We start from the raw sequence: 288358 nt of genomic DNA, 5'->3' as shown, positions 1-288358 counted from the left end.
TTCCAAACCTTCTAGAGTTACAAAAGAGCACCGCAAAGATTAAGCAAGGTGAAAGATGTCCCTTAGAGCTTAATATGGATCTTCCACATGAGAGAGAGTCTGTGGTTTATAATGCTTATAAATTAGGCCTGGGGAACGAGAAACTTGATCCTAAGTCAGCAATTAGGGCACCTTGTCCCGGGAGTGTCTGAGCCCTACAAAGGAGTTGATCAGTCAGAGTTTGACAATTATGATGAATAGCCTCTGTACGCCAGCTGTCCGACTGCTCCTTTGGCCATTAATATTACTCGTGGCTCTACTGCAGCAAAAAGCCACTGAAGCTTTCGCTCACCCCTTTTCTAGCTCTTTCAATTCAGGAATGTGTTGCCATGACAGTGACCAATGGCTCGGCGGCAGACGGGGAGCCTGCTCATCCCAGCCAAGGGTTGAGGTTGGTGTGAGAACGTGTCAGGGCCCCGCGGGCGAAGGATCAGAGACCGATCTACTGGAAAACTGGAAGCGTCTGTAGATGTGGTACTGATTAGCGGCGGGTGTGGGGGAGAGCTGCAGGTATTTCAGCTATGCTGTGCGTTTACCGCAGGGGAATACGGCTAGCGAGACCTACAAGCAAATTTGGGCTGTATGAGAGCGAGGAAATGTGGAGATGTCAAGTGTGTGATTTCTGAAAGACCGAGACCGTCGCTTCTGGTTTAGTGCGAGCTGTAATTGCAAACACGTTTAGCCCTTGTGGCGCTACGTAACACGCTTAAACAACGAGACCTGCGAACGGGGCGTGTGTTTGTGGAAAGTGCCCCGTTTTGAGCCTGACAGGCTGACTAGGCCCAAAGCAGGACTCCTTAAGGTATATCTATGATTTGATCAGGAAGTCGCAAGGAAAAACATTGATCACGTTGAGGTTTACTTTTCGTGACAGGGCTAAAACAGCACTGGTAAACCAGATTTTCAGTCAAACAAGAAAAAAAATAAAAATTGCTTCTGGAAACACTTATGTGGATTTTACAAATTAAACAAACAGAGCACACTTTATCCAAGCTTCATTACGTCACGTTTCACATCCTTCCCTTACAACAACCATCAAATTCACTAACAACTGGTTCAAGCAATTCATTTTAGGATAAATCATTCTGTTGTATCATTCCCCATTTAGAAGTCTAAAAAATAAGAGAGAAAAGCATCTGAAAAGCATAAATGCAAAGTCATATGCTAGATGATTAAATGAAAAAGGAATAAAAGAATAGATGAAAACAGAATAAATGAGTCACTACAGTACAACCATTTACGACCATGAACAAAATATCAGCTACAGCACATCCGTGTACAAGAGCAAATGTTGACATTCATTATGAATGAGCCTCTGCTCTTATCAGTAAAATACTCCCCGTAATGAGTTCATAATATTCTTTTACAATAATGAGGGTTTAATGTAAGAAAAGGAAGGTTTAATTATTTATTTACAAAACGACAACATTAAATCAGGGTTTCAAACCATTGATATTTGATGTTTCAAGTAATATCAATCAATGTAGAAAACATTTTACAGACAAAACACTGATAAAAACTTTATAAAAAAATAGTTACATTCATTCAGATCAACAGATTTACTTGAATAATTCAAAAGTTAATTTAAAAAAATTATAATAATTAGCTAAATTGTCAGATTTTATTTACACAAATCATTTCAAATATTAAATGAAAAATTAAATATAAAAAAACATTAAATTAAATATTTTATATTTAATGGTAGCTGATATTAAAAACAGTACTACATTTTAGATCATTAAAATTTAATAAAAATGATATTGTTTCAGATTAAATTATTATTTTTACTTTACATTATTTTTTAAGAAATTATCGAATTTAGTTCAAACATTTACAAACTAAATTCAAATATTAAAAGTAATATTAAATAATTACATAAAAATAAACATGAATTAAAATGTAATATTTCAATAGTACATCATGTTGGTTAAAATAAAAATAAAAATGGTATATTACTTTGTATTAAATGGCTAACATTTTTATTCTGTTTCATTCACTATTGGATTTTTATAATTAATAATAAAAAAAATTGTCTGACAAACCCCTTGCCGTTTCTTCACAAACTGTCAGTTGTTTTAAAAACCGGGCGAAATAGGATCCTCTTTTTTAGATTTAGAGCCCACAGGGCATTAACACTGTCATTTTGTTTGAGTGTTTATTAGCGTGGTCTAGTGTGTTTTCCCCTAAGGAGAGTTTGGACACTACCCCAGTCTGGTGGCCTATTTTAGCACAGGGGCCAGGCCATTGTTCCGTCCTGTTTGCATTTCCCCTGCCGCCAGTGCAACAGCCTCATCTGGACACGATTGGGAGTCCAACAGGAAAGAGACAGACTGGCACTGGAGACTATAAAACTTTAAGAACTGTCTAAGGATGACCAGTCGGCAAACAAACGTGCACACACACACACACACACATGTGCCTGGCACACAAACTTGTAGTCAATCACATAAGTAAACAGGAGTGCGCTATCATTACGGTAGCACACACACACTGCTTGACTGCTGAGCAGTCCTTATGTTAAAACGCTTGCACACAAACAGACATCCGGTTTAATGCCAGCGGCACAGCCGAGGGTCGCCCCGCTTCTGCTGATGGTCATTAAGGCACTGCACCGCCATCACTCACAGGGTCACAGGAGCATGAGAATCGAGCTGGAAACAGTCATGTAGCAAGAGGCTAAAACAGACTACTCTTATCTGAGCCAAGAGTGTGAAAGCGACAGCATCGTCAGCCGCTGTAAATACCAAACTCAAGAGGATCACACTCTCAATTATACAACGATCCGGTGGCAGCCACAAACGCAGCCCGCTGCAGGACTTGCACAGTCACGTGCACAAAAATACATCTGCCAAGGACGAAAAAAAATAAAGCTAGCTATTAACCTACTGTCCCATCCTCTTGCCCTTCAATAAACAACACCGCATAGACACTTTCAGTTTGCTAAAATTCAGACCCAGGCTATTTTTGCACATGAAAACTAAGTTTTGGGATTGCAGCACATTCATAAAGCAAAAAAGTAGAGAAATATCTATATTGCATTGGTCAGCTTGCCAGCTCTTAGCACAACTCATTCTTCTCGCGATCATCTGGAGCCTTTATACCAAACAGCATCTGCTGCAGCTCACAAAAGCTCTCATCCACTGAGAGATTTCGAGTTCTAACAGCTGCGGATGTGAGGAGAGATGCGCTTATGTCTCTGTCCTTCTGAATATTAAATATAGAGGTGCATCACTTTAGGTCTATATAAGGACAAGGTCATTCTTTTGGAGTCAAATACACAGGGCAAGGGTGTAGAAAACTTGAAACTTTGGAATAGTTAGAAGGGCTTGTGTCACTATTATAATTGTTCATATTCAGATTAGTTATTTCTTAAAGTTTAATGTGGCACAGTTTGTGCTACAAATGTCATGAATGATTCCTCAGAGGCTACATTGAAAAAAAGTGTAGAAAATTTTCACAAAGAAACAGTAAGTAACATATGGAATTAAATGTAAAAGGAAAAACCTGAATTAGTATTTTCTTGTAAGATATATTCAGATAATGTATTGTTTGGGAATAATTTTTCACCTGTCAGACCCCCCCCCCAAAAAAAAAATATAAATTCAGTAGACTTCAGTAGACTGAAAAAACACAGTGTAGAAACAATTTTCACTCAGAAATGGCTAGTAAACTTCACAATTAATTACAAAGAAACAGCAAGTAAAACATTTTATTAAACAACACATTTGCAGCAGAAAAACGGAAATAGTATTTTCTTGTAAAGCGTTTTGCAATCTATTAGAACAGACAGGTGCTTCTGCCTAGGTTAGTATTAATATTGTTTATGAAAAAGAAAGTGAAAGTAAAGACATCTGATTTCTGATATGATTTAGGGTTAATACGCTACAAAAAGTGTCAAATGGTAGTTTTACGGCACTAGTAAGGGTCAAAATTATAACGGCACAATAACAAGAAATAAATTAATAGTTGTTAAGACTTACAAAAATGGTCTTCCATGGCAACTGGCCCAAAGCTTGTTTTTGTACATTGTAAATGATGATTTTTCAAAGTTGTTAATAAAACAGATTACTGGAGTAGGCCTATATTTTACACACACATACATACACATATATATATATATATATATATATATGGGGTATATTTGTAGCAATAGCCAAAAATACACTATGGGTCAAAATTATAAATTTTTCTTTATGTCAAAAATCATTAGGATATTAAGTAAAGATTATGTTCCATGAAGATATTTAGTGAATTTCCTACCGTAAATATATAAAATTTTTATTTTTGATTAGTAATATGCATAGCGAAGAACTTTAAAGGTGATTTTCTCAGTATTTTGATTTTTTTTGCACCCTCAGATTCCAGATTTTCAAATAGTAGTATCTCAGCCAAATATTGTCCTATCATAACAAACAATACATCAATGGAAAGCTTATTTATTAGGCTTTCAGTTGATGTATAAATCTGAATTTCTAAAAACTGACACAAGACTGGTTTTGTGGTCCAGGGTCACATATATAGTTTAGTCTTTCTACTTCAAAATTTCACATTTAATTCAATGTGTCACTTGCTGTTTCCTTGTAATTAATTGTCAAAGTTATTAGAAACAATTTTCACTCAGAAATAGCTATGTATTCTCAGTATTTAGGGACAATATCACTGAGACCTGAAATTGGGACAGTAAGCAACCGACTATGAACCACCTAGAACACCCTAGCAACCCCAGAGTAGAATGTTAACAACCACTCAGAACACCTTAGCAACTGCATAGCAAGGTTCTGGCAACCTCCCAGAACACACTAGCATCCTGCTGGCAAGTTTTGCACAGGCAAGCAGCACAAAAAGTCTAATTTTCCTTGAAAACAGCAAATGCAGTAAAACTGCTTTTGGGCTTATGTAGTAAGATGTCGTAGAAACTTTTTGGCTTACCTTTTATCAGCAAGACAGAGGATAAATGAAGAAAAAGAGAGATTCAAACCAGCATCATCTCTTGAATATCCTTCAACTTTACAAACGGACCATATGAGAATGTTTTTAGATTCCATGACTGTTTTTACCATTTTTTGATTAAAAACTTTTGACAGCCAACAGTTAACATGACTCTGTTTCGAGATCGTCTTAGACTTTAAGGCTCAACTCCCAAGTCAGATTCAACAGATATGTCTGAAAATGGCCTGTCTAAAAATAAATCAAACTAAAATATCAAGCTTTGCAGAAATTTTATCAAAGGAAACTTTGGAGACAATTTTTAAAGATGTACAATATTCATGTATTCGTGTTTTAAAAGACAATAGAACTCAACTGATAAAATGCCAGAATGTTTTATTTGATTAATGTGTTATTCAACTCTGGGGACATACTAAGGAAAGTTTTAATTCCATATTTCCCACGAGACTGCATAATAATATACATACAAAAGACATATTGTAAAAATAAATAAATAACCCATTTTTCTTCAACATGAAATTTCAGATTCTAAATCTTATTCATGAAGAAACAGCAAATAAAAAAGCCATGTCAGCTGCCCATATAAAAATGGAAATTATAGCATGAAAGAACCCACTTCCACTAAGCACCATATTGCGCATTCATTGTGCGTTCACATTCTCACTAAAGACACTGTTGAGTGCTTTATGGAGCCTAATCAGTCTAGAGACAAGTATTTCTCTGCATAAACAAGTACACTTTTATGAACCTATTTTCCAGCTAAAATCTGAATTTATTGGCAATAGGCTGTCAAAATTTGTACCCATTGAAAAGCTCCTTTGGGAGGCAACAAGAGGCGGTGAAGAAAACACCTCACAAACAGTGAATCGCACACCGCTCTAAACACACGTTAAATGCAGGTTGTCAGGAGAGGTGTAAAGGCACACAGCCCAACACCCCTGTGGCTGAACACCTCCTAGTCATTTCATCAGAATGACACTTTCAAATACACACACACACGATGTCATCTACTCCCTCACTCATTCAAACAGACACACACCTTCCATAGGCACCATAGCACATTACCTCTCTCTAAATAGAGTCTCAAAGGAGATTAACTGGTGCAATCCTGCACACAGACACTCAGACTAACCCACTAAGGCATGATGGCACGCGTACAGTCCGTCCCCCATGACACCTCCGGGCTCTGCAGTGAAGCATGTCAAGCGAATTCCATCTGGGAAGAGGAATTTGACCTCCGACCTCTGTTTATGACCCATCAAAGGGAACCCTGCTCATTGGTCTGGCAGAGTAATCATTTCCAGAACGGGCCACTCAAAGAGAGTGTGTTCGAGAGTGGGGGGGGGTATGTGTAGAAAGGAGATTTTCCAGGGAGACAGAATGCCTGCAGCCGGCTATGTTAAAGGATTCAGGCTGATGATGTTCAACAGAGCTCTACAGAGAGGCCCATGTTCAAAATGCAACTTAAAAAAACCTCTCAGAGAAGAAAGAAAGAAAGAAAGAAAGAAAGAAAGAAAGAAAGAAAGAAAGAAAGAAAGAGAGAAAGAAAGAGAGAAAGAAAGAAAGAACATAGCAAACAACATAGCAAAATCATTAGAATTTCTTTGTGCAATGTTTAAAAACTGTACATGAGAAAAATAATGTTCAAAAGAATATTTGAAAGGATTACAAAAATATTTAAGAAGAATTTTTTTTTTGCATGCAAGTTAAAGACAGACAGACTCATAACACCTGATCATTCATTTGTTAAAAATTGCAAAATCATAAAACATTGTAAAATATTTTATTGCTCTTGCATTCATGGTTAGGTTTAGAGGTTGGACTATATCACTAGGTTAACTTGCATTATTTCTTACAATTTCTCCATTTTGTGAGAATTATCACCAATTCTTACGAAATCAAGTTTTGGAAAATGAGGAACTAAGACATAATAAAGGTGCGTTCACACTGACAGCAATTTGCAGGTAAAAAAAAATAAAAATAAAAACAAAGTCTTTAATTTTCATTAATTTTAAGATTTCACAACAGCAACCACTTATACAACAAGTTGAGCTTAGTTTGAAGGTTTATGCAAATGAGCAGGTACATAATCTAACAATGGGAGTTAAATAAGCTCAAATGTAAGTGTACTAGCAAGAACCTTCCAAGCATTAGCTAATCAATGCAAACACACCTTGAGAGAATGGCAAAAATTAATATACTATATGTGGTATGTCATGATTCCTAACTTATTCAATCGAATATGGGAAAACATTACATTTAACTTCCATTCAAACTCATCTCATTTTCGCCTGCATCCGTATGGACCTTTTAAAGTACACTCATTTGATGCTGTTGTTCCATAATCACCTTCTTAAAAAGAAGCAGCCCATCCCTTCACTTGCACGCTCTCAGACTGCTGGAAAAACATGATTAGCTGCTAGAAACATGATTAATAATTTCTGTTTCCCGAGCTGCTGCTCTGTCAGGAAGCATCATTACTGAATGAGAAGTTTGCTGGGCTCCCAAGAAGCCTGCAGTGACAAGAAGGTCTGACGTCAAAGACCCCCCGTGAGGTTAGAGGTCAAGGGTCAGCGTGGATTAGGGCGACACGTCACCTCGCTTTGGGATTTCAATTAACCCTTTCACAGTCCTCTGTTACTCGGGCAACGGATAAGTCTGGCACGACGGATCCAATGCGCTGGTTTCTCTCACCCGGATTAGACCTAATCCTAAAAGAAAACCAACACACAAAGCGAGCTCCAAATCAAACCCGCTTTTAGCCCAAAACCAGCCAAGCAAAGATCACCAGCAGCCAAAATTACAAAGCAAAGGTCCCGATCTATAATGCCAGGATGAACCACAAGTGAAAACAGTTGAGATTATGAGGTCAACTATCTAAATCCATTCTGGCTGTCTTAAAGGTTGAACATTACCGAGAGAGATCAATACACGCTGTCTTTTAATGAGATATTAATTAAGAGGCGACTGAACACTAGGACCTTGACTTAACAAGCTCAACGCTCTTATTAAAACCAATTCAATATCATGAAATATTACATCTATCAATCTATCAAGAGAAAGCTTTATCGATTTGCTAAAACAACTTTACAGAGCGCTATATTATAAACTACACCATATCTTATGCACACTATACAGTTGCTTATACATTGAAAACACACCTATATGGCTACCATTGACCTCTTGAAAGGTCTTTTGGCGCGTCTGTGTTCCTCTGAGAGGGACGTTCCCTTGGGCCCCATCACTTTTAGTCTTACTTACATGGCCAGTCTAGAGATCTTGCATTATTTAACCGGCTTTCAGTACACAAACCACAACTGCCTGAGGAAGTGCTTCAGCGGCAGTATCCAAGGAGAGACGACGGCCAAATGAAATGAACCAGACAGTAAATAGTCTATTATTGAGTTCACACTGCTTATACCATAAGGAGGAATCACAAAAAGCAAAGCTGAACAGACCATGAAGAACGGAAAGGTAAGAAACATAGCTATTTCGCACATACAGCGCAAACGCATGGCTATTCTTATTACTAATTTCGCTTTGCCTAAAGCTAAGCTTCCAGAGTCGCTTTCATCAAAAAGGGGTAAATAAACACACAATTCAAATCAGACCTGAAGGGATGAGTTGTAAGAGACACCTTTGAATAAATTTGGCTCCGAGATGCTGCCAGTCTGTGACTTCCATTACAAGAAGCCTAAAGCTCTTCTAGATACAAAACAGGCGAGCGAAAAGGAAAAACATCACGGCACCAGTTAATAATACCCTTAACAGCTGGTTTGGCATCAGTGAAACCTACCCTATGCTTAACATAATACATTGTGAGTGCCATGACAATGCTAACCAGGATCAGTTGTAGGGGCCATAGAAAACTCCTCAGAGGGTGGTGGTAAAGCTGTAGTCTGCAAGCAGATGGCAGATAGCATTGATCGGATCCAAGCCCCGAAAAGGCTGAGGGATAGATGCGCCGTCCTGGAAACTAGAAAGGAGAGGTGAGTGGAAAGGTCTCCCCACCCTGTCCCAAAAGAGAAATCCACACCACTGACTGGTATTGACGTACATTAACGGTCCCAGACGTTGTAATTTAATTCTAACAGCGTGCATCACTAATAATGCTAACTGATGTAATGTTCAATATGCATAAAGTGGTTAGAGGCTGACCCGAGATGGGCGAAGGCTGCAAAAGCTCATTCGAGGGCCCTTGACGCTTTCATTCACAATGGTATGTGACCTGACAATGAGGTCGAAGGTCACACTTGGTATTTCAAGCACTAGTCGAATAGTTGGGGCATACTCCGGGAACTGGGTCAAGACACAGCAGGTTGGTTCTTTAGAGAGAAAGGAAAATAGTGTCTGTGATCGAGTGAGCACATCACTTACCTATTCCTAGAATACGGTGCTATGTAATACTGTTCAGCGGTTAAATTATATGCTGCTGACTCATGTTTTCTGAAATGAGATACTCTTGGTCATGGTCAAGCTTCATTGGTCAAGCTTCTAACCTCACTACCTGCCCCATATTCTGACAGCAAAACAAGAAATACAGTAGCTCCACACAAAGGTAGAGGTGGAAATGTTTTTTTGCTAAATCAGCCGTTAGTTCTTTTATTTTGATGGGCGGTGGAAAAGAAAGAGGGCTGGAAAAACACTAGAAGAATGAGAGCTCATCATTCCTGTCCTGACATCATGAGTGGCACTGATCCTACTCCGAGGTTCCAGCTGAGACCTCCAGTCTGTTGAGGGAGCGGGAAAAGCTGTATCTCCTCTGGAAGACGGCCATGACAAACAAAACATGGCCTGACCCTTCAATCTCAAAACCCTGCTCCAGCCAAAGCACTATTTATACGCACTCAGTAACTCAGTAAAAGGAAATGGTAATGAATTTGTCGTAACAGTGCTCTTTGCACATCATACCAAGGCACTAAAAATATACAACAGAGCAGGCTGCTAAAAAGACTGATCAAATATAAAATGGAATCTCTATTCCTGTCATATTCCTATGGCATGAAGTATCTAAATATCACATGCTTTCTCAGAGGGATAACCATCTGCCAGCCTTCGGCGCACACTTATATAAACGTACATACTAGAAGAAAAGTGAAGAGAGAAACTATTTTATTATCTCTTCCTCTGATCTGATACAGTCAGCTTCAAAACACTTCAGGCCTGACTGCCTTTATTGTGTTAGTTCGACGTTTGCGCAGATTTGAGGTGCAGAAAGAGCTGATAATGGATTGGAAGGGTAAATTAAATAACTTGTGTTTTATGATAAACTCAATCAAAAAGCTATCATTGTCTGTCCTAGGAGTGATATTGAAGGAAACTAGAAAGACAAGTAATGAGAATCTTCAAGCCTGCTATTCAAGAAAAGGAAAAATGAAACCGCAAACTGGCAGCTAAAGCTGATAAATTTGGAGGAGAGATTCTTTCGGGCAAGATTATTAATTAATAATCCTTTAATGTATAGAAGGCGGGGCTAGTTGTCACATGGGCAATATTACAGTTTCTGAGTCAAAAATCAAGAGCTTTGTATTTTCCTTTAAAACATCTACTTCAAACCCCCCCAAAAAATATATAACGACAAGTTAATAAATAAATATTAATAAACTAGTAATATTAAATTGTTGTTGTTGTTTCTAAGACACAATAAAAACACTACTGGGGCAAGTTGTCACAAAAGGTAAACTGCATATAGGCTATCTTTAAGGCAATGTCCAATACAGAAATTGACTTTCAAAAATAAGCCAACCTTACGTAATATTCACTAGAACAAAAAGTGTGACAACTAGCCCCCTTCTTCCCCACTATAAATGTAACTGACTATAAATGCTCGTGACTCTTTTAATTGTGACATACTAATTTACATCTAATTGTGATCGTGTGGGAAAAGGCGCCAAGAGTGTCTCAGCACGCAGCTATTCATGTAGAGTGGGCACGGAGCTTTAATACAGCCCACAGCCCACTCCACACCGGCAGAGAGACTCGAGAGGAGGCTGGCACTGACAAGCTCGAAGGTGAGGATGTCAGGGATATTTAAAACATCCGTCAATCACGGCAAAGGCCGAGTGCACGGAACATAACGACTCGAAGCGAGATTAATTCTGACATGGCACACTTCGTTTCCCACAGAGGCGAACCGCTTTGACATAAAGGTGGACGTTTACGCCTGTAACGTTGAGATTGATGCTATAACATCTCTTAATAAAACAAACTCTTATTGACAGTATAAGAGTGCCACATACAAAGACTCTAGCTATAGTTTATTTACTGGATTACTTTGGAAAAACAAGCGCTTACTTTACTTTTAGTCATTTAGCAGACGCTTTTATCCAAAGCGACTTACAAATAAGAAAAAGTAACTAAAACTAAAAGTTAACACTCTGTAAATATTCTATACCCACCCATTTAAGAAAATACAGAAATTAAATAAAATTGACAAATGCATACAACAACATTTCAATAGTAAACATATAAAGGAAAAAAATAAATAAATATTTACCTAAATTTATTGAATTAATTTATATCAATTTAAAAATACACCGGTGGATCCAGATAACATCAGACCCAACTTTTATGAGCCGATTGTGAATCAAAAACATACAGTGTGGTGCGATTCCCAAAAAACGACTCTTTTGATTCCTTTTAGTGAAACATGATCAAATCGCGAACAACTGCCCAAGGAAATAGTCTTTTTTTGTAAATCAAATATGCATGAGCTCTGTAAACAGTTCTATTCAGTCAATGAGCAAATGGAATATATTAATACATTGTGTTCGTAGCTTCAATGCATCATAGCCTGTAGAGTTAGTTCCCAATAATTGCTAGAAAACCTACGTAAACAACGTTTTTGCAACAGTTATTACATTTAAATCTGAAACTCTCATCATTTGTCAACAGAGCGCTATGGACAGGTAAACATGGATTCATTTTTTCCAACTATTTCTTACTCAGAAGTACTAAAAGATTCGGCAGTGCGTCCATTAAGAAGAATCGGAACCAAAATCGCTTAGAATTTGCATCACTACAAAGAAACTATAACACAATGTGAGCTACTTCAAGAATGCAACTGAAACGAAAATGGCATCACTACGACCCATTCGTTATGCGCACGTTTTAGGCATCAAACTCTCAATAAACATATAGAAGTGTTTAATATAAAACACGTAACTTTTGGATGTCGCGCTCTCCAGTAGTCTGCTTATTTCACCACAATAAACCTTTAACTCCAGTTACGAGTGATCTAATGCTGACTGGGTGGTTGAAGTGTACGTTAAACGACCAATTTTCGATAAATGTTTTGTGATTATTCACCGACCTCTCATGCAACACATTTACGTTCTTAATACACGTATTCTTTCCAACGTGAAGCTCTTTTCAATCGTATGAAAAACCAAAGCCAGTCGCGAACCCTCTGTGGAAGGGCGCCGAGCTAGAATGCCCCAAAACCTCATCTTTCAGTTCACTTACTAGGCTACAAGCAAACACAGACGAGTCTACTTTTTTCTTAAAATCATTCTCATCATTTCAAACATCTCGTGCATACACAACATAAAGATACAAACACAGTACCTTCGACTGTCAAACAGTTGCCCGCCTCACCGAAGAAAATATATATTAGTGTCTGCTGAAGAAAATAGGTCATTTAATCGTAATAAAGATTCTGAGATTTGAATGAGTCTAATGGAGCTTTACAGTGAATATTATGCAGATATTACATTGCAATTAAAAATTCGTCTAATCGCCTCTCCTGCAGCCCAACAGTTCTAACCTACATCCAATTTGCCGAATTCCCATCTGAATTAGTCTTTGCGAGAATTTACAGACAGCCAACCCACATACTGTCACATTGATACTGACTATCCAAATAACTGAACAACTGATAGGTGTTGGACAAAGCCTGATTCATATAGCCTAATCAAACCCTCCTCCCTATGCAGTTAAGCGTATCCCTAAAAGTGTGATATGCAGTGGTAAACTGAGCTATCCAACAAACGCATCGTTTACATTCTGCATATTCCCAGAGAATGCCCCTGTACCCACATAACCTGCTTGTTACTTATTTCAGTAAAGCAATTAAACCACAGGGAATCTAACCAAGTTAGCCATCCACTATTGCTGCTCAATGCAGATATCTTCTTGTTTAATGCGTCAGTTAATAGACACTGAGGTGTCAAACCGCATATAAAATGTTCACATCGCACTCCTCGGCTGTTCCGACGCAATCAAGTATCGATACATTCACTGTGAACGCCGAAGAAAACAGCGCTCGACATGCATCCGAGCTCAAAAAACTGCATTTTCCCCCCAAACAAACTGCATTGAAAAGTCACGCCTGTGCGTAAAGAGCAGAGGGTACTTACTTGTGCTTTTTATGCCTTGGTTTATTATCCTCGCCATGCGTAAAATCTCAAACTTGAGCACATTTTCTCGGCAGCAGTGTGTAAAGCTCCGCTTGCACTTTCCGAGTGTGAAGAGTCTCAGCACGGCATGAATGAGGAGGAATGCGGTCCGCGCGCCCTGATCGAGACGCAGCCTCGTTTTGAGTCTCAGGGAACGCGCTGCCTGATACATATATCTCGCGCCGCGGCCAGGCGGCGACATTGAGCGCGCTAGAGCCTGTATGGTGAAATATACAGTTAGTCTGTAGTATTGAATACCGGTCCGTTGCACCACCTGTCGATGTATCTAAGCACATTTATTACAATCACACAGACGACTGTTTGTTTGTCTTTTGTGTATGTCAGCCAAGCATAAAGTAAAAGCTATGTATAAAATCGCTTTAGGCGAGTAATGCCGCCATTAATCAAAGCAATTAGAAATTAGCCAAAAGAGTGAAATATTCCCTATGTGTGTGTGTTTTTAATAAATATGTTTAAAATGAAATGGAGGGTTAAGCCTACAATAATTATTTTATTTTGAACAAGTATAGGTTTCACGGGCTTTTTAAAAATTTGTAATGACAAAAAAGATACATATTACAAGTGCACGTTTTTCACCTGATACCAAATAGACCTTGACGAACAGTAGTCACGTTGGCAAGATGGAGTAACCATAGCAACCGTACACTGTCGAAATGCTCTCCATTGTGATCAGTTTCTGTCCAAGTCAATATACATAGTAAGGGGGACAGTAAAGGAACCATGACATATTGTGCCCCAAAAATTACTTCAGGCCACGTTTACATTTAATCATTATGTAGATGTATGAAATAGATTTTTATTTATTTATTTATTTATTTTAAAATAGTAGGCATTTGTTATAGGGTTGTAGTTTGTTTCCAATTTGTTGCAGACAAATATGTGAATAGCCTGTTATATACTGTACATTTGATTATATAAGAGTTACATACTGTTTCTTGAAATAAATTGTTGCAAAACTCCCAGTCTCCCCAATGCTGTGTTTTTAGGAGATTTCTAGCCATGCATTTTCACAGATACATCAGAAATGTGCATACAATAGAGTTCAACACTGGAGACTAACATAAAATGCAGACTATACAAGAATAAATGTGGGGAATATGCAGTATATTGAAACCAAAAATTAACAATTGTCATCTGAATTTTGAAAATACTCAAACTAGGTTGCTTTAACCTTAATAAAAATAAAAAAGTGAAAAAATGTGTGACCAGAACACAGACATATAAAACGAAATAAACAATTATTTAAAAACAATACTTTGCCAAAAAAAGATGGTATCCATCCAATATTTACTTTATATGGTATTATAAATACTTAGATTACATTGAGGTTAGGTTCTTGTTTGACCAGTGATAGACAAAGACCATCTTATGTTAGAATGTATTTGACCACCCGCTGAGCTTTACAATCCCATCATCCTATTGCACACATAACCTTCCTCAGAAAGAAACCAAAGCTTCTCTGATAAACACTGTGGATTCAGGATCAAACTTGCACACCCACTGACAAATCCACTGCTAGACTGAAGACGAAGTCTGAATGCACAAACAAGGCTGTCAGAACAGTCAAAACTTAGACTAAAATAAACTTCAGCTGAAATTCTACTCTAACCTTTATAACACTGGTTTGCATGGTTGTATTTCTGTAGACAATTTTGCAGTGATGTGAGGCTTTTCTGGTACATCATCACTGATTGCTTCAATGGACAGATGCTTCAAGCTGTTTACAACAAATAACAGTGTCTGCCCTTATTTTGTCCTTGTTTGTAAGATGCTGTCTGACCAAAAAAGTGACAAGTTTACAAAAATACGTACAGTATAGTGTGTTGGTGACAATATAATAGGCCAGTGACCATTTCACAAATGAAGAGATTTATAAATGTTTTAGGCAAACACATTTTCATGTCAGCAAAACAAAGCACAGCAGAATCTGGCAGGGTGAGAAAAATGACAAAATCGGTGAGCATCAGGCTGAAGTGCTCTGATTCTCAATTGTCCACTGATTTCCTAAAGGTAAAGGAACTTTGAGGACTAAATGTGAACAAGTTTGTTGCTGTTGACTGGTGGAAAACAAATAGACTGGTGGTCTTCCATTTGCTTAGTAAAGTGTAAGAAGAAGAGAAGGTTTGTGTTGAGCTGGAATTCAAAGTTTGTTTCTGTCAATTGAATTTAACAAAATTCATATACTATAACAAAGCCTTTTTTAACAATAGAAAACTTTAAATGTTGGCTTGACAAAGTCAAAAATGTGGAGTTTAAAAACCTTTGACGTTTTAAGGTTTATAGGCCACAAGATAGATTACTACAAAGTAATATTGACTACAAAGTCTATACACATTTCCTGCTCATTTCTTTGGGATTATCTGTGCACCCTTTTATAGATCCAATTTGTTGCATGCTAGTTTATTTGTGAAATAGCATTGATTTTAGTTGTGCCTGTCCCTATACATCACAAAAATTACAACTGCTATTGTTAATTTTTAAACTTCTAAGTTGATGTTCTTGGCCAGAATAAGCTACAGCACGCATCAGACTTTAAACCAAGAGCCAAGCGTTTCACTTGTAAGACTAATACCACCACAAAATGTACATCATCACGCCGTGCCAGTCAAAACTGCCTAGAAATCACTGAGTAATTCACAAGAGCACACTGAGAAAACGAATGAAATTGAAGGGCTTCTACAAACCGACTCTATCAGAGTCACCGAGTTCAACAGGCAGTATTAATCTGTACATGAGATAGGAGACCAGAGAGCTTCTACAGGTGTTGATCAGGTGCTTTTAAAGGCAGGTGCGGGATGACTCAGGTCATTCAGTAGTTGGCCTTGCATCTTAAAAACAAAGTGCTCTGAATGTAAGTGTGCCGCTCCTCCCTGGGGATGTTTGCAAGGTCACTGGCATTAAAAAAGTCTGACTAAGATTGATTAGGTCTAAAACTTTTCTCTCTAACTCCTGGAGTTTTGATGAAGCGTGGTGATCGCAGGGATATTAGTCATTTTCTCTTTTATCCCTAATATGGATGTATATTATCCAGCAAATGAAGACAAGAATGTTCCAACTTCCCAGTGTATTTTCGTAGCCTTATCCATACAGGTCCAGTATGTGGGCTGTAACAGAGCCTCCCCAGTCACCTTTTCAAAACCTTTTAGAGAAACATGGATTCGGGGGTCTGCTGTGATGGCTGTTGCTTTTGCAAACCCGCAGCTGTAAGTTGCTCCCTGCTCTCTGCATCAGTATCATGTCCCACAGTTCACGGCCACACATTTCCTTGCAGGACATTGTTCCACCAAGCAAAGGCTTCCATATAATGTTAGACTGCTTGCGGGGCTCATGGCATATCTCTCCTGGCCAGCGCCGCCTTGATGTCAGCCATGCATCTCTTTCACATCCACCGCAACACCCAATCATAATTAAAATCTTGTGTGGAAGCGGGAGCAGGGGAAGCTAATTAGGGACAAACACTTTCTTTTTCTCCAGCTCAAATCAAAAAGAAGAGAAAGGACCGGCTGCTTCTGCACCCCTGTGATGTGTGACTGGGGCAAGTAGGAGGAACCGGTGGAAACTGAGTGTGTTTTTTTCCCTCCATTCTTCAACGCTTTTTTTTTTTTGATCATGTGGAGCATCACAGACACGCTTTATCTTCTTTGCTCACGCTGCAGTTCTGTGTGAATTAGGTCTGTCTAACTCACTAAATGATCGGAGTGAGGACAGTAAGGAGCAGAGAGCAAAGGAGCGTGGGCGTGGGGACACTGTCTGGTGTCTGCATCCAGAAATAAGCTTCGTTTTGTTCCTCCCTGGCTGGGTAATTAGATGTTAGACTTAGTGTGTTTTTGTCTAATGGATGTGTTACATTTGCGATGTACAGAGCTTTGATGTCCTTCTTTACACTGAGCATTAAGTCATTACGTAAAAACCAATATATCAAACTTCATTTATAAATAGCTAATTGTATATATCTTTTTTTTTTGTACATTTCCTGCTCTTCACACGAAAATCAATATCATTGATACGGAAGCTAGGAATCAAGCATGTAATGCAACTCGAAGACATGCTGATGATGTTACAATAATATTTGATGAAAAGTATCAAATTTAGATGGTCATATAGATTTAGACCTTGCGTTGTAATATGATCGCACAGAGATCGCATACACAAAGTCGCTGCATTCATACACTCAGTCAGTTTGGGATTCACAGGGAACTGACGGGGAAGAGAAGAAATTGTTGAATAAAGTCATTATTTTTGTTTTCTTTGTGCACAAAAAGTATTTTTGTAGCTTCATAAAGTTAAGGTTGAACCGCTGATGTCAAATTGACTATTTTAACAAAGTCCTTACTAAATTTCTTGGCCTTGTCAGTTGCATTGCTGTTTATGCATGGTCAAAAAGCTTTCTTCTGAAGGAAGGTCTTACAGGTTTGGAATGACATGAGGGTGAGTAATTAATAACATTCATTTTCATTTTTGGGGGGTAAACTAACCGTTTAAGGGAGTCTGAACCAAAATTTGTGTGAACATACCATCAATTGACCTTTCTCTAAGCTCCACCCCTTGGTTACATCAAACACAGATAGCGGATCTAACATTCGAAATGAGCAAAAGTTTGACTGTGAATTGGTTGGTAGCAACAGTTGTGGTCAGTAATGTTTTAAAGGCAGGGCTTAGTGAAGGGTCATAGACTGCAACCATTTTAACCCCTACACCAAGATATGGTAACCAAGTCAACAACAACTTCAGATATGAGTTCATGGCCTTTCACATTTGTATAAAACACCAGCGATTTCATCATCAAACTTAAGAAGAGAAAAAGACTACATATGCTTCTGCCAAAACGGTTGTAATTGCTTGCTCAGTCCTGCCCTCGTAATTGGGCAGTGCATCACCTGAATGTCACATTCTTAGTTTTAATTGCCTTTCACGGTATGCATGCATCGCCTTCCTGACTAAATATTGCACCCTATACTGGGCTGCCTATTATGTTATGTATAAGACATTGTAGTCTAACATCCCTCGACACCAATTACTTGCCCATATCAGACCGATCATTAGTCCTGACCAAAGTCAAAGACTGAGGCCTGACACAGTGAGCGTAAAGGAAATCTCTCTCGCTCTCTTTGTGTCTCTTTCCCCCTCCTTCCCTCCTCCCAATCACTTTCATGTGCCAGACTCTGATCCTCTATTTGCGATTCATTACCAGACCATGAAGCGTTCCTAGTGTCTGCAGGAGCCGGACATCGCTTCCCGTTTCTCTCGGCCATCTATCGGTGTAATGCGTTGCTTCTTGTTGTCGCCAAGGCAGCACTTACCAACACCCATCCCCTCGGCAACATCCTTGTACTGGTTTCTGACGAACGGAAATGAATTATTGAGTTGTGACAAAGACATTGTTATGCTATAAATAAAGAGAGAAAGAAGGCTGATGCATGAAAAATAATAACGGTTTAAGATGCACATACTCACCAACACATCATCGATCAAATTCATCACTCCAGCTGCTGTCAAACATTTGGTGAAAGCATCTTAAAAATGCATTCGGGTCTCTTAAATGACAGAACAAAGTGTTTTCATATTTTAGGTTAGATCAACTGAGAACAACTGAATCATCTTTATTGTATTAAATCTTTTTCCTAGGGAGCTGCCAGAGCTTTCAACTTCCTGGCAGCGCGTCGCTACAGACCTGTGACATCCCTTTGCTCCTCGCCAGTTCGGTAACAAAGGACTCCTACTCAAAAGACTACTGTAAGACAAGATAAGAGAAGGTGTCCGCGTTATCAATTCCAGCATGCATCAGTGCAGTGGTGTAAATGAGTGAGGATAAAGAGGGGCTGGTGAAGCCCTCAGGGAGCACCCATCCCTGAAAGCAAGAGCCAGAGGAAGAGACAGGAACAGAAAGAAAGGGTAAGAGGAAGAGAGAAAGTCCCATTGCCTGTCAGATCTCATGACTTTCTTTGTCCTTGCAGTAGTACGTTGTTATTTCTGGAACCTTATCTAACAAGAATTTTTGCCATGTGTTTGGAGAACCGAAAGAGGAGCATTCAAACCAGCCACAGCCCTGCTCTACCCTCCAGATGATTTTACCAGATAGACTGGCCATTCATGAGTAAACCTCAAATGGTTCACCTCAGCTTTGTTGAGGGCCCATGTCTTGTAGACTTGTTATAGAAAAAACACAGTTGAGATCTCAGTTGTTTTTCGCAGATAGAAATATGAATAAATGGAAGGGAAATTGGAAGAAGACTGGTCCACTGAGAAAAGAGACCTCAGTAAACTCAGATTCAGAAATCTCAATGATGTCACAAATTCTGCTTTGATTTGCAAAGACAGATCACAGTATGCATGTTTCTCATCACTGCTTCTCAGATATTTCTCATTAAAAAAAAGTAATTGAACACCCATATAGAGTATCAGAAAAAAAACTCAACAACGCTTCAAATTTGCTCAGACTTGGCAATACAGATTATTATATGAAATCAAAGCTTTCTCATCATTGCTCTACAGATGTGTCTCCTGAGAACAAAGACCTCAAGTAATCGTTCAAGATTCAAGATTTTTATTCGTCACATACACAATTATACAGAGTATAACCAGCAGTGAAATGTAAGTCAGGTCCGCTCAAAGGACAGTGCAATTGTATAGACACATATTAAGAAAAAGAAAAGTAGAAAAAAAATTATAAAAAGAATAAAATAAAAGATAAAAAAATATAAATATGAATGTGCAGGTCAGTATGTTGTTGACTTAAATAGTACTATAACAGGAATGTGCAAAAGAATGTGCAAAAAAGTTGTACAGGGTATTTAAATAGCAGCATATGAGGTAGAAAAAATTATGAATAGCTTATTGATATAGTGATGTTAACATGGAGTCAAGTGATGTTATGACACAGAGTTAGAGTTTAGGAGCCTGATGGCCTGGGGGAAGAAGCTCCTCCTAAGTCTCTCAGTTTTTGCCATCAGGCTACGGAAGCGCTTACCAGATGGAAGCAAAGTGAATAGATGGGTACCAGGGTGATTTGAGTCCTTGATGATTTTGACAGCTCTATTTTTGCAGTGTTTGAGGTAGATGTCCTGCAGAGAGGGGAGAGCAAACCCTGAGATGCGCTCAGCTAAGCGCACAACTCTCTGTAGTGCTTTGCAGTCCTGATTGGAGCTGTTTCGATACCACACTGAGATGTAGGTTTCAGTGAGCTTCTGAATAATCTAATCGTATAGGTTTCATGTGAGCTTCTGAATAAATCTCAATGATTTCTTAAACACTGCTCAGATTTGCCAAGAGAGAGTATGAACTCAAATATTTCTGATCACTGCTCCTGAGATGTTCCTCCTGAAGAAAAAAGACCCCAGCAATCTCACCTGTGCCTCCTCTAGAGTTTTGGAAGAGCTCTCATCAGTGTCTCAAACTGTGCTCAGATTTGCCAAAATGAATTTTAATATAAACTTTCTCATCTTCCAATTCTAAATGATCTGACCTATTCTATCCACGTTCACTTTATTTCTCTACACTTCTACCATCTCAACATTTTTCTCATTTGAATTTATTTTAAGGAATTAGGGTCAACATCTCACACAATGTTGAAACTTAAATGAAACATAAATAACAATTATTTTATGATTTCTGTGCATGACAGCAGATCTCAAGATGTTGTGAATTTTCCATTTGCACGTGCATGACTGCATTTTCTGCCTGAACTTACCAACCTATCCATACCTTGGATGTGTGTCTAATAGAGAAACTGAAGAGTGGATCTAGATGTAGATTTGATGGAGGGCTTCAGTCAGGTGGAGACAACCCCTCCCTCCTCTCAGCCCACTACAGCTGGAAAGACTGACATGGATGCACACGGCCTGATTTACTAGGTGTGCTGGCAGTTATCTAAATGCAAAGTGATGGCGTAATGGCACTCGCAGCTCTATGTAAATGGCCGGAGAGGGCCCCGCTCCACTCTCAGCCCTCACATGAGACCCCACAGCGGGGCATTAGCCCAGCCAAATGTAGCAGAAGTGATATGCTCAGACAAAATATGGGGATTATATGTCAGGGTTGAGGGAGGGAGAGAGGAGGGATGACAGACAGAGTGGGATGATGGGAAAAAATGGACTGCTCATCATGCATCTGCTGATAAGGATAGGACAGTTGGAAAAGAGGCAATTGAGGTGTTAGTCATCGAGTACCACTGAGTGGACAAAAACAAACTCAGATGCACAGTGTGAAATAGAAAGTCTCCAATTTAGAAGATGCTTTTATTCATTATTCGCCAATATTGTACTGTAATGCAGTGTGGGATATCTGAGATCTGCAGGACATTTGGTCTTTTCCGACAGAGACAATTAATTAATTCAGAGCTAGAGCCACGCAGAATTGCCAATGTGACAGAGCATAGTGCTCTCCATTCACTGTGTGTGAAGTCTGGTGTGTTGCCTCAGTTTTTTGAGATTGGTTTTGAGCAATGGAAAAAACAACAGTTTGAGATACTAAAATCAAATGATCAGTGAGTGCTAGAAGTACTTCAGCCATGAGAGTGCATAGAGGAATACAAGAAGACTCATGAAGCTTAAACACTGAACTTGAACCCATTTTACTGCTATAATACAGGTATTTTAGAGTGAATAAGATAACTTTATCCATCAGGATTTCATTGGATCATGAAAATGAGCATCTATCAGAGAAACATTTTTGGTCACGACCCACCAGTTGAGAACCATTGTTCTGGAAACAGTGCAATAAACTATGCTTACCTTACTATATGTGTACCTTAATGTTTCATTGTTTGTCATGTCTTTTTAAGTATCTGTATGACTCAGCAGAGATCAGGCAGCCTCGCTCTTGTTGTGTTGTCTTTTTCTTTTTTCTCTCTCTCTCTTGGTCTCTCTCTCTCTCTTCTGTTCCTGTGGCCTGTGAAGCATTTCAGTTCGTAGAAAGCCACATAAGGCTTCTTATTAACACCCATCCTCCGCTTCCCGACACATCAGCTCCTAAACGAGCCGAGCCGCCGTGCACATTCCTGTAATTCATCTTCCCTTATTCGGCAGACCTTCTCTCTCACATTTTGCCTCTTCTATTCTCCCGTTCAACACATTTTTCTTGCACCTTCCATGAATAGGGTACCAGATAGGGCCTGAAAAATAAATATTTTTTTTCTTTTCTTTTCAACAAGTGGTCATTTTAAACTTCTACAAATGTTCACTGTCAACTTACAGAGGCATAATGCAGATATGAACTGTGTTATGTTATATTTTTCAAGCCTGCTACCAATATTTAAACCCTGATACTTGCACATTTTAGTGTGTGTGTGTATATACACTAAAAACACTCTGGTGTTTTACCAGTATTTTAAATTTGACACTTCATTGCATTGTATTTTAGAGTTAAAGGGGTCATATGATGCAATTTCATGTTTTCCTTTGTTTTTCAGAGGACTATTTCCTGATCCTGGGAGAGAGTAGCCTACAACGTAAACACTATGAATGGCTGTGAGCACTATAAAGTGGAACAATTCCAATGTCGCAAGGACAGTCTGGTGCTTCTCACAGCCTGTAAGTACGTTTCAATATTTAAAGAATTTGCTATTGACTATTCAAACTCGAGTTTTGAGCAGTGTAGTGCTTGTTTGGTGTTTCTACGATCACAAATGCAGACATGGTGTTATGCTTGTGCGGCACAATGGGTAAAAAGGCCATATGAGTCATTATAATCAGTAATTATGTCCTCACTGAATGCAACAAATGCCTCGTTTATAGTGGGTTTTATTGTTTTAGTCTCGTCGTGCCGGGACATGGCATCACAACATGGTAAGGGGCGTAAAGTTTCCGTCACACGCTTGAGGTAGTCAGCCAATCACAATGCACTGGATAGCTGGCCAATCAGAGCACACCTCACTTCTCAGAACGATGAGCTTTGTAAAAATCGACGCATTTCAGAAAGGCGGAGCATAGAGGAGCAACAATAACAGTATGTGGAAAATAATTAGTTTTTTGAACCTCGGACCACGTAAACACATTGCATTAACAACAAATACACAAAATAATGTTATTTTCTAGCAACATCATATGACCCTCTTAACAGAAATCTCCGTAAAATTAATGGATAGTGTTGTGTGTAATGAGCTGCCATTATTTGTATTTTACAGATTTACTTTTACAGTGTATGTATACAAATATAAACAATAGCTTAAGAAATGCAGTAAACACAACAATGTTTGTAGAAATTATTTACTTGCCTTCCCATTATCCTATAGAAATGATGTCACTTCCTGGATGTGTTCAAGATTTTAAGTCATTTTACAAGAGGTAATCATATGGTAACAATGTTGTGAACAAAATGTAGGACACAAATATGTTTTTAGTGATTTGGTCAATTAGTTACAAAGTGCAAACATTAATGCAATATCTTATGTGAAAATGATGACATAATATACAACATCTAATAGTTCTCATGACAGAACAACATGTTTTGAGCCTTCTTTTAAAAACGTCATGAGACTCAACTGTACCATATATATGAAAAGTGCCTCTTGTCTTTCCCTTGTCACACTACTTTGCTTCCTGTTCCTCCCCCTTCCTCTCGCTTCATCTTTTCCCTCTTGTTACTGTTAATCCGACATACACTTTATTTATTATCGGCTGGTCATTAACTGCTTCCTCTCATCTTTTATTTTGTTTTATAGTGCACACTCTTCACGCCTACTTTCATTTCACTCTCTCTTTGACTTCCTCCCACTCAACGCCTTGCATTTTCTTCTCTTTTCTTTCATTTTACAGGGACAGAGCAGGGACAAGGTTACAGCGACAAAGGCCGTAAAGGTTTGTGCACTGTGTTCACAATGACTAACACACGAGCAGACGCCCACACAGAATCGGTACGGATGAGAGCGGCGTGTCGGTTTGGTAGTGATGGGGGATGCGTCGGGGGGATGCAGCGGTGTCTGTATAGGGTTATGGAGAGTTGTCCTGCCAGAGGGGAAGAGCAGTGGCCTGTGTCTGTTAGCATTTCGCTTCACTTCTTCCCACGTTAGCCTCACTCGACCTCCTCAAGCTGCCTTCACCTCCTCTTGAAGCTATCACAGTGATAAGTGGAAATACTGAGAAAAATCATACTGAAAACAAATGACATTTCCATTAGAAACATCAAAGTACAACTAAGAAAACTCAAGCTTCTAATTTTTATATATATATATATATATATAAACACCTTACCTGGTGTTCCCAATCAAAAATTATTTAAAAAAATAAAATAAAAATTGACCCTTGTGCTGAAAGTCCTTACCTAATTTGGTGCTCTCAGTCAAAATTGACCGTTCTTTTAAAATTGCTTGTAAATCTCCCAATATGCTATATTATTATGAAATCTTGGATTCAATCTTTTTGTTGACTTGTCTTTCAATTAGCACAATTTTACAGTTTAATATAGGAACTGATTGATTATAGCTTATATGCCTCAATTTTTGAGCAAAAAAGCACAATTTATGTATAAATTTGGCAATATTAATTTTAAAAAACTGAGCTGCATAAGCTCAGTTCAATAAAGCCTATGATCAATCTGCTCCAAAATTAATTACAACACCACCTGAAAGAAAACAAGCTGATAAAAAAGACTGCATCCAATATTTGGTAATAATATAGCATAATAAGAAATTTGCAAGCAATTTTGCGTAGGTCATTTTTGACTTGGGAACATCACAAGTTAACAAGGTTGGAGAAAAATCCTAAAAGATTACAAAAACGATACGATTTTTTTTTTTTAAGAATTTGGTAAGTTTATTGACTTTTAGTCCAATCCAATTTCATTCATTAGCATTTTTGCAAGAAAAAAAAGAAAATCCTCTCATGGAACACAACATGAGGGTTAAAAAATATAAAATAAAATGGGTGAGTTTATTTTTTGCTCTGTAAATTAGTTTCATTCCCTGTTGTTATAGTTTTGAATGGATGATTCAATCAATCAATGACAAGTATGCATATTTGAAGAGCAAAAAAATATAGTTTGGTTGAGACAAGGACATTGACATCCATAGAAAGCTTCCTGGATGGTGAGTGACAGGGCAATCATATGCATTTCACATCCACAAGCAATGCCTCGCTGGGTGTTATTAATTGGAACGCAATTGCTGGAGAGAAAATGAGTCGGAAAGAGAGAACTGCTCCTATCAAGTCCACATCACAGCAATTAAACCCAATCCAGCCACTGTCTGCGCAAGACTGATACGAACAACAGCTCGGCCCGGAAAGAAAGACTTCACACGTACAGAGCATGAATTTGAATGAATGAGCGGAGAGGAGTGATTCATCTGAGCTTTGATTCCATGGCTGTGCTTGGAAACGTCTCAGAGTTCTGAACTGTGCAATCATGAACAGTGATTTCACAATTGTTGGCTCTCGCCGTGGCGCAGGTTTATGTACTCCCAGAGTTACCCAAGAGAGAGACAGAGATGGAGAGAGATAGAAAGAGCTGAAACAATACAGCCACAGTTCATTAGCAGACACTTTTCTCTGTATAAAATAAGGCTTGAAACTTTTAAATAATGAACTGATTTTTTTCATTTTCCGAACAATTGGTCAGTGAAAGGAGGTGCTTAACCTTCAGAAAATGCTCATTTGTCAAACTTAGGATGTCAAACTAAGTATTATATGAGCTGTTTTATGCTTGTAATTGTTGGAGCTCTGTTATTAATTGGAACAGGCCTCAAAACAGTTTAAACCCTGATTACTAGTCAAATATAATATAAAATAAAGTTGCACCTTCATAGATAACAATGTTGCAAGTAACAGGGTTAAGATGAAATTAGGATGGGTAGAGTCAAGCTTGATTGGGACAAAATGTTGATTAGTTGTTACTGACAAACTTAAATTTCCCTTAGATTAAAGAAAATGCAGTCAACACAATTAATGTATAAATTGATAAAATATATTGAAATTATTTACCCGTCTTCATGTCATGATGTAGAAAAGGTCCAAATGATGGCAGTTCTTGAATGTCGCTCACAGGATCTGAATATGATGTATTTGACGTAAAAAAAAATGAAGATAGGTTAATTTAATATTAGATAACAGTATAGCGTAGTGTTGGGTGTAACGCACTACTGTAATTAAATGACTTATCCACTGAAAAAGTAAAGTAAGGGATTACTGTTCATTTTTAGGTAATTTAATTACAGTTACTTATAAAGTACTTGCATACAGTAAATAATTTCAACAGTTCTAAAATCAATATTGAATTTGAAATCTAAATTTACCGCCTAAAGATAAAATTGAATGCAGCGTCTTTAACCCTCTGCGCGCCGGCTCGTTCACTTTCAGATTTTCCAGATTCACAGAGAAACCTTAAATACTCGGATACATAAGACTAAAATCAATAGAATCTAAAAAGCTTGAAGTGTCTACTTTTAAATGAACTAATATTTCTGATTATGTAATGCCTATGAAAGTAAAGCGAGACCAGTCTTTCCCGTATCTGAAAGCTTGACATTTCTACTTATAAATGAACAAATTCAAATCGTACGACATTCACGTTTCTGTCACGTTACGTCGGAGGAAGGGAATGCGGAGACAAGTTCTTCACAGAAATAATCTTTTAATGAAACACGAGACATAGCGAGACAAAGTCTGACAGTTAAATGATTTGGCTGATTTTTACCTAGAGAGCGTGACAGCGCACCACATTAAAATAAATGATCATTCATGTTTTCATAACCGCTGGCCAAAATCAAAAACTAAACTAAAATTAAAAAAATTTTGAGAGCAAGGGGGCCCCCTGGTGTTTCGGGGGCCCTACGCAGCTTGCGTATTCTGCGTATAGGGAGGATCGGTTCTGATTTCTGTAATTTATTCTTACCTACATTAGTTAACATGTTATTTTTACATAAACCTGTATGGATTTTACTAGTTGGGCTTTTCCTTAACATCTTGCCAAACTGAAATGTATTGTTAAACTTTTAAGCTTTTTTTTATTTAAATATTTTGCAGAGTATTTCTATTTGTTAACCAAAGAAGGTTAAATTTTTTATAAAAAAGTTTCAGTATTACAGTTGTTTTAAAGCTAAAAGGCTAAACTATTCTATGTTTGACTCAAATTGAAAGAATAAACAGTTTAATTTCTATTAAGGTTTATATGGATTTTAAGATGTAGCCTAATTAGCGATTTGAATAATTAAGTTACTTGTTGAGTAACTAAGTTACTTTTCAGACAGAGTAATTAGTAAAGTAATTTAAATACAATATCAATGAAGTTATTAGTAACTGTAATTAATTACTTTTTAAAAGTAACTTACCCAACACTGGTATAGCGTAACAGATAACAAAACACATGTGATGCACACAACATATTTGGTAAAAAAAAAAAATTAAGTTTAAAACATACAATTGAACATACAATTAATTGAGCCTCTGCATGGAGTTTGATCTGACCAATCATAACGCCAAATCTGTCATTTTTGTGTGACAAACAAATCAGACAGGAGAGTAGATTAACAATGATCAGTGGATTTGAACTTAAAAAACAGTATACTGACGTCTTTCCGTGGCTGGAAGAAGATTCCTTCTGATGTTCGTTTATGTTTATTTCGCGCTATAACTAGTAAAGAGGAAGAGATGATCAGTTCATGCTACAGTGATCTGTCACAAGACATTAAAGAGTCACAAAACACTATTTCTTGTTTGAATTTCTTACAAAATAACACAATTTGAAAGCTGAGTCGTTGTTCCATACCTAAAGTAACCTGCGCTGTCTTGTCTGTCAGCGCATTGTCAGTGTCCTCTTTGCTACGAGATGTATTTTTCACTGCGTGAGAACATGATGTGTAGTGTGAGAGTGCCATGGCTTGTCAGACATAGCAACAGTAAGTAGGGGGAGGGTCTTTGCGAAGGGTCAGTTGAGATATTTATGCTATGTTAATTTATAATTAATAATAGTATAATAGTAACTTATAAAATAATTATATAATAGACAATACACAAAACATACATGCAATTTTGCCTCTAAAGTTTAAAATAAAAGTCTTGGGATGCCAGTATTTGTGGAAAGCACCAGCAGTCTGACTAGCCACCATAGCGATGTCCAAATGTGCCGTCCACTCCACGTCAAGGGTCTTCCTGCCGGCCCCAAGCAGAGACATATCCCCCATCAGAAAGCAAGTCTGCAGCGCACGGTTCATCTGAGACTAGAAAAATTCCCCAACAATCCATACATGCATAATGCATAGTGACTGCAGCACAATCTCACAACGACTCAAAGGAGCCTTTTCTGCCATTCAAGCAGGAGGTCAGGTAATTCAGGTTTGCTGCATCTATGGAAACATATTGCTGTTTTCTGTTTGTCAGCATCTGGAGATGACAAATTTCTTGAATGAAAGTTAGTGTAAGTGGCGTCGGCTTTGATTGCCTCATCTGAGGTCTTTTCACTCTTCTGCGTGTTTGTGCCGCATGAGCCACAATGATTTGAGATTTCACAAGGGCAATACGATTTCAAAGATAAACCTATTTACAAACGTACTTATGATGCAAATGCACACGATTAGTTCAGACAGTTACCGCGGTTCTCCTGAAAGACAAGGCTCGTCGCCCTTCTCAGTCAATCCTTATTATACATCTATATTTACAAAGGCATTCAGCCACTGTCAAGTTTTCATTTGCTCAGTCGTTTTATTTGTTCATTCAAATACTGTTACATCTTGTGACGCTCCAAAGGCCTGATTTCATTACAGATAGCATTTCACAACTATACAGTCCTACAAATGGAGGTTATTGCTGCACTTACACTTCTGCAAAAAAATATTTTTTTAAATCAAGAACCGTTTTTGCGTTGGAGTTAGCAGCCTTATAATCATACAGTAGAAGTGCAGGTTCAAGCCCAGCCTGCAACACGTCTTTAACTGTTTCATTTTTAAGTATTATTGTATCTTTCGTAAATAAAATATTTATCTTTGTAAATAAAGTACAACGTTTGATGAAAACGTATTATAAATAATAGTTCTAAATTTTAAAATATACATTAGAAACATTTCTTATTATCAATGTTCAAAACAGTTGTGCTGCTTAACACTTTTGTTTGAATATACGATATTTATTTTTTTCAGGATTCTTTGATGAATAGAAAGTTCAAATTACAAAAAAAAAAAAAAAAAACCCTGACCCTAGACTTTTGAACAGTTGTGTTTTATGCAATGCAATAAAGTAAAATAAAATTAAATAAAATTAAAACATTATTTGACAAACAGAAAGATTAGCATTTATTTTAAATAGAAATCCAAATGTCTACACTGGCACTTTTGATCAATTAAATGCATCCCTGTGGAATTGTCAGGATCTTGGACCTGTTTTTGTTGTGTTTTGCTCCCCATGTGTTCTGTGACCCAGTTTCTCCCTCATGTTAATTGTTAATTTGATCCCAGGTGTGTCTCCTTAGGTCCCTCGTTATCCTGTGTTTATAAGCCCCAGTCCTTTCAGTTAGTTTTGTCGGTCGTTGAATTGTCATCCCTGTCCGTGATGTGTTTCCTGTGCCTCCCATGCTCCTAGTTGGATTAAAGATTCTCGTGTTTGTGAATTCCTCGTCTCCTGGTCTCCGTGTCTTCGTGCTCCCGGGCAGAGTTGTAACAGAACGACCGACCAAAAACAGATACCTCTACGTTTACCTTCCGTTTTGTTTTCCGTCTTACCCAGTGTTTTTCTTTCCGTTGTGACCCATGGATCCCTATGTCTGGCCCGAATTCCTCCTCCTCCTGCTGGAGCAGGGGGACCGATCTCTCGAGGACCATACAAGACTGTTCCTCATGTTAGCTAACGCCACCAGCTACCCGGACGACGTGCTCTGCTCTTTCTATCATGGAAGCCTGAACACCGCGTGCAGAGCGCTGTCGTCCGAAGATGGTCCTCGAGAGGATTTCGCCGCTTTTGTGGAGTGGATTCTGGTGAGAAACGGATCGCCTCTCACAGTCTCCTCAGAGGATGATCTCGCCAGAACCACTCCAGACCCAGAGCCCAGCCCACCATCTCCCCACGGTGCGGAGCACCAGCCCGAGCCCACCGGTGACGGAGAGCCATTTCCCGCCGCGATCTGCGAGCCAGCGCGAAGCCGAGCGACTGAGCGGATGATCGTCCCGGAAGTAGAGCCCAACCCGTCAGACCAGGTGCGAGAGCCGGCGTCAGTGTTCATCACGAGGGAGCAAGCCGTGGACGGTGTGAGCGCGGAGTGGAGCTCCGCCCCCTGCACCGCGGCTGAGGGTGAGCTGAGGACAAATCTGGGACTGCTGGACAGAGAGGGGGCGTCCGACTTTCCAGTGCCGGCTCCACGCACGTGCCCTCCCGTGCCGGCTCCCTCCAGCCCTCCTGAGTTCCCGCTGGTTCCGCCCAGCCGTCCTGAAGTCCCGCTGGTTCCGCCCAGCCGTCCTGAAGTCCCGCTGGTTCCGCCCAGCCGTCCTGAAGTCCCGCTGGTTCCGCCCAGCCGTCCTGAAGTCCCGCTGGTTCCGCCCAGCCGTCCTGAAGTCCCGCTGGTCCCGCCCAGCTCTCCTGAGTTCCCGCTGGTCCCGCCCAGCTCTCCTGAGTTCCCGCTGGTCCCGCCCAGCTCTCCTGAGTTCCCGCTGGTCCCGCCCAGCTCTCCTGCGTCCCCGCTGGTCCCGCCCAGCTCTCCTGCGTCTCCACTGGTCCCGTCCAGCTCAGCTCTTCCCGAGCGCCCCCAAGTGTCCGCGCCCTCCAGTGCCGGCTCCACGCACGCGCCCTCCAGTGCCGGCTCCACGCACGCGCCCTCCAGTGCCGGCTCCACGCACGCGCCCTCCAGTGCCGGCTCCACGCACGTGCCCTCCAGTGCCGGCTCCACGCACGTGCCCTCCAGTGCCTGCTCCTCGAAGATCCCCACCCTCCCACCCACTCCTGCCTCCTCCACCGCTGTCGTCTGGCAGCCCCCCCGCTCGCCCTCAGCCCTCTATCGGTACGGTGCGAGCCCCGTGGGTCTGCCATCCTCCAGCGTTGCCGGGGCTGGAGTATCCCTTACCTCCGCCTCCAGCCTCCGAGGCCCGGACTCTGCCTCGGTCCGTAGACCCAGTGGCTCCACCTCGGCTCCTAGCTCCCTCGCCTCCACCGTCACTCCTCGATCCACCAGCTCCACCGGGCTCCCTCGTCCCTCCGGCTCCGCCTTGGTCGGGCGTCGACCCGCCATCGCCTCTGGACTCCTCTCCTCTGGCTGCGCCTCGTCGCTCCGTCCCACCGGCTCCGTTGGGCTCCTTCCTCCCTCCAGCTCCACCTTGGTCCTCAGTCGCTCCGGCTCCGCCGCGGATCTCCGGGTCTCCGCCTCCACCTCGGTCACCAGAGCCCTCGGCTCCACCCTGTCCCCCCGGATCCTCGGCATCACCCTGGCTCGTTGGCTCTCCGTCTCCGCCTCGGGCTCCTCCACCACCTGCTCCGCCGCCGTTGGTCGGCCCCCTGGAGTCGGCGGCCATCCCTCCTCCATGGCTCCTCCCTCCGTCGGCTCCACCGTGGGCCATCGTCACGGCTGTGGCCTGGGTCCAGCTGAGCGCCTCCTGCTCCGGGTCCCTCCTGTCTCTTCCCTGGCTCCTCCCTCCTTCGTCACCGCCTTGGTCTCTGTCTGCCGGCCCCCTCCCGGGTATCCGCCCTCCTCCTGAGCCGCCTCCCAAGTTCCCACCCGCCCCTCCCCTTTGGATGTTTCTATGGTGCGAGGACGCACCTTCCGGGAGGGGGGCGATATGTCAGGATCTTGGACCTGTTTTTGTTGTGTTTTGCTCCCCATGTGTTCTGTGACCCAGTTTCTCCCTCATGTTAATTGTTAATTTGATCCCAGGTGTGTCTCCTTGGGTCCCTCGTTATCCTGTGTTTATAAGCCCCAGTCCTTTCAGTTAGTTTTGTCGGTCGTTGAATTGTCATCCCTGTCCGTGATGTGTTTCCTGTGCCTCCCATGCTCCTAGTTGGATTAAAGATTCTCGTGTTTGTGAATTCCTCGTCTCCTGGTCTCCGTGTCTTCGTGCTCCCGGGCAGAGTTGTAACAGGAATAAAATTATTCATTTAATAATACTTCATTAATTTGACCCCCAAACTTTTGAATAGTAGTATGTTAGATCTATGGAGAAAAACAAATGCATACAGCACTGCCAGCCTATGGCACATAAAAACAGTATAAAACAGAAGGAAGTCGAGTCAGCCCTGAGCAGCAGAGGCCTATACTCTTCAGAACGAGTGGTTGTTCTTTATTAAGAAGAAACATATGTAGTGTCTGGGCACCCATGTGTGAAATTCAATTCTTATCCTGAAATGGTGTTTTTATTAGAGCAGCACTATCACACAGGAATCAGCTCGGCTTTGCTCAGTAGAGAAGCACAGAGCGCTCAGAGAGCCAGTGGACTGTTCCTGTTCCTGCCCGTGCTTTTAAAAGTCAAATCATTTAAAAAGTCAAAGTCTGCATTTAAGGGTAATTCAGGTTCATGAGAATTTGCATTAATTTTTATTTTAAAATCCATTGAGTCATTCACAGTAATTTGATAATCAATGTAACTTTAACAGCCTTAACCTATATAAATATAGGTTTTGCCCACACATATATATAATTTTAAAATATACATTAGAAACATCTCCAACAGTGAATGGGTGCAATAAGAATGAGAGTCCAATCGGCTGATAAAACTTCACGATCAAAGGTTTAAAGTTAAAACATTCTGGCGGCACCCATTCACTGCAGAGGATCCAGCAAGTGATGTAATGCTACATTTCTCTTCTTTTCTGATGAAGAATCAAACACTATCATGGATGGCCTGAGGGTGAGTCAATTTTCATTAAGTTGTCATTTTTGGGTAAACCATTCCTTTAACTTTTACATTTCTGCTACGTATGAATTTTACTGTTTCGTTATGACAACTTACCCCATGCAGTGTGACAACATGCCCCAATACTGTTCATTGAACTATATAATGTTTCCTAACCAAACGGAGGAAATGTTCAATAGCTTGTTTGTAATCTAGCTGGAAACTGTTTGGAAAGTAAAATAGGCAGCGATTTTATTTGTCAGCTTGCTAATAGGATAAAACGTATGCTTTTATCATCCCAAATACTGCAGACTGAGTGTGTCATACTGTTCATGTGAGTTTGGTCTGTTTCTGCTGGCTGGGAGGAAGAAAAGGGGGAAAAAACGTCTGTTCCAGGCTCCTCTGACAACTCTGCCCTTTTTTCACTGGAGGAGGAAGAGGAGGACAGCAAACAGAAGATGACAGGAATCTGAAAAGCCTGTATTTATTATTTATTATCAGTATCTGCTCATGTGGGTCAAGGCCAGCCAGAGAGAAAAAGACAAAAAAAAAAACAGAAAGAAAGACAGAGAAAATAGTGCTATAGATCCCAGGGAAAAGGCAATCAAGTGGGTATTTTTTATTGTTCAACATTTACCCCATAGGCTGAGTTTTACGCATTTGTTTTTATGGGTTAAGAGGTTGCATGCTGCTTCAAATATAACAAAATTTGACACAACTGTCAATAATGGGTCAACTGGCCATTTTTTATGTCTACAATATTTTTTTTACAGATCATGAAATGTTATTTTCTATGTCACGGCATATAAAAACCCAGTGTTATTTTAGTATTGAGTATTAAATATATATTTTAGTATTGAATATTATATATATTTTTATTAATTAATTTAATTATTAATTACTTAATTCTTAATTACTTAATTTAAAATAAGAAATGTTGCTTTGGCAACTAGCTGAAATAAATTAGGTTTAAGGTTATTTTTTATTTTACTTCAGTTAACATTTATTTTATTTCAAGTAATGTTTTATTTAATTATAATAACCCTAATAACCATACATAACACATACAAATTTTCCATAATTTATAATCAAAATAGATATTTTATTTATTTATTGTATTATTTATTTATTTTTGTCAGCAGAGGCAAATGTCACAACCATCATTTATAAACTAGTCTTAATGTGAAACGCTAAGGAGGCATAAGCAGGCAAACTGATGTTTAGCTTTATCAAGTTCACCCTGAAATGAGGGGAACAGTAAGTGACCCAGGCTTTAAGGACACCATCTGTGTGGAGCGAGCCCATCTTTAATACGCTGAAAGTGCTGATGGCGCAGTGTGAGAGGAACAGAGACACTGATCAATAGGACAGATAGAGCCGAGCAGCTAATAAACAGTGAAGCCCAGGAGAATGAGGGCATGTAGAAAAGATAATTTGATTTGGTTGAAGGAAACATTTATTTAAATGAGACCCACCTGCAACCAGCTGTGCTATAAATGTAAGTTATGCTTTAAGGTGACAAACAGTGTTGGGATGATTGCAATAAAAAATGACAGGCAATGAAAGTGCTTGAGTATAAGACACACACAAGTGTTGCAGTGTTGGATTATAATGTGTTCTTTATCAGATCACCTAGGCTTAAAATAAAATATAAAATAAAATAAATCAGAAAAGCTCAGAAAACTGTATTGATTACAATAGTTAAAAAAAATTAGGCAGGTAATCCAACACAACAAAAAAAGATCTGAAAAAATAACGCAAAGGCACAGTGTAGGAAATCCCTTTGTTTGATGAAACAAGATGCTGCTGTAAAATATTGAACAACAAATGAACAGACACGACTGGGCATGATAACAACATAACAGTGTTTGGCTACAACAGTATCCTAAAATTCTAGACAGTGGGAAAAAATGTCTGTCCACAGACATGGCCAGAAGAGTGTCGCTAAAAGCTCTTGCTTTCCAGGGTTTGTCAAACCTTTTCAGAATGGCAAAGATGGAAATGCACATCGTGATGGAAAGCCAGCGCCGTGCATCAGTCAGCTCCTCTGTGCAGTGTTCCTGCCACAACCTGGTGTGAACTCATTTCAGATGAGCTGGAGGATTAAGGCTGGTGATTTCCCTGCTGGAGGATTGAGGATGCCGTAGCCTCAGCCTGCCTGATTATGTGATTGGATGAGCTGGGGGTTAATCTTAGCTGATTGGTTAAAGCCAGGGATTGGTGTCACAATGGAGGGATGAATCTGAGCCCGGGTATAGACTCTCAGTGTGTCACCAGAACATGTCAGAGTGACATGAGACCGGTAATGACGGATAAGAAACATAACCGATGATATACTGAAATTGAGAGAAGAAGGGGTTTCTCAATATGAGCCAGTGAGGGATTCATGCTCACTTTCACTGTATGCTGACCACCATACATCAACAAGCGATAAAAGCTACTCTCAGTATACAAATCAAAGTTGTTGTAGACAAGTAAAGGGACGCAGGATATTCTTCCAGTTACTTTCTTTTTCTGCAGTGTTGAATGGGGTAGCCCTGCCCACTGCAAATCTTTTTTTAACCATGAAAATAATTTTTTCAACTATGCCAATTTTTTTCCCCTAGAAACCTCCTTTAATACCTCTGTGACACTGTTGTAATCACTTAGAATCCCTTACCAACCCCCTAGTAACCACCTGAATACCCAAAACACCCTAGCAACCACTCGAAACACTATAGCAAGCACCTCAAACACATTAGTGAACCCCTTGCAACCACCCAGAACACCCTAATAACCACCTGAAAAGTGTAGTGACTCCATTGGAACCACATAGAACACCTTAGTGTCCCCCTAGCAACCACCTTGAAGAGCCTAGAAACCACCCAAAACAACCTAGCAACTCCCTATCAACCACATAAAACACTTCTTGCAACTGCACCACATTCTAGCAACTCTTTAGCAACTTAACTTCCCCCATTAGCAATCACACACCCTAGCGACCAACTAGCAACCACCCAGAACAACCTAGCAAACACCCTAGTGACGCCCTAGCAACCACCCAAATATACTATTAGCCACCTTAACAAACACGCAAAACACAGGAGTGATCACAACCAACCAGAATACCCTCGCAACCATCCAAACACTCCAGCAACCACCCAGAAAACCCTAGCAACCTTCCAAATACTCTAGCAACCATCCAGAACACTCTAGTGACCAACTACTAACCAACCAAAACACCCTAGCAACCATTCCAAATACAGTACCCTAGCAACCACCCAGAACACACTAGAAACTCCCTAGAAACAACATATAACACCCCAGCAACTACCCCAAATACTCTAGCAATCACTCAACACCCTAGTGACCTGCTAACAACCAACCAAATACACATGACCCTAGCAATCACCCCAAATACCCAAGAAACCACCCAGAACACTCTAGAAACTCCCTAGCAACCACATAGAACACCCCAACAACTACCCCAAATACCCTAGCAATTCCCTTGCAAACACAGAGAACACCCTAGCAACCCACCAGCAACCACTCTGAACAACTTAGTAACCACCCAAACACTCTAGCAACCACTGAACACCCTAGTGACCTGCTAACAACCAACCAAAACACCCAGCAACCATCCCAAATACACAATACACTAGCAACCACCAGAACACCCTAGCAACCCACCAGCAACCACTCCGAACACCCTAGTAACCACCCAATCACTCTAGCAACCACCCCGAATACACAATACCCTAGCAATCACCCCAAATACCCTAGCAACCACCCAGAAAAACCTAGCAATGGTAAAGAAACACTTCAGCATTTGTTTGCAACTTTTGCATTTTTGTAATAAACTGTAAACATCTAGTCTAGTCTGTAATTTGTAAAGCAGCTGTTGAACAGCACTTATTGAAGTAATGAGCTGTACCTCTATTTGCTACTTCATCTGAGAGCAGTTAAAAATGAACAGGTTCTGGTAACAGCTTAAATACCAGAGCATACAAATACTCAAATGAATCGAGGAACTCGGAACGTGGAAAAGAACGAATCCAGGGACACCAGGCCAATGAAATCATCGCTGTCTGCTGTTCTGTCCTGGCTGTCATGTCAAGCTGTCATACTGATGATTTAACTCATCTACTCCCCGCGTATGTGTGCGAGTGTGAGTGTGCGCGTAAACATATCCGCAATTCCCCACAGTGGAGCCTGAAAACTCACCGCCTGCCTGTCAAACCGAATCCAATCTCCGCATTCCAGAACGGTAGAGTTGGGCTGGGAAAAAAGCACTTAATCCATTTACTGCAGTGTAACAGCATCTCATCCATCAGCTCCTAGCTGCCAATGGGAAGACCGCACCAATCCCAAACCAGATTGGGGGAAAAAAGGAGAGAGAGAAAGACAGAGATCCATCTTGACTAGTGTAAGAACAGCCTGCAGTTCTCGGGACACACCTGTACACACACTTGTACGTCGATGTGATCGATGGCTGCTGTGGTCCCGGCAAATGTTACCGTTCATCATACATGGGGGCCACGCTAGCACTAAGGCATTCACGTCGAGTCGCCTTCGAACAATAACAGACACGCTTAATTACCTCATAGAGTCACATCAGAGAGCCTGCATATGTGCTAATTTATGCCCCGCTCCAACGTGCTTGACATCTGCAATTCATTAAAGGCTATATTTACGAGGTCACCGATTCATGTAAGTCATCATAAAATATGCAGTGTCAGAGATGTGGTCTGGTGGGTCGTGCACATGCTCCCACATGTCACACTTCGCCGATTATTATGCAGGCTCTTGATCCTGTTTCCCTATAGTTTCCTGTGTTCTTTCCTACCGCTATCGTTACATGAATAGATGAAGAAACACATATAAAAATTCTGCCTGAAATGTCCAGGGATCGGAGTTTCACAACAAAGGCCTATATATCCCAAGCATTCTGAAACCATACAATAACTTTATGTAAAGACAAGTCAACATCAAATTACCTATATATGTACAAGCTATCTATCTATCTATCTATCTATCTATCTATCTATCTATCTATCTATCTATCTATCTATCTATCTATCTATCTATCTATCTATCTATATTATCATATTTGAATATAATTTTAAAAATGTATGTACATTTTATATAAACATTTTGTCTTTGCCATAACAGGAATACTGAAGTTTATGCTGCTTAATATTTTTGTGAAAATCATTATTTTTTTTTTCAGAATTCTTTGATGAATAGTAATAGTTCAAAAGAACCGCATTTATTTAAAAAAAAATATTTAGAAATATTATACATTGATCAATTTAATTGGTTCATTGGTGCATCCAGCAGCCATATCACGCTGCAGCCCAAGACTGGTTGCCCACTGAAGCTAAGCAGGGTTGAGCCTGGTCAGTACCTGGATGGGAGACCTCCTGGGAAAAACTAGGTTGCTGCTGGAAGTGGTGAGGCCGAAGGGGGTGCTCACCCTGTGGTTTGTGTGGGTCCTTTCACTCCAGTATAGTGATGGGGACATCATAAAAAGTACCGTCCTTCGGATGAGACGTTAAACCGAGGTCCTGACTCTCTGTGGTCATTAAAAATCCCAGGATGTCCTTCGAAAAAGTGTAGAGGTGTTACCCCGGCATCCTGGCCAAATTTGCCCATTGGCCTCTGACCAGCATGGCCTCCTAATCATCCCCATACACTGGTTGGCTTCATCACTCTGTCTCCTCTCCACCAATAAGCAGGTGAGTGGTGGGCGTTCTGGCACACTATGCCTGCTGTCACATCATCCAGGTGGATGCTGCACACTGGTGGTGGTTGAGGAGATCCCCCTCACAATGTAAAGCGCTTTGAGTATCCAGAAAAGATGTATATAAATGTAACAAATTATTATTATGTTGAACTATTAAGTTCTATTAAAGGGATAGTTCACCCAAAAATGAAAATTCTGTCATTAATTACTCGTGTCGTTCCAAACCTGTAAAACCTTCGTTCATCTTCGGAACACATATTAAGATATTTTTAATTTTGTGACTCTGCATAGACAGCAATGCAACTACCAATGTAACTTCTTTTCCATGTTAGTCTTCGATGTGCGTTAACAACAGTACCACAACGTTATTTTTGTTTTCTTTGTGCACAAAACTAGCTTCATAAAATTAAGGTTGAAACACTGATGTCACATGGACTATTTTAATGATGTCCTTACTATCTTTCTGCGCCTGTAAAACAAAAGTCTTACAGATTTGGAACGACATGAGGGTCAGTAATTAATAACAGAATTTTCATTTTTGGGTGAACTATCGCTTTAAGTTATTACTTACCCCAAACCTTTGGTTGTGTGTCAGCACAGCTGTTTTTAACATAGAAAATAATAAGAAATGTTTCTTGAGCACTAAATCAACATGTTAGAATGATTTCTGAAGGATCACGTAACACTGAAGACTGGAGTAATGGCTTGTTTTTAAGGGTATTCCTGGAGCTCAAAAGCATCAATCATTTCACTTTTATTGTGTTGAAAAGAGCAGTGTGAACATTCCATCAAACATCTCCTTTTGTTCCAAGTCAAACAAGTTCATAACTTGAGGGAGAGTAAATCATGACAGAATGTTCATTTTTGAATCTCCTTAATAAGCTGAATAGAGTGTACTTTTACCGGGCAAAGTGGCTCCTGGAAAACCAAACTCCACCTGTGATAATTCAGCTGGTGAGATGCAGCCATGCCTCTCTGCCAGAGGGGAATGCTAACAATTAGCCCCGGAGCTTGGCATGGATGTCTGGGGAGAGAGCCAGCAATTAGACCCAGGGAGAGGCATCCCAGCCAGGGGAGAGATCCAGTGATGAGGCCTTGAGTTTGGCAAGCGGGAGAGTGCTAAATTACTGCTTGATGTCACACGGCAGCTCAAGCCAGAGGGGCGGAAACTGGCACGTACTTTTATGCGCTCTCACACACACCCAAACAGCACAAATTCCAAACAGAAGAGCTGATTCACAGGCCAGAGCAGGACATCAGGGACGTGAATGTGTGTGCGAGAGACAGGGAGGTTAATAGAAACGATGTGAATGTGGATTTCAGGTGCAAGCACCTAAAAGCTCTTCTGCCCCGGGAAAACGCCATGACAAACCTTTCAGCATGAGTGCATAAGATGCCATCAGTGTCAACGTACTTGGCCAATCTCTCTCTTCTCTCTCGGGCTGTCCCAGACTCTCTGAAAGCATAAAAACTGAAGGAAGAGTTACTCAAACTGACGTGTCTGTCATTAATGTAAATTTTTCTCATCAGTGGCCGTAACTAACACAGACCATTGCACAAGGTCAGATTAAAAAGACGGCCCCTCCATTTGGTTGAAATATTACAACAACAGCAAAAGAGACAGTGCAGGGCGCCCGGCATCCATCCCGAACCATTTTCATATTTCAGTCGATTCTCATTACGTGACATTTGTCCCAAAACTTCAGAAGCATAGCAGCTGCGACATCCATGCTTCCATCCCAACTGGAATGTGAGACAATCGGAGGTCGGAGCTCTGCTTCCTGCATACTTTTAAAGTTAGCGTGAAAAACTCATGCGAGGGTACATACTGGTGGCATCTATTTCGCCAGAGGAGACATGCGAGTCGAGTATGACTCATCTGTCTCTGTCAGGATGACAACAGAGGAACTGAAACTATGCAAAATATCCCAAACAGCAGTGCTGGGGATTCAGCTACTTTGAAAACATAGCTTGTCAAGCTACAAGCAAGTCATGATTTAAAGTATTTCAACTACAGTCGAGCTACTCTTTTGAAAAAGTAGTTTGCTACTCTACCAGCTACTAACAAAAAGTTTGTGAACACTGAATTGAAACAGAATTAAATTTAGTAAAAATCATTGTAGTATTTTGAGTATTGCTACAAAAAAGTGATGCTTACAGAAGATATCTGTGCAGAAACTTGAATGAATCTGTGAATCACATTCATTTGTGCATTTGAATCTAAATGAACCGATTCACTAAACTGATTCAGACTTCCTAGTACTTTATTTAAGAGAGCGAGTGGATATTTAAGATTCAAAAACAAAAAGATTTCAAAATGATGTAAAGAAGAAATAAAATAAAATAAACCTCCATGATTTTTCAAGTTGGTTACACCACAGACTTTGATTTGGTGGCCAAAGGTTTTTGTAATAAAATAATAAGAATCTATACTAATAATAATAAAAATATTAATAATTAGAACAAATAATATATAAAACTGCATAAAATTTTATATAGTTTTATCTTAATTCCCACAAAAAATACTAAATCATTTATATATAGTTTTTGTTTATGTTAACCCCCACAAAATGTTTTTTTAAAAATTTGTTTTTTTAGAATATGAAAATTTAATTAACAAATGTTTAGCTAAAAAATGAAATAAAAATAGTTAAAATATATTAGAGGCATTCTCTGTATGCATTGCATTTTTTAATTTTATTTTTTATGAGCAGCTAGTACCTCAGTTTTTAGCTGTAAACCAGCATGTGCAATACTTTTTAACAAAACATAGGAAAACAAATGTAGCAATTTTGTCTCATTTACATCTAATGAAAAAAAATAGCAAGTAGATTCACTATTATATTTAGTCATCCCCAAACACATATTATTGAAGCCAAGCGTAAACTCTCTTTTCCTTCTCCCAGACTGCCGTTTCAAGCGTATCGGTGCTTAGAAGTTGACTGAGTAGAAAAGCAACTGTGAGTTGGTTAATAAGCTTAATGGCTAAGCGTGTCGCATCCTGACCAGCTCATGTGCGGAAGAGTGCGAGAGCACAAGCTACTTTATAACTGTAAGCCTTTTAATGCCACTTCACCACAATGGCTTCCTTTAGCGAGCAGGATAAAAGCCAGCACGCTGTGTGAATGAGTAAACAGCTGAATATATCAAGATATGGACAGCCCCACTGTGGCATGTGTCTTTGTGCTGTTAGCAGCAGGGGACACGCGGGATGGATGTTTGGCTAACATGAGCTGAGACAAATGTATAACAAATGGGTGATGGGAAGAGAGAAAGAAAGAGAGAGACAGGGCAAAAAGTGAATTCTCTTCTTTGTTTTCTTACAGTGCCCATGGGTTTAACGCAAGCTTCATGCTGCGATCTGAGAGTGCTTCACATCAGGACTTCAACACACTTTGTTTCAACACAACCTTCATTCGCCACTATGACCTCCGCATGAAAAGTGCAATTTTAACAGGATGCTAGATAACAGGAAAGCAGGAAGTGTGAACAGTAAATAATAAAAACATACAGTTATCATCGTCTGCGTTCTGAAAGGTCAGCAGCAACTAGGGTTAAAGTTGAAATTGTTTGAACATTGAGCGACGCATTACAACGCTTGACATGTAAGCTAAATACTTCGCACAGTGCACAGACTGAAAATAAAAATCTAATTCTTAAAGGGATAGTTCACCCAAAAATTCTGTCATCGTTTACTCACCCTCAAGTAGTTCCAAACCTGTATGAATGTCTTTGTTCTGCTGAACACAAAGGAATATATTCTGAAGAATGTGGGAAACAGAGCAGTTCTGGTGCACCATTGACTTCCATAGTATTTTATTTATTTTTTTCTTACTATGGAAGTCAATGGTGCCCCAAGAAAGCCTGGTTACAAACTTTCTTCAAAATATCTTCCTTTGTGTTTGGCAGAACAAAGAAATTCATACAGGTTTGGAACTACTTGAGAGTGAGTAAATGATGACATAATTTTCATTTTTCATTTAATTTAAAAAAGAAAAAACTAATTTGTTACAGTCTTGGGAAACTAAAATGTGTGAAAGGACCTTTATAATGCGTGTGATTGTTTGTGTGGGAATCTGTACAGTGGGGAATGCTAAATCAGAAGAACATGGCCAAAAGACTCCAACACCAATCAGTATGAGGGCGAATAACTCACAGATGCCAGATTCGGAGAGCGGTTCTGCCCTTCTGGTAACCCCACGGCCCTGCCAAGAGCAGCTATAGGTCACCGTATTCCAGCCAGAGACCTGGACTCAGGGGGAGAGAGACGCCGAGACACTGCAGCCAACCATCCAGTCCCCTGGTCACCCGTTTAACCACCTGCCAACTCCAACACAGCTGCTGCATGACCAAACAAGAACTCACATTATTAGGTTCTTCAAAGAAAGCATCAGCAGGGCCTGAAGGCAATAACAACACATGCATCACCATTTTGCTTTCGATAAACCTTCCTCCCTGCTGTTCTTCTTCGTGCGCTACCTTTGAGGAGCAAACTCAATGATGTGAGACAGAGCGTTTCTACAGTCAGCCCTTGGACTTTAAAAAACTGTATTGCAATGCAAAAAAAAATCATTTTCTCAAAATCATGGTTTTCCAGTTAAAACATCCTTTTAGAATTTAAGAAAATTAGGCATGTTTTTAGAAAATACAAAATAGTTTATTTTTCTTACCCCATTGTTGGATTATTATTTTTTGTTTAAAGCATCATTTGGGCATAATATTTGTGCATAAAAATATGTATTGCAAAAGATCATTTTCATAATCAGTAATTTTGTTTTGTTTTCCAGTTACAATATCTAAATGCTTTAAAACTGAATAAGATATTAGGACTTGTTTTCTGAGAATATAACTTAAATTAAGTTTACTTTTCTTACCCCATTGACAGTTTTTGTTTTTTTCTTCTAAGCATAAATCTAAAAAGTTTGTGCATGAAAAAGAAATAATTAAATTCTCTGAAAACAAGCCTTATTAACACAAGCTTACTGCTCAATTTAATTTTCTTGTTTCAAGGGGGGATTTACTGGAATTTAAGACAAAAACACTGATTAAGATGTATTTATTTTTTTGCAGAAGCTCAAAGGTTGTGCTTTAATGCTGTAGCTCTGTAGAAGTGAAGGAGTTATTAAAGGGATAGTTCACCCAAAAATGATAATCCTGTCATCATTTATTCACCCTCAAGTTGTTCCAAATGTTTATGTATTTCTTTCTTCTGCTGAACACACAATATTTTGAAGAATCTGCACATGGGTAACTGAACAGTAGCCTATGACTGTATTGTATTTTTTTCCCCATACTTTGGAAGTCAGTGGCTACCAGCAACTGTTTGGTTACCAACATTCTTCAAAATATCTTCTTTTGTGTTCAACAGAATAAAGAAATTCATACAGGTTTAGAACAACTTGAGGGTGAGTAAATAATAGCAGAATTTGAATTTTTGGATGGACTACACCTTCAAGTATCAGCTGTCTCAGATGTGTCTCCATGGAAAGCATATAGTTTAAGGAGTCAAGTGATACTAGGTGCCCACAAAATGAAATATAATATAATATAAGGAAAAACATGCAAACCAAACAGAGTTTGATGCTTTTGATTCACTGTAGTTTAACTTCAAGTGCATTCCATTGTTCTCAAAGCCCAGATCTAACCTGTCCGCCATGTGAAGATGCATAATAAGGTGAGACCTGAATCATGTGATCACCCCAGCATGTCCGGCATTCCCTAGAGCCTTTGATTATAACGCACGGAGAGACAGACAGGACTAATTGCTGCATTTCCAGCTCCCCTGTGCTGTTGTCGTGCTGAGCTGTTCAATGCCACCCTGCAGTAGTGCATTTTGGGATATCATTTTGACTGGCTCCTACCCCTCCCTAATCCCATGACCGGAGGGCGATTTTAATAATACAACACTGACTGGTCAAAGAGACCAAGAATCTCAACGAGGGTGGACAGATGCCATACCACACATCCAACTACTATATCTCAGAGAGCATCCTAGTTTGCCCCGCCTACTTCAACGCCACACCGATTGTCATGGAAATGATCCAGATGCGACCCTCACACTCTCAGTCATGGCCATTAGCTGATCGTGGCCCCTCCGAGAAGGAACCCTGGTGATTTGAGAGCCATTAAACTTGAACCAAAGCCATTGAACTTTGACCACCCATCATCCTGGTCCCATCACAAGTTGGAATGTAATTAGCAGCCAAGGATGGTTGTGTTTCTCCGGGCTGGTTTACACCACTAACTGTTGGGTTCACCCCAAATTAAAATTATTTACTCACCCTTGTGTCATTTCAAACCTCAATTATTGACTTTCTTCTATGTTTTGAAGAATTTAATGGTCAGTTGTCACACAATTATTAAATGTGGTAACTGGAACTGGTAAAAATAGACAAAAGCACCATGAAAATATCATAAACGTGGTTCATGCTTTATATAAGACGTCTAACTTCTTTTTGTGAGAAACAGACAGAATTTAGGTATAGTTGACACAGAAAATTAAATTCTGTCATCATTTACTCTACATACATTGCATACATTACCCTCATGTCATAACAAACCTGTATGACTTCTTATCTTCTGCAGAGCAAAAAAGAACATGTTTGAAGAATGTTTCAACTGTTTTGTCCATTAAAGTCAGTAAGAGACACAATTTTGGGCCCCATTGAATTTAATTGCATCAATCTTACAAATAAAAATTATTTATTGGCATCTTATATGGTTCCATAAATAAAAACCTTTAACAATTATAGAACATTGCCTTTGCGCAAAAGGTTCTTTATAGTGAAAAAGGTTCTTTACTCTCTTAAAAAGGTTCTAAATAGGGTTTTCACAGCAATGCTAAGAATCATTTTTAGAACTTTTCATTGAACAATTCGGTAACACTTTATTTTAGGGTCTCTTAACTAGTAGCTTATTAGCATGTATATTACTAGAATATTATCCATTTATTAGTAGTAATTAAGCACATATTAATGCCTTATTCTACATCCCTAACCCTACCCAATACCTAAACTTAACAACTACCTTACTGACTATTAATAAGCAGCAAGTTAGAAATGTATTGAGTTGTAGTTAATAGTAAATAAGTGTTCCCTATTCTAAAGTGTTACAAAAACTTTTTTTCTTAATGTGAAGAACATTTTAATGATCTAAAGAACCTTTTCCAATTATACAATAGAAAAAAGGTTCTTCATGTAACCATCAATGCCAATAATAATAATAATAAAAAAAACTACTTTATTTTTAACTGTGGATTACTATATTCTTCACACAAGAAAAGAACTGTCCAATGAAAGGTTCTTTCAGGAAACAAAATGCCACCACTATGAAAAACCTCTTTTGGAACCTTTATTTTTAAGAACGTGGATGAAAAACACATTCTTTATTCTTCAAAGTATCTTCTACAGAAAAGGAAAGTCATACAGCCAAGACATGAAAGAAATTGGTGCTATAGACTATTTTAGCTGTCTGCTTTTAGCTTATTAACCAATATTGCTGTACCTGATTAGCTGAATGCGATCTGATGGCCTTTGCAAAACCGAAGGCACTTTGCAGTAAGTGTAATGTAGTGTAATGTTCTCTTCTCTTCACTTCAGATGATTAATGCACTGACTTGTTTAGCGTGGCCGCAGTCTCATGCTGAAAGGAACATCAATAAACATTTCCAGTGATCGATTGACAGCATTTTCATGCAGATTACACAGTCAAATATTAATCCATGTGTGTTGTGTATGATTGATCTCTAACTGAGGCACGACACTCACTTTTCATCTCTGAAGGCCTGAAGTGCCCAAGTGAAAGACTGAAGTGCCCAAATCTTGGACAGTCACTGGTTTGATGCTCAAGCTGCTGGACCTGCTCAGCATGGCAAACCCCAAGCCAGGTCTCGATATCTCTCTTTCAGATTTTTACTCGCTCTTTCCTTCGCTCTCTCCCTCCCTCCTGCTATTCTCCTGTTGAGAGAGGTACTGTGAAGCAGTTGTGCTTGGTCACAGGCGAGTGGCTGCATTGTCTCTCCCTCTATTACCATTCATCTCACTGCAATCCTCTCTGCTGTGCCCAAAACACACAGCTTAGTGCTGTCCCCTCCACCACGGCAGGGGGGCCACGCAAAGTAAGTCTCAGCCTCTTGAGCCTCGTCGAGCTTGAATAAGCATGGATAAGCCGAAGAGGCAGACCATGGACCACCTGGAGCAGCGCACTACGCATACACTCAGTGATGGAGACTGGTTGGGAGAGGTGGATACTGTTTGTGGATAACATGACAGCGTCAGACCAAGTTTATGTTCTGCAGCTTGTGGACATGCAACTCAGAGGGCAACCATCCCTTCAGAATGGCCAGGTGGGCACTTTCGCCAGTCAGGCCTGATTTTCAAACACATTCCTGGTCTTCTTGTGAATACGAATCATCAGTGCAAAAAAAATAAAAAATTATGCATTCGTAATCTTTAGCAATGTCCACTTTTCATGATCCAATACATTCCTGATGGATAAAATTAACACTCATCCTACATTTGTTCATTGCAAAGACATTTTTTAGTAAAAATATCTAAATATCCCAAATGCAAGAAAAATCAAGCTGAGAAGCAAAATGTGAATATTGAAATGAACAATTAAAATAAAAAATGTAAATAAATGTTACAATTTATATTCATATAAAATAGCACTGTGTGAACTTCCACAATTAAATTGTATATTTTGCATTTCAAAATGTAAATATTTAAATCTATAATTTAAATAAAAATGTACAATTATTTATATTTACATAAAAATTGCATTGTGTGCTTATATACAAACATACACATGCACACACACACACAAAATACAATTTTATAATTTAATTTCTCAAAATGTGAATATATATATATATATATATACATACACACACACACACAAATACATATATTAAACTATATGTAATTCTATATACATATATACACACACACACACTTTAAGACTTTACATCCTGCACAATTTGGCTTTACACAAAAATACTAGTAAAAAAATACTGATTAAAACATTTTTTTGGGGAAATATATCAGATAACGGGAGTAAAAGAAAATGCGAAAGCCAATTCACGCTCAGTTAATGCTTCCCTTTTTTTGTGGACAATGACAAAAAGAAAACCAGATGAACCATTACAAACCCACAATCCTCTTCCACTGACCTTTGCCCATAGCCTCTCTCCCGAAGCCCCTCATTCTCAAAGGCCTGCAATTGAGGTTAAACATCATGAAATGGGTTAGCACAAGGCAGCCCGGTCGGTGTGAAAATAGATAAACAGTGTATTCAGATCAGCGACCGGTAGCATTGGTACCCCATAAATCCAGAATGTGTCTTGCTGGGCAAATGCATTGGGAGTGATGAGCTGTATGATTTAGTACCGCCCGCTCTGCTCCCTCTGTCTGTCTGAGCGGCACACACAGACGCAGAGCTCTTTTCATAAGCTCGACCAGATGACATGATTCATGGCTCTAGTCCCAGCTGTTCCAGGAGCAGCACAATGGCTGAGCATGTTGTGTAAATGCTACTATTAGATGTCTCAAACCAGTTTTATTTTTTTTTTCTTCATTTTATAAAGCCAAAATGCCTGCATCCAGCTTCCAAAACAAGGTGTGTGCTAGTCATATGAACATGGATGTTCTGGGGGTTTTTGAGGATGTTCTCTCATGGTAACTAGATGGTTAAATAGTGATCGAATTAAAATGAGCCCACTTCAAAAAGATATTCTGGTCCAGGCTGGTTTGTTTCATGGTCTATGAAACTTCTTACCCATTTTATCATCTTCCAGGTAAAAATCACAATTTAGACTGCTTTGAAAAGTAATAATACACCTTTTCTCAACAAACTGCATAATTTGAGATATTATTCAAGCTTTTAACACAAATGGTTAACAGTACTTTAACTGATTTTAAAGTATAAGTAATAGTAATGAGCAAAAGGCACTAAAATATGCTTTATGTGGATTACAAGAACTCACTTTTGAATACTGTATGATATCATGAAATGCTTTAACACTATGTAACTCCCTTTCTGTGAATCTACTACCATAACAAATGAATAATTTCTCTTGAGTGGATCTCTCAGGCACAGAGCTGTGTGAGAACCCTTTGTTAACCTCTGTAAATGGTGTCTTGTCTACATAATTCACCATTCTATCGAGTTTCGTATGTAAGTAGAAAACTGTGTCAACTGTGTCAAGACCGACAAAGCAGGGAGAAGATAGTTTTTATGAGCTTATAAGAGTTTCTAACCTCATTTAAAGATCTCCTGAGACACGTGAGTGCATCCAAGCCCCTAAACAAATCTCTGTGTATGTTCACAGAAAAATAAAGGAATCAAATCTGAAGGAAGAGTTCATCTGAAAATCAATTACTCACCTTGTGTTGTTCCAGACCTGCTTGTTTTTCTTCTGTTGAGCACAAAACAAGAAACAAACAAACAAAAAAAAAACTAAAAATTTCCAGTGCAGTTTAAGAAATTATGCAGTCAGTTCGGGCTGATTCTTGAATGAATCACTCTTCCTAGTTTGGGAATTGATTCATTTAAAAAAATCTGAATCATAACCATGATTTGTCCACAGATCGAATGTCATTACCAACCCTTAAAAATGTATAAAGGAACTTGAGGACAAGTGTCAATATTTTGAGTGAATAACAACTAAAAGCTAATGTGTGAGTCTTACTACCACATACTACTTTTATGATACTTTTATTGCGCTTTTGCATCCGATTGGAGCCTTGAATGTTTCAGTTCATTGTAACTGCACGGAAAAGAGTCTTTTTCTCCTCATGTTCTACAAAGGGGGGATACGTTATAAAGGTTTAGTATTATACAAAGTTGAGTAAATGATCCATTTTAGTGATTTTTTCAACATATTTACACATTTAAATAATAAACTTTTTATTTCTTGTCCAAATGAATTCATTTCTTGAAATTAATTCCAAAAATACCAACCTTACAAAAAAAGTCGCAAAGATACTCGTCGCACAGGCTGTTGTCTTCAGCTCAGTCATGGGAGAGTTTAAAGACATTGATTGGTTGTTTGATTTCCATTGCTCCTTTGTTTAATAAAAGGATCACGTCACCTTTTTTCCTAAGAGGTTGAAGTAACACAGAGGTCAAAATCAGGGTTGGCAGTCCGCAGTGAAGCTCCCCATAAAAATATTCATATTCACAGCTTTATGTTACTCATTAGCTCCTGCCAGCAGTCAAGGGTAACCACTCGCCGCTATATAAAAACCTGCCTCTCCCAATCTTGGCATGACTACAACAAACAAACTATGGGAAAAAGTGACTCCATCCATAAATTAAAACAACAACAATACTGAATGCCTGGTGGAATGCAATGAAGTGATTGGCACTTATGTTGCACTGGAGATGTTCATTCATATAGCACCAAACAGTTGCATACTAAAGTTAATTAATTATAAAGCTGCAATTTTTCCCACGGCACTACAGTAATAAACCACCCTGTTTAATAGCTTGAAAATATGTTGGTATTTAGAGTCAGAGCTGGAATAAGACATCTCAAATATATATATATATATATATATATGACATTCCTTTAGCATGGTTATTATTGCTTTATTCCATCTGTCTGTCTATCTGTCTGATCTATCTATCCATCTATTCTTCCTTTTTCCATCCTTTCTTCTATCCATCCATTCATCAATCTATCCATCTATCTATTCTTCTAGACATCGATCTATCCTTCTATAGATCCATCCTTCCTTCTATCCATCCATCCATCTTTCCAGCTATCTACACTACATGGACAAAAGTATTAGGACACCCCATTCTTTAGAACATAAAAAGGCACTTCCAAAATGGTGGCAAAAAAAAGGAAACAATTCATGTATTTAAAATTGTATTTCCATCTGTGTTGCAACAGTGTTGGAAGAGTCTAAAATGACTGTACCCATATGTACAAGTCGCTGGTGTTTGGTGATAAGTTTTTGGCTCAAGGTCTGCATTTAAAATTACACCAGAGGAGTTCAGCTGGGATTAGGACTTCTATACTGACTGAATCAATCATTTCTTTCTGAACTTCGCCTTATACACAGACACATTGTCATGTTAGAATAGAAAAGTGTCCTGTCCAAACTGTTGCTATAAAATTAGAAGCACACAATTCCCTAGAATCTCATTATATGCTTTTTGTACTCATGGAAATGACAAAAGTAGTCAAACCTGTTCCTTAGAAGGGGTGTCCCAATATGTTTGTACATATAGTGTATCTATTCCAGCATCTATTCTTCTATCTGTCCTTCCCTCGATGAATCTATACATTCTCCATCTATCTATCCTTCTATCCATCTTTCCCTCCATCCTTTCATTCATCTATCCAACTATTCCTGCATGCATCCATCCATCCTTTCATACATCATCCATCTATCCTTCTATAGATCCATCCATTCATCCACCCTTCACCATCTATTCCTGCATGCATGCATGCATCCATCCATCCTTCCTTTCATCTATCCATCTATTCATGCATACATACATCCTTCTATAGATCCATCCATTCATCTATCCATCTATTCCTGCATCCATCCATCCTTCTATATATCCATCCATTCATCTATCCATCTATTCCTGCATGCATGTATGCACCCATCTTTCTATCCATTCATTCATCCATCTATCTATTGCTGCATGCATCCATTCATCCATCCTTCTATCGATCAATCCATCCATCCTTTATTTCATTCATCCATCCATCCTTCTATCTACTTCTGAATACATCCATCCATCAAAAACATTTGGTCAGTGTTTTGACAACATCAGTGTTTTTCTTCATAGAATTATCCTTTTAAAATAGTTTGGAATAAGTGTCTTTAGATATCATTTTCTTTCAGAATTTATTTTCAGAATCAGTGCATAAGATGTGTGAAAGTCTGCAGATTCTGAATGGCCGTACTGATCCAGTCACTGTTCATCATGCACCTTAGGTCACGTTTTTCATCCATCAGTCTCCAAAAGGAAGTGTGTGTTTTATGCAAATAACATATTATAAAAGAGAACAAAAGATTTGCATTTTCAATGCTATGAATATACATAGTATCTTTTATTCTGGAAAAGAATCCCGTGCTCTGAAAAACCCACAGGGGCTGCATTTACACAACCCCGCTCTTCAATGCTGTGACCTCTCTCACTATTGTCTGTGAGAACAAACAAAAGGCCTGAAGTCCCCTGCACACACTACCCATAAATCACTGAAACACTGAACTCAGACTGAGACCCAAACAGAGCCAAAGAACTACGGATCCAAGACTGCCATCTATTGTTAGAGAGGAGAACATTGGCTTAAACTAGGTATGAAGGTTACTTTTCAGTTGCGAAGATAGAAAATGTGCATGAGTTGGCACTTCTACAGTATTTCGGCCTTTATTCTCCAGCTCCACTGAAATTTCTGTGAATTTTGTTAGAGCAAAGCACAGCCAAAACTCACAGAAAAACCGGTTACTTTCATTTAATAGAACAGAGGTTTGTGAAAGTACGAGAGTGCTGCGTTTAACACTAACACCTAAACGCATACTTACAAACACTAGACTGACGGTGTGCAGAGCTTTATAAGGTTTTTGCTATTTATTTTAGGCCTTTTACCGCTTCCATGTAAGTGGAAAATATAGATTGGTAGCACAGTAGCACAATATTTCCGAGCCTGTGTCTGCAAACACTGCACATTTACTTCAATCATTAAACTTCAATGTAAATTACTTAAAAAATAGAAGAATAATAGTAATAGCAATTAATAGCAATAGTAATAACTTGTCAATGTTTTGGTCATATCCCAAAATAAAATTTACAAAATAATAATAAAAATAAAAAAATAGGTGGAAATGTAGACCATTAAGATTTGTGCACTGTAATATTATTTTTATGACATTTATGCATATTTCTTCCCAAAATCCTTATCACAGTAATTAATAATTTGATGTAAAGCTTTGCTTAATATTAATAAAAATAATAAATAAAATAATAATTAAAGTACTGGTGTATTCATATAAAATATAATATATATACGTGCGTGTGTGTATTTAATTTTAAGACTAAAAGGAAGCAACAAGCATGATTCATACTTAACAATATAACTTTTTTACATTACATTTTTACATTTATTCATTGATCACATTACAAGAATGAAAACTTTGGGAAGAAATTATAATAATTGTTTTTTTCCCCTGTGATTTTTAATTTTGTGCTGAAATAAGAAACAAAAAATGCTTTGACAGGTTTCAAAAGTTGATGATATGTTATATTCTACACCACACTAAAGCTTGAGGTCAGATAGCAAATAGCCTACAACTTCCTTTGACATACTGTACATCCGTTTTCTTGTTAAAAAAATGAAAGAGAGAGAGAGAGAGAGAAAGAGAGAGAGGGGGGGGGGGGGGGGGGATACCAAAATAAGGAAGCAGAATAGAGTAAGATACATTGTTGCTCAAATCTGGAAGGGCTGGGCCACGCTGGCAAGTTGAACAAAGATTATTGTTTTTATGTAAATATTTCCCATTTGTAAGAGAGCTCTAATTCAAGTTGTTCAGAGCATGACATAATAAAACAAAACAAACCATGAATTATTTGTGACTGTGCGCCTGTGTGGGCGAAAAAAAGAAATGATGTAACAAACAATGGAGCTCCTGAAAGCTTTTATTTTGGAGGGATGAATCCCTGTCAGCTGTGACAGTATGGAGGAGTGAATCTGTCATTCACCTCAATGACAGCGTTCCCCAGACAGTGGCTTTCATCCGTGACGGCATCGCGGCTCCAGCTTCCTTCAGGTCTGCTGCGCTAAACAAGTAAACAGAGCGCATGGCCAGGCCATAGGAAGTGATCTAGAAAACCAGGTTACATGTTTACCTGTTGCATTCCACAGAAGAAAGTCAGTCAAGCAAGTTTAGGTGAGAAAATGATAGACTATCTCTTTAAGCCAATAAACATGGAATTCTGGGTGGAACCGCAAGAGTCTGTGCACGAGCTCATTGTAAGGAACAGATCCAAGACGTCTTTGATAGGGGCTTGAATCACTGGCCCCCCCACTGGCCGTACAGGAAGTGGCATGATAAAAATAATGAGTCTGGAAGCTGCTAGCAGGGATAATTACGCGGCAAAGAAAGGGAGATGACAATGCAGCTCGCCGCATTAAAGCCGCGATAAGAGGACGGCCTAATCCACAGGACTATAGAGGGATTAAGGTTGTGAGCTCCTCGTCTGGTCTCGAGATGAGAAGGTTAACCGGCCTGTCCTTTCCACAGTTCTCTCTCTTCTCTGTCTCAATGTTCTCCAGCTCTGTAATTCCATTAGAAGGAGGGCAATCTCTTTATCCCGGGGAGCAATGGAGACGGGGAATGCCGCTCGGCTCCCGAAGAGTATCAACGGACGTCGCTTTTGCTGAGTAATGTGATGAAAGAGGTGATAAAACACATTTGAACGGCTAATCGATTTCTCCCAGCGCGCACCCTGGCTAATGCATGTCAGCAATGGCAGTCCATGTATACAAATTGGATATTCATTCTATTAATTACATATTTAAGAAGACAGAAAACCGGATTCTAGTGCACATGATTTAGATGCTTTGAATCTTCAACTATAGACCATGAAGGTGTTTCAACACCTGAAGCAGGAGATGATGTACACTGAAAAACTGGTTACCGACTGCATTGCAGTTGTTCACTTGTCAACAAATAAATCTCCAAGCAAACCAACTGCAGTGGATAAATGATGCTATGCTACCCCAGCATTAGTTTTGTCTCTGCAGACATTTTCATTTTTATCATCTATCTACTTTCTAATAACACATTTCCTTAAAATGAATGTTTATCATTAACGATGTACATTTCATATGCAAATAACTTAATATACTAAGAATCACCAGATGGTAATGAACAACATTTGAGAATGGCTTAGAAAAGTATTTAAATGTATCTAATACCATTCATTTTAAAATGTAATTTATTCTGGTGATGCAAAGATGAATTTTCGGCATCATTACTCCAGCCTTCTGATATCATTCTAATATGCTGATTTTATTTTGTATTATCTTATTCTTCTTATTATGTTGAAAACTGCTTAATATTTTTGTTGAAACCATGATACAGTTTTTCAGGATTCTTTGATGATGTTCAAAAGAACAGCATTTATTTGAAATATAAATGTCTTTACCGTCACTTTTGATCAATTTAATGATTCCTCGCTGAATTTCTTCCAAATAATAATAAATCTTACTGACCCTGATAATGTATTCAGATATGCCATGCATGTTATCTATTAAAACAGTTTACAGTTGTCCTACATTGCTCATCCATTTTTTTCCCAAATCACTTCTGAAATCTGAGACATATTTGAGCACATCTTGTTTCAATATTTAGACATAGACAAGCAAACTCAACAACCTTTCCCTTCCACTTGAAACACATTCAAAATTGAAATCTATCACACATGGACACAATCCCTTGCCTCCTATGACTGAAACAGCTCTTCATATGAAATCCTCGGTGCAATGTTTTCCATTAGCTAATTTAATAAGGTCCCTTTAGAGTGGAAGTACTCTCAATGAAACACGCTTCCTGGCACTGCTAAAAAGTGTTTTAATAGTCAGAGTGATATTTTTGGAAATATTAGGCATTCATAATCAGGCATTTCACTCTGTTAATGTTTCCGTAATCAGGGAATTTCAAGGTATATTTTGAAAAACAGGATTTTTTGATAATTAAAAAAACAAAACAAAAATGCACTGGTTCCAAAAAATCCCCATCAGGTACACAACTATACAGAAAAAAATGTATTAGTTCACCTAAAAAATTCAATTTACTCACCCTTAGGCCATCCAAGATGTAGATGCGTTTGTTTCTTCATTGGAATGGATGTGGAGAAATGTATCATTACATCACTTGCTCATCAATGCATCCTCTGCAATGAATGGGTGCCATCAGAATGAGAGTTCAAACAGCTGATAAAAACATCACAATAATCCACAAGCAATCCACACGACTCCAGTCCATCAATTAATGTCTTGTGAAGTGAAAATCTGCATGTTTGTAAGAAACAAATCCATCAACAAGATGCTTTTAAATTTAAACCATGGCTTCTGCCTAAAATACAAGGCCTGCATCAATAATAACTCTTTGTCTAGTGAAACAATCAGCTTGACTCAGAAATTTGCATAAATCATGATGATGGATTTGTTTCTCGTAAACGCAGCTTTTCACTTCACAAGATGTTAACTGATGGACTGGAGTTGTGTTGATTACTTGTGGATTATTGTTTTGTATTTATCAGCTGTTTGGATTCACCCATTTTGACGGCACCCATTCACTGCAGAGGATCCATTGGTTAGTGATAAGTGATCTGTTCTGATGAAGAAACAAACTTATTTATATCTTGGATAGCTTTAGGGTGAGTAAATATGTTAGCAAATTGTCCATTTTGGCTGAACTATTTCTTTAAGCTCCAAAAACGAAAAAGCAACATAAAAATACTATACATGTATTTTTATGAATTTCTTTTTTGTTGGTTTGGTTTTTGGAGAAAAAAAAATAGTAGAAGTGCGAAAGTCATACAGGTTTGTAATGATATGGGATGAGTAAACGATGTTGACAAGAGTCTGCAATATTCCTTTAGGGTCTCAAACGTATAAGATTGAGGTACTTTATCATGGGGCAGCTTCATGGTTTGGATGACAGCCTTTTAATTTGCACCGCCTGTAATCATAACTGGCTTGAGTTTATCATAAAGTAATGACCTACACGATGGCCTTGATAATGTGATCAATGTGGCCTCCTCTACTATGGATTAAAACAGAGAACAGGCTCAGAGGAGATGAGTATGATGAATAGATAAGATGAGAAAGACAGAATTTGATGGGGTTCTCAGTCCACCGAGAGTAGGTGCGACTAGGCATATGCACAGCTCGGACTCAGGCAGTGGGCCTGACACACACACACACTCATACACACACACATAAATGACAGAGGTACTTCACATGAGAGCCTACTGCTGTTGAAGTACCAGGTGAAGCATGTGTAACTGAGCTGTACGCCAGCACAGGAAAAAAAGGAATCAAGAGAAAGGATGGAGGATATGAAATATCCAACATTAATATTCAACATTAATAATAATAATAAGAAATCTCCATATTAGCATGATTTCTGAAGGATCATGTGAAACAGAAGACTTGAGTTACGACTGCTGAATATTCAGCTTTACATTACAGGAATAAATTATATTTTAATAAACCCCATTTTAAAACATAAAAAAAATGTTGTACTGTTGTAATATTCAATATTACAGCTTTGCAATCACAGAAATAAACAAAATAAAAAATGTTATTATTAATTTGTAATATTTCACAATATCACTGTTTTACTACATTTTTTCATCAAATAAATGTGGCACATAGCGGTGGCACACCTCATTTAAAAAAGTATAGGCATTTACTTAAAATTAACTGAATTATTGCATAAATTACAGAAAAAGAAAAAGTCATCTACATGATATCTGAGGTTTACAAACATGTCACATTTCCTGCATTTGTTAGCACAGTGTCTTTGTATGCATGTTCCTGAAATCAAATATTCAAATTATGAGAAGTACTTAACCAATCAAATAGCAGCTGTCTGGAAATGATCTGGCCTTACACATCTCCTCACTGACCTGCTCACAGCAACAAGTGACCTGTCAGAGCATTGCTATTCATTATGCTCCATTTAACCAGAATATTTGGCCCTGAACTAACAGTCCATAGTCCTTTGATTGTGAGCACAATGTCATTAAGAAATGCTCAGGAAATGGAAATCACTGACCCATAAATATCGAATCAATAGGTCAAATGTTGTGACAAGAGAAGTGTTTCAGCCTCTTGTGAAATGGTAATGTTAAGTTCATTATAAATTCAAAACATAAGACAATGACAAACAGTTATTTTGAATTGTAACATTGCAAATGCCATGTTGCTTTAGACTTTGCCTTAGATGAATTTAGAAGGCAAAAGACTTATCTGTCTACCTTCTCGAATAGCATTTCTATGAAGCGGTCTAGGAAGGAAGCTCCTAGGTTTCGGAAAACTTATGAGTATCTTCCAAAAGCTCTGATTATCAACCCTAGGGAAGATATTTATTGACTAGAGTCTTCAAAGATATCAAAAGAGGGCTGCCACAGGTTCAACATTTCCGTGCATTCATTACTCAAACGATCTTTTGAAGGCCTTCGAAGTAAACTACATCTATGGAACAGCATGTTGATGCTGGTTGTCTAGATATCTAGCCTCAAGGCCTTTAGAAAAACCCTACAGGCGATTTTCTGTCTCTGCACAGCAAGAAGGCTCTGACAGATGTTTTCATTCATGTGAAGAGTTACCAGGAGGTGCCGGGTCATTTTCCAGTGACTCTGAGTATTTGAAATGAGCTTTACCAGTGTATAGATACACAGCCTCAAGCTGTCATAATACCAGTGCAAGGAACGCTGGATTTCTAGTTGTCCTGTAGTGAGTTTCCAGACATATCCAGCCTCACTTGTACTCTTGGGTCTTTGTTGATCAGAACAAACCAAGCTGTGCTAATATCTCTCCCTGAATTTAACAAGTGTGCATTTATTCACCTTTGATCTACCAGAATGCAAAAACAAATTTGTCATTGACAAAAGATAATAACAGTAATAAAAAAATCAAATAACATCTAAGAACAAGCTTCGAACAGGTCTAATTACTAAAGTTTTGATGGTTTCTTCAGAGCTTTGACAGCTTTATTAATACTGTCTGTTTCCTCACTCAGTCTTCTTGGCAGAACTATATTTTTTCCTCTGTGAAACATATGCATTAGAAATTATTCTTCTGTTATTAAAGATAAAAAATAGATAGATAGATAGATAGATAGATAGATAGATAGATAGATAGTTTATTTTATATCTATTTAAAAATATTAAATATATACACTTTTGTATTTTTACATAAAAAATGAAAATGATAAATGTAATTTTAATTATGTATATTCCCCCACATCCCCAGCATTACCCCTGAGTCACAGCATAGCCAAAGCTGCTGGAAAGCCTCCCAGGTTTGAGGTGGGATGGAAGTATCCATTAGGTAATATGCATGGACTGGACATTTGGCCACCACCTGACAACAGGCTTAGATATTTGATGTGGTCTGGCTGTGATCGTCACATTGTTTATGCTGTGGGGTTTGTGCCTGACCAAACCAACAAAGCTGGCTTTGTGGGTTGGTATTGAGCTGTAGACCATCTGTCAGAGCATTTTGTGAAGTACTTGTAAGGGCTTCAGCAGAGGTTTGGTAATGGTCTTGCTGGCATCCCTCCCACTCTTTTCATTAAGGATAAGATGTTTGTTTTGTCCAGTTTGATTACAAACTGAGTTTCCAAATCCAGCTGCTTGTTTTGCTTGTGAAATACGGCCTGACAAAATGAATACATGTTGCGTGATGGAAATTCAATCTTATTTTTCCCAGTTATCAAGGATTATTTTACTGCATTTGATTCAGAGAAATGCAAACTGATAACAAGAACTGTTAGAAAAGCAGTGCTGGTTTCTGAGATTTCAGTACCTCAAACGCAATCTGACCACCTCTCTAAATCACAAATATCGAATGCAAGATTAAACTAACTACACAGGAGCCAAAAAAAAAAAAAAAAAAAAGCACAAAAGAAACTATCCAAGAGACCCACCAGGTCGCATTTGCTTCCTGTCATCCAAGGTCTTCCATTAAGCCTTCACAGTTCCACTTGAAATTAGTGAAGTAAGGTGGGTGTGCATGGCACAGGAAGGGAGGCCCAGTTTAAACGGGACACAGTCGAGAAGAATGGGCTCTGTCAGGCCACAGCATGCTTTAATTAGAGCCTATTGTCGGCCGTGTTCCCCTCGGTGAGGAGACTCTGGAACGAAACAAGCAGAAAATGGGTTCAGGCAGTTGAAAGGGGCTGAGTAAAATAGGAGCTGAGTGTGTGGTGCTCAAACGCATCTCAAGGGCTAAGTACACATTTCAGGCAGAATCAAGCACCTACCTGAGATTTCATGGGTTGTTTCCGTTAGGTCGAAACGTGCGCAGCGTATAAGCATTTGACATGCGGCCAGAGTTTGCGAGTACATCAAAGATGTTCTGTAGAGCACTTCAACGCTGGCTGCAGCTAGAAACAAGTGCATCTATTGACACCTCAGGAGAGTTTCCATATTCAGTCTTCTCTCAGAAGAAAAGACCATATTGATTCCTCACAAGCTATGATTATAAATATACCAAATCAGGCATGAAACATGAAAAAATAACCCTCGAAGTATTGATCATTTCCCTGTGACGATGAAAGATAAATACGCTGTATAATTAAAGATTAGCCTACTGAGAGATTTCTCAATATTGCACGCTGTCAATCATAGCGTCGCTGCGTTTTGTCGCTGAGGTAAACACGAGAAGTGTATGGAAAGGTGGTAAAGAAGCGGGGTGGGGTGCAGGTATTCATTAAATCCACTTCCTGAGATGCCTGAGGAGAAGTGCGACAGCCTGTGGTCGTTTGAGAAGCGCTCTTGTGCTGAATAGCAAACGCCTGTACAACAGCGCGCGCTGTAATTGGGTATGACACGGGATCAATGCGGACACGTCAGGATGCAAAGATGTCATTTTCTAACCTGATGCCTTCAAGCTCGTCTCCGCCGTTACTCAGGTGCCAGTTGCTGTGGAAACCCAGATCTTCTTCTCTCTTTTTTTATATATATTTATTAAGATGCAGCAGAGAGCACTGGAGCTTTCTCCCTCGCAGCACAGCAGCGGCGGATTTCCTATTAAAAGACGTGCAGTCACGCTAATTGAAACCTGCCTGTCAAACATCATATTACACCGGGTGCCATAGGATGTCAACGTGGCACTGAATTCATTGCTTTTATGAAGTTCAGACCTAAAGTTTCTAAGTTTAGTTCTTTAAGGGGAAACTATCTACACGCTGTACAAATCCACCTTATTTTTTTTTTAAAATCTTGCATTAAATGTAGCAACTTAAGATGAATTGATCCTCCACACATTCGTAATGGCAAATTTATATAGCCTATGGCCATGTCAAACAGTCACGTTTTCATATTTTATTGACATTTTGTCAAGATTTCTTCTAAGGACAAGCAGGTTTGATGACGCACTCATGGGATACTGAAAGCTGATTGGCTTGAATGTAGAAGTGTGAAAACCTCTCTACTGTATTCACAAGCTTGCATAATGAGCAAAATCAGCATGAGATCCATAGTTTACTGCTAAGTTTAAACAGAGGCTCTATGCCCCCTGCATATCTTCTATAAAGATGTAATCCAAAATAAACCCTGCACTAAAACTCTCACTTCTAATTTCAGGAGCAGTTCTGATGTGTTGTTGTTGTGAGAACTTTTTTTTAGCTGTCTTATGAGAATCAACAAAGGTAGGTTTTGTCCTATCGGGTTCATCTTTCAGATGTTGCCATGTAAGTAATACTTGATATGTGGCAGTGATTGTTTAGATCGTGTTTTAGATGGTGTTGGTGGTTTTAGAGCTTATTTCTGTGGCACTCCATTCTGAGTGGAAGCAACTGTGTTGTGTTTAGCATTGAGAAGATCCTGGTATCGAAAGCTTACTTTTCACAATACAAAAAATTCTAGATAGAATAAAAACTCTCTTCATTGTTTTACTCAAATATTCAGTTTCCCTCGGAAATGTCATATTGCAGGCACAAAACTGGTTGTGAATGCTATTGTGGATGACTTAGTATCCTGATCATGTTCCTGGTCATGATGATGATGGTAATTAAATGACTTCCAGGTTTGAACCCACAACCTTTCAGCTGTCAATGCACTAGGCCCTTCTAAATTATTACAAGTCACCACTATATATGACCATTGACTCATCCAAGGTCTTACCCAAGAGTCCACAGCACATGGTTGACAATCCTCTGCACCCGAACTCTGGAGAAACTGCAATGGTCACAGCAGTTAATAATCAATTCTGCTGCCATTAAAAGACCATGTGGAAGTTTAGCAGAGCAAATAAAGCCACTGTAGCATGGTGATGAAGGCAATAAGAGGGGCATTAGGAGCAAAAGCCCACTTAACAGGCCAATCTGACAGGACCGCTCTGATATCATTGGAACAGGCAGGCACTGAAACAACCAACCTGTGATTTATTGGTCTGGGAACTTAAATGAGGCTCTTAGAGATGTAATCCAAACATACGAGTATCTGAAATGCTAAGTTAATTTAGAATGATAGCTGCAGTTGTCAGTTATGTTTTATGTGTTAACAGTTAGCTAATGCCTTTATGGTGAAATAACAACAACTGATATTTATATACAGTATAACAGCAAAACACCATCTAAATAATCAGTTCCATATGTCAAGTATTACTCTAGAGCAGTATTTACACAGCAACGTCTTAAAAGTGAACCATGGGCTTTTATGTTATAGACTGGACAAACCCTACCTTGCTTGTTGATTGAAAAAAAAGGTTCTCACAACATCATCACATCAGAAGAACTGCTCCTGAAAGAAGTGTGAGTTCTAGTGCAGGTTTTATTCTAGATTACATCTTTACAGAAAATTTGGTGGTGGCACAGAGACTTTGTTTAAACTTAACAGCAAACTATGGATCTCATGCTGATTTTGCTCATTATGCAAGCTTGTGAATACAGTAGGAAGGTTTTCACACTTACATCGGTCAATAAACTCCTGAATAAATATAACAATGCATGTTACTTATTTAAGAAGTCAGGTATTACGATGCAACTTCAAAAATGAAGCAGTACTTTAAAAAACATGAAATATGTTACTTCTAACTTTTTACCCCTAAAACAGGTAGTTAGTAGTAGGTAGTTACAGAAAGCATAAGAAAAGTAGGTAATTGAGGTCATGAAACAAAGAAAACAAAAATTCAAGCATTGCATTATCAGTGCAAATACAATGAGTTTAAAAGCCTGAAATAAATAAAATGAAAACTAAAAGAATTTCAAATCACATGAGCCAATATTTTATTCACAATAGAACATAGATAACATAAATGTTTAAATGGAGAAATTTGACACTTTTATCTATTAAATGAGCTCATTTCAAATTTGATGCTTGCTACAGGTCTCACAAAAGTTTGCACAGGGGCAACAAAGGGCTGAAAAAGCAAGAAATTTTGAAAAGATTCAGCTGGGAGAACATCTAGCTTCTAATTAAGTTAATTGACATCAGGTCTATAACATGATTAGCTATAAAAGGGATGTCTTAGAGAGGCAGAGTCTCTCAGAAGTAAAGATGGGCAGAGGCTCTCCAATCTGTGAAAGAGTAAAAAGATTGTGGAATACTTTAAAAACAATGTTCCTCAATGTCAGATTGCAAAGGCTTTGCAAATCTCATCAACTACAGTGCATAACATCATCAAAAGATTCAGAGAACCTGGAGAAATCTCTGTGCGTGGACTGTAAAACAGACTGTTTCAAATTGGAAAAAAAAATGGAATGAGTGTTATATGGTCAGACGAGTCCAAATTTGACATTCTTGTTGGAAATTATGGACGCTGTGTCCTCCAGGCTAAAGAGGAGGGAGATCTTCCAGCATGCCATCAGCGTTTAGTTCAAAACCCAGCATCTCTGATGGTATGGGGGTGCATAAGTGCTTACGGTATGGGTAGCTTGCATGTTTTGGAAGGCACTATGAATGCTGAAAGGTATATAAAGGTTTTAGAGCAACATATGCTCCCCTCCAGACGACGTCTATTTAAGGCCTTGTGCATTTCAGCAGGACAATGCAAGATTACATAATGCAGCTATTACAACAGCATGGCTTCATAGTAGAAGAGTCCGGGTGCTGAATCGGCCTGCCTGCAGTCAGATCTTTCACCTATATAGAACATTTGGCGCATCAAAAATACGTCAAAGATGACCACAAACTCTTCAGCAGCTGGAAACCTATATCAGGCAAGAATGGGACCAAATTCCAACACCAAAACTCCAGAAACTCATAACCTTGATGCCCAGACATCTTTAAACTGTTTTGAAAAGAGGAGGAGATGCTACACCATGGTAAACTTGCCCCCGTCCCAACTATTTTGAGACCCGTAGCAGGCATCAAATTTGAAATGAGCTCATTTTTTGCATAAAAATTTAAAATTTCTCAGTTTAAACGTTATGTTATCTATGTTCTATTGTGAATAAAACATTGGCTCATGTGATTTGAAATTTTTTTAGTTTTCATTTTATTCAAATTTAAAAAACTTCCCAACATTTCCAGAATTTGGGTTGTGTGTGTGTGTGTGTATATATATATATATATATATATATATATATTTCTTTTTTATATCAATTTTATGATAACTTTAATTTCAGTGTACACAGACACCTGTCTTCATTATTCATTTTCATGTCATGTTTCTTTAAGCATTTCAAATCCTAAACATTTCTTAATTTCTTAATATTTTCAGGTTTAAATTAGACTGAGTCCCACTTTCAATATGGTCAGACTTCTGGATCCTGTTGTAATTTTTATGAGGAAATCAAGCATCAGAAGTCCAAATGTCTCTTGCTAGTTTTAAAAAGAGTCATGGCAAAATTTTCCCTTCACTTGGGTTGAAAATCTAAAAGCCTGGCAACTGTAACCGGTTCACAGTGTGAGACGTGTCCCCTCTCTTCCAGTCCCAGCAGTGCTCCTACGGGGACATTAAAGCATCCAATGCCACGAGATCTCTTACTCTCGAAGAAAAGAGACGAGTGAAAAGCAATAACAAGGGACGGAAGAGAGCGGGGGCTGTTCCTCTCTAATTACTCTCATCTTTGCACAGTGAGGGGATCTAATAAAAGAGGAAGAGTGTCATGGTATTTGAAGATAAATGTCAGCTATGAGCACGTGTGTGCGCGTGAGAGACAGATGGCTTGTGCATGGTAATGTAATGTCAGCTAGGTGTGTTTATACATTTCTCTAAATCAGTGTTGTGCTGCGGCTCCAGTGCAGAGAGCCCATGTGCGTCGGTGCAGGTCGGGCCCTAGAGGAGGGAGAGCGGCTCAGCGACGGCACATACAAGATGATGGTAATAACAGCGCACTCCACAGCCTCAGTCAGACTCTGTTTGCCCAACGGGGCCGGCCGGCCGTTAGCACAATCCAAATGTCAGGAGCACATGCTTTGGAAGGACGGAGATTGAGCTGGCAGGCAGAGAGTGGAACAGCAGAGATCAGATGGACACTGAGGGGATCTCAGGATAGAAATGGTATTCTTTCCGCTAGGATTGACAAAGGTAGCATGTTCACTTCTGTGGTTGATTAAACATGCTCAGTTATTTACTGCAGATTAAATTTTACGTGATTTCACTTCAGCATAATTTAATTAGGAAGATGCAGCAGCCGAGAAACTCAAAGGCCATTTTCAAAGTGCTATTTATCTCACAAAAACATATTTAAGGCATAGAAATTGTATAAATATACTTACCTAAAATGAATAATGGCTTGAAAGTTGAATAATAACATTAAAAATAACACATTTTCCCTTCAAAAATAATTACCATTATTATTGATGCTCAAAAAGAACACAATATCACCTACAAACAAAAATGTCATAACAGTTATATCTTAAATAGACTTGTGTAACCCCTACAAGCCAAAAACAAACAAACAAACAAAATGCACCGAAGGAATTACCACAAGCAAAAAATAAAATAAGAAATAAATAATTTAAAAAAAGCAGATATAAATTAATTTGAATTATCATTCAATTGCAAAGAAGTATACAATATTTTCTACCAGCAAAAATAACATTTAAAAAAATCTCATTATCAGTGAAACTCAAAAAGAATACAAACAAAAATCATTATTTTGTCATTATTTTGTTTTTTTCAATTTAAAAGAATTATCAATTTAAAATTATTCAATTTAAAATACAGTATCTCCCACAAATAAAATACCATTAATGAAAAGCCCACTGGTGGCTAAAAGGTTTTGCATTTTTTTAAAAAGATGATCTGCATGCATCAAAATTATGCTGCATTTTTTAGAGGCACATTCTATACTGAAAGGTCTAGTTAAAACCAGTTCTTGCAAACTTACATCGACATACACAAAGTACCATGTTTTCTGTTCAATAGAGTTTGTTTGCGCTGATCAGTGCATTTGAGATTAGAAAGCCTGTGTTAGAGGTGCACAGAGGTAAGCGCAGCTGCTCTAATGTGAGCTGTGTATGGCTGAGCTGTCAGACCTCATTGCTGTATGATAGAGGACTTCTTATGTTAACCTTTGGCCTTTCCCTCGCTCCTGCTATCGCCTGCCATCTTGTCCTCAGCGCACAGCACAAGGCACTTCTGTGTGACCGCTGTCTGAAGAGCCTGTGGTAGAGGTTTTCGCACATTCGTACGCTTTAGCACCCCGTCTTATTACATGCAGTTTATTTTTCTAAAGCATTACAGCATGTCAAAGTGTTTCTATTTATCTCAGTGTTAAAGATAAATAGTGGTGCATTGAACCGGCTGTGTGATGCATCGATGGGCCAAAAATAAGTAAAGCAAAAATAAGTTACAACACCCTCCTCCAACGGTTAAGAAAAGATGAGTTTGGATTTCAGGTTGACTTTATAGACTATTGCACAGATTTAAATATGAGTTGCCCCCAAACACTGTATCCTTGTTTGCCCTCCACACCAGCCAAGGCAACCCTCCTCGGCTCGGCTGTATTCTTAACAAGGTAATTCCCAAGTCAATCCTGCTAGCATGGATTGAGAACCTTATTAGTCTTGACAGAGAGGTGTGTGTATTCTGACATGGTGTGTGTGCGCGATTGTGGAGATGCAGTGTGTGTCAGCTGGATAATTGAGGGTTGTGTGTGTGATGCCATCTCACCATAATTGCCTGAGCTCACATGGGAGACCCGACCATGTCAAAAGCAACAAATTGAGCTAGTGTGTTTGTGTCTGTGTATGACACCGAAACCGTGTCACCACTCTTGGATCAATCACGCCTTCATCTCTTCTTGCAGTGAATAATTTCATCCTATTTCGAAAATAGGTTACATTAAATCACACCACAACATTTTGTCAAATTTGAATAAAATTTGATTTGACTAAAAGGCATAGTTCATCCATAAATGAAGATTTAATCATTTTTATTATATAACATAATATAATAGTTTTAAAATCATATAACATTAAACAGTATTTAAAATATTATGACATATATAGTAATAATTATGATGAATAATTATGTTAATATTACATTAATCATATAATAAATATTAATCATATTACAAACAACAACAATTATTATTATATTTTTCCCTTGATTAAAAATGTAACAGTAACAACAATAATAACACCAACATTATTATTATTACTATTATTATTATTATCAATATTATGGTAAGATTTAATCATGATATGATACGATATAATAGTTTAGTTTTACTATCAACTATAACATTAAACAGTATTTAAGTGTTAAGTGTTGAGATTTTGTAGTAACTTATATTGTCATATATGAAAATATGAATCACATTATAAATAATAATATTCACTTTTTTTTTTTTGACTATGCTGCTGTCCCCGGTTGTTTCAAGGTTTCACTATCTTTGTGTAATTGTCCCTATTTCTGTGATTAAAAATGCAACAAAAATAATAATAATTATTATTATCATCAATGTTATAATATAATATAGTTGAATAGTTTAAATCATATAGACGCCCTATTTGGCTGCTCCAGGCACGTAGATGCGGCCATCCATCTTGGAATGTTTTTTTGACGTCACTCACCATAATAATCCACGAATATTCAAATATGCAACACATGAATCTTTTCAACTAAGTATTTTTTGTCAAGGTTAGAGAAGGAATTTGACTGCTAAATAGTGCAGTGTGAATTAAAACAGAAAAATGACCACTAGAGACTAACAGCTTTCCATGGTAAGGCTACGTCTGTTTGCAAAACAGACTCTAGAGAATGAATTTGGGTAATTTAAGCTTTTAGATTATACCAGATACCACACACACACAACCAAAATAGCTTTAGCAGCTATACATGTGTATAACTTGCTGTTTTAGACGTGCACAATCAACTTGCGCTCAAGGTTTCGCAGCATAGATATGAATACGTAGATTGCGGACATTGGATTGCTACATTCTTGGAGCGGTCGAATCATGGGTTGAACGGGGAATCTATACAGATCTATAGTTCACATACCGTTCCAAAATGGCGGCCAGCTTACATATCGCGGCCCATAGAAACAGTCGCTAATGAGGCATCTACCTATATATATATCTATGGTTTAACTATCAACTATAACATTGCAGTTTTTAAAATATTATAATTGTTGTATTTTCGAACAGTTGCATAACTGTTCCTATTTCCTTGATTAAAAATGTAACAACAACAACATTATTAATAATAATTATTATTATTATTAGTATTATTATTATCATCATCAGTGTTATGGTTCTTTTTCACTTTTTAAAAGCTTTACAACTGTTGTTGTAAAGACAAGAACTGCAAAAAGTTACTTTTAATTCTCCTTATGTTTTCCATAATAATAAAAAAAAAAAAGTATATGGGTTTGGAACAAGGATGAATAAGAATTACAGAATGTTATTTTTTTGCTGAACTATGCCTTTAAATGGCAACGTCAGACAGGCAATGTATAACAAACCAGAATTGAATTTACTAACAGACTGATTTAGTTCCAGACACTGTCAAAATGGATCCCAAGTATTTGAAAAAGGAAAATAAAAGAAAGGCTGGACCAGCTTTGGGCAGTTATCCATTTATGCAGATATGCTTTTGCCAAAATACAATGCATAAATAAAATCCCGACAAATTAAGTATCAGGATTTCCTGAGTGTACTCTTATATTTATAAAAAAAAAAAAAAATCAAGCCTTGCATTTCTATGATCCATTCTCAGCACTGTTACAGATAATGAAATACTCATAGTGGCCTGTAATATGCAGCTTGTTCAGAACACTGGAGTGCGACTCGGAGTCCCAGGATCAGATGTAATTGGATGAAGAGGCTAAAGATGGAGCGCCCATGAAACCCAACACAGATGAGCAGCTCTCTATGCGTGATTCACCAACAGATTCTGTTCAGAAAGGGTAAGACAAAGAAATGTTTTAATCAAATGTACATTAATAATATTACAATAATACAATTAATACTTTAAAAATTACAATGCATTGTTATAAAATTCTGCTCACATTTAGAAAATAACATTTAAAATAAATTAATTAATTATAATTACTGAAGCCCTATATGAATAAATAATAAAAAAAGGATTATTTTGACGGAGACATGACAGAAATATAATATACACCTGAATATTAAAGGGGTCGTGCAAAATTCACTTTTATATGTTGTTTGAGCTGAAATGTGTCTTGGCGTTTTATCACAGACCCGCCCCGAGTGAGCTGTAGACAGTCTGCCTTTGTTTCACGGCCGGAGCGGTTGTAGACAAGAATAGCTCCTAAGTGATTGAGGTGTTTTGTTGTTGGATGTAATAATGAACACAGCAGTCGTCATTCACTCCCGACATCTGAGCCGCTGAAGATGCAGTGGATTACATTTGTTTCTGAAAGGAACGCACCCCCCGATCTGCCTAAATGCGTCTATGTTTGCACGGATCATTCGTGATCCAGCTTCACCAACATAAGAAGTGAGTATAAGGTTATGAATCTTTGCAAATCACCTTTCCTAATAATGCGCTAGTTAGCAAGTTAAATGATGAGTACGACTAAAGCTAGTCTCATGAGAACAGCTCGTCACCCCACAGAAGAGAGGGGTGGGGTGAGCAGAGCTCATTAGAATTTAAAGGGACATGCACCGAAATAATCTTTCATTTTGTTATCACAATATGACAATTTTTACTAAATGACACAGCACACATTCAGGAAGTAACAGTAATTAAAAATTAATTAATCATTGAAATTACTGCCATCTTATAAATATTTTTTTATTAATGTATGTATTTAGGCATGAGACGTATAACATTCATCCAGATTTAAACTTGAAAAATTATATAAAAATATATACATTTTAATTTTACAATTATATACATAATACAATATATATAAATATAATTATACAATATACAATTATATATATAATTTTACAATATACAATTAAGTGTGTGTGTGTATGTATGTATGTATGTATGCATGTATGTATGTATGTATGTATGTATGTATGTATGTATGTATGTATGTATGTATGTATGTATGTATGTATGTATGTATGTATATATATATATATATATATATATATATATATATATATATATATATATATATATATATATATATATATATATATATATATATATATATATATATATATATATATTTTTTTTTTTTTTTTTTTTTTTTTTTCACATTTTAGAATAAAATAGAACACAATGGAAAACGTTAATATCCACATATCTTAATTATAAGGCTAAAACCACAATGTAGGCTCCACAGTTCATTTAAAAGCAAAAGCAAAACCATAAGGTGATGCTCCCGCAGGGCTGAAACAAAACTTGGCCAAAAAAATATATATTTTAGAGAGTTTACATTTTAAAAAAAATCAGTAGTCACTGCCATCACTGCCTGTGGGACTGGGGCCCACACGAGCAAGGGGGTGGACTACATTGTATGGGTAATCATCACCCACTAAAGGTCAGGGCCCTTAATTCCAGTCATTCGGAGGTGCTCCATACATTACAGCGGGTGTGAGCCAGAGAGGAGGGCAAGAGGAGATGGAGGGAGGACAGGGCATGAGAAGAGGAGGGAGATGAAGAGAGAAACAAAGAGAATCAGGCGAAAGGGAGGACGTTGCAATGACATCACTCAGATTCAAAGCAACCCACATAACTATTATTTCTGAATCCTGGCCTTGACCTCTGAAGCTCCTCGGCATACATGTAGATAAAGCAAAGATGCTGCAATCGAAGAGGGTGGAAGTTAATTAACGCAACCTGTCAGCAACACCAAGGGCCAGTTTAACCTCAGAGGATTTGTGTTTTTCAACCCAGAGGTACAAATCAGCCTGGGTCAGGAAATCTGCAGCATTGATACCAATTACTGTGCATGGTCCTCGAAGAGATTCAAACAAATGTAAAATTGGCTTTCTGGGCGGGTTAAAGGTTTTAGTACAAGAAGAGATCATGAAAAATATGTAGTGTACACACATCAATGGGTGTTTCTTCAACTATGGACACTTTTGGCCCTGTGGACTTTTAGAAAATAAACTCACTTCCACCACAATCTCCCCAAGTCCAACACTAGACACACAGGATTACAGGAGAATGCTGACATTTTTTCTTAAGGCATAAACATTTGCTCCACAAAGTCACATCTACAAATTATGCATGACATTTCAAATATTTTTAAAATAAAATGGCACTTTCCTAAAGTTTTAATGTCATACCTAATAATTTTTGTATCCTAAAATCAGTTAAATATTTTCGTATTTTTGAATAATTACAAAAAAAATAGTTTCAATTAGGGCTGGGTGATAAAACGATACCGATATGTATCGCGATAGACACGTGAACGATATCAATAAAAAATGTGTTCGATAAAACGTTCGATATTTTTTATTCTTCGTCGGAAGAAAACAAAGGTTGCGAAGCAAGTTTGGTTGCATTAACAAAGGCACTAGCTCTCTGGTAACCTAGCAACGTAGGGAGTGACACGCTAACAGCCAATCATGTAACAGTATCATGTTTGGTTGCGCCATATCGTTGTCTCGTGTCTGAGTGCACGTCTGCAGTCAGACCTGACTGGTCTGCTGGATTCTCTTCATAAGCAGAAAATGAGTGCCGCAGCGAGCGAGGAAATTGTAAATAAAAGAGAAAGTCAGCTCGCCAGCATGGCAGTTTTTTGGATATTATAAGTCTGACCGTAGTCAGACCAAATGTCGTCTGCAAATTATGCAAGACCGTCGTCCCCGCCAAGACTGGTAATACCACGAACTTGATGTACCACCTTAAAAGCAATATCAATAATTATTGATATCGACCGATATGAAACACTGATATCGTGATACAGTTTTCAGCCATATCGCCCAGCCCTAGTTTCAATAAAATTTAATTAACCTTAATTTGCTTCATGATTATTTTACTTTATTTAGAATGAAAAAAGTAACTATTTAATAAATGTAACAATATTAGTGTTTTTATGTCAAACATAAGTAAAAAATAAAGCACAAATCTAGAATAAAATGTATACATTTAGTGTAAACATACACACACACATTTTGTTATTTATAGCATAAGTATGAAAGTAATTAAAGTATATTAACATTAATTACATACTAAATTCGAAACAATACAAATGTAAAAAATTAAATCTATAATAAATAAATCTATAATATTGCATATTTATATTAGGGTTGTGCTGATAGACGATAGTATCGATGATAGTCCGATATATCGCCTGTGGCTGATGCCTTTGACGATAGCAAGACGATTATTATTATTATTATTAGGCTAGTAATACTATCTAATTAATATTAGGGCTTATTTGTTGCATTGTATTTCTTTTTCTACATTTTTACAGTGTTGCGCGTTATAACCAATCACACATGCACAATGAATGCAATGGCCAATCAGAGGCGTTCCGATGAGTCATAGCTCAAACGGGAGTTTTGTTGTTCAGCATGCAATGACTGAAATCTGACTCACAAATTCTCTCATCATAAACAACAAAGTGCAGATGACAGTATGATATTTATTCATCATACTGTGTAGATTCACTGATTATAACAGGAATGTTTTTAAAGTTCATAAAAACACAAGACTGAGCTTGTGATAATAATCTTTGGTAAATGTTCTTTGCTCATTTTCTGTAGCTGCTTTTTGAATAACTGAAGAAGCATTAGCATTATAATTAGTAACTTACTTTGTTTCTATTAAATTGTTATCATGTTAAATACAAATTCAATCATATTAAAAACATTAGGCTGGTTTTAGCCTTACGCTGAAGTTGGTTCACTTTCCGGCAATGAAACTAAGTAAATTAAATAAATAAATTAGCACGGTAATATAGTGTATCTGCGATCTCACGGGCTTATGATAGGGCGATATGAAAATTGAGCATATCGCCCAACACAAAATATATATATACATTTTAAATATTATTTTATATTATATATTACATATGTGAGTGTGTGTGTGTGTGTGTGTGTGTGTGTGTGTGTATGAATATATATGCTCTCTCTCTCTCTCTCTCTAACAAAGTATATTATAATAAGTATATTAAGCATAAAGCATAAAATTACTAAGTAATAAAAATATATTAAAGTATATTAATACAGTATATATTTATTTTATATGTATATAAGTATAATTTTTAAATGTAACAATATTTTAGGATAAAATATACACATTAAAGCACATGAATCGTATGGGAAAAGGGCATGGTGAAACATTTCCAAGATGTTTTAATGTGACCTTCATGTAACAAAAAGAAAAAGTGTGTGTGTGTGTGGGGGGGGGGGGATCAGTTGAACCCCCCGGACATAAAAACCCTTAAATACAGCCTACATAAAGGAAAAGAGATACTAAAGCACACTCTCTATAAGTAGCACAACCTACATAACTGAGTATCACAAAGAAGCTGCACAGCGGTCGCCTTTCACAGCTTCCACAAGGCCACTGTCAGCTCAGCAGGCTTGTATATGTTTCAGTCCCTTATTGATTGAACTGTCTTTCCCTGTGGTCGAAAGCAGCCAAAGCCAGTGTTTGTGCAGAGAATCAAATTCTGATAACCCTCCTGAGGACCTCCTGGATCAAAATAGGGAACTAACTGGTGGTGGAGGGGAGGCTGAACTAAGAGTGTGGGATATAGAGATAAAAACACCGACCGCACCGACTGTGCCAGTGTGCTGTATTGACCTGTGGTTGATGGCGGTGTGGTGAGGAGTGGGTGTCATAAAAAAGGTTGAGAGCCAAGAAACGAATAACACAAATAAGACAGCTGATAGATCAATATCACAGCTGTGAAGGATTCCTCACAATGCATGAAGGACGAATGCTGGCAAGAAAGAAAGAGTGTAAATGAGTCAAGAGTTACAGAGTAAGATTGATTTTATTTGTGCGAAACAAAAAACAGCAATATGATGCCACAAAGGAAGACTCAATAATACAAGTCAAAAATTTAAGAAAAAAAATGTGTATGTGTGTAATATGTAAATGTGTATATACATATACACATTTTATTATAGATCTTTTCTTATTTTTGACTAATTTATAAATTAGAAAAATTCAAATGTAAAAAAATGTATAATAAATATAAAAAAATATATAATACATAAATATATCTAATATTTATAATAAATATGCTTTAATTCAATATGTAAATATAATATTAAATGATATACACACTTCAAATATAAAAAATTGTGTGTGCGTGCTATATATAGCATAATAAAAGTATATTATAATAATTAGTATATTATAATTAAAGCATAATAGTAGTAAGTAATGAACATATTAAAGTATATAATTATAAAGTATATTAAATATATAAATATATATTAATTATATATTGACACAAATCTAAACAAAAATATATGTAATAAAATTCACAAAATATTTAGATTAAAGCATAATTTAAAAAAGTATAATATAACCAATTTGATTACAGTATGAATGTAGCTTCAGGTTTAACAAACTGATCCAACAAAACCCAAATGTGAATGTAATTGGTGTTTGTTGGGGCATAAACCTAAATAGCAAATTGGATGTCCGCCAAAAAAAGTGATGTAACCTACAGAAACAGTCAGGCTGATGTGAGCTGCTGCCAGTGTCTCGTTCTCCTCTCTGAGGTCTTGTCTAAACTCCCCTTTCCATTAAGGGCAGAGAGAGACAGCTGCTGTCGCTACGATGGCAAACGAGAGAAGCAGATGAAGAAGAACGATCAAACAAGACAAACAAACAAGGCCGAGAGGGAACTCGACTCTGAACTCTGCAATGAGCAGAGCTCATGAGGGGAAAAAAGGGAAAGAAATCGCCAGCAGCGACAGGGAGTTCAATCTAGGAGCAAGTTCTGTTGATTTTAACTTCATCGACTTCAGATGTGCTGCTCTCTGATCTGTCTCCTCCTTTCATTTCAGCGTCAGATAAATCACACAGACACGGGTAATCAAATATGCGAGAGGAAGTACTCCACAAAACATCTGGCATAAAGCACGTCCTGAATAAGGCATTTAATGAGCCTGATAAGAGCTGATCTACCTCTTTCTCACTTCACCTTTCATTAGGCAGGAAGTTTCATTGAGGTATGTAATTTTTTTTCCTCAAAAAAAAGAGCCAACCTGGACAAAATACTTTAAATGCCTATTCAAACCGAAAGTGAAACTAAAATGCAAAACGAATAGCCAACAAAAGGTCTATTCACACCAAAAGCGTAACGAATATTCATCAGGCTACATTAAAACTAAGTTAACTCTCATAAAAATAGGTGGTGCTAATCAACAAAGAAATGTATCACACAAAAATATTAAGCCGCACAACTGTTTTCAACATTGATAATAAGAAATGTTTCTTGAACAGCAAATGAATGATTTCTGAAGAGAAATGTGACACTGAAGACTAGAGTAATAGTGCTGAAAATTCAGCTTTGCGTCACAGGAATACATTACATTTTAAAATATTATTACAATTTACAATAAGTGTTTACTATTTTAATATGTTTCACGATATTACTGCTTCTACTGTATTTTTGAGCAAATAAATGCAGTCTTGCAGAGCATAAAAAAAAATAAAAAAATCTTACTGACCCAAAACCTGTAGACCTTGGTATAAAAGACATTTTACCAATGCTTCGGTTTATGCCCACTGTTTCTGTTCTAATTCTTGTTCACAACAAACATTTGTTCCATGCTTGGTGTGAATAGGCCTTTTACAGTTGTTCATACAACCTAAGCTGAAACAAATTGCACTCTTCAGAGCATCAGAACATGTGGAGGCCGGAAAACACAGACTCACACTTTATCTTTCAAACACAAGCATAATATCAGTTACTTTCTTTCGCAGAGGTCAGGTGGGTTTCGTGACCCCAAGCTCCCTGGCCACTACATCATGTCTGGTGTGACAGGACATTGTGAGAAAGAACGAATATATGCATGACCTCTGCCCTTTTCATCTCTGGACATAAAGCTAGAAATGCCCTTTGATCTAATGACATCATCATCATCATCATCATCATCCAAAAAAAGTCCCATCTAAACAGAACAAAACACACGTCTCCCAAAAATACACTGAGTTTATAACTATGAGGTGCAAGAGGAAACTCAATATTACATTTTCAGCCTGCAGCACTTATCCAATATCAATTCATTCAATAAAAAAGATGTACGGCACAATGACTATATGAGTGTATATATATATATATATATATGAATTATTTTTAGATAAGTCAAATCCTTCTTTACTGAATGACAAAGATCCCCATTTGTGTGTTTCTTCAACTATGTGCACACATGGACCTGTGAACTTTTAGAAAGTAAACTCTCTGGAAATAGACTTTTTACACATTTACTTTCATTACCAATAATTTCACAGTGGACATGAATCAAATGGGAATTCTGCCATTTTGTTATTTTTTTCATGACCATTTTCACCACTGTGTAATTTCCATCACATCTCAAGTTATGTATTGGGCTTAAAAGCTTTTTGTGGTGCAAATTACACTAAGCATGTCAGGAATGAAATGACCAACTCCTATTTTTTGCTAAGGATAATGTTGATAATGTTGTTTACAAGTAAGGCTACAAAATCTTTTCTTTTTTTTTTTCTTTTCAAGAAACTAGTAAAGTATGCATTCCTTTAAAATTTGCAAAGAAATATCAGAGTTACTTTTTCAGATGAATGAGTTTGGGTTATTGATTATTAAAAATAAATAATCAAGCCCCGCCCAGTAACGTAAAAGTAACGTAAAGCATTATTTTTCCTAAAAAAGTAGGGGGAAAGTTAAAAGTAATGCATTACAATATTGCGTTACTCCCTAAAAAAGTAACCAAGTTACTTACGTTTTAGTTACTTTTTATGGAAAGTAATGAATGAATTTTCAGGTGTATGAAATGAATACACCTGAAGCTGAAGGAAATGTAAATTCACATCTGTGCCGTAGAGGGCACACCTCAAACAAATTGCATTAAGAATGGAACGTCGGGACCGCTGGCTGAACGTCTGATGCATATGGCACACTTAGCTGGAAGTACTTCAGGAGTTTTGAAGTCGTCATTGGATTGGTTAGATTAAACAGGACTTCCGAGAGACGTGTGTCGCGTTCTTTAACTTTCCAACTGGAAACAAAAATGCCGTGGCGCCAAACCCCCTCACGAATTAAGAAAGCTCTCGTGTTTACAACTGTGACGACGAGCGCTTATAAGGCTCAACTAAATTTTAAGTTGGCATCATAGAATCTTTAAAATATGTCAGAGTTTCACACCGGTCTTTTTTTGTGGTGACATTTCCATGCCCCTAAACATGACGTGGTACAAAACAAAATGTTATTGGTTTACCAGTCAGTCATATGGCCTCTTGGGTAGGCCTTGGTCATTCAAAGCAGCCAAAGTTCCCAGACCTTCAGCTGTCAGTCTGAAGGTCTGGCTACGCGAGACTATAAAGAATCTGATGCAGGAGAAGAAAGTTCAACACTATTCAGCAATAGCAAAAATGAAACACAAATGTGTCATTTTTGCTTATTAGAATGGTTGAATTGGTCAGTAGCAAAGACATTGGTCAATAAAATGGCATTAAATACATAAATGACATTTGTCTTATTGAACATATTTACTCGTTTTTTTTATTCATTTTGAGGAACACTGAATCAGTTTTTGTGCAGGTGAGATGAGTAAATGCATTTTGACATTTAGTCTAGAACTACACTAACATCATTTAAACAGCGCACACAATGCCTCTGCACTTACTGCCGATTTCTCTCAACATGAGGAAAGGAGATTTGTCAGTCAATATATGGGAAAACAAAGTTACTGGCATTACTTATTTGTAAAAGTAACTCAGATATTTCCTTCTAAATTTAAAATTTAATTAAAAAGTTACTTCACTAGTTAAGTGAAAAAAAAGTCATCTGATTATGTAACTTGTGTTACTTGTAATGCGTTACCCCCAACACTGTTATAATGTGATACTTCTAAAAGTAACTTTCCCCAAAACTGATCCTAAATATACAAAATTCATTAAATTTACATGTGATATTTACCTTGATTTTTCCCAAGCCTGCTCTTCACTGACACTTTTGACAATAAGCAAAAATAAATTACGAAGGCACATTAATAAGGTTTTAATGTGACCTTCGTGTAACAAAAAACTGAAATACATTAGATAAAAAAAAAAAAATTATGACAAAAGAACCCATGAATAAAGAAACACCTCTTTTACGGTTTATGCACAGTTTGCAAAATAAAACATAAAAAATAAAATAAATGTTATGGTTATATGTGCTATTATAATTAAAAATAATCAAAATAAATATCTAAAAAAGTAATCAAGTAAACAAATGAAAATGTATTATGGGAACACAATGGTTAAAGTTGTGTAGTATAGATTTCAGCACCCCCCCATCTGCATTTGGTGTGTCTGAATCGGAGATCCATCATATCAGTCACTTGACAGGCAATCTGGTACTCAAAAGAACAAACTTCTTACCGCCGGTTGTAGAAAGGAGGGGTGAAACAAGAAAGAACAGCAAAAACAAAATATCCCTGTACTAGTTAGATGATGGGAGCATTCAATTTTCACAAAATGCTTTTTCAAACGAGAAGCCATTTCTTCCGTACGAATGGTCTGGAACACAATAAGCTTATTCTGAAAACAAAAAAGCAAACAAACCCCTATTTGTCGTAGGTAAAGAAACCCACAATTTGGTTGCTCTCCTTATGATGTCTGATGACAACTGTGAAAAAATAGATGTCTTTGAAGCCAGTCCGTGGAGGTACTTCAAACCTGCCTTTGTGGATGGAGTGATGGCCGGTCCAAACAGTATTTGCCGCTCCTCCTAACAGCTTCAATAGAATAAAACAGAGGAAAGAGCTTTTGGAGACCAGACAGACAAAGTGAAACGCCTTGTTCCGCTGCCAAATGGGAAACAGCACACGGATGCTTTTGGAGTAACAAAGCAAGAAAGCCATTCCTAATGCACTTTTATCACACCTGGAGTGTGTTGAAAAAAAGAGAGTTGACTGCAGTGTTACTCCGTGAAATCCACACAAAAAAGAAGGAGAGATTCTATAGTTCAAGTCTTGAAGCTGCTTTTTAGCAGAACAATGTCTGTCCGGTCGGTGGACTCAGGGTTATCAGAAGGAAGGCACAGTGGTGCAACTGCGGCTCTGCTGCAGAAAGGTCACATCAGCATTGTCTTCCAGGCTCTTGGCCTCAGGTTCCCCGCTGACTGCAGCTTCAGGGCTTTGTGAGGATGTTCATAGGCCATGTGGCATGCCTGAGCCAAAATGAAGTCTTCAGAATAGGTTTGATATGCCATTTGATAGCACAAAGTGCAGACAATAGCGATAGAACGACTGGAGGGGGAAGCACAGCAGCAAGATACAAGAGAAGTAGTACAGATTGAAAGATGAATGGAGAATTACGGCTACAAAGAGCGGTGAGCCAAGCATGTCAGCCTTTCTTGATTTGATCTTTTTGTATTACAAGCACCGTGTATTGTCACATTTGGTTCCAATATCCTTCTACTGCAAAAAGAGCTAGTGTAGGTGCAAATTGAATCTATTTTCGCAACAAAGGCCTAACAACACACACACTGCTGTAAAGATTTAACTATAAGATATAAACCCTATCAAAGATTTTGATTTATGCAATTACACTGAATGGGGTCTGAAGCTTTCAAACTTCAAAAAAGACACATAGGTACTGAAAACTATCATAAAATTGGTCCTTACAACTTTCAAGCCTCATTCCAAAGTCTTCTGAAGTCATACAATAGCTTTGTGTGAGAACAGACTGAAATTTAAGTTGTTGCCCACTGAAAATCTTCCGTCAACTCTTAACGCATTCAACACCCTAGTAAAAAAAAAAAGCCTATGCCATCATTTAAAATACATTTCATACCAAACATACTTCAAATTCAGTAACATTTATTGACATTACTGAAATAAAAGTATATCCTTATTGCACAGTGCACATTAATATTATACCTAAAATGTGTTTTAATATCACTATTAATAAGGATTGTATATATCAATCTTTAAATGCAAGATATTTAAAGTGTACCTGCAATATACTTGCAATATTTCCACTTTAGCATAATCAAATATACTTCAGTTTAACTTTAGTACTACCTCCTCACAATTAAAGTGCATTAAGCACAAAATTAGTTGTTCCAATTTAGCAGAATTTAATTATACCAGTATACCAAAAGTACATTTGCAGGGTATTTTTTTTATTACGCACATAAATATGTAAATGTATTTGTAGTATACTAAGCACAAAATAAATGCATTTAAAATACATTTTAGTTTTTCACTAGGGCAGAATCATTCTGAGTTTAACTTTTTTCAATGAATCACTTGATCCAAGTAATCTGAATGATTCGTTCAGACAGAATCAGTCCTGAATCAGATTAGACTGAATCAGTCCTTAAACTCAAACATTTAGTCACAGTGGTTAACAGCTCACAGGATGGTATGATCAGTAAAAACTTTTTCTCTCCCAAATTTATCATGACTTCAAAAGACTTTGAAATTGGCGATTGTGCTCATTTTAAAGTTTAAATTGATAGCTTAGCCAAAAGTGAAAATTCGTCCATGAATTACACCACTTGATTTAAATGCATTTCTTTTATGAACTTTTTGACATGTCAAAGGTTTGCTATAACTGACAGGAACTAGTATAACAGAGACCGAAATCTCTCAGGTTTCATTAGGGTAATTGATTGAATTTTCACTGTCTGGGTGAACTAACCCTTTAAAAACTCCTCATTCATCTTAATGCGTGAAAAAAACAAACTATATTTGTTATACACACAAAAATAATTCACACAAGTTTGGAATAACATGTTTGGGCACTGATGATTTTTCATTTTTGGGGGAAATTATTAAGTGTTCTTGATGACGCCAGCATAAAAGAAAAGAGTTTAAGAAGCTATAACATTATAGCTGAAGAAACATGCACAATAAGACCAAGAATATACAAAAATGAAAATTCGCCCTCATGTCATTCCAAACCTATATGACTTTCTTTGAACCCCACTGACTTTCATTTACTCACTCTCATGTCATTTTAAATGTGACACTTTTTCTACTGTGGAAAGTAAATGACGACTTTTCATTTTTTGGTGAACTATATCTTTATGAAAGTGAACGGGGTCAATTTTGAGGTCATGTTAAAATAAACAAGAACATCCACACCTCGGGTTCTATGACAGAAAGAAATGGCGAAACAGACAGTAAAATAAACCTTTCTGCTTTTGTGTATCCTTGATCACCATGGGTAAGAAGCAGTAATGAAGTCGTAATCCTTTTAGCCAACAGACAGCAGCCAGTAAAGCACAGCAGTTTCTAAAACCCATTTGAGTGTTTCTTCAGCCTAGATCCACATGTTCAGCTAATCAACAACACAGCCACTTATCTTAGTTAGTTTCCCCACAAGACGAAAGATTACAATGATTTTTAATGTACTCCTTCCTACAGCTTTGATAAAAGCAGAATGCCTTAAATGAACGAGAGCCATAACTCCACGCATATATGTTGCGTCTCTAGAGCCGAATACATTAACACGTGTAATTGGGTCCCTGCAGCAGTGCATCTTTTTGATGTAAAGGCTTTCAGAAATGGCAAGGCAATGGTCTCTGTCGTATAGATATATTACAATACAGCGCAAATCACAGTTTTCTAGCTTGCCACACACACACACACACACACACGTTTCTATAGATGTGCAATAAAAATTAAAGAAAAAGCCCCTCCATCCATTTCCCTCAAGGTCTTTCTCAGCATGGCCGCGTAAAGCTTTTCGAGCCATTACCGCAAACAAGATAATCCTCGCCATCTATTATATTGTGTAAATGTGCTGCTGGAACAATAAGTTTGTTCTGAACTCAAACCACTTTAGTGTGGCACTTTCGGAAAACTTTTCAAATCTGTGCCGCCAACAAACTCACCATTATACTTGATGTTGTTTGCCAATGCGAGCTCTATTATTTCAGAACACAAAAGGAGGAGAGAAAGGGAAGCGGCTGCAAAAAAGAAAGATAATGGTGTTCGCTTTGATTGGTTCCTTCTAACACAGGCGGACTGAGGATCAATTCACTTTTTGAAAAGAGGGGAAGGTTGTTTACAACGAAGGACCTGCAGCAATATGAAAATGAAATCAATAATCCCACTGTGAAGAATGGATGGATGCAGGCTCGAGGCGTCTGGTCTTACATGAGAAAGGGGCAAAAATGAAAGGCAGAGATTGGGAATGATAAGCCTTGTGCCTGCTGTCGAGCACTGAAGTATATATTTTTAGCAGGACTGTAGAAATCAACGTATTAGTTAAACAAGTTTACCATCATGAATTTTACTTTTTATTTTATTGACAAAAAATATACTGTGTGATTTCTCTCAATAATAAGAGAAAATGCTTACACACAAAAGTTATCCTCAATCAATTCTCAAAACAATAATTTATTTTAAAAACATGTAACAAATGTTTGCATTATTGAATGATGAAATTATTATTTTTTTTAAACTTGTAACTATGGAAAAACTGATTAAATCGCACATCAATTAAGCTACTAATTTATTCATTTAAATGTATTAATTTAATTATTATTAAATGTATAAATATTAAATTCTATTTCCTCCTGAGATTTTAAGTTCTTTCCAAATGCGCTAAAATGAGGAACAAATTCAATTGACAAACTGTTATTTTTTTTGTACAGTTGCTGTGTAACGTGCACAAAAGGAGAAACTCCCAGTCAAAGCCTAAGATGGTCACATCTGAGCTATCTGCCTTTAGCTTGAGGGATTTGAATTAGGCTACGAGGAGCTCTTCACGCCATCAGTCGTGCTTCAATAAGCCACGGCGGAGTTGTGACGGGTGATAAACAGGTTGCTGTGCACGGATTCTCACATTCTGTAACAGCGGCTTTGGAGGAAGAGACAGTCCATAGGGAGCACCGCTTCACTGCAGACCTTGCAGCTGTAAATACAATCAGACTTCAGCAAACATCAAAATCCATGCTATTTGCTTTCTTAATAAACATTCCTGGTCTTATTGTGCATGATCTATTAGTGCAAGTAATTCCTAAAAAATTCTTTACTAAGACTCATCATTTACTCACCCTCATGTCATTCAAAATAGGTGAGTTTCCTTCTTCTTTATAGAGGTCACTGTATAGAAGAGTCCATTACCTTGTCAATTACTGCTCCACCAATTAAAATAGTTCCAAACAAAGTCAAAGCAGAATCGACCATCGCACATCTCCGAGTACACACAGTGGTGGTTCATTACTGAATGAATCAGTGTTTCTGAATGAATCAGATGAGAAATGGCTCAAATGATTCATTCCCCTAATGTGCAGGTTGATATTCAAACACAGACAAGCAAAGTTAGGAAACTGTACAGTTCCTGGAGTGTATATGAGCGCTCTTGAAATGCTGCTCGGCTAATCATATTCAAGTGCTGGAACTGGATCTGTTGTATAATTTCTATTTTAATCAGTCAAAACATTCAAAATGTTATTTTCTGCAGTTTAAGACTGACTCAGTGAAGTTGTACAAAACTTCTGTATCTGTTTTTTTTAGAACTTAAACAGGGTCAGTGACATTGGACTGTTCAATGATTCAGTACAGAAAACAATATTGTCCTAACAAAACACTATTCTCATCTAAGCTGAAAAATGTTCAGAGCGGCTGCCCTCCTACCATGACCCAGTCTGTCTCTAGTTCTCAGCTTTTCAGGTTTGTTTCATTGAAAGAGCTAAACAGACAATGCATTGGTCTGCACAGATCACACAATAGAAACATCTCATTTTATTTTAAATGTCTGCTGCACACTAATTTAATGCACTATTTATTTGAACGCCCTCTTAGGTGACGCTCTTATTGATGATTTGTTTGGGGACCCTGGAATCAACGTGCCTTGCTCTACATCCAAATAAATAACAAGCTGTCATGCAATATTCCAACAGCACTTGATCTGAGAACTCGCGTTAACACATAAAGCACAGCGGGGGTCATGGGAAGGCCTCGGAGCACCTGGCAGCCAGTTCCTTTCAGCCAATCGAATGAAAAGAGGTTCCACCTCTGGGCCTCACTGGAGAAATGTAGCAATACACTCTGTGATCTGACTCAAGTGTGTGGTGATGGACGGCAGAGACAGGATGGGGTGCAGGTTTGTTAGGGGCTGAAAGTGTGTTTATGCACGCTTCTAACCAAGCTATACCTTTGGGGGAAATCTGCTTAAAAATACTCCCTGAAGTAGGGCTGGGTATCGTTCAAAAATTTTCAATACCGATACCTTGAGTTCGATACCGGTTCCTGAACGATACTTTTTTCGAAATTTTATGAAATCAGTTTTAACAATCTCAAAAAATTTTGGTTTTATTTTTTTCAGCTTGTTGACATTTATACAGACTCAAAGACTCGGAACAATATATATCCAACACAATAAATCAGTGCAAATCATTTGAATTAAAGCTCAAATAGTTTTCAGTTTACACTAGTGCGTGTTTGTTTTAAAACGCATAGCTCAGACAGAATCATCATTTCTATTCATTTATTCTAGGTTGTAAAAAAACTTTAAAAATTAAAGAAATTTAAAATCTTTATCCACTTTCATAAGTGGGTGTTTTATTATATGTTTTATTGTTGTTAAATTCTGTGTTGTAGTATGTTTAATTATTTGAATGCATAAAAACTACTTAGTTTAATTCAAATTTATTCTTAAAATAGTCTTATGAAATGTTTTATTGTTCTTCAGAAATTCTGTGTTCTGTATCTGGTTTTCAAATGAAGGCATAACATTAATTTCATTTAACTTTTAAATTATTGAAAATCAACCTATTTATTTTGGCAAACAAAATTTTACTATTAAAATTAAAACATGGAAGAAATGTTGTGTGATTACCTCAAAAATTTTGAATTTTAATAGTAGCCTAGTAGTAGCAGTATGTACACTCTGCTGAACAATATTAATTTATTTCTGCCGCAGTGTCTCCCAAGTTAAAACTAATTTTTATTTTGACGGGTTGCCATGAATATCTTTACAGTTCTGTGTGTATATGATATGACGCTAGTTTTACTCAAATCAAATGGTAAAATGCTCATGAAGTGACTCTCGGAGCAGTTCTGGAGATGTTGTTCATGTGTTTATGTCCTCATTTAATGAGATGGGAGACGCTGAAAGACCGCGAGCATCACGCGCGCTTCAGTCGAGTGAGTAGTTGCCGCACGATATAGAGAGCAGACTGCTCCGTATGCTTTCGAATCGCTCTCGCGGATGTCAATCTATGCCGCATCGCTTCTAGTCAAACACACCTAGTGCTGCAGGCTTATTGCCTCACTGACGTTGATGAGATTAACCCCTTAGGTATCGAAATTTGGTACCGAACGACAAGACGTTTTTCGATACTTGGTGGTATCGAAGCAATTCATCCGGTGCCTAAAAAGTATCGAACTCGATACCTAGCCCTACCCTGAAGTTAGCCAAGAGTCTGCTTTTGAGAAAAAATTAAATAAAAGAAAGAAGCTACAAGACGTGCAAATCAATGTGCATTACAATTTTAACACAATTAAGGAGGTACAACACAAAGCAGCCTTGAGTAGCATATTGCTTTGATAAAAACAAAGGCAAAAGCAATCATAAACTAATGATCAAATAATTTGACAATAATAATAATAATAAACAATAAATTAAAAAGTACTTTTTGTATTGTATTAATGTATTAATATTATTACTATTAAATATAACAAATTATTTTAATAAAAATAACAACAACATTTAATCAGTAGTAGTTTTATTTATTTTTGTTATTAAATTTGTTTTAATAATACAAAGTATTTTTAATAATAATAATTAAATATAAATACTATTAAGTATGTTTTATTAACAGTAACAGTAGAAGTAATAATAAGAAGATAAACTAAAATATGTTAATTAAACATTGTATTTATTTTATTAATGTATTATAAAATTACTATAAAAATATATATATTTTAATAATAATAATAATTATTATTATTATTGTTATTATTATCATTGTTATTGTTATTATTATACATTAAATTAGTTAACCAGTAGTAGTTTTATTTATGCTTGTTATTAAATTTGTTTTAATAATAAGTATAATTATTATTAAATATAATATTTTATTAATAGTAGCAGCAGTAATAATAATAATAATAAATACATCCAATTGTTATTTAAACACTGGTGTTTTTACATTTGATTCATTTATTATATTATAATGCATTATATTTATATATATATATATATATATATATATATATATATATATATATATATATATATATATATATATATATATATAGTAATTTAAACATTAGTGGTTTATATTTTATTATAATTATTATTAAATATAATAAGTTATAATAACAATAACAATAATAGAAAAATATAACCTTCAAATTGTATTAGGGCAAGCTGCATTATTTGGGTTAGAGTTAGTTTGTTATAAATTATAATTTGCAAAAAAAGAATAGAATTACAGGGTAGAAGTCTAAAACAAGTCTCTAGAAGTCCTGATCAAGAATGAATAACTTGCATGAAAATAATTTAAACTATGTTGCAGCAGCAACAATTATTGAGCAGAGCACTCTGCAAACTCTCGCACTCCCCTACCTATATTCCCATTATTTATAGTATATCTCAGAGCTCGTATGAGTACTGACGTAATTCTATATGTGGACAGGCGCTCTGAAACATCTGTTACAAGAGCACGCACTGGCTTGAACCATCATACTCAACACACACGGGGTATTAGCCCTTGAGCCTGCACTGATGCTGATGGCAGAGCTGGGGCTTTGGGGGCAAATTTAGCACTGGGAGAAACAGCATTAAAAGTTTTGGGCAGCCTCTCAAAAAGTTCAGCCTTGACACAACAGCCCCTGCCGCCCCACAGCATCAATCCAGCGCCAGACACGCAGGGCTAACTAGCCTATTCCCTTCTCCCACTCTCTCTTTCTCTTCCCTTCCATCGTTGTTTTTTTTTTATCCCTTCTGTATCTCCTCCCCTCCATCTCTCCTTCAGCAGTCGCCCACGAGCCTCTCTCTCTCTCTCCTTCCTCTCCTCTGTGTTAAATGCAAGGGAGCTCAAAACATCAATCACCATCAAAGTCGGTGCATCTGGCTCTGGCCGTAAATGAGCGGAAGATCCCGGAGCAGGGTGGAGCGTGCAGGACGGAGGAATCAGCCAATCTTGGAGTCATTATCCCAGACAATGCCCAGAGAAGCGTAGGTGCCCCCTAAGACGGAGAGCGCAGGATTCGCTCCCGGCACAAATAGATCGCCCGACTCCTGCTCCTTCTCTCCCTTCATTCCAGGGCATGCAGCCTTCCCAAAGTGAAGTGTGTCAAGCGCAAGAGAGAGTTTCTCTAATAAGGGCTTCTATAGCTTCAAACAGCTGTCTGGGAACTACTATGATGAGAAGACCTGGCTTTGATCTATGCTTAAAATTGGGATGAGCAAAACTACATATTTACAAAATTGACCAGCTGGTGGGTTGCCTGGAAATCTAGTCAGCTAATCAAATTCGGCATTTTTAAGCACTGGAAAATTAGGCTGCTTCATTACCACTTAAAATATTATTTTTAAATTAAATAAGAAGAACAAAAACAACAACAAAAACAATCAGGCTGAATTTAAACTGACATTTAATAGTGAACTTTGCAGATGTACACTATTCGGATGCATGTGCTACAGATGCTTGTACACTTTAAACATATGTATATTATATAAACAAACTTTTTTTATTTAGCTATAATTTTTTTTCTCACAATCAAGACTTAAAAACAGTAGTAGAAATATTTTAAAATTTACATTAATAATAATACTACATTAAATAATTTAAACAGTAGTAGTTTTATTCTTATTACATTTGTTTTAATAATAATACTATTATTATCATTATTAATATTAAGCATAATACTTTATTAAACGTAGAAGCAGTAGTATCAGAAATAATAATAATAATAATAATAATAATATTAATAATATTGCTACTACATTCAATTATTATTTACATTTTTTAGCCTAGCGATTATATACATATTATATATGTATTTATAGTCCATTTTTGTGGACATTCACACAGAGACAGCATTTGACCACTGGATTCACAAAAATAATTTCAGGTTTAAGAAGGGTTTCAACATTGCATCAACTACTGATGAACACATTCATTTTTATTTGAATTATTACTCTGTAGGTTTTTTTTTACCATGTGCTATTAATTAATTAAGATGCACATATTCACATTATTTCTTAGTTACATGTAATGCAGGCATTCCAAAACTTTTTGTTATCTATACCTTATTCACCAAATGTATTTGCTTTAAGGTTTTAAAATAAATATTTCAATAATTAAGTATCACATTTGCATCTTCACGGTTTCTTTGATGTTGATTAATGATCACATGGCATGCATTTTAATTATTTATTTAAAACAAAGACTATAGAAATACAAAGACGGTTCACTCCTATAGGCCTACTTCTGAATGGAAGAAACTGCAATGTGCAATATGTAGGAATAGTCCCACCTTCTAAATGAAAGGGCCAAATTTCCCATAGAAACCTGACTAGACCAGCTAATGCACATGCGCAGTATAAGCAGGTTATGATTCTGCATGCGCATTGGCTGATCTAGCCTGAAAAATAAGCTTTTTAAATGCTATTTTAGCATAAGAAACAACATTCATTGGGCCATTCATTTCAGATTTTTGTTGCTGATTTGACATATGTAATTTAATAGTGAGTTCAGCAAGCAGTTTTTGAGATTTCAGGATTCATTAAGATTAAGAAGGCGTTGCAAATATGGCCACCGAGTGAAGGGACTTTCCTCAAAAGGGAGTTTGTTTTAAAATAATTTTTTTATGATTTAATTAATTGTCAGCTTTTCATTAAACACACAACCCCCCTGCAGTTCCTTTACGAACCCTAGTTTGAGAAACCTTGATGTAATATAATGTTTCATGCACTTTATATTGTAAATTACAATGAATGGAACAAGTTTTCTTACTCTTTGCATTTTTTACATCTTTATGGTACTGAGATAATGCTATTTAAATCAATGTGATTAATGAGTTAAATCAAAAGTAATCTAAAAGTAATCTGATTATATTACCTAAAATGTGTAATGTAACGGATTACGTTACTGACTACAATTTTTGTCATGTAATCTGGAATCAGTAACGGATTACAATTTGTAAGTAATCTACCCAGCTCTGCTCATATGTTATAAGGGTACAGCGAACCAGTGTTGCGGTTTTCCCGCACAATTGGGCTATTTTGAAAATACAGTTGTGGGAAAAATTATAGAGCCGTGGGTTGCGGTTTTTTGGGCTACTTTTATAATGTACCGTGGCTGCCCAAAGTGTAGCCTATATATACATGCGATCGCAATAGGAAGTTATTACAAACACTTGATGGTGGTTTAAAGTGAGTTCTGAGCAAAAGTGTACTATTAATCTCATAAATTGTCTTATGTAGCATGATGCTAATGTTAGCTCTAATGCACCTGCAGAACAGGTCCAATTCTTCTTCATGATACATTTTATCATAATACTTCATGTAAGGTCACAAGAAAATGTTTTGTTGTATTTATTTAGAAATACTTTTGATAATAGTTGGGTAAATGTGTACTGGGATTGAAGTGATGTGGCTTGGTAAACGTTTTATTGCCAGTATAAAGGCTGATAATGGCTGAATTAAAACAAAAGAATAATAAGGATTATGTCTCATTCCTGGCGGAGATGTGAAAGGTTCTGTTTCCTTAAACTAGTTTGTCATGCATTCCTTTATTCAACACATTTACAGGTAAATCCTAGTATTTTAAATTTGCGATTAATCGTGATTAATCACAGTCCAGGACTGTGATTAACGCAATTACATTTTTTTAATCGATTGACAGCACTAGTATAAATATTATGATTATTATTAGTAGTGATTTAAACATTAGCCATTTATATTTTATTTATTATAGTTATTGAGTATTTAGGCTGGTTCATTACAACTAAATATAGGAAAACTATACATTTGTACACATATGCATTTTATATTTAGCTATAACTTTTCTTCTTACAATCAAGACTTAAATACAGTTGTACAGCCATTGAAAAGATTGCGGTCAGCAAGTGTTTTTTTTTGTTTGTTTGTTTTTTACAAGTCTTGGTCAAAAATACAGTAAAATAGTAATAATGTGAAATATTGTTTTTTATTAAATATATATATATTTTTTAAACCGTTTTCTATTTATTTCAAATTCATTCCTAAAATAACAACGCCACATTTTCAGCAGTCTCATGATCCTTCAGAAATAATTCTAACAGAATGAATGAAAAAAATATATTATTAATTTTTGTGAGAATCTGCATTTTTCAGGATTCTCTGATATGTTCAAAAGAACAGCATTTATTTGAAATAAGAATCTTTTGTAAAATTCTAAATGTTTTTACAGTCAATTTTTATCAATTTAAAGTGTCCATAGTGTATAAAACCTCAAAACACACACAAGAGCAAGAATTTAATTGCCGTTTAATTGCTGGAGTCTAATTAAATGCAGCTCGATTATAACAAGGTTGACTGCGTTATATTTCACACCTCTAGGAAGCAACGTCTGTTCTATAGTACTGACAGGTAACAGGTGTTGTGCTAAGAAAAATATTATCTAGAGGTGACTCACCTCAGCAAGTGTTACTTGTATTATAAACTGACATGTCTGTCATTTAAAGGAATTATTCACTCAAAAAGAAAAACCTCTGTCATCATATATGCATCTTCATGTTATTAATAACCTGTTCTATTTGGAATTTTCTTTAAACATAAGATAAGACGATAGTTTATGTTTTCATACATAGAATCCAATTATATGATACTGAAGCTTTCTGTGAGGAAAAAACAAATTTAAGTCAATAAAATCACTGAAAATATTCTCCTCTGTATGAAAAACAATAACATTTTGCTAAACTATATTTGTGTTCAACAACAACAGTCATGCAGATAACAGGTTTGGAACATGAAGGTGAGTAAATAAATTTCCAATTTTGGTCAATAGCTCATTTTAATTCCATAACCTCACACTCTTGTAAAGGCCATTTTGATTCCATGTTCACCCAATTTTTAAAAAAGCGAAAGCCACATTAAAAGCCAAACTCTTTCCAGCAGATATAGACATACCGTACACTCTTGCCTCTGCCCCACAAAGTGAACAAATATCCTGAGGCTTTGTGCACATAGAGAACGATGTTCGATTAGCCAAAGGAATACCATTGATCTGGATTTTGTGTTTACCACCTCCTGCTTTTGTAGCAACAGCTATTCCCTGCTTATGAGAGAAGTTGGACAAAGACGCAGCATGAAACTGCACACACAAAATTGCTTGATCAAACTGCATTGAAAACCCTTTTATCAACATTCTCAATTCAGAAAGACTCAAGGTGAGAAAAAAAAACAGGCCAAACATCAAGGACGTTTTCAACTCGTATTGAGTACCAGTGCTGCTAAGTAATAGCAATTAAACAGAGTTCAAATCAACAGTCGACACTTGCATTCAACAGTTACAATACAGCACGGATGAGTGGAGGTGAGTGGAATGAGGAAGTGAGAGAGCGATAACCCGCCGGCAGCAGCACGCGGCACGCCAGATCCACATCCTGGTACTGGGAGCCGTTGCCATAGCAGTGATTATCACACACTCCCTGAGTGCAGTGTGTACTAGAGAGCCAGCAAGCCATCCACACACACTCTCTTTCTCCTTGCGACTGGGGATGTGATGGAGTGGAGCCATTATTCGGCTGTTGCCTGGCTACAACTGAACATTAAAAGTAAAACTCCTAGAGAATTAACACCTTGAAAAGGACACCTTTACCTACAGCGCTGCAGCGAAGGCGCATGGACCAACAAGAGACACTGCAGCGATCAAAGTCTGAGAAAAGACCAGAGACTGGAACCCAGGTTTTTATTTTTAACAGGGTAGTTCCCCCATGACATTGACTCACCGTGATGTCTTCATTCCAAACCTATGGTTTTATTCTATTGTAGAACACACACAAATGAAGGTTGTGAAAATTAAAGATACTTTAAAGAATATTCTGGTCCCATCAACATTGGATTCCATTGAAAAACAATATTTTTCAAAATATCTTCTTTTGTGTTCCACAGAAGAAAAAAACCATGCAGTTTTGGTAAATGATAGTAAAGATTCCAAATTTTGTTGAACTGTACCTTTAAGTCCACATTTTATGTTAATCAATGTTTCTGTGTCAGTAGAAATTAAAATTTTCCAGCCTCTTTCTGAAATTTAGGAGGCGTTCAAACTGACAGCGATTTATAACAAAATAACTAGAAAGTGACTCACTTTCAACGAGGTTTGAGGCGACGTGAGCTACAGACCATTGGCGAGAGATCAACTCAATGCAAATGCGCTGCAATTCAATGTGGATGCCAATGGCCATTTACATTTTTATTTATGCATTTGGCAGACGCATTTATCCAAAGCGACTCGCAGTGCATTCAAGGGATAAATTTCATCAGTTTTTGTGTCCCCAATGAATTAAATCCATGATCTTGGTTTTTTTCTAGCGCCGTGTTCTAACCAATTGGGCTTTAGGAACACCTACTGGCAACGAAAGCTTTTCTTTGTTACTGTATAAAACGTAATTAATATTCATTAATATTCAAATTCAAACTTTTTTTTAATTAGAGAACACAAACACTCAATAGTTTATTTTAACACTTCATAGTAATTTTGATTAAATAAAAAAAATAAAAAATTATAATACTTAACAAAATATAAGTTACAATGCATTTAAATAATTATGAGCATTCATATTTAAAACTGATCTGTTAAGAATCATTTTTTTTTAAATAACCAAAAGTTATATTTACATTATATTTTTTATATTTATTAATTTTAAGTTCCGCTAAAAATTGACAAACATTATATGATACCTAATAGATCATTGGTTAAAATGGATTCAAATAATTGTGAATATCATGAACATTTGAACATTAATAATTAACATATATTCAATACTTAATTGATTACCTTTTCATATAACTAGATTACATTTTTAAACTAAAGTAATTATAAAGCATGTTAGTGCAATATTTATATTTCTTTTTATTAGTATTTTATATTATAACATTTGTTTTTTATATTTACTCATTTTTAAATCAGTTTTTCAATGCCTATATTTGACATTTTAACATTACAGTACATAAATTAACTTTAACTGCGCCCCTAAGAGTTTAACTGAGGTCACAAATGCTTCTAAACAAAAAACGTTACTTATAAAGCTTATGGTTTCTTACCTTCTTAGCTGCATTGATGCATTGCATGTACTCTTTGGCCAGATCTGAGCACTGAAGCGTCTGCTCACGGTTCTCTCTATAGCAGTTCAGGATCTGAGCTTGCAGGTTCGAACACACCGGCTCCACGTTACGTGGCCTGTGAAAAAGGTCAAAGGTCAGTGAGAGGGAAGCATGCAAGCATAAGTGTTTATCTAACTTCATCTAACTGCAAAAGCAGAGGGATATTGTTGTACACATCCTGCATGCAGTGACAGTAAATATTTTATATGAACCGCAACCAAAAAACAGACTCTAAACAGCTGTAAAATGCAGTCGCATGACTCACTCCCCCCTCCCCCTCCCTCAATTCCGCTCTTCCTGTGGATGGTTTAGTAGAATGAATGAATACGGGGAGACAGGTTAAACTGAATTACCGGCAGAGTGGATATTCATTAATAACACCAGTGTCAAGAGTGGCAGTGACTAGAACAACTATGATAAATAACCCGGCAAGCAGGAAGGAGGTGGAGGGGGTGAACAGACCCAACAAACTCCTCGGTACATCTGTACAGTAGACCCTGCAGGCAAAAAATAGCCACAAATAGCCTGTCATTCATCCTCACTTCAGACAAACACCTTCACTCAAACTAATAACGTGAAATCCAAACGGCCATTGTTGAAATGACTGTTTAAATGACAGTTATTGACTCAGAAAATGAATGCGCTGAAATCTGTGCAAGAAATTTGTACTAAAATCCAAAAATGAGTGTTTATAGAGCAATATACCCAATCATGCTAATCATCCTCAGAGTCAATTTGAAAGCTATTCTCAAGTTTGGGTTTGGATAATGTATGTGCCAATCAAAATGTATTTTTAAACTAATAAAATAAAACAGCAACCACAAAAGGTTTAATAGAGAGATTTATCCATCTAGCTAATCAATCTGGTTGTCAAGTTAACAAAAAATTGACTAGCTAGTTCTCACATCAAACTAATAATCCACAACCAAACAGCTACTGTAGAACTGATTATTATATGACTGAATCAGATAATGTATGGGGTAAAATAAATAAAATAATAAAATTGTAAAAAATACAAATAAAATAAATTGGTAAAAAGTACAAATTTTAGCTTTATATAGTCAAACTAACAGCCACGTGTACAATAGCTAACTACGTCACACCAAACTAATGGCATGCAATCATTCTGCTTTTGTTAAAATGTTAAAAGATTGACTCTGATAATGTATATTCAGTACATACTCTAAGGCTACGTCCACACGAAGACGGGTTTCTCCGTATCCGATCTTTTTTTTCGCCTCAAATTCCGTAAACACGGAGTCGTCTCAGGAAATATCTGCGTACACACGGAATCACTGAAACCGACTGAAAACAATGTAGTGCACATGCCAGACCAATATGTGGCACTGTAATTCTGCCACAGAGATACACAAAAAAACAGAGACGAAGACTTGGACCATGTGCGTAAACCTTGCGCGCTGAATATAAACTAACACACAAAGCAGAAGATTTTGCTTTAATAAAACTAATGAGCTCAGTAGGTTCTGCAGCACGAACACAGGCACGTAGTCTGACATTGTTGTTGTTGTTGTCGCTGTTATGTGATGTAGCGGTGTCTGATTAGGGGCGAGACGTGGGCTGATGACGTCATCGTTTCAGAAAATATACGGATTCGCCGTCCACACGAAAACATGAAACCGGCGTTTTCAAATTTATCCACCCTGGGACCCGGTTTCAAAAATGATCGGTTTCACTCTTCGAAAACGCCGGTTTCGTGTGGACGAAACGCCTATACGGTAAAAAATTTATGCGTATACAGAGAAACCCGTCTTCGTGTGACGGGGCCTAAACCAGGGGTGCCCAACCCTGTTCCTGGCGATCGACTGTCCTGCAAAGTTTAGCTCCAACTCTAATCAAACACAGGACCTTAATTAGTTGCTTCAGGTGTGTTTGATTAGAGTTGGAGCTAAACTTTGCAGGACAGTCGATCGCCAGGAACAGGGTTGGGCACCCCTGCTCTAAACCAATAAAACAAAACTATATACAATTTTTTATTTATTTGCACAACTACCTTTACTAAAAAGCATAATCTAAAACAATTAGCTTTCATTTTCACTATTTCGATTACCCCATCAAGTCGGATAGCTCTAATAAGGTGGTGCATTCAATGTAAACATAATCTAAAGCAATACCATTAAATATAAACTTAAAAAGAGTGAGCTACTTAGCCGTCACACCACAAAAATGTATTGACTACTGATGGCTTGACTGATCAAATTGGTAATCTTTGTGGAAAAGTACTGCATCTTTGTTCAAAACATATCCTAAACCAACAAAACAGGGCTTTACTGTGCAATTTATCCAAATCAAGCTAATTACTTTGGCTGTCAAGCTGACGAAAGCTTGGCTAGTCAGGTGTCATGTCGAATATCACTGGAGTGATTAAGCAAAGTGAATCCACATATCCACCTCCAGCTTCACCGCAACTCAGACGATCGACTGACATCCTGCTTAATTGAAAGGCTATTTAAAGGCTCAATCTGGCTTAGGTTTCACTTGCAAGTTCAATTAAATCATCAACGATTGCCATCATTCTGACGCAGAGTAGAGATACGCCAATCCGTCGATCCCTTTTCAAGCAGGGTTGTACGTCTTATCGTCATTCGGGAAAACCAGACGTGGCCGAAAGGAGAAGGGCAAAGGAAATAAACTTCCATCAATAGCACATCTGCAGACGTTAGAGGGCCGCCATGTATCAGATCCTGTATTTTTATCAGCCTCCAAAACCGTTTTTTGTTTTAATTACCCTGTGAAAGGAAGAACGACTACTGTAGTCACATTCTTTGCTCCGGCAGATAAGAAACTCTCCTTTAATTTAAAATAAACTGCCTTCATCAGGAACGGCAAAGGCTTCTGATAGAGCAGAGGGTTTATTAAAGCAGTCTGAAGCAGAAAATTGGCTTGCTCAAACCTGGGCTGAACTGAATTGAACCAAATTGAAGGTGAGGTCTTTAATAAAAATATTAGCTGAGCTGCTTACGAACTGCTCTGCTTTGAAGAGCACAAGCCGTGCCTGTTTAAAGGACGCTCATTTCCTCATTTCACATCTGTAAATAAATAACACCGCGCTTAAAGATTAAATGTTAATTACCAGAATTTCGTCTATTATTTGTAATCTCCTTAACGGAGCAGAGTGATACAGAACAAAGCGCGACTTCAGAAACCTTTCCGAGGCGGAAACGCAAAGCGCAATTCAAAAATATGGAAATGAAATGCAAAGAAAAAAAGCAACTACAAAAGATTAAATTAGCTTAAAACACATTCTGTGAGTAGGAGCATGTGCTCGTAACTTGAAGAGACAAGCTCATTATTCTGATGCTAAGGAGCCGCGCTAGCTGAAAATTGGTAGATACCAAAGACAGCGCAGAGGTTTAGCTTCCGCTTGCTCATTAATTATTTCCAATCAGCTCTTGTTGATAAGAGAAAACAAGACTTTGGAATTACCGCACTACGGAAATCTCTGCAAGCCGCAACTCCAACTCGGATTACCGTCTGAATGCTTGAGAAAGCGAGATAAACAAATAATAGCTAGAGGAGAACACAAAATCAAACTTGATATAACACGTAGGTCACAAGGCTTTATCAGCTCAGAGTTCGACTCGACATGTTTTCCGAACCGAGGGTCTAAAATTAACTAGATTAGAGCGCCGTTGCCTTGACCTCGCTCGAGCTCAGCTGGCAGATGAGAACTTCGTCTTATCTCGTCGACTCTCCTTCCAGGGGTTCGCTCGCGCACTGACAGCTTTTCAATTGACTGAGCACGGGCTTCCTCTCCTCCTCGACCGCATCCCTCCACCCTCCCGTCCAATCTCACCTGTTGGGGCCGGCGTTTTTTCGCAGCGATGGGCCTCACTTAAACTTGACAGGGCGAGCGGAGGATGGGAGGAAGAAAGATATAAAGAGAGAGAGAGAGAGAGAGAGAAAAGAGGAAAGAAGTGCTTGGAGGGATCTGACAAAGCTGATAATTACTCCCGTGGCTGGGGTCTGCGTTTGCTAGACCAGTGGGCCAGATTTCTGCACCTCTCTCTGGGGTAACGGTCTCTGAAGTGCTGAGGAGTCACTTCTCTCGCCTCTAGTCAATCAGCGCATGGAGCTCCACAGTCACGCGCACTTCTGTAACCTTCGGCCCGCTGCGTGGAGACCGGTGTAGAGAGGAGATGTTACTCTGGTGTGACAAGGTGAGGGGTTGTTGGGTGCAGGAGCTGTCTGACATTGTCCTCAAGGCAGGAGGTCACAAAGCAACCGTGCAGAAAAAGCACACATTTGCAGTTTAATCCAACTTTCGATACAACTGGAATTCTCCATTAGCCGCTCCTACTCATACATACATATATATACATATACATATATACATATATATACACATATATATATATATATATATATATACACAAGGTGTGTGTGTGTTTGTACAAGTAATGTCAAACGATGACCATTGTTTACTTGACTTCTTTGCATGATATGCAAATCAACTAATCTTACTAATTGCATTTATCAATATTTGGTAATAAAAGCTCCAGAAGGATGATATTTCAGATTAAAAGTAATAAATAATAAATATTTAATAATAAAAAATAATAATACAAAATAGCTGTTTTTGTTTCTGTCTTTATTAATATTGCATAATATTAATAAAGTAAAACATTAAGAATGTCAATGTTAATCTTTTACAATGTCAATAATACTATTTATAAAATATTATTTAGTATAATTTATAATTTAATAATATTATTTAATATGCATTAATATTATTAATATGCATGGTAAGAAACAAGCGAAAAATAAGGAAAGGTAAATAACTAACTAAATACAAAACAATACGTATACACACACTAACAGTCAAAAGTGTGACTGTTTTTGAACAGTAAGTTTAAAAAAAATGTTTTTTAAAGAATTCTCTTCTCACCAAGCTTGCATTTATTTGATTCAAAATACAGCAAAATGCCTGTGAATAGGTTAAGTGCAAGTTTTCTTTCTTTATTCAAGTCCAAACTGTTAGAAAACAGCAAAAAAAAAAAAAGGTTATGATTTTAACATGTTGAGTAGGCTAAATTAATCTATTTTTTTCTTGGACTTATTAAAAGCTTACACTTTTTTTTTTCTGTGTGTAAACAAAAACATTTAACTGCTCATCAAACAGAAGAAAAAAAACTAGATAGATAGACCGACCTGAAAGGTTTTGTTTCGTCCTCCATGCCATAGGTGCAGATTTATGTTTCTGCCGGTCGGTGCCCACTGTTCACACTGCATAACGTGCACTTGTAATATCTGAGAGAGAGGGAACGCATCCAGTGTTGTTCACATTAAACTGGACGCACTGGCGGCGCTCTCTCTCACACCTGCGATCCGAGCGGAGAGGCTACTGACGGACTGAATATGCACTCTGCAATAATAATAGCTGATAGCTGTTCTGGGGCAGCTAGTTTTCATCTCCATAAACATATATATAGCAGTAAAGCTAATACAGTGGCTGGAAATCAGTTTATCCTTCGGTTCCTCGTGCTTCCCCATCTTCATAGAGAACGGGGATCATGGTTGCTCAGAGCGTGCTTGGATAGAAGCTGGAAATGACACGGCCGCAATTTCCACGCATTTTTAGATGCTGTGAACAGGGAAATCTATTTAGAGCACCTTATTATATTAATTAAAATATAGATATTTGGCGCCAGATATCGATTATCGTATCGCACTGAGAAGAATCACGATATATCGCCATATCGATTTATTGTCCCATCCCTACAAAATACAGGGTTAAACTGACAGCCCTAGCATTCTACATTATAGTGGTAAATTTATGAAAATGTATTTGGGTTTTTTTTTTTTTTTTCATTTTGGTAATGCCAATCGCCACTGAGAAAAATGGGAACTAAAAACAAGTCTACATTAAAACCTCTGTATGGCAATAAAAATATACTGAAAACATGGTTACAAAGCAGCAATTTTCACTATGTACATTTTCACAAACTTTTATTAAATCACACCACCCCAATTACAGAAGAAAAAGTTAAGATAAACTCCTATGCAATACTCTCAAAGCAAAGCAACTGCAAGAAGTACATAAATCAGTAAAAATCAGCAGTCATCATCATCATGGTCAAAAAAGTTCTCCATTCATCTGAATAAATGAAGCGAGGAGAGCATGGTGAGAAGAGAATGCTACAAGATAATTATCATCAAAATTCAAACCAGAAACCTCTAGAACGTGTGAAAAAATATTTCTTGTGGGGGAAAGAAAAACCCTGCTGATTTTTACTTTTATTTGGGTTGCAAAAGACTTATGAACATGTACTGTACTGCGGCTGTGCTAAAGCAAGACTCATGACCCACAGTCTAGTCGTCCCACTCTTCCACCCATCCTTCCAGCCAACAGCTCCTCTAATGAGGGCCTTTCCTCTGAGAGACCGCAAACAACATCCATCGCAAAAGAAAAAAAAAAACAACAACAACAAATGCTTGGCTAAGGCTATATAATTGGCTGCCATAGAGCAGGGAGGTTTACTGGGAATGGAGACCAACCATGACGCTGACCAGGTGAATTTCCTACTCTTCTTTTTCTTTGCTTCATTCTCTTAAAGAAATAGTTCACCCAAAAATAAAAACTATGTCACTATTTACTCACCCTCATGTTGTTCCGAAACTGTATGCTTTTTTGGTAGAACACAAAAATAAACTGAGGAATTCAAGAACAGCTCTTGCAGCTCATAGCGATTTTGGCTGGTTATCCATTTTATCTCATATATTAAATGAGATTTAAAACAAAGCCACAACGTGATTAACTGTTACATGTCTATGAGACACATGCAGAAGAAGCATTCCAGAATGAATCGGTGATAAACAATATTCAGGTACAAAGTGGGCCAAGAAAATATCCCCCATACCATTACACCTCCAGCAGCAGCCTAAAACGTTGATACAAGGTAGTATGGATCCATGTTGTTTGGGGGGTCACGGGGGGCGTTGGGGTTGTGGATGGGGTCTTTAAAACAGGTCTATTCATTTATACTGTTATCAGCACGTTGAAGTAGATTAGTCTCTTGTCTCTGAGAGAATATGCGCTGTTAATGCAGCGTTAGAAAACTCAATCAGTTTTTTTTAACTTTCACTTTCTGTATGACTGAAGTTAAGACGTTCACCGGCATAACTATTGCGCAAAGTTTGCACGTTGCTTTTGTGATATCCATTGGCTCGCCTTCATGGTTTAAAACAGAAATATTTCCAGTATTGCAACGTAACCGCAACCCCCCATGCATATGCATTAGGGGTGTGCTCAAAATATCGATTCTTAGATACATACCAATATAATAAAAAAAAGATACAGTATCGATATTCTAGCCCTTAGTATCGATACTCCGCCCAGCCATTAGGGGGCGCAGCGGCACCCGCGAGTTTCAAAAAAACTCATGGAAAATGTTAAAGCAAGATGTAGCATTTAAGTGATTTCATAGTGAAATATGTTATGGCAGTACATGGTGTCACAAAAAAGATTTATAAGAAGATTTAATAAGAAGAAGATTTTGTGCTTGTGTGAGCTCAGACTGTACCTTTGGAAAGTTAAATGTTGACTTGTGGTAATTTCCAGATTAATACAATTTGTGTACAATTAATCAGAGCACTTAAAGTTGCAAATATTTAAGCAAAATGCACTTTGTTATAATGCACTTTTGTCTTCAATAAATTGAAGAAAAATGCAGAGTTCTGTTTGTTGAGTAAATGTGTTCAGCATTAACTAATTGGCTCTGGCCCATGTATTTTTATTGAATCATATCGAATCGTGTCACATTGTATCAAATCGTATCGAGACAGCTCTGTATCGAGGTACGTATCGAATCGTGACCTGTGTATCGAGGTATGTATCGTATCGCCAGGTTCTCCAAGGTATACAGCCCTAATATGCATCTTAAACGCAGGGATACATGAAAGAGGAATCAAGTATGCCACGCTGTCTGAAACACGTCTCTATGCTTGTGCGCGCTTCGGGTGTGTGCGAAAACAGAGTGCAAGTAACAAATTGAGTTCTGTTATTTTATTTACTAATTTAACATGAAATCGTCAAATTACTACTCGATATCAATCGCATACAACGAAAATACAGAATAATTAGAAAACTCATTTACGCACAATAAATAACAGAGCATCAATAACACATTTTCCCCAGAACTTTCTCGCAACACATAGGAATTCTTCCACGGCCCGGTAGTGGGTCGCGACCCGGTGGTTGGGGACCTCTGCTATAAAGGGTGCAACAGGATAAAAATCTTTGAAGTCCACATTTCGCTCTGTTTCAAGACAGTTAAAATGACAAATAAATGCATAGTCCTAAAGAGCTCCACAAGACATGTGATTGAACCATTTGGATGCTCGAAATTGAACAGGAGAATGTACGTTTTAAGCAGCTTATTGCACAGGTAAATGAATCGCCGTTCTAATCTAATCTAATATTCACATACATAATGTAATAATCTAATCGAATCTATTTTTGTTTTGATTTTGGTATGAAATTTGACCTGGACATTTCTTTGTGGGATTCATTCGCTTTGAATAACCAACAATTTCATGCAGTGAACCTCAGCGTTAGCAAATATCTTGTGGTGCACCCAATCCACCCTCCTCACCTGCGCTGCCTAGTCTATATTCCTGACTGACAGGTCCAGCTGAGTTTCTTAACAGCCCTGTAGTTCGCCTTGGCTGGATCACAGTTCCTCAGCAGGCGTTTCACCGCACAGATTCACCGCACTCCTCGCTTGGAATGGGGCAAGATGGCTGCGGGGCAGTGGCTGTCTCACAGCTCCGTGTGTTGGAGAGGCGAACAACAGAGGGACCCTGAACCGCTCGAGGCTCGTGAGGCAGGTGGGGATTAAACGCCGGCCTTGTCATGCTCCAGGAGTCGGGGGTCTGGAGGCTTCCGTACCCACAGGGATTAAAACCAGGATTAAAACATCAGCTCCACGCAGGTAGAAAAGCAAAAACGCTTGCTAAAGCTCTATGAAATATAACTGCCAACAAGTGGATTGAATGAACAGAACAAACTGTATGTAAGCTAGTGCAAAAACTAGGAAAGAAGGGATTAGAAATGTCTAATCTTTCAAATTTTAACTCAACTGGAAATCAAAACTGATCCAATTTTTCTTTTCTTTTTTTTAACACCCTTCTCTGGTCTTTTTGTGTACAATTCATCAGTGCATGTTATTTCAATTGATTGATTGATTGATTATAATTTAGCACCATGCCAGCTATTACGGCTATATTCATGGCAAGAACCAAGTGAAAAATAGAGAAAGTAATTATAAAGTAATAAAGTAATAAATAAGTAACAAGTAATAAATAAATAAACAATATAAAACAACAAATAAAGTAAAAAAAAAAAAAACATTTATAAAAGTTTGTCTTCAATAAAAACTTTAAAAGGATAGTTCACCCAAAAATGAAAATTCCGTCATTAATTACTCACCCTCACATAATTCCAAACCTGTAAGAACTTCATTCATCTTTGGAATACAAATTAAGATATTTTTTAGCTTTCTGACATAACATCGATGACTGACATGGAAGAGAAAAAATTATTCAATAAGTCGTTATTTTTGTTTTCTTTGCGTAAAAAAAGTATTCTCGTAGCGACATAAAATTACGGTTGAACCATAGACGTCACATGGACAGTTTTAAAAAGGTCCTTGCTACATTTCTGGGCTTGAACTTGGTAGTTACGTTGCTGTCTACGCAGGGTTAGAAAGCTCTCGGATTTCATCAAAAAATATCTTAATATGTGCTCCGAAGATGAATGAAGGTCTTACAGGTCTGGAACGACACGAGGATGAGTAATTAATGACAGAATTTACATTTTTGGGTGGACTATCCCTTTAAAAGCTGGTCTGACTGAAATTCTTTTCATAAAAGTCAACTGAAAAGTAAAGAGAAGTTAAAGACATCACAGTCCATCAAAATATGCTTTAGAGATAATGAACTCTGACATAAGGGTCATAAAGGAGGATCTTCACCCATTGTTAAAAACTTGTGGGCGAGTCTGGAGTCGCCTATTCAACAGCGGGTGGAGATAATATTTTAGGTCCTTTTTGAAAATCGCTGGAACCATTTTTCACCAACCACAGGATTGATTTGATTCGGTTATTTTGAAACATTTAGACTTCTTTGAATCTTTCATCAACAATTTTCCATTGGACTAAGTCTTCTTATGTGTCAACCTTTCAATTCCAGCCATCTGGTTCTATTCTGTCATGAAACGCCCACGTTTTTCCTCTCGTTTCAAAAAAAAAAAACATATTACAAAAGTAAAAAAGGGTTGCAGACAACATTTCATGTCGACTTTAAAGAGACGATTTAGTCTGCTTTCAGCTCAGCTGTTTTAGTAAAAGAACAAGGTCATACACTACCAACAAAGACACATAAAGCTCAAGTAGTCATGTACAGATGTTCTTCTGTGCTCTGATTGGCAGATGAGACGTCCCCAGGGGGAAGCTCATTACCCAGGTGCCAACAACGTTCGTATAACCTCAAAGCACTCGCCTCTTTGCCATCATTACACCTACGACTGGCACTCACCGACAGCTGGTACAAAACCTGTGAGACTCAAGAGGGACAGAAGAGGAAACAAGCTAGCACAAACACTTACACACGTAAATCACGCACACTCGATCTGACGATCTGAGCTCAATGGCGTGTTGCCGCGCTACACGACACCTCACAAACTGGGACGGCCTTGTGAGATTATCGTTTCAAATCCCTCTTTAAATCTAGCACAAAGCATGCTGGGAGAAAATTAGTCACAAGCCATCTGCAGGTTTAACGGTCAAAAGTGTTATTTTTGTATTGTCAAACATAAATGTATTTTTAAGAGTTGTCTGGTGATTTCAGGATTGTAATGTTTTGAATGATTGCCCTTCTTTCTAAAAAAAAATTAGCTAATGCACAAAAGTACCCACAGTGCTTTGTTCTGTGGGAGGTTTTGGATGAACAGCCAGACTTCACAGAAGGGTTCCAAAAGAAAATGGCTTTTAAAAATATCCATAGAGAAAATTATTTTTATGTGAAAACCATTCAAAACAGACCAACCGCTCGCTCTGGGGTTGATCAAAAATAATATATATGTGGATATTCTATAAAGACATCCACTAATCAAACTCTAATAACAACTACCCTGGTACAAGTTGTGTCAAGCCATTCATTTGTCTGGTTGTTGTAGGGAAAAGGAAGAAATGTAGTTGCAATAAACATGTTTACAATCCGTACAACTGCAGTAGAAGACGACTATTATTCTGCTACACTGAACTGAGCAAGAATTGATAATGGCACAGTTTGATCTTCAGCTGACCGAACAGCAGAAAGGGGTGTTTTATTCCCGCCCACATATAGAAATCAAATATTCAAGCTGTTTATTCATTTTTCCACCCCTGAACAAAAACGGAAAAATGTAGCTGAATTCTTGTTTTTTGGAAAAAGTATGCAGTCTCAAACCTTTGTTTTTACTATTTTCTAAAAAAAAAAAAAAAAAAAAAAAAAAGTGGCAATCGAGCAGGTAAAATTTGTTCAATGAATCTTCTAAAATGCCTAAGGGGGAAAAAAAAGGGGAAAAATACATCCGGAAAGCAGACGGCTGAAATGTGAACAGTAGGGCTGGGCGATATGACAATATTATCATATATCGACGATGTCTCGTAAGTGTCGCAATGTTGATGTCAACAGTCAGGTAACAGACGATTATCGACTTTATCGAAAAAAAAAAAAAGACAAATGATAAACCTAGTAAGTTACAAAAAATATTTTACAAAGCCCCAGTCACCATACAGGTCTTTTTGCATGCAAGAATAAAATATTTTAGTAGCAGGGTTGGGAATCGAAAAGCTATTACAATTTTGGAAATCAGATCAGATGCGTAAGGTCAGGAATCGAATTACTTGTTATAAAATTACATTTCGATTCTGCTTCTCGATTACTGTATGCACATTAATTGTGATTTCAAAAGATTCAACTGCAAGACGATGAAATAGAACTCACTTCTGCACTCGCGCTGTTTTCTGTGCTGTGCACACACACACACACACAAAGCGCATGCACAAAAGCCACCTTTTATGTACACGAACACTCGACTGAGCTCTGTTTCTCGCATTCTTACACATTCGAATGGACAAATACACACAGAATTATAATAAAATATTCCATAAATACAATCGGTTATGTCTTAAGTGAACGTAAAGAGTTGAAAAAGAAAACAAGGGTGTATTGGATCTGTGCATTAACATTAATGACTGGAGCCAGCAGCTGCTGTCAATCACAGAACAAAAGAAAAGAAAATCACTTTTATAACCTCAGTATACATTATATTTGCTTGTTGTATGGCGCTGACTACTGTAATTGCAACGTGCATCTGTGTATGGTGATCAATTTAGAGATGTGTTCCAATATAATTTATTTACAAGAATAAAGGCCTAAGCTGCAGATAGAAAGAGTGGCCAGAAAGAGGTAGAGACAGAGTACTGTGGTGGAGACGGAAGAAAAAATTGTGAAAGATCCTCAGCCTCAGTGAATGGCGAGCAGGGGGGCGATGGGGTCATGGTGAGCTACAAACAATCTGCATTAATTACAGCAGCTGGAGATTCATTCAAACCCAGAGAGAACAAAACCCCTGTGTCTTCTGCATAGGAAAAAAGAAATTGGCTTTAATGAATCTCAAATGCAATTCAATCTCACCAATTCTATGCCTGGCTTCAGAGAGGTGGGAGAAAGACAGATAGCGACCAAAACATGAAGTTGACAGCAAAGAATAACAATCAATGTTTGTGGGGATGGCTTCTTGGATGTTGCATTTACGTTAATGAGAATCTGGCCGTTCATCCTGACATGTTCTGTTCCTTTCACATGCACTTACTTTAATTCTACCATTTGCAGAGAAGGGACAGAAATGACCCATCTCCATAGAAACCAGGCCATCTTCCTTTGAAAGCAACGGAGCAAGGCTACAACGGTGCCTCGCTTTTGACCCTATCATCAATTATAGACTATTTCAGGGAGTAAACTAGACGACCGCAGAAAGGCTTACCTTGCCGCCAACATAATCATTAATTTAATGAAACATCTTCAAGGCACTAAAAAATCTCATCTCTCTTCAAGAAAGTCAAGGTTATTAGGAGGCGGTTATCAACCAGAACAAAATAACTACTCTTATTTTCAGGTGCGTTTGTTTAGTAACTGTTTGAATCAACTTTTTGAACTTTGAACCTGAAACTCAGTTCACTTTTTACTAAAGAAATCTCTTCCAAGTCTTCAAATTCAGGTGACCAAATTTTCTAGCTAATCATAAAAAAATAAATAAAAAAAAACACTTGTAAGAGAATTTGCTTGTTCTTCTTCAATGCTACATCCTGCCTTGAACACAAGTAGATGCTGCTAGCGCTCAATCATAATTCAAACATATTCAAGATTTAAAATAAGTGACCATTCTGTAATCTCCTTACTTTATATTGGCTTCACTCCTGGTTGCAGCGGTGTGGAACTGTTCAGCAGACATTTTGAAGCGTTCCTCATTCTGAAACAAACAATAACAAACTTTTAAATGAATCTCTCAATAAACAGACTGCTAGAATGCAAGTAGAGGACTGATGACCACAGAGCTCTAGGATAGAATAGAATATAATAGAAAAGACCATTATTTAGAATTATTGGCAACCTAATGTTGTACACTTTGGTATATAAAAGCATCAACTTCTTTCAGAAAGATTTCAAAGTAATTTTTTGTAAAAAAAAGAAAAAAAAATGAGTGAGATTTGTATTTTTAAAATGCCATAGAGAGGGAAGATGCATCATGAGAAGACAATTATGGCACTTCTGAAGTTGCATCAATTTATCCTGCCTTTTCATGTTTAGTATTTGCACTTACCAAGATCTCAGTGCTCTATAACCATTAAAAAAAATCATTCAGTTAAGCGTGAGTCACATCAAGACACTAAACACTCTTGTATACATTCCTGATTTCCCCTCTTCGAGACAAAAATGAAACCGAAAAGAGCCAAATAATTAATGATTTTTGATGAAGTTTTTTTTCAAACAACCAAGAGACTTTTCATTGTCTGGATATTGAATTATTTAAATTCAGTTAACCGTTTTCGACTTTCTAATTTTTCTTACAGTAGAAGAATGTTTGGCAGTTTAAGAATGATCAAGATGATAACTACTATTAAAAAGTTAAAGGTTTTCAATGAGGTACCAGTAATATAGAACAAATGTGGGGGACTGCTGTTTTAGATTGTGATGCAATGGGTAAACAAAACCATTTACAATACCTAACTAAACATGTTTTGAAGAAGTCATCTGTTTTTTTCTCCAAAGTCGTCATTATTTCGTCATTTACTTATCATTTTGCATTCTCTCTGATTCTTTGTATTGATGGAACAGAAGCATAGCAGCAAAAAGAACCATTTAACTCTACGTAAACAGTACTTTCACATATGAGGCTTACAGAAATTAAATTTACAGGAACAAAATTATTGATAACTCTTCCTGCTAATTAGAAATTTTTGTTGAAATCAAATGTTTCTAGAATGAGGAAGCCGCTTGCCTGCAACTGACTAATTGCTTGATCTGGCTTCATGGCTGTGATATAACTTACATAAGACCTCAACATATCGTCAGGAGCGACATGTATTCATTTTGTGTTTCTTGATGTGCTTTTTTTTCTTAAAACCATGCAGCCACTGACTTGCGATTTCAGCTAAAAAAAAATCTTCTTTACCGTTCTACTCCAGAAAAAAAAAGTCCTACATCTTGGATTGCCTGAGGGTGAGTACATTAACAGCAAATGTTCATTTTTGGGTGAACTATCTCTTTAATTTCAAGAATAAAAACTGTCCCACCCTGACTTCCCATTTCAAGAGGAAATAAAACACCAGAGAGAGAACTGCATTCGTCAAGCCACCGATTCACTGGGTGGGCCTACTTTTTGGACATCGAATAAGCATTGTTAATGTGTAAATGTGGGCGGTCATGCGGTAATGTATTCATAAAAGTTCTCCATCACCAGTAACGTCAAAGGACTGAATCTCATTCTATGTGCATCTTGACTCTGTAGAAAGTGTTAAATAGCATGTGGGCGGATCCATTATCATATGCAAAATAAAGAGTGAAAACTGTTTGGAGTATGACGCAGTCTAGCAAGATTATCGACACACTGACCCAAATACATTTCCAGAATCCCTTTATCCTTTCATGGAGCAATCCCTGACAGATCTTCAATTCAGGGTCATTTTCATGCCAGCGGGAAACACTTAATGCTGTAAAACAAAACTAATCCTCTATAACAAGCGCTCTCCTGTCAAGGCCAGTGAGCTTAGGACCCTAATTTTGTAAATGAAAAACACTTACAGACAAATCTGAAGCAACTGTTGAGATTTACATTTGAATACTTTCAAAGCCTTTATGACATTTTGCAAGACTTCATTGCAAGATAATGATATCTGACCATCATCACAGCCGCTATTCAGCAGTTGACACCAGATGGATTTATGCTAGAAATGAACAAGTAACTCTAAATGAGAGCATAGAGCGGAAAGATAAGGGTCACAGAAATGAAAAACCCCTCTTGCATCCTTGCATGCATTACAGCCCAGCGGCCCTTCCTGTAGCTTCTCAGCGGGAAGGGATTTGTTCGTTATAATCACGCAGCTGGCACCTGCTTTGTCATTCTCCTCTTTGCCTGGCACTGCCCGTCAGTGACACCCTCGCCTTTCAGTCACAGCCGCTGCATTTCTAATCCAATCAGCATTTTAATCTGTATCGGGCAGTTATGCTTCACTGCAAGGTGCATTTGCTGCAAGACTTCCTCCCAAGGACGAGCACTTCCTGTGACAGACAGGGATCAGCACTGGGGAATCAATGGACCCAAAGCATTAACCATCCATTATGCTAGACTGTAACCTGTGTTACTGTACCATCAAAAAGAACCTTCAATTTTAGAGCCATGTACATAACATAACATACATACATACACACACATATACACATATATATATATATATATATATATATATATATATATATATATATATATATATATACATACATATACATATATACATATATACATACATATATACATATATATATGTTAGGGGTGACCCCAAATAGTCGACGATTCGATGCTTCGAAAGGAGGAGCCTGATTCGACTCCCAATCTCACAGTCGAATATTCGCAGGGTGTTATGATCATGCCATTTTGGCTATATGGGGGTGCTCAATGTCTGATTTCACATATACTACCGACTTTCTCAGAATAAGATCATATAGAGCGTATTATGATAATGCTGTAAATAAGAATCTGTAAAGAAAGAAGCTTTAAATAAATATTTTAAAGTGCGTGAATAAATCCAACCACACTTACAGATTTAACTTTCACTTTCCATGATCCGTGACCGACAGAAGCATCTTGGCAGCAAGGATTTAAATCTTTAGCAAGACTCAAACTGACACAGGCAGAGTGGATGACTGGATTTTTTTCGATCCGGTAGGGTACAACTGATTTCAAAACATTTCAGCTGGTTTATATATATCATGTATCTTTTATTTATCTCGTATAAGATGCATTTGATTGAGTTATGCTGCAGTAAAGCGCTTCATTGTAGTACTACGGTGATTATCTCTTCAGCGAGCAGGTAAACAACAATGCATAATATTAATGACTATGACTGTCAGATACACATAACATTATAATGAGAACACTATTATAATAAAATGCTTCTGCATGTTGTTGTGTGAAGAATACGTCCACAAAGGAGTTCTTTGAGTGCCACGCAGACACGTTCATGCATTCAGGGCATTTTGTGCAGATAGGCTATAAAAGTCGTGATATTAATGTTATGTTGAATAACGAAGCTTATTCTATATGAGATAAATGATGAGTTAAAGCCCATTGTTTAAAAACCTGCTATCATATGCTTCATTCTACTGGCCATCTTCAGCATGCACAGCTCAAAACAGAAAAGCAGAACATTAATAACTACTGTCATATAGCCTACAATACATAACGTTATAATGAGAGCAGTATTGTAAAAAAAAAAATGTTGTGAATTCTTGGAGTTTCGCTGACGTTTAATGCTTTTAATCAAAACACAAAACATTTACCCCGTCTGTATCTGCGAGGCACCCGTTACACATTTTCCCTGTGTGTTTAACATCAGTATTTATGACTGTTGCATGTCTGACCACTTGACTTTTGATAATGTATTTTGTCCCACCCCTAAACATATGATTCGGCTATCAGTCAACTATTGGCATGATTAGAAAATCCCGATTCGACTATGAAAATCATTAGTCGGGGACACCCCTAATATATGTTTGTATGCATGTATATATATATATATATATATATATATATATATATATATATATTTCAGTTCAATTTTAGTCACTTTTTTTCCATTGCTTGTGACTTTGTGACTTCTTTCCTCTCTCTCCTCCTCTTCATCTCTTTCCATTTGATGATGGCTTTCATTTTTGTGCCTTCTGAATAAAAAATGTCTCCTCTTTCTATAGCCAAATATTTTTTTCCCCTAACGTTTAAGCGTTGTGAACATCTAATCAGAGTGTTATTTTTGTTTTTATTTAAGAAAAAAAGCTCTCCAAAGATTAAAAACCATTTCAGTGAATGATCTTTATTCCGACATAAATTAAATAACACAAGGACAAATATCATGCATACCAAGCTGTTGGCGTCTTCTCGCCGTTGAAACGGGTCGTTACGTGAGCGATGATGACGATCAGTGAACAGGAGTCTATTTTCTTATGTTCATTCATGTTAACTTTCGATAAAATGCGCATTTTAAGATAAGGAGATGATGATTTACTCGCGCTTCGCTGCTGCTGTGTTGAGTCGGCGGGCGCGCTCTATCCAATCACACTATAAAGAGCAAAACAGCATTTGATGTTTGAATTTCGGGATTAAAATAATATAATTTGGAAGCCGATAACATCTTCACAAGCAACTCATTATGACTCAGAATATTAGAGCGCGTTACACAGCCTTGTGTGAATCAGTGCGACGCGGGCCACGGAGAACACGCCGATGCTCTGCTACAGGACTCAACGACAGAGAAGGCCGGTGCAGCGCTGTTTTAAAAAAAAAAGACAGGCTGTTTGAACCAGTGAGAGAGAGAGAGAGAGAGATATATATATATATATATGCAAATTTGACTTTTTTAAATATATTCAAATATAGAATAGTTACTTTAAATTGCATTAATATTTAAAAAAAAAATAACTGTTTTACTGTAATCCAATAAATGCAGCCTTGGTGAGTAAAAGAGACTTATTTTGAAAATACTGAAAAATCTTACAAACCACAAAAGTTTAAAATGGTACAGTTACAAAACTTTTACTAAGCACCTAGTATAAACTTTGTCCTAATTTAAGTAAGGTCTTAATGAACAGCAATGCAACCTTGTTTTTAAGAATGTAATGCAAGTTATTGGTAAAGATTGTGGGTAACAAACAATATAATACTTCAAACAATAAAAACATTGCCAGAATCTGTTTGACCTTATGCTAATGTGTAGGGGACAGTCTTCTCTTAGAACAGCAAAAAACTGATTTGTCAGAAAGGCCTTTTTCACAACTTAAAAGCCATGTCCAGACTTCCTGTGGGCTATTAAATAACCAAATCGAGCAAGAAACATAAATATGAAAATTTGATATAGGCTGAATAAGCAGACGCAACATAATCAGACATTTCTTCAACGCATCAGCGCTTACTTTGTGCATTACCATACCAAGATGCAACACAGCAAAAACGCATGCAAAAAAGTCCTCGTCTTGATTGTAATGCTGCTCCACCTCCCTCCTTCTCGCCATTACAGAGTCAACGAGCTATTACACCCTTGCAGCCCCTGACATAAACGTACACCCAACACAGCATGAAAAATTTAGGGAGAAAAAAAAGGATAATTCCGCTTTAGAAAATTATTATTTTTTTTAAATATTTTTAAGTAAATTAATTTCACATTCGCCAGTGCTAGTGCCCAAGGCCAGAGAGGGCAAGACATCTGCCACTCTCCTCACTGTCCAGGTGAAGCCTGCCCCATCCGTTTAGGGAATTTCTAGAGCGAGGGCTCCCGCTGACAGCATGTCAGCCCGGCTGCCAGGTTTTCAGGAGGATTATTATCTTGTACCCACGCTCAAGTGCTTCAAAGTGCTTTGCAACTAGTGACAAGGGAGAAAGAGTGAAGCGGGGGGGGGGGAGACTAAAACGACAGGGCAATAAAAAAAATCTTGTCTAGAGAGCACGAAGCAGCTAAGAGCGGGACGCAGACATGAGTGGAGAAGCTTTAGCGGGATTAGGGAGCACCAGCGCTAATTCAAAACGGTGGCGGAATGCTGCTGTTTACAGCTTTTGCTTTCATTGGCACTAACTCACCGTCTTTGGAAGAATTTATGGATGTTAGGCGATTATGTGTGCTACCTTCAAAAAGAAGGGAGGGAAAAAAATGCAACGTTTGCTGCGATAAATGCGTTCGCCACTTGCGGAGTGGAGAACGTTCCTGCGGTGGCTTGTCTGTGCTGCCGAGATAGACTTCTTCAGCTGCACCTGCCATCGACGGGAAACGGGAGAAGCGGGATGGATATGCCACACCTCTCAGAGGTCTGTCATGAAGATACCCCCCTTCAGAACCCATCCCAACCCCCCTGCTGGGGTAACAGCAGTCTGAGCAGACATGCCAACTGCCTGCATTATCCCACTCCCATGGTCTGACTGTGTCACACGGCAAGTAAAGCCTGACTGTAAACACTCTGTGTGCCTTTTATTGCCAGCTTCTGATCCCTTTGGCAAATGGCGCTTCCTTGTAATGAGGTAAATATAAATACTGGGGCATCTGACACACTGGGTTGATCCTATTTGCTATTAGACAGAAGATAGCTCGTCTGTAACCACAATGCGTGTGAGATAGCAGTGTGTATGTATGTGTGTACAGGTGGGAGGGGGGCTCCCAATGTAGAATGTTTATTTATGATGATCGCACAGTAATTAGCACTGGGTCGCCATTAATCCTCACAGCCTGTGTCTGCCCTGAGCCAGCGATGGAGATTGACACAATGCAGACCACCCCCTCATGCCCTGACGGAATACTTGTGACATAAATTTAGTTAACCGCTTCCATACCGCCCATCTGAGAGCGAATGCTAGACTCTAAGTCAGAGCTGTGCGCCATTCATCCTGAATTTGAATTGATTTTGAATTGAGGCAGCAAACAAGCAGCAGGACTTTAATTCGAATTTGAATGAAAGGAAGCAGAATTAAAAATAATTGAAATGCAAAGATTTTCCTATAACAAATTTTTAAATGAGGAAAACAACTTAAGACAATATAGACACACAAACAGAGCTATAGATAGACAGATAAAGGGAACAGCAGACAGTCAGACAGAACAATAGATAGTCAGAAAGAACAACACATAAAATGCTAGACAGACAAAGAGAACGACAGACAGACAAAATGATAGACCGAACCACAGACAGACTAATAGACAGACAAAAAGAATGAAAGACGGACAGAACGATAGACAGGCAGAACAGACAGAATGATAGATAGAATGATAGAAAGACAAAACCACACAGAGAACAAAAGACAGACAGAGCGATAATCAGAACGACAGACAGACAGAACGATAGACAGGCAGAACAGACAAACAGTCAGAATGATAGATAGAATGGAAGACAGACAAAACTATAGACAGAGAACAAAAGACAGAACAATAGATAGAATGACAGAACAGACAGAAAGAACGACAGATAAAACCATAGACAGACAGAACACAGACGGACAGTACACTCTAAAAAATGCTGGGTTCAGCCTGTTGGGTCATTTTATTGGGTTGTTTTTAATATTTTTACTCAGGTGATGGGTTATTTTTTTAACCCAAATGCTGGGTTCAGCTTGTTGGGTCATTTTATTGGGTTATTTTTAATATTTTTACCCAGGTGCTGGGGTCATTTTAACGGTGGGTTGTTTTTTTCTACCTAACCGCTGGCTTGACCCTGTCTCCGGTGAAACTAGAGCACGGGCTTTTCCACAGGACAGAGCGGTTCTCAGCGTTGTCGCCGCCGCCAATTTGGTGCACTCTTTCTGGGAAATTATTTCATTTATAAAATCTTTAATGTGGTGTAAATGATATTATTTTACGCAATGCAAGGACGAGATGTCAGTCAGCTGTATCAGCAGCGGTCGTTTCGTGCTAGAAACACCTTGCATAACAAATTTGCATAACAAATGGATTTTATTCGTTATAATACTGAGAGTAATTTAATTTGATGTTAAAATATGTTCTCTATTCCCAGTACTGTTTGTTTTTGGGCAGGTTTTGGAGTCAGTCACGCCATCTCTCAGCTACGAGTATTTCTAAAACGCTTGTTAAACAAGTTTAAATGTATGTAATATTGTAAATAATGCTTTATTAACCCAAATAAATTCAATTTGTCTTGTATTTTGTCCATGGGTGTTCTTGCTTAATAATAAATGTTCATCTTTTGATTACTGCTGTTGCCTATAGTAATTCCGTGTGTGATTTTTTAATTTCCAGCCCATTTTAAGCCAGCAATATAATATTTATAAAAAAAAATGGATGGATTAAATTAAACAACCCAGCATGGTGGGTAAAAACGTTTAAACCAACCAGCTGGGTCAAACTAACCCATGTGTTCTGTCCAATATTTACCCAGCGCTGGGTTGCCAAATTACCCAAGTTGGGTTGTTTTCAACCCAGCATTTTTTAGAGTGTATGACAGACAGAATGGGGTGGAACAATAGATAGAATGGTAGACAGAACGATAGACAGACACAGTAATAGATAACAACAGATAGAAGGATGGACAGACAGTCCCCCTTATTTTGCAGTGTGGAAGAAAGCTCTTTACTGTGAAAACATCATTAGTCACTATAGGAAAATAACTAGAATAACAAATAGCAGTAAACCATTTAGTGCAACAAACCAGTCTGTTCATAATTATAGCAATACATTAAAATAATATAATAAGAAATACCAATTTGCAATATAAAACAGGCTTTGCACAGCTAAAAATGGATGGAGGTGGATTAGACTGGAAGTCTCGACACATTCAAGTTAAAATGGCCATGCATGCTTCCATGGGAAAAATAAGGTGGATAGAGAGAACTATCTATCGTAAAATAGATAGAATGACAAATAATGGATAAAATGACAGCTGGATAGAACGATACTTCCCTTCACTTCCCAGAATGCATTACCTGCTACAGAGTTCCGTATTCATTCAAAATGAACAGTTTTCACATCTTCCCATACAAGTACTCAGTTAACGTCTAGTGAAATATTAGTAACATAGATTTAATATAAACGGACAAACGGAAAACGCCGCTTGGAAGTGTATTATAAGTCTGTCTTCGGCTCAAAATAAAACGTGAATTAAGTCTGAAAGACAGTGGGGTGTAAATCTGCTGCATGCGAACAACGTTAACTGTACACCGTGGAACAAATCCCCTCTTTTGAGAGACACAAGCGTTAAATTATCAGCCCGGCAAAGCCACCATGGATGCTGTCCCAGTGTTAATATTTCCTTTTGCAATCCTTTGTTTTCGCATCATAATGAAGCATGTACCAAAAACATTCATCTCCATCTCCTTCCCCTGAATCACTGGGCCCAAAGTGAATAAACAAAAAGGCAATTCTTCAAGCCAGTGAGTGAGCAACCCTCTTAGTACAGCTTATATGAACAAAGCAAGAGGAGCTGAACAAAGTGAGGGAGTCAAATAGAGAGGAATTAACTCTAAAGCTGTCAAGGTGGCTGGGTTATTCTCTTGTTCTGAATACAGCGTTTGATAGCGAGAATTCAAATATTGCATCTAATGCGACTTTCTTTAGTCACAGAATATAAAAACGACACCTCGCATTAATATTAATGGAGGAAATGTTTTGTTCCAAACACTATATTCAACCAAATTTGTTTGACGTTACTACGTAACTAGATTATAATGTTTCTTTGACTGAGGTGCTTCAAATATTACTGTGCATTCTGGGAAATAAGGTGACTCAACCACAGCTGTCAACCAAATGAATTTGGTGTTACTACGCAACTAGGATGAAATGTTTCCTTGACAGTCATTCTGGGAAATATGGTGACTCAACGCAATATTATTACGTTACAATGTTTCTTCATAGAGATTCGTCCCAGAATGCACAGCAGTATTTAGTGAATCTCCTAAAAAAAAAAGAAATGTGACCTATTTAGTAAAGTCAAATGAATTTGATTTGCACTCCAGAAAGTAATATGACTCAACCACTATCGACAACCAAATTCATTTAACATTACTAAGCAACTAGGTTATAATGTTTTCTGGAAGTAGTTCTCCAAGCATTGCTGTGAATTCTGGGAAATAAGGTGATTCAACAAAGCTCTAAAGTGTGAGCATTTCACTCACATTTGTGATTAAAAATAGAAGCTTGTGAATTGTACAATGTATTTAGGAGCGTGTGTGAATAAAACAAATCCCTGCAGGGTCTTAAAAAGTCCTAATTATCTAAAATTGTATAACAAATTGATGAATTATCATTGTTTTGCATTCTGGAAATTTCATTTAACTACTGTAAACAACCAAGTAAATTAAACATTTCTTTGGCAGCGGCTCTACAAATATTGCTGTGCATTCTGGGAAATAAAGTGACTCAACAACCATAGACTGTCAAATTTGTTTAACGGATTCAACCAAACTCGTCAAACGTCACCAAACAACTAGGTTACCATGTTGCTTTATCAGATATACTTCAAATATTGCTTTGCATTCTGGGAAATAAGGTGACTCCACCACTGAAGTCAACAAAATTCATTTGACATTATTACACTACTATGTTTCTTTGTTGGTAGTTGTTCAAATTCTGCTTTGCATTCTGGGAAATAAGGTAACTCAACCATGCAAAAAATGCCTTTTTTATGGACACTTCCATACAACACGGCCACTGTTACACGCTGGGCCACTTTCCCACAGCATGTTGGTAAAGAGGGGAAAGAAGCAAATCTCACTTTTTTTGCCTGCTGCATGCAGTCGATAAGACCTCAGAGAGAGCGAGCGAGCGTAGGAAAAATGGTGGAGGGAGGGCAAAAGAGAGAAAACGAAGGAGAAGGGGGCCTGAGGAAAATCACAAATCTTGGAGAGTGACTCTGACTTCATTTGCCAATAGCTGAATGGTTTTGAGGCTTTGGCTAAAGCACTTTCTGCACCATTGCCCCTCGCCACGCCGAGCAAGCCCTTTCCATTTAACGTAACTTTATTCATTTTTTTTTTCCTACACCAATGGGGGTCAATCAAGGTGTGAACCCCGCAGATAAAGGCAGTCGGCGTTGCTGCCCATCCAAATGGAGCCAATGCACTTCAGATTCCCACTTCAGTGCTGTATGAACCATTATGATCTCTGTCCAGTCATTTACGAAGGATAGATGGCTGAAGGTAGGGCAGTGGAAAATGGCCTGTTTGGGCATCATCTCTCTCTGAAAGTGACTAAACGCAGCAGTAGAGGATAACCGGTGCTTTCATCTTCAAATATTATGGCGTAACGAGAGTTGTGTACAAACAGAGGCGTCTCGTCTTCAACAACTGTAGCCTTGCGTGAAGCGGAAAAACTGACAACAGCGTGGAAACAAGTTCTTAACCACCCACTGATCTCGAGGCTGCCTTCTGCTTATGCATACCTTTCCTTGATGTTTTGCGTCATAACTATTATTTCTCGAAAATGTCAGGGATCAGCTGTGTAAATTATATGGGAAGAGAGAACTTAAAAGCCAGACATTTCAAAGCTTTTGCGAGAAATGCCACAGATGCCATACTATGGTATTTGAGCATTTACACACTAAACGCATTAGTATCTGTGAGCTATTTCAAGCTTTTAGCATGTTTAAAAAAAATGTCATGAAATTAGAAAATATCAGGGATAAATTGGGTTAAACTGACAGGAAGACACCAACCTTCTTCTCTAGTTGTGTGATCTGTTCCTTATAGAAAGCCTCCAGCGCCTTCAGCGCCGCTTCTTTCTTATCCAGCTGTTTCCCCTGGAATGAAGTAAATAGAAAAAGAGTTTTGTCATTCAATTGATCCTCCTTCTCAAACAATTCTAGAGCAGTTGCGTTTTTTTTTTTGTAAAAGTAAATGAATGAATAAAATTTTAAAGGAAAATAAAAATTTAGTAAAAAAAAAAAAAAAAACTATTAAAAAGTAAGTGCTTTATACTTCTAGCAAATGTTATTTATTTATTTTTTTAAACCTGCTAAAAATAAAAATAAAAATTTGGTCTGTGGGTGGTCATTCAGTTATTCTTGAATACTGACCAATTCCAAAAATACATTTTTGTAAAGTAAATGTAAAATAATAATAATTTAGTGAACAAAAAAAAAAAAAAAAAAGTTTACATTTTAATATATCAAGCAAAAATAAAATAGAAATACATAAAGAAAGAAGTACCAGTAAAGAAAATACAAATTCTTTTTAGTGAAGCCAGTGAAAATGTTGGCAGTGCATATAAAAATCTGAACTACTGGCCTGACTAAACCAGCAAGTGTAAAAAAAAAAAAAAATTTTAATAAACTAGAGCCCTGAAACCACTGATGAACTTTGTCCTTAAAAAATAAGTGTGGCGCAAAACAGAAAATGACACACTGGCCAGACTCGAGCCCTGCGATCTAGTTGGTGATATTAAATTCAAAAAATTGTTATACTGTAAGGCTTATAAGCTTAGGACATAGAAAGTCCAACTGTCATTTTTGGAATTTCACAATTTGTTGGCATTTCCAAAAGATTCGTCAAGGTTTTCCGATTTTTGGGCAGCGAATTAGCAAATGGTTTCGGCAGCATATGTCTCTACTGGTCCAAAACTGTTGACCATACTCAAGAGAGGCCGGACGCAGGATGTTGCACAGCGCAGCTTTGCTCAAACAGCATGGACCAAAAGCTCTTAAAACCGATCTGCCGACTCTGCCAGAGACTTTAGGAAAAGGACAGCTGGTGTAAGATTTTCAGCCCTCGAATAAAGCATTGAGGAGGATTTACAACAGAGGGATTCCAAAAATAAACAGAGAAAGTGAGGACGCAAGATAACGACGTACACAAGTTTGTAGGTAACTTCGTCCATGCATGTGATGCTCAAACAGGTGTGCAATAACTGAACGCGATCGGCTCATTTGGCACCAATTCTGCATGCACAAAGCAGGGGGGATTGACTGTCTGAGATGATATGGACTATCTTGTGAGCATGCAAACATCTGTGCCATTGAAAAGCAATAGCAGCGATTACTTTACACAACATTGAGGGATATACAAGCACAAGCAAACATACAAAAATGAGTTCAAAGCTGCAAAAAGACCAAGTATTCAAACAATATTCGACAAGGGAACGCAGAAAGCGACATGCACGCACACATGCACGCAATCCACCCTGTAATTAGCTTCCCTCATTCCGCAACTATGTACGAGGCACAGATACATTAAGCTCAGCGGGGTACGGCATTCACACTGTCGTGCTTTCTCACATAGACACGTGCACGAACGCTGTGGTGGAGAGACGCCCCGTGGCGCTGACCGGGAGAGAGGCGCATGTACTGTAGCAGCCAGACAACAGTGCACACAACAAAGCACAACCCCAAATTACGGGCATACATAATCACCCCCTTCCCTCTGCCTCCTGTCTCGAGCGAGCAGTAAATCACCTCCATCAGCACGAGCATCATATGCAATTTTCTAGCTGGGTAGCTCCGAAACCGCCACGGCGGCCGTCACGGTTTGCATGCTCACAATCAGGGCTTAATGCATGAAAACCAAAACACCATGTTTAAACGAGGAGGAAACAAGACGCGGAGAGATAGGAAGGAAGAACAAGTGAATGAGAGAAATGTAACAATGACTGTGGAATAGGCCATGCTTACCCAGGCATCCAGTTCGGAGGCAGGCTTGAAAAAGAGAGAATGAGAGAGAAGAAAGAAGGAAAACAATCACTTAACACTTAGCTACAAGGAAAAAAATAGGCTGGAAATGGTTCCTCAACATATTAAAGATACGTTTGAAACAATTTGCATCCATATTTGAATTGCTAGGTTTAAAGAAGACACAAAATCACATTTTTGGGGCATTTAAATTTCACATTTTCGCAAAAAAAAATCTTTGAATTCACATAAGCAGGCAAATTTTGCATTATTATTGCTTAGAACTAAGGTTAGGGGTCTAAAACTAATGATGCACCAAAATGTGTTTTTTTGTTGTTGTTTTTTACAGAAATACCAAAATTAAAATTTTAATTCAGCTGAAAACTACTTAAACATCACCGTCTCGGTTAATAATTTTAGCCCTTCAAAACTGTTTCGGCCAAAACCGAAAACTCACTTCTGGCTAAAACCGAGAATTAATTTTGCCCAAATACTACTTTTATAAGTGATGAATTTCATCTGGTTACATCACCAAAAAAGAAAAGACATTTTGAGGCAATGAAAACACTTTTAGAACAACACGCACTGATGAATCATGCACAAAATGCCCAAGGACATTAATCAAGAAAGTAAATGGGGTCAGTTTTGATTTAATGTTGACTTTAAGCAATGTTTTTTGTAGAAAAATTAGTTAAAATAGGACAGAATCTTCTCTGACAACTTCAACAAACTGTCTACATCTTACGTCTACTTCTTGCACTTGACCAGTTAAATATCAAACATGAAAAGGAGACTGTAAAAGGCCAAGCACAAATCTCCAAGGGATCCTAATTGCAACTGTAAATTGGGTGCTAACAAATGTATTATGTGGTATGGAATTCACTCCTCATTATAGGAGCAGCAGCAGGGCGTTTCACACGTATTTAATGAACATGGAGGAGAGGGTAATCTGGTCTGCTTGCTGCAGCCAAGTGTTCAACACTGCCAGGGCTCGCATGGATCTACAGCGATAAGCAAAAGGAAAGGCTGAGTTAAAACCAAGAGCTGAGCATCAGAGGAGACCTACAAATAAAGTTCATTTTGCACATGCTGTTAACAGAAATCAGCTCAAAATTAATTAATCGTTCATTTTCTGTTTTACTTTGTTGCATTCATGAAAATCAGTGTTGATAACTAAAATTAAGACTCAAGTTTCCTTAACTGCAATAAATCGAAAATTAAAACAAATATTAAAATTAGACTGATTTAAGTTGAAGTACTACAATTGCAAAAACTAAAGCTGAAATAAATCAATTAAAGCTAAACGGAAATATAATTTATTTAAAAAAAAAAAGACAAAAGCAAATGAAAAAACCTGAATAAAAAAAAAAACTGACAATATATTTGCAAAAACAAACATATTGTTAAATACTATATAAATAATATTAAAATGATCAATGATGAGAATTAATTGCACATTCATTGAGCCAATCACATCATCTATATTCAAACTAATCTAAGGTTGTATTTAAGGTCAAGGTGACTTGCTGTTTGCATACCATTTTACACATATCTAAAATGTTTAATAAATAATTAAATGTATTCATAACAAACACTTTTTCTGTGAATTTATATAGTTTGTCAGCCTACCTGTTGGCTATTAATATAAATTGGCACATTAATATAGATTTCAATTGATTTGTAGTCACAGGCGTGAATATATTGGCTATTTTGAAATATGAAATACAAAGGTAGCTTTAAATAAGCTACTTCTGAATGCTGCTCATCCGATAAGATTTTAGTGCCGGAGATTGACATTTTATTTTTTAAATAAAATCATTTATAGGTATCTATTTATAAAATGCCATTTGCAAAGCTACAAAGGTTGTTACCATGAAGCCAACAGACTGCAGACAGCCTAAAATAGCCTCTCGAGGAACTTAAAGTGACTATATGTCAACTCTTAGCTGAAGAATCAAGAGTTTTCTCCCTGCTGGTCTGATGACAGCAAACTCTCAGAGCTTGTTGAGAGCAACACACACACACACACAGCTCCTGACTACACACACGCCTTGTAATTTCTTTATTTATCCTCTTTAAATTCTCTGTGGTGACAAAGCCAATCTGATGGGCGTGCTGCACTCATGTAACGCTCTGTTTGGGATCTGGAGCAGGCTGATAATACTCAGGCAAGCATGAATTACACTGATAAGTCTAGAAATGAGCCCTGCTCGGAGTTGGTTTACCGTAAACAATGGTGCATGCGTGTGCGTTAGGCTGTAACTCAGCATCCAGGCCAGGATAGATGCAAAGTGACAGGCCGTACACACAAGAAGCAGCGAGGAGACTGCAGGAATGATGAACTGAAGGCTGCTGAATACATTACGTCAGCTATAATGTCTTATCACAGTTCTCCATCACACCTAAAGTTTCAGCATGTAGTTCGAACGGAGTTGCTCTACAGCTCAAATAACTTAAAAAAAATCTTTAAGTAAATCATAATAATATTGTTTACAAAATTCATCTGTGGAACACAAAGTTTGATATTTTGAAAAATATCTGGGTTTTTTGTCCAAACAATGAAAGTTGTTTAGACCCCAAAGACTTTGGGGACCTGTGCGTTTCAGAAAAGAAAAATACATATAAGCTTTTTGAAAGCAGTTGTTTGAAAACAACATCAAAATAAAAAATATTTAATTGTTTGAGTGTTACTTTAGTATCACTGAGATACTATTATGGCTTTTATTAATATTTTGAATTAAGTTTTTATGGAAGTGTTAAAATCTGTTTTGATTTTAAGTTGAAAATTTTAGTAATTTTGTTGCGTTTTCGGTCGGCGCCAGTAGCCTCGTGGGCAGGGTACTAACATATTGCAGTGCTTTGGGCGTCCCGAGTTTGAGTCCCAGCTTGTGGACCTTTCCCGATCCCAACCCCCCTCTCTCTCCCACTTGGCTTCCTGTCTAAATATCTTAATTTGAAATATCTTATCACAATAAAGGCAAAAACACCAATAAATAAATAAATAAATATAAAAATAAAATTGTCATTTTTATTAGTTTTATTAGTTTTTTTTTTCATTTTTATTTTAGTTGTTTTAGTACATCAAGTTACGCTAAATGAAAAAGAGAAATACTGCCTTGGCAACTAGCTGAAATAAGTATTATAAGTATAATAGTTCAACAGTAGCAGTTTTAATTTAATATTTCATTTTATTTAGGTTAAAGTTTATTTTATTTCATGCATCAAAATTTTTATTTTTTATGGTTTTCGTTAACTATAATAACCCTGGTTAAAAGATTTTTTTTTTTGTTTGTTTCTTTAAAGAGCCAGGATTTACACAGTCTTGAAAAACCTTGATAAATGAGATAGCCTAATTTGAGAAGTGTGATTTCTAAAGCTGGAAAAATCATGTAAATTAATAAAAACGTCTAACTTCACTGGCATTTTTACAACGAATAAACTTTTTTACTGTCATGCAAACCTTAGGGAAGAAACCCTGAGAAAAACTATATCCAATCCTTATTCTCAATCATTTTCAAGTAAAAAGCTGGAGAAGTAACAAGGTCTTTGATTATTCTTGTGAACATTCAGGGCCTGTGGATATCACTGCATTACAGCATCCAACTCTGCCAGTTCTCAAGTACACTTAAAGTTCAGTGTTACGTGTTTGCAGAACAAAAATGAGATTTAGTTGTTAAAATGTTTCAGTCTGACCCCACGTTAGAAAGCATAATTAAAGCAGCTCATTTTTATTTATTACTACCTCTGGTAATGATAATCCGCAATTAAATGCTCTCCCCGTATGAAAAGTCCAGATAACGGTCTTACCAGACGGCTATTGATTAACCTGTGTCATAAGAAAAACTGATTCAGGTTAATTTCATTTCATTTCATTTCAAGGCTGTGACTGAAACTCGCCATGAGTAAGAGTTGTCGCATATTCTCAGATTCTTCTCTTGCAGAAACACACACACACACTCACGCTGCATCTGTTGTGTCCTGCGGTGTGTTTATACTCCGTCATCCCCTCTAGGTTGGATGTGCTGCGTTGCCATCTGATATCTGGGCACAGCTTCCCTCCCGCTTTCCTCGTCTATTTACTCGTCTGCGTTTATTTAACACGTAGCTCCCGGCTACGCAATAAATTAGCACTTAATATTCAAACTGACTACCCAGAGTGCACGCCGCTGCGGTCGTCTGGGGAGGAGAAGGAAGGGCCACTTGCTTCTCTCGTGCCGTTGCAATGAATAATTTCTCTGCTGGCGTTTCGCCTCTTATCTGAGCCCGATCCGACCACCGTGTCAGAGAGAGCCGATGTCATTTTCGAGCAGGGTCTCGAACGTGATATTGATGACATGAGGGAAAAGAGATTAGAGCAACAAGACAAATCTAGAGGATCTATTTGACAGAGGGTCGGGATTCATTCGGCACCAGAGGGAGAGACACAGGAATCAGCCCGGAACGGTCAAGTGCTCATGAGGTATAAAAATTTGATATGCTCATCTTCCTTTATTGAATGGCGGGTAAAGCATACAGCTAGCACTCATAATCCCAACCGCCTTCAGAGGTCACCTGCCCATAAATGATACTGTTGTCCATCATTTATCACAGATGTACATTTTTGTTCTTAAAATGCGCAAGAAACACTGTTGCCTAGCAAGTTAACACATGTAGGTTTAGTCCCAGTTCTATCTCCGCTCTCTCCCAAAATAATTGCCCCATTTCAAATTTTGAGGTCAATAAAAAGAACAAAAAAGTTGAACTTTTGTCTTAAAATTCTCAAATTCTTGAGATGTGGGCTAGTGGTTATCACATGTGGTGCAATTTTGGTGCTCATATGGGAAATGAAGGTTTAAATCCAGTTACAATCTTATTTCCTCTCTCTGCTCAAATAATTTCCTGACCTGTCTCTGTTCTAATCTTAAAGTCAATAAAAGTGAAAGAAAGTCCAAAAACAAACTTTCTCTTTCAAACTAATTTTCTACTTCTCTTAAAGGCAGCCTGGGGGAAAGAAAAAAAAAAAAAAAAAAGAGTTGTGGTCTAGTGGCTAGCACACGTTTCAGACTTGTTGAGCCTTGGTGCTCATACAGGAAACAGGTTTGAATGCAGACAAACTTCCATGACTTTTGCAAGATAATGTCTTTAATTTCACTGTTCATTAAAGTGTCAAAATAATTCCAAAAAACAAACTCCCATTTCTAAGGTCAATTAAAGCGGCAAAATGTCCAAAAAGAGAAACTCAACTTTGTTGTTTTTGTGCTCATATAGGATACTTCGGTCTTCACACGAGGAGGGCTTTACACGACGGCTGCCGCGGTATAATAACCTTTTTTATCTAACAAATCACTATTTGAATTCAGCTGGACCCACTTTCCTGTTTATCACAAAAAAATAGCCAAGCAAGTGCAGACACTGACAAGATACGCGATACAGTATGAGACTTAAAAGTATACTTTTATATACTAGAAAGTGGGCCAATTTAGTCCCAAGGAGTATTGAAATAGTACACTTACAAGTATACTACTAGTACACTGATATAATGTATACTTACTACAAAAAGTATACTTAAAAATACACTTGAACTTTACTTAAGTATATTTAGTAAAATAACCTTGAAGTATATTACTTTTTGGTAAGGGCTAGTCAATGGTAAGCACATTTTGGACATGTTAAGCCTTGATGCTCATACAGGAAACACAGGTTTGAATGCAGCAAAAGTTATTTGGCTCTTGCCAGATAACTTCCTGTCTCCTCTTTAATTTCACTGTGAAATTAAAGTATGGAAAATTAGTCCAGACAGACAAACTCCTATTTCAAATTCTGATGTCAATAAATGTGACAAAAAAGTCCAAAAAGAGAAGAAAAAATTTCTCTTAAAATGTTCGAAATAACCTTAAGAAAGTCAGACAGTTTGGCTAGTGGTTATCATATGTGGTGTAAACATGTTTTGGTACTCATGTACGAAATTAAGGTTCAAATCCAATCCATTCAAATTTTCTCTTCCACACAAATTTTCTATTTCTTCTTCAGGCCGTCTAGGAATAGAAAAAAAAAAAAAAAAACCTGTTTCAGACACGTTCAGCCTTGGTGCTCATACAGGTTTGTATGCAGCCAAAATTATTTTTATATTGCCAGATAACTTCTGGACTCTTCTTCTTGTCAATAAAGTCCAAAAACAGATAACAGGTAAAATGCTCAATATTCATGTCGAGCCTAGGAAAAACAGGATTGTATCAAGTTTGTTTCAACAAATAACTTTGTGGTTAATTAAAAGTCACAAAAACTAAAAAAATAAGTTCAAAATAAATTGTTCATACTTTTTTCATAAACACTGGCATTTTGAGGTTGACATGGAAACAAGAAAATCATTCTCCACTGACACAAAGACGCTTACCAGAAAAACCTGTGACACACTCAAAAACAGCCCTTCCGACAGAGTGATAAGTAAACACTTACAAACACAGAGACAACACAAGACCTAATCCTGCACCTAATTCCCTCTTATCCCAGACTCCTGCTCCAACAGCAACGCTAGAACGGAAGAAACGGAGCAGGGAGCACCGGATAAAATCTATCCACTCCACCTGCCTGCCGCGGGCCCCGCTGGCAATTACCTGAGCTCTGGCCTGGCTTGGGCTCAGAGAGCGCGGGAGTCTTAATGGCTTTGCATGCAGGAAGATGTCAGGCCTGAGATTACAATTACTGATACGACTCTGCTACCAGACCGACTCTCTTCTCTCTCTCCCGCCACACCGGATTACTCCCACTGAGCTTCTCTGATAAACTGCACGGTGAGGGGAGATGAAAGTAGGTAAATAAATAAACGAAGAAATGAATTGTTCACAAGGTGCGGCGTGTGCTTATTGTTATCTTCTGTTGGAGGTTGAGGGGGAAATGCTGATGTCTGTGATGAGGTGCGTTATGAGGCTGGAGTTTCACAGCTATGATGAAGAGATAAAGCTTTCATTTACAATGGAAATCACAACTCATAATTAACACACACACACAAATATTCATTATGTATATATTATATAGAGAGAGAGAGAGAATACTAATAAAGAATTTTTAGTGAAACTACAGTTTCTACAGTGCGTTCGTTTATTTAATTTTTAATTTATGAACATTCTGAATGAGTTTAAGTTGATGATATTTGGTGCAATAAACATTCCCTATCAATGTCGAAATTGTTGTGTTGCTTCATATTTGGGGGAAACGATACAACTTTTTTTTTAGGATACTCTGATGATCGGAAAGTTCAAATTAACTCTTTTCTAAAACGAAATGCCTTTACTGTCACTTTTAATTAATTTTGTGTGCCCTTGTTGAATAAAAGTAACCAACTTTTCAAAGGTTTAATAAAAAAAATAGTATGGTAGTGTATCAAGTTTTCCAAAAAATATGCAAGTATAACATAAGCAGCATAACTGTTTTCAATATTGATAATAAGAAATGTTTCTTAAGCACCAAATCTGCATATTCGAATGATTTCTGAAAGATCATGTGACACTACAGACTGGAATAATGGTTCTGAAAATTCAGCTTTGTCGTCACAGGAATGCACTATATTTTTAGAAATGTTCAAATAGAAAACTTGCATTGTAAATGTTATTTTTTTATACAGCAGAAATGAAGAAAATAATGGCAAAAACAGATCCTATAAATCTAGCGCCGCTAGTCAGAGTCTCAGGCAAACCAAATGAATCAACACCTGACAGCTGTAAGTCTGACTTGCTTCAATTCTCTCTCATGAGCTAAAACCACTCCGTTTTCTCACTTCAAGATAGATAGTGCTAACAAAAACATTGACTATTATTCCAAATTTAAATACTCGAATAATGTACCAGAAACATTTTACAATACCAATTAGCACTGAAGACCTCTTGGGTGTTGTATTGAGATTTGGCAGACATTAAAACACTGACATTGTGTTAAAGAGTTATTCCGCCATCTAGTGTCTAACAACTGAATTTACACTATTTTATTATATGCATTGAATTATCTTCGAAGAAAAGAAACCAACATTTAAAGATACCAAAGAAATACTAGTGTAACAGCAAAAGACTCATGAGGAGAATGTAGAAATTATGGTAATCTACTGTAAAACTGAATTACTGCACAATCTGATAGTGAACAACAGGAAGTGAGCCTCCATTCACACACAAGTGAGAAGCTTTGCACAATGATGTCACACCATCACCACACTACCATGTCACACCATCGCAGGTACACTCAAAAAGCAGATTTAAACAACATCATTCATCGGACGCAAAATCAGATATGAGAGGTTGGAAAAGGACCAGAGTACTTATCACTGAGAGATAAGCCAGGCATAGAAGCACTCCGATTATTTTAGCATCTCTCATGCATAAGTAACAACTGAGCTAGAGGAGCAGGCGGGCAGCTCGGCGGCAAGCGTGAAGCGGTGTTAATGAGACGTGCTTTTTAATGGAACTGTAGAAAGAGAGTGCCAAACGCAAATGCAACTTATCACCTCTCCCCACCAACAGGCCAGGGAATGGCATTAATGCGTTTAAGAGCAAAGAAATTACCCACACTTCGCCCCTCTCTCACCCTTTATACCCCCAACTCTCTACGTTATTTTTTATTAATCTTGTGAAGGCTTGTCATGTACAGTGAGAGCTCATGGAGGGCATCCGCACAGGCCCTGGCAGATGGATGGAGGAAGTAAGGCAGGAGATGAACAGACAGCAAATGGAGCATTTTACAGAAAGAGTGTTCCTGTAGTCTGAGTGCGAGCACAGGGGCGGAGGTGACACATTACTGCATTTTAATACATTTGTACTGTCCGTTTTCTGAAAGACAATATCTTAGAGAACAGCAATTCTTGATGTGAAGTGGTCATCAAATATTGAATGCAAAAACAGCAATGAAAGCACTACAGGTCTATTTTGCCTAGTGAAACTAATGTGTTATGAAAGGCAAAACAAAGATATTCACACTGACTAAAAAAAAAAATAGTTAAGGTATCACAAATGCAAAGATGAGAGGGAGACAAAAAAGCTAAACAAATCTAGAAGTATTCACAATAGGAGCAAAAAAAAAAAAAAAATGTAAATGAAAAAACAAAATGTATCAAATGGAAAATATTCAACCTAAGTGCAAAAAATCTGTTAAATGAAAAAGCAACTTATTCATACAATTCATTCAGTTCATTCAATATGCAAATATATTCTCACAGAGAACAAAACAAATCAGTGTAATGAAAAGAAAAAATGATAATGTAAATGCAAAGCTATTCCCCCTGAAAGTGAAAAAAACATCTGGGACAAAAAAAAAACCAAACAAAAAAAACTTAAGACACTATGATTTACAAAACACAAAAGTATTCACAAGTGAAACACATCAGACAAAACGGAGCAAAAACATAAAAAGCAAAACGAGTCACAAATGCTAAGCTATTCAAACCAAATAAACGCTGAACTGAATTAATTGTCACATTATTTTTAATTTTACATGTTTATTAATTACAAAATTTTCTTTAACTCACAGACCCCCTACTAGGGCTGTGCAATTAAATCGAATTTGATGATCGTCAGTAAAGCCGGTTCAGTGATTGGCAGTAAATCACCATCACCTGCTTTCAAATGGAGCGGGAATTACTACACAGAGCCGTAGTTCACCGACAAGATAAGCAATATCGGGTTCATAATCGCAGACGAATCGCCTTTGATTATGAGTACGAAATTGCCTAGCTTGTCAGTGAATTACGGTTCTGTGTAGTAATTCCCGCACCATCTGAAAGCAGGTGATGGCGATTAACTACTAATAAAGAAACCGGGTTTACTGACTAGATGCGCATGATCATCGAATTCGATTAATTGCACAGCCCTACCCCCTACAATTCACTTCAAGTTCAAACCCACAGGGAAACCCTGCCATAGTGAACAGGTTCACAGTTCACTCTTCACAGGAATACATTTTTCAGTTTTAAGTAAATGTTTTGCTCTGTGTAAGCAAAGTTGTTCCTAACCTGGGACTATTACACTGTGACTTCTTAAATAAACCACTTCAAATCTAAACACTATACAATAAGCAGGAAGAACAGATGCAACTCCACCAATAACACACCTGAAAACCCCATTCAAATGCCTGGTGACTAATCATATACTCCAACACAGCCACAAACAACACGGAAAATACTGTACACTACTGCCACTCAATTCAACTTCACTTTGAAACAGATGCCAAATCAGTTTTCAAATAAAAATACCAAATCACTGTGTATTCATGCTGTCATCATGTACTGGAAGACACTTACTTCTAATATTTATTACGGTAACACCTTCTGATCAATATTTGAGCATCCTTTTTGCATGAAACAGATAGCAAAGGATCAATTCCTCCTCAGATGGCTGAGCTGATATCTCACCATGACTCATGTTTAACAAGAGAGGTCTCCAGTGATCAGGACATTATTGACAATCATGAATATTTAGAGTCACAGACCTTGATGTTGCGCTCTGAAACGCATCAGCAGAACAGAGAGGAGTTGCCATGTCACGGCTTTATTCTGATTAATGATAAGACTTCCCATTACATCTACATCACACAGAGGCTGCTATCACAGACAGAGACACTGTGTGCATCGTATGACCCACACACAGGGTGTAAAACAGCAGTTCTCCACTGATGGGTTGCAAGTTTGTACTTTAGGACTATAAACAACAGAAAAGACCTAAATGTAAATAATAAAAGATGTATTATTTGAATATAACAGTTTATCAGTAGAATGGCTAAATAAATGGGCTTTTCAGTTTTCAAATGGGAAAAGAAAAGATGCAATATCTTTTGTTCCAGAATACTATTTGTTTGTTAAATAAAATCTATTTAAAAAAAATCTATTCATCGATCACTTAGTAATATAATATTTGGCCAAGAGTTTGACCCATGTGTTAAGCTAGTATAACACACTACTGCTGTTGTTAATGTATTAGCACATATATTATGTATTGTATTGTTGTTTATGCATTGTAAATATTCCTCAGTCATGTTTATAATGTTACATACAGTGCCCTCCATAAGTATTGGAACAGTAAAGACAAAGTTGCTCTGTTGGCTGTGGAGTCAAGACATTTGCAAATATAATTAAAAGATGAATATGAGACAAAACTACAGAATGTCACATTTTATTATTAGCCGTTTCAACACATATATGTTTTACCAAATAAAAAGAACAGCACTTTTAGAGTTCATCCCACTCATTGATGTGAGCGTATGTACTGGGACAGTTGAACATAAGTGCGCATATAAAAGATTAAAAGCTATTATTTAGTTGCAGATCCCTTGCGCACAATCACAGCAGTGAGTCTGTGACCCATAGACATCACCAGACTCTTGGTCTCATCCTTTGAAATACTTTTCCCAGCCATTAAAGCGGCCAATTCCAATTGTTGCTTGTTTTGGGGAGTTTCTGCCTTTACTCTCCTCTCCAGCTGGTCAAATTCATGTTCAATCGGATTTAAATCTGGAGATTGACTTGGGCAATCTAAGACTTTCCATTTCTTTGCCCTTATAAATTCCTTGACTGAACTGGCAGGGTGTTTTGGGTTATTGTCCTGATGCAATATGAAGCACTTCCCAATGAATCTGGTGGCATTTTCTTGAATATTGGTAGGCAAGATGGTTTTGTACCCTTCCAAATTCATTCTGCTACTGTCATCATACATTAAGTCATCAGTAAAGTTGAGAGGGCCTGTTCCAGAGGCAGCCATGCATGCCCATGCCATGACACCACCTCCACCGTGCTTTACAGATGAGGCTGTATGCTTGGGATCATTGCAGTTCCTTTTTTTTTCTCCACATTTTTGCTTTCCCATCACTTAGATAATGGTTTATCTTTGTCTCATCGGTCCATAAACACAGTTCTTTGCATCTTGCTGTGTAGCATCTGTAATTCTGTGTCAAAGTCTTCTGAGGACAGTAGATTGTCAGAGCATCACCCCAGCTTTCTGAAAGTTGTTGGTGATTTTACAGACACGTCTTTTAGGATTCATTTTCACAGCTTTTATGATTTGTCTGTCATCAACTACTGTTGTTTTCTCAGCCGATCAGGTAGTTGTTGGTTGCTGGTGTCGCTGGTGGTTTCCAAACTCTTGATTTCTCCATGCCCTTTTTTTTTTGTTAGAGCTCTAACTGACTTCCTCTTTTCTTTTAGCATCCAAATTGCTTGCTTTTCTCTCAAAGTCAGCTCCCTCATCTTCATCCTGGTTTGTGTGTGCCATCATCGAATGCAAGATTCAGAATACAGAAGTAATGGTTATAACTGATACGACACATTCCCTGCTTTTAATATCTGAAGAATTAATGCAACAGGACACAGCTGATCACTTAAAAAGGCCTGTGAGGCAACTGCTCCAATACTTATGCTCACATCAGATAGAGGGATGAAACTCTAAAAGTGCTGAACTTCTTAGCTGGTAAAACATTTATGTGTTGAATCACCCAATAATAAAATGTGACATTCTCTAGTTTTGTCTCATATTCATCTTTTAATCATATTTGTAAATGTCTTAACTCCACAGCCAACAGAGCAATTTTGTCTTTACTGTTCCAATACTTTTGGAGGGCACTGTATATCTGGACCTACACTATCATTCAAAAGTTTAGTGCTGGTAAAATAGCTTTTAATGTTTTTGAAAAAAAAAGTCTCTTATGCTCACAATAATTTAATCAAGTATGGAGTAGAAAACTAAATATTGTAAAAAAAAATTACTACAACTTTAAATTTTCAGCACCATTAATCCAATCTTTCAATGTCACATGATCACAAATTCTTCAACTTGCTGCTCAAGAAACATTTAATATCATCACTGTGGAAAACAATGTTTTTGTGGAACCCACAATACATTTTTCATTCAAGATTTTTAATGAATACAAAGTTCAAAAGAACAGCATTTATTTGAGCTAGACATTATTAATGCCTTGGCCATCACTTTTGATTAAATTAATGCTTCTGCATCCTTGGTGAATAACAGTATTAGTGTTATCTTGGAAATTAACTGAAATTAGGTTTAAAGTTTAAATGAGGTTAAAGTTGAAACACTGATATTACTTAAACTATAACTGAAAGTGTCTAAAAAACATTTAAAACAAGCTAATAAAAATGAAAAAATCATGTAACTACTAAAATCTTAAATACAAAATTTGGTAGTGAAGTAAACCCTTTTACTGGTGCAAAATCCATACTAAACTCTAAACAAACATCAGAATCACAGCTGAGGCTTGTGGTGACATCTGGCCATGTTCACACATCTGCTAATAAGACACTGAGGTTGAGAGAGAGCGAGATGTTCAGGGATGAATAGGAGGATTGAGCCATAATTACCTTCACAACCTGCGTCCACACACACAGAAACACACGTTTACTCTTCAAAGCTTGAGCCCAGGGGAAGCTTTTCTATTAAGTGTCCAGAACATGTCAGAGCTCAGATAAGACACACCAGCAAGATGTACCACAGGATCTTCGGGCACAGACCATCATGTACAACATCACACACACAGTCCTTCAATCCAATGTCTACAAAGCAACGACATATGATGTATAACTCATATAGACTAGATAAGGTGGCCCCTCCAGGGGCCCAAGAGTGAAGGGACACAATCCCTAAAGGACCTGAATAAGTGAATGAGAGGAAGTGAAAGATGGGACAAAAGAAAAAAACTGAGTGGAATTCAAAGAAGCCAATTTCACCCGTGTCAAGAGAGCAGTAGCGTGTTTCTCCGACAGGGACTTGACCAGCCAGAGTGTTCCTCCCCTGCGGGACTTTATTTAAAAGAAAAACTTTCAAACTGGAAAAATAAGGGAGATAAGAATTAATTTCTTTTTTCTTTTTTAATTATATTTATTGCGGAATTGTGAACTAGTTTGACTGCTTCAACACAGATTAGTTACTCCACCTCAAAATGAAAATTGTCAATCATTTACATCGTTCCAAACCCGTAAAACCTTCATTTGTCTTCAGAACACAATTTAAGACATTTTGGATGAAAACCAGGAGGTTTGGGACTGTCCCATTGACTGCCAAGTAAATAACACTCTCAAGGCACAGAAAAGTATGGAAAACATTGTCAGGATAGTCCATCTGCCATCAGTGGTTCAATCTGAATTTAATGACGCAACGAGAACACTTTTTCTGCACAAAAAAAACCTCAAAACAACGACTTAATTCAACGATTTGTCTCCTCTGTGTCAGCGTAGCGCCATTTTGGAGAATATCCGCTGGACGCAAGCAGCATACGCTGTTCTGTGTCAGCCGCATACCAGGGGCCTGTACCATGATGGTAGATGAACAAATTCAGAGTTACAGGATTAGTTTCGATTTGACAAAACCAAACCACTCCAACCTGGCTTTGTTGGTACCATGATGCTGAACATCAACTTTCTTTGTCAACTCAGGCTTTGATCCTGAATTTGTGGAGCATGTGCACATGAATGTGAGACATCACAGCCAAACAGCCAATCAAGAGCCTTGGTTAAACATGAAAGGTTTTGCTAAAGGTTAAAGGATTGAAGAATAGGATTAATTAAAATGTATTTTTCATTGTAAATTTTTAATTTATAATGAAAAAAATTACTTGTTCATGAAAGAGGACAAATAAAATAAATGATCTTGATTTATCAGTGCATTTTCATTTCGGGGTGGAGTAACCCTTTAATTTCATATTGTCATCAAAATCATTAGAAAAAAATATTATGACTATTCAATATAACACTGTTCAAAAGTATGTGATCGGTAATATTTAGTTTTAAAAGAAGTCTCTTATGTCCAAAAAGGCTGCAATTATTTGATCAAATAACAGTAAAACAGCAATATTGTGAAATACTACAAATTAAAATAACTGTTTTCTATTTTAAAATTTTAAAAATGGAATTTTGGAATTTTCTCTCTTTCATTTTCACATTTTCTTAGTGCCACTTTTGATGAATGTCTTGCACTTACAATGCACTTGCTAATTTTGATTTATTATTTTCAAATAATAAATTTGTTATAAATAAATTTTATAATATAATAAAATAATACATTTACCATTCAAAAGTTCATACTGACTTTTGAATGGTAATAAACACTACCACTAAAAAACATCTATAAAAACATGGGATTACCATGTCACACATAAAAAAAAGGTATCACCATGATACAAGACATACATAAGACAATTTGACGATAATATGATTACTACCGAACTGCCCTGAAAAAGTCCTTATATGACACAATGACTGACCAAAAAACTAACATTATGTACAGCCTTTACATTGCTTGTCTCAGAGAACAGTGGAGTACGAGTGTGCTTGCATGCGTCCTTACACTTCTGTCCTGAAGTATTGTGCTGTGCTGAAGTGTTTGTAGAAGAGTCTCACCAGCTGTTTGGCTTTCTCAGACTCCTGCCGTGACTGTACTCGTTCTCTCTGCACCGCTCGAGTGATGTCCTGCCGGGCTGCCTCTCTCTCTTTGCGTGCGATGCGAGCCAACTCCTCCTGTATAATGGCCTGCTGCTGCTCATACCTGAACAAGCGCACACACACACACACAGCTTTATTTACAAGGCTGTTGCCAATCCATCATTCACTCACTGCAGTTCTCAATCCTACCACAGAGCGTCAGTGTTTTGTCCCTTGTTCTTAAGTTTTCAACAGTATGATTCACACTTGAACAGCATCCAGGAAAAGATGAGTCCTCTTCTAATTTAAGGCCTCTTCCCTTGTGAGGGCTACAATGTTTGTATTCATGTCATATTGTATCAATACATATAAGCACAATTGGGAAAAATGTAAGATGAATTGGTCCAAACACACATTGCGTGATTCAGAAAGAGTTAGAAAGGCTCTTCAGAGCTAAAACTAAGGGTGTGTCATGTGGATCTGTGTTTATGAATAATATTGGTGGCGTCTAACTGACTGGATCAGTTGACTCAGCTCAAAATGGCGCTGTGTTATGTTATTTTAATATATTGTTGATGTATAAATAGTTTTTCAGTCCTAAATCTCTGAGTGCAATGCCAAATACTAAAGTAAAGCAGGAGATTTATATACCAAAATTTAAGCTAATAAGGTAGCTATATGTTTTCATGAATAAGACCCATTTTAGATTTAAATTAGCATACTACACCAAAATTATAGTATTTGGGATATTAATTGGAAGATATTTAGTTTATTATTATTTTATTATCTATACTATTTAGGCTACCATCTATTTATAATCATATTTCTTTTGTTTACTTGTCTATTTTAATCTAATTTGTATTATTTTATTATTGTTTTTTTTAAATATTGATTCATTTTAATAATTACATGTGTATTTATTTTAATACAAGTTTATTATCTATTTTCACAATCTTTTAATAAAATTAAATATATAATTTTTTCATTTAAAAAAATATATAATTTTAAAAATAAGTAATAAAATTCAAAAAACACCTATTAACTTAACTTTTTTATTATATATTAATTTTAAAACTAAACTTTTCCAGTGACCCCCTAGCACTGTTTTCCAGCCCCCTGAGGATCCTTGGACCCCAGTTTGAAAACCCTGGACTAAAGTACCTTTTCCTGAGCTCCTCTTTAGTGTCAGGAAAAGTCGTCCTGGCCTGTGTTTTTGGAGATTGTGGGTCAGATGTGCTGGATGTTCGAGTCTGCTGGCCTGTAAGGTCAGAAAAATTAAAATGATTATTCCTAACCTGCATTACAAATTAAATATCTCACTAACTGCAACTCACACAATAGGCATGTAAACTGCAAACATTTATGAAAATATTGTGTCATACCTAGGTTTTCTTTATTGTTGACAGGTGTTCTTGGATCAGCACTGGCATTCCTCATGCGCTGTAGGACGTCTTCAGACAGCTAAGGACAAAAACGTGGAGAAGGTACACGGTGTCCTCAACAAGCTTATTAAGTTTTATAAGACTGCTCATATTTCATACAAGTCTTCCCACCATTAGGAACCAGCAAATGCAAACTCGATATAACAAAAAAATATGAGACATACTTTTGGAGCAGCCTTGCAGATTTGTAAACATGCAAACTACAATAAAGAAAAATAACTTGTTTCAGTCTACTGACTAAGAGTTTCTTCTAAAGAATTGGTTGAATGATTTAATGCCTCACACTTAATAAATAAAGACTCATTTGTCCTCATCTGCTGACCTAATGCATTAGCCACTGAACGAATCTTTTAGTGACCGAACTAAAAAAAAAGAAGATTCGATTCACTCGAAGAATCAAACTCTCTAGTGATCAACTCTCTTTAAAGAGTGCTACAAGATTCCCACACTGAACGTCCCGACAGCACTATACACCTGCCCTTGGTTTCAAACACTTCTGCACACCTGAGGGGCACAGTAGCAAGGTACCAGTCCAACAAACAACCGCCAAAGGAGGGGTTTCTGAAACCCCGAGGACTCGACAGTCATTAACCACAGCCTATCCGTCAATCATGTGTGGCTAAATTACAGACGAAAAAACTCTATATTCATGTTTTTAGTGAAATGACAGACATATGAAACAACGTTGTGCCCCGTTTTCCCCAACTCGACCTGTTCACTGAAGGACATTCGGGTAACTTGACGGCAGATTCACGCAACAAAATCCCACGAAAACAGATATTATCATAATAAACATAGTAAACCAGTATAATGGGATGTTGGATTACCTTAACTCCACGCAGAACCCTCACCCTGTCATCCTCGTCTAGGCCGAAAGAAACTCTCCTGGACGTGCTTTCTCCGGATCCCATCGCGTTATGCTACAGCTCCGTTAATGGATCTTTAATATAAGATAGATATTTTTACTCTTTATTTGAAACGAACACAAATTATTCCGTAAACACGCTGATATGTTTGACAGTTTTGCATCTTACCGTTGGGAAGTGGCCGTTTGTAAGGGGCAGTATCCTGAAACATTATTGGCCAACGACAGTGCAATAAGCCAATAGAATTTCAGTATATAACGGCGACTGGAGCAAAGGCTTCTGGGAGTTGTAGTCAATAAGGCTAACTTTTTACTAGCGCGCAAGTTAGTTAGCACTCATTCACTCAAATAGACTACTACAGGTACATCTAAAAAAATTAGAATATCATGAAAAAGTTCAATATTTTTTGTCACTCATTTCAGAAAGTGAACCCCGTATATTATATAGATTCATTACACAGAGTGAAATGCAAGCCTTTATTTCTTGAAATTTTTGACTATGGCTTACAGATAACGAAAACCTGAAATTCAGTGTCTCAGAAAATTAGAATATTGCATAAGATCAATAAAAAAAAGCATATTTTAAACAGAAATGTCAGGCATTGTTGGGTCTGGTGTCTCTTATCTTCAGATTCTCTATGGGGTTCAGGTCAGGCAAGTTTGCTGGCCAATCAAGCACAGTAACACCATGGTCATTGAACCAGCTTTTGGTTCCTTTGGCAGTGTGGGCAGGTGCCAAGTCCTGCTGGAAAATGAAGTCAGCATCTCCATAAAGCTTGTCAGCAGAAGGAAGCATGAAGTGCTCTAAAATTTCCTGGTAGATGGCTGCTTTGACTGTGGACTTCAGAAAACACAGTGGACCAAAACCAGCAGATGACATGGCAGCCCAAATCATCACTGACTGTGGAAACTTCACACTGGACTTCAAGCAACATGGATTCTGTGCCTCTCCACTCTTCCTCCAGACTCTGGGACCTTGATTTCCAAATGAAATACAAAATTTACTTTCATCTGAAAAGAGGACTTTGGACCACTGAGCAACAGTCCAGTTATTTTTCTCCACAGCCCAGGTAAGACGCTTCTGACGTTGTTTCTGGTTCAGAAGTGGCTTGGTAGCCCTTTTCCTGAAGACGTCTGAGCGTGGTGACTCTTGATGCACTGACTCCAGCTTCAGTCCACTCCTTGTGAAGCTCTCACAAGTGTTTGAATCAGCTTTGCTTGACAGTATTCTCAAGCTTGCGGTCATCCCTGTTGCTTGTGCACCTTTTCCCACCCAAATTCTTCCTTCCAGTCAACTTTGCATTTAATATGTTTTGATACAGCCACCCCTTTCAGTAATGACCCTCTGTGACTTACCCTCTTTGTGGAGGGCGTCAGTGTTCGTCTTCTGGATCATTGCCAAGTCAGCAGTCTTCCCCATTATTGTGGTTTCAAAAAACAAGAGATACCTGGAATTTATACTGTAGGGATGGTCATTAATTGAAACTCAAATGTAAATATTCTAATATTTTGAGATACCGATTTTTGACTTTCATGAGCCGTAAGCTCTAATTATCAAAATTAAAAAATATATCTAAATCTAAAATATATGAAAGTTTCATTTTTTGAAATAAGTTACAAGAAAAAACTTTTTCACAATATTCTAATTTTTTTAGATGTACCTGTATATATATATATAAAAAAACTTGGATAATCTCACTTCACTCAAAAATAAAAAGCCTACTATAAAATTGGTTTGAAGTGTACTTTATATTAAAACATCTTTGTTTATTCAGAGTGTTTTAAATTACGAACTGCAATGTCTGTTATCTCTATCAACAAAAACATTAATTGTGAAAACTAGAGGTTTATTATCTAATAAATATTGAGTTAAATGACTGAGGCTATTCTTCAGTTGTTTATCAAAATCACTTCCAAAAGCCCAGGCAGGAGTAATGTTTCTTGCAAGAGGTAAAACAAATGTTTTAGATAGGTATAGATCTCTTTTTTTATTACTTATTGTTTACAAAGTGACGAGATTAACTTCTAATAAACTGGATAAACACAAAATAAAGTGTTTTACTTTGATTCTTGGTGTAATACAAAGTCAACCAATAACAAATGGACCCCATGCTCTAGTCTGGGCTAAATGAAAAATACATTTTATAACAACTGCATTTAGTCTCTCTTCACAACTCTATATAGAGGAAAATGCATTGTTTTTATCACAACATAAACTGCTTAAAAATCTATTTTGTAGTCATAAGAAATAAACAAGCTTTCTAAATCACCTGCACAAGATAACTAATATCAATGTTGGCTGCTTGTATTCAGATAGTTAGTTTGTTATATTGTCGATTCCTTGTTCTTACGTTCCCAATTTTGTCACTTCAAATACAAGCATGCAGTTTTTTTCTATGTACAATAGTTACCAGATATGAGATATTATTAACCTTTCACATTTAACACCCATAACACAATATTAATGCTTTCAACGAATGCATGACACAAAATATAATTCAGACACAGCCAATGTTGTCCTTCAGGTATTGATTTATTCTCAAATGCTATCATACTCATCACACAAGGCATCATAATAAGCAAATACTGTACATATAATAACATTCCCTGTTTTACAGACAAATCACAAGTAGTAATGTTTCTATGAAGGAAAAGATGGACGTGAATGAGAGGAAGCTACATTTTTGACTGCTTTGACATTTGTGAAAATATGAGAATAGTAAGTGCACAGTAATCGGTAATTACCTTTAAGTATAGCGCAAATATTAATTGTAAGGCAGGATATTGAAAGAGGTCTGTCTGTTATCCATAACCGATTTCCCACCTCTAATGTGGCACTGATGCAGCATTTCAGTCTAATGGCTAAATGTCTGTCACCATACATTTTTAATTGAAGATTTCAAAGATCCCTCTGTAGGAAACTGATTTGAGAATGACTTGAGATAAGATTATTTAACATGGTAGGACTGTCCCAGAGGAAATAAACTGAGGCATGGACATGACAGTTTCAGTGGACAATGATTGTGAATAGGGAACACAAAATAGAGGGCTTGTAAAGAACCATTATGATTGGCTGGGATTGAAGGAGGTCTAGGAGTCATTGACTGACATGTTCTCCACTTTGTTCTCTAGATCAGCGTCACCACCCTGCCGTTTCTTCTTCTTCCCTCCATCCTGCTGTTTCTTCTGCTTCTTGGTTGCCTCCAGGTCGATGGGGGCTGGCTTCACAAACTTGATCATGTCTGTTAAACCTGAGTAAAGAAACCATAATATTGAGATAGACAGCTGGTATATTGTATAAGAGAAAACATAACATACAAACTCTGAACTACCTAGAGGGCCTTTTCATAGCTCAAGTGATCTGATTGCAGAACACATTAATCTTTTGAGCCGAGGAATAACTCTTATGAATTGGATCTTTATGGTGAATCAAAAACATACAGCACAGCCAGTGTGGTCAGATTACTGAAGAAATTAATCTTATGATTGGTTTGTTTTGGGTGAATTAAAAACATGCAGCACAAGTGTGGCCTATTTCCCGAAGGAATGTCTCTTATGAGCCGGTACTTTATAGTAAATCAAAAACATGCAGCATGCATGTGGTCTGATTCCCAAACTAATGTCTCCTATGAGTTTAGTTCTTTTATAGTGAATCAAAAATGCAGCATGACCAATGTCATCCAATTCCCAAATTAATGATTCTTATGAGTCGGGCCTTTTGAGCGAACCAAAAACATGCAGTGTAGCCAGTGTGGTCTCATTCCCAAAGGCATATCTCTCTTATGTGTCAGGTCCTGTTTACACTAGTGCGTTTTCATTTTAAAACGGCGGTTCAGAATGAAAACGATCCCCATTTACACTGGTGTTACCGCTGCATTTCAGAAACAATCTCCGTTTACACTACACAACCGAAAACGCATGTCACGTGACCATTCATGCAGGTACAACCATAGATATGTATAGGTAGATTCCCTATTATTTAGATGGCAGACACGTCTGTGCTTGGAGCGATTGAATGGGGGAATCTACCCATACTTATCTATGAGTACAACAATGAGCATGATGTTATTATTTACACGGTCGTCAAGAATATGCAGTGCGAATGTGGGCAGCCACGCCATCATCTTCAATAGTCTCCGTTTTGTCCGTTTACACTGAAACGCAACCCCAGAGTTTTCAAACTAAAACAGGGTCTGCAGCGTTTTCAAAAGTCTCCGTTTTCAACCTCGAATGAAGAACTGTGTGAAAAGTATGGCCTATTTCTCGAAAAAATGTCTCTTCTTCATAGTAAATCAGAAAGTGTTATCTGATTCCCAAAGGAATGAGTCGGTTCTTTTTTAGAAAATCGAACACAAAGCACAACGAGTGTTGCTTGATTCCTGAACTAATGATTCTCATGAATTACAGAGCAAATCAAAAACATACAGCTCTAGCACTAGGAAGAATTCAGAACCAGTATCGGAACCGGAACCAGGATTGTTACATTTCTTGTCATTCTCAATATAATCTTCAACGAATAAGCTACGCCAACCCAAAAAAAACCAACTGGCACCTCTTAAGTCTTTTTCATAAATTTAGTTTAAGATTGGGCCAAACTTGACCAAAATCAAGATTAGCAGATCCATATTTAGCGATACTCACCTGGAGGCATGAATGCTTGGAGGGGTTCTGGAATAATAATGCCTTCCTCTGTCTGATAGTTCTCCAGGATAGCACAGATAACACGAGTGGTCGCACACATGGTGGCATTTAGCATGTGCACAAACTCAGCCTTTAAGAGAACAGACACAATGACCAATGAAACCAGCTTGATACAGTAAATACAGATTACCCAGATTCCTTACTCAGAACTTTGGAGTAGCACTGTACCTTGTCCATCATTTTCTTAGTCTGCCCGTAGCGAATTCGTAAGCGGCGAGCCTGGTAGTCTGTGCAGTTTGAGCATGACACAAGCTCTCTAAAAGCCTGGGAGCCTGGGAACCAAGCCTCTAAATCCAGCTTTTTACTAGCTGCATAGTTCAAAGCACCTGTGAAATAAAAGCAAACAATATTTGAAAATTTGTTATGGGAAGCTGTGAAAAGCTTTTATTGCTTTCCAACAAAAGGCGCCTGATGGCGCTCTCAATGAATATAAAGGGTAAAGTGAACCAACCTGACACAATGTTGACAATGCGGTAGGGGATTCCTAATGACTGATAAAACTCTTCAGCAGTTCCAATCATCTCATCAAACATCTCCCAGGACTTGCCGTCATGAGGAGAGGCGTAGACAAACTGCTCAATCTGGAAAGCGAAAGAGGTTGTGATTTAGTTATTATACAGTTTGTTCTTCACATTAATACCAGACATTTCTTCAAAATATGCTTCTTTGGCATGAAATCAAGTCATCTAAATGCACATTAATATTTCATTGTTCATTCATTATTTCAGTGATAAAATAGCTCGCACCTTCTCAAACTGATGGACCCTGAAGATCCCACGTGTGTCTCTGCCGTGAGAGCCCACTTCCTGTCTGAAGCAGGTGGAGATGCCGGCATAGCGGACGGGAAGCTCCTCTGGCTTCAGCCACTCATCTCTCAGGAAGGCTGCAAGTGGCTGCTCCGATGTGGCAATCAAATACTTTTCATCCACTGTATTGTCGTCAGACTTCTCGCTCCCCTTCCCAATCACCTGAACAAACACATTACAGGAAACGCTGTAATTCTTTGTGGGTTTGAATTAAGACTCTGTAGAGGGTCTTTCAAAGCAGCTGGCCAACTGTCTGATTCATCTCATTCAATCTGTTTGTTTGAACACTTTATTTCAATGTATCAGTTACAGGATCCCCACACCTTTATCTAACACACATATTCAGCATAACAAAATTTACTTTGTAATATACGTAAAATAATCTGTAAATATTTTATTAGTTTTTATTGTAATATAAAATTGATATACATAATATAAAACAAATAAAAAGTACAAAATAATATTCTATATATTATGTTATCCTATATAAAATAATATCTATGTATAATTTATTGCATACTTTTTTGTTGTTTTATTAATTGCATTAAGTGGTTCTAGCTTGATGGTGTGAGATTTTGAAATACTCTGCCATTGCTTTGGGTCAGATGAATAAATAAATACTCCTCACATCAAAGTTACATACTTTTATTGGATAAAAATAATTATATAAATCGAATCAAAATGCCAAGTTAATGGCTTAATAAAGTAACAGATGTAGATCAAACCTTGTAGAGCTCCTCGTCAAACTGGCTGAGCTGAGCGACCTCCTGCATGACTTCTTTCCTCATGAAGAAGGGTGTGTACAGGAGGTTGTATTTCTTGCTGTACAGGATCCGCAGTGCATAGTTAATTAAAGCCTGTTCCAAAAAAACTAAAGGCCCCTGAAATAGAACACATCAGCCATGATATTTACAAAAATGTTTGTATGGATTTTTGGGTAGTTTGTTTTGAAGAACTTGCAATGGAACGGGTTTAAATATTGTGCAACAAAGCAAAATGGGCTCAAGATGTTTAGCAGTGCAATTATCCTTTGGTTCACATACTTGCATAGTTTAACAATGCACAAAAAATGTCATTTTAATTTAATCCTCTGGTTATTTTAGAAAAAGGTGTTTTGAAATTTTAAAAATCGCTACTTCAAAAAAAGAGTCACACTTACGTTGTTCGCAGTCAAAAATTACCACTATAGGAAACGGGAAATAGGCATAAATACAAAAATACACATGTTTTTGTGTGCACAAAATCGGTTCAATGCATTAAAGAAGTACACAGCAATTAAGCGGTGACAAAACTTAAGCAATTATGCCTGAAAACTCTGCTCAGTAACTTACGATTACACAGCACTGAATATATATGGCTATACAGGCATCAGATGGCTACAACATGGTACGACAGCTGATTTTCTTTCTTTTTTTTTTCCACAATGTGGAACAAATCTGCCTCAATTCAATGGATTTTAAATACTTTTGCCCTATTATTATCTTAAATACGGCATTAATTTAAAAATTATATAAAATGATTTTTACATTTTATATAGAAAATAGTGCATAATTTAAATATAATTATTATTTAGTAATATTAAAAAACAACATTATTGAAATGAAATATAGTATATTTATTTCACAATTTTTTTTAATTTTTTTTTATTACACGATTATCTCAAATTAACAATACCAGAGGGTTAAACAAACCTTGAGAAAGTATCCTCTGCTTCCTGCTACTATGGCTCCTTTTTCCCCTTCGTATCCATCCACCATGACAACCAGGTCCACGTGAGAGTACTTCTTCTGCACCGTACAGTCGCCCCAGGTGCGTTCCACTTTATTATCAGCATCCTGGTTAAGAGAAACACTGTTTAGTCTCCAGATGAATTAGTTAAGCAACAGCATGGTTAAACAACATTCATTTGTCTGTTCCATGAAGGTTTCTTGGTAGTTGCAGGTCCTGCCCAACTTACTGTTTATATAAAAACACACACTGTGACTGATGACTGAATCTCACCTCATCGTTGCTGATGGGCACAGAGGGATGCAGGAGGTTGCCGATCTCTCTCAGGTACTCAAAGCGCTCCGCCTCCAGCTTTAACCGATCACTGTCTGTTTTCTGCACGGCCTCATCCACCAGTAACCTCACCTTCTTTATCTGAGTCACTGTGAGGGGCTGACAGGGACAGGATAGAGAAATACTGGTCAAAGATAGATGTGGATGATTGTTTGATAAGTTTAACTTAATATGAATGCACTTAAATTCTAAAGATTTTGAATGCTTTCGGAAGACTTCTCTCTCATGCTCTTCAAAGGTGCATTTATTTGATCAAAAATACAGCAAAATAGTAATATTGTGAAATATTATTAAAATTAAAAAAAATGGAATTCATTCTTGAGATGGCAAAGCAGCCATTAATCCAGTCTTCAGTGTCCCATGACTTTCAGTGTCACGTTTGATCAATTTAACGTGTTGCTATTGCTTGACTTACTGATAATGTTTCTACAGTGAGGGCTTCCAGATTCTGAGCTTCTTCTGGAAGAGTGTCATCATCACCGACTGGCTCTTTTTTCTGCAAAACAGTAAATCATCATAAGACCATCAAGCAGAACATTGTTATTACTCAGTGATAACATTTCAAAACAGCTGATTTACCTACCTTTATCTTTTCCCCGATGGCTTTGCTGCACAGATTCTTGGCCTTGTTTAGATTATCTGCAGTGAAGCGACCTGGAGCCCCCCCAAAAAAAGAGAAGTATTTCTATCATCAATGCATGTCACTGATATACTGGCAAGTGGCCTGGCAAGAGTAATTATACTGTCTGAAGTTTTGAAATCACCTGGAGATGAAGAAAGATCTTTGGACGAGTAAATTTGCTTTAGAGAGTAAATGTGGAATTTTTACTTTTCAGTTGTATTTCTCATAACATGACTCTGGAGTCTGGCACCAACTTATAAAAATCAAACTGTATTACAATATATTGTATTAGCATATTTTCACTATGAATATTACTATTAAATCCTTAAAATTAAATATTAAGTTCAATTAAACATGTTTATTTAAAGATTACGAAGGCACGTGAATTACAAAAAAAAAATCATGTTCACAGATAAATCATTTCTAACAGATGCAATATTTAACAACCACAAAAAAAGTGATTTCATGGTGCGTTGAAATGAATATTAGAAATGTAGCCTAGGTAACTAACTAAAATAAGTTTAATTTAAAATACTGAAATTACTAAAACTGAAATAAAAATAAATAAGACAAAATATTCAAACTCTTAAAATATTATATAAATAATTATAATCCATCATAAAACAAAGATGACAATTATGTATTCATAATTTGTCATTTATTTCCTTATTTCTCTATATTACAAAAAAAGAGAATTAGTGGGGTGCTTAATTGTCATAAAAATAATGCTGCAACCAATTAACTGTAAAGGATTCACTTAATTTCTTCAAAATATTATTTTGATTTTATCCTGGACACATTATTGCCAGCTTTCACAAGAATCACCCAAAAGCATAATAACCAGAGTTATCTAAATAATAAAGCAATTCACTGAAGGATCGCTTGCTTCTATGTGATCCAAGCTCAAATCTCTTACTAGTGACACTTTTAGATGGATTCAAATGAACACTAAATGAAATTGGCAGCCTGTCATTCTGTAATACTTTGGCTTTAGTTGCAAAGTCAAGAACATGGTAAAACCCTGACACACCAGCAGCTCCTCCCTGACCAGTGTTTCCAGATTGGGCGGGTTGCCGCCCAATTGGCCTTGTTTTTATCAGCTTGGACCGGAGAATAATGCATTGGGGCTGCTTTTAAAAAATTAAAACCCGCCCAAGCTGCTTTTTTCTTCGCTTTTATCTTTAATCATATTATTTTAATATGTTCAAACTCAAAGTATCACAGTAAAATAATGTGTAGCGCAGTCATCAACTCATTTTTCCATAGCTTAACCAACGCAACCCTAATTGGTTCAGTTTAACAGAGACTTGTCAATCAATTTACCATCTTTTATGTTGGTGAGATGTGATGAATCTTGAGTGACGGGGTTTTGGCGCTATAAAGGGCAAGATTTAAATGTGCAGCTATATTCATTCATTCATTTTATTTAAGTGATTGCGATGGCAAAGTGGCCTAAATATACACGATAAAGAGTCTAAGAGTGACTCAAATCTGAATGAATAGAAGACTTCTAAATGTAATTGTAACTGAAATAAGAGAACAGTTGAATGATTTAATAAAAATCAAAACTGAATATGGGACTATACGATGCTGTTCTGCTTCAGAACATCTTTTAAACCGTCCAGACTCTACTCTGGTGTGCATTGACAGCTGCTGGACTTGAACAGTTTTGACTGCAAAGTTCTGCATTATGTTCTAAAATGTGTACTTCGTGAAATGCGTGCTGTAGTTGAAGCACAAGACAAAGGTAAGCGCATTATTGTTGTTGATTGTTATTATTATTATTATTTATTTTTGCTGTCAGATTATCATACAGTATGTATCAATGAATAACACATTTTTGGCTGTCATGGGTGTGTGCATGAACGAGAGTAAATTCCAGCTAATTTATTGCGTTCTGATCACTTTATTGTGCACTTTTTGCTCAAAAAAATGTATTATTCTTACTGTGGACATTGAAAATAATCCATGTGTTTTTCCGAGGGTTAAAGTCATCGGTTAATTTCTTGATTGCCACTTTGAAAAGATTTTTTTCTGTCTCCCTTTAACACATTTGCCCTGTTTTGATCCATATTCCTGTGAAATTTATTTACCCTATCTTTATTTTATTTTGTCATTATTTTATTTTAAGGAGATAAAAATGGTCCTTATCAACATTTATTGACGTAAAATTAAAACATAAGATAAAATTCTATCACATTATTTTGGCAGTTAAAATTTGGGGCTGGTTTTTGTTGAAGTGGGCGGGTTTTGGTGAGCTTTTGGGCTGGAAATCGTCAACCCGATCTGGCAACACTGTCCCTGACACTGACACAGAGATTGCATCAGATCCTGCTGCGACACATTTAATCAATACATACTCATACTTCTCCAAATAACATATCATATCAACATATATTAGGCTCAACAGCACATACTAGTTTCACTAAATAAAGAAAAAAAGGTTAAGCACGCTATGACAGCTGTGATAACTATTAGCGTCAATGCTACATGCTACTCCAGTACACCGGCAATGCGGTTTCTGAACATTTAACAGTTATACACATTTAATTTGAACTTTATCATGTGGTATAGCACAATTAATGTATATTTTATATTGTAAAGGCTTAATGTTAATGAAAGTGTCACAATCTGTTTTTAATCACAGGCTGCCATGTGTTTCAATAGCTTTAGCGTTTGCCGCTACTCACATTTCCTCCATTCTGCGTCCGCCTCGACCAGTTTATCCACCAGAGAGACATCTTTGAACCGTTTCCTCTGGGTTTCCCGCACGATTTCAGGATCGCCGCCTTTATCGGTGCGAAACAGGTCTAAATCGAGCACCATGATGCCTGTGGACGAGGTTTGCGGTGCGGATGAATGAAGGAGAGGAATATTGAAAGTGTGAAGGAATATGGAGGGGAGGCGCTAGAGAGCGGCTGCTAATGAATATTCATCACGCTAAGATAATGAATATTAAGTAGGTTAAACCGACGTTGCTTGGTAACCTTACTTGAGCTTTATTGTACACAGCTACTGTTGCAGCCATTAAAAAAGTTCAGTTTGGGTTCTTAATGGCAAAGTGGTTTCGTTTCTTTATTAAGTTAATTTAGAAACATGATTGGAACATGTTATGTTTGTTAAATTCAAGTTGTATTTTTTTTACCAAGCGGCCAGCGCCAGACAGTGAATTGAGCATTATGTTTGATCAGTTTAGGCTTCTCAAATAAACACGATTTGAGACATAAAAAAACTTATGCATTTTAAAATATAAATAAAAAAATGTAAGATAAATGTATGATAAATATAAAATCGTTTGTGCAAAAAGTGGAAGCTGAAGCGCGCTTGAAGGCGCTAGCGAGATCACTTGTATTTTTTATTTCTTAATAAGAGTGGAAAATTGAAAAATTTTCCTCATAAAGGTAGCAAAGTGGATTTTGAATGCAGCTTCCAAAAGACAAGAAATAATATTTGATATTTGATACAGTCACACCCGTGTGATTAGATCGTTCAGTGCAGCACTTCTGTGTTCACTGGCTGGCGCTGAGCCAAAGACCAATCACACACGAATCTGTTGAGCTTATGAATGCAATGACCAATCAGAGACGTTCAGATGAGTCATCGCTGAAACGCCTTCACTCGCTCGCTGACTGAATTAATCAGGTGAATTCTCTGATCAGAAACAACTGAGTGCATATGTGCATACGAATGTAAGTAAGATATTCATTTCACGGTGTAAACAGCTTCAGTGATTTTAATGGGAGTTTTTAAGAGTGCCTGAACTTTGGCAAGAACAGTGGTGCTCAGGCAGTACTCAGAGGAATCACTGAATTAAATATAAATTAATGTTAAAACAATACATTTTAATTTAATCTTTATTTGAGTGTTTTTACATTTAATACAGTACATTTTTTATTTAAGTTTTAGGTACAACACATTTTCATTTTTTACACACTTTATTTACCTCTTTGTAAGCACTGTGCAGTGTTAATGTTCAAACTGTGTATTTACAATGTAAAAGTGGCTGACAACAATAAATATTCTTATTAGGAATAAAACTGCCTCTTTTTGAACTGTGCAGAGCTGTATCTGATGTATTTTAATGTTGGTCATTGTGGTGGTACTTGGGGAGCCAAATGTTTTCTGAGGTGGTACTCAGTATAAAAAGTTTGAGAACAACTGGGCTAGACTGAATGTAAATGTTCTTTGCTCTTTGTAAAATGAAAGTGTTATAATTAGTAACTTACAATACTATTATTAAATTCACATTAAATACAAAGTCATATTAAGTCGTATTAAAAATATTTTATGGCATGACACCCATATCTGGTACTTAAGTAAAAAGTACGGTTTCATTTATCACCATTTATTGATCAAATAACATAATCTATAAAGCTGCAAAATGCATTTACTTACACATATTTGAGAATCGAGATATTTCCTGATATAGTTAACACGTTTGGAAATATTTTGAATAAAAAGCAAAAAAATAAATACAATATCAGTTATACAGTGCTATTGTGGCTGCTGTGTCATGTGCATGTGTCATTTTTTGTTTTTTTGCATTCAAATATTTATTCATGTTTATTTTGTGATGCAAATATTAAAGGGGAAAATATAATTGATTCACATGCAGCTTGAACTGAGGCGAATGTAGTTACCTCACTACAAATAAAAGAGCACAAAACACATTTATTGTTTGTATTTGATCTTAAAATTTACAGAAAGATGAGACTTTGAATCAGAATCAGAACCAGAATGAGCTTTATTGGCCAAGTATGTTTACACATATGAGGAATTTGTTGTAGTGACAGAAGCTCCACAGTGCAACAGAGAGACAGCAACAGGACAGGACACAGATAATAAAAGAATAATATACAAATAGGCAATGTACAAAATAGCAAAAACACAGCATATAATATACACAATTATGTGTGTACAGGTCTGATATGTGCAAATTTGAAATTAAAAAATTAGATAAATAAAAAAGTAAGCAAGTGTGGTGAATAAATAATAGAGTTGTGTGTTCCGCGTTTTATTGTCAAGTGTTCATGAGATGGATTGCCTGAGGGAAGAAACTGTTCCTTTGTCTGGTCGTTCTGGTTCTCAGAGCTCTGTAGCGTCAACCAGACGGTAACAGTTCAAAGAGGGAGTGTGCTGGGTGTGAGGGGTCCAGAGTGATTTTACCAGCCCTTTTGCTCACTCTGAATAAGTACAGTTCTTGGAGAGTGGGGAGGGTTGTACCAATGATTCGCTCAGCAGTCCGGACTACCCTCCGTCCGTAGTCTTCTGAGGTCAGATTTGGTAGCTGAGCTGAACCAGACAGTTATTGAAGTGCAGAGGACGGGTTCGCTGTTTCAGCAGCTCCTGTGGCAGGTTGAACTTCCTCAGCTGGCGAAGAAAGTACAACCTCTGCTGGGCCTTTTTCACAATAGAGTCAGTGTGATTGTCCCACTTCAGGTCCTGAGAGATGGTGCTGCCCAGGAATCTGAATGACTCCACTGCAGTCACAGTGCTGTTCATGATGGTGAGCGGGGGGAGTACAGGGGGGTCTCTCCTGAAGTCCACAATCATCTCCACAGTTTTGAGCGTGTTCAGCTCCAGGTTGTTAAGACTTCACCATAAGACTGCAAGGCTTTGTGTTATAATAATAAAAAACACAAAACACAAATCTTATTGCTTTTAAATAATCTTGCACCCCAGATTATTGGGTGGTTTGCGTGCAATGAATGGACTTGAAAATGTTAAGTATTTTTTCTAAGCATTTATACCGTAAGTAATACAGCTTGTGAATAGTCACATAACGTTATTTACATCAGAAAAAATCAACAAGTTATGCGAGTTGGAGCCCATATCATTTGTGGGGGGAGGGGCGTACAATTTTTTCGCATATGGGCCTGGGGCTGACTTGCTACGCCACTGATTCAGCACCATAGTAATTTACCATGGTTTTACTTCTTGTGACCACCATCTTACTAATACAACTTATAAGCAAGAACTTCTCTCTTTAGATGTTTAGTTCTAATGAATTTGAATAAAGTAAAATGTTGATTCAGTAAGAGCACGATTAAAGATAAATATAGGCCCTGTCTACACACAAAATCCCCTTGCAGGCAGTATAATTCCCTTCCTAAATAATACAATCAGTGTATAAATGCATAAAATAAAATATTAAATTCTGATGTAGCTGTGAAGCACTTTTCACAATGAATATAATTCCAAAGAAACATTTTGAAATTATATAGAACTGTAATAATGCGGTCGACAGATGGGCTGGAACAACCAGGAAGTCACTTGGCTACTTGAAAAATAATCTATTGACCAATTTTAGAGTTCACTGTATTGATATTACTAATTTACTCTATAAATTACTAATAAACCAACAAAAAAAAAAAAAAAAACACTTTCTTCTTTAGGACTACACCACTGATGAGCATGTAAACATACATACAGTACTGTATATTATTGAGTCTTTTGTGGCATTATGTACACACAGCAGTGTGTGAAAAGTGTGTAGTTCGCATAGAGGAGGAGAGTGTGTTACTACAGGTGGTTTGTACAGGCCCACTCACCTGTGTGTAGCACACTTCGAATTGCACAAAAAAGGTTTCATTGTTTTTTTGTTTGTTTTTTTTTGACATGGTAAGGTTGGGGGGTGTTTTTGAGATGGTCCATGTTTCAGGAAGTAGGGGGTTTGCATGGGGTTTCAGAGGGGGGCGGGGTGATTTGAGTTCAGGGCTCTCACAGCCTGGGGGGAAACACTGTTGAGCAGTCTGGCGGAGCGGGCTCTGATGCTCCGGTACCGTCTTCCTGATGGTAGGAGCTGGAAGAGACTGTGGGAGGAATGGGTGAAGTCCTTCACAATACTGTTGGCTTTGCTGGAGCATCGTGTGAGGAAAATGTCCAGGATGGAGGGGAGAGGGGCACCGATGATCTTTGCAGCTGTGTTCACTGTCCGCTGGAGGGTCTTGCGGTCTGCTGCACTACAGTTCCCGTACCAGACAGTGATGCAGCTGGTCAGCACGCTCTCAATGGTTCCCCTGTAGAAAGTGGTGAGGATGGGTGGAGGGAAACATGCTCTTTTCAGCCGGCGGAGAAAGTGTAGGCGTTGTTGTGCCTTTTTGGAGAGTGACATGGTGTTGATGGTACAGGTGAAATCCTCTGTGAGGTGCACCCCCAGGAATTTAGTGCTGCTGATTCTCTCGTCTCCACAGACGAGCTGTCGATGGTCAGTGGGGGGTGGTCAACGGAGTTTCTCCTGAAGTCCATCACAACCTCCTTTGTCTTCCCCACATTGAGGGGCAGGTTGTTAGTGCCACACCATTCAACCAGCTGTGCCACTTCCTCTCTGCAGTGTGTTTCATCGTTGTTGCTGATGAGACCTACCACTGTTGTGTCATCAGCAAACTTGATGATGTGCTTGGAGCTGAACTTGGCAGTGCAGTCGTGGGTCAGCAGCGTGAAGAGCAGCGGGCTGAGCACACAGCCTTGTGGGGCACCTGTGCTCAGTGTGGTAGTGCTCGAGGTGTTGTGGCCGACACGGACTGACTGAGGTCTTCTGGTTAGAAAGTCCAGCATCCTGTTACACAGGGAATTTTTAAGGCCCAGCAGGTTTAGTTTATCAATGAGCTGTTGAGGGATTATTGTGTTGAATGCTGAGCTGAAGTCGATGAACAGCATTCTAACATAGGAGTCTTTATTTTCTAAGTGAGTAAGAGCCAGTTGGAGGGGCTCTTACAAACTGTAGTCCGTTACTGATTACAAATTACATTACAAGAATTGTAATTAGTAATCATTACATCCATTACACATTGTAGGTAAAATAATCTACTACTTTTAGATTACTTGTTTATCACATTGATTTAACTAGTATAATCTTGTACTATATTGATATAAAAAATAAACAAAAAAAGAAAATATATTCCATTCATTGTTATTAACAACATGAAGTGCATTAAACATTACATTATGTCAAGTTTGTGAGTTTAATAAAAAGCTAAATACTTAAATCATAAAAATGTAAAATGACTAAAAAATACAACATAAAAATTAAAAAAATACAAAAATGAAAATTACATAATCAAATTAAAACATTTACTAAAAATAATAAATATTTAATTATGTATATAAGCGGTATAATATTTTATAAAGCAACATTTAAAAGATGAAATTGAAGATTTGGGGAGAATCGTTAGCTAAATTATGAATAATTTTTGCCAATGTGTAAATAGTATGTAATCATAAAATCAATAAAAAGCTATTGTTGAATACAAGTATTTTAAAATGTAATATAATGCAATTACAAGTACTTAGTTTTTGGAATCTGATTACATAATGCAGATTTCATGTCATCAGTTACCTAGCACCGTCTATAAGAAAATGTTTATATAATATATATGACATGCTATATAAGAAAAGCTTTATTCCTTCAAACATGGCTTGACTATGACTTTCTTCTTTTCAGTAAGATCATGTTGAAAGTGTTCAATGTTTTGAAGGTGTTCAGTGTGATTTGTGTAGTTATCAGGAATGTTTTGATCATTTTTCCAGTTCCCATTTCTCAAACAGAATTTCCATCTATACAAAAACACCTTAAACCAGCCTATAAGGTGATTTGCTGGACTTATTTTGAAAAGGCCCCCCAGCTTGGCCTGATTATTTACTAGAATAGTTTAATAGAAAACGTGCTATAAGAAAGTGCAGCCCAAAGTAAAAGATTTCATTTTAAATTGACCTTAAGTATTATTCTACAATACAACAAGGGTGAAAGTTTAAAAATAACATCTGGATCAGTTTGTGTGTGTGTGTACCGTTTAAATTTTTACTTTGCTCTTCATTGTTGGTGTTGCCAAGTTTCTGAACAGCTTTGGCAAGATATAACAAAATTTAGTGGCAATGCAGTTTAAGATTGGCTTACTATATTGTGAAAAGATGTGGTGTTTGAATTCTTTGCCAATGATCAAATGCAAGAAAAACTTGTTTCATGTTCATAAATCAAGGCTTTCTAATAGGGCTATTTTGTGTCAAGAGCCAGCTGTTTCAGATTGTATACCGATACAAAAACATCATATATCAGTCGAACAAAATAACCCTAGATTTTTACAAAAACAATGAAAGTTTATTTGTAAATCATCATGCATTCATACAGTTTCATAAACATTTTATGTAACGATTAATGCATTAGTTTATATAGAGATATGTTCCTGCCCTGCAACTCACTGAGAAATGGTTGTGTTGTTAATTGCTGAATTTCCTTGCATTATTACAGTGTAGGACCATCCACTGTTGCTTAGAGGTATTTTGTCACATTAAATTGTAGTTATTTCCCTTCATGTTATACAAATACAGATTGTTGCAAAACAATAAAATTGTGAGAAACTGACCTTACATACAATATAATAAATGCAATTAAAAAAATAATATTTCAGGTCAGCAAACTAGAGAATTTAAAAGTCATTCACAGCAATAAATCAAAAGTGTTCTCTTTTTCATTTTGTAGAAGACCGACAACAATAATTTGTAGTGGAAGTGCATGCAATTACTAGGAATATTTACTGTAACATGATGTTTAACATGCATGAACATAAGCAGCAGAACAAAAATGAGATCAAATAAATACACATTTATATGAAAAAAATTATTTACAGCATTTGATAACCTCAATATACTTCAAAATCCCTCTTATATGTTTTCACAATAACCTAAAGTCACCCAAGATGCAACTGAGCTACAACTAGAAGGTGCTTTTCCATAAACTTCTCCATTGAAATTGTGCGATTTTGTTGCCCATTTTATGGTCTGCCATTCAAAAGATGTAAATCAGGAAAGTTAATAAGATAAGTACTAGTGGCTACCAAGGAAGTCCTGGTGGAATCTGCCAGTCCTTATGAAATGATTGGAATTCCTACATGATCCTCTTCAGTCAGCTCCTCAGTGAGCTGTGCCGTGGCCTCCTGGATGGCCAGCTGTAGTGCAGCCCCAGCTGAGAGTTTACAGTACCCACTTTCTGAAATGTTCTCCACCTGTAGGTAAACTCCGGGCTTCTGCAAAGCCACTGCGTGAAGATGGGAGAACAGCAAGGGTAGGTCTTTAGTCAAGGTGTATCTTGAAGCGAGACCAAGTGCCACGGGGATATCAGACTCTTGTGAGTACTCAAAAGTGGCCACCATGTATTTGGAGAGGTCTCGACCCATCGCTTTGGCACGGCACAGCTCCTCTCCGATCATGGAGACCATTGCCAAAGCAGTATTCTCTAATGGTTCCTCATCCTCAGACTGCTGCTTCTGGTTCTGAAGGAGACCTTGTGAGCAGATGACCAACACAAAGTCACACTCATTCAATCTCCTGCAATGCCACCCCATACTGCCCTCCTCCATAATACTCAAGGCCTCCCACAAGTCCAAATGCACCTAAACAGAAAAAGAATTAACAATAAATATAAATAACCTTGTATTGACACAGTGTTTAACAGATTCCTTAAATGTTATTTATTTCTATCATTTGTAAAACTATAAGGTAAAATATCCACTTTCTCCTTATATATTCAAAATAATGCGTGATATATCACCGTTTTCAAGAGCGTGCAGAAGATATCTATTAATTCATTAAATGTCTATTAATCTTAAATGTATTTTAGCATTTCATGACCTTAAAATAAATAACACTGTGTTTTGTCTGATTTAATCTTGATACACTTACTTGGGTACTCATGTGCTTTTGAAAAAACGCAGCCAGTTGAAGCACGACTCTGACATGGGCAGGACCATCATTACTTGAGTAGCAAATCAGGAGGCGAGGGGGACGGGTCGTTCTGTCCAGCAAAACACACTGTCCTTCATCCAGCTTTTGGTCATAATACTGTTCAATGATCTCTGGCAATAAAGAAAAAATGATTCCACAATTAGTACAAAACATGGACATTTTAGTGGAAATTCAAAAAACGCCTCATAAACATTTACAGCCCTGCTTTGAAAACAAAAACCTGGAAACACTTTAGTATAGGGACCAATTCTCACTATTAACTAGTTGCTAATTAGCATGCCTATTATTAACATAATGGCTGTTTATTAGTACTTATAAAGCACACATTCTGCATGACCATATTCTACATCCCTACTCCAACCCAATACCTAAACTTAACAACTACCTTACAAACTGTTAATAAGCAGCAAATTAGAAGTTTATTTAGGCAAAAGTCATAGTTAATGGTTTGTTAATAGCGAGAATTGGACCTTAAAATAAAAGTGACCCAAAATCTTCAATATGGCTAAATAAAGGGTAGAAAACAAAGTCCCAAAGAACAGTTGCTAAACAGTTTTGTCGATGACCGAAGTACAATTATATAACTCAAACCTGGTCTTATTTTGGTCTGGACTGTTTTCATTTTGAGTCTTTTCTTGTAGACAACAATGAAGGTGAGCAGTGCTGTAGCAGCAAGCAGGATTCCCACGGACAAGAGCAGCATTAGTGAAGAGCTCTCTGTGAAGTCTGAGGTCCGCGACTCTGATCGTGAGAAGGGGAAAAATACCAAAACGATTATGACACTGTTTTTCATTGCAGTTACCGTTTCAATGGGTGTTGTCACTTTCAAAGCTGCCTGGCATGTTCCTCCACAAGCAGTTATTGTACTTGCTGAAAGCAGTGTATGTAAGAGTTTTTTCCTCCTTGTCATTGAACATGCCTTTATCGGTTTACACAAAATGTGTGATTTTTTGATTACTGGTTCAATATACCTTCAGAAGTATGTTTTACTACAACAATGAATGTTTTCCTGACTGCATCCACAACATCAGCAGCAATCTGGAGAGAGAAAAGTATCAAAACTCCTCAACAAGTAATAAATTTCTGTTGTAAAAAAACAACTGGAAGTAATACATTTAGAAAATGACAGCAAAAACCGCACAACTACTTATTTGCAGAAGCCTATTGGCACAGAGTTTATTGTTTGTCTAAATGGTTGCAACTGAATGAGGGATACAATCACATAATTTACGATTTAATTACAGAGTACACTAAAGCAAAATGAAGACTCACCTCGCAGTTGTAGTTTGTACCCACTTGGAGATTCTGCAATCGGTATGTGTGATATGTCTTATTGAGACTGAAATCCTAGGAGGACATGATTTAATAATGAACATGTAAGCATTTATTTTATTTTAATTATTCATTCATATTACACTTCAGCAAAGAACAACAACATCTGCATTAAAGATATTGTACAAACGTAACAAAACCTACTGGTTTAATGCTTGTGTAATTTCGTAGGCCGCCTCCGAAACATGATAAGAAATACTGACGGACTTTGAAGTTCTCGGGTGCAAGGTTAAAGGTCACATAAACGTCTTGGTTCACCTGGTGGACCTCAACGTATCTGGGATACCAGTCTATAATGATCGATAGAACATACATGAATGCACACATCTGGTGCCAAGAACAACAAAAAACGCAGAGGATGCATGATAACAACACTCACCTTTCTTACACTCTTCGAGACCATTTTTTTCAGGACATGCTGAAAACACACAAGAAGAATTTGACAGGTTTATTACAACTCGTTTGAGAACTGATTCCCTAAACAGGCGTTGGCAGGTTGTCAACATTGTTAATAGCTATGAAACGAATTACAGTGTTTGTTTTTGTTAGCCTACTGCGTGTGAAAAACTGTTTCTTCTGATAGAACTTGTCCCACCGCTCAGGAACAGGCAGTGCCATGACAGTCACAGCATACTCGCTATCCAAAGACAGATGCGTGAAGGGATCTGACCGATACACCTGTGGAAATATGTTACATGATCTCAAGACTTTAGTAATTGGACATTGGGCACATGCAATTGAAAGCCATAAAGAAAAAACAGGACTCACACTAAATTGCTAAACATTTAAAAGGTATAGGATGTAGGGCTGTCAATTTTATGCATTAATTTGGTACAATTAATTTTTGGAAAAATTAACAACACATTCAATACACCCCCAGCCCAGCCCAGCTCAGATCCATGCTCCATGAAGGCGAACACAGAGAGAATGAGGAGGAGCTTCTTCCCGCAGGCCATTCGGAGTCTTAACCACTCTCCACTATAATCACATCACCCCACACTTCCACTTTGCACATTTTTCAAGTACAATCTGCACTAATTTGTAGAAGGTTACGTAAGGATAAATGAGTGGGACTTACATACCATTTGTCTTTGTCTTTAGTATTCCTTTTACTCACTTACACACTTTACTGCACTGCACAGCACACGGACACTTTATCACTGACATACACTTTACTTTTTATAGAATCTATATAGAATCATATTCTATTTTTTATTCCTCATATCTATTTTTATTCTCATATCTATTTGTTATTTTATTTTATTGCTAGTTTATTCTGTATATATGTTTACTGTACTTTTTCTATTTGTATTTTTGTAACTTGAGGTTTTTCTTAATTTTGTTGGACAATTTGTTGGACAGTCGTACAATACATTTCACTACATGTCGTACTACGTATGTATATGTATGTGACAAATAAAATTTGAATTTGAATTTGAAATGTTTCATTTTAATATGAAAAAAATATATATATGCAATGCTGAATCAAAGTATTTATTTCTAAAGTTACTGTTTGTAATATCTATTCAATGTTTTTTCTCATTTAACACAATAATAACATTATCTTTTGATGGGGGGGGGGGGGGGTCATTTAGATAAATTAATAATTTAAATAAATTAATTGAAATTAGAGAAATATTACACAATTTTGAACAGGAATAATAGAAGCTAAGAGTTTTTTTTTACTTACTCTCTGGGCATTTGCAGGTGTGAGTGACAGATTGGTACCCAGGAGAAAGAGCTGACATAAGATCTGAGATCCACCAAGAGCCTGAAGGGTTACTTGAAATCCACGCAAGAACTCGATACCTGTGTATATCAATCAGATAATTAGACAGAGATAGACAGAATGATAAGACAGACAGATAGACAGATAGACAGATAGATAGATAGATAGATAGATAGATAGATAGATAGATAGATAGATAGATAGATAGATAGATAGATAGATAGTTGGTCATATTTAGATTTATTGCCTATTTATCAGCTATTACATGGCAGATACAAATTAAACATTCAACAACATGATATCATAAATACAATATAATAAAACAAATATTTCATAAAATTCGACTTTAAATTCAACAAAATTACAAGATTAAGCACAATTCTATAAAACATTCTTTAAAATGTACTGATAAAAACTGTAAAAGTTTTTCCTGGGTCTATAAAAAAAGTTCATCCTGATAAAATTTGCTGTCTCGTAACATTAAAAATTGGACAGACCACAAGTTTATGTTTTATAGACAAGCTGATGCTAGAGAATTGACGTTTTGGATGCTTCTTCAAAACAATCAAGCCCTGCTCATATTTAAAAAGTAACGCAAAAGTAACGTAACACGGAACGTAACGTAACACATTACTTTCCATAAAAAGTAGCCAAGTAACGTAATTAGTTACTTTTTTAGGGAGTAACACAATATTGTAATGCATTACTTTTAAAAGTAACTTTCCCCAACACTGCACACCATGAACACCCCCCGGAGCCATTTTGCCGAGGCGCCAGAGGAGCAATTTGTTGTGTGCTTTTATGTCTGCTTGTTCATTTCCAATAATGCCACTAATAATCACTGTTGTGATTGAGTTTCTGTAACCAATTTATTTTGATTAATATAATGACAGAATGACAGACAAAACGATAGACAGAGTGCTAGATAAATAGAACAATAGATATATAAATAAAGAATTAGAGAGAATCAGATAGCTAGATCGATAGATTGATGTGTTGTGTCTTCATTACCGTATTGGCTTGGGTTCCATGACACAGTAATGGCATCATATGTTGGTTCTTCCCTGGCTTCAAACTCAATCTGAATATTGCGCGGTGCGTGAACATAATGCTGGCAAACCTCTGGGGTTTCCTGACCTAGAAAAGAGTGACAAGGCCAAGGCACACAACCTGGCCAATGAGAGGAGTTACTATATAGTAAAACTAAATGTGCTGTTGTTGTCTTAATGAGCTATTTATTTTCACACCTAGTAAAATCCCTTGTGTTTTTATATGGTTTGGGTAAAAAACTGTGTAAATCTCCATTATAAGTGTAAATTACATTATAAGCGTAAATTAAATGAACGTTATTTTACATGGCTTTTACAATACTACATCCAATATTGTAGATGCTTGTATCTATAGCACAATTTCACATGTAATTTAGTACAGCTTGTGTAGATTGACAATGAGTTACAATGTTTAAAACTAGAAGACTTGGAGAAGATGTAGTCATAGTTTAAAACAGACAAAAACACTGGACAGACTCTTTAACGAACATAAAACAGAGAATCATAATGAGCTATTCTTGGAAAGTGGCTGAAAAGAACAATCATACATATACAAATTATAGCTTGGCTTGAGAAAATCTAGATATGAAAGTGATTCCCAGAACTGCTGCAAATGATTATACTGCACAACAGCTTGTTTTATTTAGTGAAACTATCAGAACAACTGGAGGTACAAATCCAACAGAGAGAGTAATGATCCTACATCACGCAATCTGTGTATGACTGCTTCATTTGTTTTTAGACAACACGTGTGTGCTGTCACAAACAATTCGAAATAAATGGACAAATACAAGTCATTCTTTTGGTATGTATAAACACTGAAAGAAAATGTAAACGTGTTTCTCCAAATGTACTCATTTATGTAATCAGAGTATGCAATTCTTCTGGGCACAAAATGCAAGCAAAGTAAATTAATGTCAGTTTGTTTAGTCCACTTCTGACTGATTTAATAAAACAAAAAATGGACTGACTGAAAAACAATTGTTTATTTCTTAAAAATGAACCTCAACAGTTGAATCAAATTCGCTGTAAAGCTGCATAACAAAAATGCAAATGTCATAGCTATATATTCCAAAACCCGTTGCCCCGTTGCACTTTGAACTCATCAGCAGCTATTTAAATACACTGTAAAAAGTAATAAGTTGACTTAACTTAAAAAAAAATTGAGGAAACCCGTTGCCTTAAAATTAAGTAAATAATAATTAAAAAAAATAAGTTAAGTGAACTTGACAATTCACATGTATTTTTTTTATTATTATTATTTACTTGATCATTTTAAGGCAACGGGTTTCCTCAATTTTTTTTTAAGTTAAGTCAACTTATTACTTTTTACAGTGTAGATTTACAAACTGATCATCAACACTGTTTTGAGTAAAATTCGCCCAAATTCAATGCCATTTTATCTACAACGTTGTAAATAAACCATTTTTTTATGGCTGTTTTAAATAATCATGACGATTAAAAGTCTAATTGAATGGCTTAGAAATTCAAAAGTATACATACATTTCAGTAAAACTCTATTAAAGTAATAATAATGACTTACTTCCAAAAAGGCTGGAGGAGGGAATACTGGGAGATATCTGTACATCGTCTGCTGAGATTCTGCAGTATTCACATCTTGGATGTCCCTAAAAATACACTGTCCTCTTTTAAAAACAATTGTGGCTCAATGGGAAAATTTATTTTTTTTATATTTAACATACGCACATACATATTATATGATATACATTTACACACATTTCCAGATTTCTTGCTTCCAACTTTGCTCTTAATTTTTTATGCTGATAATGTAATAGCAATTTAAAAACCAGAGTGGACTTTGCTGTACATCTTTGTAAGTGTTTAAATATACAAATATTATGATTCATGTTATAATCAAACTAAATAAGGCTGAAAGATACTATTAAAAAAACCCTCACATGATTTTGAACCAGAAAAACCAGGTACAGAACAAAGGCTTATAAATCTTCATGAAGCATGACAAATGAGTAAAAGGAAAGCTACAGTCAGATAAAGATCAAGGTCAAATGCTTTTAATCAGGGAGAACGACTGTTAGGAATGAAAGAGGAATTTGCTCAGTGAAAAGAAAAAATGTGACACGTACTATACAATATATTTATATACACAAACATTTTATATTTTGGTGTCCAAATAAAATGAAACCTTTTGTGAATATAAAATGTCAAAATATGAGTATAGTCATACAACATAACAGATACATTTATGTAAAAAAAAAAAAAGAAACAAAATACTTATTCTGCTCTTATAAAAAAATATATATACTAAATTTTATTATATTTTAAATGACTAAAAACTGTGTAAAACCTGGAGGTATGAAGGACAGTGGCCACACTGTGATCCTTATATAGAGTCATCTAATCATTCCATTTCTAAATATGCTTGACAAGATTTTTTAAATTTTTTATATAAACTATAGTTACATTGAATATTTTAGTAGTAGTCTTCTGTAAAACATTGTAAAAACATTTAATAGTCTTTAATTATGAAAAAACAAAGGTGTACTATACTTTCATTGTTTTGATGCCAAAAAAAAATCTAGCGTGTCTACCATTATGTTTACATAGTATTGTTTTGTATTTTCATAATATTGTCTTGTGAATCTAACATTAATGCTTTGTGGAACTGATAAAAACAGCACCACTGATTCCTCACGTTGATACAGTAACCTGGAAGTCAAAATATGAAGTCTTACCCGGCGGATGCATTCAAGCGTGCAGTTCTGAGGTCTGTAAGACATTTGTTCACCATGGGCACTGAGGGACAAGCTGACCAACAGGAGCAGATCCAGGGTAAGTGTGGGTGGCCACATCCCGATACCTTCACCTGCCTGAAGAACCCTGAAAACTGGCTTCAACCTCCAGTGCAGCTGTGTCCTCGAAGCAGATAAGCTGTCTCAGGTCTTGTGAAGAACTAAAGATCAGTTGAATAAAATTGGAAGGGGTGGAATGGTGGGGGAGGAGGTAGGCAAAGGGTTGGGAGTGAAAACAACTGCAGCCGAGGGAGTGGTTGCCTGGGGGAAAATAGTACAGCTGCAGAGCCTGTCAAAATACATCAACCGTGCCACCAGGTATGCTTAACCTGATTTACTGTTTTGAAACTCCTTTTGGCTCTAAACTTGCAAATGAGCAAATGGCTGGTCAATGGCCAAAAACCACATTCTGCATGTGTAAATAAGATTCCACGAAACGTACCATGAGAGATTGATAGTCTAATCAATAAGAGATCTGATTTGGCTGTGCAACCTCACATTTGATTTACAGAAGCGTTGTATTTATTCCAGGAAACTACTAATCTTTCACTACATGAACAACAACAATCTTCAAAAAGCACTGGTAGTAGCAATGGAACAATTATGAAATGATTCAACAGAATCAGAAACAGGAAGCCTTGCAAAGGTACATAAATGAGGAATTTATTTTTGAATATGATTGAAGAAATGACTGAAACACTCATGAGTCTATTTACAATCAAGAAGGAGAACATGTCAGGTTAGTTCTGACGATGAGCAGAATGTTCACAATCGGCCTGGTTTAGGCCTCATCTTCATACAATGAAAACGTGGGTCTAAACAATTATAGATACTCAAAAATTCTGCGCAAGATGAAGCATTTTGCTGCCAGGTGTCCATAAAACCAACAACACGGCAACTCAGCAAATCTTGTAGATTTGATATCTCACCGAATCTGAAAAGCAATGCAAAATTGTATGTAAACATACTATGAATCCAACCAAAGCATTTTTTTAACCCCAGAAGACCCATAACATCGCCGTGATTTATTTATACTCTCTCGACATCTTTTTTTCAATCAATCAAAAACCTTTTTAGCTAGTCCTGGAACACAGTGTTTGGTTTTGGTTAGGACCATGTTAGACCATGTCACGATCATGCACATCAAGTTCACAAAGCTTCTTTCATATGGTTCTGCTACTGAACATAAAGCCGCAGGGAACTTTGGAGACTTGTATTCAATCCAGACATGTAGCATGGCAAATTCAACAATGCAGATGGAATAATGGATAGTTATGGATATAGTTGCAGATACTCACAGTGTATTTGTCCCATTTTTTTTCGGGATCGTAAGGCTCCCAGCGGCTGGCAGGGAAGATGTGTTTGTTTTTTTCATACCAGCTCCTCAGCACCACTTTTCCCGCATGAGACTAGGCAAATGACGAAACAGAAAGAGCTTTGAAAAATAAGTCAAGTAGCATTGTTTTTGAGTTCTCAGGCTGAAATATGTTAGTGAGCTGAGGAAAAACACGGCGCTGGTTTGTGGCATCAAATCTTTGAAAGACTTTGAGCTGTTCAAGACACTGTAAAAACAACATATCCTGAAGCACAAATGCTGATTTTCTACAAAGACATCTCATAAAAACAAACAAGTGGGTCTCTTTCTGTCAATTTGGGTGGTTCTTCTCCAAAATGTGGATCAGACATCATGCATCATGTCAAAAAACACCTTACCTCATCTTTCTCAACTGTGGCATCGTTCACCAGCCGAATGTCATCATGCACATCAAAATTGAAAAGGGGCCCTGAGGAGAACCAGAAAAGCCTCATTTCAGCGCCATAAACAGAGATACAACACAAAAAGTAGCAGGCTAATGTTAAATTTAATAACTGTTATCCTAAAAATATCAGAGCAGAGTCATGTGATATAAAACAAGCTACATGGCAGCCTGTCAAACTAAATGTGGTGGATAAAGTAGGAACTTACCACTTTTGCCTCTTGCTTTTGTCACAATGAAATCATAGAAACTATGATGCTATAAGAAAAGCAGGTTTTTAGCCAATGAGATGTTTTTTAAAAGGACAAATGAACTATAATCTGTGATTTACTACCGCTTGTCTTTGTGATCAGTTAAACACTTACTAAAATGCCCTTAAAGCATTGTAAAGCAGTTTGAGTCGTTAAAAAAAAGGCGTAGTCGTGCTCGTCTCAAATTCTGACAATGTGCATTGTAAACAATGACGTATCTTCCAATGATTTAGGAGAGATTTAATTGGTCTTACATAAGAGATAATTTAGAAGAATAAACATTGATTTGATCCTTTAACAGAATTAGTTTTGTTGTGGAAACTTCACTCACATGTGGGATTATCAAATCCTCTTTAATGTACATTAGATGCTCCACTCCTGCTGACCTGAAGGATACAAAACAGACTTTGATATTACCTTATAGTTCAAAACTAAAAGCACTAAAACATGCATGTATAACATAAGAAGCCTTCATTGCTCAAAGAGTGTCTGTATTTTTTCTTACAGAGTTTTCATTTAACACCAGTTACATGACACTAACAGCACACTTGAAAATGAAATATGACATGCTTTCTGCATGCATTTGAAATTCAAGGAAAACTAATTAGACAGAGCACACATTCAATATTTACTCACTGCAAGTTACACTGCATTTTAACAGGAGCATGTCCCTCTTTAATGTAATTACACAAAGGGCGATTAACGTCTCCGTAAATTTAAAATAAATAATATTCTGATTAGCCTGAATTTGTCTTTTTGTCTGGCATTTATTTGCAACATTTATCAACACAGAATCAAAGCCTAAATCATGAGCCTTCCTACACTTTTCTGAAGTGTTTTTCAGCAATTTTACAAAGATTTTAAGAAACTCTAAAACGGTCAACTCTAGCTGGAATAAAGGTCATTGCACACTGAGTCTGAAATTCTAGTCTGAAATTCACCCGTTAAAAAAATAACGATCTCACATTGTGTCAATCACGTTGCCTACAAAACTTTTGTCCGTTGTTACAAAAAAAATTACAATAAATAAAAGAAATAAAAAGAAATCAAGTTTAATTTTCTTTGTTTTCGCAACTGTAACAAGCATTTTGATAGGAAAGGATGACGAATACGAAAGAAAAGAAAAAAAACGCATTGGAAAATTTTGGACTCAGTGTGCAAAGACCTTAACTCTTGTGTATTAAAACTATTGAGGTGTTTTAATAGCAGATGAAAATGAATGTGTTTACCTCAGCTCACTGAAGTCTTTTCTCAAAACTTCCAGGGCCTTTTGGAGAAACTGCTGAATTGTGTTGCCTTTTTTCATCTACAAATAACACAATAAATGTATATTAAATGATAACAACATTTTAACAACAATACAGAACATTCTTTAGAGTGTTTGTCCAATTTGCACATGCATCATAGTAACAACAATGCAATACATTTTGGGTGTGGCATGTAATTAGAACATTTGATAATCTGCATTTACCTTGACAGTTTTTCGATGCCCTGAGCCATCCCAGTAGCTGAATGTGATTTCAATTTCTTCACCTAAAAAGAGCCGAAGAACAGGTTTGTAGTATGCTGCTTTTGGCTGGATTTATGAGTTACTTCATAATAAGACAAGTCAAAATTTAATTAGGTCTATAGGTTCAGTTGCACCCTTGGCAAGGTTCACTGATATCAAACAAAAGATGATATCCATAACAGCACTTTGTGATCTGCACATCTTACTTTTGATCTTCTCTTGTTTTCTTTCCCACTCCTGCCTGAGTTCCTCTCTTAAACGATTTTCTTCTTCCTGAAACACACATTTTATACAGAGTTATACACACACAAAACATCTCATTCACAAGCTTTTTGGAACGTTTTCTCAAAATCAACTGTATTTTTCGAATGCTTATAACTACTAAATAAAAAGTGGGGGCTTTAAAACTAAAAACAAAGAAACAAAGAAAAACTTAATTGACAGCATCTGTGGCATGATGTGATTACAAAATAAATTAATTCAACATTTTTATTTTTGAGGCAGTTGATACACACATACATAGTGTGATCATACCTGTCAAGATCATCTTTTTTTTATATTCAGTGTGTGTTTAACTTTTGAAAACAATCCAAAGCTGTGGGTATAAGCTCTTTATTAGACTCACTGACACTTATATGACATACATAAGTCTTTTAACCATGGTACAAATGCAAACAAAGCTTTGTGACAAATTACAAGCAATCTGTCAGACCTAAGAATCTTGATATTCACCACACCTCAGAGGAAACTGCCAGGAAATAAGCCAAAGAATGCAAACAAACAAAACTATAATTCTTGTGGCAGTTAACATTGGTACATGGTTTTGTGATAAAGCTCTGAATGATGTCTCAATGTGTGCTGAGCCCTGAGCAACGTCTCTGCAAAAACAGTATAATTTTATTTGATGTATAGCCTAGAGGAGGCTCATGTTAAACCAACAGTCTTGTATAACTGCATTAAGATCCTTAAAAAGAGGTCTTTAGGACAATCACTCCACACTCTTTGACACGGAGAGCAAATGCAATTATTTTAGACAGTTTTTTTTTTGGCTTCTCTAATCTATTTGTTAAATATAAACTAGGTATACATGTGTTAACAGAGCCTCAAGAGCAGGATGTTTACCTCTCTGTCCCTGTCTGGCAGAAAACTGGTGTCCACATCTGGGTTCTTCCCTAGTTTTTTCTTCTTTACAGGTATGTCTGTTAAACACAAGGGTACAACATTCAAAAGTTATTAGTGTAAAGAATAAAAATATATAATAAAAAGAGACTTAAAATTGCATCATACAGTGGGGAATTTTTTTTTTTATCCCCTGCTGATTTTGTACGTTTGCCCACTGACAAAGAAATGATCAGTCTATAATTATAATGGTAGGTTTATTTGAACAGCGAGAGACAGAAAAACAACAAAAAAATCCAGAAAAACGTATTTCGAAAAAGTTATAAATTGATTTGCATTTTAATGAGTCAAATAGGTATTTGACCCCTTCGCAAAACATGATGTTGAAGGATCCTAAGATCCTCATGTGCAAATTGTGTTGTTTCTATTTTTTTATGTTTCTTTTCTATTCATTTATATTTATTTATATATATATATATATATATATATATATAATCATTACATTCATATGATTTATTTGATTATTTTTATCATTTCTCATTATATTAAGTATTTTTATTGTTTATTCATTATGTTTATTCATTTTTTATGTTTCTATATTTTATATTTCTTAATTTTTCCTTGCTAATGCATTTTCATTGTTGTTCAATCTCATGCTTGTGGGGTTTCATGAACTGTTTTGTCTGTATGAATAGAGATAGATAAGGGGGAATGTTTATGGAAACCCAAGGTTTATGGGATGTTGCTGTGAAGCAATTTTGGTATAACAGTACATGTTGAATTTGTGCTGGTCAGACGAAGTCTGAACATTGAAACATACGCGACTAATATTGTTCAATAAACTCTTGTTACTTTTTACCATCATCACTTCGTCTCCTCCTGCTGCTCTTCTCGGTCAACTGCTTGACTGACAGAAGACTGTTAAACACTCATTTTGGGTATCAACAGCTCTGCTGACTAGTTGTTCTGTTACTGGACAAACTGATATTTTGTGACGGGATCTGGCGTCCGGGGCTGGATCCTAAATATTATCTGGCTTGGAGACAACTTGGTGGCAAAACTCTTGTTGGCACAAGGTCACAGAGGTCAGATGTTTTTTGTAGTTGGGCACCAGGTTTGCACACATCTCAGGAGGGATTTTTGTCCCACTCCTCTCCAAGTCATTAAGGCCACTCCAGGACCTTAATGTGCTTCTTCTCGAGCCACTCCTTTGTTGCCTTGGCCATGTGTTTTGAGTCATTGTCATGCTGGAATAGCATGCTGACGGTACATGGCCCCATCCATCGTCCCTTTGATGCGGTGCAGTTGTCCTGTCCCCTTAGCAGAAAAACACCCCCAAAGCATAATGTCTCCACCTCCATGTTTGACGGTGGGGATGGTGTTCTTGGGGTTATAGGCAGCATTCCTCCTCCTCCAAACACGGTAAGTTGAGTTGATGCCAAAGAGCTGGATTTTGGTCTCATCTGACCACAACATTTTCACCCAGTTCTCCTCTGAATCATTGGCAAGCTTCAGACGGGCCTGTACATGTGCTCTCTTGAGCAGGGGGACCTTGCGGGTGCTGCAGGATTTCAGTCCTTCACGGCGTAGTGTGTTACCAATTGTTTTCTTGGTGACTATGTTCCCAGCTGCCTTGAGATCATTGACAAGATCCTCCCGTGTAGTTCTGGGCTGATTCCTCACCGTTCTCATGATCACTGAAACTCCACGAGGTGAGATCTTGCATGGAGCCCCAGACCGAGGGAGATTGACAGCTATTTTGTGTTTCTTCCATTTGCGAATAATTGCACCAACTGTTGTCACCTTCTCACCAAGCTGCTTGGCGATGGTCTTGTAGCCCATTCCAGCCTTGTGTAGGTCTACAATCTTGTCCCTGATATCCTTGGACAGCTCTTTGGTCTTGGCCATGGTGGAGAGTTTGGAATCTGATTGATTGATTGTTTCTGTGGACAGGTGTCTTTTATAAAGATTAGGAGCACTCCCTTTAAGAGTGCTCCTAATCTCAGCTCCTTACCTGTATAAAAGACACCTGGGAGCAAGAATTCTTGCTGATTGACAGGGGATCAAATGCTTATGACTCATTAAAATACAAATCAATTCATAACTTTTTTTAAATGCATTTTTCTGGATTTTTTGTTGTTATTCTGTCTCTCAATGTTCAAATAAACCTACCATTGAAATTATAGACTGATAATTTATTTGTCAGTGGGCAAACGTACAAAATCAGCAGGGAATCAAATATTTTTTTTCCCCACTGTATGTGTTGATTCTGTCATGGAATAACTAATAAAAGCACTTTTATATATTGGCTGCACAACTTTAGGAATTAAGAATAGAAGAGTCATTAGCAGTGCTGCATATGCAGACTTTTTTGCCATTTTTGTGCTGGTTTTAGGGTAAGCTAAGCAAAATACATTTAAACATGGTATGGGACCATGGACGTCTGCACTTATTGATAGCTTACTGAAACATTTATTAGAAAGTGTAACAGTTTTGCAGACAGCTGTTCCACTTCCGTGGAAAACTGCAAAGTAAAATGTCATACAAATCTCCTCCTCAATTTCCTCTTCCTCCTCCTCCTCTTCTTCTTCTCCTTCATCTGGATTGAAGGATAAACTGGCAATCTTCCTTTTCTGCTCTTCCTTTCTTTTCTTCTCCTTCTGTTTCTCCAGCTTCCTACAAGAACAGACCAAATATGAAGCTTTAAGATCAAACCTTATAGAGATTTTAAAGGAAAAAGAAACAAAAAGCAGGATGCAGGCAGGATTTTAATGCAAGAATATTATAATCTTAAAAGGCAGTTAAATTACTTAATCTGACCTGACATAAAATTTTTCTGGGTCTACCAAATTTTAAGCATAATTACTGTACTAGGCAGTGCAGCTAAAACAAACTGAGACATGGCTAAAGGAAAACACAGACAAGCTGGCTGAACATAGAGAAATCTGTCAACAGCCCTTGACTTCACTACATTTTGTAGATTCCCACAGTGACAATATTGCAATAGGTAATTGGATGAGAGCTACTTCAAAAATATGGAATAAGGTACGGTCACCACTGAAATTCGCTCATCGTACTTCTGCTATATCCAGTAGAAATACAAAAAATTAATTTGTACTTGCTAAATTTTCCACAGGTTTTAAAAAGTGCTAAAACTATGGGCTTAACTTTATATATCAATTAATTAGCAAAGACCATTTTAGCAAAAAGCTAAATTCAAATGAATGAAAACATCTTACAGCTGTAGCTCTTTTGACTGCTCCTTCTTGGCAAGCTGTTTCTCTCGTTCTTTGACCAGAGCTTCCTGCTTCGCTTTCATGTCATTTAGTGTCACCAGACCTGCAGAGAACAACAACATCCTTCACTGTAATTTAATTTAGGGTTCATTTTGTTTTTTCCCTCAGACATCAAGAACAAAAAGAGTCCCAATTTACATGAATTCCCTCTACAAATTAATCTTATTGGTTTAAATTAAATAATCCCAAAGGACGATGTGCATTATGACTAAGGTTGCCAAATTAAAGCATTTTGCAGTGTTATGACAATCTAATGATAATCAAATGACAGTTCTAGCCATAACAAGAATGTCTAACATTTTCTGATTCACTAAAAGCAGACTCACTAAGATAAAACCCACTACAGAAGCATGTCAGATTCGTAGCAAGTCATTGCATTTCTAATATTCACTTACCGACAGTGCTGGACTTGAGCTCTTGCTCCACAGCATCATAATGAGCTGAGAACTTTTTATCAATATTGGACTTCACCATATTGTCCTGGAAAGGAAAAGGTTAAGGTCAGTGTGGGGGGTATATACATAAAGTATAAGCTTTTTATATTGACTTGCACAGCATATGAAGATTGTTTTAATGAACAGCACTCAAATCATCAGCAATCATTACATAAAGCTTACAGATCAGCAGTTGACATACAGTAGACCCAAAACAGCATATGTTTTATTTAAAAGTTGCTTCCAAGGGACATTTGAAATGTGTCTTAAGAGTAAAAACTGTATGATTTAATGAATTATTATTTAAATATTTTAGTATATAATTTATTGCTATGCTAAATTACTGTGTATACTACTTATATACTTACTCTTACTATTTTACAAGCATAATCTTTCTTTTTGAAGAAATTTGTGAATATTTATACTCAGGGTCGATGTATCTTCTACATGCACTTTTTTCAAATGTGATTTTAAACAAGACTCCATAGTTATATTTACCATGGTAACGAGGAGCCAATCATGTTTTAACCTATATTACCTTAATTCACATATTACACTAATGAAGTTATCATAACGTCGCATCATATGATAAAATTCTCACGTGACTTTATGCTGTCTAGAATGGGCAAGAGAAAACACACTAATGTTATGGGTTAAACCATGTGACGTTATATACTATCGTATATAATGGAAAAATGTACATGGCATTACACTTTTGAGGGAAACCTGCCGCTATTTAAAGCAGGAATGTGGTCAGAACGGGTTGAATAGCCAATGTGTTTATATGTTGTGGTTATGTTTGTTATTCTGGCTCACTTGCCTCTGCTATCTTCTGTTTGAGCTGCTCGAGCTGTTCTCGCTCTCTTTCTCTCTTCTTCATGAGCTGCATCGCTCTCCCCGCTTCACTTGCCGCCCCTTTATACTGCGCCATTGCAGCTCTTTTACAAGATATTTAGAGAAGAAATAAAAACACTGGAAAAATGCGAAACAACTTCTGAGTTCAGTCAATAAACAAACGAGAAACTTCTCGACTGAAGCAGGCGGTTGTGGGTAATTACCACAGTACTGCTTCCGGTTGATGCGCGATATAACTGCATTCCAAAGTAAAAGTCTTCCCAATTGCTTTCCTAAAAATAAAATTAACAAATTGCATTATTATGGTTTTATGATTATGGTATTTCAAATATATCTTCATTTTGAATATGCAAATCACTTAAAAATAGTAGATTTATTTATTCTACATAGAAAATCAGCATTACGTATACAAAGACAAGAGGTATATTTCCCGAAATATAGTATGTTATTCATGTTATTACTTTTTTAATTAAATTAAACTATTTAATTATAAAATTAAGTTTTTAAAGTGTTTTTTTTTTTACTTCTAGAAATGCTACTCGTGATGAACATGAGGGACTTTTACTGAACAAAGGCCCTTTGGTAGCGACTCTGAAATCGATTAGCATCCCTGGATTGAGTGAGGGGTGATTTGGATGGAGATGAAGGCGGTGGTGTTCTGTCCCGGGCTTATGCTTCTATTTGCGTGGCTTTCTCCAAGCCAAGCCCTTTACTTCCATATCGGAGAAACGGAGAAGAAATGTTTTATTGAAGAAATACCCGACGAAACCATGGTGATCGGTACGTCCATTGTCAAATCGGCTCTCTGCGATCGGTTAGCTTTGTCGGCTAGTTGATTCGTCCATCTGGTTCATTTACCAGTGGAGTAATTCACCGATTGTCTTATTTAAAACACTTAACATGAAGACAGCTGATGTAAAATCGGATTTAAGTATGGATGTGCTTATCTGCGTCCATCTGTCCAAATAAAGAAGGGCTCTTAATAGATCAGCACGAGAAGGATGTGGCAGGTGCAGCATCCTTCTTCTGTTCCTGAGATTTAGGGGCAACCAGTTCCATCCCACCAGCAGCTACAGCCTGCATTTACCGTTTGCTTATAGAAACCAGAAATAACAGTTATATTCACAGGAGACTATGCATGTGCATTTGTATTATAATACACGTACTGTATACTGCAATAATAATCAGATTAATGTTATACTAATAAATATGTTTGTAAATTTTAAAGGAATAATTTACTCCCTCGCACCACTCCAGTCCATCAATTAATGACTTGTAAAGTGAAAATATATATTTTTTTACCTATTCCTTTAATGGTGCTGTTGCAAATGCTGGTAACATTGGTGTTGGGCTTATTGGTGTGTTTTTAGGGAGATACAGAACACAGCTGTGGGACAAACAGGCTGGCTCTTTTCTCCCATCCACTCCTGGTTTAGGCATGCATGTGGAAATCAAAGATCCTGATGCCAAGGTAGCCTTTTTATTTTCCACAAACTGTGTTTGTAGTATAACAGTTAGTAGGGTTATCTTTGGCAATAATATATGTGGGTACCTATACACTTCTGTGAAGTAGTTATCACATTGTCTCTGTTTTTCAGATCATCCTGTCCCGTCAGTACGGCTCAGATGGCCGGTTCACCTTCACGTCCCACACACCAGGCGAGCATCAAATCTGCCTCCACTCCAACTCCACCAAGATGGCGCTGTTTGCTGGGGGAAAACTGGTACGATTAAAAACCATGATAGTGCAAATAGATGTAGAGAACACAATATGTTTCATAGTTGCAGTCCAAAACATTCATCACACATTTTTGAGTAATAAGCTGTAAGATATGTAGTCTCTATATTTAAAAAATTGCATCAGATAATATGTATGTGTCAAATGCAGTGATATTTTAGTGTCATACACAATGGTGGCCAAAATGATTAGAACACTAATATTTTCTCCAGCTCAAAATGGTTTAATGGTTTGTTAGTTTTAGTAATTTTACTAAAACAGAAATAAAAATAAGTCAACAAACCTATTTTATTTCAGTTAATTGCTAAGGCAATATTTCTCGTTTTTCATCTAATATTTCTATTTTATTTTATTTCAGCTTTAGTTCAATGAAGGCTTGGTTAAAAATCAAATATTATTAATATGGCTCAGGTTTTTTTTCTTGAATTGAAGTTTTTGAAATTACTTGTATATCAGTGACAGGATCTAGTTCAATATAATACAGTAGGCCTATAAGTGAACATGCACGTGAAACCTTGTATCATGCTGTCCTACAGAGAGTCCACTTGGACATTCAGGTTGGTGAACACACTAACAACTACCCGGAGATCGCCGCCAAAGACAAACTGACCGAGCTGCAGCTGAGGGCCCGACAGCTCCTGGACCAGGTGGAGCAGATCCAGAAAGAGCAGAACTACCAGCGGGTGAGTTTCAGAAACATGTTTTAGGTTACGGTACAATGAGGCGATGTTGGCTGACCCACCAGCTTAAGCCATGTAAACTTAAATTTGCACAATTAATGAAAGCAGCTACCTGCTGAGGATGTTTAACATTTTTGGCATCTGTCTCGTCAATATTAGTACTGTATCTAGTGGGGTTATAATGGTTAACGAAAACTATGACTTCAAATAGAATATACTTGAAATTAAAGATAAAAATTCCCAAGGCCACTTTTCTTATTTTTATTTAGTTTAACTTGATGTACTAAAATGATTAAAACTACAACTGAAATAAAAATTAATATAAACTAAAAAAACAGCAGAATTACTGAAACTACTATTACAATGAAAAGCGAAAATAAAAATATTTTTAATTAAAATAAAAAAAATCTTATTTTCATTTACCTAATGTACTGAAATACCTAAAACAGAAATAAAAGTTACTAAAAACAATAAAGACATATTTTGAAACACAGAAACTAATAAAAATGGCAAAATTACTAACATAATAATGTGAGAATTAGTGCTGGGAAACAATTAATCGCATCCAAAAATAAAGGTTTTTGTATAATATATGTGTGTGTGCTGTGTATATTTATTATGTATATATAAATACACGTGCATGTATACATTTAAGAATTTTTTATATATTATATTTATATACAATATAAATTATATGAATATAAATATACACATGTAAATAATTTCACAATATATACTGTATGTGTCTCTTTATATATACATAATATATACACACCTATATATTGTATAAACAAAAACTTTTGGTTGCGATGAATCGTTGCCCAGCAATAGTGAAAATATAAAAACAGTTAGAAATTAACTAATACAAGTATTTCAATGTTATTAAAATAACACTGCCATCTAGTTGTCAATGATATATCATCCAGCATCTGTATGAGAAGTAATGCGCTCACAGTGATATATATATTTTTTCCCACAGTACCGTGAGGAGCGTTTCCGCATAACGAGCGAGAGCACGAACCAGCGAGTTCTGTGGTGGTCTATCGCTCAGACCATCATCCTCATCATCACAGGAATCTGGCAAATGAGACATCTCAAGAGCTTCTTTGAGGCCAAAAAGCTGGTGTGAAGATCAGACAGAACTACAGAGACAATAACTCAAGTAACATTCATTTTCGTTATAGTTTTCAAGCATGGAAATACTGTGCTTCATTTAAATGTTTCTTTTTAAATTCAATTCGGTACAACTTTATCTTGAACAGCTAAATTGAGACATAATGACCTTAAACAGGCAGAATATTAACAAATCTTAATTCTGCTGTATGACTGGTAACCCTTTATCATACATGTCTCGCATCTAGAACGTTGGTCATTTTAATAAAATATAGGAAGGAAAATGTTATGCGTTTAAAGTGATGATCATTATGGGTGCATGGAAACTACTGTTGTTAAATGTCAAGAATCAAGCCAGCTAATCATTTCAGCATTTTTTAATATGTATTGAGGTATTTTGACAAATTTGTGGCTTTGTTTTCATATTCTGTCTGTCTCGGGCTCTCAAATAGATTTGATGTTCATGATTTTGAGGGGACATGATTCAAGCTAATTGAGTATAGCTTGTATAGTAACTGTTTAGACAAAAAAAAACGTATTTTAAGAATATTCTTAGTGGTTTACAAAATATGATTTTTGTTGCTGTTCTCAATGTTCTGTTTCATGCTTTATTTATTAACTGCATTGACCGTATTTAAACACAGGAATGTCTGTAATTCTTCTGTTTCAAGAATATATGTGGTTTATAGGATCTTTGGAAAATTTTGTACTGGGTTCTTACAAGTACCAATTTATAAAATGCTGGTTTGCATGATGCATAAATCCTCCATGTAATGTGACAATTTGAAGATAATTTTCTAGGTTAACACAGCCGTTTTCTCAAGTGTCATTCAAGCTTTGTAATAAACTGTTCATCAATGTGCATGCAGATACTTAACTGTACACTTGGTACTCAGTCTTTACATTGTTTGACATTCATAAACACCGTCTTAGTTTCTGTCTATTTTCGTTGTTTCTTTGAATTAAATGTTTTAAATTTACAAATGTTCTCTGTCTTCATCAATGAGAAGCATAATGTACTTAACTAACCATTAGGCCACGAGGGAAGTCGTGGCCTAATGGTTAGAGAGTCGGACTCGTAATCCAAAGGTTGCGGGTTCGAGTCTCGGGCCGGCAGGGATTGTAGGTGGGGGGAGTGAATGTCCAGCGCTCTCTCCACCCTCAATACCACGACTGAGGTGCCCTTGAGCAAGGCACGAACACCCAACTGCTCCCCGGGCGCCGCAGCATAAATGGCTGCCCCCTGCTCCGGGTGTGTGTTCACTGCTGTGTGTGTGCGTTCACTGCTGTGTGTGTGCACGTTGGAAGGGTTAAATGCAAAGCACAAATTCCGAGTATGGGTCACTATACTTGGCAGTATGTCACTTCAACTTACAATAAAATAAAATAGTTTCTTGTATATATAAATATACTACCATTCAAAAAATTGGGGTCAGTAATTTAAAAAAAAAAACAAATTAATACTTTTCACCAAGGATGAATTTAATTGATCAAAGTGACAGACATTTTTTGTTTGCACTGTTTTAAACTTTCAATTCATGAAAAAAAAAGTTAAGCAGCACAACTATTTTCAACATTAATACAAAATGTTTCTGAAGCACGAAATCAGCATATTAGAATGATTTCTGCCTTGCCATTAGAGGAACAAATTACATTTTAAGATGTATTAAAACAGAAAAGATTTTAAAATTGTAATATTACAGTTTTTAACCAAATAAATGCAGCCTTGGTGAGCATAAGAGACCAATTACTTATATCATTATTTTATGTATTATTTAAAAAATATGAAATACTAAAGTTGATCACTGCACTTATACCACACAAACCATTTTATTTTCTATTGTTTTATTGCTCAACTCATCTAAATCAATGAAATAATATTTATATACAACTATCTATTGTAAAGATACAAGATGTTATTTGACACAGATTGAAAAAAAAAAAAAAAAAAAAAAAAAAACCCAAACAGTAAGACCATTAGTCTGACACAATACTGCATTAATCCAAAATTTATAAACAAAAATATGAAGTGATTGCCTCGAAACAAGCTTCTAAGTATCCGGATAATCCCTCTCTTGCATAGTAAAAGGCCTCAGATCCTCAGCTTTTCCAAAAAGCCATAAATTGTTCGTCTCTCCACTAATTTCATTGCACCTTTATGTCAATGTTCTGTACTAAACCCAACGTGACTGTTGATCAGTGTTCAACACCAATGTTTTGGGTGATATGAAATACATGACACCACACACACCAATCCCGACACATCTCACTGACACAGCAACAAGTGGATACTGAAGCAATACTATAAATCTGCTATTTATATCATTTACATTTATGATTTTGAACAAAATACACGGACATACAATAAAATATACCTACACACTTCTAGGAACAAAAATGATACATCCTATTGTTTTAATTAGATGTTAAAATGGGTCACTAACATCTAATCTAACGGAAAATAAATTATACCTCACAACTACGATAGACAACGAAACGGAGCATGTGCTGACCCTGTATCTGTTCAAAATAATCGCAAAACCAAGCTTAAGGAATTTACAGAGGGCATGAGGACACTTCTGGAGAGCTTGACAAAAACACCTTAAGGAAGTAAATTTAGTATTAAGAGTTATTAAATCACATGTCATTCTAGTTGATTTGCCACAGAAGACCAGGTCAGCAGCATTAGTTAAGACATATTAAAGGCCCTTGACTGGTGAATGGTGAGCCCAGTCATTGGGAAGAAGCCCAAGAGGTCCCACATTTATTTCAGTAACCCCCCCCCTCCCCATCATTCATTGCTCAGTGACAGTGAGCCGGTCCATTTTCCTGGTCATTTCCTCACAGACGACCTTTGGCTTTCTTTCTGGACTGGGGCTCGGGGTGTTGGGGTATTCTCGGGTGCCAAAAATAGTGCTGCCAACACGTACGTTTGTAGAGCCAACCTCAATCTAATTGGAGAAAAAAAAATACAAATTGAACAAAACCTACTTTCCAATGAAGTGAGAGCACAATTAAAGAGTATATTGAAATGAAGCAACACTTACCGCATGTTCAAAGTCAGTAGACATGCCCATACTAAGCTCAACCTGCTCTACTAGGATCTTCAGATTTTCACAGACTTCCTCACGATGTTTCAACAGCATCTAGACACCACAAATTAATTTACATACTTGCATTTCACATGCCATGTTGTAACACCCTTTCAGCATGAAGTGCGCTTGATTGAATAAGTTTCTACAAAATTATGAAGCAGCAAAACGGTTGTCTAAGAAATGTTTCTTGAACACCAAATCGTTATATTAGAATGACTTCTAAAAAACATGTGACACTTAAGACTGATGCTAAAAATTCAGCTTTGCCATCACAGAAAAACTATAAAAAAACAAATTAAAGTAATATAAATGCATCATTGTTGAGCACAAGATGCTTATGAAAAAAATCTTTGACATCAAATTTGGTAAACATCTGTAAATATTTTAGAGGCTTCAAATATGTACGGTCAGCTGATCTGACGCACCTGAAAATCGGGGTTGGGACCGTCACTGAGGTCGTAACCATAACGGCCAATCGTCATGAGCCCCGCAAAATCAAGAGCAGGACACTGAGACACGATGTGTTTTACAACGTTTACAGTCTCGTCGGGAGGCAGGCCATGTTTACCTGATGAAACACATCCAAGAGAGAGGATCATGCTGAGGTTTCAGAAAAACAGTCATCTGATACACTGAGAAAAGATTTCATAACGCTTAACTGTTTTTGTTAGACATGTGCCCACCGTGACATTCACATCCTGTCTGAAAGTGAATCAAACAACATCTGAACCTTTGATAGGTGCACATCTGATGCTCCCAACTGTGACTCTCTACATTTCACAAACATCTAATAAAATACAAAGCACCGCAAGTGATTTCGTAACAATAAAAGCATGCAAAGATCCAGCTGTAAAGCACTTAGGGACACTTCATTTGTGCAGTTCTACTGACTAATATCTCATTTGGAGTTAATTTTTTTGCAACCACTGTTTGTTTTAATAATGTGTATGAAAGTAAGGCAAGTTGCTTGCGTTGTGACATTGAAAAATAGGCTCGAGCAACGCAATTTGTAAGACTTGATTTTAATTCTTGTAAGAGAGCCAACTACCATATGTATATTTTTAGAGTTTGTAAATTTTTCAGAGCTGATGTTTACAGAATACACACAATCAGGTGCAGGACACTCACTTTCCTCTCCGCTGGTGTTGATCTGAACCATAATCTTTAATTGTTGTGTGTTTGCAGCTCTCATTTTTTGCCACGAGCCGTTGACTTTTTCAGCCAGTTTCACAGAGTCGATCGTCTCTACCATATACAGCTTTGGGACACCTATGATTGAATTAAATGAATGTGGGTTAATTCAGAACAAAACAGAAATAAAGTCCTAAACTATTAATGTTTGAAATCACTAGGTAGTCACTGTGAGTTTAGACTGAATGATACTAGTATTTAAAGTCAAGCTAAATGTAAAGTCAAGCTTTGCTCACCCAGGAGTTTGTTGACATTATTCTTTTGCAGATGACCGATGAAATGCCATTTTATATCAGGACATGATGAGACAACCTACAAAGATGTTTAACATAGATCAAGACTTTTGATCAAAAACAGCTAAAAAAAATACATTCGAATTTGTCTGACTTCATACCAGGGGATGGGAAGCTTTCTCAACAAGTTCATTTACCTGCGGAAAAAGGGGATATTTATTATCAAATACGTGACCGAGCTTCAAAACAGGCATACTTGTTTATTTACTCACATAATTCTCTCCAAAGTTTCGTTGTCCATGTTTGTAAGCCTCCACCACCATCTCTGGTGGTTTAGTCTTACTAACCGCAACCAGACGAGGGGCTATACATGGTAACGTCTGCAAGAGAAAAGTAAAATACTGTCACTGTTACTGTTTAAGTTGCGTTGGAAATTATCTTTTTCGTAATGCAACATTTGCCCCTCTACAATTGATTCTGGGGGTAATTTTTGCAATAGTATTTTAAAGTGTTACAATATTTCATGTTGAATATTCTTAATATACAGTATATACACAGAGGTGGCCAAAATGATATTGATAAATGACTGTTAAAAGTTTTAGGCACTTGTGTAAAATTCTTCATCAATTACTTCTATTAACTAAATTAAATCAACATTTGGTGTGACCATACTTTGCGTTTAAAGCAGCTTTTTTCCCCTAGGTGCACTTTAACAGTTTTTCCAGGTAGCTTTGCAGGTAGGTTTGTAGAAGCATCTTGGAGACGTTTCTCAGTTCTTCTGGATTTAGTGCGTCTCAGTTTGTTTTGTTTCTTCATGTCATTCCAGAAAGACTAGACAATAATGAGATCAGGGGCCGTATGTATAAAGCCGCTCAGAGTAAAATTTTAGTCCCAAGTTTGTAAAAATTATAAGAATGACAATTTTACTCTTATTCCTAGATTTAAGAATAAGAGTGATTCATAAAGGTTCCCAAGTGTTAAGACTAGGTCTCAGCTACTAAATTATTTAAGAGAGCTGGAGAGGTCTCCTAACCTAGTTAGGAGTAACAAGGTGGCAGCAAAGAGGAGACAAACACTTTCCAACAAAGATATGACATACGAGTTATACGATGACATGGAGTTTATAAAACGATACAAACTTGATTGTCAAGATCAAAAAAAGTCTCTTTTTTTTTGTAACTGACAAAGAAATTTAATAACCTCTTCCACTCAACAAGTCAATGCAGAAATTAAATGAAAATGTAGTAGTAATTACATTATTTTATTGTTTTTGAAAACTGGAAAAGTGCAGCAATGCACCGGTGATGACACTGTAAGCAGGGTCTTGCATATTGCGGCATTAACACAGAACACAACAGTGGCCATAAGGGATGTGTAGATTGTTTTATTTATTTTCTCTCTCTTTTTTTATTAATAAAATTACCCCACATTTCACTTGCCAAAAAAAAAACACCACACACACACACTGACCAGTGTTGCCAACTGCATTCAATTGAAAGAAGCTAAAACTGGTCACTTAATGTTGCTAGATGATCTCATAAAGGTGAGTTGACTGATCTATATTTATACAGATCAGTGAACTCGCCTTTATGACGTCATGGGAGAGTAGATTAGGTTTGTCCAAGAAATTTATTTTGTTGCTAGGCTTTTGAAAAAAAGTCTCTAAAGGGATGAGGGAGTCACTAAATCTAGTGACAAAATTGGCAACACTGACACATTGATTACAACAAGTTATTAAAATGTCATCGGTCCTCTTGTTTTTGCATGTGTTCATAATTTCTAATAAATATAACAGCATAATTTGTATAACAGCATGGCCAAAAATTATGACCGCACAATTTGGCATGTTTCATTGCATTATTATCACAAACAAAACAACCGACTCTAAGCAACTAAGCAATTGTTTTTACACAATTTTTTTTTTTTTTAATTAAGGGTGAAGATATCAAATTTCCTAGGCCGGACATCACTTTTGGCCATTACAATACGGCAGTTTGACTTATTTTCCAACTGAATTATTATCCAACTGACCGCCAAACCATATTGCAAAAACAAACCACTTTTACACTGCAAAAAGTGCTTTTCCAGCCAAAATATCTAAACTCTTAAATCAAAAAGGATTTTCTAGACAAGTAAAAATGGTCTTGTTTTCAGAAAAAACTAATTAAGTGAGGTTTTGCTTGAAACAAGCAAAATAATCTGCCAATGGGGTGAGCAAAATAATCTTTATCTTTTCTGTTTGAAATAAGATTATTTTTCTTACCCCATTGGCAGATTATTTTGCTTGTTCTAAGGAAAAACTTTACTTGTTTTTCTGAAAAAAAAAAGAGAAAAAGCATTTTTTGCAGTGTATGAGGATTGTGGGCTTCCCTGGAGTTGTTGGAGCCATTTATGGAACTCATGTTCACATCATTGCTCCAACTGTAAACGAGGAGGCATACCAATAGAAAATGAAAGATCAGTAATCATTTGTGACAATTTTGCACAATGCAAAGCATTTAGAAATGTTTAATTATTAAAATATTTCAGTGTCTTAAATTATTTTATTGTAGTTACATTAAAGGGGTCATATGATGCGATTTCAAGTTTTCCTTTCTCTTTGGAGTGTTACAAGCTGTTTGTGCATACATAAGATCTCTGAAGTTGCAAAGACTAAAGTCTCAAAACAAAAGAGAGATTCTTTAGAAAAGTTAAGACTCTGCTACGCCCTCCTAAAACGGCTCATTCAAGCACGCCCCCACAGGTCTACGTCACGGTGTGGGGAGATTTGCAAAACACCGCCCAAACGTATATGCAATGAAAGAAGGCCGAACTATTATTCTCGCTGTAGTATTGTTGCTGCCACTGGCACCATGTCCTGGAGATGCTGTGTTTCGTTGTGAAAGCAAAAGTACTTTGTTTGGGACACAACTAGAAATCAGTGGTTAAGTTGCATTTACAACACTGTTCCAGAACAGTTCAACCCAAATATTAGAGTGTGTGCAGCGCATTTTACAGAGGATTGTTTCCTGAACCTGGAAGAGTAACATTAGCCTACAATGCTGGCTTGCACAAAGGCGGTTTCTATAAAGTGGGGCAATTCTAACTTTGCAAGGACATTCTGACGCTTGACTCACAGCCTGTAAAGTATTTCTGCTACTGATTATTCAAACGCAAGTTGAGCAGTGATTGTTGTTTGTTAATCACAACGCACTGAATAGCTGGCCAATCAGAGCACGCCTCGCTTCTCAGAACAATGAGCCTGCGTCCCAATGTGCACACTATCCATCCTAAATTCTGTGTGATATCAGTAACTTTCAATACCATTTAGGGCAGATAGGGTGGGTAGTATGCACATTGGGACACAGGGTAAGCTTTGTAAAAATCGACGCATTTCAGAAAGGCGGGGCATAGAGGAGCAACAATAATGTACAGTATGTGGAAAATAATGTGTTTTTTGAACCTTAAACCGCCTAAACATTGCATTACACCAAATACACAAATTGTTCTTTTCAGCAACGTCACATGACCCCTTTAAATGATTGGTGTTGTGCTGCTGTGACGTCACATGAGCAGGCTCACTATTGGCTGATTCAGAGGTCGATGTCAGACATTTTGTGTTGACATCATTGTAGTCCTTAGTACACAGCACTTGAACTCAACACTTACAAATCAGTCTTAGGCTTTACCGAAAGTTGCTTTATAAAAAAAAAAAAATCTCCTACTCTTAGAAAAGTCCTACTTTTTACTAAGAATTTTTTGACACTTAAGTCAAAGCTTAAGACTATTCTGAGAAGTTTTATACTTCGGCGCCCAGATCTCTGTGTGGAACACTGGACAAAAAAAACTCACTGGATTATTACAATTAATGGTAAAATAAATGTTTGGAAATGTAAACTGATATTTCCTACAGACACACTACAGCAAAAGATAAAAATAACCGACTTAAAAACATTTTTTAGCTGGTGAAAATACTAGTGTTCTAATAATTTGGCCACCACTGAACTTGAACAGATCACTTTCAGAATCGCTCTTCATATGATTTACTTTAATCACAAACCAACTTAAAATCTTCATGTGGCAATGCATGTACTCCTTGTGTAATGTAATGTCAGAGTTTGAAGTGCATGCAGTTTTCATTTGCTGGAGCGTGACTGCTGAGAATCAGATTTCATGCAACATGCATTCATTCACACAACGTCCTTCTCCTTGAGTAGAATTTGCACGCTGTTCAGATTTAATAACGTCATTCTGAATACCTTTCAACACTTTTACGAATCCGTTGTGTCACAAAAAAAATAGTTATTATTAACCAGCTGCCACTCATCCCTTGTTACTATATGAAGCTCGCGCGTGTGTAAAGGTTGAACACATTACATAACCATGCCATAACAACACGATGGGCACGAGCGGATAGTTTGGTTTTTAGCGTATTTTAAAAGCACATTTTTGTCTCGTATCTTACTCAAAAGAAAGCGATGAAACTGACCTTCGGGCGCCGGGAAACCGCTTGATTCACCCGGTCCACCACCGCCTGCACTTTCTTCCCAACCTCCTCCGACATCACTACTCTCCACATAGCCTCAGTGAGCGTGCTTATATTAGCCGCCTGACGTCACGGGCAAATCCGGTCAACTTTCCGACAAAATAAAAGTCTCGCCTCATTTAAAGATGTTTGATCGCAACTTGCCTAAGCTCAGTAAATAAAAAGCCATCACAAGACACAGGACTGGAAAGTATACTGACATCACTAAAAAAAAAATTAATAAACTAATATTTTTCTAATTTATTTTATACAGCATTTATTTTCTTGGACCAAAACATTTTTTTTATCATGTCCTGTCCTGTCTTATCACGGGCAACAGAAAAACATATCTAATAATGCTAGATTGGACAAGGAATAACTGTACATTTGAGAAAATTTGACAGTTTAACAGAATTTTACTCTTTGAACTCCTAACAAGCCAAGATTATTGATTTGCTTCCAATGCATACAGCTACAAAGATGATGAAAATGTTGAGACAGTTTGAATATTACATCAAATTTTGATGAAAAGTGAATTACAAAAAGACTTTGGATTAATCACACTGTAGTCAATTTATTCACAAAAATGTATGAATTGTTTACACAAATTTCTAGAGACATAGGAACATACATACAAACAAGGAAGGTGTTTATAAAACAGGATCTTTTTAACACAATGTAGGATTTCTGCTTTAATATTAAGTCTTTGTTGCAAACAGATGTGAGAAATCCTTTTATTCGATATTTGCTGGATAAAAAACAAAACAAAACAAAAAAACTAAGTACAGAAAAGCAGGAAAAGAAAGTGGGCATCATCCTCATACTCGTTCAAGAGCCTCCAACATGATTATACTATTTCCTCTGATCACCTGAAGAGACAAAAACCGAAAACAAAAGAGCATTCATCATCGCACAGAATAAAACATCACATCCGTCTCTCAAAATAAATGTGACCCTGGAGCACAAAACCAGTCTTAAGTTGCATGGGGACATTTGTAACAATAGCCAAAAATACACTGTATGGGTCAAAATTATTGATTTTTCTTTTATGCTAAAAATCATTAGGGTATTAAGTAAAGATATTTTGTAAATTTCCTACCGTAACTATAACGAGACTTAATTTTTGATTAGTAATATGCATTTCTAAGAACTTAATTTGGACAACTTTAAAGGCGGTTTTCTCAATATTTAGATTTTTTTGCATCCTCTGATTCCAGATTTTAAAATAATTGTATCTCGGACAAATATTGTCCTATTCTAACAAACCATACATCAACGGAAAGCTTTTTTTTGTTGTTGTTGTTGAAAAATTGAGACTTAAGACTGGTTTTGTGGTCCAGGGTCACCAATGTGAATGTGAGAAATCCGCAAATCACGATGGAAATGTGATGTGAAGTGAACATAGCTCTCTGAATATCCATGATCACTTAAATATATATATAAAAAAATAGAACTAAACCCTGAACATAGTGTCTTTCTATATGATATTTGTGTCAGCTATTTGTTTCACTGAGTTATGAAATATGCTTGATACCAGATTGTGGTATTAAGTACTACTGACCACCATCCCAATAGAGTTCATTTGTCCCCCAGGAGTCATCTCTATACTGTCATCGACAACCAGGTTCATGAAGGGATCAAATCCACGCAAGATGCCCTGAACATGACGGCCACCATTGACTTTAACTGAAAGGGTGCATGAAAACATCATCTTTACAGAAGAAACAGGATATTTGAATTGACAGTTATTCAGAACAGAGTTATCATGTGGGTTTAATTAATACATACAGTAGAACATCCAACAGATAAGGTTATTTATTTCAGAATCAGCTTTATTCGCCAAGTGTGCGCAAACACACAGAATTTGTTGTGGTTTTTAAGAAGCTCTTGGTACATGCATGCATACATGAAACATTTAAATAAGATAACAATAAATAATCATGTGTATGAATATGGAACAGAAGATTTATGTACATGTGTGCATTATTTACTCTATATATACAGCTGTATAGAAAATATGCATATGTATTTACATAAATAGAGATGGAGAATGAATTACAGAACACCAGTAATAATTCATGTGGCTAACATTTACTCTAAACAGCTTTACATTTAGCCTAAACCCTTAATATTTGCAATCAAGATTACAAATCACATACTGTTGAATTAAAATATTTCTAGGATATTATTGTGGAGGTTTCCAGATTTCATATACTTTTCTTTTTCTGGATATTTTGTGAGAAAATCCTGCATTATACTCACGTGAAAGCTTCTTGTCCATAAACCTAAAAGGCAAGAACAAAACAGGTACTGTATTACAGATAAATTTAAAGCTAATTCATATGAAAGTGTAACAAAAATGAAATCAATAGCATGTGGGTTTTCTGCGTTAAATTTGAATAATTTAATGTAGTTTGAGAAATAAACGCAGACAAACCGGCTAGCGCAGAAAGGCTTGAAATACTTACTTTTTCAGCTCGGGCGGGTGTGCTTTGCTCATGTTTATTTCGTTAGATCAAATAGTTTTGTAACAAACACGTTTCAAACAATGTATGAAGAGTGGTGGAAGCGGCGTACTTGCTCGCGGGATTTTGTGTATCAGTCACCGTGTGCAATATCGCCCCCTACTGTAGCGAAGAATGCACTTCAATAACATTGCACAACGTAATATCGATTGTCTTTAGGAAAAACATAATATTCTACCTCAAATTTAAAGCCAGGCTTATTTCAGTTAGTCTGGCTTATTTTGAACCAAATCGACTGACAATAAGTCAGACTAACTGAAACCTGGCTTATTTGCTAAACTTGTTTAATGAAACAGGCCCCTGGTGTGATTTTTAATAACAACAACTAAAATAACCTTTTTAAACAATTTATTCGAAAACAATGCCAACGTAATGCATAACATGAGGTAAATTTTCTGACAAACATTATTCAGAAGAAAAAAAATCATCATCACACATCTTGGGACAAAGCCGGTGATACTGGAGGTAAACACACCCAGACAGTAATGTAGAGAACTACATTTAAAATGCCTCCAGTATTCTTAATAAAAGATTTGGTGGAAAACAGTTATATTTGCACTCATCATTTACAATGGGAGTCATAAAGTGAATATTATACAGTGTTCAAAGACAAAAAATGGTCAGTGCAAAAAACACAGCTGAAAAATCACCGCAGACTATTTGAAGTTAAGAAGAGAAAATGTTAGAAGTGTTACATAAAACATCAGGGCCTGTATTCACAAAACATTTTATCTTACCACTAACAGTTTTCCTAAATAGCAGTAAAAGCTTTTAGCTAAGAGTTTTCTCTTAAATGTTTCTAAAATGTTTATATTCTGAGGCAGATTGCCGGCAACAGCTATTTTATGATAGTTGTGAGTTGGTTTTAGTGACTTAGGAGTCCTCTTCACTACTCCTAAAGTTTCACAGATTTAGGAGCTAGTTTTAGTGCTAAAATGCTTTGTGAAATACTCTTAGAGCAAAAATGTAGGAGTCCTAAATTTAGGACTGACTCCACTATTTTTAAGATTTTCCCCAAAATCAGCGAGTTAGGAGCTACTTTTAGATGTTTAGTGAATACGGGCCCAGAAACAAATGAAGATTAAGGTTAAGAACCCCTGATATACAAATAAAATGGCCTTGTTCTGTTGCCCGAGTCACCTAATCTGAGGTCTCGTATCAGCACATAATTCATTCATCCAGTCTAGTAAGAAAGTTATGAAATTATACTTGCAATATTTGGCCTGATAGCATAAAATATCATGTGTATAAGGCATGCTACTATCTGTAATGATTCTATAACTTTAGAAGAATAAAGCTTACTTTGTTTCATGTAGTTCACGAAATACAAACAGAAATTTCACAATTTAAGTAAAATGCTATATAATAAAACAAGCTGAAGCACTTCAGTAGCCGAATCTAGCAGATTCAATGATACTATATCCTCCAACTTGACAAGAAGCAGCACATACATTTAGCTGGTTTTGTGTTTCAGCAAGGCACTGGCCATCTAGAAAACAGAAGTAATGTATGTGTATGTCAAAATATTAAAGTCACTACATTCTCACAGTAGCATAATGGATATGACTTCTACATCTGTATAGAGGTATGAAGAACATTGATCCTGAAGCAGAACTACACTTTGAGTTGAAGTGGTTTTAATTAGGTACCCGTATCTGACAAAATGCAGTTGGCTTGTTGATATTATCAAAGGCCTCTATTATTTTTCTGGCAGTTTGGCTCAGATTGGTGGGAGTGAGTTATCCTGTGTACAACATTATACCTTGTGAACCACAGAAATCAAAACCTGTAAAATACTGATAATATTTAGACAAGTTTACCAAAACCAAAAATGCCTGATGTATGTAATTCCTGATAGCCTGAACACCAGCAAACTGATTTCCCTGCCCTTAAAGGTACAGTTCACCCCAAAATGTAAACCCTGTCATCATTTACTCACCCTTATGTCAGCATGTATGACAGTTTATGTGGAACATACAAGATTATATTTTGAAAATTGTTTGCAACTAAACAGTTTTAGTTTAAACTGACTTCCATTAAATGGACAAAAATACAATGGAAGTCAATGGGAATCAAAACGTTTCGGTTATCAATATTTTTCTTTTTTGTTCCACGACATTAGGGTGAGTTAGGCCCCATTTACACTGGCGTTTCAGAAACGATCTCCCTTTACACTACACTACCGAAAACGCAAGTCACATGACCATTCATACAGGTACAACCATAGATATGTATAGGTAGATCCCTATTATTTAGATAGCAGACGCGTCTGTGCATGGAGCGATCGAATGGGGCGACCCTAATGATCGAATCGTTTTCAAGTCTCCGTTTTGGTCCGTTTACACTGAAACGCAACCCCTGAGTTTTCCAACTAATATGGGGTCTGCAGCATTTTCAAAAGTCTCCGTTTTCAACCTCAAAAACGCCAGAGTAGAGTAAACGATAGTAGTGTAACCCTAGCAAAACTTATGCATTTTAAAAAGAAAACGCACTGGTGTAAAGGGACCTAAATGATGAGATTTCATTTTTAGAGGAATAGTTCACCAAGTAATTCCAATTCCATAATTATTTATTCATAAAAACCTAATATGTAAAGAATATTCACCTTTTTAGAAGCACTTTTAAGGTGCTTTTTGTCTAAATATATGCAATGGTTCTTAAAAAAAAAAAAAAAATGTTCTGTAAGAAAAAATAATAACAGTTAACATGATTAGACTATGATGGTGAGAAAATTTGATTTCTTTTTTTTGAGTGAACACTTCCTTAAAAAAAAAATGGAAGCTCTTTCAGTCATCACTGAATTCATCTTCATTTTCACGTATCAGATGATTCTGGCAGTGCTCTAGAAAAGTGTTCAGGGTTATGAACGCCTCGGCACATGGCACACAGTGATATACTTTCTTTTCACAATCTTCTGGAATCTCAGCTAGGGGAATCCCACCTGTACACACACTACAACACCTGCATGTGTCGGCTGATTGATCGAGTTCCTCAGGGACTTCCTCGGGGAATTCCTCATGGACTTTCTCATGGACATGCAGCTTAGCTTTGGAGCTAAAGACCTGGTCACATGACGTACAAGGATACTCGGCATCCTCGTCTGCATCACTATCATCCTGCTTATCCACTTGCTCTTCTTCCTTTTGTTTGGTTTCCATCAAAACGGGTAGATTTTTGGTCCTAGGTCTACCTCTTGGTCTTTTTTCTTGGAAAGGTCTGAGTTCCTTAGCTGCCTTTGGGTGGAACCCAACTGCGTCAGCACCGGACGATTTGCCACTCAATTTGCGATGGGTCTCATGGTGAGAGCTGTAGTGTCTAAAATGCGCCCAACGCGTCAGATGGTGCAGGAACTCGTTTCCGCAATGGAGGCATGGATACGTTTCACCTTTCCGTCTTTGCCTGGTGGTCTTCAAAGAGGTTCGCTTCAGTTTCCTCACCTTTATCTCCCGCTTGTGTTCCTCTTTTCTGTGCTGATGAAGCAGTGATGTCTTAGGAAATGATTTGTCACAGGAACGGCATGGAAACGACGTACTTGACATGAGAACTTTCTTCTTCCTCTTCTTCAGTGTGCTTACAATGACAGCTGTTTTTTTCTCTGTGTTGCTTTTCATGTGCACATGGGCAAAGCGCATGTGGCAACTAAGTCCAGCAGAAGAACGGAACTTTTTTTGACACAAAGTGCATGTGGTAAGAGAGGAGTTGGCGCTTGGAGGAGATGGAGGCAAAGAGGCATTTGAAGGTGGAGGAGGTTTGAGAGTCTTGGCGGGCTGACAGCCTCCGGCCTGCTGGTGGTGCAGGAGCTCTTGCTTGTGGCTGAAGGCTTGTCCGCATGGGGCGCACGCATAGGGGCTGTTGTCATGATAGAAGGGATCTTCTGATGATTCAGTTCCGCAGGAAGGGCAAGAAGAACCCCTCTGAGGTTTCCCCATGCATGTCTGGCACATGGATGAGACGTGAGAACATTTGTGTAGCTGCAAACTAGAGAGCAAAGCAAATTTTTGGCCACAGTGTTGACAGCAATGGAGCTTTTGCAGAACGTGCTCTCTTTTCTGGTGACGCTCAAGACTCTTCAGGTCAGAGAATTTCTGGCCGCAGTCTTTGCAGATGGAGGAAGATCGCTGTGCTTTTGGTTTGTACTCCATGCAAGTGATCAGTTGAGCCAGTTTGGATAAAGTGTCTGACATGGGTCTAGCCCTAGTGGGGATCTGTTCACCTTTTGCTCCATTCCAGCAATGCACAGAATCCATATTCCTATAAGAAAAAAAAAAAAAAAAAAAAAAAAAGTAAATCAAATTTATCCCATTTAATCATAAATTTAAAAATTACTTAATGTAACGTTTTATTGTGCATATATGTGTGTGTGTGTGTGTATATACAATCTTTTTAAAATAATGAAACAAACTGATATTCTTGGCTATAAAATGAAGGCACCCACCACAACTACATGCATTACTGTAGCACCGACACAGGAAGTTTGCTAGTTCTCTTGCTATGCTGTTGACATGTAACTAACATACAAACTTACCCGCTCGAGGACTTTGTATCACACAAAATAGGTTTCTCGCACATCTGTGTGGACATTACAGCAGGTGTTTTCAGGTTCATAAACGCAAAACGCGAGAAATTGTGAGGTTAAACGCACACGGACTTCCACTTCAACTTCCACGCGCTTCTACTAAACTTAACGTGAGGCGGTTTGAAGAACTACAATTCCCATCATCCCCTACGCGTTTAATACGTAAATAAACGTGAGTATAAAATTGAATTAAACTTATATGAACATGTAAAGCTAATTTATTATCATTTGATTAAAATAGCTGAGCAAAGACTTCTTTATAACAATTTAGACGTTTAATTTTAAATTTATCAAGAGCATTTATCAAGTGTTTATATTTAGGGAAAATAAAACAGTGTTGCTGTTAACTAAAACGAAAAATGTTTTTGTTAATCGAAATAAAGCGGAAATAAATCAAATCAAATATTAAGTATTGGATAAAAACCTAAGTGCTAAAACAGAAAAAACAGAAATAATAAATAAACGACCAAAACACACAAACCAAATTACTAAAATAAAAAAACGTAAAACATATACAATATACAAATTGTACATAGTATTATTGACATTTTTAATTTGTGTATTTTTATGATAGATTCATAATACGTACGCAAGAATTTGACTTTTATTATGAAATGTGCGCAAAGCGCATAACATCTTCCCCTAGTGAGGTGGAGTGAAATGACACCTCTCTTACTGTGATTATTAATATATGTTCATCGTTGTCATTAATTTTTATGCACCCATATCATTTATTACCCTGATTCAAATTAAATGTGGGAGTTTAGACATTAAATCATAATGATTGTGTCCCTTATGTGACATTCTGCCCTCCTCCGGTCCAGTTGGCGGCAGCTGCAGGGTGCCGCATCAGAACAGCGTGTCCCGAGCACCGGCAGCTCATGAAGGCTTCAGCGGTTTAACCTCAATCGGTTTCAGCGGAATCGCAGGGGAACGGGCTATTGTTTCAGTAGATGATTATCTAGAAGTCGAAATATGATACTTGCACCGCAAGGATTTAACGCACTGAAAAACAGCCGACTAATTTACTCCTAGAGATGACAGCGAGCGCATGATATTACTGTGTTAATCGAGATTAATCGTCATTATTTTACACACATTGGATAGGTTAAGCTCTATTTGTGATGGCCGTGTCAGGAGGGGCCCGGCGGATCCCGATGGGTGTGCGGACATTCAGTGAGTTTCTGGAAATAGCGACGGTCGGACCGTGTCGCTCCAGCAGCCCGTATAAATGCAGAGAGAGGATACAGCACTGGCCCATCAGGTAAAACACCGCAGCCCGCTTTGAATATTGGAATATATTATGTAAACATACAAATGTTAAATAGATTATATAAGGTGCTTCTACTGAATGATTGATGCATCACATATCTGAACAAATATAGCTGGAAAATCCTAAAAAACACCATAGTTTCCACTAAAATTACCACGATTGTTATTGAAAAATTGTGGGGTGTCAGTACAAAAAGCTTATTAACAAAATACCTATGTATTTTAGTAGTGACAATATATACGCAATTTTATTTTAAAAACGATATATGTGGCCTAAAATGACATTTCTATTACTGTTTATTAAGAGATACTCGATATAGAATCTAAAATAGAGAGGAATGTAAATTCAAATAAAAGAATACAATTAAAAATTATTTTATTTTAAGATATAGTCAAGATACAGAATCAAGAATGGAAAGGAAGATAAATGAAAATGGAATACATCAAAATAAAAAATGATTTTAAACAAATATTTCTATGATAACGCAGAATTGTATAATAAATTCTATAACCATAAACCTCCTGATAAGAGTTTAGAAATGGATAAAACGTTTAATTATCAATTATTCTACATAAATTTAGAAAATATAGTTTCAGAAACACCATAATTATTACAGTTCTTGTTTCAATAAAACACTGAGAACTTAACATAGGCACAGCTGCCATAATAAAAAATAAAAAAGTAAATAAAATGACAGAAAAATTCTGGCAGCTTTTTACACTTATACTAGTAGAATTATTCAGATTTTTTTTTTACAGTACTAACAAGAATTTTATGGTTACCATGTTAACTGGCTGCGGGGGAAGATTCTTAAATTGCTTAAAATGACTGTAAATCTCATGCATTTTGAAGCATGGCTTATGTGGAGATGCTTGATACCATGGTAATATCTTTTTTGGACATGTACCATGGTCATTTCTTAGAAATTTCACAATATATGGATATACTAATCATTCAGTACCATAGTATGATTGTACAATCATCACAGACCGTTCCTTTATGCATTATATGCACCAGAATCTTGTTTTTTTGTTTTTTGTATGTCAGGCACCTGTCCTCCTGCGGGATCTTGATGACCCGTCATCCTCGCGCTCTCTGTGTCTCTGAAGTGGATCTGACTCCCAGTCATCACAGGAGATCTTTCATCAGCCTCACCAATAAGAGAAAAGAGTATTCAGAGAGGAGAATACTAGGGTAAGTTGACTAACTAATGCTAGGGTAGGTTAAGATTGACCCAGTGTCTGATCCTGAACAATGACCTCTTCTTTTTTTTTCCCTTATGGAGGATGAAGGCAAGCTTTTGTGCTGTTTGGCTATTAAATATACTCCAGCGACTTAAGACTGGTTTTGTGGTCCAGGGTCACAAATGATTCTAAATGGATTTAGTTGACAATAACAACACCGTTTTATTGTTCATTTCTGAATATATTTGTATTAATTTCAAAAATTAAAAAGATGTACCTGTATTTTGGTCTTTAGGTACTCAATGCAAGAGATGTATGATGTGGTAGCCAATGTGGATGACTACAAACACTTTGTACCGTGGTGTAAAAAGTCCCAGACCATCATGAAAAGGGCCGGTCATGCCAAAGCTCAGCTGGAAGTGGGCTTCCCTCCGATTATTGAGCGATACACTTCAATGATAAGCCATGTCCGTCCACATCTGGTCAAAGTAAGCCTTCTGTGTGCTCTACAACATCATCATCATTGAAATGAAAGGAAACATAAATTCAGTAAATAATTATATTCCCCATTTCAGGCAGTGTGTTCGGACGGTAAACTCTTCAATCATTTAGAGACAATATGGCGGTTTAGTCCCGGTATTCCTGGCTATCCTCGCACATGCACTGTAGACTTCTCTGTAAGTATCGTTTACAAACTTTTGCTTCCAGTTGACCCTTCGCTAAGCCCCACCCCCCTTGGTTACTGTTGCTAGGTCTGACAAGCTTGGAGAATGTAAAACATAGAGAGTTCTGCACAATTTCAGGGGATAAAAATCAGTATACAACTATGCATACATGCAACACCTTCATTAATTTTAATCAAAACCAAAAACACATGTCACACATTGGTGGACAGCAGTGTTATTTTAGTTTACTGTAGTATTCATTAATATTTTGAATTAGTAGTTTTATATTTTTCATTTTCATTTTAGTATGTTTTAGTAATTTTGTTCTTGTTTTTTTTTATCAGATTAGGATTAAATATCAATTTAGCGTTTATTTTTATTCCAGTTTTAGTTTTACAAGTTTTAGTGATTTTTCTTTTTTTTGTGTGATTTTTAGTTTTTTGTGTTTATTAGTTTTTGTTTTTTAAAAATATGTCTGTGTAGCTTTTATTTGATTTTATTGCCGTTTAAGTTTTAGTAATTTTGTTGTGTTTTTTGTAGGGCTATATGATAAATCGCATGCAAATGTCATGCGCATCTCGTCAGTAAAGCCAGTTCTGTGATCAGTAGTAAATCTCCATCATGTGCATTCAGGTGGAGCGACATTTACTACACAAAGCCGTAGATCACTGACAAGCTACGCAATATCGCGTTCATAATTGCAGATGAATCGCCTTCGATTATGTATGCGATATTGCGTAGCTTAACGGTGATCTATGGCTTTGTGTAGTAAATGTCGCTCCACCTGAATGCACATGATGGAGATTTACTACTGATCACAGATATATATATATATATATACTCAGTGTTTGTTAGGAAGTAAACTCACCATGTCTCTTTCTCTCTGGATGTTGTTATGTTCCTCAGATCTCGTTCGAGTTCCGTTCATTGCTGCATTCGCAGTTAGCGACTGTGTTTTTCGACGAGGTGGTGAAGCAGATGGTGGCGGCGTTTGAGCGGCAAGCGGGCAAACTCTACGGACCCGAGACGAGGATACCCCGCGAGCTCATGTTCCACGAGATCCATCAAACGTGAGATGCATCTTCACACGGGACTCACCTGCAACTGGAACTCACAAAACTCTTTAGATGGTTATCACATGACAAATCAGATCACTAGATTACACTGGGATGGTGCGATAGATACCATTTACTTAAGATTTCAGTTCATTTGAGGTACTGCACCTTAAAATGTGTATTTTTTTTTTTTTTGCTTTTTGACTGTGAATGAAGATGAATTGATTATTGCAGCTCTGACAGGTAAGATTGGGAAGTTGAGGACGTTTCACTACGGTTTCATCTGGTTTACTCATTCAGTCCTGCAGTGGGTTTATTGGGGCCAAATCTGACTTATTACTGAAGCTGAAAGGAATATTTTAGGTGAAATCTGTCACACGCTGTTGATTACCACACATAATAGTTTCGATTTGTACCTCAGCTTTTTAAAACAAACAATAAAACATGTACAGCACAACCATTGTTTACTTTCCCCTTGCATATGTGCAGCTGTTTAATATTTTTATGGTTTCAAGTCGATATTAGTCAACAGCATGCAAAAGGCACAGATTAACCCACAATATTCCTTCTAAAATGAATCAATATACAACTAGATATGAATTCAAATTGCTTGAATTTGATCACGCTCAACAGTGACCTACTTGACTTTCACACTGCACTGAATTTATATTTATCTCAAGAAGTCCAAACACAACTGTAAATATAATAAATAGGAATTATACTGTTAAGAGTGACGTCAAATATTTCTCTCACCTAAATATTTATCCTCATAGACAACAAAAAACTTTGTTTATAGAAGCAGTGTATTGTAATGAAGGAATTACGAATTGTATTTAGCATGCTTTTGCTTTCTTTGGATGCAAACTCAGGGCTTTAGAGAAATTAAAATGAAAGAAATATACAGATTCAGCCTGTTCCCTAATAGTGATCCCAGTGTGTGCCATTTCTGATTTGTTGCTACTTTACATTAATGTTTAAACACTACTGTATTTGTGTATTGTTTGTGATTTCTTGAAAAGCTACAATATGAGCTGGCGAAGCTTCGAATACAAGCATAGCGGACATTTTTCTTTTTTTCGAAATTTATTTTATGGGATTTTATTTTTAGCCATTTCAATGCCTTATCTAAGTGTTCATGGCATTTATAAATGACTTCAAATAACATAATTGTCAAGGTGTCCATTGATCATTTATTTGTGCTGTATTAAACACCTGTCTAAGAGTCTTCCTTGGAAATAATGTCACATTAGTTGATTTCTAGGATTTATCATATAAAGACCTTGTTAGATGTCTGTCAAGTGAGAATGTTTGGTTGAAGAACTGTGAATAAGAACCAAAGAGATGAGCAGTGCTTCATAAGAGCAAGAAGAGCACAATTTTAAGAACAAATTCTCTCTGAAATGAATGTTGTTGTCTGTTCAGTAAACCTTGAATCTGTCAACAGGCCTGTCATCAGTGTTATAATCTTGCACAAGTGTAATTTGAGAAGCTATAAATTTATTTCCAAACAAATTTTTGTGTCTGTTTTACTTGAACTGCTTGAGATTCATTTGGAGGCCGCTTTTCTGCTTTGAACTATGACGTATTTGATCTTGATGTGCACTATTTTGTCAATGCTTTCTTACCTCAGAGTGGTAGTTTTATGATTGCTAATCAGCTGGGTTACACTAGAATCCAATGTTGAGAAGATGAGTACTTCATGAGTACTTGTGAAAATGTAACAGTGGTGCAGTACCAGGGAACAAAGAATACAAAGTGAAACCAGCAGTGGAGGTTGAGGAAATCCGAGGAAGGTGGTGGTATCTAGGTCATGTATTTATAACAGTGAGAGAGACTATAGTGGAGTTTCTTATTCATTGCCGATCTTTACACATAATTGATCCATTAAAGAAGAATGGCCATACTTAGGTCTTAATGAGACAATTCATACTGGCCATAATTTGAGCAATAACCATGTTAGCGTGAACATCATTTACAGAGTAAAATTTAAAATTGACATTCATTCAAGTCTTTCCAAACCTGTATTTATTCATTTCTTCTATGGAACATAAGATTTTGAGAAATGTATCGGTGTTTTCTTTTTATTCCAATGCAGTGTTACTATTATTTATATACCATTATAATATTTATAACTTTTTTTTTTTTAGATATTTTCATTTAAATATTTTACCTTATGCTAATTTCTGTTTCTGTATAGCATTGTGTTTAATTCAGTTTGAGTAACTTTAGTATTTCAACTTAATTTTTCTGCAAGTTGCCGAGGCAATATTTTTGTATGTATTTTTATCACAATTACCAAAAACTATTTCAATAGTTTTAGTTAATTACAACACTGCTCCATTGCTGTCCGGTTCCCAACATGCTTCAAAATATCTTTTGTTTTTGCAGAAAAAGCCAGTTATTTAAAACTATTGCACAGTGGCCAGATTACTTTAATTTGAATATGGACCTTCCAAATACATCACAATTGTGAATTATAAAGCAATATACCAACTACACTCCTAAAAACAAAGGTTTCAAGAAAGTTGTTTGTTTTTTTTCAGCGATAACTGAAGAACCATTTTAGGTTCTGCAAAGAACCTTTCAGTGAACCGTTCTTAAAATAAATAAAACTCTCTAAAGAAACCTTTTGTGCATTGAAAAGGTTTCATGGATGCTAAAGGAAACCACTTCATGGAACCACAGATTCCAATAAAGAACCTTTATTTCTAAAAGTGTACTCTTATTTGCGTTTCTAGTAACCAGAATTTTGGTTTACATTGGCATTTACATTATGGACAGCTGAATATTAGAATATGACCAAATTTGGTTAACAGAGTAATCTAGTGCAGTCATTGAGTGAAAGAGTTTCATGTAAAAAAAAAAAAGAAAATGCCTCAAAGGTTTGTTAAAAACATTTATTGGTTTTCCTTTGTCAAGTTTTCCCATTTTTTTCTTTTTGTTCGCCTAAGCTTCTTCTTCCCCAATCAATCCAGACTCATCCCCCACCCCCATTCTCGTTCCCCTCCCCATTTCCCCTGGTGGATCCGACTTCAACCAATCATCTCCATATTCACATTCCTCGTTATTTAATTACCCCGACATCGCATAAACCAATCATGTACATCATGATGAAAACAGTCACACTGGAAAAGGGCACAGCAAACCAGACAATCCTTCTCATGCTGTCAGATAAGTGGGAAATGATTGGGGAAAAGTGCCATCGAGCTAATGGAGTGCTTATGGACAGACTATCTAAAATAGCTGCTAGATTATCCAAAAAAAACAACCTGAGAGCAAGCGTGCAAGAGAGCAGGACCCGTGTGCGTCACAGCTGTACATGTACAAGTAATGTTTTCAATTATATTAAAGGTATAGTTTACTTAAAATAAAGGGTTAAGCGAGTCATTACAGAGAAGTGCTTTGACCAACAGGGATGGTGAGACAGTGTTTTGATATGCAATTCATACATTCAAGCTATATTTACATGAATAAATAAAACCACAACTTATGTATACCTACTCAAAATGATAGCTTTTGTCATTATACAAGACATCATTCTTCAAAACACTGGCACTAAAACTCGAAACAGGTAAAAAGTAGAAGATTTTGAGAGCTCTTGGATGAACGTACAAATATGTCCACTGATGTATGAAATAAAGAAGAACTGGTCATTTCAAATAAAGAGGGCACCACACGTGCTTCCAAACAACAGACAGGAAGATGAAGACGATTGGTTGAAGTCAGAGAGCAATATGAGAGATAACTTAAAGGGGCAGTACCCTTTTAAACAAATGTACAAGCTTCCCAAGTTGAACTGAACTCACAGAATCAATTCTATTGAGAGAGGACCGTATTGCCATCATGGAGTGCTCTTACAAGGAGAAACTAGAGGGACGCCTAGTCAAACTTTGCAGAATTATCTCAGAGCAGGGATTTGACAATTCATTTCCTCACACAAATAGAGGCTCAAGTGAACATCTGACCTCAGGAGAGTAAAAATACAAGACTAAAACTGATATAATTGGTGTGAAAGCGGAGGATAAAGGGTGTATTTATATATTAGGTGAACTAACTGTTCTGAAATAGTATTTAATAGTCATTATTAGTTTAAATAAGGAGAGAGGTGATTTCTGGAAAGACATATCGCTCTTGGCTGTGTTCTTGTGAAAAAGTAGCTTTAAATGTGCATTTTGGGCATGAAAGACTAATAAACGTGTAAATGGGATGTGTAATCTTGCTGTGATATTTTTTTAGATGAAATTTAAAAGTGTACTGTCTCTTTAAATCCCTTAGCCCGGGGACTTGTTTCTAATAGATTAAGCTCTTCCCCTTCCTGTCCCCACTCCGCTGGCATGGTCTCTTGCTCTCTAGCCTGATTTGACCCCAACCAGAGTCATGAGTCCGTCCGTGCTCATGGACTTAGGACGCTCCAGAGGGAAGCCGAGCGCTCTGCTCCACACCAGCTGAGAGAGGACGCCCAAAGCTCGGGATACGCCAAACAACACAGTATAATAGTTCATCTCAGTCATGCCATAATACTGCAAAACACAATAGTAAAAACAGATGATCAACAGAGCAAGCAGAAAAATTATGTAAACTGTATAAATACAAAAAGGGGGAGAAAAGGAATGAAACTAATGTGATTTCAGTGCAACCAAATATTCAATGGGATTTTTTTAATATGGTCAATTTAAATAAAGGTTAAATAAAATTTGATTAATATTATAAATAAAACAATATTATTTTGTGATTTATTTTATTTTACACTAGAAACATTTTTAATACTCACATATAAAAATATTTTATATTAAAAACTATATTTAATTGATAAATATTATACATCTGTATAATATAAATATTATATATATATATATATATATATATATATATATATATATATATATATATATATATATATATATATATATATATATATATATATATACACACATATATATACAGAGTATGTAAAGTATAAATTAACAAAAAGGCACACATACAAGATATTTTAGGTGCACTAGACAAAAACAACACACGTCTGTGCTAAAACTCTGGTTGGTTTCTAGTGACTTACTTGCAACAGGACTCCGCTGTGTGCATCTACGTTGGGCCAGGGGTTCTTGGCCTTGCCCTGCTCCAGAAGCACGTTGGGTACGATCTTGTAGAGTTGAGCTACCAGCTTGAACATGGGGTCATTGGGAAGGTGCTTGAGGGCAAACTCACGCTGACAGGTATAGCGAGGATCTGTCTTCCTCAGAACAGCGTGGCCATAGCCTGGGACCACCTGAATAACAACACAAGAGAGAACAAACATAATCATCCATCATATTGTGATCAATCTGCATAGAGTTTTTGAGTTGATGTATTTCCTATTGAGTTGGGATATAGCAAAAGCACTCACTCTGCCTGATTTCAGTGTGTTCCAAATGTAATCTCTCATTTTCTCATCAGACACCTCACCACCGAGCTCCTTCTGCAGGGCTGTCAGCCACACCAGCACCTCCTACAAGACAGGAGGAGGAAATGAAGGAAATGCAAAGCTGGTTAGTATTTCATAACCATATAGTCCTATGCAACACTAAGCACGTTAAGGCTCAAACCTGATTGGCCAGTCCGTGGAGGGGTCCAGCCAAGCCATTCATAGCAGCGCTGAAGGAGAGGTAGGGGTCAGACAGGGCACTGCCTACCAGGTGACTAGTGTGTGCGCTGACGTTTCCACCCTCATGGTCACTGGAACGGAAGAAAAGCACACAAAGGATAAGGTTACGGTCGAAGGACACTAAACTAACACAACCGCAAGAGGGCAGACTTTATTCACTTATCAAAAACAGTCATTCCTCTTCCACTTTCTTTCTTAAAAGATGTACACTAGCAGGTTGTGTTTTCTTGCTGACTGAACAAAATCTGCAGAGTCTACAGTCACTTATCAAAGGGAGACAGAAAGACATCAATAAACCATCAAGCACCACACAATTATTTTTCAAAATTAAAGTGCATTATGTTTGAATGTTTAGCATTATTACCTATCAAGGGAGAATTGCTTGTAACCATTTGGGTAACTTATTTTGACAATATACATGGAAAATGTTGTACTAAAAATGGAAAATGGTTTAAGGGGGAAAAATATTTTATATATAAAAATATTAAAACTCTTAATCATCTCAAACCCTATATAAAAGCACTTCAATTGCATCCATTTAATAAGCAATAAAAGTGATAACTGGCTTTGATAGCACAGATTGCAGGTCTCATTGGTCCAAAGTCCCAGTCCACGTAGCAGTATATTAAACACCAAATAACCAACGATTATCTTGATAAATCTTTCAATTTCTATTTATTAATCTGCTAAATAGATAATCCGCAGCTTGATCAATGGTAGCTGCAGCCCTAGAAAATTACTAGACACTGTTAACTTGTCAAGCTGGATTTAGCATGGGAAGCAGATTGTTTGCATTTAAGTTTACACCAATTTTCTGAGGGCAGTCACAAAGGTTAAAAGTCCAAGCCGATCTCATTCCTAATGACTGCCTCGAATGAACCAGTGGGAGGAGTTTGTGATGAACGAGTCAGCGAGTTTGTAGGTCATCACCTGTGGATGGTGAGGTAGAGCCTCATGAGTTCTGTGAACTGTGGATCGCTGTAACCCAGCATGTTGGTGAAGTTGTGCGACCAGTCCAGGTTGGAGTCGATGGCGCCGATGCTGCTTCCTTCACGGTACAAATTACGGTAGATCTTAGCAGCCACGCAGGGGAGCTTGGCAATCAAGTCCATGGAGTCCTCGTACACAAACTACACAGAGATGGCATGAATTCTTGTGAATGACTCACTCACTTTACATAGCAAATAAATATCTTGGGAGTTGTTTTAGTCATAGTATTTATCATTACACACCTCACCTTTAACGTTTCTAGCACAAATATTTTCAGTGACTCACCTCCCAGTACTTGGCCTTGTTAACTCCCTCAGAGTATGCCCGAGCAAAACTGCTCTCGCTGTTCAGAGCCGTGATGGCGGCGCTGAACTGAGACATGGGGTGCAGGTTGGTGGGGAAGTTGTCCAGCATGGTGACCACGTGAGAGGGAAGGGCCGCACGCTTAGCCCACTCCTTAGACAACCAATTCACCTGAAAAAAACAGCCGATAAAGAGTTAAATAAAAGGCTAAATATTTTTGTGGTATGTTACCGAGTACAGCTACTATGACTGCCATCTGTAATGAAAATGGCCTCAGAGGATAAACTCAATTTCTTAAAAGTCTTTGTTTTAACAAATATTTTTAATCTGATTAACATCCCAACAAGACAATGTAATTGCCAATCTCAGAGCAATCAATATATCCCTATAACAAGTCACAGATAATATATAGATGACAAGCTTGCAAATCGCAGAAGCTGGTAGAAAAGATAAAGAACAACACTGTTTTTCCAAGCAGCTTTATAGATACATTTTCTTTGTAAACTGATAGATTTGACATTGTTTCACTTATCTATATACACATGATTTTTATTTTTGACATTTTGTTAATTTGCCATAGAATATGAAAAAGGGAAATTGAATCAGGAAAAGTTGCACGTTGGATTCAAACCCACTTTTCTCACATAAGCACCACTGCTCAAAGGTTTAAAGCTCTTAAATGCTAGGTTACAAGGACAACTGCATCAGAAGCCTGCATCATAACGCAACGGCATTACCATTGAAACAAATGCACATTCCGTAAAAACGAAAGAGCGCTTATACACGTACAATTCGATATGAACAGTTGCAATACGCTGTGTGGACAGTCAGTTATTCAAATCAGATTCCATCCGGATATGCACAAAATCGGATTTGGGCTGACATTCTGAACAAGGCTACAGCACATGCTCTGAATTCTAGGCACTCTGGGTTTCTTTAATGAGTAAGAATGCAGTGAATATGAATATATCCTCACCTGCTCCTCAGTGGGCACCTGTCCTGTGACCAGCAGCCAGAACAGACCCTCTGGCAGCGGCTCCTCTCCGCCAGGAGCCTTGGGCAACAACTGCTGACATTCTGGAATGCTGTAACCACGGAAACGGATGCCCTACAGATGCAATCGATAAACACAGGGATGGCGTCAGTGTGTTTCATCGAATAAAATAAACACTGCAGCTTCGAACTCTGAGAGGGTTCAGAGGTTAGCGGGATAACTACTGACACCAATGTATATTTATCCAAGGCACTGTGGTGCCACTTTCTATTTTTAGCTTACAGCAGCATACAGTTGTGCAAATGATGAGCTTCTATGACACTGTAAACTTTCATCATGCATTCAAGTTTCACAATTTAAATTGTGTATTTGATGTGTCAAGGCTAAAATTTGGAGACTGATAGCTCAATATTATGAAAGACAGGACCTTTTAGGCTATTTTGACTTTGATTAATTATTACTAATTATAAATAGTATGTATGGCAAATAATAATAAATTAAGTATTATTAAAATATTCTTTAATTATTAATAATAATAATATAATTAGTTAAAGTCCATTTTAACACTAATTTATTTTTATGATTTTGTTACCTATAACATTGTGACAAACCAAAGAAAATCCATTTGGAATTACTGTATAAATAATTCTAACCTGGTTTAAGCTACATTTCATGGTATTGTGTGTATGTGCATACTCACCTCATCGGGGTCGAGCACAGAGGTCTCGTACACTAAACCCTTCATGCCTCTCATTCCTCCATAAACCTGTCAAAAACAAAAACAGCACGCAAACATTATTAAAATACCTATGTCAACACCTTTTCTGAGCTACAACCAGCCCTACATCTCAGTGGCAGTATGAGTATATGACAGTAATAATGTTCCTCAGGTGCAGTTTATTCTACAGTATAGAATAACTGGCAGGGAGACAAAGACTAAATGACTCAGCTGAAACAACGGCCATGAGAGCAGCAGCACTCACACCACAGCCTGAGGGTCCTTGACAAAACCGCAGTCCAATCAGAGGGCAAAAACTATTACTGTGTTTGTGGTGGTTTGCAGCAACACATCATGTGATATCAGACTGGTCAGACATGTTAGGCAACATTGCCTGTGACATCAGTTGGATGACATGCAACCTAGATGAGATCACTAGATGGATATCCTAAATTTAAGCCTGTGATATCCAACATAGAGTACTTAAGAAAAAGTATCATGTGTAAAAATACACATGATACACATAAATCTTTAAAATAACCAGGCGCTTTATAATTATTACAAGTTGATTGTAATGTAGCCTAAAGTGATGACAGACAAAAGCAGTCGCAGTGAATGCAGTAATGTTTCTCTAACCATGTCCACTGTGATCTGACCAATTGTGGTTTTGCCATGCTGCTGTTTGAAGTTCTTGATCCTGCTCTGTTCTTTAGGGATGAGGTCTGCCAGGACGTCTTTCAAATTCTGCATAAGATCAAGGGAAAAAAGGTCAGCTTTCAGTTAGTGGATCAAGCACAAACAGATTTAACAACTAGTGCTTTTTTAGGTTTAAAAAAAATTAGCCCCAGATATGCGATTCATGTGACTCAACCTTCCCATCAAAAGCAAGGCTGTTATTGAATCTCTGTAGTGCAATTAAAATCTAAAGCCTGATCCTGGCTGTGATCATTGATCCAGGATATCTGAAGTGATGCAGATACGTACTGTGGATGCGCTGACATTTCTGGCAGCCACAACGACACATGCTGCATTCTGGAAGAGAAAGAAAAACAACAACGTTGATGAAAGATGCAATGCAGAGGAAGCTGATCATCATAACAACCTGGGCCAGCAGTCAGATTTCACTGCAGAAGACCTGCTGACAGCTGCAAGGCAGGTGACTTTAGCTGCACAATGCAAAATGCATCAGTTGCTGATTTCGTTGTATTCAAATTACAAGCTTCTTATTACAAGTTTCTACTGGAGCAAATATTTTCAACTGGCTCTGAAGTCAAAAGCCCAGAAAACACAGAGATACAGCGAATGCTACATGTAGTACAACAAAAACTTTAAGGCATTTTTCTATCATAATGTTTTACAATTTCTTGATTAGCTGCTGTTTTTATCTAAGAGAGTTACAGCAAATTTATTGCACAGACAAGACTGCTGGAGCAACCAGATGTGAAGTGTGTCTTGAACTATTACCACTGTGCCATTCATCATGGCTGCCTTATTTGGGGTTCAATACAATTTAATTATAGCAAAGACATACACAATGACAATATTTCACAGGAACATAAAAGGAGTTCAGGTGCAACAGAACACAATGAATTCTGCAGAGACAGGTGTATGGATACAACTGCTAATTCTATTACAGAATTGCTTCAGGAAGAGTTATGAGTTTATCCGCATGGCCCGACCCTTTCCTACACAGAGACACATCCTTCACTTCTATATATAGCTTCAGATTAAGAGCCATGTCTGATTGACTCACAGCAGGACCGGATTGAAACTGCCACTGCAGAATGACTCAAGCACAGACGCAAAGCAGGGTCAGATTGGCAAGACATGTCAGGAGAAAAAGAGGGGGCTTGTTTATAGCATTCAGCTGCAGGTTGTGGACTACCAAAATGTAGGTAGTAATTTCGTAATTTTATATTTGATATATGTCTTTCATATCCAAAACAAACCACCAAAAATCACAAGTGCATTCCAGGCTTCCTTTCACCTTAAGGGTCAGACTAAGACTTGAAGACTGAGCTGGATTACACAGGGAATGATGGCACCTTCCTGTACAAGAGCCAATGCTTCCTACACTGACCACCATGTGGATCAGTGCTCTGACACCAGATACCTGTCACTCTATCCTAAAGCTAAAGATTTCACTGACACACAACAACATACAGTAGCTGTGAGACCAGAAAAAAACACTCCAATCAGGTTTAGAGCTCATTTATAGGGCGGCCTGTATTGTTGTTGATAAGTAACTGCTAGTCTCTGACCTTCCTGCAAGTCTACGGCCCTGTAATCTGTGGGAAAGGTGAGGCTACCGGCAGCTGTTAGTTTGAACCCGGTGTGAGCACAGAGGAGGGCGATTACATAAGCCTCTGTAGTAGCTGAATACTTCCAGACATGTCAAAAGCAATACACTTCACATAAACTAGAGGTAAATGTGTAACAGAACATATTGCTTTTCTTGATAATCGACAGCCTTTATCGCTGCTTAGAATACTATGAAATTTCGCGTGCCTTAAGAAGACACATCATCTCACAAAAGGCTTTATTTCAAACACTTGACTGACGTTATGAAGTGACTTGAGTAAAAATGTTATTAAACGTCGTATTTTCACGTGCTTCCAAATGGAGCAGCATTTACTACACAGAGCCGTAGTTCACTGACTAGCTACGCAAACATCTTTCATAATCACAGAACAATTATTTCGATTTCAATATCCTGCGATTATGAACGCGATTTTGCATAGCTTGTCAGTGAACTGTGTAGTAAATCAGTCTGTGTAGTAAATGCTGCTCCATCTGAAGGCAGGTGATTGAGATTTACTACTGATCACAGAACCGGCTTTACTGACGAGATGCGCATGACTAATCGTTCAGCCCTTGATCTTGTAATTATGCATTTTAATTAAATCTCTATTAGGGATGCACGATATTGGAATTCTGCCGATATTCGATATGCCGATATTTTTCAACTCATTTTGGTCGATATCGATGCCGATACCGATATATTTCTTTTGTTTGGAAACAACACCAAGTCTCTCCTGTGCAGAAATTATAAGCAAAATATTATTAATTTTGGTTAGTTTTTAAAAAGAACTTATTTATTAGAATTAAATAAAAAAAAAATAAAGGTTTTTTTAACAGTACATTGAAGCTTTGAAAATAAATATAAATCAACTATATCAATCGCTGCATTTTTTTCCCCCAGAAAGATGCAGTTAACCCTAATATTTTATTTTAAGATTTAACATTTGTAGATGGTCTAAAACAAAAGAGTTGTAAAAATTCTGAAAATCTTTTAGAGCTCATGATTTGTTTAAAAAATAAAACGTTACACATTAATGAATAAATCGGTATATATAAAATTATTTAATTTACAAGTGTCATGTTTGTGATTTTTTTTTTTCATGTAAGCTATAGCTTCTGACCATTAAATCAAAACATACTTATTTTATTACATCAATTACTGCTTTATTTAATCAGAAACACAGTCTAAATGTTATTTGTGTAGGCTATTTTACTTTTAATTTAATTAGAAGTAGGCCAACAGCGCCCCTACTATTAAAACTACTTACCGAACGGGCATTAGGACCTGGGGGAGGCTGTCACTGCTGCCACTGCTTGTGCTATAACTGTTTACTCTATCCCACACCGAACGCGTCATTCTGTACATGCCTTCACATATTAAATGCAGCGATCCAAAACAGTCAATCTATTCATCATTCAGACAAAACTTTGCTTCAAGAATGAGCCACATTGCTGACGTGATCTAATCGCTAGCACACCCTGAGCACATGCGAGTTAACCCCTTCCCCTTATCGGCAAGACATATCAGCATAATTTTGCATGTCAGGCCGATGCCGATATTTACATTTAAAGTCATTATCGGCCGATTTCGATATCAGTCCGATAATATCGTGCATCCCTAATCTCTATCTCATTACATTTTCTGAAGAAAATGTGATGGTTCTTTTTCTACAAGGCCAACAGAAATGTCCAAATTAAATAGCAAATTTACATTTAATTATTGAAGCTACGAAGCATACTATATAATAGTGACCTTCAGGGTAACAACACCATCACAAAGGTGGTAGAGCAGAGCATAGAGAACAGGCACAGACTATTAGTAAGCCAGCAACCTTAGACCATTCGATTACCTCTAACTCAGTTCTATTATACAGAGCCAGCCTATATGCAGAATAGACGCAGGTACTGTGTGTTAGCACCCTAGGGGTCTATAGAAATACTATATGGAGGAATTTCTGGACAGACAAAGGTCTCTTTGTCAGCTTTCTTTAGGCAAGGAAACCCATATAAAAGACTGACAGGTAATGCTCTAATAACTCATCTACACGTTGTTTAGACAAAAACATGTTTTTTCGATACTCAAAGCAGATGACAGGTGGACAGCTGTGTCAGACATGCTTGTCCACCATCTGAATGCCTGAAGAGGAACAACTCTTTATAGTAATCACCACTGCAGAAAAATCTGTTCACTTATACAAGCAAATCTCTGCAGTGTCATTTAAACCTACTAACTTAAAGTGTCCACAGTATTTACCATGCAGACTATTGATCAGAGGTCTGAACACAGTCCAACATATTACCAAGAAATAAAGAATAAAACATAAGGAAGTACAATACAAAAATGCACCTCGCCCACCCCTATGAACTGTCAATTAGCAGATTATATAAGTGTCATACACAGCAAAAAAAAAAAAGTTGAGAAACTCTTCGTGGTGTACAAAGGTCATCTAGGGGTGTGAATGGAGTATTAACCCTGAATGACAAGAGCACAGTAACCTATTTTACTATAAAGTCAATCAGACAGCAAGGCATTGGTTTTATCTCTCTAACAACAACAATGAAAGACAATGTCATCATATGAGAGCACAACTGACACAGTATATGGAGAGGATTCCGGTTTCTAACGATCATACATGCCCTTTGACACACCCTCCACTCATTTTTGCTAAACACAATCACAAACTAGTCAGATTTTAAACGTCAGTCACACACATTGCTCGAGGCATTTCAGATCAAAGAACAAAACTTCATAGAGGAATAAAATTTGTATGACTTGTAAAAATGCATATCACAGCACAAAACCAAGCATGTCATCATTCAGGAAACTACTCGTGCTCAATGTTCACTTTAAGTAAAGTCACCTTTATTTATATAGTGCTTTTAACAACACAGATTGTGTCAAAGCACTTAACAGTATCAAATTGGAGGATAGAGTGTCAGTAATGTATAAAAGCAAGATTATACACTCAATTTTCAGTTAAGGCATTTCATTATTGAATTCAGAGATGTCATTGTCTAGCTCAGTTTAATTTAAATAGTATCTGTGAAATCAAATTGACGATAATCGTTAGAAATTAAGTGTCCCCAAATGAGCAAGCCAGAGGCGACAGTGGCAAGGAACCAAAACTCCCTCTGTGACGGAATGGAGACAAAAACCTTGGGAGAAACCAGACTCAGTCGGGGTGCCAGTTCTCCTCTGGCCAGGAGATAATGGTTTATTTATTGTTTTAATTAAAATTTTAAATGTATAAATGTATTTATTTCTATTTTATACTGTTGCAATTTCTAACAATAATAGTATTATGTAGTTGGGCATTTTATTATATTTTTAATTATTTTATTTTATTTTTAGTTTTATTGTATTGTTTTATTGTACTTTACACAACTTCCATAATCTAACATGATCACAAGAGCTTTTATGAACTAGATCAGGGGTTTTAAAAAGGTGTCTTGGGACCCACGAGGGAGTACAAGGTTCCATGGAGGGAAAAAAAATCATGTAAATAAAAAGATTTATAAAAAAAATGTAAAAAATTTTTTTTAATAATACATTGGGTCTTCATACATAAAATTTTAAGATGGGAGATGCTTTAAATTTGAGGCTGACCATATTTAAACCCTACTGAAAGCGCATGATGTATTCTCTGCATAAACCCTATATAGCTATATTACGGTGAATTATAGTGATCTAGCATCTTTGCAACTATTGAAATCTGGCCATTAATAAATAAATGACAATTCTGAAGGTCAAATCAGCCACAGAGAACAACAAAAATTCTGACATGTCAGACTAAACCGGTGAATATCCAGATGTCAAAGTGACTGGTCAAATTTAGTTACATTGCAACAAATGTAAACTGGTTAAAGCGTTCAGTGCCTTGTGAAAGGAGCTCAACTACACTTCAGAAAGGACTTCAGATGAGAATCGTATGAAGAAGGTTATATTCATACGAATATAACCTTAATATAGCCATATAACACGCTGTTCTTTGTCAGGTAACGTTATCTTTGAACAGCTCAATGACACCATTTTAAAGCTAAAACATAACTTTACAATGGCTGTCTGAAAAACTAAAACTAAAAAAAAAAATTCCCTACTTTGACAACGTTTGGGGTGCGTTTTTACAGTTCAAGACCAATTTTTAACGTTTGACAATATTTTTGACCGCCTATGTTGTTTAAAATTGCTATCCGGGTTGTCAGTTAACTACGTTTTGACAAAAACTTAGGGCTTAAAGAAGGAGGCATATAACCATAATACTTTCCATGCATGAAGTACTTAAAACATATGTACGAAATGGCTTAATTACACGAAATATACCAAACTGGCTGTCTGTTACTAAGGTAATCTATGCTAAGCTAAGCTAACCGGTAGCTGCTAGCAGCCTGTGTTTTCTTCACTCGAGTTAAAATAAAACTTTCCTACCTTTGAACCGAGGAGCCTTGGGGCTAGTCTGCTGATAGAGAGGAAGGACATTGTTCTTGTATGTGAGTATAAATATTACAAGTGCTTCTTTATCGACCCCTGCTTGAAGGTGCCCCTCTCGATACCGTGCTCGCAGTGAAGGTTGAAAAACGGACTCGGGCCCTGTTGTAAGCGCGGTTTGGGTCAGATAGAACCTGGTGAGGATGGAACGCGTTCACGCGTTCTGATTGGTTGAGGGTGAAAAAACTGATTTTGATTGGTGAAGTGTCTCATCGTATTTTGATTTGATTGGTTCAAGAATGGAACGTACATAAATTATTCAGACGTTTCGGCGGTAGGCTGCTCTTTAAACTGCCTGACTAGAAATAGAATGACAGATATGCTCAAGTAAAGGCACATGCGTTTTTTTTAGGCGTTTTATAATTTTATCATGATGTAATGCATTTTAATAAAGGTTTGAATTAGCTGCTTCTTGTCAATATAAACTAGTCTGATGTTAATTGTTCCTTTGGCTAAGTATGCGCATTGTCCTGAAATTACTTGAGACTGCATATACACAAAGATTTCAGACTTTATCGGAAAAGGGTCATTAAATACAAATATATAGATACAGAGGCTCAAGGACGTTCATTTCAGACTTCATGCTGCCTGTAACATTGTCATGGCTCTGGCAGGAAAGATTTTCTTGGACCTACAGCACAACAGGACATTCTGGGATATGTATCTTGCTTAGTTGCATCACAATGTCAACACACAAAACTTACAAAGTTTCTACATACACATTTCAGCAATACATGAAGGTCACGAAAAAATAAATAATTATTTGGTTGGTGAATGAGAAAATTGAAGGCAGGTGGGACGGCTGATATCTGATAGCCTACTTATAATTCCTATTATTGTCATTTTGACCAATTTGTTTTCTCATAAGCTTTATGGTGTTTAAAAAATGTCACTATGACATGAGCTTGTGAACTTCTCGATAAAACCTGCATGTACTGAGGTACACTACTGTTCAAAACTGTGGGGACGGTAAAAATGTTATGCTGCACTTAGTCAAATATGCAGTAAACACAGTGAAATATTAATGTGATTTAAAATAACTGTTGTCTATATAAATATATTTTCAAATATAATTTATTCCTGTGATGGCGAAGTTAATTTTCAGCTGCTTCAGTGTCACATGATGCTTCGCAAATCATTCTAATATCAATAAATAATATTTCTTTGGATAAACACTGTAGTGCTGCTTAAAATGTTTGTGTAATTACTTTTTTGATTCTTTGATTAACAGAAATTTATTTTAAAATGTGGTAAGAAAGCCTTTACTGTCACTTTTGTTCACTTTAATGTGTCCTTGCTAAATAAAAGTATTAATTTCTTTAAAAAAATATCTTACCAACCCCAGTTTTTGAACTATAGTTTATCTATAAAAGCATATATGCAAATAGATGATTTTTTGGACATTGTCTATAAAAGTATTCTGATTTTACCAACCAAAATTTACCATGGTTACAGACTTTTTTTTGTCAAAAATATAAATTAACAAAACCCTGCATAAAGAATCTTACAGATAAACATAAAAATTTACTAAATTCACAAACTGCCACATTCAAAATTGTAACACAAGTCAGTACTGAAAGGTTTGGTCACAGAATATTTGGCACATTTGATCTGTAAACATGAAATTTCTATATGCATGACAATGGCAACAGAAAAAAATGTGTTCGCCTGTCAGTCACTCTCTGTGTAAAACTGCGCACAGCAGGGCTCGACGTTTATTAAGAGATATGATGTATGCTGAAGACCTTATGAGGCTTCTGTAAACAGCAGCATGCAGTGGGAGTCATTGATTTTGTACTCTTACAGCAAGGACAGCCGTGTACTTACACCGCAATACTTTGGAGATGTTCACAACTTGCTGTATGTGCACACTGTGTGCTTTGTGTTAACACACTGTGTGCAAATTCTACTTTTTTCACAAATTACTATTGTGTTTGGCACAGAGATTATGAAAGAATCAGAATATACAGCACCATGCAGCCGGTTTGTCATGCATATAATGAGCCAGGTTCAAATTACATTTTGCAGTTTACATTCAATCAAATCTTCCACAGTATAGGCTAGTGATAGATCAGATCTCTGGTCTTGTTGAGATTATCAGCCAATAACAATGTCCATAAGGCTGATTAAGAGATGTGCTGCTGTCAATGAATAAGAAACAATCTCTGTTTCCATTTTTTTTTTTTTTTGAGAATTTTAAATAAATATTGTGTAAAACAAGCATTCATTTCATGTCAGCAAACTCATTTATGTTCTCATATCTCTGCAGCATCATATTATCCACCATTCTTTCCAGATATCAGCATCAGGTTCAGTGTTATTTAGTATTATTTATTTAATATTATGGCGTTTATTATTATTATTTATATAATATTACTGCCTTTTAAATTTGATTTTAATTCTTATGTTGTTTTCATTTTCATTTAGTAGTTTTACTAATATATATGCTTTGGACATTTTTAAATATTTCTATTTAGCTTTAATTTATTTTTATTTTTATTTTAGTAATTTTAAAACTTCAACTTTTATTATTATTTACGTTACGTTTCTAATTTTCATTCAAGTTTTGTATGTAGCATAATATTTCAATTTTATTTTAATTCAATTAAAAAAAAAATATATATATATAGTTTTAGTAAACTAACAATATTGAATCTGTAAACCACTGGGTTTTTTCTGAACTTTGAACACAGGGTGGCACTGCAACATCAAGACTGATCAACATGCATCTTTTACCAATTTTACACATAATCTGATTTAAAATGTTGATTGCATTGGGTCCTTTATACATTATAGTGTGCGTGATTTCCTTGAAAACTGTATGAACCAAAGCAGTTGTGTTTCATCTTCCTGGACGCTCAGGAAACATTGACGGTTGCAGTCTGAACAAAAACAAACAAAAAAAACATCCCAAAATTGAGTTTGTGGTAAAAAGTTGGTGAATTTGGTCCTCTTGATCTTCATTTTGCTCATTTTTTCCTTTGGTGAAATCCTGAAGTTAGACACCAGTACTGGGCACCTCTGAAGACCGAGAGAGCGGACACAGCAGAAGAGATCACTCTTCCTCTTCGTTGTCCTCCTCTTCCTCCTCTATGTTGAGGAAGGGGTCGTATTTGAGGCAGTTTTGGAGATAGTGAAGGAGTGTACGGTGCAGGTGTTGGTTGCTCCGCTCTTCTCGTAAGGAGTGGCCTTCGTCTGGGTACAGCTGAAGGGTGTAGTTGGCCTCTACCTTCACCAAACGACTCAACAACTCAGCGCTGTGTTGGAAATGCACCCGCGCTAAACACACAAAGGTAAAAGATGTCTGGAAATCCACAAATGATGTATGTGAAGGATTTATAATAATGAAACTAACCATCTGCAGTCCCGTGTATGAGGAGGAAGTTTTCGTCTTTTAGCTTGTGAATGTCATCCAACAAAGACGCAGCCTGCAAACAAACAACATATTGGCATCTCAGTCACATAATACAGAAGACTGTTTCTGAATGTAAAGCACAAAGGTAGTTGCAAATTTATGTTATCCAATAATGTCTTTGTTTCTCATAACTGTAACTTTAAATGTCAAAATATGACTTAAAATCTCATAACTGTGTCTGTTTCTTGTAAGTGTAACTTTGTTAGAATGTAACAATATAAATTTCACAACTGTGACTTTGTTTCTCATAACTTTGTGACAATTTGACTTTCTCACAGCTATATTGACACTCTATCTACAATCTCAATTAGGAGTGTCAATGGTCCATTTGAGAGATAGGCGGTGGTCATGCAGTTTTAAATGTGAGATCCGCCATAAAGCAAGAAGAATGAATAAATGAATGAATGATGCATTTATATAGCGCTTTGTGTATTGCTGTACACCCAAAGCGCTTTACAATCATGTGGGGGTCTCTCCTCAACCACCACCAGTGTGCAGCATCCACTTGGATGATGCGACGGCAGCCACAGCACAACGGCGCCAGTGCGCTCACCACACACCAGCTACAGGTGGAGAGGAGAGAGAGTTATTGAGCCAATCAAGTGTAAGAAGAAGAAGACCGGCACGTGCCGACTGTTGTGAACGTGCTCAGGACAGTTGGACATTGTGGTGGATCAGAGCTAAAAAAACAATATAAATACTGTTCAGTTTCTTGCACAGACCAATGATTTTGTGTCTTTAGACCTCAATGTATCGTCACGAGACGCAGGGTTTAATTTGGTTTTGTCTGTGTATGTTTTTTTCACTCAAAGTCGTGAGTCCCATTGACTGCCATTATATGACTGACAGACTTCAACGGTTTGAGTTAAAAATCTTTGTTTGTGTTCTACTGAAGAAACAAAATCACCTACATCTTGGATGCCCTGGGGGCAAGCAGATAAACAACAATATTTAAATTTTTGGGTGAACTATCCTTTTAACCTTATATTTCACAACTGACTTTTCTTTCTTGTAACTGTAACAATGTAAAGTTACAATGTATAATGTTACAATTTGACTTTACATGTCACAATTGTGACTTTGTTCCTCATAACGAGCTTTATTACAATGACTTTAAATCTCAAATTTGTAACTTTATATTTAATATTGTAACTGTGATACAAATGTGCCTTTGTGTCTTGTACCCTGTAACTGTCACAATGTGATTTATTTTATATTATAGCAATTTTTTACCCTGAGGAGTAAAAAAACAAAACAATTCTGCAACTTAATGCTTGATAATGAATGAAAAGGTTGATGCAAAAGGTCTACCATGTACGAATGCTCCTCTTTAGTTGGAAGGCCTACATATCTCTCTGAGAAGGCAGCACCTGAAAAAAAAAAGTTTAATCCATTTTCACACATAAATGTGAAAAGAAACTGAAGTGCATTGCAGATTACACCATTTATCACATGGATATGCTTACAAAAAACTAGCGCCAGGATACTTTGATATATACCATGGGACTGAATGATTACCATATCACATACCATGGTATTCTGAAGCACTCCAAGGCACTTCAAAGAATGTACTTCAAAGAATGTCCAAAAATATTTTTCTGCAATAGTGTATGGAGCTGGAACTCACTATAGAGCTTGAAGTCTGTGATGGGAGCCATGACAGCGGCACATTTAAACATCTGATCGGTTGCCGACAACATCTTCAAACCTATATAGCCACCGAATCCCTGTGAGGACAAAAGAAGGCTGATGTCAGAGCTCTGCAACTGAAGACTAAATTCAAAATACATATCCTAGGTGAGAATATGTTGCAAGACTACAAAGGGATTTGTTTGCTAAGAAGATGTGTATAAAAGTGATAGGCCACAAGAGGCAGAGTATTAAATCCATTTGACCACTTAGTTGTTATTTGAAATGATGCAATGCATAAACCCTCCTTAGCCACTGCAAACCACTGCACCACTGTGGGAAGTCGTGGCCTAATGGTTAGAGAGTCGGACTCGTAATCCAAAAGGTTGTGGGTTCGAGTCTCAGGCCGGCAGGGATTGTAGGTGGGGGGAGTGAATGTCCAGCGCTCTCTCCACCCTCAATACCACGACTGAGGTGCCCTTGAGCAAGGCACCGAACACCCAACTGCTCCCCGGGCGCCGCAGCATAAATGGCTGCCCACTGCTCTGGGTGTGTGTTCACGGTGTGTGTGTGTTCACTGCTGTGTGTGTGCACGTTGGATGGGTTAAATGCAGAGCACGAATTCCGAGTATGGGTCACTATACTTGGCAGTATGTCACTTCACTTCACAAAAAATCTATTTAATGCAAAAAGTTTTTTTTAGACACCAGTGTTCAATAAATAATAAACAAAGTTCTGAGGTTGTTATTTTATGGTATATGCTTTTGTTACATCATTCAGTTCTCATTATTTCAATTAATTTTTTAAAGAATTCTGTTTCACAATGGAATTACTGGTGAAAAACTACATTACCCATGTTGCTGTGAACAAAGTTCCACCAATCAGAGTTGCAGCAAGCAAACTGGATTGTAGTTCCTTCCCTCATTAAAGCACAGTTTTGTACCGTTGTCTTTTTGTCCAATTTCAAATATTCTTCTGCTTCAAATAAAAGTTTGTAATGTTTTTATTCACTTTGTTGCTGACTGGTTTGGTTGATGGCTTATAACGCTTTAATGAATGGGAAAAAAATACTTCCACAACCAACACCATGGAAAAAGTGGGTGGGCTGTTTACAGTTTCCAACTTGCATAAATCAGCTACTTATTGAAATGTGACTCACCCAATCAGACATTAGAGCTTGAACTCTCAATTTTCAGAATATATATTTTTACCTTTCCATAAACAGCAATTCTTCTCCCATCAATGTATGGCAATTGCATCAACCATCTGAAACGAAACATGCAAATTTCAGGTGGCATTTAGGACTTGATAAATGGGATGATAAATGACTGGTTTTTATAAGCAGCCAACGTATTAACTTCACAGAGACATAGACATCGCTTTTTTGCCTTGAGCAAGAAGTAGGTAAAATGAAATTAGCCAAGCATGTGCTCAACAAAATATGAAGGAAATCCCAGCATCTGCTTCAGAGCATAAAGCATTTCCTAATCAGATATTTTGCGTGCAAAATGACTTTTCTATTATAGGTATTATTCTTAATAACTGGAATGAGAGAATGACTCACTCTACTACTCCAAGCTTGTCTTTAATTCGTAGGGAACCCAGCTTGCGAGGGTCCAGGGTGCTGCTTTTCTGTCCCTGTGAGACTCGGCTTCTGCTGTCGATCCAGGCCAGTGCCACTCCGTGCAGGCTGGATAAAACCTCCGGCCAGCCCAGGGCAAACTCCTCCGTTACCGACTGCCTCCCAGGAATACTGTCACTACAGTTGCAGAGAATGGATGGATGGAGGTGTTGACACATAATGTCACATTGCACATTAAAAAGACATCAGCTCACTGATCTTCATTCTGTAAATGTGTTCGCACTTGCTGAACACTTCTTGCATCTCAATCGGGCTTGTGCATATTGCTTATTAATAACGCAGCATTCATAAATCATGTAGCCTAACCAACTACGGCAAGGGAGAGGAGAGTCTTAACTTGATTTGCATGTCCACAAGGAGATACTGCTGCTTGCAAGGCAGGAAAATAAGTTTTAGGCTTTGGTTTGGTGTACATGTGAAATTCTGAGCTGATCTGTCACTGTCAGGACACTTAGCACGCATCTTGTTTTCTTAATGCAACACTGCCTTATAGTATATACGGCCTACTATTTAAAAAAATAGTAAGTTAAGCAGTAGGCATCAGTTCACCATGCTACGTTCTTGTCACATGACCTTCTAATGCTGCATTGATTCAGCAATTGTCGGTTTCATTTTTTAAAATAAAACTTTTTGCATTTTGTATTGAAATTTTGTGTCAAATTTGAACGTTTAATCAAATAATATGTAAAAAAAGAGATGTTAATATTACTTCTGGTTTATCAATCACTTTGGAAAGTGCATTGCATTGTGGGATACAGAATGTAAGTTTTATACATGCAAGAAAGACACTGATCACAATTCAGTATGCAAATGTATCATTAAGAGGAGCTGAATTATGGTTATTATGGTTTAGAAAAACCATAATAATGTTTAAGAAATGTCATTACTATGGAAGCTCCTTTCCACCTCAGAATAAACAAAAAGGTTTCTGCAACTTCTCATAATTGTGACTTTACAAATCTCAAAATTTGAAATAGTCGCTCATTTATTTCTCTCATTTGTCACTTTATAGCTCACAAATTTAAATCATACAACTGCAACTTTTATATATCAGTGTGACTTTATACACTGCCATTCAAAAGTTGGGATTTATTTATTGTTTATTTTTTATTTTAAGACATTCATACTTTTTTTTTTTTTTTAGATTTTTTGGGGCATTTTTGCTTTTTATTATGATTTATTATGATTATGTTTTATAATGATTATTTATGCCATTACAAAAGATTTCTATTTCAAAGAAATGCTGTTCTTTTAAACTTTCTAGTCATCAAAGAATCCTGAAAAAATGTTTCTTGAGCAGCAAATCAGCATATTAGAATTATTTCTGAAGGATCATGTGACACTGAAGACTGGAGTACATCATAGGAATAAACTACATTTTGAAATATATTCAAATAGAAACAGTTATAATCAAACAGAACCGCTTTAATAACATTTTACTGTGTTTTACTGCATTTTTTGATCAAGTCAAAGCAGCCTTGATAAGCTTAATAGTTACAAAACTCACATTTTTGAATGGTAGTGTCTCACACAATGTGGTCTTATATATACATTTTATCTCATAATTACCTGTCTCATTTTTACTCTAATGCAGCAATAGGTTTCCATACAATACAATGCTGCTTTACTAACAGTATCATACTGTGAGGGGAGACACTTACATGATAATAAGCAGAGGGTGCAGGTTTCCCTCATACCCAGGCGGCAGGGACATCTTCAGATTTAGGTCTGTAATTATTCGCAAAGGCAGTTAAAACAGAACAAATGGCCGTTTCTACTGTATCATACAGCAAGGAAATCTGGGTACCATCTCATTCTAACCACTGGCAAATGAGCTCCCATGAGCCTGCTGGTTTTTAACAAACTCTCAGTAATACACACACACACGCGCACAAACAAACACAGTCAGGGGACTTGACACAGTACATGTGCAATTTATATACACAGATGTTCACACATGCAAACCTTCCCTTACACATCACACAGGCAAAAATACACACGCTGCAATAGGCTTCCCCCAAAGGCACCACTAATGGTACAGCTGTGAGGATCCAATTAGCAAAACCGAAAACAATTATCTGATTGATTCTTAAATCTAGTTGGCTTAGTTAAAGGTTGAGATCAATTAATGCTGAAAGGAGAATTGTAATCAGTTACTTAAGAGATCTTTTTACCGCTGTTGTCAGAGGAAAGCATGTGGAAAACTGTCTCCGAGAGCCTCTTGGTTTCAAGAGACATAGTGAGGAGGCTGTTGTCTTCCACTACTGTGTATCCTGCAAGAGCAGAACACAGATTTATACAATTTTTGGCATAAAACCAGAACAGTTCACCATCTTGGAGTATTTAAATATTAACACTGTGAAATAATGAATCTAGCAAGATAATAAAATTCAAGCGGATACCTTGAAGCACTTTTTGATGTTTTAGAGAGCACTCTCACTACAACAAACTCTGAAAATACACACTGGGGTGTTTTCATTCTAAAATATATTCAATTTTTTTCTCAGAATCATATTGGTAATCAAGGTTAAGTGAATAAAGTAGTGCTTGGGTGTTGCTATGTGATCATTAAGGTGTTCTAGGCAGTTTATAGGTGGTCCTCTATGATATTCTAGTCTTTAGATATGATTCCCTCCTTCATTAAATGTACTACAGTTCAAAAGTTTAGGGTTGGTATGTTTTTGTATTTAAAGAAGTTTCTTATGCTCACCAAGGCTGCATTTATTTGATCAAAAATACAGTAAGGACAGTAATATCGTGACATATTATTACAATTTAAAATAACTATTTTCTATTTAAGTATATTTTGAAATGTAATTTGTTCCTGTGATGCAAAGCTGATTTTTCTGAATCCTTACTCTGGTCCAGTGTCACACATGACCCTTTAGAAATCATTCTAATATGCTGATTTGGTGCTTAAGAAACATCTGCTGAACAGTAGAAACAGTAGAAACATCTAGGACGAATTACACAGTTTTAGGAATTCATTCCCATGATCTTAAGTATGAACAATAATAAAAGATCAAATCTTTTTTGTTCTGTTATACAGCCACAAACGGCTGACTACATAACAGCTTGTAATGAGAAAAATATTCATTCTACTTACTGGAGGGGTCAGTTGTGCTGTGAATGGTTACCTTTGGCACACCTGGGCCTGCAAAAGTATGACAGAGATGAGAAACATCTTTTTTTGACAGAGATGAGAATGTCTTTTTTCATCGGCCTAAGTGTGTCTGCATTTGTGTATGAGATACAGTGTGAGCTTACCCAAGCAATAGAGGGTAAAGTATGTCTGATTGGGACTGAAGTCTGCTTTGAAGAAGCTGCATCGCTCAAGCAGGTTGCATGTCAGACACTGGCGATGAAACACTCCTCCGAGCTCCACGCTAGGAAAGAAGCAAGCATTTCATTATTACACAATTCATCATCAATGCTAATGCTATCAACGGCAATCAAACTTTAAAATCCACTCTTTTTCTTTTTCTTTCCAAACCTATCTGACTTTATTCTGACCACATATAGTGATCAGCATTGTCAAATAAAATGAAACCCCACTGTCTAAAAAGGCAGCATGAACATTGAAATTTTTCATTTTCCATTTAACAAAAGAAAGTCAGAAAGAATGACATGAGAATAAGTTATAAAGAATGACCTGGGAAAGAGTTTTTAGAATTTACACTAACATTCAAAAATTTCAGAGGTCAGTAAGATTGTGTAGGGTTCAGTCATTTATTTAAAATTATAAAATTATAAAATTAACTTATTTAAATAAATAAACAATAGCATATATGCCATATATAGCCTATATATTTGGTATATTTTTATTCCGGTGCATTAATACACATTCACGTGCTGAGCTGGTTTTCCATTATCCACTTCTGTTAAGCCCAATGCTGGACCTTTGCACTTTCACTATATTGCTCGGATAGTCGCAATAAAACATCTATGAGAACTTGTGGCCCACAGAGAGCAAGTGTGAGTCTTAAAGCATTAATCAAAGGTTAGAGAACACCCTTTAAATCGTTGTGAGGCACAGCACCTCCCCTTCCGCCCGTCTCCTTTTCAACCTTCTCTATCTCCCTCTGCCTCTCACTTTCTCTCTCTCTCTCTCTCTAAGCTGCTGTTCCTGTTAAATGAATTAGCTGGGCTTCTTGCCTGGAGCTCACTAGAGGGGAAAAAAGTCTATTGGTTTTTCACAAATGTCCCCGAAACACATCTCAGACGTAAAGACTGCAAAGATTTAATTGATTACAACACAAGTCGTCGATGAACATACGTACTCAGAAACTGGAACGTCAATGCGGATGCAGAATATCAACATGTAATGAGGACATGGATGTCCAGAATCAACAAACATATTGAGAAAATGAAAAACAACACAACAGGGTGTGCAGATGCTGTCAGATTGATTTAGATGCAAATGCACAGCACAGAGGCACAGAATTCCTAGACAGTGATGATAAAATACTCAATTACAGCTTGAAAGGCGTATCCGTTTGGGACAGAACCCACCTGTATAAGTGTCTGCTCTGCCGCGACTCCTCCGTACTCAGAAAATAGCTACAGGGGAAAGACACATTAAGAAAATCTGAAAAGGTTTTTGAGTTACTATTTGTAGACATTCATTTATCCTCTTATAATAGAGTCTACTTCCACATACGACCTGCATACTAAGTAGGTTTGTAGCAGTTACACATGAAAAGTAGAGAAGTCAGTGACTTGCATTCATTTCTGTCAGTACCAGATTAATTGTAAGTCACTGATTTGCGGTAAACTTTGATTTGAGCTATAGATCTGACTATAAATATTCATGCTTTGGAAAGATGAGAAATACACTTTCTATAAAGCTATGACTTCTGAGATGGTTATTCAAGAGGGTTTGTTTTATGCGGTTGCAATTAGAGAACAAAGCCGGAGAGAAAATGACAGAGTCATTACAGCCTTTTCAACATTAAATTACTGTATTAATTTTAATTAAGTGCCATCTTTGCTGATTCGGTGGGTTAAATAGAATCGCTAGGCGTAAATAATTCAATAATTACTCATATTAGGTAGTTCGGTTGACTATGAGATGCTTTATGACACAGTCTTGATGCTTTCGAGATGAAACGGTTTGCTCATATAAGTCGATCTGTCATACATTTTATCGTTCTCCTCGTCAAGGGCACACAGTGAGGTCACATCCCAGTTCCCTGATGTTAGAAAGCGAGGAGAAACAGAAGGAATGGAAGTCTGAAGAAAAAGAAAGAGAAAGAGATAGAAAACAACTTATTAGAGGGTAAGTTATAATGGAAAGCAGTGGACAGGAAGACAGGAAGTCTTGCGTTACGTGTTTAAGCAATTGCAAATGATTTAAAGAAAGAAAGACACTGCAAATAAAGAAAATAAAAAGGTTATCATGAATACATTTATGTAAAATATTATAATATTTATTTTAAAATAAGAAATAAAATAAATATTATTACTAAGAAATATTATATATATATAAAATATTTCTTAGTAATAATATTATGTATAATATATATATATATATATATATATATATATATACATATACATAAATACATATATATTAATAAGAAATCTTATAGATATATTTATAATTTAGTAATTTAGTATATCTAATAATATATAATAATTCAGTTATTCGAATATATATATATATATATATATATATATATATAAAATTTTGTATATTTAGTAATATTATATAATAATTTAGTACATTATATAAAATATAATTTAGTATTATTATATAATAATATCTTTTGCATTTTACAGATAAAGTTTATATGAGGTTTAAAGAGAAGGTGGGTTATAATTTCAAGTAGAGGACAGAAAGGTAAGGAAAAAATTGATTTCAGTGTCAGAGTGTGACACCTGACTTAAAGAAAATTTAAAAAAAAAAAAGTTATAAATATATATATTTAATATTTATATAAAATATAATGAAATAAAAATTATTATATCATATTATTGATATTATTATTAGTAGTAGCAGAAGTAATTATATATATATATATATATATATAGAGAGAGAGAGAGAGAGAGAGAGAGAGAGAGAGAATATGTATATATATATATATATATATATATATATATAGAATATTTTGGCATTTTATTATTAGAGATTTGTTTATCTCTTATTTAGGAATATAAGAACACATCATGACGTGTTACTTCAAGTTCATGATATTAATGTGTAAATGACTTTAAATAAACATAAATCTAAATTAAGAGCTAGTCCACCTGAAAATCTAAATATTTATTCAAATCAAAAGTCTAACATTTCAACGAAGAGAAAGACTTTATAATGCAATGGGGAGTTCAACATCGTCCATAAAAAGTCACATATACGCTGGGTACTTCAGGTTTCTAATCACAAAGTTTATGAGGGCATCTAATTTCATTGTGCATAATGTAAGTATGAAATTATTCCACCCACAGACCTGAGCGGGGAGGCTGGCGATGTGGAGAAACTCCCCACGGGCCCCTTGCTTGGCAGGCAGGATGAGGTAAAACAGGGAACCATCTGCCGTGAACAACGGCTCCTCCTGTAGGACAAGCCACCATCAATACACTTTCCTCCAACAGATCAACGAGAGACGACACCATTTTGATGCAATTCATTTCTGGCCAAGGTGGATGCAGCTTTTAGGAACCGAGGAACGCAGCCTGACAATGGATTACATGCCTCCCTGGAGAGAGAGAGATTGAACTTACCTGCCGCTGGTTGTTGTGCCAGAAGTCCATCGCCATTTGGTGCCTCTGAAGATTAAAGATGTTTTAAAAGGATTAGACATGTCATATATTATAAGTAAAATATGTGCTTAAATCATTTGTTCTCTTCTGCCTGCCAGGGAGAGTTGTACATCATAACAAACTCCACGGCTAACGCAGAGTTTCAGTCGATCCATCATTCTCATTGGCATCGCATTAAGGAAGTGCATGTTTCATTTTTATCTGCAGTTTAGATGTGCTGTCAGGAAAATCTAGAGTTCCACATCAATGCCATTAGGCTGTTCCAAGTGAACTTTATTTAAGATATAAGCTACACTTTTCCTCTATTTTTATATTTAGATTACTTTCGCAGTCAAATATCATTTTTTCATATTGTACATTATCATTTTGTTATGCCTAAATGAACTTGTAGCATTTAAAATGATTGCCTTTTAGTTTTTAGTTTGTTAATTTTTTTTTATTATTTAGACAAATAATATAGAATATAATATAGTATATAATATCATTTATCAGGCCACATATTTAACGGCTAGAGTTCCTGAGCTCTCTCATCAAGATGTCACAAAAAGTCATAAAAATAAGTCAAATCAACCAGCTTTTAGATCAATCATAACATTATATTTACACTACCATTCAATATTAATAATAAGAAAAGTTTCTTCAACACCATATCAGCATATTAAAATGATTTCTGAAGGATCATGTGACAATGAAGACTATGAAGAAAATTCAGCTTTGTATGACTGGAATAAATTGCATTTTAAAATATATAAAAAATTTATTTTAACCTGTAATAATATTTTACAATATTACCGCTTACTGTTCTTTTAATCAAATAAATGCAGCATTGGTGAGCATCAGAGACGTTTTCAAAAAGAACAGGCCTAACCCCAATCTTTTCAACAGTAGTGTGTATATAATATTTTTGTATATAATATTACATATAAATTTGTATATTTCAATATTAAGTAGTTGGCATGGAGAATTTTTGTTTTTAGATTAGGCTAAAATCACTAAATAAAAGACTTGTGGCATTGACAGAATCATCTATCATCCCTTAACAACCATAAAAGCGCGTAGTCTTGAGAGGTTTATACATTATTGTTAAAAATCAATTTCTCTATGGAGAAAATGAATGGGATTTTTACTTTCAGAACCCGACAGTTGCGCTCTGTTGTGTATTTCAGCACAGCTCCCAATGCCTCCAATTATAAAAGACTGTTGACAGATTTGTCAACACACAGAGTGTAGAAATCAAACAAAGACAGCACATCTCTGTCAGACACCAGACTCTCCTGTGCACATGCATTCAGTCACTCACTCACTCACAAGCACATACATAAAAAGGGAGTGACCTTTAGGCATTAAAACAGGCTGCACATTAAAACTGAGGCTTGATGTAAAGCTGAGTTAGTCTTTCACACCTCCAGAAGGAAATTAGGCTGAGCCGGCAGAAGAGAAGTGAGAGATTCTCTGCATGTTCTGAGCAGAATAAGGAATGAGAGCCCAATCGATGAACACTTTTCAGGTAAAGATACCCAGTGGATGAGCTGGTGACCCCTCACCTCTGAGCAGGCTCCTGTCGTAGCCTCACACACACACAGCACAGACTGGTTCTGGACTCGGTTCAACCAGCGCACAGTCAGACGCGTGCTGCTTATCCAGGTCACCATAGAGATGTAGCTTTCTCTAGAGAAAGAGGAGCAAAAAAAAGACAGGCAGAAAGAGAATGAAAGAGTACAGTGCATTCAGAATCACTACTTTGATTATTTATTAAGATACTATCTTGCAAATGAAAATTTAAATAGGATTTTAGACCTTCCCGTGCAGGGTTATTATAGTTAACTAAAACCATCAAAATGTAAAAAAGGAAAAAGAAAGTTAACTGAAATAAAGTACCAAAAAATGCATTTTATTTCAGCTAGTTGCCAAAAATTACTTTAACTTACTCTTAAGTTTAACCTGTACTAAAATAACTTAAACTGAAAAAAAACAATACTAAAATGAAATTTAAATAAAAAACAGTATCTCAGTTATGCTAAAATAACACTGCTCCCCTAGATTTTACAAAATTTATTATAAAAATTTTTAAAAATTATATATATATATATATATATATATATATATATATATATATATTTATATATTTATTAATTTATTAGATATTTTATACATTTTTCTAAATATTTAATTTAATACAACAGCATTTAAAAAAAATTAAACAAAAAAAATATTTTATCTAACATTTATGTGTGCAACAAAACTGTTTTCTAAGGATAGTTCATGAATACATAAACAGAATTTTTTTTTTTTTTTTTTTTGGCAACTACAGTACCATTTAAAAATGATAGTCCACACAAACATGTAAATTATAATGATTTACTAACACCAATTTTTTTTTTATTTTGAAGTATATTTGTAACCAAAAAGTTTCTGGTCCCATTGCCTTCCACAGTATGGACAAAAATAGTATGGAAGTCAATGGGACCCAAAACTATTTGGTTACCAATGTTCTTCAAAATGAAGAGGATATAAGGGTGAATATAAATGAAAGAATTTTCATTTTTGGATGGAATATGCCTTTAAGGTCACTAGAGTATTGTGATGTTAGCTTAGAAACATGCAAAGTGAAGACATATCAATATATTATAAATAGGTTTAGAACACAATTACAAGACTGTTTAAACAGATATGTTGGCCCCGTGTAAGCACTTTAATGTTTCCCGTGTAAATTTCCCATGTTTAGTTGGTTATATTCCTTTTTAATATTTACATTTAGTCACCTATCAAACACTTTTATCCAAATCAACTTGCAATGAGGAACATTACAACCAATATTACAGCCTTACTTTATGTTTGTTAACACATTGTGATGTTTAATGCTGCTATTTTGGCCAGGTCTCTGTAGCAAAATGAGACTTTAAGCTCAAGAGACTAACCTTGTAAAATAAAGGTTTAATTAAATCACGCTCTGGGGATGATTTTTCACCAGGAGGAAGTGAAAAGCCGATTACAATCAAGGACAAAAATCAGCCTGAAAGCTATGCTTGAAGTGAAGATTCATTTTCCAGTAGGACAAAGACTCAAAGCACACAGCAAAAACAATGAAGAATGGCTTAAATACAGAAGGTTGGTATTCTGGAGCGGCACAGCCTGAGCCCAGACTTGAATCCAATTGAAAATCATCAGTAAGACCTGAAATTGCTGTCCACCAGCATTCTCCATCTAATCTGGCAGAGCAGAAGCATATTTACGCTGAAGAATGGCCAATAATTCTACAATCTAAATGTGGAAAGCTCACGCTGACAAACCCAGGATGATGCAGGCTGTACTTTTTGCTAAGGAACCATGTGCAAAGTATTAAAGGGGGTTGGGGAAAACATTAAAAAAAATCATCAAAAAATAGCTATTAACTACAACACTTTATCATTGCAAATGTAATAAAATCTTCACTGAGTAACATCAAACCCCTCTCAATAATCCATTGCACAATGTTGCCAACAACCCTGTTTTCTTCAGTTTGCAAATACATTCATTTAAAACGCCAATAAAAGGTTTAATAATGAAGGAATTACTTTGAATAAACTACTAAAATCTTTATTTTTGTCACACTACATGGATTTTGAAGACTTATTCTGGCATTATGCACAGATTCAGATGCTCATAAAGCATCTGTTCATATTGTTCATCCATTAAAAACATAACTCGAATTTTTTAGAGACTAAACTTGATTTTAAAACATTCAGAGTCATAAATTATTTGCATATTATGAATTGCGTAAACGTATTTGTTGCCTACAACCGACACAGCGACAGTGAATTGTATACAAATCATTTGCAATGTTTTTAAAATTATAAAAGTTTTTGCTTAACAAACATGCAATAGGCGTTTCGCCATGTTTTTAGAAGGATATTAAAAATGAACACCTCTATATCCATGTGCACTGCATCTGCATAATTGTGGACACACAATAATTAAAGATAAACTTCACCTGCTGTTGTGGGAGTCTGGAGGAATCATCTCTAATGTGTGTGCTGGACCATATAAATTCACCACAAACAGACTGGCTGATGGGATTCTGGAACCCGCCTGTACAGAGCAAATTATTTTAACATTATCAAATCAAAGACTAAATGCTTATGCAGTCTATAAATAGTGCATATATTTGCATTAATGATTCAATATAAACTTTTACTGTGATATTGGATTCATTTTGAGGTTATTTGTCTTGTAAGATAAAATAGTTGGCTGCATGTCCACTCTTCTTACCTTCGGATATGGGTAGAGAACATTAGAAGGGTGGATCCTGCCCAGGAAGTGATGTATCTCCATAAAAGGAGTTGCTGAGTTGTTAATAGACAGATACGCTAGGCGCGCGCCGTCTTTTGCCCACCAGAACGCAGGGTATTTCAGCAGTATCTCCTCTAAATTTTAATAAGGTAAGACAGAAATTAAATTTTGATGAGGCTAATTAACTCATACGTAGACCTACGCTGATTATCATAAATCTCATTTACCCATCTCATTGTGAATATATGAGACCAAATGAGATAATAATCTCTTTGTGAATATTGCAATGTCTTCTAGGGGTTGTCAAAATTGTCTCAAAGAAACACATAAAATGAAGGCGACTCATTAAAGTGATGGACTGCAGTGAGAGTGTTTTGAAGGGGACAACACGTCTGAGATCACTGACCCTCATAGGTCCAATCAGACAGTCCATTAACCACCATTCCTTTTCTGCCCGTGGCTGTCAGACGCATCGCTTTGCTAGAAACATCTGGCTTGTAGTAGATGTCATTTTCAAAGACATAGACCTGGAGTTAACAAAGAGCATTTATATAGAGAGATGAAGCCATAATATAAAAAATTTATAGGATATTCAAAAAGTTAAGAGGGCTGAGAGCATATAAACAATGAAAATTACAGCTTGATAAGTATTTTAATGATATGGCCAATAATTGTCTGAAGAAATAAAAAATAAAACACTAAAAGCCTAGTACCAGACTAAAATGTAAATCTGAGCTGTTTCAAATGAAAGAAACTTGCACTGACTGACCTTAAAACATGTTAGTGCCTTTGTATTGTCTTAAGATGCACACCAGTAATGTTTTTTTCTAAGGCATGTTTATAAAAATTACTTAAATGTTCTAACTGAACTATGACCTAATCCTAGTTTAGGCTAAGCCCTGTCTATGAAAAGGGCCTAAAATCAAGAAAATCAGTCTACAAGTGAATTTAGCCATCAAAACATTACAATGGATATTCCGTCTGAGATTTGTTATGCACAATTTAATATTTTTTTAATAATTACATACACTAATGACCTATGACCTATGTCATGTCTGATCAAGTCATTAAAAAATGACAAAAATCAAAATAATAAATGAATTTAAATAATATAAAATAGCTTTTTATTTCATTTGATTTACCTAAACTAAAGAAGTTTGAAATGTTCATCATTAAATAATGCCAGCTGGTTAACATACATTTTTTAATTTTGCAGTCTGGCTTATTATCATAAAAAAATCAGTACTTGAAATAAAATAGGCATTAAGTCATTAAATTTTAAGTCATACTACTAAAATACCTAAAACAAAATATACTAAAACTTAATAAAAAAAACAATATGGATATATGTATTTAAAACTAACAAAAATCACAAAAAGATTAATAAACAATCTAAATGTGGAAAGCTCACGCCGATTTAATTAATAAAATTAATAAATGCCACTTAAAATTAAAAAGTGAAAATATATATTTAAAAAATCTAACTCAAAATATTAACAAAAATGACAATAGTATATCAAAGATTATCAATGACAGTAAAATAACAGTATGTACAGAGCAGTATTCAGTATAGCATTCCATACCGTACACAGCCTAAAAGTTCATTCTACAGAAAAATAGACAAAGATGTACGGTGGGTTCATCCTCACCAACTGGTTCCCTTGAGGTCCCCATGCTGCATACTGAAGTACAGATGTATCCTCCTCTGATGGGGTGAGGTCTGTAATCTCCCTAAGATGAGTACACAAAAACACGCGCACCAAGATTGAACAAGATTGAACTGTTACTTCACACTCATTTGAAGCACTACACGGTACAAATTCGTCAGGTTTTGGGTCATTTTTAGAGTGGCTCGTAAAAACAGCACGATGCAGATGCTGAGTTAATACAAAATGAAAGTGAAGTATACAGAGAGGCAGGGGTCTGGTCATGCAATGAAACCACAGTTAAGGCTAAATGATCGGAGAATTCTGCTAAAACAAGCAAATGGGCTTCAAGACATTTGTTAAAGTTTTACGGCTGTTTCACAACCACAAGCAAAACATCTCAGGCTTTTATCAACAAACAGAACATGGCAAATCCCGTCAGGGCATTCAATAAATTGCAGGTTAGTGTAAAAACATTTCATCCAGCAAAGACCCGTCAACTCTAGAACAAATAGTACCTTTCCATACTTTTAAATATTCAATGCTTGATGGATAACGTTGGATAAAAGCACAAATGCTGAGGGACCTCTGGACTGGTTTTTGGTTGTGCACATGCCCAGTGCAGGCCATGCAGAGAGGAACCTCCGTCTCTACCTACCCGCTGGCCACTGTGAAGATTGCAAAGGATGCTGTGAAGGACTGTGAGAATACCTGGAAAGGGGCAGAGGACATGGTAGATCCCTAAATTGTACACAAACACATGTGCATGTTCGGAATTGCATACTACTACAGTACGCTTTCTGTAGTACACACTCTTAAAGGTTCCAAATGGGTGTTTTTGCAGTGATGCCATAGAAGAAGCATTTTTGGTTTCCAAAAGAGCCTTTCAGTAAACAGTTCCTAAAAGAACCATTTTGAAGTACATTTTTAACCTTTTTCAACTATAAAGAACCTTTTCTCCATCTTCATAGAACCATTGATGCCAATAAAGAAACTTTATTTTTAAAGTTTGAGTGTCTTGTGGTCGCATTCAAGTTTACAGTATGCATTTGAAATTTCAGGATTTCTTACTTAACTTGTCGAATTGTGCATTATAAAGGTCATTGCACGCTGAGTCCAAAATTCCCGTTCGAATTTTTTCACACTAAAATAAAATAAATACAACCTCACGTTGTGTCAATCACGTTTACACACTGCCTCCAAAACTTTTATCCGTCATTAAAAAATTCAGACCAGGTTCGATTTTCTGCGTTTTTGTATCCGTAACAAGCATTTCGATAAGAAAGGATGACAAATACGAACATTTCGGACTCTGTGTGCAATAACCTTAAGAATGCAATGCGTTCAACTTGACCTTGTTTGGGGTCGATAAGATTTTGTTGTATTTTTGAAAGAGCATTTATTTGATCAAAACTACAGTAAATACTGTAGCGATATTGTAAACTATTATTACAATTTAGAATTGGGTGGTGATGGTGCAGTGGATAAGACACATGCCTTTGGTGTGAGAGACCCGGGTTCGAATCCACTGTGAGACACCAATGTGTCCCTGAGCAAGACACTTAACCCCTAGTTGCTCCAGAGGCGTGCGACCTCTGACATATATAGCAATTGTAAGTCGCTTTGGATAAAAGCATCAGCTAAATGAATAAATGTAAATGTAGAATAGCTTTATTCTGTTTAAATATGTGACCCTGGGCCACAAAACCAGTCATAAGGGTCAGTTTTTTTCAAATTGAGATTTCTACATCTAAATAAGCTTTCCATTGATGTATGGTTTGTTAGAATAGGACAATACTTGGCCGAGATACAACTATTTGAAAATGTGGAATATGAGGGTGCAAAAAAAATCTAAATATTGAGAAAATCGCCTTTAAAGTTGTCCAAATGAAGTTCTTAACAATGCATATTACTAATCAAAAAATTATGTTTTTATATATTTATGGTAGGAAATTTACAAAATATCTTCATGGAACATGTTTCTTAATATCCTAATGATTTTTGGCATAAAAGAAAAATGACCCAAATGGTCACATATATTTAAAATGTAATTTATTCCTGTCATGCAAAGCTGAATTTTCAGTAGCCATTACTCCATTCTTCATTGTCACATGATCCTTCAGAAATAATTCTAATTTGCTGCCCTAGAAACATTTCTTATTATTATCAATGTTAAAACAGCTCAGCTGCTTAATACAAAACTGTAATGCATTTTTTCCAAGATTTTTTGATCAATAGAAATTTAAAAAGAACAACTTAATGCCTCCTTGCCAAATTAATTTATTACTTTATTTTCTTCTTTAATTATTGAAAATAAATATTTAAACATGCAATATGGTCAGACCATGTGAGAACAATGTAGCCCAATGATATTTATTTTATTTTTACAAAAGGAGCCTCTATCATTCTATTATACCATTTTAAACAATAGTCTTTGTATACTGTGTAGTATGCAGTATGCATGAATTCCATTCTGAACAAAGCACGCGCTCACATTCAGTTTGCACCACTCATAATCTCTTTCATTCTCTCACTGCATGACAACACAGCTGTGGATTCTGGTTAATGGTTCGTTTCAATTTCAATTTCAAGCTTCATTCAGCTGATTCATCTGACGAGCACCGTGAACAAAAGAAGCAGTTCTTTAGAAAACATTTGAATTTATTTCACAATCAGAAGCTGGAATGATATGGGAAGGCTTGACTCTTATTAGAACAGTACATCACATGTATGGGGTCATATGACAGAATTATAGCGGCATACGCCCCGTCTCGAGCAGCGTGATCATTGGGGTCAATATCCCTCAACAAAAAAAAAACTGCTTGCGTAACATCCACATGTCAACTTGAAATCCCCTCCACTGGATTAGCACGTCAAAGATGACCTAAATCAATAGAAGTGTCCTTTGGGTCTCTAGGGACAATTGTGCATTTCAGCAATAAGGCAGGATATATTATTACAATGCATTTGGCTATATGAAGACATATTGATCAGTTAGGTCTGTGATGATTCATATAAAATTAGATGTATTGATTGCTGCAGCATCAGAACAGAACGCAGTGTGACGACAAGCTTCAAACTGCACTCGTTTCCCAAAAGCCTAATAGGATTGAAAGTCATGCCCTGCACTGCATACTAAAAACAGAACAGGCGACTGTCGCACTGTCTGGTACTAGCAGTAACGTTAAACAATTATTGCATTAGGATGAATGTTTGAGGTCAGTAAGATATTGTTTTTGAAAGAAATTAATACTGCAGCACAACTGTTTTCAATATTGATAACAAATTTTTTTTTTTATTGAGCACCAAATGTGCGTATTAGAATGATTTATGAGACACTGAAGACTGCTTAAAAAATTTAGCTTTGCCATCACAGAAATAAATTATATTTTAACATATATTAAAATAGAAAACAGTCATTTTAAATTGTAATAATATTTCACAATATAATTTTTCTGTATTTTTAAGTAAAAAAAAAAAAAATCTGCCTTGGTGAGCATAGAGACCTCTTTCAGAAATATTTAAATCTTACCGACCCCAAGCTTTTGAACAGTATTGCATCTCAATATAAAAAAGACAGACATAAGATTGTGTGGCAGGTGAAAGTTGCAATCTCAAAAGTGTCCAGTTCTGAGTTTTAGCTATTTTTTTTCGGAGCATATAAGACTGTGTATGTGTTGATTATAGAGGAAAAAAAAAGATAATTTATGACTTTCCTGCTGTGAGTCATAAATTAATATCCATAAGGTAAACAGTGGAAGAAATATTGCTAACATGGGAATCTGCATCGTTGTGACACTGGCATAGTAATCGCACTAATTTGCTCAATAACACTGAGCGCGGTACTGATGCCCACACAATTCTCAGTGCCAAAAGTGCAAGATCTGCCCTAGTTTGCCTTCCCGCCTGCTTTTTTTCCATTCGTTCTGTTCTCTGTTCTTGCTGACTGTAAAATCTTTTGATTCATGTTCATCACAACACGTCCTCCTCTGTGCTTTCAGTCTCAGGTTGCCCTGGTTCACAAAATGTGTACCTCTTCATTTCTGAATCTCTGTGGATGCTTTAGCTTTATTCCTTTAACTTTGACTTCCTTCCTCCTTGGCTGTGACTTAAAAGTGATAGTTCACCCAAAAAAAATTAAATATCTATCATCGTTTACTCAGCCTCGTCCAAAATCCGAATGACTTGCTTTTCACAGTTTTTTCCAGTTGCTTTTTCTATGCAATCACAATAACTGAAGCTTTCAAGGTTTGAGTAAAGATATACAAAAATCACGATGCTGATGTTCATTTTTTCTTACATCTTCTTATAGGCACATTTAGCAGGTTAGTATAGTATACATTTTACAACAATGCAAGCAATCGAGCAGTTAAGATACACTATATATATATATATATATATTGTTTTATGTAAGTGTACTGAATGTATTCGGGTAAAGTAGGATGTACTACATAATATGTGACCCTGGACCACAAAACCAGTCTTAAGTCGCTGGGGTATATTTGTAGCAATAGCCAAACATACACTGTATGGGTCAATGCCAAAAATGATTAGGATATTAAGTAAAGATCATGTTCCATTTTCCTATCATAAATATATAAAAACTTCATTTTTTAATAGTAATATGCATGGCTAAGAACTTCATTTGGACAACTTTAAAGGCAATTTTCTCAATATTTAGATTTTCTAGATATTCAAATAGTTGTATCTCGGGCAAATATTGTCCTATCCTAACAAACCATACATCAATGGAAAGCTTTTTTATCATATATATGTATGTATAAATCTCAATTTTGAAAAATTGACCCTTATGACTGGTTTTGTGGTCCAGGGTCACATATATCACTGGATGATAAAAAGAATCAGATGGTCATATATGACTGTGCAAAGTCTTTTGAAGTCTTAAGAGTGCTTTGTGTAAGAAACCAATCAAAATTTACAATTTTATTTGCTGATAATTTTCCCCTCCAGTGAGCTGTTAACCACTGTGACATTGAGTCAGTGAGAATCTGAGAATTGAATCAGTCTGATTCATGAAAGAATCATTCAGCTTTGTTTCCCCAAAAGCATTTTAAGCCTAAGAAGATCATAGTGAGCATTGGCGCCAACAGTTTTGATGATCTACTGCTTTTAGGAAACCAAGCCAAAACTAGTTTTGTGAACCAGATCAACCAATTCATCTGATTCAAAAGCCATTCTCAAATCAGATATTATTTATGAACTTATGAACGAGCCAAGATTCAGGTGTCGTGGTATCAAGTGTTTAGTAAATAACGACTTTTGGTCTGTTTCTTACACAAAAGCTATCATATGATTTCAGGTGACTTGGAATAAAGAGTATGAGTCATATGAAATATTTCTGTGATGCTTTTGCATCCTTTTAGAAGTTCAAAAGTCGCCTTTTGTGTTCTACAGAAGAAAGAAAGCCATACAGGTTTGGAATGACATGTGGGTGAGCAAATGATAACGGATATCTTGTCTTTGGCTGAATTATCCTTTTACATTGTACATTTCCTATATCTCAGTGTTTCTGGATCTTTTGATTTGACTCAGACTATCCCTCATGCTGTCTTTGGCAATTTCTATTTCATTCTTTCAATACATATTTCGCCTTTACCTTCTTTTCCTTTACAACACTCACCTTCCTTCCCTTCCAATCCCTTTTCCATTTTCTTCCTCCCCTTGCAATTTCACCATACTATTCTGGTGTCCTCTTTTATATTTTCCTATTTCCCTCCTTCCCTATCTCCCAGTTTCCTTTCCAATCTCTCCGCACACATTCACACATCCCATTCATCCCGTCGCTATGATTGATTTCGATTGGACAGCGTGATTTAAGGGTGACTGCAGATCACATCGTTTTTATCCTCGTCTTCTTCAGACTCCGTAACCCCCCCCCCCCCCCCCCCCCCCCACTGTGTGATTCCTGTGCTGCTCTCAGTTCAGTTACTTGAGCCGCAAACTGCCTCAGTCAGCACATAATCTCTAGAGATAGTGGACGGGGGGTGAGATAAAAGAGGTGGACAACTAATAGAGAAATCCTGTGTTTCCCTGCAGATGTGACCACACAGATTGGCATCATTTATCCAGGAGCCAATATTAAAAGAAATAAAAAAAATTTCTTCTGTTTTAGGACCATTACGATGTTTTGCATTTTGACCATTTTTTCATGACAATTCAGTATATTTTTTTCCCAGTTCTCAAGCAAAGCAAAGCAAAACAAAAATTAAAATACAATATTTATTATTTAAACTGTCAATTATTGATTTATATAAAATGTCATTGTAGCATTTGTTTAATTGTATTACACCTTTTTCACTGTTATAAAGCATTGAGAATAACAGTACATTTACAAGAGCAGTTCTAATCAAGCTACAGTGGGGTTTTGCGTCAAGCTAAAGTCTACAGAATTAAACACATGTGCGTGTCACTAAGTGTTTACATGACATTTTAATAAGATTAATTATTGTTTTAGTCCAAATTATGCTGCACGTTAACATACTTACAGTGTCTAAACCAGCAGCACATCACAATTTGCTTCCATTATATGAAATGCTACTTCAGTAGCCACTTTTTTCCTCTGTCTATCCAAAATAAACTGATTTCATTTACAAATATCATGTATATGAATTACGAATTGCTAAAATTTTTATTTTTTATGTATTTATTATTTTGCAATTTTAAAATAACCTATGCAACATCAGTTTAATAAAATTTCATATATAATTATTTACAATTATATTGGAAAATAAGGTAAGATTTTGTTTAATTTGTGTGTGTGTGTATATATACACACACACACACACACATATATATATATATATATATATAATAAATACATAAAAAATAATTTTATATATATATTTTATAACATTTTCTTTTTACTGCTGCTTAATTGGGGCTGCTTAATCGGGGACACTGAGTAATGTAAATTAAATAAATAATTTATTTTGTACAATTAAAAAAAAAAGTAGTGCTTAATTGTCACAAAATTAATATCACACTGCAAACAATCAATAATAGATTTAAAATATGCATTACTTGATATTTTACTTATGCAAAAAAATAAATCTTATTTTTATGATTTATTAGGAATTAAATGTCATTCACTAGTTTGCACCACATCACATTTCGAGACAAATACACAAAAAGAGCCTATTTTAATCAGCAATAAAATGCAATATTCACAAGAGACGTCGAGAGAGAGAGAGAGTGCGAGTGCAATTCAGGAGAGTGAGAATATGAATTGTACTGTCAGTGTTTTCACTCATTGCCTGTTTTTCCTCTTTACCCTGTTTTTTCTCTGTTATTCATGTCTACGCCCTGTTTCATCCTCCTCCTTTGAGAAGAGAGAACACCACTGCTGAGATGATTATTTTCTGAAGAGGAGGTTCAGCAGGGGGATAAGAACTACAGATTGCTGTGGTTGCTCAGACAAATAGCCTACAAGTTGTTTATTTTCAGCCTGTTACTAAAACCTGCTGTAATCACAAAGGCTTGCCCCAGTGTGATGCTCATTACAATTCAGTGCCAAGCAGATCCTCTCCTCTGTTTCCACCTCTCCCACTGCCTGTCTGTATCCCTCCTTCTTTCTTTCTGTACACCCCAGCTCCTCTGTGTAAGAATATTCTAGTCCTTCCACGTTTGCTGTTGATCGTAGCAGCGTTCAGTGTTGAGCATGCTGCAGAAATTATGAACGATGTAAGTGGACAAAAAGATTTTGTCCAGTCCAGTACATAAAAGACGTAGTTCACTCTCCTAACAATGGCGTACAAAAATGTATGCACAATCAATATGTGCACAGCATCTCTCAGGTTTTGCTATCTTTATGTGGACCAAATGTAGCCAAACTAGTGGGGCTCTATCTAGTCATTCCTTGAAGTAAAACAATGGGGACTAAATAATGTCTAATTTACACATGTAAAATCCAAGGTTCTTATTTTAGGGCTAGGGATAGTCTACTTATATTAAATAAATAAATAAACAAACAAAATGGAAGTAGGATTTACTAGTAATACACTGACTTAAATGTGAAATTGAAGTAGAAAGACCAAAATCTTTTCTATTTACAACTTTGACCCTCTTCAACAAGATTATTGTGATATCTTCCTCTAGATAATATGATATTAAAGTAGCATTTCTGATGATCCTTTTGTAGCATTTCTTGCATGATAATTAAAAGAGCATATAGGTTCTTAATAAGATATGTTACATTTAATGGACATGATTTATCATATTTACATACAATAGGCAATGCTTCATACATCATTAAGTGATATCCCAACTGGGATATAATTCTGCATGGTGATGGAAACAATAAAGAAAATAATGTAGAAAACATCCTTTTCTCTAACTGACAGGTAACGTGGAAATGAGACTTGATGTTTTTTCTGTTCATATTACTCACATGTTGGATATTATAAGCCATCAGGATGAACTTTTTATCAGCTGAAACCTGGAACCTCATGGACTTCAGATCCTAAAACAGAATACAAATAAAAGAACACCTTAAAATAATAATTTGGGTTCAAAACAAATGAAGCTCTATCGTACATCTCTATAGCATGCAATCAGTTACCACAGACAATCATTTTCCTTGTCTGTCAGTTTGTAAAAAATAATCCAAAAATCATAAAGTTGAGCCAACTTAAAAGTTTAAGCTTCAGCAGATTTCTGAGTTTTCTCAACTTATTTTTTTTAGGAAATTTCTGGGTTTTCTCAACATTTTGTTGTATAAACTTAAAACAAGAAGTTGAGAATCTGCTGAAGCTGGTTGTCTTAAACTTTTTAAGTTGGCTCAACAGTGCTGTAAAAAATCTAAAGTTGAGAGAACTTAAATGTTTAAGGCAACCAGCTTAAGCAGACTTCTGAGTTTTCTCAACTTGTTGTTTTAAGTTTATACAGCAAATAGTTGAGAAAACTTTTAACTTAAACTTTTAAGTTCGTCCAACTTTTTTTTTTTTTTTACAGTGAATGTTTCAATAAGTTCTTAAATAATTACACTATTTGGTATATTTTATGTCAATTCACCTTTATCTTGGTGCAATGTCTGACTCCCTAGTCTTCCATTGTATTATATTAAATTATTTGAGACTTCTACATTTTCTGTTTGAACATTTATCTAGGTGAAATGCCTCACTCCATAGACTTCCTTTTTAAATCTATTAACACAAATACAATTTTTATTTATTTTAGAAACATTTCCGTGGAAATCAGCATGGCATTGAGCTCAACTTGTATTCTTCCCTCTAAAAACCCATCAGCTACAAACCATGAATGCAGTAAGTGCATTGTGGGTAGATGTCGTTGGGGCATAAAGCCAACGTGACAAGTGTAATGGTGTTGACAGTGTGGGGAGGAGAAATATTTCATTGCGCATCTGAGGGAATGACCCATATATGTTTCTCAGTGTCACCCAGCCACAGCGTTCAAAGGGTGGCCCTGCTGAAACAGTCTCTTTGAAGACGCATGCTACGGGATCAACTGGGGAGAAGCGCAGAAAATGGGAATAAAAGGCAGAGCATTAACTGTCAAGCCTCTAAAGCTGAAAAGCTATTTGCTCTTTCTCTTTGCTCATTTTTAAGCATTCTGATTCTTTCTTCAAAGATGTTCAGCTCTCTTATACGGAGTGACCCATTTGTCAGTTTCCATGAGAATGGAGCTAATGGAGTTGTACGTCTTGTCCTGCTCACATGCCTCAAGGGGGCTGTAATTCTCCAGAGAGCTGCTTTACACTGGTGGTTTGAGATGAGAGAAAGACTGTATGTGTGCGTTGGCATGGCCTTTATTTACTATGTCTTTTATGTGAGTGCATGCATGTGTAAGTATCCACTCACCAGGGTGCTGTTGTCCAATAGTGTGGTGGTTAGATTGGTGCTGAGACTGTGGATTAAAACTTGACCCTCCCGTGTGCAAAGTGACACCTCGTTCTCTGAAAAACACACAGATCAACATTCAGTAGCTGAGCTCCGGACTGACATGCAGCTAAACTGCATCCTAATTAGCATATTTTGAAGAGTTCTGTATGTGCTTCCCTGGTGATGGAAAAGTACACTACCATACCATTAATATTTTTTTATTCAGCAAGGATGCATTAAACTGGTCAAAAGTGAAAGTAAACTCATTTACACTGATACAAAAAATCTATTTCAAATAAACAGTGTTTTTTTTTTACTTTCTTTTCGTCAAAAAAACCCCCAATATATTACAGTTTTCAAAAAATAAGTATTGTTTCTTAAGGGCCAAATCAGCATATTAAAATAATTCCTGATGGATCATGTGACACTTAAGACTGAAGTAATGGCTTCTAAAAATTTGGCAAAAAATGTATTAAAAAAATATAAATATGTATGTTATTTTAAATTATAATAATAATTCACAATATTACTATTTACTGTATTTTAATAAAAAATAAATGCAGCCTTAATGAGCATGAGACATTTTTGAATGGTATACTTTCAAGAAAATCACCCTAAAATTACAACTTACTTATATAAATATTACTTTATATAAACTTTACTTACAATAAGTCAAACTGCATATGAAAATGGGGCAGAAGTATGTATTTAAAGGCACCACATTCCTTACAATTTTACAACAAAAATGTCAAAAGAGAACCAACACAAACACAAACAATGGTGTTATGGGAAATATTAGCCCAAAAACATGCAGGGATGCACTTTAAACTTGAGGTAACATACCATTCAGGCACTTTAAGAATAATAGTGTCAATATATTAGAAATTGGGATGCAGTAACCCAAATCTTGCATGCTATATAATAAAAACTGAATGTGAATTGAAATGCAGCCTGAATGAATGCCATAAATCGAACATTTTAACCATTAGTAGAAAAACACATTGGTCTCCTGTTGCATTTCAAGACAACGATATGTTGCACTGCAGGAGCCCTAAATGTCCACGAGCATCAACTCAATGAACTTAAACCATTCTATTAAACACTGTTTGTACAATTTGGATTTTCACCATTGAGCCACGTCGCACATGGGTCATGAACTTTGAAATCCTCGCTCTCCACGTTCTCCAGAGTGAGATGAGACAGCAGCAGGAGGTGAGACTCGTCTGGAATACAAGCGGTCAGTTAATGACAACCACAACACCTGAGGAAAAATAGTGTCTGTAACAAGAATGTAAAGGATTATTTAACAAAATCTTGATGCTAATGATGCAATGCAGTAGGCTGTAAAAGCATTGCCTTAAAGCTTTTATGTATAATGCATTACAAAGGGTTATTAAAGGGTAGAATGCATTATAATTATTTATAATTTGCATTGTAGTACATTTTATCTTGTTGTAAATAATTATAACAGAATTTAAAATGCATAGTGCACAATGAATTGATAAGTGTTGTAAAATATTAACTGAGGTTACAATTATTCATGAGATTGTACAAAGTATTATAATGTGCTTTAATGTCATACTTTTAGAATATATTATACATTACCAAAATTAGTAATAAAAATAAACAAACTTAGCTAAATTGTGGAAAGTGTTTCCACAGGTTTTTTAAGATTGCACTCAGTATTTTCTTCCTTAATAAAATTGTTATTATATTTATTATATTTAAATGTAAACTATATATTGCATTTACAAATCAAGTTGGCAGCCAAGTGGTTTTATTTACTGAATATGAAAAAAAAAAACATAATTGTTTAATGTTCTGTTATGTTATCTAGAAGAGCTTCTATGTTGGACACTCACCAAGTGCCAAAAGCAGGTGAAACTTGTCTTTGGCCATTTTTACCCAACTCAAAATATAACAAAAACTCTTATATATCCCAACATAACAGCACAAACAAGTCTGCCTTTTCTCATCTTTCTCATCGCTCAAAAATGAATAAAATAATTACTTAATTTCAACATTTACTCTCCCTATCCAGTCTCCCCCAAACCGTACTGGGAAATATAAAGGCTCAGTCTACAAAAAAAAAAAAAATTGTGTAGGTATAGTTGGATTAAGCAAATGTCAGATTAATGCAAATGGATTAAGCAAAGTTATGTTATAGAAAGACAAATCATATTTGTTGCACAAACACATTTTAAAGCTAAACTGAGCAAGCAGCAAAACAAATCCATTTTGAGTGTTTCTTGCTTTGTTTCTGCTTGTCTTTTTGTATTTTTGTTGTCTTATATATGAGCTCTCTGGCGCTCCTCTATAATCTTCTGTTGTTTTCCCATTTCTCTTTCTTCACTTATTGCAGCTGCTCTCACATTTCTCTTTCTTTATCCTTGGTTTTATTTGATTCAATTTATAATCATTTACTCCTCCAATCTCCGTCTTACCAGGTGTGAGCAGAAAAATTGAGAGGGTGACCAGAGACATGACCCCCAAGATGACCACCATGGCGATCCCAATTCCCTTCCAATTCCGAGGAGGCCCTCCTGAGCTGCCGAGGTCCTGCTCAAAAATGAAAAGTAACTACGTTAACTTTTCCCCTCTCGTACACATAGTCTCTGTGCCGCTGAGGGAGAATGTATTAGTGCTGCCTCATTTGCACTGCCTCAGAGCAGGGATTTCATGTGAGACTTGTGTATCAGTGCAACAACCCTCCGGGGGAGAACGAAAGGACCTCACTCTGACAAAAATCTGTGTCATTTAAAGCGTTCCTTCATAAAAGCCAGCAAGAAAAGAATTTCTTGAGTGAAAAATGAGAAGCTAATTGAGTCTCATATTTCTGTCGTGTCTTAATTTCCACCGAATGGTGCCTCATTTCACCTATAACAGCTTTATGTACATGAAAGTCTGTGTGGGGGTTTCATTTTCCGCTATGCGGGGAGGCAAGATTGGTGTTTCAGGGCTTGGAAGCATGCAGAGATGTGTTCTCGACTGTTTTTCGAAGCTGAATCCACTGCAACAAAGCCGAACGGATAAGACGAGTGAGAGTTCTCTTACGAAACAGTATATTAGATGTGTTTTCAGGTCCCAGAATTCCTCTGTGACCACCAAGGCTGAAGGAGAACGCTATAGCGGTGTATCTGACGGGCAGGTTGGGACGGTTACAAGACCATCAGTCATAATCAGGAACAATAAACAGCCACTTCAAGGCTAGTGGAAAATCACTACTGGTGGCAGAGAGGGGGGACCATGGAGTAAGTGTTTACTCATTGACTGTCCATAAAACTTAGTCTTCATTATCTCTGTGTCTTATGTTTGTGGTTTCAAAGGGAGAAGCAAAGCCACTGCTTCTTACCTTCCTCAGGGATAAAGGTGAATGAGAGATATGGTAGAGGGGGTGGGATAAAGCTCATAACTTTACCAGCCAGCAGCCTGGCAAACTCCTTAACCTCAGCTGTCTCAGAACAAAAAGAGCACTGCGAGAGCTGACTGCCTGCCATATCTCACCTAAACACCTTCTGACTGGCTGATAGCTCTGTATACACTATTGCAGTAGGTCTAAAAACTGATGTTTATTTTACCTTTTATATCAAGTCCTGAATATTTTTTATATATATACCGTATAAAACCGAATTAGAGCTGCAAGAGAATTAATTATGTATTATCACACAACTGTTTTTACCTTGTAAAGCCAGATATATGAAATAATAGTTATATGTCTGGCTTTACAGTGCAATTTGATGCAGTTGTTATTTATATGGAATTATTTTTTTATTAGTTCTGATAGTTTGAATTGTAAATCAATAAGATCTTTATAATGCATATGCATACCAGTTGTCACTCTGTATCTCTATCAATAATATGTCTTAGTAGAGTTGATATTTAAATTGTCATGATTGAAGTCTGTAAACACATATAATGGAATGCAATACAGTGATGATTGAGTAACTTTCCTGACTAACTAACCTTCCTATCACTTGATACATTTTAAAATGATTTAAATTATACTATTTATATTGTACTAATTCTATAATTAGTTGCTAAAACTATCAATTAGACAATCAAATGCATTTAGTAGACTGAGGTTTTTCATCAAATTTTGATCATGTTGATAATTTAGGGGCCTTAGAAATTTGTGTAGCAAATATGATACAATAGGCTGTAGGGTACAATAATTTTACAAAATTAGTAAAGTATAGTAAGTGAAACAACAAACATTATTCCATTTTACACATTTAAAACTTTAATATGCTATAACCTCATCACTTTTCATGTTTAAAGTGCCCCTATTATTTTATTTTTTTAAGGTTGCTAATATTGTTTTATGAGTCTCCTAAAATAGGGTTACATGCATCCAAGGTCAAAAAACAGTTTAGTTTTCTCAAAAATGATTCCTAAACGACTCGTGTGAAGCAGTTCGAAGAATCAGTCTCTCTAAACCCCTCCTTTCCGTGAGCACTCGCTGCTGTGATTGGTCAGATGGCGCAGTCCTTTGTGATTGGTCTACCGAGTACAGTGCCAATGATAGCCCATGGGTGGACATTATGCAAATGTGTTACTTTGTGACGTACAGCCGTACCAGAATAAGATTTGATAACGACTGGTTTAGGCGATTGAGAGTCGACTCTTTTTTTTTTAATAGACAATAACTTTATATATCGTGCACATATAAAGTTTATGTTCACATACTGCTACATGACACACTGCATGAAAGGTAATATTCGAAAAGGCATAATAGGGGCACTTTAATACTTATGGTTCATTAATGGCACTGGAAAGTGAAAGTCAAGTTGAGTGCATTGCATTGTGGGATGCAGTATTCAGTGCAGTGTACTCTCTATATTGACATTTTTGGTAACAAAGAGTAAGTCGTCTATGGCTGAATTCGGAAAAGCAGACTAGCATGTTACTCTTACTATTTCAGTCATATCTTTTTATATGGTAGAAATGAGATTATGCTAGTATGCTCTTCCAAATTCATACCATTTCACAAACTTATTTAGTTTAGTAGGCAGTTTTTAGTGCACACTGTGCAGTATAAGCAGCACACTAGTATTGTAGTATGTTTGGAAAACCTGTTTGGTAACAATTATTACAGGCACAAATATAGCTTTCAAACTTCAGAATTAAAGTGCTGACAATCATTAATATTTTCAAACATATACAAAAGGAAATGAGCAGGTCTGTTTCTGTAGCCTAAATTCACAGCTTCAGAAAGTCTAATTAGAGGCTCTGAGTTCTAGGATGCCGTTCATTGTTGTGAAACAAAAAAATAATTTCAAAAGCTTCAGAGGTTGCCAGCATGGATTCTTGCCAGAGGCTCATTATTAATAGATCTTACTGGCTGCTCAACACAATTAAAACAGCTGCTGATAGTGTCTGATAAAACTATCTGCACTTGTGCAGCAGGATAAAATAAAATAAAAAAAGAACAAAATTGGCCTCTTTTCAGATTCCACAAATCTATAATACTTGCACTTCAGAAAGTCATTCCCTTACATCAAGGAGATCCACAATCAGCTCAAGGCTGAACTTACTCATTATGTGAACCAATAATGATCTCAGATCAGGGTAAAACACTGAAAAAAATAAATACATGTCTTGTTTTCCAATAAAAATGCACCGTTCAAAACTTTGGAGTTATTGAGCTTTTTTATTTTTTTATTTTAAAGAAATGTATTCTTTTATTCAACAAAGACGCATTTGATAAAGAGTGATTGCAAAAAACCATCTTGAATTAAGCCTATTTTTCTTAACTGGAAAATTGTTTTACTTGTATTAAATATAAATGTGCCATCATTTAGTGAGGTCTAACACAATTTGCACAGTTGGGTAAAAAAAAAATTAACTGGAAAGCTCGACAAAATACTGATTAAGCTGATGTTGATTTTGCTTTATAAGCTGGTGACCCACTCACACTCCCCTATAAAGTTATGGTGGCAGCCACAACAACACAATTAATGTAATTTGTTCACACTGTTGAGTACAAGACTGACACTGTTTTCATTTCAAAGGTGTCTCTCTAATTACGGCTGAGAGCCCAGTACTTTCTGTGTTAAAGCTTCATCAGCTCGGTTCCCGCAGGTTCCCTGAGCTCTGAAATTATACTACACACCCAATTAGTACGACTGTTTTGGGAAACAGGGGAGAACCCTGCATTACAGATGAGAGAGTACCATCAGACTTGTATGTTAATGCGTGTTATATTGGGAGAGAATTCCTAATTTTAATATAATTTAATTTTATGGCACTGCCTTTTTTGGATAATCAAGAGAATGAAATACTGTGATGCTGCTGATGCAGGAGGACTATTTTAACCATGTCCTTACTACCTTTCTGGGCCTTAAACGTGGCAGTTGGTTGCTGTCTATACGGGGTCAGAAAGCTCTCGGATTTCATCCAGAATATCTTAATTTGTGCTCCAAAGATGAATGAAGGTCTTACGAGTTTGGAACGACATGAGGGTGAGTAATTAATGAGTCATTCTCTATATTATAGGCAATGGTCTTTAAAACCCCATATTCCAGATCAAGAGTTTTATGATTCTGAGAGCCATTGTGAAAAGAGAGGTGACAAATAGAGCCATGGAGAAAAAGTGACAGAGGCCGGCCTTCAAAAAACCTGGCACTGGTGTCAAAGTGACACATTTTCGGCCGGGCAGAGTCCCAAGCAGACAGATTTCTCATTGTATTCCACTCAAGCGCTCAGTTCACAGAGCAGCGCCTCTACAAAGCTGTCAGTCACATATTGCAACTCCTGCAATGCAGAAAGCAAGGCTTTCGAGTGGGCGACAATCTCATCAGAGATGCTCCCGTGCTATAGGAGGGAAAGAAACATGTCTAGAGGTTCGATAATGTACATCACATTAGAAAAATCTTAATGTACCAAACACCTCGGAACTAGCAGAGGAGATCGATACCAAGGGTAGTGAGGAGAACTCCAGCGGGAAATAATTAACATGAGAGCAGGGAGCTAATGTGAGCGTTCTGAGAGCAGTGTTGTCATGTGTGAAGATTTTCCAAGTAGAAACAAAAAAACCTGGGTAGAAGGGTGACCTGTTTGGGATTACAAGAGGGCTTAACCGGGCCTGAAACAGATAGGTTTATCAATGGGAGTTGGTGACATCGATATAGTCAATATCAGCAAAATGAGATACAAACAAAACTGATGAAATGAAAACTGATTTCACATATATCAACTTTACGTACGTTTTTTTGTACCTTGAAAATTGAGTGTCAAATGGCCGGTGTTTTTGAAGTCCAACTGCATCTGTTCCTAAATAAATTATGATTTAAAAAGAAATGCATGTGAAAAATTTTTTATTAATGTCACAAGAACATTATTAACTATTCATTTCTTATTTTAACAGGTTGCCATTTCCCATGATCTGGATTCCATGAGAACTATTTTACAAGGTGCTGATTGAAGTCCTATAATGCGATTTGAGCAATGACTAAAAGCTATTAGCCAATTCGGCAAATGCAAAATAGTTACATACTGCCATGAGATTGTGGAATGCTCAGAATGAACTGTAAAAAAACTAATAATTTCAAATACCTAATCAAAACTGCTTTTGAATGTAACTGTTTTTGATCCTTATGTCAATCGGTCAAAGGTACAAACTTAGCAACAATCTTATATGAACGCTAAAATTTGAAGTAAACACATATATCTCACTGATGTCTGAGTGTCTTACTTTACTGATGTTTGCCATTCCAGCTGGAAAACATTAAATCAAGCAACAGTGCAATTTTTCACTCTGCTTTCGAGGGATTCTGGCCGCTTCCATGGGGACAGAGTAATTCATAAATGAGACTCATGGGAACCTCTGAACTACAGTGTTTGCCCATGATGAAAAATCACTTTGAGCCAAATCACAGAGCTAATAACATGCATCTGAGCTTTGCATAATTCTGGAACATATGGCGGAGTCCTGTTAAGCAAACTTGAAGGCAGTCTTTCAAAACCCAGAGGGCAAACAAATGACCTGCAATCCAATAAATATCAGCAACAACTGGAAAATGGATGCATGTGAAATGAATATTGACAAATTCATTACATTGAAGCCACGCCATGTCTAATTGTGATGACTGATGCTGACTGAATAGATGGAGCCATAGCCGATATCCATAAAATGTGCCCCCAAATGTCTTAAACTGTCAATGTGTTAGCTATTGATAAATGAGGAGGCTGGAGCATTAAATTGTTGAATGTCTTTAAAATAGTTAGACAGACACCATACTGAATGACACATACTTAATGATAGCAAGCATTGAACACAGATGGTTGGTTTTGCTGTACAAAGCTGTTTCAATTAGAATATATCTCCAGGGGGAAAGGATAAAATGTCCATTCACTTTACTGACAGCAACTCTTTCTTCTTCTTTGGAAGATTTTTTCAAACAACCCACATTAAGACAGACATAATTTAATCAACTCCAGCACCACACTGACTGCTGCCAGGAAACAACTGCTGTTGTTATGCCTAACATCTCTCTCACACACACACACACAATTCAAAAACCACCTATACCAGAAATTACAGAAAAGAAAACAGCAGCACAGATTTGAACAGTTGTAGCCTATTGTGGAGCTTCTATAGACCTTATGTTGCTTCGACCCATTTTCAACGCTCCGTTCATTGTCTTCTTTCTTCCGTTTGCATTTCCAAACTGAAGGTATGTCTTACGAATTTGTTATGGCATCCTGATCGAACATCACAATGTACCTTAACCTTTGTTAACCCTACAATAAGCAAATCCACTTCACCAGCTAATTACTCTTTCAGAGACAGAGCTACTGCAAAAACGGAAGTTCAAAGACAAAATTGAAGATGGCTGCGCAATTGTTTTTTGCATAAGGTCTTACAATATCCTGATAGGCTACATTCACCTGCGTGGAGAAAGTGAACAGCTGATAGCTTAAAATAAACCGGAATCTGTATCCCAGGAGCACCAGAAACTTAATTATACAAGACGTTTCTCGGACGGAGCTTTCACACGCAATTGACATTTTTTTACATTTGTCACATTTGTTAGTGTGCACTTTCTCATGCATGCACGAACATGTCTGATGTTTGCGTGAAGTTCTTACATTTTGTAAAGATGAAGTGCCCTAAACAAATTTCTGCACTACTACTGCTACCAAACGGAAAATAACAATAAATGGCTGTTTTCAAAGAAGCTTAATTAGGCTACATTGACTGGCCAGTGTTAATGATAACGAAAACTAAACTAATACCTAATATTAGAAATGCAATATAGCCTAACTGGAAAAACCTAAACTAAAACAATTCTCCTATGAATCCCAAAATTTTTTAACTATAATTTAGTTTTTAGTTAGAGAGAGAGATTGTAGCCAATTATAGTTTTCGACAACACTGAAACTAAAACTTAAAAGATCAATAATCTTATTGACAGATAGTCCCAATTAAACGTAAATAATTATAATAAAAGTCATAAAGTGAAAACTGAAAAGGATAATGGAAATAAATAAACAAATAAATACAATACTACAAAATTCAAAACACCAACAATCCTGCTGATAAACAGTCCTAATTAAAGGTTAATAATAATAGTTATAATAATAAAGTAACAGTCATACATTGCAATCTAAACAAAGTTAAAAGGCCAAAATAAAACTAAAAAAATATATATATATAATAGCCCTAGACAGATAAAAAATAAATAACAGTCATACAATGAAAATTACATTCCTAGAACAATTAAATATAAATAAACAAACAAACAAACATGCATATGTAACTTCAAAATTCAAATCTCAACCCTGCAGACAAACAGTGTTGTGGGGAATCAACTAAAGTTGTCTTAGCCTTGAAAAGGAGAAAGGATTTTTTCAAAAAATGACACGCTTCACCTTTAACAGCATTAAAAAAAGATCAAACTGAAACATTCTGTCTCTAACAGTGTACTAACCAACAAAACAGACCAGCTGTATAGTCATAATGACCTTCTCTTGATGTGAGTTCAACACATTGGTGCCAGACACATGGTGAACTCCATATGCTCAGCTTCCGTGACATTATCCAACCCGAAAACACTATTCCAGGACAGCCTACAAACCGTAACCCCCCTGTGTGCAGCTTCGTGACACCAGCAAATGTAGCGTAACACAATTTCTCCTCTAAATTACATTCTTTAAATATTGAATTCTATCATAATTTCACATTTTTAATCCCTGCTGTTGATATCGAGTTGCACTGTGTTGCTATGGCACTCTTTTATACTGCTCCCACAGAAGCTGTCACTGGCCGGATGGGAAGGATGTGATAACACGAGGAGATGGAGAAAAGGCACCTACGGACCTTTCATTATCCATCCACAGAGCAGCTCTGGTCCAGAGTCATGACAGTATCGGCAGTGCCGCCTCTGTGTGCTCCTGTAGATCCCGTCAGAAAGTCTTACCGCCCTCTTTCACTTTTCAAACAGCCCACAGGTCCTCAGCTTCACAAAGGACCCTGTGGAAGGAGCACGACAGCCCCCGCAAACCCTCATTCCCTCATTCTAGCTACAGACAGGAAAACATCTCAGAGTTGGTGTTCAGCATGCCACCGACTGAATCATACATGTCATATATGACTCTGAGTAAACAAGGATGACACATGTATGAGATAATGTGACTTGAAGTCTCTGAAACAGCTGTGTCAGATTTACACGTGATGAAATGAAAAACATGATGAAATACACCAACGATATTACACAACGATAAAAATCAATTCTGCTGATTTGCTGCTTAATTATTAGCAATTATTATTGGTGCTCAATTATTAATGCTAGTTCTTATTATGATCAATATTGAAAACATTCTTACTGTGACTTTTAATCAATTGAATATGTCCTTGTTCAGTAAAAGTATTCATTTTGTTTTCTTTTTTTATCCCAAACATTTGAATGGCAGTGTATCATGGTTTCTGCATTCCATGTAAATTATACTTTCTAATATACATTTTATATTTTTTAATTCTACTATTTTTTTAGGAGTGAAAGGGCTTGATTTTATACATTGATTGGATGGCAAAAAGTGGGCTTCACCTTATCAGTTCAGAGCCAGAGCAAATGCAAATTTGCTAAAATAATAGCCTAACTAAACATTATCCATATTTAAAGTCTCTGCATATTAAGCTGAAAACTCATGAAAGAAATCTCATGATAATGAGAATTTTAACATTGAAAACAAAATGACACACTTCACCTTTAAGTAAATGTAATTCATTTTACCCAGTGATTGCTTATATAATGACACTATAATTATATAATAACACTATAATGTAGAGTGTGACCCAGTCCTCATTAGACAATTAAATGATTTAGAGAAGTCATCCCTGAATACAAGCAAGCGTTGTACTGTGTGACAGGGTTCTACATTTGGCCTTTACTGTGGTAATGGGAAGAAGCTAATTCCCACAATTCATTTAGAAAGATGTCACTGCATGCAAATTGTCTGACTAATCACTGCAATTTAAACACCAACCGCTGAATACAAATATAAATGGGCTTGAGATGTTTTCTAATAAATTCGCATTTGCAAATTTGTTGATGGACTTCCAAGAGTGGACTGGTATTGTATATCAATGTGTTCTTAGGAGTGTTTATATATATATATATATATATATATATATATATATATATATACATACAGTATATATATGCATGTGTGTGTGTATGTGTGCGTGTCTATATATATATATATATATATATATATATATATATATATATATATATATATATATATATATATATAGTATAATATATATTATATTATATATACAGTATTATATATATACAGTATATATATATATATATATATATATATATATATATATATATATATATATATATATATATACTGTATATATATAAACACTCCTAAGAACACATTGTATTGCAATACCAGTCAATACCATGTCTGTATATATATATATATATATATATATATAAACATAGATCATAGAACATATAGATTTAGTGGCAATGTTGTTGTGTTGCCACTGAGGAAAATTTATTTAATTTGCTGATGAATAATTGCATCTTATATAACATCTGTTCCTTCTCAAGTCAGAAAAACGCACAGATATAGCATAGCAAATATCAAAAATAATAACAATAAAAATACTAATACTAACAATTAATAGTTTAGTATTATAACTACTAATAAGACAAATTATAAATAATAAAATAATGATTTTATTATATATAATAATGAAAATAATTTTATAATAATAATAATAATAATAATATATAATAAAAATAAACAATATAACAATTTAAAGACCAGTTCTGCATAATAATTAAGTAATCTATATCATATAAGATATTAAAAATAAAATAAAATGAAAATTAAACAATATCGGACAATCCTACATGCATCTGCATTGAATGAGAAAGAAAAAAAGCTAAAGCTTTGATGAATATAAAGTGCTGCCATCAGCATAACATAGAATGTTTGGGGATGAATCATTTACAGCTGTCAGGCAATACTGTCTATGAAAAATGACTCACATTTAATTGGCATCTGGATTTATTACAATGAGCAGACACTAAGCCTTACTCACAAAGATATTAGACATAGAATGCTTTATTAAGGATCTTTCACGTAAACAGAAAGCCCACTCAATCACGATCAGTCTACGAGTAACTGTCAGGACGTGCTCAGAGTATCTGCCTAAAGCGGATAGCACAAAGTCAGCTGGAATCATGGTTTTCCTCTCACGGTAATGAGATGCATTGGTTTTACTGAGGTGATATGAAATAATACCATCAGAAACAAATCTGCATTTTGAATAAATAACATCTAACTGGAGGTGTTTGCAGTCATATTCTTTCACAGATATACTCTCCCTCTGAGCAAACTTGTCAATCACACCTTTAGGAAAACTTCCAAGGCCTCGTTCAGAAAAAAAAAAAAGCTCACTTAAAAAATTAGCCAATCAAAACTAACCAATCTCCAGCCAACTCCAGCCATTTGATCCAAACCCTATACTGAACAGTGAACGCGTGCTGTGAAACAGCTCCTCGTGAATAGAGCCATAACAAAGGAAAGGCTATAAAGGGTGTTATGCAGCTCAAATCGATGACACAAAGTACAGTTACATAATTAATGAACTTCCTGCACGGCTTTGTTCACGTTAACATTTGTGCAGGTGACAAAGTGGTCGCTGTCTCAGGAGACCTTCTACCCGTCCATAATCTGAGAGGAAAAGAAACGGTTCTAAATATCATTTCCTCACATGTATCTCTGACGAATAACACTTTCCAAATGGCTCAATGGATTTCTGCTCAGATAACATTTTAATATTATTTGACAGATTAGAATTTTACATTTTTTGGACCTCATGCAAAAGAGTAGTTGGCTGCAGGATATGTGGTTGCCAAAGTGTTCTGAGCGCTTTTTAACAACATGCTATCTTCATTTCACATTAAATGATATATATGATACGATATGATATATGAAGATATTTTACACTATATTTATTTTCACTAATACATATTTTATACATTATATTTTTATATTATATATTATGTTATCCTTTGCTTTATATTGTAGTTTATATTGTATGTTTAGATTTATATATATTATATTTATATTATTTTTGTATTATTTTACACTACATATTATATTATATAATAATTTTGTAATATTTATTTTGTGTTCATATTTTATTTAGATTTTTTTATTTTATGTATTATTTTATTTTATATTGTATACCATCATATGTTGTATTATCTTATCTTATATTACATTTTGTTTTATGTTATTTTAAATATTATATTGTAATAATTATATTATAATTTTTATATTGTAAATTTATATTATAATTATATTGTTTTACACTATATTGTATTTTATTATATTAAAATGTTTATTTTTTATTAATATTTATTTTTCTTTTCTTTTATTTGATGTATTATTTTATTTTATATTGTTTACCATTTATTATATTATATTATATTATATTTTGTTTACATTTAGTTATTTTATTTTATTGTATATCACTTTACACATCATATTATATTATTTTGCACTATATTTTATATTATTGTATATTTCACTTTTTTATTAATATTTATTTATTTTATGTATTATTTTATATTGTTTACCATCATATATTGTATTATCTTATCTTATATTACATTTTGTTTTATATTATTTTATATATTATATTGTAATAATTATATTATAATTTTTATATTATACATTTATATTATAATTATATTATATTTTACACTATATTGTATTTTATATTATTAAAAGTTTTATTTTTTATTAATATTTATTTTTATTTATTTTATGTATCATTTTATTTTATATTATTTACCAATAATTATCTTATATTTTGTAGATTATTTAATATATTTTACTATATATTATAATATTATATGCAGCGCAATTACAAATATGAAGAAAAAGTTTTGAAAATATGAACAAAACTGCACACACATTATCAATATTTTTGTCTATGGCATAACACAATAATGTAATTACTAAATTACATTATTGTAATTTATTGCAAATATCTTAAATATCGTTATTTAATATTCCTCCTAAAGCAAAATGTAGTCTTCCTTCTGCCAGAAGGTTCAGTTCAATGCACTGAATGAGACAGAGTTTTTCTTGCTGAGGTAAGCATAAATTGCTCTGACATGAGCAGAGTAAATTCAAACCTTCCCATCGTGATAAAATAATTTCCTGTCACTCAACATTTAGATGATGAACCATCATTTTAAAGGCGCACTCAGGGTCATTTTTTCCTCATTAGAAATGTTTTACAATACACATGTTTTGTAAATATGTTTGAAAGCATATCACCGACCTATAAAACTTGTATTTCAAATCATGCAAAGTTGAGATGTCTAGCAAAATATTGTTCATTTTATTACAGTAATCGCCCTGTTATTGATCACTTGAACCTGTGAAATAAATTATTCGTGGCTAAGAACATCATTAAGTGAAAACACTAAGGAAATGAAAAACAAAATATTGAAAATGTATCTTTAATTGAATACAGTGTGTAATGTTCAATAATGTCTGCACACTAATTGCACATTGAATTTCATCAGTGCAGCAGTAATGTAAAAAACAAATTACAGGAATGGTGCAGAACATTAGTTTTCAGGTGTGAAGGGGGAAATAATGCAAAAGACACTAATTACTCTGGGTGTTTCTTATCTGCTAGAAACAGAGCTGTATTCACAGTGCCACTCATTCCATTAAGACAATAATGACTAGATGAATAGAATTTGCACACTGAAATTTTCTATAATATCTTATATCTTGTGTTTGGCATCATATATTGATATTCATACCGCTGTGCACCTACTTAACTCTTGTTGCTTTTTCTACTGCTTTTTCATTCGCAAAGACAAACGCAGAATCAACAATAACATTTTGTCACGGTGGCATTTCTGACATGTCAGCACTTCTCTGTCCGTTTATCGCCATCGCTATACGCATGCAGGTTGCTCAGAATACATGCAAATGAGCTAGAGATTACAAAGAGAGGGAGTGATTTGATTATGTTTCAGTTAAAGATGCATCATATGAGTCATCTGCAACCATAGGAGAAACGCTGCTCCTTCACACTCCCTTACACTCTAACAACCTTCTAGAATCGGCTCTTACATAAACATTTCAGAAATAAGTGCCATTCGCTAGGTGATCATGCTTATCAGTGAAGCATGAATTACTGTGCAAAAACTGACCAGGAGCAATGGTATTCTAGAGACTGTGTTTCTGGCAAGGAGTACATACGAGAGTAATCTGTATTTGAAAGAGACGTGAAAATCATATTTATATGGGAAAAATGTATCAAAAACACAGGAACACTTATATTTCACCCCAAATTCAAAGGAAACTTAAGAAAATATAACCTGTTTTAGGACCCTTTTGCATTGTTGATGTTATTTTCACAACAATAAAGCACCATTGTCATTACCATAGTGCAAAAATAATACTATTTTATTTAAAATATGTTTATATCAACTTTATTGTGCATTTAAGAACAATTTGTTATGCTGCTGTTATCCTATTATTTCAATTTATTATGCTTATCGTGTAGCAAATAGTACTTTTATTGCACTTTGTTATTCTTCCTGTTATTTACCCATAGAGGCTAATAAATCTGAAGTCTCACACATTCATAATAAAATGATTATTGCTATGCTGAAATATATGGATATCATGGAAATATTTGTCACACTAACTTTAATTTATCAATTAAATTTGTATTACAGTAATATTTTAGCCTTAATTTAGCTTAATTATGGAATGCAAACAATGCCACAACTCACAAACACTCTTAAGCCCCGTTCACACCAAGAACGATAACGATAACGATATTAGCGTCCACACCAGCAAACAATATCGTCTGTATATTCTAAGCGCACGTGCGTCTGCCCCTTTAAATCCTCAAGTTACAGCAGGATGGATTCTGATTGGCTGTCAGTGTTTTTATCGTTCTGGAAGTGATTCCAACAATATCGTTTCTTTGTGCCTTTATCGTTATAGTTGTGGTGTGGATGCTGCTATTCTTTAATACTGAGAACGATTTTTATAACTGTATCTTTATCGTTATCGTGCTTGGTGTGAACAGGCCGTCACATGACAACAAAAAGGCTTCTTTTATGTTGGTTTGCTAACGCGTCGATATGGCAGACTAATTTTTTATTTGTAAAAGATAAAGTAAATTTTTTTTTTTAATTCTTCACTTCTAATTTTTCAATAAATATATATTTTAATATTTAATAAAAATTTACATTTAGCCAACCTACCATTCATTTTTTAAAAGCTTTTTAATAAGGCTTTATATATATATATATATATATATATAGGTTATAGCCTATAACAACCTGTGAACAGTTACAACCTCTAGATTTTTTATTGTTTTAACACCAACAAATAATGCTAAAAATGACTTTTAAATTTAAGTGTTATTGATACTCGAGTCATTTTGTATTTTGAATAATATAAAGATCCGGACAGTGTTCGGCACGTCATTGACTCTTATGCAGATATTTTTGTAGGATGGATAGAGAGTTTCTCGCAGATTATCGCGGCTTTTCCAATTTTAAAACATGAGATACACGTCCAGAGCTCGTGCCATCTTCATAGTGAATTCACATCACTTCAAGGCAGCTGTCAGGTTCAATTGCGCGACTGAACAACACAAATATCGAACTCAGATATCAAAACCGTAAAGAAGAAGTTAAAAACGACAAGCTTATATTAATCTTTTTGGAAAATCCCTCCTTCATTAATCAGTGAGTCACTGGAAAGCACTGCAGTAGTAACTGGTGTAACGGAGCGAAGCAGATGGAGGGATACGGACAGCTCCTCTGAAAGTATGAATGAAAACCGATGCGAAGCAACACCTGTGCTGAAAAAGCACGTGTTTAAATGTACTTTGACGGGTACATGAGTTGAAACAAGCTTAGATACATTTCAGAAACAGGATATGAAAGAGAATAGTGGTCGCGTGCACGGATTTGTATTCTCTCGCACGTGCACGCGCTCCTTTGCTGCGGATCTAGTTCACACAGATGTCTGTAAAATACAGCATCAAAAACGTTTTATCGTCAGTCCGCATTTAGTCTTTGCTCATGCAAAACATAAAACATGCCGTTTAGCATCGTTTACCAGCTCCGTTGTCATGTTCTGCTGTGTGGTGGCAATCATGTTTGCAGGATTCAGCACCGATTCAGCTCCTCTTCCAGCACTTCAAAGCCTTGTTTGAGTTCGTGCTGCAAGTTGCTCTACACAAACCCACTGGCGGATCCCTTTAATAGGATGGTGTAAAGTTGGCCATCCCTCTCCCTCTCTCTCTCTCTTCTCCCACAGTTACAGTGTCAGAGCCTATTGACCAACTGGATATTAATCAAGACAACACGCCGCTTCTGGCTTCTGCCCCTTGTTTCTAATTTGTCTGAAGCATCAGTCACACTGTACATGCTTGATTAACAGTGAGCTGAGATAGATAGATAGATAGATAGATAGATAGATAGATAGATAGATAGATAGATAGATAGATAGATAGATAGATAGATAGATAGATAGATAGATAGATAGGAAATACTAATTAAGTAATTAATTTACCTAATTAATTTATGTCTGGCCCACTTAAATTACCAGCATAAAAAGCAGCCATAGGACAAGGTTCCTGAAGATGCCCCCTAATCATCCTCATGCGAGGGACCCTTATCCTAAAATTGAAAAGGCATTGTGTATATAAAGACCCACTTTATACTGTGAAAATTACTATAGCCTATAGGTAAAATTTTATTTGGAATATGTTTATTTTCATTTACATTACAGTATTACATTTTTATTTTCTAAAACACAAAGGCTACTGTTAGAAACATTGTTTATATAGATATAACAATAAATATTTATTTATTTTAAAAAACAAATGACTTATTTTAATTTTTTTGTTTATTTTAGTCAAATTAATTTATTTCGTTAATTTTTTTATTATCTATTCTTTATCTATAATTATCTACAATGCTGTTCTCTGATATGTTTTTTTTTTTTCATGTACCTCTCTCATTCCTCATTCGCCAGGTTTAAATAACGACTCACTGGAGATTTATTTATTTTTTATTTTTTTTTGAAGGAACTACATTATGCCCAGTTTCACATTTTATACACTATTTAGTACGGAATTATATACATATTTTGAAATTGTTGAATGTATGCAGAGTTGCAGACCCCCAAAGACAACAAGAAGAACAGCGGACGCACCGCCTGTACGTACTGCGTCGACTCGTCTACGACAACACGCTCGGCCGGCATTGATTGGCTGGCGGGTAAATTTGAAACGCAACTCCTCGAAATGCTAACGTTAACAACATATCCGGGTAAACCTGTTGAACAAACCGGTGCGGTGCTGTTGTTCCTAGGAAAAATTTATTTTCAAGTTATAGTTTTGAATCACATCGTTTCACACACAAGGCTGGGCGTCTACACGAATCCGTAAGTTAAAATATCATGCTTTAATGTATTAGTGTTTGTTACTAATGGCGAGTCGTTTGTAAGACCCATGCTAACGTTAGTGTTTTTACTGTAACGTTAAGTTATCTCCATTGTTCATCATTGATCATTTCGTGATTTAAATGCGGGAGACCTTATGTTATCTACAATTTTAGCCTCCTAATCCCAGCAAAAAACGAGTTTGATACTGTATTTATTAGCATTATTGTGGTTTAGCATAATTGTTTGTTTAGTACACAAATAATTTTTTTAATTAAGTTATTCATATTTAACAGTCACTTTATTATGTAGTTTTACTTTAGTTTTTTTTGTACTACTGCTGCTACTAAGACTACTATTATTATTATTATTATAATTTATTATGTTTTATTCAGATACATATTAATATTCATTATTTGGCCACGCCCCCACCCCATTATATATATGACTAAAGAGCCACAGTGTCCAAACACTGGCATGTATGGTCGCGAGATATTAACAGTAATCATATAACTTACCATTTTCAGATAATATAACGATATAACTAGAAGTATAGTAAATCTACCTTATATGAAATGGTATAAGTTACACACTTAAAACTTTTTTCTGCAATACAGGAGAACATGGAGAGTGCTGTGATCAATCTTCACAGCATTTTTGAAAGCCTGCGGACACAAGCTGATGTTCTCAATGAAGGCATTGAGCCCCGTAAGTACTTGTTGTGGTTTGAAAATTTAAAATTAACTACATACATACACTAAATATTCACTGCCATTCTTTGTCTTTGTCAGAGTTCATTCAGATGGCATTGAACTTTGAGGACAGCCGTCGTAAATGGCTGAGACTCGAGCAGGATCTGAATGCCTGTAAGGAGGTGCTCACCAAGGCTGAGACGGAGCGAGGAGCTCTGGAGGTCAAGCTCAAACATGCCCGCAACCAAGTAGATGTGGAGATCCGTCGGAGACAGAAAGCTGAGGCTGACTGTGCAAAACTGGTTTGTAGGCTTCTTTTTGCGTGTTCTTGTGCTTTAGACCTGTTTTCTGAATTTAGGCTAAAACCAGACGTTTTCTTGTACTGCAGGACCGTCAGATCCAGCTCATCCGGGAGCTGCTGGTGTCTGAAGGCTCCAGTAACAGCATCCAGTTAAATGAGGAGCAGCGCTCCGCTCTGGCCTTTCTGAACGCCCGTTCCCAGAATCCTGCAAACCTCAACACTAGCCGACGGTAAGAGAATGAACATGAAACCATATAAAACCATTTTATTTCTGTAATATGATGGATTTCTGAGAAAGCCTAGTTATTCTTTAAGAAATCTTTCAGGATTTGATTGGAGTCATAAAACACTAGACCAGGGTTTTTCAATCTTTTAGATGCCACGGACGACCCAAATATGAACATCTTTTGTAAGGGGACCCTATTGTAAAATTTAACAGGCATCTGTATAGTTTTATTTTGTAAAGACCACATGTATACAGTGAAAAATGTATGCTATAATTAAATAATGCTATTTTTCATTATTGCATAATTTTTTCTGCTTATTATAGTTGTGCATTGTTTTATTTACATCTTTATTTATTTATTTATTTTTTAATCTAATTTAATCTTTTTTTATTTCTTTTTTATTACTTTCCCATGAACCTTCTTTGTAGCAAATGTTACATCTATTACATTTTGGTAAAATATAACAGATGGTGTTATTTTTATTTCTTTCTTTGGACTTTAAAGCCTTTTTATTTTATATGGACTATATCTTATTCATAAGGAGATAATTATATGAATGTCAGAAAAGACAAAAGAGCTGGTTTTCACGATTGAATTGTTTTTTTACTGCTGTAGACTGTAACTTGACTTACTTTCATCTTGTTTTTTTCCACGCACTCTACTAGACTGACCACCATTGATGAATCGACCTCTATCTTGTCAGACATCAGTTATGATAAAACTGACGATTCTTTGGTATGTCTTTTCCTTGAATATTAAAAACATTATTCTTATATGTATTCCTGTCTCAAACCTGACGGGGAAAGTGAACCATTTAAAAAAAAAATAAAAAATTAAAAATTAACATTTTAATTTTGTTAAACTGTCTTTGTTAAGTTTTGTTGTTGCAGTAATTTATTTTTAAATTTACTTTTCTTTGAAAAAAGGACTGGGACTCTTCTGCAATAAGGACTGTTCGTCTCAAGAAACGGCAAAAGAGAGTAAGCTTCCCAACAAAGCCGTATTTAATCAAATTTCAATCAATTTCTGATCATTTAATCTGTCTCAATGCAGCGCTCCTCCCGAAACCACACAGACGGCCCCCCTGCTGCTGCCAAGAGGTCCCGTTCCACCGGCCGTACCTCTGAGAAAGTAAGAGCGGGTTACATAAGCACACGAATGACTCTTCAGTTTAAAGGCTCCCTGCAGGGCTTTGCTTTAGTCATTACGAGTTAAACGTTTCCACCAACCCATAGGAGTGTGAATATTGGAAGGTTTTGTCTTCTCTTGACATTGTGAGAGCCAACAAGATATTCCCTGGGTGATTTTGATGTCTGTATGCTGTTAATGTCCAGTTAATACCGCTATATTTTAACTAAACGTGTTATCGGCTAGAAATTGTTTAATTAATTAGTCACGTTTTCTCAGGGTAATGAGTCTCTGGTGGCTAAGACCACCGTGACTGTGCACACTGATGGTGGACCCATTGAAGCTGTCACCACAGTAGAGGCTGTTCCTTACTGGACCCGAAGCCGCCGAAAAACTGGTAAGCCCACTTCACTAAATTTATTGTCATCAGAGTGAGAGAATATTTGCATGATTCATTGATTGTGATTTTCTTATTGACTGAATTATAATGTGCAGGCTGCTGTATTACAAACAAGCTCCGCAGTGAGTCATGATCTGTGGTTGCAGTATCATAAACATGCGTTGTTTTATCGAACGGGGTCAAAGATTAATATTTTTAATAATTTAATATGTTGTTTTTAGGACTCTGGGGTGTTTTAAATTTACCCCTTGTTGAGTTTCCAACCTGGTACTCTTTTGATTTATATATATATATATATATATATATATATATATATATATATATATATATATATATATAATATATGTGTGTAATAATTTTATATATATATATAATATATGTGTGTGTGTAATAATTTTATATATATATATATATATATATATGTGTGTGTGTAATAATTTTATATATTTTTTTTTTTTATGAGAGGGCTGTTTTGTACGGGATGCTTTTCCTGATTATTTCTCACACCCCGAGCCTATTGCATTTCTGTTTAAGTATTCTGCAGTAGTGAGCAGTGCTTCCCTCTGCTTTGTTCTTCAGCTGCTCTGGAGTGGGACACTGCTGACACCGACTCTGTTCAGTCTATGCATGTGTTCAAGCAGCCCAATGGAGAGATCAAGGCAGAGCCTAGCACTCCCCAGGGCAATGGAGGTGTCCGCCTGCATGAGTTTGTCTCCAAAACGGTATGATGCGCGGTTGCGAACTAATCTTTTTAATCTCTCAAATCCATGCAATGTTAGTTCCATTTATAACTTGATTGAAAATTGGGTTCTTGAGGGAAATATCGCTGAATGAAAAGCTAATAAATGAAATGTGACGTTTTAAACCATTTAAACACATACTAAAAAGATAATTTACAAATATTCATAAATATTTAATTTATTTGCCTGCATCTGACCATTAACCGACATTAGTGAACTGTTAAATTATTTAATCTCTTAAATCTAAAATCTCTTCTTTAAAGTCACAAAAAGGAAGTAGTGACGGATCATTCTTCAGTGTTGTACACACCAAGTAAAATTTTCCAAGCAATAAAAGTATATCACACCAATATAGTCAATGTAATTATCTGTTTTTGGCCCTCAAAGCTCATATCTGCCTGGCTCTTGTGATTTTTCTTAGGTGATCAAGCCAGAGTCTTGTGTACCATGTGGTAAGAGGATCAAATTTGGGAAAATATCTCTAAAGTGCAGGGACTGCCGTGTGGTGGCCCACCCCGAGTGCCGTGAGCGCTGCCCTCTGCCCTGCATTCCAACCATGAATGGGACTCCAGTGAAATTCGAGGTGGTGAGAAATCTTTATCATCCAACTTGAGTATAATCATACCTTATTCACTGATTGCTTCTGGTGTGAATTTTATTTTTTGATTTTTTTTTTTTTCCTCCCCAATAGGGCATCCTAGCAAATTATGTGTCCACCTCCTCTCCCATGATTCCTTCACTAGTGGTGCACTGCGTTAATGAGATTGAGCAGAGAGGCCTGCATGAGGTAAGTCAATAAAGATGCTGAAATCTTTAATCCTAGACTAGACCAGTCCTGCATAAAACCTGCATATTGCTTTGATAGACTGGTCTGTACCGAGTGTCTGGCTCTGATCGAGTGGTCAAGGACCTGAAAGAGAAGTTCCTGCGTGGGAAGACCGTTCCCTTGCTCAGCAAGGTGGAAGATATCCATGCCATCTCTGGTCTCCTCAAGGACTTCCTGAGGAACCTCAAAGAACCCCTGCTGACCTTCCGCCTCAACCGTGCCTTCATGGATGCTGCTGGTTAGTGTCTGTCTGAATGTACACCACTCTTCAAAAGTCTGGGGTTGGTTAGATTTTTCAAAGTCTTTTATATTAGCCAATGCTGCATTTACAGTATTTGATCAAAACTACAGTAATATTGTGGAAAAGTATTACGATTTAAACTAACTTTTTACTATTTTAAAATATAATTTATTCATGTGATGGCAAAGCTGAATTTTCAGCAGCATTACTCTAGTCTTCAGTGTCACATGATCCTTCAGAAATCATTCTAATATGCTAATTTGGTGTTCTAGAAACATTTACTTTTTATTAATGTATAAAACAATTGTGCTGCTTAATATATTTTTTTGGAAACCATGGGATTCTTTGACTTGAAAGTTGAAAAGAACAGCATTCATTTGAAATTGAGGTCTTGTAATATTATGAATGTAAATTTTTGCTTCTTTTCTCTCTCTCTCTCTCTCTCTCTCTCTCTCTCATAGAGCTGTCCGATGATGATAACAGCATTGCCTTGATGTATCAGAACATCAGTGATCTTCCACAGCCCAACAGAGACACTCTGGCCTTCCTTGTCATCCATTTGCAGAGGTAAACGGCACACATTGTCTCTGATTCTACTGTCTGCTTTATTGCTGGTGCCACTTGCTAATACTAATTATGAAAACCAAATGTGTTTCTTACCAGATTACACTTATATTTGTGACACTAAAAGAATATTTCAGGTTTAAAGCATCTTGAGCAGTTTGTTAAAAACATCAGTGCCTTAAGGGGTTGTTGTACTGGAGGATGTAAGAGACTAAATGTTTAATTATTACCAAAAACTTAGCTTTAAGTATGATGTTTATACTCTTGAAATGGTGTTACAGTTGTGTATTTTTAATTTATTTGTGGTGCTGTAGACATCAGCATCTTTTCAACAGCTAAAATGTATTTGACCGGCATTATTTCCTCAACAAACAAAACATCAATGATAATAGTTGAACAATTTTTTCAAGATTTGTGCCATTAATCTTGGATACACTTTTTCTTTCCTCCAAATGTTTTGTATTTTCTCCTTTTTAACAACAATTATATGCAATATAAGATAAGGAGCTAATAAAGGAACTATGCTGCACACATTTACCGATCAATAAAAGTGATTGTATGGGTTGATGTATTCAAATAAGCTATTTCTGGATGAAAAAAATGTTTCCATCACATATCGTTTTTATGATTTGTGTTTCTCAGTTTAGTAACACCTATTCATCTTAATTTGGAGCAACATTCTTGGATATTAAAACCCGAGACTTGTCTAGGGCGGTAGTTTTTAGGCTGTGAAATGTATTATTTCCATATAATGTGACTATTATATTTAAGTATTATTTCCATCATGTGCAGGGTGGCCCAGAGCAAAGATACAAAGATGGACATAACCAATCTGGCTCGGGTATTTGGGCCCACAATTGTGGGTCATGCCGTGCCTGACCCAGATCCAATGACCATCCTGCAGGACACAAAACAACAGCATAAAGTAAGCGATCTTAATTGGGGTCTGGGCTGTGCAAGTGTACCTTTTTACATTTTGGTATTTTGGCCGTGTTTTTCCACCAAGCGTTTTTTTTCTCTCTCTCTTTCACAGGTGGTTGAGCGTCTCTTGGGTCTGCCTGTGGAGTACTGGAGTCAGTTCATGATCAGCAACAACGACCAGGGTCGCAGTGATCACATGATCTTTGAGAACTCCAATGTCCACGCAACTCCTGATCAGAAAAGTATAATTTTCATACCCAAGCACTTAAAAAAACCTTTGGTTGTTTCATAACATCACTTGATCTTGAATTCAGTGTGTTTTTTTTTCTTTCTATAACATGCTTTTTTTTTATTTTTTTTGTCCTGTAGCAAGTATGTTTGGGCCCCTTACGACTCCTGACCAGCAGATGAGCAAGACCCCATCTTCCAGCTCTCTCTCCCAGCGCATGAAGAACGCAACTCTCAATGCAATCACTCCAAAGTATGTTTGAATCCAATCACGTTCTACCAGGGTTGTTAGAGTAGAAGTGAACTAACCATTATGAACATCCATCCTGTTTTCAGGTTTTCTAGCAGGAGCAGAGCTGCAGTCAGCGTCCCTCGCCAGGGGCACTTCTTCGCCTCTCCTCTCCTGAAGTAGCCCTGAAGCTCCTCGAGGCTAAGAGTTTTTCTTTTCTTTGGGAAACAGCTGCAATATATTACAATATCCTACACTATATTATGTCTGGTTTGTCCATCAATTTGAACCCTATTAATGCTACTTTTTTTAACTGTCGAGTTTTCTAGTAACATTTGTATTTTAGTCGCTTTTAAATGTTTTAATGTACTGTAAACATTCTCACAACCAAAGCGATGGGCTGATATAAGCACTTCTATCAGTCACTGAATTCTCTATTAACAACAGAATCTGCATCAGTTTGGGAGTTCTTTATCAAGAAACCTGAACTTGGTTGTAGCATCTAGAACAAAAAAGGTTATGCTGTTTATGCAGATTTGAATATAGTATAATCTTTGTATTGCTTGTATATTGTGTTTTACATGGAACGACAAGCAAAATCTCAATCTCTTGGAGGGTTCAAGGCTGTAGTGACTATCAGGTTTTCTATGTAGAGTGTAATCTGTGTTTTTAAACAGTCAAGCTTAGATTTTACAGCCAGTAGGTTTAATACAGAATTTAAGATGATGATGCTGCTGATGTTAAACTTGTTTAAATTATCAATTTTTTGTTTGAGATGCACTGTGCTTTTGAACTGTTTAAGATTTGTGCATAGAGAAGTTCAAGACAAGAAAATTTAGATAATTCTATGCAATTTGTATGCGAAAACACTATTTGGTGGTTTTGATTGGGCATTTGGTCTTCCAGCTTCATAATTGGTTTTGATCATAAATGAACATGGCTAGAATTCTTCTAGACTTTCACTGTGGCATTGATTTATGACTTTATGCAGTTTTGGCTCAATTTATTGAATTTTATACCATATTTAAAGTAGAAAAACAAAAAATGGTGCCCTCTGGGAGAATTGACTGATTTTGAAGGATCTAGTGTACCTCTTTCAATTTATAAAAGATTATACTGATTAGACACTCTTTACTGTATACAATTAGTCATTTTCCTTTCAGCGGTGCAACGTTTTCTGGACCAGTAGTTGTGCTGCACTGAACTATCGAGCTTTCAATCGTTTACTGTGTTGAACATTGAAGTTGATTTATCAATTTGAGTGGTGTGATATTTTGTAAGACTTGTGCTGTTTGTAAAATACATTCATTTATTGCAAGTCCTTTATGTCTGTCTTTTAACACATTGCATTGGGGTTTAAAGTTAGACTGAAGTGGCGAGACTTAAATGTTCACATTTAAAACACAATACAAAATCACTGAGTGCCAGAATATAAGATTGGGAAGTTGAATTAATGGAAAAAGAAGTATTGATAGATTTCTTGAAGAATGTCCTTGTGGGTAGTTAGGTGTACTGAAATTGTTATAATGAAGAACTATAACCAGGAGCAAGGACATCTATGTAGATTTTTTTTTTATTATTATTATTAATTACTCCGAAATGTAAATTTGGATCAGTTACTCAAGTCAGCCAAGATGTACATGATTTGTTTTTCTTCATCAGAACAGATTGAGACATTTTGCATAAACTTGCTTACCACTGGTTCTTTTGCAGTGGATGGGTGCCGTCAGAATAAGAGTCTAAACAGCTGATAAAAATGTCATCCAAGTAATCCAGTCCATCAATTTAATCAAAGTGAAAAGCTGTGTTTGTAATAAAACGTCTTGATGAATTTTAACTTCAAACCATTCATTTTGGCCAAAATAAGAATGATCTCTCCGTAATATTGCTTTCTCTGGTGAAAGAATCCTCTTATCTGAATCAGGAGTGAAAAATGCAGCCATCAAGCACGGTTTACAAATGAAAAGAGTTTTTCAGTTAATATTTCAGTGAATTTTGATGTGAGAGGATGATGTTATGGACTTTTTCACTGGAGGAAGCATTTTAGATTATAGCCAGAAACGTATAGTTTAAAGTTAAAATGCATTAATAAAGGATTTGTTTCTTACAAAAAGGCAGTTTTTTTGCTTCACAGGCATTAATTGGTTGACTGGAGTTATGTGGATTATTGTGATGTTTTTATCAGCTGGTTGGACTCTCTCTCTGATGGCACCCATTCGCTGAAGAGGATCAATTGGTGAGCAAGTGATATAATTCTAAATTTATCCATATCTGTTCTGCACAAAAAAAAAAAAAGAAGCTACATCTTGGATGGCCTGAGGATGAGTACATATTAAGCAAATTTTAATTTTGGGCTGAACTACTCACTATACTACACTATTGTCTATCTATCCAGACTTTCACATGTCCATTTGTCAGCACGAGCAATTACTGCAAGTTCTGTAAATATGCTTCATTCTCCTTTAAATTTGGGGAAAGGCCATAGGAGTGGAGTGTTCTTGATGTAGTTCTGAAAAGCAGGATCTGAGCCCCACTTCTTCATAGCTTGTTTCTCAAGGATGGGGATCCCACTAACGTGTCTCAGTAAGAACCAGACAAAGAGAGGAGAAAGTGCACTGAGGTACTGAGGTCCACGCATGACAGAGGAAGCGGACAGGGCCAGGCCTGCCCATTGCAGGATCTCCCCCAGATAGTTTGGGTGTCTACTGTATGCCCAGAGTCCATGATGAATAAACTTTCCCTGTGAACACAAGTGGGCTTATATGATTAATGCCTTAACATTAATTAAAATGTCATATGCAAATTAATAAGCACTCAGGTCAGGATTTCTTAAAGCTAAATTCCAAATGTTTAATTAAAGGTGAAGTGTGTAATTTCTGCATCAATTCCCCTGTCTGCCAATTGGTTGGACAGCAGATAACCCCGCCCCAATTAAACACACCTGTTTCAGGCTGGTTAGGATGTTCAAACAAACGAACCAACAAATGGTTCACATATAATTTCTGTATGTTTAACCCATGTGAAAAATATGCAATTCTCTAGTATTCCTAAAAAGGTATAACAAAAAAAAAATTGGTAAAAAATGGTCATTAACAATCAGAGGGTTAACAACAGCCAGTTTTATCCAGTGCATTATCTATTAGAGCACAGGCCTTATTAAATTGATGCTATTATGTTAAAATATCTATTTTATGATATAAGTTATATGACTTAGAGTAGTCTTATCAAGTTACTATTATCAGTGTAAGTTATTACTCACAGCGTTATCTGGATCACTCCTAAAATTCCACTTCTGCTGGTCGGCAATGGCCTCTGTAGCAAAACCCAACCCCCATATTCCCCAGCCGATGTAGTCACGTGGGCCCAGGGGCTCATCTCTTCTCTCACTGTTTAGAATTAGGGTGGGCAACAGGGTAATAAAGACCCACAAAGCTAGAAAAAAGGAAAAAAGTTATATTTTAATGAAAGTTGATTCAGGGTTTAGTAAAGTTACTTTCCTAGTTGTTCTTAGTGTAGAATACTGGAATAGAATATTCAAATAAAATAGAATTGAGATATATGAGATAAATGCCTTATTCATTCATATGATCATTATGAGACAGAATAGAACAGTATAGAATAAGCAGAAAAAAACGGATGCTTTTACATATGTGATTCATAATACATCAAATATAATAAGTTTGTTTGCTGTGACACTATTTTAGAATAATGTATAAAGACTGAACACAAATGCCCGCTGCCGCCATCAATTAACCATAACCATGCAAATAATCAATAGCAGTAGTTGAAATACCTTGCATGCTCCAGTACACAAAGAATGTCCCAGGGCTGTCTCTGACTTTGTTAAATCTCCGGTCTTGTCCTTCCTTTAGGATTCTAAGAAAGAGAAATGTCCCGAGCCTGCAGGATAAGGCCCAATCTGTTACTTATTGACTTATTAACCAGACCTTAATGGATACATTAATACAACATGAAGCTGGACTGACTTCACTGTTATAAATGCTGTTAAAACCACAAGACTCCAATAAATAGACCGGTCTTTTACCTTATTGATCACTTTTACTATCTATCTATCTATCTATCTATCTATCTATCTTACCTCAGACCCCAGGCAGTGACAAGTCCAGTTTGTACGTTCTGTCTAAAGTGGCCCTTTCCGCCCCATATACGACTCAGATGAGCCAGCAATATGAAGGTACCAGATCCTACAAAACAACAAAATGAATTTGTATTTAAACTGATAAGACATTCAATATCCTGCCAGATATGGGCAGAGCAGCCAGTCACCTGTATCCGTCTATTTTAAAAGTGAGGCGTGTTCACTGAATATTTTACCAGTGAACCTAAAGACAATTGGTAGCAAAGTTCAAGGATTCTCAAGAGCACACTTCTCAGAGAGAAAGAGAGAGGGAATAGCCGGGACCTGGGTTTGAAAGACTGAAATGATTGGATAATATTTGTACTCCACTGAAAAGGAATGCAAATTGAGTCGACAGGTGAGTAGAAGCTATTTTATATGTAAGAAATAAGACTGAATTACACCCTCAAAATCCTCATGGATAATTCTCATATCTTCAAATCCGCAAGTTGTGATTACTTTCTACTCGCCATGCATAATTGCTAATCAATATAGCAGTTAAATTAATATATGCATTGTTAAACTGTTTTGAAATTGTTATAATGTATTTTAATTATTTGTACAGAGGTTTGTGTTTAAAATGTATGTTTCCGTTTACATATAATTTAGTTTCGAGGTTTGTGCAAATCTGTTTATACAGATGAACATAGCATATAGTTTTGCTCATTTATATCTAAGATCATATCCAACTTTTACAGTCGTTCTTTTTTTCCACCGGGTTTCTGACAAATCCCGCCTCTATCTGCAAGATTGACAGTGATGTATCGAAGGTTTGGCCAATTATACGACGGCTATAGATAACTTGATCTGATTGGTTGAGAGGCCGGGTTTATGCCTTGTGGGTGGAGAGGTGTTTATGGTGGTTTCACAACCCATTATTGTAGTTTAGATAACCACTGTCTCGTAATGCAATTTGATAACATTTTTCACGTTAAAAAAAGGTTATAAAAAAGCTGCATGAGTTGCAACGCAACAAAACAAGGCGAAATACTATTTTCATGTGTGCATACTGCATAAACATTTACAAATCCGTCTAAAGCAACAGAGAAAATATTACTATATCAGTATCGTGCGACTACGCCTTTTGGATAAATAATTTACCTGCAAAGTCGTAAAACTTTTCCGTTTTGAAAGCAGACGCTAGTGCCCACCCGACCCACTGAATGGCCAGGTCAGTGACAGCACACTTGACCAACACGCTTCCCATGATCATGTCCAGGTCCTGAAGAAGCAGCACTGCTACAAACCTGAGTTCGTTCAAAAAAGCAGAGCAAAGTTCATAACATCCACATTTTTGAGGAAGAGGAGTGGCCAATGCTGCTTCTGTATGTACTGTGGCATATGGGAAATGTAGTTTGAAAATATCTGTAATGCTTTTTATGTCTTGCTGCTCATAGAGAAAACAATGTACAAAGCCTGTGTGACCCATAACAGAAAACAGAACAAATGCAAAAATTTTACTTCCACTTCAGAAATGAATAGAAAAGAAAGGGGAATTGGAACAGAATAAGTTGAATCTTCATTATGTGATATAAACTAGAAGAATAGGCACAAAGTTCAGCTTCTTATCTAATTTATTACAGTTAATTATATAGTGTTTTTTCCAATATAGATTGTTTGGAAGCAGCTCAGAAATAATTAGGAAAATAACAATATTAATGTTGCAAAATTAATAAATTTTTCAATTTCAGCTGAAGGCAGCCCTACAGAAAGCAATATTGTCATTATTCATCTCAATTCAGTTCAGTGTTGATTCATAATATATTATAATATAATATGTGTCCCTGGACTAGTCTTAAAATTGCTGGGGCATATTTGTAGCAATAGCCAAAAATACACTATGGGTCAAAATTATCAATTTTTCTTTTATGCCAAAAATCATTAGGATATTAAGTAAAGATCATGTTCCATGAAGATATTTTGTCAATTTATTACCGTAAATATATCAAATATTTTTGATTAGTAATATGCATTGCTAAGAACTTCATTTGGACAACTTTAAAGGCAATTTTCTCAATATTTAGATTTTTTTTTTTTTGCACCTTTAGATTCCAGATTTTCATACATACATCAATGGAAAGATTGTTTATTCAGCTTTCAGATGATGTATAAATCTCAATTTCAAAAAATAGACCCTTATGACTGGTGTAGTGGTCCAGGTCACATATATGACTCTAGCATCACTGTGACCCTGCATAGGATAAATGGTTTGAAAATGGATGAATAGTGCACTATAATATAAGCCTAATTTCAACATTCTCCACAAGTGGGCCCTTACATAACCATGCATTATAAAATATGACTCAGGGGCCACCACAATGCTTAAGTCATGACCTGGAAAGATAATAACTTTATGACTTATGACTGTGGAAGAAGGTGTGTTTTGGACAGAATACAGACGTATGTAAAGGCACCAAGTCAACTGCCGTTTGCTTTAAAAATGTCCTTTTATTTTCCAGGGCTGGCCAGGTAATTTGAGGGTCTAACAAAACATTATTCAAGAAGAAATCAAGTGGAGAACATGGCAGAGAGCAAGGCCAGCATCAGCTCGAAAGGAGGTGCCAATGTGCTTGCTAAACGGGTGCAGAAACAATTCAATAGGGCACAGGAGAAGGTATGTGGCTGGAATCATAAAACACAATGTCAAGAGCGCCAATGTAATTTCCAAAGTTTTCCTGTTTGAGAGCACAGACACTTTGGTGTTATTTTCATCCAATAATCAATCCAGTCACATGACATGGGAGTAGCTGACACAAGTTGCTTTATCTACTCCACCGACAAGAGCCAATGTAAACAAGAAGCTTCCTTCTCTACTTAACAGTCTCCTTTATTGCCACAATTGTATTTTATTTGACTACCAAGGCATTTACTTTTCTATCTTTGCCTACTGAGTGTGTTTAAACCAGGGGTGTCCAGTCCTGTTCCTGGAAACTTCAGCTCCGACTGAATTAAGATGCAGCTAATTAAGATTATCAGGAGCACTATAAGTCTGTTTAGGCAGGGTTAGAGCTGAACTCTGCAGGTAGATCTGATGATTTCCAGGAACAGGACTGGACACCCCTGGTTTAAGCCCATAATATTTTATAATCTCAAACTGTCTGTTGGAGAAGTCAGCTGAATATCTCTATCTACAACCATGTAAGGAAGCTTTTTTCTTCGCCAGTGGATATTTTCGCCAATCGATATTTTAAGACATTCATTGCAGTGCTGTCAGTATAGTTTGAGAATCCCCTTGTCATGGCTGTCAGGTATGTAATACTGTATGTGATGCCTTTGCAGGTGTTGCAGAGGCTTGGCAAATCTGAGGAGACCAAAGATGAGCACTTTGAGCAGTGTGTGATGAACCTCCAATGCCAGCAGGTACATCTGCTATGGTAAACAAAGTAACTGCTTTGAAGATCAAAAGATTGCCTAATATGTCTTTGTGATCTCCTTTGCAGAATGATGGATACAGAATATACAAGGACCTTAAAGCGTACCTCAATGCTGTCACAGGTTGGCTCTTTACTATCAGACTCATATAGGAGATCAACTTCTTATGAACAGGATTACTGACATGCCTTATTTTTCTTATATGTTTAACAGTAATGAGGGATGCCTCAGGTCGACTGTTTCAGTCCTTGTTTGATGCCTATGATGATAAGTGGGATAGCGCAGATGAACTTGGGGCAGTTGTGGAGGTTAGTCTCAGAGACCACTGTAAGAATATATAGAAAAACAGAACCGGTAATTTTATGCCAGGACATTATGCGTTGTTTACATTTCATTTAACCCTAAAACACAACACAATCTGTGTAAAGCACTTGTGATTATCTAAACAGATTTTTTTAAGCATAACAGTACATTGGACCTATTTTTAAAGACTTGAGTGTAGGGCAGTCTGTGATGAAAGTTACACTTTAAAATCTAAATGTAAGGTCATCAGCGAAATTTCACAGGCAAAGTATATGTTCTTTGTGCATTTGTCAATACCGATGAGATATATGGTGACTTGGTGATGAGTTTTTGGCTCAAGGTCTGCATTTAAAGTCACACCAGATGAGTTCAGCTGGGATTAGGGCTTGGTTTTATGCAGACCAGTCAAGTTCTTCCACACTGACTCAATCAATCATTTCTTTTTGAACCTTGCCTTATACAAGTTCAAGTTTATTTGTATAGAGCTTTTTACGATACAAATCGTTGCAAAGCAGCTCTATAGGAAATTAAGTTTCCACAATATATTTATATATTGCAGAACCTTAATATATTTAATTTATGGCAAAATTTGGTAATTCCGTATGTTGTCTGAGCATTGGCATCCTCTGAGGGGTTGGCATTATCTTTTCTCAGGTGTTCGGTCATCTCAGATCATTTAAGGGTTGGATCCAGACTGAAGTTTCTGTAATTCCTAGTTTGGCAGAAACAGAGAAACAAATATAGACATAATTAGCCTAGCTGCTGTTCCATCTAAGCAAATATGATTTGTTCAACCCAAGCTAAAGAATAATAATAATGTACATTTGATCAGATATAACTGCAGTACAAGATTCTAAAATGCATTATGTGAATGCTTGGCTAAAGAGATGTGTCTTTAATCTAGATTTAAACAGAGAGAGTGTGTCTGAACCCCGAACGTTATCAGGAAGGCTATTCCAGAGTTTGGGAGCCAAATGTGAAAAAGCTCTACCTCCTTTAGTGGACTTTGCTATCCTAGGTACTACCAAAAGTCCAGAGTTTGCGACCTTAGGGAGCGGGTTGGATTGTAGCGTGGTAGAAGACGAGTTAGGTACGCAGGAGCTAAACCATTTAGGGCCTTATAGGCAAGTAATAATATTTTGTAAATGATACAGAACTGAATAGGTAGCCAGTGCAGAGACTGTAAAATTGGGGTAATATGATCATATTTTCTTGACCTGGTAAGAACTCTAGCCGCTGCATTTTGGACTATCTGTAGCTTGTTTATTGAAGATGCAGGACAACCACCTAGCAGTGCATTACAATAGTCCAGTCTAGAGGTCATGAATGCATGAACTAGCTTTTCTGCATCAGAAACAGGTAGCATGTTTCGAAGCTTGGCAATGTTTCTAAGATGGAAGAATGCTGTTTTTGTAATATGGGAAATATGATTTTCAAAGGACAAGTTGCTGTCTAATATAACACCCAGATTTTTGACTTTGGAGGACGTAACAGGTTTATAGTATAGGTTTATAGTGTTTTTTACTTCATTGTTGTATGTCTGTATTTATGTAGCACCGTGGTCCTGCGAGACACGACATTTCGTTCCACTGTATGTCCCCACATGTAGCGGAATGACAATAAAGCTCAACTTGAACTTGAACTTGAACAGTGCATCCGTCTAGTTGTAAATTGTAATTCTGTGTACTGTGTTTTTGGTCCAATATGTAATATCGCTTTCTTATCTGAATTTAATAGGAGTAAATTATTGGTCATCCAATCTTTTACATTTTTTACACAATCTATTAGCTTAGATAGTTTAGAAGTTTCATCTGGTCTTGTTGAGATATATAGTTGAGTATCATCAGCATAACAATGAAAACTATTTTCTAATAATATTACCAAGGAGCAACATGTATATTGAAAATAGCAGAGGACCTAGGACAGATCCTTGTGGTACTCCATACTTTACTGGTGATAATTGAGATGACTCCCCATTTAAATGAACAAAGTGGTAGTGATCGGACAGGTAGGATCTAAACCATCTTAAACCCTGCCCTTGAATACCAGTATAGTTTTGTAATCGATCTATGAGTATGCCATGGTCTATAGTGTCGAACGCAGGATGAAGATGAGGGAGCCGACTTTGAGAGAAAAGCAAGCAATTTGGATGCTAAAAGAAAAGAGGAAGTCAGTTAGAGCTCTAGCAAAAACATGGAGAAATCAAGAGTTTGGAAACCACCAGCGACACCAGCAACCAACAACTACCTGATCGGCTGAGAAAACAACAGTAGTTGATGACAGACAAATCATAAAAGCTGTGAAAATGAATCCTAAAAGACATGTCTGTAAAATCACCAACAACTTCCAGAAAGCTGGGGTGATGCTCTGACAATCTACTGTCCTCAGGAGACTTTGACACAGAATTACAGATGCTACACAGCAAGATGCAAACTTCTGACCAGCACCAAAAATAGAAAGACAAGATTAGAGTTTGCAAAAAAGCACAAAGGTGAGCTAGAAGAGTTTTGGAACTGAGTTTATGAACCGATGAGACAAAGATGAACCATTATCTAAGTGATGGGAAAGCAAAAATGTGGAGAAAAAAAAGGAACTGCAATGATCCCAAGCATACAGCCTCATCTGTAAAGCATGGTGGAGGTGTTGTCATGGCATGGGCATGCATGGCTGTCTCTGGAACAGGCCCTCTCAACTTTACTGATGACTTAATGTATGATGACAGTAGCAGAATGAATTTAGAAAGGTACAAAACCATCTTGCCTACCAATATTCAAGAAAATGCCACCAGATTCATTGGGAAGTGCTTCATATTGCATCAGGACAATAACCCAAAACACCCTGCCAGTTCAGTCAAGGAATTTATAAGGGCAAAGAAATGGAAAGTCTTAGATTGCCCAAGTCAATCTCCAGATTTAAATCCGATTGAACATGAATTTCACCAGCTGAAGAGGAGAGGAAAGGCAGAAACTCCCCAAAACAAGCAACAATTGTGGTGGTGGTGATGGCGCAGTGGATAAGACACATGCCTTTGGTGTGAGAGACCTGGGTTCGAATCCACTGTGAGACACCAATGTGTCCCTGAGCAAGACACTTAACCCCTAGTTGCTCCAGAGGCGTGCGACCTCTGACATATATAGCAACTGTAAGTCGCTTTGGATAAAAGCGTCAGCTAAATGAATAAATGTAAATGTAACAATTGGAATTGACTGCATTAAAGGCTGAGAAAAGCATTTCAAAGGATGAGACCAAGAGTCTGGTGATGTCTATGGGTCACAGACTCACTGCTGTGATTGTGCGCAAGGGATCTGCAACTAAATAATAGCTTTTAATGTTTTAGATCTGCCTTATGTTCAACTGTCCCAATACTTATGCTCACATCAATGAGTGGGATGAACTCTAAAAGTGCTGTTCTTTTTATTTGGTAAAACATGTATGTGTTGAAATGGCTAATAATAAAATGTGACATTCTGTAGTTTTGTCTCATCTTTTAATCATATTTGTAAATGTCTTGACTCCACAGCCAACAGAGCAATTTTGTCTTTACTGTTCCAATACTTATGGAGGGCACTGTATTTATATATATATATATATATATATATATATATATATATATATATATATATATATATATATGTGTGTGTGTGTGTGTGTGTTTCTGTAAATTGTGGGGACTTTCCATAGACTTCTATTACTTTTATAGTGACCAAATGTTTTTTCTATCACTAAACCCAACCCTACCCCTTACAGAAAACCTGTTTGCATTGTTACACTTTCAGATAAACATCATTTACTGTTTTTAAATACAAAAATAGTCCCCACAATGTCAAAAATGTCAGGTTTTACTATCCTCGTGGGGACATTTGGTACAAGTACACACAAACACACACACACACGCACTCACTCGCACACACACACACATAAATTATAAATACCTATATTAATACAAATGTGGCTCTCTGTGTTCCAAAGGGAGAAGAACTTCTGTGGAAAGATTATGAGGACAAGCTGCGTGATCAGGCATTAATCACAATGGAGTCTTACATGAGCCAGTTTCCAGATGCCAGGGTAACAACGGCTGCCTCACATACTGGCAAATGCACCTTGCACAAAGCTTTCAATCATTTTTAAATGCAGTTTGTAAACTATTTTTCATTCCTATTCAGGAAAAGGTGGCCAAGCGAAACAGGAAACTCGTAGACTATGATTCCGCTCGCCATTACCTGACAGGGCTGCAGAATGCTAAAAAGAAGGACGATATCAAAATTGGAAAGGTATTGTATGAAATGTTTTAGACTATTCTGCCTGACATGCAGAAGCACTCACTCAGTAAGTTTGTTCATAGGCTTACTGATAAGTTACCACCGCCCATGCATGTTCTTTTCTACCAAACATGATATTATAGCAATATATTGACATGGTTCAGATTTAATGAAGACCAAATGTATAGGACTTTCTCTGGTGCTGTTGTTTCTATAGGCAGAGGACGAGATGAATGCAGCCAAGGTGATATTTGAGGACATGAACAGGGAGATGAAGATGGAACTGCCTCTTCTATTTGACAGGTGATTTTCTTGAGTTCTTTTTTATAGCACACAGATGGTTTAAATCTTAATGTCCATTACCTTAATTCATTTCTATTTGTTCTGCGTTCTTTAGTCGCATTGGATGCTATGTCACAGTCTTCCAAGCCATTTGCAACCTCAGAGACATCTTCTACAAAGAACTTACCAAGGTAAACCAAATTATTTAAATAAAATACTTGGAAAAGTGATTCCTCTGCAACTACCTGAGGTCATTTTTCTGTTTTGGCCTCCAGAACAATGAGGTTCTACAGACTGTGATGAAAGAGCTGAGCACCCAGTATCCAGACAAGATCTTTGTTGTGAAGAACTTCAACCGGTATAAGGCTTTATAGTCTGTTCTTACACATATTTTTAAGTTAAATATTAGTAGTATAATACTTTATTTTAACAAATTATTCTTTTTGTTTTGCTTTTAAGTGCTGGTTCCTTGAAGAGAAGGTCATTTAGAGACACGTTGTCCCCTAGATCACTTAAAAGCTTTTATGATTTCCACATGAGTTACAACCCCAGTGGATCTCTAAGGTAAAAATCATCATTCACAGTTTCTCTCCTTGCCTTGTAGATTTAAAAGTTGGGAACTAATGCCATCTGCTGGTGAATATGCAAGTCAAAATTACTAGTAGTTGTATGTTTAGTCAAATTTTGGCCAAAATAATAATAATGTGGTATATCTTTCTTAGGATATATACTATAAGATTCAAACTAACATATTTCTCTGTATTTTGTCTATTACAGGAGAGACAACTCTTCCAGTTTTAGGTCTGACAAACCAACATATGGGTCATACAGCCCTAAGCAGACAAGTCCCACCAGCCCTCAACCCCTTTATGCCAACGTCTCTGGTGCCAAAGATGCAAAAGGCAGCCCTACAAGATTAGATTATTTTACAGAGGAAGTTACCTCACCCCATGGGCCACAACTGGATAACACCAGCTCCTCTGAAAATAAACCAGTGGAGGACGACAAGAAAGCCAAAAAGAAGGAGTCCTCGCAAGCCTCAGATCAAGAGACGCCAAGCGAGGAGCAGTCTTCTGAGGAGGACAGTGATGAGAGTGAACTGAAACCAAACTCAAATATCACTGAAAGCTCCAAGATCAAAGATCAAAAATCACCTGAGACGGTAGGGGGCGATGGGCCTTCAGGTGTGGAGAATGGAATAGCTCATGACATTAAATCAGATATGGAACAACCCGAGGCTTCAAACAATGTGAGTTCTGTAAAGGTATAAACATTATAAAATGCATAAGTGCATATGATAGAGAGAGAGAGAGAGAGAGACTTCTTTTAAAAACATTCACTACTGTTTGTCATTACACTTAAAAGTTTGGAATAATTACAATTTTTTTAATGTTTTATAGTCTCTTATACTCACCAAGGTTGCATTTATTTGATGACAAATACAGTAAAAACAGTAATATTGAAAAAAAAAAATTACATAATTTTTTTTTTCTATTTTAATATATTTAAATAAAAAATGTAATTTATTTATTTGATGGCAAAGCTGAATTTTCAGCATCATTACTCCAGTCTTCAGGGTCAACATGATCCTTCAGACATCATTATAATATGCTGATTTGGTGTTCAAGAAACATTTCTTATTACAATCAATGTTGAAATCATTTGCACTGCTTAATATTTTTGTGGAAACACTGTTAAATTTTTTTAAAAGTCAAGTCACTATTATTTGTATAGCGCTTTTAACAATGCAAATTGTGTTAAAGCAGCTTTACATCAGCTTGATATAAAGCTGGTTGGCTTTATATCAGCTTTACAGTATTTAGACAGGGAAATAATGTGTCGAAATACTGTCATTCTCCTCTGGCTTTGATGAATAAGTTAAAAAAACACAATTTATTTGAAATCTGTTGTAACAGTAACATATAAACAACTTTTAATTTGCAGTCTATGTAGGTATTTATAGCCATTCTTTTGAAAAATCTCTTCCAATTCTTTCCATAATTCCTACTGTTTTATGTGCTTCCTACTGTTTGAAAAATATATTAGGTAGTATACAGTATACTGCAGTGTTCAGTCATTTTAGTATAGGCTAGTATTTCATTCTGAACATAACCATTCTGTTCGTTCTTAAAGAAACCTAAATACAACTCAGAACAAGGTGTAATTTCTATTTGTTTGACCTGTTTCAAGGCTCTTACCAAGGGTGACCATCCGTCAGGAGAGGTGAAGGAGGGAGCGACAACAGAGGCCCCTAAATAGCAGACAAAAGGTCAGCATAATTTGAGAGCTTCCAACTCACACTCATGTTGTGCTCATGTGTGTCATTTAATCCACTATGAGCAGATGGCTTAATGTGTTTTTCATTTCAATTTCATATCTGTTTACAGAAAAGATGCACTGTTTAGTGGCAATACATTGGAATCGGACCTAACAGAGGATGTAAAAAGCTGTACTCTCGTATTTTTTTTTTTTTCATGCTTGATCTTTTGATATGTCTTTTCAGAGAAATATTTAAATTCTGGGTTTTAATTTAAGAACAGTTTCTTTTAGAATACAATCACTTTGATTGTCTTTTATCCTACTGTATGTGGTGGTCTTTCTTAAGGATTTTAATGTTTTTACATACATAACTCTATAGCCTATATGACATACATGTATCTAATTGATCAAAGGAACAAATGTTTTATAACGTAGACTACTTGACAATCATCCGTAATTAAATAAATTAATAAAAATGTACTTGCCACTCAGTTGCCTGTTGTTTTTACTTTTTTCAGTCACGCACTTAAGCAATTAAACGATCCAAATCACCTTTCTTTTTTCAGAGGTTAGTCTAGCATGCTTTTAGGGTGGTGGTTGTTGGTTAATATTAGTCATTTCGTGGAACGCGACCATTGTTTGATTTTTCGCGGGAGCGGTTCGGGCAGGAGGAAAAGCTCGTGAACGCGAAGGGAAGTCACTCGTTTCAGAGAATCGACTCTTTCGAACTGTTCTTTGTTCCAAAGAAGAATTAAATGATTCTTTGCGTCATGACGCAATTACGTCATCTCACCGTAATGAAACGTCCTAATAAAAGCACATAGATATATATACTCAGTATATATATCTATGATAAAAGCAAATGTAGTTTATGAGGTTTTTTTTCTATTACGTTCTATTGAGTTTTTATTTTATTTCATGTGCCCCAGTTCAGTATGTTGAGCTATGATATAGCTCATAAAATCCTTTAATCATTTAATAATTAAACTTTTATTTATTTATTTATTTTTGTTGCATTTACATTAGGCATAAACAGTACTTATACGTTTTAGTCACAAAATGTTTTAATAAAATAGTACAAATAAATGAATAAAATGACAGTTATTTTATATTAAGGGCTATGTTTGTAAGTGCGTTGATAAAACTGCCATGCATTCAAGTTAGTGCTTTTCAAAATCCAGGTTTATCATGACAACGATTGTGTTTAGGGTTATTGACTCGAAAACCGCTCAGAATTCAGTCCTATTCGTGAACAGCTCGTTCTGACTGGAATTGTGAGCCAGTTCGTTCAACCGATTCACTTACAAAGATCCGAATCAAGTAAACGATTCCTTCACAAATCGGACATCGCGCACTCAGTTTTGCGGATGAGCTTCTGGTGGCTTCATACTGTTCTGCTTTTGCTTGAACGCTGCTTACTTTTCATGATTTCTCGGTCCGAAGTTTAACGTTGATAATAGTGATCTACATCTTCAACTAAAAGTAGATTATCCGCGACTCTGACACTCAAGCCGGTAAGTTTTTTTTGTTCCTGTTTTGCTGGAAGTGGATCTGACGCTTTCAAATGGCTGAACAGCTGATGATGAGTTTTACAGCTCTTTAAAGTGATGGTTCACAGTGTGAGGGGGGGATTTCCGACAACTATAGATCAAATCAAATAAACGGAATCGTGAGGATATTACAGTTTTAGGTGGTCCCTACAAACATACAATCTCGCCCGTGCGTGTTTCTTTGCGACCCAGCACCTCTACGTTAGCTCTGTGTGTGGTGTAACGTTACCTGGCTTTGTGTTTTAACCCTACGAGATTTTGTAAGAAGGAAAGTTGATTCAGTTTAGGAAGTGAGACATATGACTGCTGCCACAGCATTTTATTTATAGCTTTATGGGTCAATAGACAAAACGGGTGCGTTTGTGTACATTATATGCAAGTGGGTAAATGAGTTAAATACTGAAAGCTAATGCAAATATTTAATGCATATTAAAATGGACATTTTTCCCTTACCACAGCATTTTTTTTTATCATGCCTTATCTGACTTGTCTCCACACTTATGTATCCAATATCTTCACACTAGCATTTTATCCTATTATATGTAGTCGTTGTAATATATAATAATAATATCTCTGCATATTTTTAGATTTTATTTTGCGTATTATTAAAAAATAATTAAAGTTTTATAACACAATTTAGCATTTTTTAAAATAGTAATTCAATAAATAAAATAGTTTGTCATAATGACATTGTTATCCTTTCAACAAGTGAAGTAACATATATATAATGTATTTTTTGTTGTATGCTTGTCAATCACATTACTATGATTTTGTGTAATAAACCAAAATCAGCATTAAATTGTCTTTTTAATATGCATTTTGTAGTATAATGACTTTGAACACGTTTAACGTCAATATAAAGTTTAAAACGGTTTAATTTCAAAACAAGCTTAAATATATATAAAAAGCATTACAGAAACAGTTGACCGAAAATAAACATTTGCTGAAAATTCACTCACCGTCAGTCCATCCTAGATGTTGATGAGGTTGTTGCAGTGAATGGGTGCCGTCAGAATGAGAGTCCAAATAGACGATAAAAACATTACAATAATCCACATGACACATGAATTAAAGTCTTGTAAATCAAAACGTTGCATGCTTGTAAGAAACAAATCCATCAAGATATTTTTAACGTAAAAAAAACAACTCATCTACATCTTGGATGGCCTGAGGGTGAGTACATTTTAAAAAGCAGGTTGACATGAGTCTTTGAATAGTACTTATCTTTCAAAAAGTCAAGACATTTCTAAATATCATAATGATATTTAAGTCCCTGAACATTTAATACACAAGTTCTTACTCCTCCACCTACAAATAAGTGTCCCTCTCTTCAGACAACACCAATAGGCCTCAATGGGACACAAACTGTACAGGTTGAGTGACGCAGTACATCTGTCTCACATCCCAGTATTTAGTTAATGTTTAAATGGAAGTTTACCTAACAAGTCATCGTCTGTTACAGAAAGCACATATTTGTAAAGTCACAGTTGCAACTATAATTCTCATGTTGTAATGAGTCAAAACTGTTTATTTTTCTCCATATAGGTGTCTGTTTTAATACAATTATGACTTTCACCATGACTAGCATTACACCTACTGGTAAGTTGTACACCCTGTCTTCTAATATAAAGAGCAAACTGCTTGAAGAGCATTAAAAGCTTCCCTCACAGGCTTCGGGTGTGTCACTCACTCGTATCAAACAATGAATCTGAACATTGTAATAGGCTAGTGTAACATAATCTTGGCACTAGCACTATTTATTTTGCTTACTTAATACTTGTGTACTAGTTTAACCTGACTTCATTTGTGTCTAGAAATGTTTTATTGGAGGCGATGCTTAAGCATTAAATAAAATCTATGCACAGTTAATGCTGTGCCATGTTGCATTTCTCCTCATCTGATTACTCTTCAACAATGCTGAATATTTTCTCTAGCTGGAAATGTTTGTAATTCCACATTTAGTGCATGTAATCTTGACATACTGGTTTTGTGTGTCATCTTCAGCGTTGTGTTCTTTTTTCTCAGGGACAGCTGTTGCATCAACAACTGCAGCTCCACCGCAAACAGACACGACTGTCATTGGAGGTAATTGACTTCTAGTGTATTACTACCTTAATGACCTGGACAATCCTAGAAAGCTTTTGCGGCGATAGGTACACAGTGTTTTCCAGCAGGTGTCATGATAATGTTACATATTAGAGGCTTGCCACCTGACTCAAACCTCAAGCCTTTGGGTCTGATTTGGGTCATTCGTCATGTACAACTTCCAGTTTGCAACCAGATTTGGGCTTGTGATCAATTTTATATATTGCCATGTAAGATTTTCTTTTGAAAGGCATCTCTTAGTCTCACCAAGGCTGCATTAATTTGATCAAAAATACAGTAAAAGCTGTAATATTATGAAATATTATTACCGTTATTATTAAAATAACTGTTTTATATTTTAATGTATTTAATTTATTCCTGTCATTGCAAAGCTGAATATTCAACAATTACTCCAGTCTTTAGTGTCACATAATCCTTCAGAAATCATTAATATGCTGATTTTGCCGAAACATTTCTTATGTTGAAAACTACATAATATTATGTAAACCATGATAGACTTATTTTTCATAATTTTCATCTTTGATGAATAGAAAGTTCAAAAGAACAGCATTATTTGAAATTTAAACATTTTGTCTTTGCTGTTACTTTTGATCAATTTATTGCATCCTTGCTGAATTAAGGTAATTTCCTAAAAAAAAAAGTAAACTGTTGTGTTAGTCTATTTATTATATAACAATAATTTAGTTATTTTGCTGACTTGTTTTGGCATTATCTGTCAGGTTGGATTGTGTAAGTCATACTTTAATATATTGCATATAATATATCAGTTAAATGTAGTATTTCATATAAATTATGTATTTGTTTATAATGCCATATGAAACATGCACAAGTTTGATTTCCAAATTAGAAGACTTTTTATTAAACATTTTTTAAAGATTTTTTTTTTTAAATTATACTTTTATATCTTCATTCAAGCCTCTACTTTCAGAATACCTTTATTATTATTATTTTAAACAGGTTTTTATATATTTTATTATTATTATTAATTTTTTTTAGGTTAACATTTTTTAATGGTTCCCTTTTTTTTAACGAAAGAAAACTTTGCATCTATCTGTCATTATAGCATTATAGTTAAAGTAGACTGTCTTTGCTTAATATCTTTACTTTTACTTTACTTTGTCATTTAGCAGACACTTTTATCCAAAGCGACTTACAAATAAGAAAAAGTAACTAAAACTAAAAGTCAAAACTGTGTAAATACTATATACACACATTTAAGAAAATAAAGAAATTAAATAAAATTGACAAATGCATACATTTCAATAATAAACATTTAAATGAAAAAAAGCTAAAACAATTCAAAATATTAAAACACCAAAAAACAACTACGTGTATGTACAGCCGCACACATATACATACATATAAAAATAAATTAAATGTATATATTATTTCATTCCCATATAGTATGAAGTACTAAAATAAAACTGAATAAACAACCTATACAGACATCAACACTGAGCCAAGCACACGTTTTATAACAACAGCAACAACAACTTAAACATAGTAAGAAATGGTTATAAAAACTGAAACAGAAGTGAAACAAGTTGTAGGAATGAGGAAAAATAAAAAGCGATACTTATATCCTTTGCCGGTGTCCCTGTCCGGTGGAGGCGCACGGTAGAGTCGATGGTCTTTACACTCTTCGGTCTTCACACGAGGAGGGCTTTACACTCTTCGGTCTTCTCACGACGGCTGTCACGTTATAATAACCTTTTTTATACCTATCTAACAAATCACTATTTGAATTCAGCTGGACCCACTTTCCTGTTTATCACAAAAAAATGGCCAAGCAAGTGCAGACACTGACAAGATACGCGATACAGAACGTATCTGAAACACTTTATTTTGATGGCTCCTTAAAATTTATTATATGAACTGTAAATAACTATAAATTTAACAATCTACTAATACTCCGAGAGTTAGTTGATGTGTTGTTAGAATGTCTAAAGGGGATCATCAAAATAAACTGAAACCTCGAAGAGTACTATTTCTTCATTTGATTTATTGCATATTTCTGGCTGTTTAAAATGATTTTTCTTTTCTCTTTTAGTGGTAATTGCCCTGATCCTGCTGACCCTTGTTGTCTGTGGGTTCCTGCTGTACAGATACCTGTACCACAGTAAGGGTGTTTACAGAACCGCAGGTGAGCCTGCTCCAGGAGTGGACCCTGACCAGGTCTACAATGACACTGTCACTGAAAACAAGAAGGAATACTTCATCTGAACTGCTTAGCATCAGAGGGATTTAACCCATGATCAATACACATGGACTGCTGCAGACATCTAAATAGTCTATGTAGAGAGGTGTATGTGCAAGACATAGGGGACATAAACCACTAGTCTGTGCTGTATGAAAGAATGTTTAATTGAAGGGATACAGGTTGAGTTTTATGTTGGGAGGATAAGCCAGAAGTATACAGTTGTTTATTCATGAGGTCAGAGGTCAGTTTTCATATGGTAAAGTTACTGTCAGTTACTGGGACAATCATTTTTTTGCATCAAATTGTTATGCCTTTGTATATAGTTTATAGTTCACTCAAAAAACAAATTCTAAACTCGCTGCTTTAGCAGAAAATACAAGACAGTTCATATGCAGTAGTTATCAACAAATTATTTATCAGTAATTATGGAGTTATTATCAGTTATTACTAGTGTTCAAGTAGCAGAAGTGGCACTGCACCTCAATCAAAAGGCAAATATTGGAGGCACTGTATAAATGTGCTTTTATTCAGTCCTAAATCAAAATACTGTTAATTTATGGCTTTTCAATATGCCTTTCCCTTTCATCATTTTGCCTAGCTTTTTATTACTTTTTTTTTATTATTTATTGGCGGAATTCTTAGATTGAGTAGTTGGAGAGTCCACTGTTACAGTGCCTTATAAAACATTTAAATGTTTTTTTTTTTTTTTAATTGACAGGTTATAATTCAAAATGTATTTTTGTTACATAGGCATGCCGTAACAGTGCCAAATATAATACCTCTGTCATTATTTGTAAAACATACACATGCTGATCATAATTTCAGATGCATATATGATACTTGATATTTTCTGTGCAGGGTTACAGTTGTATGTTACTTGTTTGAAAATGAATGTAATTTATATATTT

The 288358-nt window shown here is 36.4% G+C and overlaps 15 protein-coding genes across 19 annotated transcripts in view; 4 read left to right on the top strand and 11 right to left on the bottom strand.

Moving 5' to 3' along the window:
- Positions 1-13506, bottom strand: part of LOC306859965 (plexin-A1-like) — a 223554-nt gene extending 210048 nt beyond the window's left edge. Inside the window, exon 1 of the mRNA XM_079401423.1 lies at positions 13344-13506. The gene's annotated coding sequence lies outside the window, so the exon portion shown is untranslated. The remainder of the gene's footprint in view (positions 1-13343) is intronic.
- Positions 13507-68317: 54811 nt separating this feature from the next.
- LOC306859427 (MICOS complex subunit mic25a) lies at positions 68318-138345 on the bottom strand. 2 transcript variants are annotated; one of them, XM_079400444.1, is made up of 10 exons: positions 138158-138254; positions 137951-138063; positions 137064-137142; positions 136843-136939; positions 135661-135805; positions 120306-120329; positions 118356-118439; positions 106841-106911; positions 93318-93453; positions 68577-68906 (listed from the first exon to the last, which is right to left on the bottom strand). In XM_079400444.1, the coding sequence occupies exons 2-10, from the start codon at positions 138032-138034 to the stop codon at positions 68883-68885; spliced, it is 744 nt and encodes a 247-aa protein (XP_079256570.1). In that variant the 5' UTR covers positions 138035-138063; positions 138158-138254; the 3' UTR covers positions 68577-68882. The 2 variants fall into 2 exon arrangements, with proteins under 2 accessions (XP_079256571.1, XP_079256570.1); XM_079400445.1 differs by lacking the exon at positions 120306-120329 and having other exon boundaries at positions 68318-68906; positions 138158-138345.
- Positions 138346-140504: 2159 nt separating this feature from the next.
- On the bottom strand, positions 140505-149078 carry LOC306859424 (serine--tRNA ligase, cytoplasmic). Of its 2 annotated transcripts, none has more exons than XM_079400440.1 (11): positions 148869-149078; positions 146140-146210; positions 145972-146052; positions 145497-145655; positions 145187-145330; positions 144221-144376; positions 143436-143657; positions 143141-143270; positions 142858-143015; positions 142630-142759; positions 140505-141239 (listed from the first exon to the last, which is right to left on the bottom strand). In XM_079400440.1, the coding sequence occupies exons 1-11, from the start codon at positions 149002-149004 to the stop codon at positions 141079-141081; spliced, it is 1548 nt and encodes a 515-aa protein (XP_079256566.1). In that variant the 5' UTR covers positions 149005-149078; the 3' UTR covers positions 140505-141078. The 2 variants fall into 2 exon arrangements, with proteins under 2 accessions (XP_079256566.1, XP_079256567.1); XM_079400441.1 differs by having other exon boundaries at positions 140511-141189; positions 142646-142759.
- Positions 149079-155258: 6180 nt separating this feature from the next.
- On the bottom strand, positions 155259-163977 carry LOC306859204 (interleukin-17 receptor D-like). The gene is made up of 12 exons (XM_079400112.1): positions 163743-163977; positions 162572-162656; positions 160991-161149; positions 159941-160059; positions 158805-158928; positions 158630-158668; positions 158395-158540; positions 158191-158265; positions 157890-157956; positions 157510-157659; positions 156856-157028; positions 155259-156566 (listed from the first exon to the last, which is right to left on the bottom strand). Exons 1-12 carry the CDS (start codon positions 163857-163859, stop codon positions 156042-156044), a joined length of 1779 nt encoding a protein of 592 aa, XP_079256238.1. The 5' UTR covers positions 163860-163977; the 3' UTR covers positions 155259-156041.
- A 324-nt stretch (positions 163978-164301) lies between these two features.
- fam50a (family with sequence similarity 50 member A) lies at positions 164302-173261 on the bottom strand. The gene is made up of 13 exons (XM_079400111.1): positions 172987-173261; positions 172128-172212; positions 171676-171775; positions 170982-171112; positions 168440-168516; positions 167524-167590; positions 167279-167340; positions 167037-167113; positions 166139-166193; positions 165766-165814; positions 165513-165583; positions 165098-165208; positions 164302-164733 (listed from the first exon to the last, which is right to left on the bottom strand). Exons 1-13 carry the CDS (start codon positions 173095-173097, stop codon positions 164725-164727), a joined length of 1005 nt encoding a protein of 334 aa, XP_079256237.1. The 5' UTR covers positions 173098-173261; the 3' UTR covers positions 164302-164724.
- A 359-nt stretch (positions 173262-173620) lies between these two features.
- Positions 173621-177531, top strand: tmed4 (transmembrane p24 trafficking protein 4). The gene is made up of 5 exons (XM_079400684.1): positions 173621-173801; positions 174392-174492; positions 174620-174745; positions 175296-175442; positions 176419-177531. Exons 1-5 carry the CDS (start codon positions 173657-173659, stop codon positions 176566-176568), a joined length of 669 nt encoding a protein of 222 aa, XP_079256810.1. The 5' UTR covers positions 173621-173656; the 3' UTR covers positions 176569-177531.
- A 489-nt stretch (positions 177532-178020) lies between these two features.
- On the bottom strand, positions 178021-185663 carry LOC306860093 (pyridoxal phosphate homeostasis protein-like). The gene is made up of 8 exons (XM_079401621.1): positions 185540-185663; positions 181344-181451; positions 181233-181268; positions 181075-181150; positions 180776-180916; positions 180073-180215; positions 179600-179698; positions 178021-179503 (listed from the first exon to the last, which is right to left on the bottom strand). Exons 1-8 carry the CDS (start codon positions 185627-185629, stop codon positions 179348-179350), a joined length of 849 nt encoding a protein of 282 aa, XP_079257747.1. The 5' UTR covers positions 185630-185663; the 3' UTR covers positions 178021-179347.
- A 468-nt stretch (positions 185664-186131) lies between these two features.
- Positions 186132-188213, bottom strand: LOC306859135 (small nuclear ribonucleoprotein G-like). Its single transcript, XM_079399996.1, has 4 exons — positions 188044-188213; positions 187838-187860; positions 187137-187261; positions 186132-186444 (listed from the first exon to the last, which is right to left on the bottom strand). The coding sequence occupies exons 1-4, from the start codon at positions 188073-188075 to the stop codon at positions 186394-186396; spliced, it is 231 nt and encodes a 76-aa protein (XP_079256122.1). The 5' UTR covers positions 188076-188213; the 3' UTR covers positions 186132-186393.
- A 219-nt stretch (positions 188214-188432) lies between these two features.
- On the bottom strand, positions 188433-192790 carry LOC306859133 (uncharacterized protein). Of its 2 annotated transcripts, XM_079399994.1 has the most exons (3): positions 192626-192790; positions 191042-192351; positions 188433-189589 (listed from the first exon to the last, which is right to left on the bottom strand). In XM_079399994.1, the coding sequence occupies exons 1-3, from the start codon at positions 192703-192705 to the stop codon at positions 189486-189488; spliced, it is 1494 nt and encodes a 497-aa protein (XP_079256120.1). In that variant the 5' UTR covers positions 192706-192790; the 3' UTR covers positions 188433-189485. The 2 variants fall into 2 exon arrangements, with proteins under 2 accessions (XP_079256120.1, XP_079256119.1); XM_079399993.1 differs by lacking the exon at positions 188433-189589 and having other exon boundaries at positions 190211-192351.
- Positions 192791-193376: 586 nt separating this feature from the next.
- coq10a (coenzyme Q10A) lies at positions 193377-198358 on the top strand. The gene is made up of 5 exons (XM_079401006.1): positions 193377-193940; positions 194997-195143; positions 195429-195621; positions 195709-195810; positions 196705-198358. The coding sequence occupies exons 1-5, from the start codon at positions 193801-193803 to the stop codon at positions 196870-196872; spliced, it is 750 nt and encodes a 249-aa protein (XP_079257132.1). The 5' UTR covers positions 193377-193800; the 3' UTR covers positions 196873-198358.
- A 1183-nt stretch (positions 198359-199541) lies between these two features.
- Positions 199542-212399, bottom strand: cs (citrate synthase). The gene is made up of 11 exons (XM_079400067.1): positions 212227-212399; positions 206484-206531; positions 206136-206243; positions 205482-205547; positions 204764-204895; positions 203770-203958; positions 203425-203624; positions 202436-202565; positions 202237-202338; positions 201910-202119; positions 199542-201373 (listed from the first exon to the last, which is right to left on the bottom strand). The coding sequence occupies exons 1-11, from the start codon at positions 212275-212277 to the stop codon at positions 201203-201205; spliced, it is 1407 nt and encodes a 468-aa protein (XP_079256193.1). The 5' UTR covers positions 212278-212399; the 3' UTR covers positions 199542-201202.
- A 2942-nt stretch (positions 212400-215341) lies between these two features.
- LOC306859332 (inactive dipeptidyl peptidase 10-like) lies at positions 215342-259194 on the bottom strand (the record flags this gene model as incomplete). The annotated part of the gene is made up of 25 exons (XM_079400333.1): positions 215342-215565; positions 215642-215714; positions 217013-217071; positions 217329-217428; positions 218542-218596; positions 218895-219089; positions 220634-220700; positions 221147-221245; positions 222079-222126; positions 222240-222358; positions 223485-223532; positions 224113-224204; positions 225422-225526; positions 225696-225740; positions 227279-227402; positions 229705-229802; positions 229983-230137; positions 230410-230530; positions 231653-231734; positions 232308-232360; positions 240057-240128; positions 241486-241580; positions 242634-242729; positions 243951-244068; positions 259156-259194. 25 exons carry the CDS (start codon positions 259192-259194, stop codon positions 215342-215344), a joined length of 2382 nt encoding a protein of 793 aa, XP_079256459.1.
- Positions 259195-260344: 1150 nt separating this feature from the next.
- On the top strand, positions 260345-268302 carry LOC306859472 (rac GTPase-activating protein 1-like). 2 transcript variants are annotated; one of them, XM_079400510.1, is made up of 17 exons: positions 260345-260487; positions 261102-261192; positions 261276-261478; positions 261565-261707; positions 262370-262439; positions 262631-262684; positions 262758-262835; positions 263112-263229; positions 263812-263954; positions 264394-264558; positions 264664-264759; positions 264838-265036; positions 265501-265606; positions 266396-266528; positions 266637-266766; positions 266894-267005; positions 267089-268302. In XM_079400510.1, the coding sequence occupies exons 2-17, from the start codon at positions 261108-261110 to the stop codon at positions 267162-267164; spliced, it is 1911 nt and encodes a 636-aa protein (XP_079256636.1). In that variant the 5' UTR covers positions 260345-260487; positions 261102-261107; the 3' UTR covers positions 267165-268302. The 2 variants fall into 2 exon arrangements, with proteins under 2 accessions (XP_079256636.1, XP_079256637.1); XM_079400511.1 differs by having other exon boundaries at positions 260359-260487; positions 264394-264555.
- LOC306859473 (uncharacterized protein) lies at positions 266885-272422 on the bottom strand. Its single transcript, XM_079400512.1, has 5 exons — positions 272221-272422; positions 271081-271186; positions 270775-270881; positions 270241-270413; positions 266885-269721 (listed from the first exon to the last, which is right to left on the bottom strand). Exons 1-5 carry the CDS (start codon positions 272330-272332, stop codon positions 269434-269436), a joined length of 786 nt encoding a protein of 261 aa, XP_079256638.1. The 5' UTR covers positions 272333-272422; the 3' UTR covers positions 266885-269433.
- Positions 272423-273640: 1218 nt separating this feature from the next.
- On the top strand, positions 273641-281594 carry LOC306859377 (bridging integrator 2-like; the record flags this gene model as incomplete). The annotated part of the gene is made up of 12 exons (XM_079400392.1): positions 273641-273733; positions 274399-274479; positions 274560-274614; positions 274705-274799; positions 278764-278859; positions 278958-279065; positions 279271-279356; positions 279451-279526; positions 279611-279693; positions 279795-279899; positions 280113-280584; positions 281526-281594. 12 exons carry the CDS (start codon positions 273641-273643, stop codon positions 281592-281594), a joined length of 1419 nt encoding a protein of 472 aa, XP_079256518.1.
- Positions 281595-288358: the final 6764 nt, after the last annotated feature.

The sequence above is a fragment of the Barbus barbus genome (genome assembly GCF_936440315.1).
Source record: "Barbus barbus genome assembly, chromosome: 40".
NCBI classification, from domain to species: Eukaryota; Metazoa; Chordata; class Actinopteri; order Cypriniformes; family Cyprinidae; genus Barbus; species Barbus barbus.
This window is presented reverse-complemented; position numbering and strand designations above follow the sequence as displayed.

Excerpts from the sequence above, each read along its gene's own strand:
- LOC306859427 (XM_079400444.1), bottom strand. The coding sequence starts at position 138,034 with ATGGGATCCGGAGAAAGCACGTCCAGGAGAGTTTCTTTCGGCCTAGAC. Across the intron at positions 106,912-118,355 it reads TCACACAACTAGAGAAGAAG|AATGAGGAACGCTTCAAAAT; the intron begins GTTGGTGTCTTC and ends TGTTTGTTTCAG. Across the intron at positions 93,454-106,840 it reads AGGAGTGAAGCCAATATAAA|GCCACGTAACGTGGAGCCGG; the intron begins GTAAGGAGATTA and ends CCTTTTTCACAG.
- LOC306859424 (XM_079400440.1), bottom strand. The coding sequence starts at position 149,004 with ATGGTGCTCGATTTAGACCTGTTTCGCACCGATAAAGGCGGCGATCCT. Across the intron at positions 145,656-145,971 it reads TCACTGTAGAAACATTATCA|CCCCTCACAGTGACTCAGAT; the intron begins GTAAGTCAAGCA and ends TGTCCCTGTCAG. Across the intron at positions 143,016-143,140 it reads CATTGTCAACATTGTGTCAG|GTGCTTTGAACTATGCAGCT; the intron begins GTTGGTTCACTT and ends TTTATTTCACAG.
- LOC306859204 (XM_079400112.1), bottom strand. The coding sequence starts at position 163,859 with ATGTGGCCACCCACACTTACCCTGGATCTGCTCCTGTTGGTCAGCTTG. Across the intron at positions 158,929-159,940 it reads CACCTGCAAATGCCCAGAGA|GTGTATCGGTCAGATCCCTT; the intron begins GTAAGTAAAAAA and ends ATATTTCCACAG. Across the intron at positions 157,957-158,190 it reads GTACAAACTACAACTGCGAG|ATTGCTGCTGATGTTGTGGA; the intron begins GTGAGTCTTCAT and ends TTCTCTCTCCAG.
- fam50a (XM_079400111.1), bottom strand. The coding sequence starts at position 173,097 with ATGGCGCAGTATAAAGGGGCGGCAAGTGAAGCGGGGAGAGCGATGCAG. Across the intron at positions 167,114-167,278 it reads GGCATCGAAAAACTGTCAAG|ATGAAAAAAGGCAACACAAT; the intron begins GTAAATGCAGAT and ends TGTTATTTGTAG. Across the intron at positions 165,584-165,765 it reads AAAAGCAAGAGGCAAAAGTG|GGCCCCTTTTCAATTTTGAT; the intron begins GTAAGTTCCTAC and ends GGTTCTCCTCAG.
- tmed4 (XM_079400684.1), top strand. The coding sequence starts at position 173,657 with ATGGAGATGAAGGCGGTGGTGTTCTGTCCCGGGCTTATGCTTCTATTT. Across the intron at positions 174,493-174,619 it reads TCAAAGATCCTGATGCCAAG|ATCATCCTGTCCCGTCAGTA; the intron begins GTAGCCTTTTTA and ends TCTGTTTTTCAG. Across the intron at positions 174,746-175,295 it reads TGTTTGCTGGGGGAAAACTG|AGAGTCCACTTGGACATTCA; the intron begins GTACGATTAAAA and ends GCTGTCCTACAG.
- LOC306860093 (XM_079401621.1), bottom strand. The coding sequence starts at position 185,629 with ATGTGGAGAGTAGTGATGTCGGAGGAGGTTGGGAAGAAAGTGCAGGCG. Across the intron at positions 181,269-181,343 it reads GAAACTTTGGAGAGAATTAT|GTAAATGAACTTGTTGAGAA; the intron begins GTGAGTAAATAA and ends CTTTTTCCGCAG. Across the intron at positions 180,917-181,074 it reads TAATGTCAACAAACTCCTGG|GTGTCCCAAAGCTGTATATG; the intron begins GTGAGCAAAGCT and ends ATTCAATCATAG.
- LOC306859135 (XM_079399996.1), bottom strand. The coding sequence starts at position 188,075 with ATGAGCAAAGCACACCCGCCCGAGCTGAAAAA. Across the intron at positions 187,861-188,043 it reads CACCCGCCCGAGCTGAAAAA|GTTTATGGACAAGAAGCTTT; the intron begins GTAAGTATTTCA and ends CTTGCCTTTTAG. Across the intron at positions 187,262-187,837 it reads TATGGACAAGAAGCTTTCAC|TTAAAGTCAATGGTGGCCGT; the intron begins GTGAGTATAATG and ends GCACCCTTTCAG.
- LOC306859133 (XM_079399993.1), bottom strand. The coding sequence starts at position 192,705 with ATGAACCTGAAAACACCTGCTGTAATGTCCACACAGATGTGCGAGAAA. Across the intron at positions 192,352-192,625 it reads GATACAAAGTCCTCGAGCGG|GAATATGGATTCTGTGCATT; the intron begins GTAAGTTTGTAT and ends TTTTTCTTATAG.
- coq10a (XM_079401006.1), top strand. The coding sequence starts at position 193,801 with ATGGCCGTGTCAGGAGGGGCCCGGCGGATCCCGATGGGTGTGCGGACA. Across the intron at positions 195,144-195,428 it reads TCAGAGAGGAGAATACTAGG|GTACTCAATGCAAGAGATGT; the intron begins GTAAGTTGACTA and ends TTTGGTCTTTAG. Across the intron at positions 195,622-195,708 it reads TCCGTCCACATCTGGTCAAA|GCAGTGTGTTCGGACGGTAA; the intron begins GTAAGCCTTCTG and ends TCCCCATTTCAG.
- cs (XM_079400067.1), bottom strand. The coding sequence starts at position 212,277 with ATGTCCTTCCTCTCTATCAGCAGACTAGCCCCAAGGCTCCTCGGTTCA. Across the intron at positions 206,532-212,226 it reads CAAGGCTCCTCGGTTCAAAG|AATGCAGCATGTGTCGTTGT; the intron begins GTAGGAAAGTTT and ends TTTCTCTTCCAG. Across the intron at positions 202,566-203,424 it reads CTCTACCTCACCATCCACAG|TGACCATGAGGGTGGAAACG; the intron begins GTGATGACCTAC and ends CTTCCGTTCCAG.
- LOC306859472 (XM_079400510.1), top strand. The coding sequence starts at position 261,108 with ATGGAGAGTGCTGTGATCAATCTTCACAGCATTTTTGAAAGCCTGCGG. Across the intron at positions 262,440-262,630 it reads ATAAAACTGACGATTCTTTG|GACTGGGACTCTTCTGCAAT; the intron begins GTATGTCTTTTC and ends CTTTGAAAAAAG. Across the intron at positions 263,230-263,811 it reads CCGAAGCCGCCGAAAAACTG|CTGCTCTGGAGTGGGACACT; the intron begins GTAAGCCCACTT and ends TTTGTTCTTCAG.
- LOC306859473 (XM_079400512.1), bottom strand. The coding sequence starts at position 272,332 with ATGATCATGGGAAGCGTGTTGGTCAAGTGTGCTGTCACTGACCTGGCC. Across the intron at positions 270,882-271,080 it reads GTCACTGCCTGGGGTCTGAG|GCTCGGGACATTTCTCTTTC; the intron begins GTAAGATAGATA and ends CTTATCCTGCAG. Across the intron at positions 269,722-270,240 it reads GGAGTGATCCAGATAACGCT|GGAAAGTTTATTCATCATGG; the intron begins GTGAGTAATAAC and ends TTGTGTTCACAG.